Source organism: Ictalurus furcatus, chromosome 22 (genome assembly GCF_023375685.1).
Source record: "Ictalurus furcatus strain D&B chromosome 22, Billie_1.0, whole genome shotgun sequence".
NCBI lineage: Eukaryota > Metazoa > Chordata > Actinopteri > Siluriformes > Ictaluridae > Ictalurus > Ictalurus furcatus.
In genome coordinates, this window is record NC_071276.1 from 3,388,487 (window position 1) to 3,676,844 (window position 288,358).

The 288,358-nt window shown below is 37.9% G+C and overlaps 6 protein-coding genes and 2 long non-coding RNA genes across 13 annotated transcripts; 5 read left to right on the top strand and 3 right to left on the bottom strand.

Moving 5' to 3' along the window:
• Nucleotides 1-75,743: 75,743 nt before the first annotated feature.
• LOC128599018 (deoxynucleoside triphosphate triphosphohydrolase SAMHD1-like) lies at nt 75,744-206,350 on the top strand. The gene is made up of 17 exons (XM_053610337.1): nt 75,744-75,813; nt 118,145-118,216; nt 156,330-156,371; nt 158,281-158,441; nt 160,612-160,946; nt 162,428-162,486; nt 162,632-162,682; nt 198,291-198,458; nt 198,851-198,951; nt 199,077-199,188; nt 199,284-199,375; nt 199,557-199,657; nt 199,764-199,924; nt 202,103-202,153; nt 202,424-202,486; nt 204,053-204,154; nt 204,986-206,350. Exons 3-17 carry the CDS (start codon nt 156,351-156,353, stop codon nt 205,184-205,186), a joined length of 1,779 nt encoding a protein of 592 aa, XP_053466312.1. The 5' UTR covers nt 75,744-75,813; nt 118,145-118,216; nt 156,330-156,350; the 3' UTR covers nt 205,187-206,350.
• Nucleotides 97,943-136,521, top strand: LOC128599017 (deoxynucleoside triphosphate triphosphohydrolase SAMHD1). 2 transcript variants are annotated; one of them, XM_053610335.1, is made up of 14 exons: nt 97,943-98,007; nt 119,500-119,541; nt 121,765-121,925; nt 122,828-122,937; nt 128,706-128,773; nt 128,984-129,175; nt 129,566-129,666; nt 129,815-129,926; nt 130,024-130,115; nt 131,282-131,382; nt 132,146-132,294; nt 134,990-135,070; nt 135,755-135,859; nt 136,062-136,521. In XM_053610335.1, exons 2-14 carry the CDS (start codon nt 119,521-119,523, stop codon nt 136,230-136,232), a joined length of 1,464 nt encoding a protein of 487 aa, XP_053466310.1. In that variant the 5' UTR covers nt 97,943-98,007; nt 119,500-119,520; the 3' UTR covers nt 136,233-136,521. The 2 variants fall into 2 exon arrangements, with proteins under 2 accessions (XP_053466310.1, XP_053466309.1); XM_053610334.1 differs by lacking the exon at nt 97,943-98,007 and adding an exon at nt 118,503-118,562.
• LOC128599019 (uncharacterized) lies at nt 179,625-190,133 on the top strand. The gene is made up of 3 exons (XR_008384346.1): nt 179,625-180,737; nt 187,413-187,591; nt 189,853-190,133. It is a non-coding gene; the product is annotated as an uncharacterized LOC128599019 (long non-coding RNA).
• Nucleotides 206,351-225,822: 19,472 nt separating the features above from the next.
• Nucleotides 225,823-246,501, top strand: LOC128599015 (deoxynucleoside triphosphate triphosphohydrolase SAMHD1-like). Of its 5 annotated transcripts, none has more exons than XM_053610329.1 (18): nt 230,807-230,870; nt 231,047-231,101; nt 232,422-232,493; nt 232,814-232,855; nt 234,520-234,680; nt 237,916-238,025; nt 239,274-239,332; nt 239,463-239,516; nt 239,734-239,901; nt 240,306-240,406; nt 240,534-240,645; nt 240,742-240,833; nt 240,999-241,099; nt 241,206-241,366; nt 242,781-242,831; nt 243,117-243,191; nt 244,756-244,857; nt 245,669-246,501. In XM_053610329.1, exons 1-18 carry the CDS (start codon nt 230,839-230,841, stop codon nt 245,867-245,869), a joined length of 1,749 nt encoding a protein of 582 aa, XP_053466304.1. In that variant the 5' UTR covers nt 230,807-230,838; the 3' UTR covers nt 245,870-246,501. The 5 variants fall into 5 exon arrangements, with proteins under 5 accessions (XP_053466308.1, XP_053466304.1, XP_053466306.1 ...); XM_053610331.1 differs by having other exon boundaries at nt 243,129-243,191; XM_053610330.1 differs by having other exon boundaries at nt 239,466-239,516.
• Nucleotides 246,502-249,906: 3,405 nt separating this feature from the next.
• On the top strand, nt 249,907-263,967 carry htra4 (HtrA serine peptidase 4). The gene is made up of 9 exons (XM_053610359.1): nt 249,907-250,584; nt 253,754-253,853; nt 254,132-254,336; nt 256,761-256,955; nt 257,815-257,847; nt 260,900-261,014; nt 261,395-261,452; nt 262,064-262,159; nt 263,500-263,967. Exons 1-9 carry the CDS (start codon nt 250,164-250,166, stop codon nt 263,663-263,665), a joined length of 1,389 nt encoding a protein of 462 aa, XP_053466334.1. The 5' UTR covers nt 249,907-250,163; the 3' UTR covers nt 263,666-263,967.
• On the bottom strand, nt 258,243-262,153 carry LOC128599029 (uncharacterized). Its single transcript, XR_008384347.1, has 2 exons — nt 262,077-262,153; nt 258,243-260,994 (listed from the first exon to the last, which is right to left on the bottom strand). It is a non-coding gene; the product is annotated as an uncharacterized LOC128599029 (long non-coding RNA).
• An 811-nt stretch (nt 263,968-264,778) lies between the features above and the next one.
• tm2d2 (TM2 domain containing 2) lies at nt 264,779-269,945 on the bottom strand. The gene is made up of 4 exons (XM_053610357.1): nt 269,021-269,945; nt 267,988-268,075; nt 267,342-267,463; nt 264,779-265,668 (listed from the first exon to the last, which is right to left on the bottom strand). The coding sequence occupies exons 1-4, from the start codon at nt 269,374-269,376 to the stop codon at nt 265,455-265,457; spliced, it is 780 nt and encodes a 259-aa protein (XP_053466332.1). The 5' UTR covers nt 269,377-269,945; the 3' UTR covers nt 264,779-265,454.
• A 2,247-nt stretch (nt 269,946-272,192) lies between these two features.
• tbx3b (T-box transcription factor 3b) lies at nt 272,193-280,063 on the bottom strand. Its single transcript, XM_053610715.1, has 7 exons — nt 279,134-280,063; nt 277,283-277,550; nt 275,767-275,913; nt 275,141-275,217; nt 274,875-275,008; nt 273,757-274,199; nt 272,193-272,512 (listed from the first exon to the last, which is right to left on the bottom strand). Exons 1-7 carry the CDS (start codon nt 279,385-279,387, stop codon nt 272,285-272,287), a joined length of 1,551 nt encoding a protein of 516 aa, XP_053466690.1. The 5' UTR covers nt 279,388-280,063; the 3' UTR covers nt 272,193-272,284.
• Nucleotides 280,064-288,358: the final 8,295 nt, after the last annotated feature.

A 288,358-nucleotide genomic window follows, 5' to 3' on the forward strand; every position in this document is an offset into this window, starting at 1 on the left:
CCTTATTCCTTATGTTTGGTGTTGGTTCTGAGTGACAGGGAACCTTGGCGGTTATCCGGAGTTCATAAAACAGGGTTAGATATGTAAGCTAATGTGCTATTTCATCTGTATGACCTATAACTGTAGACCCTAAGACTGACTGGAAGGGTGTTCAGATAAGATCACAGCGCTAGCCTCACTGGGAAGAGTTAATGTTGATCTTATGGAACTTGGAATAATACATGGTGATACCTAGGTAGCAGCAGCACAGACTGACGTGAAAGGTACAAAAAAGTCAACTAACTGATTCACAAAGCTGGTTGGTATGACTCCCACATCACCTGGCTACCAGTGTATCCAAGGTGAACTTGCCAAAGCTTGCCAATCACTTACTCCAGTAAAAACTATACAGAGAACTATATTTCAATTTGACACCCAGCTTGGGCTCATAAGGGAATGTTCTCAGTGATTTTACCACAAGCGTGAGGTCCCAAGCTGGATTCTTGGGCAGACTACAACTCATTTGACAACACGTCTTGCCCCTCTGGGTCCAGCAAGGGTCATGGGAATTTTCAGGTGGCTATTATGCTTCTTATTTTGAACCATTTACTTACTGCCTGTGAGCTGATAGAGGGTAAATCAGATCCGCTCTTTGGCATAGACAACCATGACTACTGTGACTCCGCCAGCAATTCCCTGTCAGACAAAAAGAGCCTTTCAGGCACAGCTCCAGATATAACATTCTCACAGTCTTCAGATGAGAAGCAGGAGCAGAAATTGGCTTCTGGCATTTGTCAGCATGTGGCCTCCACTTCATCACCAGATATCATCTGAGCCATGTCTGACTCTAGGTCATCTATCTGCCTTGGAAGATACTCTGAGCTCTCTTTGTGGCCTTTTACTCTGATCATCAGTGGCTGTTTATGACTAACAGCCTTCCTGGGCTCTGGCGCTTGAATCTAGAGCCACCAAATGAACGTGCCATGTGGCCATCAGCATCAATGTACAATCTGCTCATGAAACAGCTGTTCTAACAACTGCCTCTCTGAGATGATCAAGGGTGAAGCATCAAATACATAACTGATGAGCTGATGAGAAAGGCCAGGCATGCCCACACAAGCAGGAACCCTGCATTTTTTATGCTTTACTTGCCTTTTGTTAACTGAGCCTGTGGATCTTGTCCACTAAGATCGCTATTCTGACTACAGTCCTCCCAGAAAAGCCCAGAAACTTCTTCTGGAAACAGAGGCTGTAATTGAATGAGATGCCAGGCAATTGAATTAAATGATTCACTTAATTCAACAATGATTCACCAGAAGAAAATAAGAAAGATCATGGCTCCAGTTCATTGATAGTGATCATCAGTGCCTTAAGCCATGGCCAGCAACCCGGAAGCTGACAGCCAGTAAGGCGTTTGCTGAGAGAAGCCAAAGATAGCCGTAATCTGCGTTGATGTAGGAAGATGGAAGATATCGGTGTTTTGAACATGGAAATATGAGGGCACCCCGATCCACCACGCTGGTGCTCTTCTCCCAAGCTGTGATGCCGAGATGAGGACTTGCCATGCCCAGGGACACCCAAGAGGTAAGTGCCGAGAGCTATCCACAATCACGATCGATCCGCAATAGCTTGGAGCCGACTGAAATTCTCAAGTTAGTATGAGACTGTCGCCAGTTATGGAGCATCATATGAACATCACATATTTTGGTAAAGGTCTCAACATCTCAACAAAACATCTCAACAAAAGGTCTCTTGTATGTGTAAACGCATACAAGAAGGTATCCATGTCTTGATCCCACCGTACCTGGTGGTTAGGAACTGTGAATTAGGACAGTACTTTCACATATACAAGATTTACGATGTATTAACATGCACACAATGAATAATATCTGTTACTTCTGTGCAAGGGTGTTTGAGATTTAGTCACTGAAAAAAAAAAATGACATTGTTACTCAGGTAAAAAGTAATTCACATTAAAACTGGTCATACATAGTCATTTTCTTTCAAATGAAGCGCTTATAAAGACGTGCTTCTGGTTTTTCAGTATCAAATCCCACCCACTTGCATTCTCAATCCTCACTGTCCAAAAATGCTCTTGGCATCAGCTACTGGTTTTTTTTTTTTCTGAAAAGTTGAATATTTGCAACTTTGGAATCTTTGCTGTGCCAAAAAACCCCCAAAAAACTCTGGCAATAGTTTTGGTGTAAGGTGGGCGGAATCAAAATGCTGCCCATAGGATTACGTGTCAAACGTGTGTTGGTGGTTGAAGGGGGGGGGGAAGCAAACATTTATCCTTGCAGCTTGAATTCCTAAGCATTTTTGAGCTCCTACGCAAAACCAGATTTGACGACTCTCTTAAGACAGTTTAACTTGTAATAGTGTAACAGTCAAAGTTATTGCTGTTCCTTTACGTTTTCCAACTCATGAAAGTCAGGACGGGGGGCTTAGGGGGTTCTCTGTAACATTGTTCTCTGGCCATTGGCTGGTTGGTTACCCAATCTTGCTCAGCTCACATTAGCTGGCTGTCTCCACCATGTTTAACCTCTCATAGCTAGCATTACAATCTTTAACACATTTGAATACACTCAGGAAAACCAAAATGTTCATTAAGGAGGTTAACTAGCATGCCAAAACAAAAATTTTTCACCTGCTAAAATATCCACGTCCACATTAAATATCATACACTATGTTGTAAAACAAACCTTCATTTCATGTTAGGATAAAGTAGCAGGGAAAATAAAATAGAACGTGCAACACCAGTAACATTAGCATCTAGACTTCAGTTCTATTCAGTGTGCCTCATACCGTATACATCGGCGCTCAAACTGATCAGCACGCCTCACAGGCCGTCAGACGTCATTCCTGCAGATTAATAAATATAATTATAGGCTAGCAGTTGACGTTGGAGTTAGTGCACACTATCATTCTTAATATGGAAAAGCAGTAACCCAGCAGGATTTTATTTTTTTTGATAGCAAAAAAAAACCAACCCCGAAACGTGGCCGATAAATAAAACATGCACTGCTCCTTCTTTCTAATTCGAGTGTAAAGAGTGAAACGGAAACATGGGGTGAAATTAAAGAGCGGGTTAGCCGTGGCAGCGAGTTGATTCAGCCAGAGAGTGAGCGGGGCTTTCTTTTTTTTCCTTTTTTATCTCTCTTTCTGTCTGGGCTTTACTGTTCTGCAGAGTATTGATGTTATATATACAGTGCTCTGTATGTGTGTGTATATATATATATATATATATATATATATATATATATATATATATATATATATATACAGAGCACTGGCCTTAATCTCTCTCAGGCCAGAGAGAGATTAAGTCCAGTCCAAGATTAAAAGCAAACTTTGGTGTAGAATCATCGCTGATGTTAGATCGGGTTTCAAGATGAAGCCTGCATTCCAATACTGCTTACACACCCTCACAACTTGGGGAGATTCGGGTTTATCAACAGAAACATATTTGACCTTGGCAGCAAGAACAATGGCAAGAGATTTCTTGGCGATACACACTCCTTCCTCGAAACTTACAGTTACCGTCTAGCAGGATAAATGAGGAAAGTCATATTCATATTTGCATTTTTCTTCTTTTGAAAAGGAATTATTTTCTTTTTGTCCCTTGGGTGTTAGAGTCTAAATAATAATAACTTTTCAAAGCTATCTATTGTCACCACTGATCGTGTCAGCTTATCCGGACCTTCGTAAGCAAGCGATTTTAAGAAATTGAACCATCCTGAATTTTCATTGAATACCCCTTTCCCCATCTGTCTTGTTTTGGTGTAATACTCGCACTAAACCCCACCCAAAAGCAGTATGTAGCACACAGGACGTAAACAACACAAATTTCCAGTATGCCAAAGATAACTTGATGATATATTACTTAGGTTGGTCAAAGCCTTTGTGGTACTGTATCACATAATGCAACATGATGGTCAAAACCAAAATCAGCAATCAAAACAAAAGGAATACGCAAAGGGCTTCAATGGGTAAACAATCCGGAAGTATCAGGAACTAAGAAAATCTAACATGAGACAGCACTAATGAAAACCAGAAGTGACCTGGGTCTAGTGTTCTGGTGATGGGGACCTCTGTTGGTGTGGGGTGGAGCCAGCGTGTGAAACCTTAACATTAACAAATACATTCAATGTTAATTCTTTTTTCCAGAAAAGCCTTGTAATGCTCAGCTGGCTGATGGGCAGGAAAAATGACACTCGTTATATAGACTTGCCGATACTGTACTTTCATTACACGCCTGTTCCCAAATTATAGTTAAAGCTGTACTCGACCCTTCTAAAGACATCGCCGCTGCTGCCTAGTTTCATTATTTTGGGTTGTGTTACTGTAGTAACATCCAGAAATATTCACATCCAGTGAGACCACTCGCTCGTGGTTTTTTTTTTTTCCAGCTTCACTCATGCATGTGGATTTTAGATATTAAACAGCCTTTTTTTTTTTACACCTGCTGCATGCGTTTAACATATGGCACGACTTGAGAAAAACAGATCTGCTTCGAACAAGACAGCCGACATCAATCAGACGAGAGCCTGCAAGGCAGAATTCACGCTAGGCAGAGACCATGTTCTCTCCCTCTCTCCTCATCACAGCGGAAAGAGTGAATGCTGATGGACAGCTCGTCAAAGGCCGATTGCACCGAGGCGTGCTTTTACTCAGGAGAAAACACAGCAGGACACACACACGCACGCACACACACGCATGCATGCACTCCATGCGCTTGATTCGGTTTGCAGGATTATATTTCACACTGATCATCCTAGGTCCATCAAATTTGCCACAGATAATCTTATTGTGTATATATATATAATTGAATTCATGGCAAGTCTCCAGAACCCATATTTTTTTTATGGCAATTAAAAAAATATATTATTCCAGATTGATGAGATCAACTGGTGACAAACCTATTTTCCCACAATGCATCTGTGTTCAGATGCGCCAGAGATAATATAATTTATATATATATATATATATATATATATATATATATATATATATATATATAATTAATATAATAACTTGCTTGCTAGATAGTAGAGTAAAGGATATCATGTGTGTCAGCTGTTGTGATGCAAATGCACTTCAAACTCAAATTAAATGTTATATCCATTAAATTTAAAGTGTCTGTTTTTAAGCACCCCCCCCCCCCCCACACACACACACACACACACTATTTTGAAAAGGAAAGCGTTCAATGTCGTCCGGATGAGTTCTGCCCACGACGCCTACACCCGTGCGTTCAACCTGCGTCTCTACTGATAAAGGGCTTCAAAATGAAAAACATAAATCCAAACAGCACAACTACATCCATTTTCTTGCTCTTCTCTCCCACTTATCTCAGCAAGACAGATAACGCTAATATGTGCAACAGAAGCATTGTTTGTCCGTCTCGGGAGCTCTCAGCGGATGGGTGGGATTACCGAAGCTTCTATTAGCTCTCCAGCTCACCGGACCCCATGGGCCAGGGAGGCTGTAAAGTGTGCGCGCTGTCAAAAAAAACAAAAAAAGAATGTCAATCCCCATTTACCATGCCGTCTTGACGCCATTTTGAATACAAATCCCAGATTCTCGTCCTGCTCAGTGGAGGCATGAGCCGCATCCACTTGTACAGGCCACAAATTGGATAAGAATCAGTAGAAAGGCTTCATTGCTTGTGGCTGCACTTGGAGCCACTTATTTCAGACGAGGAGGCGACATATTGTGACAGGGACAAGGACAGGCTTTCTCCCGCAGTTAGCCGAGTAGGATTTGTTTTGCTTGTTTTGCTAAATTCCATCCATTTTTGCTCTAGACGGTACGAACATGTGCTTCAAGAAGGATTTGGTGTGTTTCGGTATGGATTTATGCACTTGTAAGACCAGCAATACTATGGACCATTTGGTAACAAGATACTTGAACCCCGAACAATGTTATAAAAATATCATTGTAGCTTTCGTACGTTGCTTTAAATCATTGTGAAAGTTTGTTCTCCAGTTTGAATAGTCATTTTAATCTGTTTTCATCTGCTTATCCTTGCATTGTTATCGCTTTTAAATCAATTTTATATTCTAGCAGCTATGCACAGTCCTTCCCTCACCAGCTTGTCTTTTTTTTCTCTCTTTAGATGCCAATAAGAAAAATAAATAAACTGTCCTGAAAACGTACTGACAAAGCGTTAACGCTGGAGACTCCTTCCATGAATGGTAACAACGATTAGATATTTTTCTTTATTCAGCAACTAAAGAATCTAACACAAAGGCCAAAAGAGTTTCTCTTCATAACGTCGTGTCATTGCCATTTGATCAATCAGAAACAAGTATCATTGTGGAGGTGGTATAAAAGATCTTTCGCTCTGGCAGTAGTGATTATGTTTCTATCACCAAACCTGTTATGATGCATATGATTACTAGGGCACACTTTAAAAATGCGCATGTGACACAAAAATGCTTGTGTGACATGGTTATGACAGGTTTATTCTGCACAGTTCAAGGGTAACTGAAACTGTATCATAAACCATAATTTAGTCACATGCCTACTTTCCCAAAAAATCTGACATTCCTGGATGTAAAGAAAAGAAAGCACTTACCCTATAACACTGGAATGAATCCTATATCCATTAAAAAAAAAGAATAAATTTAAATTACCATTCCTATTTTGAAATAAATACTTAGACAAAACCAGGAACTAAGCTATAAATGAGACAATAGTAGCGATTTAGATAAGTTTGGTTCGACACGTTGCCAAGACATAGAGACACAAGAGGGAATATAGTGACAAGGCAGTCAAGAGTAGAATATAAACCCTCTTCGGCTTCATGTATAAAACGTTGCAAACCTTGCGTACACACACTTGCACAGTGTTTCAACATTATAAATCTTTAGAAGTCTTCTTGAAAATGTGTGCAGGTGAATCTCCCTCCTGGTTACCACCCACATACATCCATAAATGGCCAATGCAAATGACCTCATACATATTTAAATGCCTCATTCGTTTTTGAGTGAGGTGGCGTTGAGAATTGTGGAGAGAAAAGCAAAAAAAAGGAGTGCTGGGAATGATAGGGACGGCGAATAGGAAGTTGTGTCGGACATCACGGACACTTGATAAATATACTAAAAGAAATAAAAAGGGATTATGTCTGAAATATCAATGACTTTTTTTTTTAAAAAAAAAAAGCTTGATCTCGGTGCATGATGTCCTCACGCAGTCTCACAGTGTGAACATTACACTCGTCTGATGGGTTGAGATGTGGGATATCCCCGACCCCATCCAGGCGATGTTAAGACCTGTAAGTGGACAGATTGCACGTTGGTTGCTCTAAACCTGGGACTGAACTTAGCACACAGTTCCCAGAGAAAAGCTCTTGGAAATTTAAATCAGCTCATTAGACAGGCAAGGAAATCTAGTGGGGCACACAGTGGCTTAGTGGTTAGCACGTTCGCCTCACACCTCCAGGGTCCGGGGTTTGAGTTCCGCCAGGGCCATGTGTGTGCGGAGTTTGCGTGCTCTCCCCGTACTGCGGGGGTTTCCTCCGGGTACTCCGGTCCAAAGACATGCATGGTAGGCTGATTGGCATGTCTAAAGTGTCCGTAGTGTATGAATGGGTGTGTGAGTGTGTATGTGATTGTGCCCTGCGATGGATTGGCACCCTGTCCAGGGTGTACCCCACCTTGTGCCCAATGCTCCCTGGGATAGGCTCCAGGTTCCCCGTGACCATGAAAAGGAATAAGCGGTAGAAGATGGATGGATGGATGGAAATCTAGTTTATTTATATCGTTCTTTAGTCTATTAAAGGATTAGATATTTAGCCTGTCATTACCAACAACTAATTTCAATACATATTGATTTACTGTAAGATACATATTGATTTACAGTAAGAGCAGTGATTAATAAGACAAAAGCTGTAATTCTCTACATATCCACAGGGTGTCGCTAATTCCCGCTGTTTCTAAAATATTGCAGATTTATGGATTTGTGCACGGCCCAAAGCTTCCGTAAATATACGCTCAATATTTCTTCATAAATCCCAGTTCCTGCATGGGAGGATACGTGTGCACATATGTGAGCACATTCCAGACCTATGTTTGTGCATACGCACTCTTTATAAACGATGCCACAGGAAACACGATTGAAACCCAATTAAGAAATAAATCAATGATGCCACGGTGGGGGGGGGGGGGGGGGGGGGGGGGGGGGGGGGGGTCAGAGACACATCTGAATGTAAACAAACACACAGGGAAAGAGAATAAAAAAATTTGCAAGTGATGGATCGCCATTTTAAAGTGCAACGTTACGTGCATACACATGATCTGCATGGAAGAGTCATCAGTATGCAAGTATGCAAGGCAATATCTAGACAAACGAGTAGTGCTGTGAACTGATGAAGTCAAACTCATCAGCTGCAATCACCGAAGGTTTGTTTGGAGAAAAAAAAAACATCAGATGAAAAGAACACCTTTTCAACTGTTAAGCATGGGGGTGGCTCTGTTATGCTTTGGGGTTGTGTAACAGTCAGTGGCATTGGAAACTTGCATAACTCCACGCCCCCAAGTGTCTTAGCCTCTGTGTAAGTATAAAATTAAGGCCCCAAGCCATTTTTTCAACTGTGAAATTACATTCTTATTTCAAGCTTGTAGTGTGCCCGGGCACATAGGGACTAAAACATAAATATTCATTCCGCGGTGTCATTCCCTTATCATGACACGAAGGTATGTTTTCAGGTGAATACCTACACATATAAAAAGATGAGATTTGAATCCGCAGTCTCACACAAACAACTTGTATCTCCTTTTGTAAATAATCACGCGAATGATGAATGGACACGGCAGCGCTTGTGAAGCACAGATAAGCGACATCTTTCCTGGAAAACCATCTGTGGACTTGAAAGCTTGAAAGGAGAGCAGATGAAAACAGTGGGACATGAGCAAACAGCAATTTAAAATGCCACTGAGATCACTGCATGCTGTTTGCAGCCGAGAGAAAAATATCCCACTACCCACACGTTGTTGGGATAATGGCCAAATGTCGAACGTGATCTACTCGCAACAACTGCAAGTCTAAATGGTGTTGTCAGAAACCGGTAGTGGTTTGCACCACATTAGAGCAAATTGGGCAAATTGACATGTCCTGTATTTCAGCCCCGCTAGTAGTTTAGACTCCTTTTATTACAGTGAAGGTATTCAGTACCGCTGGCTCCATCTTTCACTATAACTACTGCAAGTTTTCACTTGCTTTGTCAAATTGACACATAAGTCACATTTATTTCACACACACACACACACACACACACACACACACACACACACACACACACACACACAGCCTGTTGATCTGTCCTCATTTTCCAAAAATTAACTCATGTAGGACTACGAACAATTTGGAATGAATCGCCATCAACAATGATCAGTATTCATTACTGAGCACTATTTATTTTCTCCAATTGTGCAATTTTTTCTGCCTTAAATAAAAAAGTGCACCCTGAAACACAGTGAATGCATTTATATTGAAATATTTGTGATGTGTACAGTAGCTCTATATTCGTTATGAGAATTTGAAATCACAGGGTGACATTGCTAGTGCAGTTACATTTTGACATTTTGTCCCAACTTCAGATTGTCAGTGGGTGAGAATAGGAATTGCTGTTCTAGTTGTGACCAAGCGCTGCTTTCATGTACCGTGTTTATTTTTTTTGGGTTGATATCACGTGCTTTCCTTTACGTCGACTTCTGTTTCTGTTCTTAGCATCGTTTCTGAGTCTAGCGTTAAATCCAAGCCTTGTTTCCCAGTTTCGTGTTTCCTAGTGTCACTTCCTGGTTTTGACCAGCACTTTCCTGGTTTTCTTTCCATTCACAGATTTCCAATGACCCAAAGCATCATATTAATGAGAATTCCAATGCAGAAGTTGTGGTAACAGCAAATGTTTGACTCCAGAGGTTCCGAAATGCAGTGAAGATATACATCTAGTGGACTGGCTTGCTAGTTAGTGATCTATGACATGACAAGCACTGATTGAGGATGGTGGTGATGTTGTGAAACTTTGGAAGCTGGTAGTACAGATCAGGAAGGGTGAGCTCTCTGTAGGTGGAGATGAAGCGAGGGATAAATACAGTGAGGGAAAAAAGTATTTGATCCCCTGCTGATTTTGTACGTTTGCCCACTGACAAAGAAATGATCAGTCTATAATTTTGGAATCTGGAATCTGATTGATTGATTGCTTCTGTGGACAGGTGTCTTTTATACAGGTAAGAAGCTGAGATTAGGAGCACTCCCTTTAAGAGTGTGCTCCTAATCTCAGCTCGTTACCTGTATAAAAGACACCTGGGAGCCAGAAATCTTTCTGATTGAGAGGGGGTCAAATACTTATTTCACTCATTAAAATGCAAATCAATTTATAACATTTTTGACATGCGTTTTTCTGGATTTTCTTGTTGTTATTCTGTCTCTCACTGTTCAAATAAATCTACCATTAAAATTATAGACTGATCATTTCTTTGTCAGTGGGCAAACGTACAAAATCAGCAGGGGATCAAATACTTTTTTCCCTCACTGTACCAAAATAGACCAACATTTTGATTAAATAAGTTTATAGGACAAAAAAGGCAACTCAGGATACAATACAAAATAATTAAAGGTCATAAATCGACATACTGTATTTATATCCAAGTCATTCAGAGTGTCCTTTAATAATATATAATCCAGCATGGGGGAAAATGGATGTCCAGAATATGCTCTCTCTCTCTCTCTCTCTCTCTCTCTCTCTCTCTCTCTCTCTCTCTTTTATTTATTTTTTTTTATTTTTTAAGAAATGCCTTTGAGTTGCTTCTCACTGGCAGTGACATTTCACAAGCTATCTCCCTCAAAGTCTCGGGATCAGCAATAACATGTTGGCCTTATGAGGAAAGACAATTAGTAGAAAATGTCATACGGCCTTCTGATATGAGGGTACGTTTATCGAAAGATGCTCCACGTTGGGTCAGCTCATTCCCCCTGAGGTTCAGTAAATGCCACAGCACTTCCTGACGCTTCCATCACCAGTTCAAACATGTACATATGGATCTCTGTGCCAAGCGCATCAAATATCCCTTGCTACCAATATCCAGCACTTCTGCCCAAGATTTACTCTGGAGGCTAGGTTCATGAAATATATTGTGATGCTCAGAAAGTGTAATTATGAAAGGGTATTCCCATGTCGAATACTTCACCTCAATATCATATTGAATTAAGGTCAGCTCTTGGAAACAGATCAATTGATTGACTGTACATAAACAGAGGATCAAATTGAAAGGTACAACTAAGGTTCTGTTCTAGGACCCGGAAGGCGATAAGTTTAAATTCTTGCTTCTGATTGGTCAGAAGCTGTTGACCTGTTGATAGAACAATTCCACAGACCTAAACAGACACGAAGCAGTTACTAGCTAGAGTGTAGTCTACATAGTTGCTGTACTAAGCATGAATAATTGTTTGTTTCCTAATTATTAACTTCATGGATGGCCATGTCAGTTTAACAATCACAATTCTCTCTGCTTGTGCTGTTGTGCTTAGTAAAGCTTGAGTGGTATGGCAGGTTGGAGGTCTTGGACAGACGGCTATCAATCAATCAATCAATCAATCAATCAATCTTGTTCATTATAATATAAGACCTTGCCCAGAAGTGCACTTCTTAGATCTTAGATCTAACTGGCAAAATTCAGCTGGTTTGAGCAGTGTTTTATCATGTTTTTAATTGACCCACCATTACACAAAAATCAGGTGAAATTGTGTATGATCATGATCACAGCTTTCAATCTAAAACACACTCCAAAAACCATAAAGGCAGCAGTTACCTTCACCAAAGTTGAGGTCCATCAGCAAGATCCCAGCTATATATCTCTTAAAGATGTGACAAGCTGCTTGGTTTTAGTTCTTATAAAACAGAGTAAAAAAGGAATAAAACAGATATTTTAACATGGTATTGTCTTCTATTAAAAATCCACCATATTTAGTGTAATGAAATTAAACCAAACAATCAAGCGAAGTTCAATTCATCTCACAACAAAATTGGCTGAATTAAAAAGCAATTGGCATCAAATCACAGAAGACCACAGTTTTCCAAATGCAAAACAATTTCAGTTCCACACAGAAACATCAAACACATGGTAAAGGTCAAGAATTTTTTTTAAAAGATTTTTTTTTTTTTTTCAATTGGTATTTTCACTTTATATCCAAATTGAGTTAGTAAAGAGGAGTCAGTCACTTCTTCACAGGGCTCAAAACTCAAAACTCTTTCATCCATGGTGACGGAGCGTCTTCTCAGACCGAATGGAAAAAAAAAGTGATATGTGTGTTTTCATTTCCGTAGCATTTTTGGAAATAATATCACTTTCCAGCAAGGGCACGTGAACTCAATCAGTGAGGAATAACATATCTTACTTTTGCTAATTAATTCATCATTGGTACGCTTGTGAAATTTCAATGCGTTTTTACGCCACAGCATTGTTGATGTCTTTGAATTTGATTTGTGAGGAGGTCTCGATTCGTTTCCCGTTATCACAGGTTTATATCAACGTGCTCATTCCAATACGTCATCGTTTCTATAGTAACAGCTCACTGACAGGGATTTGTATGGTGGACGTGTCACATAATCTAAGGCTAAATAATAAACAATTTAGAAAATGTATATATATATATATATATATATATATATATATATATATTTTTTTTTTTCCCATTCACTATGAATATACATATGTTTGTACCCCATAAAGGTTGTGACCTATTCAAACTGTATTACAGAATAAATAAGTTAATCATTATTGACCAAATTGATTCAAAAAGAAACACACACAGACACAGTACATAATTTAAGGGAATTAGAAATCTTTTATTATTATTAATATTATTATTATAGATTTTGGAGTCTGACTTTTGTGGGGGTGTTTTTCTTCTACTGAATCCATAATTGATGTGTGTGTGTGTGTGTTTGTGTGTGTGTGTGTGTGCGCGTGTGTATGTCACATAGGGCAATATCAATATATTCTAGTTTTATTCCTCTGTTATAGTGAAAAATACATTTAACACTGGCAGCCAGCAGAAGTCTGCATAATGCTTCACAAACACACACACACACACACACACACACGCACACCAACATCTGTGCGTTTGGTCAAATGTGTGTTTAGCATTGCAGTAACCATTCTGTTTTCCTCACAGATTGGATGGCAGGGAATAAAAGCACGTCGGTTTATGACGGAGAATGCACATGTCCCAGCAGCCTTAATGTTTAACCGTTAAAGGCAACCGGCCTGCACGTAAATAAACACACCACATACAAAACGCCGTGTCGCATTCATCTTCGGCCAGCTGCTGTGTGTAAAATGATGTGTAAAGATTTGTGTCCTCACCACCCAGTTTGGTTAGCTGTGTGTGTGTATGGGGGGGGTGTTTGTTTTGTTTTTTGTTTTGTTTGTTTTCACCCATTGTGTTCTTAGAGGTAATTGCTTCGGGGTTTACAACAGATTAAAACAGCAGCCTTTGCTAACTCGCGCATCAGCACCTTCTTTGCTTTGTCGCTTATTCATGAGGAATCGCTTTTGGCTCCTTGTTTCAGCAACTCCTCCCCAGGTAGCTTGATTTGTGTGTATGTGTGTGTAGATCTTATGAAGTGTTCTCCTCCTTCCTCTTATTCAGTCTTAACATCCATCCTCAGTGCTTCAAAAAGAAAAGAAAAGAAAAAAAAAAACAACAACAAAAGAAACCCAACACACATACAATTGTGATGCATGACATAGCATAAAAGCCTCCAGAGTCTCAAAAAATCTTTAAAAAAAATAAAAAGAAGAAGAAATCCTGTCTAAGCTCTACATTTTTTAGCGTGTCAGATATACACTCTACGAGTTTACAGCATAAAGTGATATACCGCCTTAATATCACGAAGGGTTCGTGCCATATGCGGTCATTTTGCGAGCTGTTGCCTGTGATTTGTAAAAGCAAGAAATGAAAAGCGTCGCCGTGAAACGTTGCATCTGCTTGATGGAGCGCGTTTTCACGGTCCCAAATAAGTCGTAAAGCAGATTTGAGATGAAAATCGTCTGACAAATACTGATGGAGCTGTCACTTCGAATTCGGCGTTTATAATTCAGCAAAGTGTCTTCTAACTCGCCCCGTTTAACACTGTCTGGCAGCGAGCTTAACTGATGTCTTCTTCAGAATTTCAATTCGCGCCAGGAGTAAGATGTTTATGAAAGACCGTAAAGGATCTGTGCACGAGCAGTCCTGATGTGAAACGTGAACCGGTGTAGAAGGGGTCAGAACGATTTTCGATAAGAAATTTGATAAGAAACTCGAGTTGTACCGAATTTTTATTATTTTTTTTTAAATCATCAGACACAGTTAGTATTCATGTATATATATATATTTTTTTTTAAATGAACAAAATGCCATGCTGAAGCTACCTATACCAGCACAACCTCTTATAACACAGCTAATTTTTTATCCATTTAAAGTTACATTTATTGTTGTGGAACATTCATGGATAATAATAATAATAATAATAATAATAATAATAATAATAATAATAATAATAATTATTATTATTATTATTATTATTATTATTATTATTGTTATTATTATTATTATTATTATTATTATTATCAATCCACAAACATTCTGTCCCCAAGAGAAGTGTGGTTTGATGCTGGGAGGTGATATGGCGATTATTTTTTAAATAAGGCGTAGAGACAAAAGAATACATTGAGGTCATGTTTTGAAAAGAGCTATTTTCATAATAAGGCTTCAAAATAATTCATTACTAAGAATGATTGTATTTTTAAATGTTTGCGCTAGAGACAACTCAATTTGCGATCATGGAGATGACTGGTTAATATTATACTTATATAAAGACATACCGGAGTCACTGGCATATTGTGACATGGATATAGCATTAAGCTATGGTATACCTGGATGATACATATTACGTGAGACATTCCCACAATGTATCAAGTCATGTGCTCACGTTACACAATTTATGTCCATGTATTTGGTGTCGCTACAATTAAATCAGAACCCCCATGTCACATCAGAGGCACCGTAATACTGAAATATTGTGGTTACAACAAAGAGTTATTCAAGAGTTGTTCATGGTCTGAACTGTGCTTATGTGAGATACGCTTCTTGTTTTGGTTAAACATGTTAAACCTCACATGCACAAATAGCGTGTAACTACTCTGAATAGAGTTACTCTGAATAGCAATAGTCACAATTTCAGTAATATGTGCATTTCACCTAACTCTGAATAGATTTCAGTCTCGCACAGGAGAATATTAAACTTGTTTTAAATAATAGATCAATCCTTCATAACTGATCGAATAAAAACAGTTCTGGTCAGAACATCCTGTTATTGAAATGCAGAAGCACCTCCACTGGGACCCTCTTTCAAGATGATGCAGCTTTTAGTCGACATCTCAGAATGAACTGTTTTCAAAATGTTTTGTTTTGGGGTTTTTTTCCCCCCAGAAACAGAGTTCTTGGAATGGATCTCGTTCTCAAAATATCAAATGATCGCTATCCTCCAGGAGAGACGCTCTATCTTTCTCTTGTGCGTATTTTACTATTTCATCTATCCTAGGCTTTCTGTGCTAATCAAAGGCACAGGTACTATATATGTATATGATTTATAGATTACAGGAAGTCGATTGTGCGTCTGTGTTTCTGCATTTCTCCTTTGAGAGAAACTTGCTGTAACTTTGCAGGAGGATTTTTGCAAGTAACATGTCTTGAGACATTTTAATAGTCGACGAAAGTGATTTGAACTCTGAGCTGTGCAACTTTCAAGACGAGTAGGCAAAAAACAGCACTCGTACTGTGCGCTTATAAACATTGTCTCCATCTCAAATGTTGTAATTCATATCAAGTAAGTTTTCTTAATATAATGGCATACAATGAAGCTAGTATATTCATAAATTTTCGTAGAGATAATTTTACTATCCCTGTGCCTTGTGGTAGGTTTAGATGAGTTTATATTAATTATGCTAAATGCTATATCCTACAGTAATTTCTAATTAGCCAATAACTAGAAGGCTATTGTGAGGTCGGGCCTCCGGACCACGTGCACAAACTACTGCATACTCCTCTAATCACTGCCACCCAGGTGCTGAAAGGACAGCGCCGCTTCAGCACCACTGTTGTAAACCAATGGGGTGGGGCGGAGGAATGGAGCACGATTGGTGGCCGAGAATCACTGTTTCTCCTCAACCTCACAGAGAAGACGGAAGAGGATAAAAGGGTGCTGCAGACTCAGAGGGGTAAGCAGCTTCTGTCTACCAGTCTATGCTGATCCCTACTGTTCTTTGTCTTGCAGATATCAGCAACAGCGATGACAGCAACGCTCTCCCCACTGAGAGCCCTTGCCCCCGCCACTTACGGGAAAGTTTCAGACCTCACGGCATTGCCACACTACACTGCCGACCCGCTTTGCTTAGCCCACGGCCACTACCACGCACCACCCTAGCAGATCCAGCACAGTCAAACACAAGAACATTAGTCAGTTTAGGGGCATCTTGCTGCTCGAGGTTGAAGGGAAGATATTCTACAGCATTGTTGTGAGGCATTTAACCAAAGTCCTTCTGAAGAATTCTTGTAGTGGCACCTCAGTCTATAAATGAAGGATCCCAATGGCACCTGGGTGTCAGAAACATACTAGCATAATCACCCAGATAATCAGGGAAGCCCAAGGGAACGGGGGTGACCTGATTGTGCAGTGTGTAAGAGTCTCTACTGGGTCTAAAACACTGGAGTGGCATAAACTCAAAAAAATGGAGATCGCCACTGGATCTCAGTCTGAGTGACCCTGGAAGCATGTGGATACAGTTTGGGATTTGTAATTTTCCAATCTGGGCCTTCATACATGACTTTTCCATGACATTAACATCTGTCTCAGGGGACAGGTGAATCCTAAAGGGCCTGGAGATGCTGATCACATTGGCCCACATTAGTTTCAAACCTTAAATGTCTAGATCTCTGGTTCTGAGGACAAGAAAAACCACCAACTAATTTCGCTTTAGCTTGAGGGATCCAGCATCTATTTGGCCATGAACTGGAAGTCTGTTTATCTGCAACGGAAAAATCAGGCTTACCGGGTATGTTCAAGACCTGGATTTATCAACAAAGCATAATTCTGCAGATGCTAATATCCCTTCTAGTCTCTATGAAGTACCAATCATGACAGCGAAGGGCTTCTAGAAGAGGGCAAGAAGGTGGAAGACAAAGAAACGACAGAGAATGCTTAGCCTGAAAATGGGACTCTCAAACATATTCTCAGCAAGTGTCTAAAAGTCCTGGGTGAGGGACACTACCACGGGCACTTTCACCAGGTGTTAATTGTTATAGTAGAAAGCATCTGTAGTGAGATCAGCCACTGCAAGTTCCTCAGCCCACTGAAGTTGGTTTTAATCAGGTTTTTATCATTGGGGAGGAACTGACACCAGTGGCCAGGACCACCGTCACAGGACTGGGAGTTGAAAGCTCACAATCTCTAAAGCCAGACATATTGCTGCTATCAAACAATAAGTAAGTCATTTTCTTGGATCTCATGAAAATAAAAGGATCTCCCTGGACACAAGTCAGGGCTTGATCTACCCCAGCTGGGTTGCATAGGCAAGAATGACTAATGTTCAAATAACTCAAACACCTAAGAATCCCAGGTAGCTTCACTGATGTGTCCAGATGCATGGCAAGATGTGTGCTATTCTTCACATAGTTTAAGTTGGACATTTGAATAGCTTTTCTCATTAAAGTCTCTTTCAGTGGCGCATAGCCGTCAACTAAAAATCGTATATGAAACCATATGTCAACTTTTTCTTCAGAAATTGCTTTCAAATAACTATTTCCCACCCATAAACATTTTTAAAGGCTTTATGAAGACAGATTTGTTTGAATACAGGCAATTAACATAAATGAAGTCACACTACAAGAAAGAAGAAATAAACGGTATAGAATTTGTACCAGAATAAAGAAATGTTTTTACAGAGATGCACCACGGCCTTTTTTGTGCAGGTTCTGTCAGATCAGTATTTTCTAAAATCACAGTTTACTGGAAATGGACAGATGACCAGAGGGCACTATTGATCGATCTTCAAAATATGATGTGTTACCCTTAGTGTTGACATGCCAGCTGACAGCCCTTTCAATACTGCAAAGTTTGGCAGCTGTACCAACATGGAGTAAGGTTGAAAAAGGTATGGAAGAATATTGTTTTAAGCGTGTTTACATTTCAGAGTAATGAAGCTGGCAGTAGCACCAAGATGGAAAAAGTGGGACTCATTAAGAGTGTCCATTTCCAGGAAGTTGTGCTGAGGATAAGCTCAATAGTGACCAGATGTTGCACACATCAAAGTGCACACATTCAATGACTGTTACATTTCAGTGATTCGAACTTACTGGTCAAATTGTATGGAAGAATTTACAGACCTGATACAATCTTTACACCATCAATATGATGTGAAGATACTGTGAGATGCTGAATTCTGGACACAGATCGTTAAGAACACTTTCATCAACTCTAATCAGTCTGCATTGATTGGAATGAAAACCTGCAGCCACGTCGGGCATTTGTGGATAAGACACCCGTGGAATACACTATACAGGTCTAGCCATTTTTAAAATGCACTTTATGGACTCTGAAATCTGTACACATTGCGTAAAAAATACTCTAGGCTACTACATACATGCCATATGGTATTGCACACCCATTGAACATTTTTGGCAAGATGTCACTGGTCGATTATGCCTCCTGCTGAAACACCTCATCCCAATATCCCCATCAGTTTGTCTGCTTAGAGACACATCAGAAATTAATATCACACAGATAAGCAGAAAAATACATTTAATTGCATTAAGCATCACCAAGAAAAACTATCCTGAGAAACAGGAAATTAGAGAACACCATCAGTGTCACTCACTAGCGGTTAAGGCTCTAGCTATGATTTCATCCTGCTTCAGTTGCAGATTTAGCCACACAGAGGAGTTCTTAACCCAATTTAGTCCTCAGCAAATTGGCAGGGAGCTGCCTGCATATTCAACAAACAATGCATGCAGACAGTATCACACTCTCTGCTCCAGCACCATCCTGCATGCATGCTGCCAGTGCCTGTAACCGAGGAAGCATAATTGGATTAAAATGTATTGTCTAACTTGGATACCCAGGCTTGGTTGTTGAAGGATTCAGACCTGCAGGCAAAGTGTATTCAAAGTGTTCAGTTTCACCTGAGCCAGTTCAGCGGGTACTCATCTTCATTTTTTTCCAGAAGGTAACTACTTGAATAATGGAACTGCATTTATGTAGATGAAGGTGTAGCGCACACCAAAATTCATGAAGCGTGGATCAGAATTTTTGCTTCTGATCATAATATTCATATTACTTGAACGTACCATTGTACATGACTTTTTTTATATAAATTTTATTTCTATACTCATTTATTATTGCGATTCTTATTAAACTACCTAGGGCGCACGGTGGCTTAGTGGTTAGCATGTTTGCCTCACACTGCCAGGGTTGGGGTTTGATTCCCGTGGCTCTGTGTGTGTGGAGTTTGCATGTTCTCCCCGTGCTGCGGGGGTTTCCTCTGGGTACTCCGGTTTCCTCCCCCAGTCCAAAGACATGCATGGTAGGCTGACTGGCGTGTCTAAAGTGTCCATAGTGTGTGAACGTGTGTGTGATTGTGTGCCCTGCGATAGACTGGCACCCTGTCCAGGGTGTACCCTGCCTTGTGCCCGATGCTCCCTGGGATAGGCTCCAGGTTCCCCCGTGACCCTTAAAAGGAGTAAGCGGTTGAAGATGGATGGATGGATGGATTAAACTACCTGTTTTTACACTACCACTACCTGTTGTTTCTTTTATTTTCTATCTTCTACAATTTAAGACTTATAAATGTAGTGCAAGGTGGGTGGTACGTGTCGAAGTAACATTCACATGGATGCCAGAACCCAAGCCTTCAGCAGAATGTTGCCCAGAGCATCACACTGCCTCCACCAGCTTGCATTCTTCCCATAGTGCATCCTGGTGCCATCTGTTCCATAGGTAAGCAAAGCACATACACCCGGCTGTCCACATGATGTAAAAAAAAAGTTTGATTCATCAGACCAGGCCACCTTCTTCCATTACTCCAAGGTCCAGTTCTGATGTTCACGTAGGTGCTTTCGGTGGTGGACAGGGGGTCGGCATGGGCACTCTGACCAGTCTGCGGCTAAGCAACCCCATGCACAGCAAGCTGTGATGCACTGTGTGTTCTGACACCTTTATATCATAGCCAGCATTTACTTTTCATCAATTTTTGCTACAGTAGTTCTTCTGCGTGATCAGACGGGCTAGCCTTCACTCCCCATGTGCATCAATGAGACTTGGGCGCCCATAACCCTGTTGCCAATTTACTGAGTTGTCCTTCCTTGGACCACTTTTGGTAGGTACTAACCCCTGCATACCGGGAACACCACACAAGACCTGCAGTTTTGGAGATGCTCAGACCCAGTCGTCTAGTCGTCTAGTCGTCTAGTCGTCTAATCATCCATCATAATTTGGCCCTTGTCAGAGTCATACAGCTCCTTACACTTGCCCATTTTTCCTGCTTCCAACACATCAACTTCGAGGACTGTTCACTTGCTACTTAACATATCCCACTCTTTCACAGGTGCCACTGTAATGAGATAATCAATGTTATTCACTTCACTTGCCAGTGGTTTTTATTTTATGACTAATCTGTGTATATATGCCAAAAAATACACTGGATGTTGGGCATTTAACAGATGTGCTGTTAGTAAGACAAAATAACCTCCAAGGTAAAATAAAAAATAAATAGATAGATAGATAGATAGATCATTGCTTTATAAAATATTTATACAGTGCTTACGAATTCTCAAATGTGTGAAAGGTGTCACCTATGTTTCACTGAATGCTTTAGTGAATAATTTACTATATAATATAATAATTATAATATAATAGAATAAAATATTGTATTAAAACATAAATGTTGAATTCTATCTACAAAGAACTCAGTGTTGCAGGTTTGTAATTAGGTGTGGCTCCTAATTGGATGGAACAGACACAGACACATCAGGTCTTTGAGGAAAAGATTGGACATTGCACCGTGGTTCCCATGGTGACAAGCACCATGTGTTTTTGTATTTGTTATACGTGAATGAGATGGCGGTGTATTATGCCCAGAAGCATAACTCAGAATTGAGTATTTTCCCATGCACATGACATTGCTAATTGTTTTATCTTCTTGTACAACAGTAATATGTACAATGTTTTTCATTTTAAATGAATAAATAGCTTTATTCATTAGTATTTTATGCAAGATTAAGGGAAAAGCAATTTAAGTGCTTTTTCTATCCACATAGCACGAAGCAAAACAAATGCTAGCGTACTGTGCCTGACCCCCCCGTCCCCCAAACCGTAAACAGTTGAGGCTGTGAAAGCACTCTGAGAAGGAGAACGTTAAGAGTTAGAAAATTCTGTCTTCTGTTGTCATAAATGCAACATTTGTGCAACCTTTATATCAAACTTTCGTTCTCTTACTTTAATAATACTGGCCATAGTGGGCTTGAAAAGTTCACGCTCACTTTTGGCACTACTGCTTGTTTATTAGTAGGTTCATGTACTGGCATGGAAATGCTTTATGGATGACTGTCTTTCTACAGTGCTTAAAAAAAAAAGGTTTTTGATGTTGCTCTTCAATATTGTAGCTCTGCTTTGGCCTTCACGAACATGAATTCCTGACAGTCTCTTTTTAGTGACTTTTCTTTATGACATTCAGTCAATCCACACTTTCTAATTTTGTTTTAACTTATATATTTTTTCCTATTAATAAATATAAAATTTACCTCACAGCACTTGTAACAGCCTATAAGTTTTCCATGACAGGAACAATGTGCTTTCTTGTTGCTTGGTAACATGACTAGCTGCAGTTTGTTTATAAAGACAGGCTGGAGGGAAAACGGCTGTTTATAGCTACTATTTTGAAAATGTTACCAGGAACTAATTTGTTTTAAACATGTCCAACAACATTAAATGTAACCACGGTATAAATGGATTATTTTAAAACAAATATGATGTCATTCTATGTTTAATAATAATAATAATAATATAAAAAAAAAGGTTGGCAAAACTGTTGGCAGATCGCTGGCTCTGCAAAAATCCTACCAACTCCCATCCCTTACTTTCACCCACATTTCTCATTTCCAAAAGCATCTGCCCGCCGAGCGAGGGAAGATAAATCATCTGTTAGTGGCTCTGTGTTGAGATTCTAACTTTTATGAGCTAACTCTCACTCATTCCACAACACGGATGTTCCACAACATTAAATGTAACTAGAAATGGATAAATACTACAGCATGTCCTTGTTTAATTAATAATAAAAACTACTGTCTGCAAATTGTTGTGGTATAAGAGGACTTCAAGACATGTTGTTACGGGTGAACAATCAACTTCGTGGCGGTTACAGAAACTCTGCTTCACATTGCTGCATCACACCATGCTGTCCTTTTCTAATTTTCCTCGAACAGCATGTCCTGTCATGTTTTTTTTTGCTTACTTATGATGGTGGCACACCCATACACTGCTAGAAAAGTACTTTTCCCTAAGGGCATTTCATAGTCAAGTTAAAGGTTCTACTCGGAACCTTCTTTGAAATGGAAATACTACAGTTTCTACATTTCTTCAAAATAAAAAAAAAATTAAGAAGCCTTAAGGTTTTCAAATGTAATTTTTTTTACATCAAGCGGTTTGGGCTTAGAAAATGTTAGAAATGTTGGGGGGGGGGGGGGGGGGGGTTATATTAAACAAACTACAAGTTACCACTGTACCCATCTTTAGGACAGAACACTGTACACACCAGGCAGCTGATTCAAAGATCAAAGATGGTTTCTCACAGAATCGTACCCTAAGGACATCTGATTAAGAGAGTAAAATGATCTTTCCAGACACAAGCTTTATTGATCTTGAAAATAATTTCAGAACATTCATCTTCATTAAGGGGTCGCCGCTGCCGTTATCATCTCATTGTTTGTGCAGCTGCTGCAAAACGCACCCGAGTAAACACACAGAGCGATGAAAGTGACAAAGTGACGGTTTACGGAGCGTGATTCTCTTCGTTCCCCCCAACCCCCGTCCCAGCCACCTCCCATCCCGCGCTTTCTCCCACATTTCTCATTTCCAAAAGCATCTGCCGGCCGAACGAGGGAAGATAAATCGTCTATCAGAGGCGCTTTGCAGAGGGTCGGCCATTTTTATATATATATATTTATTTATTTATTTATTTATTTTCCATGTTGAAATTCTTCCTCCAGAGCAATTCATCAGAGTTCAGACCTGCTAAAGTAAAATGGAAGTTTGAGTCCATCGGAATCATAAAAAGATGGGTGAAGAAAACAACAACAACAACAACAACAAAAACCGAGCAAGAAGAAGAAAAAGAAAAAGTGACTTTGTCTGACTTAAGGCCAAGAATAAACAAACTCATGTTGGGTACTAAAAAAAAAAGTAAAATAATAATAATCTCAGCGTATTTTTGGCTGACTGTCCCTGAAAAACTCACTAGCGGTGATCAGTCTCAAAGACCTAATTATGTATTTCGGGGAAGTGGGTCATCCGTCACACTATAACACAGAGCCACTCGATCTCTACCGTTCTATTTTTCTAATGCTGTAATTAGTCAGTCTTTCTGAAAATGAGTGTTAAAACCGCAATGATAGCCAGCCAGTATAATGGTTTTATGCAAAAACCATCGTGACGATCTCTGAAATCCTTTCATCATTAAGACATAAATACTATTCGCTTTTAAAAATCAACCACTAGGGCTTGTCCGGATGCATGGAGCTAAAGGTATTGAGTAAATATGATAATAAACCATTACAAATCATGCAAATATTTGATCAATCAGTAAAGTCTAAATCAGTAATGATTTCATATGCACTGTAGAATACACAGTATATATGCCAGTTCACCTCATTATTGCCGGATAGTGGGATTATAAATCATTACAGTGTGCAGGTATAGAAAGGATGTTCAGAATAAGCAGATTGTGAATAAGAGTCGAACAGGACAGTGTTTATGATTACACAAGCAGCTCTAGAGGTGAAAATGCACCCTTAAAGCAAGTATTTTTTTTTTTGGGGGGGGGGGGGGGTACAAAAGGGTGAAACCATTGTCCAACAAAGTATTTCAGATGTAACTGAAAACATACTAGAGCAGAGATGATGAAAAACTGACCATAGTTCAGCAACTCCAGTTGTTTTTATTTGAACATGAAGCAGTTTGTCTCCACTAGAACTGATGCACTGTTTTAGAAGGGAATTTATCATGCCCCCATTGCTACAAACATATTCTCTTATGCAGTTTATCCAGTCACATGCATGCATGTAAATTATTTATTGTACCAGAGATTAGCTACAGGGCTTGAGACATTAGATCAGAAAGGGGAGAGTTTTCATAAAACCTAATATGTTTTTCCTTTGTCTTTATCTTTTAAAAATGCCAGTGCCAGTGAAATACGTCTTTATTATCCCTCCGTTTCAAGTTCAAAACCGAGTCCGTGGCACGAGTCAGAAGTGCGACCTAAAACATAATCATTTCAAATTGTTTTATTTATAGCCGTCATTAATGTTTAAGCACGAACCGTGATCGCCATTCAGCCAGGTTAGTTGCCATTCCCTTTGTAAAGAAGGAATTTTTTTGATGTAACCGAACCTTCACAAATTTGAGCTCTGCTTTAGGTTATCCATGTGGGACCATCCACAGCACATCTACGTCCACAGAATAGGCAAATGTTCAATTCCACTGGCCTTTTTCCAGTTTCAACATCTCAATCAATATGACATGAACATGTGAAACTCCACACAGACAGTAACCCGACCTCAGGATCAAACCGGAGATCCTGGAGCTGTCAGGTTTCAACTCTACCCACTGTACCAACAGAAATATCTTTATTTTAAGAAAAGAAATCATCCCTCAGAGCTACAGACCTGTCATATTTGTATTAAATAATGTATTAAACTATAATCACACAGGTACTGTACAGTAAATATACAAAAAATATATATCAACCAGACAGTTCCACAGCACTACTCCGCGAAATTCTCATATCAACTGTTGGTTGTTTTTTTTTTGTATTTCTGTTCAGTGTGCAGTTCTTTAAATGGCAGGTGATTTTTTTTGCTGTGCAATTTTGCTGTGTTTATTTGTTTCATGTCATTTGCATGATTAATATAATGTGAATAGTAAGATTAGAGGAAATTGCAAACAGAAACCGGGAGACCGGATTTTAGTTTAGAGTTTCATTCAAATCACATAACATGCCTGAGACTATCCTCAGAGGGAAAAACCCTGAAGAACCCTTCACATCCAACTCTATGACAGCAAAGCTGAGAATATGCAACAAGACATACACATGCATAAATAATGGCATCTACACCCACTGCACTATTTTGATTTAAAGCTTTAAAAATCAGAGCACTATATGCAAACACAGGCACAGTGGCCAAGACTAAATAACAGCAGAGCCTGCTAGATACTCACTCATTTAAATGTTTAAATGCACTACAAGACAGAATGTTGTTAGCTGTTAGCTAACTAGTTAGATTAGGTGCAGTGTGTACTAAACCATTAGCCTTTGTTATGGTAGCTAGCTATTTATGGTGGTTTACTACTTACCAGCCAGGGTAATGCTGACACGGGTTCAAGAGACAAAAGTGATGAGGATATTGGGTATAAGTGAGAGCCAGGTTTACTGAACTGAGACACGACCAGCGGCATACTGCAGGTGAGAACAGGAACATCCATGAGTCAAGCATCTACACCAAATTAAACTATATTCAAAACTAGAGACATCCAAAATAGAGGTACAAACTGGGCAAGAGGACCATAAATAGAACAAAAAACCAACATCAGACAATCTACAGGCAAAGACTCGCAAAGGGCTAGGACAGAGAATTGGTATATACACATACAGCTACACAAGGAACACTTGGGACTACTAATGACAAGGTGGAGTAACTTAAGTAACCCACAGGTGACAGGGAGGAGTAATGACCAAACCAGGAAGTGACTAAGATCTAAGTAGATAATGACAAACGTTTTGTATTAACCAAAAGTAACAGTTCCAGAGTTAGGGAAACTATAAGAGCCACTGTTACAGCTGACTGTCAAGGATGGAAACAAGGAACACTCTTTATTAAGCTTTATGTTTACAATTGAAAGACATTCTGATCATTTTGCCCAGTAGGCTTGTGAGCTGCTGCACAGTTCCAGACAATCTGGACTGACAGTTAGTGACTCATAAATTTAAAGAACAGGGATCAAGATCTGGTCTTCACAAGTCATGTTTGTGGTCATGTGTCATGGCATGCACAAAGGACATTTCTGAGGACCTCTGAGGATCTCCAAAGGGTTCAGACTCCACCAATCCACAGTGAGACAGATGTGTGTATGAATGGAGGAAATTAAAGACTATAGTTACCCTCCCCAGGAGTGGCTGACCAACAAAGATAACTCTAAGAGGAAGACATGTAATAGTCTGCAAAGTCACAAAGGAACTCTCACATTGGCTGATGTTAATGTTCATGAGTCCACCATCAGGAGAACACTGAAGAGCAAAGTTGTGTATGACAGGGTTGCAAGGAGTAAGTCACTGCTCTCCAAAAAGAACATTGCTGCCCTTCTGCGGTTTGCGAAAAATCATGTGGCTATCGAACACCAGAAGGCTATTGGAGAAATGTGGATGGATTAACTTTTTGGTTTAAATGTTCAGAGAATGGAAAACACTGCATTCCAGCATAAGAACCTTATCCCATCTGTGAAACATGGTGGTGGTAGTATCATGGTTTGGGCCTGTTTTGCTGCATCTATGCCAGGACAACTTGCCATTATTGATGGAACAATGAATTCTGAAGTATAACAGTGAATTGTAAAGGAAAATGTCAGAATATCTGTTCATGAACAGAATCTCAAGAGAAGTGAGTCATGCAGCAAGACAATGACCCTAAGCACACAAATTGTTCTACCAAAGAATGGTTAAAGAATAAAGTTTATGTTTTGGAATGGCCAAATCAAAGTCCTGACCTTAATTTTTAACATCACTCCTAATAAAAGATTCTGCAGTCATCACTTCAAGTGTGATGATTTGATTGACCCCTCGACTCCCACAGGATGGCTACTACTGAAGAAACAGCCTGTGCCCAATTTGTTCCAGTGGAACAACTATTCCACCTTAGCACCAAGGTGCACTGGGGTATGGCAGAAGAGAGAAGTTTCTCGTCTTTACATAATATATGTTCATTTTATGTAGATCTTTTATTTACATGTCAAACATGTCCCACATCTAATGTAGGTGTGTGATGTGCAACCACTTGATGGCGTTCTGGAGACTCATTGAGCCTGCATCCCACACCATTGTTTGTGTGACCAGAGCAAGGGCAGCATCAACGAGGAGTAAAGTTGGCAATGCATCAGGCAATGCATCTGTAAATAAATTATTATTATTTTTTTTACATTTATCATCCATTTACCCTTTATTACATTATACATTATATACAATATGCATTGTATTATGTGAGGGGGAATAAGGAAGTAAAAAATATACAATTTAATGTTACAAATATTACTTTCTCTATATACACATTATATATAAAATTTTGTTATTTTAACAGGGTCAGTCCCTGCAGCCCATAGATAAGCTTTTTCTCTTAAATGGTCCATCTCTCGGTTGTTCTAACCCAGAGGGATCTGGCACATAGATTCAATATCCATCAGTCCAACTGTGAGTCAAATTATTACAAGCTGGGCCAATTTTCTCTACACCATTCCCGGATCGGTGTGCATCTGGATGTCTGAGGAGGCAGTCAAGGCTCACATGCCAAAGGAGTTGCAGGACTACCCAGACACATAAGTAGTGACTGCACAGAACTGAGTTGCCAAACATCATCCTCTCTCTTGCTTCAAAGTGAAGTGTTCTATTCTTACAAGTCCCATTGCACCTTCAAGGGGTTAATCGGCATGGCACCACATGGTGCAGTCAATTTTGTATGCAGAATCTGTTAGTGACATGGAGATTTTGAAGCAGTCTGGGATTGTGTCTCTGCTGAAACCCGGAATGACCATTATGGTTGACAAAGGTTTTCTTGTGGATGACTGTGTGCCATGCAAATTTTACAGACCTGCTTACCCATCAAAGAGGGAACGGATGTCGTCTGGTAAGGGAGACTCAATCCATTGCTCGGCTGACGGTCCACTGTGAGCGTCTCATCCACAGGGTGAAGCAACACAAGCTGTTTGATACGGTCATTCCTCTCTCCATTACTGGGAGCATCAAGAAACAGTATACTGTTTGCTCACCTCCCTGTGGACTACCAGAATGGTCCCTTGGTAAAAGCATCAATTTTGAATTTATTTGTAAAGGCTGTAATGTAAATATGTAGATAAATATAAACGTAAATATAAACAGCTTTGATAGTGTTTCTGTAAACACATAAATAACTTTATTAAGCATTTTATTAACACCACTGTAATGTAAACATGTACATAAATAACTTCGATACAGTGTTTCGGAAAAAATGTGTAAATAAATAACATTCATACAGTATTTATGTAAATAAATAAATAAATAAATAAATAAATAAATAATAGCTTTGACACAGTGTGTCTGTAAACATGTAAATACATATCTTTGATACAATGTAAAACAACTTCTAATTATTTACATTTATAAGGATTTTGGCAGGTAGGAATAAAAAAAGAAAAATGGTCAGCTCTATCTCAAATGGTTTTAAACATTCTGCTGTCTTTGTCAGTCACATGCTTCAATGTTTTTGATCACTTGAAAAAATGGGAGGGTTCAAATAAAAGGTTCCCTGTTTTAAGTTGTTTAACATCAACGTCTAGATGTAAATATCAGAAAATCCATCGTCTCATATTAATCTTTTGATCTCCAACACAAATATATTCAGTGTATAGCAAAAACAAAAGAATTGGCTTTGACATTCCTATACTTTCGGAGGGGACTGTAAATCTGAAACAAGTCGCTCTCATGTTGATCTCTCCTGTCACATGATCCATATCAGAAACTTAAAAAAATGCACAAAATCTGTCACATTTATAGTCCTAAAGAATTATACATATTGTATTAACATAATAACATTCGAGGAACTATAAAAACAAAATATCCAGGTCAAAATGTAGAAAATTAAACATATATAAAAGTATGGACAGTCACAAATGCCTATCCCCAGGAACCCTGGGTGAGGTGGGAATATGGCACCCACCATGGCTCACATGCTTGCTTTGCTCTCCCGATACCAATGTAATTTTATATGTGTATTAATGTTGTTATATGTCTTAAACACAGTGTATGCATGCAACAGTAAGATACAGTAGGAAAGAACATTTGGATATTGGCAAAGTTCACCACGAACTTAAATATCACGTTAGACTGTGACTTTCTACTACATCTGGACCCAACCAAGACTAGCCGCCAAGACACGGCAGCACCGGCTTCGCGTGAGTGGCGCAACCAATGATCAGTGCATCCGATGTGCAGACGAGGCAGGAGAGGCAGGCTACATGCTAGGCTAAAGGCTAGAGCTACAGTATGCGACCACCACTACCTACCCTGCTGCTAGCTAATATCTGCTCACTCGAAAATAAGATGGATGAGCTGAGAACCAGAATTGCAATTCAGTGTGAGATAAGGGAATGTTGTGCTCTTATTATCACAGAAACCTGGCTCTTGGACAAAGTGCCAGACTCGGCTCTCCTGCTCCTCACACACACACAGTTTACCAAGGAGACCACACATCGGCCTCGGGGAAGACCAGAGGAGGTGGTGTCTGCGTGTATGTTAACAACAGGTGGTGTGTGGATGTGCGGGTTTTTGGAAAGTACTGTTCTGTGGACATTGAATTTTTAATGGTGAAGTGCAGACCCATTTATCTACCAAGGGAGTTCAGCACTGTGTTCCTGCTGGCTGTATTCATTCTGCCAGAGGCCGATCACATGACCACACTGGGGATTTTGCATGGCTTCATCAGCAGGTAGGAGACTGTACATCCATTGTGGCTGCTGATTTTAACCATTGCAACCTCAGGAATGTCCTCTCTATGTACCATAAAAACGTGTGTTTTCTGACAAGGGAGAATAACTCGACCAAGTGTACAGCAAAGTGAAAGATGCCTACAACGCTGTGCCCTGGCCACAATTTGGACAGTCAGATCACACCTCAGTGTTTCCTTATCCAGCCTACAGACAACTCCTTCAGTGAGTCCCTCCAGTAAGTAAAACTGTTAAAGTTTGGAATGAAGAATCAGAGTTAGTGATTCAGGACTGCTTTGAGAGTACAAATTCTGATGTGTTTAAAATTGCTGCTCTAAGAGAGGATTCCACTGTGGACTTGGAGGAGTACGCAGCAGCTGTTACTGGTTATATCAGCACATGCACCGAGAACATCATTCCCACAAAATTCTGTAAGAGCTATACCAATGTTAAACCTTGGATCAGAGCCAGGGAGCCATGATCACCAAGACTACACTCACAGATGAGCTGAATGAGTTCTATGTTTGAGATTTTAGGCCCCAAACATCAGCCAACAGCATAGGATTCTGGACTTAGAGGGCACATTGGACATGCCACTCACCGTGTCATCAGCGGAGGTGCGCATGGCTCTGAAGAGAATAAACCCACGGAAGGCAGCTGGCCCAGATAAAATCCCTGGGTGGGCACTCAGGGTTTGCTAGTTGGAGCTGGCTGATGTGTTCACGGACATCTACAATCTGTCCTTCGCTCAGGCCTCGGCGCCTACATGCTTTAAGTCTACCACAATTGTGCCACTCCCAAAGAAAAACACTGTGACCTGCCTGAATGATCATCGTCCGGTTGCACTTACGCCAACTGTTATGAAGTGTTTTAAAAGGATAGTCATGTCCTAAATAAAAATGACTAACCCAGCCACTTTGTACCCATTTCATTTTATATATCAACAAAAGCGCTGAACTGATGATGCTATTAATGCTGCCATCCACACAGCCCTCACACATTTGGAGGGTAAGGGCACAAATGTGAGAATGCTATTTATTGATTACAGCTCGGCATTCAACACAGTCATACCACAGAGACTATCTGAAAAGCTCCTCACTCTCAGACTGACACCTTCCCTCGTAACTGGATGCTGAACAAACTGTGAGCACAGGGATCCCCCAAGGCTGTGTCTTGAGACCACTGCTGTATACTATCTTCACCTATGACTGTGTGGCCTCTCATAATAATACCAGGATTATAAAGTATGCAGATGACACTACCGTCATCGGACTGATCAATGGTGGAGAGGAAATATCATACAGAAGAGAGGTGATGGCAGGACTGATGGCCTGGTGTCAGGAAAATAATCTCTCCTTAAATATATATAAGACCAAGGAGATGATTATTGATCCTAGGAGGAGGAGGAAGGAGCAGCATACCTCAATTTACATTGGTGAGACAGATGTGGAGAGGGTAAAAAACCTGTAAATTCCACAGAACCTACATCAGAGAAGATCTCACCTGGTCTAACAACACTCAGCAACTCCTGAGGAAATCCCAACAGCGACTGTACTTCTTAAGAAGGCTGGGAAAAGATGGCATGACAATCGGAATCCTCAGAAACTTTTACAGATGTTCAGTTGAAAGTGTGATCACCAGTTCAATCACAGAATTGTATGGAAGCTGCACTGTTCAGGATAGGAAAGCTCTCCAGTGTGTGATAAAAACTGCAAAGTTCATTTATGGGGTAGCCTTCCCATCACTTCAGGATATTTACAGCAGCAGGGTCATCAGTAGGGCCCACAACATCATCAGGGACAATACACATCCACAACACAGCCTCTTCACACTTCTGCCATCTGGGAGATGGTACAAGAGTGTGAAATCAAGGACACAAAGACTCACAAACAGTTTTTTTTTTTTTTATCCACAAGCCATTAGACTCCTGAACAATACAATTCATTAAACACTAACTACCTCTCTCCACATTACCCTCACTGATTGTTACCCTGATTGTTGCACAACATATATTTGTATATTTTGTACATATTTGCAGACTTGCAAAGTAAGGATTTCATTGTGTGGTCTAAACTGTGGTGTTTTTACTGTGCACATGACAATAAATCTCTTGATTCTTCTTCTTGATTCTTGAAATGAAGCTAGCTAGCTTGTTAGCTTGAGAATACTTACCCTCATAATTGTTGATATAACTTGAAATATACAATTTAAAGCCCTTCTCCATCTTACCTGAAGGAGTGACAGATGCCAAACTCACAATGCGATTGACATCATTCACAGTCATCCATGGAAGATCTTGCAAGCATCGAGTAAAAAGCCGTGCTGACAGTGCTGGCTAAAACAGTTGGCAAAAATTCTGGTGCAGCACCAGAAGTTGAAATGGCCACTGAGATTAAATGCAGAAGTGACAGACTCCATTTGCTCCTTTATTTGCTAGACTTTCTTCAATCTTATGGTTATAAAAATGCCACACCACATTTACCACACCACCAGCCCCTCATTTACACTATGAACATGACAGCTGTCACCTTTTTTATGATTCCTCCATAGATCTCAAACACTCAATACCACATAAACATCCTCAAAATAACCACCGGAGTAGCCGATCTGCTCCTGAGCCGCTGTATTGATTTCCGTCTGGGGCGAGCAGGTTAATTAAATGTGAATCTTAATCCTGAAACAAAATATTGAGCATGGTCGATCAGAAACAGAGGAGTCACTCCGTTAGATGTTAAAACAGCAATCGATACGATGTGACTAGGGAATATCTGTCAACACAGAGCAAACAGATAGGATTGAGAGCAATTGGCAAGATTAAAGAGCTGAATTTGAGATTCAGACCCTGCTTTTGAGCATCTGTAATGAGGTTCGGCAGGTTGCAAGTTGTTCCCAGACACAAACATGAAGTTCTCTTGAGGTGCATTTTGCCAAAGGCCATAATACAAGAAGTGGGCACATGCTCAGCGCAGCAATTTTAAATTAGCTACGTATAAACAGGTTGTTTTGAACATGATTGTTGAACGCAACTAACAAGGTTAGGGTTGTGTGGTTAACACAACTTCATTGTTGCATGGAGATCTGGGGGAAAGCGTTTGGACTGAAAAAAAAAGGTGACCAGAAAGTGTCTTAAAATAACATGGGAATCACACTTCTCATCTTCAGAGGAAAAGTCTAAGCTAGGATTCTGGAGAGGAGTCTCTGTCGGATCATTGAATCCAGGATTCAGGAGGAACAATGCGAGTCCCACCTAGGCCAAGGAAAAGAGTTGGTGGTTACTCTCTGAGATATGGTGAGGAGCCTGACAGTCTGGGAGAACCTTGGAGTACAGTCACTAGTTCTCTGAATTGAGAGGAGTCAGATGAGGTAGTTTGGGCACTTTACAAGTACACCTCCTGGTTGGCTCCTGCTATAGTTGTTTAAGGCACATTCCACTGGATGGAGAACCCAGAGCAGATGCAGGACCTGCTGGAGAGATTGTATCCGACAGTTGGCTTTGGAACATCTGGGGATCTGCCAGGAGGAGCTGGAATCTGTGACTGGGGATAGTGAAGTCTGAAATGATTTTGTCAGCTTGTAAGCATTGCAACCCTCAGCAGGAAAAGAAGAAGGAAAATGAATGAAAAAAAATACACAACAAGGTACACTATTATAGAAAATAATCAGCAATTTTTGTGCGCCTGATGCGAAGCAGAGTTACTGTTATCAGCCCAAAGTTTATTATTTTCCTATAAAAGCATATCCTAAAGTATTTTATCCCTTGATCTGCCAACAATTCACATTTCTTACAATATTTATGATGATGATGCATCATATTTTTTTTATCAATTTCTAGTTAGATTTAATGTTGTGGAACGTCTGCAAAACAGGGAGGTTCCATTTATAACAACTATAAACAGCCATTCACTCACCAGCATCTTCTTTCTTTCGCTTACTTATTAACTTAGTTACCACTAGTTAATAAGACCAAGCTTTACTGTATTACCACTGGGCTGATTTTTGATCTAGTTTCAAATGGTCCTTAGGCTGGCATTTTTAGAAAACCTGGCAGCTTTGCTTAACATCATCAAACTGTTTATTTAATGTTACAGCTTCTACTCTTGATGCATAGAAGATTCACACTAAAACAAACACTAAATACATTTAAAATACTTAAGTGACCTGCAACTATTTTATTAAAGAACTGAAAAAAAATTGTGAAGGATGGATATTCAAAACATTTACATTGCTAAGTTGGGAGAAGGACAAAATGAAAAGCTCTCATTACAGGTGCATGAAAGACACCTATACATTTGTTTAAAGGTCTAAAACTATTGGAAATTACACCAAAGGAAGCCAATACAATCAAATTTGAAGGCGTGTACCAGCTGGGACACCTAGAAAGGTCCAAGTCTTCAAGCTTTAAAGATTTGAGTTAAATCAGGTCTGTGAAAAGCTGTGTAAATGTTATGTTAGCAAAAGGACTTTTCCACTCTGTCAAAAATAACTGCAAAATGGGAAAACATTTGATTTAATACAGCAAACTCCATGGTGACATGAACAGACTAAGTTTGTCATAATCATATTAGGTGGGGGGGAACACGACTACTTTGAGTACAGCAATGGAATCCTTTGCTCCATCTGTCACCCATAAAGGATGATCCTCTGGAAAAAAAAAGAAAAAAAAAAAAGCCCACATCCCTAACTCGCACTGCAACCATGTGTCACTTTGAAAGCTGAACACATGTTTACTGAAATTTATAAACCTGGTGCCAGAGTTTATATAATGCTCCTTTGAGGATTAAAAACCAATCGCCTACAGCAAGCTGAAAACTCACCCGCCAATACTGGTGTAATTTGCACCCGAGCTGGCCATGTTTGCTTCAGGCATGTTTATTAAACCTGAATTCTTACTACATTTTAGGATAAAGAATTTGGATCCTTTCTCTTTTGCTTTGCACTTCCTGGTTCACACAATGAAAAAAAAAACAAAAAAAAAAACACTCATTGAATTTACTTAATTCAAATGTGTACATCAGTTCCAAGTGATTGAATTGAGTTACATGAACATAATTGGTTTTTATATATCCAACATGAATTGATCATATACTTTCAATACGCTGAATAAAATCAAACTCTACACTGGCATTTTGCAACAGTCACATTACTGCGGCACTATTCTACTGCACATGTTTTAATCATGTTCGTTTAAATACTATAGTTATAGTACCGGTCAGTGCCAACATTTCCCACAAGATTTCATAATGTAATTGGTTTATGTTAATACTAGGTGAATTGATCACGCTCACTTTACATAATTCAATCTTGTAATTAGAAACTTCTTTAAATTAAGTTTAGCACAAGCAGTGAAACTGTTGAATTCTGATTGGTTGGAAGGTGTTCATTTGCAATCAATTAATGCGCTTGTTTGCCGTTTATCTGTTACATGAGAAGCTGCATTTTTTTTTATTAACTTCAACACAGGAAAAAAAAAGAGAGGCTGGGGAGGAAATTGCTGTTATAACTATAAACGGATTAAACGTACAAAGTGCCATCCATCCATCTTCTATACCGCTTATCCTTCTTCAGGGTCACGGGGGAAACCTGGAGCCTATCCCCAGGAGCATCGGGCACAAGGCGGGGTACACCCTGCACAGGGTGCCAGTCCATCGCAGGGCACACAATCACATACACATTCACACACCCATTCACACACTACGGACATTTTGGACATGCCAATCAGCCTACCATGCATGTCTTTGGACTGGGGGAGGAAACCCCCGCAGCACGGGGAGAACCTGCAAACTCCACACACACAGGGCCACGGTGGAAATCGAACCCCCGACCCTGGAGGTGTGCTAACCACTAAGCCACTGTGTGCCCCACAAAGTGTCATTATTTAGTTATTTTTTAAATAATGTTGGTAAATTGCTGTGGTTTAGAATAAGTGGAAAATAATCACCTTCAGGTTAGTGACATTAAGTCTGCTTTGTGTCAAGTGGCATCACTCCAAACCATCATTATTTATTTACATATAACAGAACATCTCCAAGTGATTTATTGCTCATATAAATAGTAAAACACCGCTTTATATTTGCTGTATACTCTTTAATATGGTAGTATGATGTTTGAGACAAAACCCAAGATTGAGCCAACTGTGAATGTCATGCTGGATCAGTATAAACAAGCCCAGCTAAAGGAGCTGTTGCAAGCTTGTTAGTTCGGGAAGTGTGTTAAGGAGCCTGAGCATCTGTGGAAATGAGTGACATTTTCTTTCATGTAGTATGTCCAATATTCACCAAAAGAAGAGTATAGATGGGGGGCTGGAGTGTGTGCAGACGAATATTATTCCCCCGCACTCTCGACTGGAGCAGATGGACACCACAGATCCAGGATATTTTTTGATTGTAAGAAATGAAAACATCACAATCTGGGATTCCAGTTTGATGGAAAGGCACAGCTGCGCTCACATTTTTAAACCAGGGACAGGTTTCTTGAGTCACAATGCACCACAAAAAAAAAAAAAATAATAATAACAAAGCTGCACGGATTCTTATGAAAGCCGTATTGTAGCAAATATTATACATAAGCGGCCACTTCACGAGACAAAAGGGATGAAACAGTGTTTCGGAGATAAGCGTGAAGGGGATTTTGGAGTATCGCTACAGAGATTTAATGAGAGCAGTCTGGCAGACATAAAGGCATGATTGCACAATAATAAGGCTTGTGAGTTAACATTGGAAGCATTTGTGTCAAAGATAATTGCAGTTAATGACCAGTTACCTAAAATGTTTCATATTTTAAATGAGCAGTTGCAGTGTGAAGTCTACCGCAAATGAATGTTCTTATAGTATTCAGGAAGTACAAGAGTAACTGAACCAATATCTGGAGTGGTATAATTTTACAAACTGTTACAAATATGTATATGTATATAATCCATCCATCCATGAATCCATCTTCTACCGCTTACTCCTTTTTCAGGGTCGCGGGGGAACCTGGAGCCTATCCCAGGGAGCATCGGGCACAAGGCGGGGTACACCCTGGACAGGGTGCCAATCCATCGCAGGGCACAATCACATACACACTCACACACCCATTCATACACCACGGACACTTTAGACACGCCAGTCAGCCTACCATGCATGTCTTTGGACTCGGGGAGGAAACCGGAGTACCCGGAGGAAACCCCCGCAGCACGGGGAGAACATATGTATATAATGTATGTGGCAATTTGAATTCATAAAGTAAAGAACATTTTTTGGAGGATTTCACAAACAGTTCAAAATGGATTTGTCTCAATTTTAATACCTGGGTTTAATAGTGACCTTGCTTTATAAAGCAGACCTTTAGCTTTTTCACTGGACAATCTGGTACTTTCTGGTCACTAAACCTACCAGTAGCAAGGGGCCATTTTGCAACTGAACAATCACAGACCTTTAGCAGAGCCTGTCAGCAGAACTCACAATAGGATCATGTTTGCTCATCAGATGAGATGCTGTGAGCTAGATTAATGACTATCTAGTGACAACACGGTGTCCTGTCAAAAAAGTCTCCATACATAGGGGAAATTAACACTTTTTAGACGCGTAAAGAGAAGGTATGGAGACTTTTGGTAGATCCTGAATATCTAGCTCCAATTACAGTAAAAATGTTTGGCTTAAACTGGTGCACATATTGCACCAGATTGCAGCCTTCAAGATTCTGAAGCATGTGGTCAGAAACGTGTACAAAAGTTATCTGTGGACTGCTAGTGACTCAATAACTTAATATTACTTAACTTAATTCCACATAATCCCTAATTGTTGGGGGAACATTATGTTTCTGCTTGTACTTTCATAGTTTTACACTATTATTGAGGTTTGTAGATTTGTCGTGGTGTTGAATATTTTTTTCCCCCTCTACTTTTATTCTAATGATTAAAGAACACAAGGTCATACTTTTTTTTATCCATTTGTACTTACATTTAATGTTGTGGAATGTCTGAAAACAGGCTATGGCCTTGTTATATTTCTCAAAGTTAATAAGACATCACAAAATTGCAGCTTGTCATGTTACAGAGAGAGTGCAAAGTCCTCTGTCTGAAGATCTATAAGAACATCTTAACCTTCGACTGTTATAAAGCGCTGACACTGGAGACTCCTTCCAAAAATGTTAAATAAACAACAAAAAGCTTCAGTATATCAATGGATGTCCGAGCTGCTGTTATAGAAAATTTAACCAACACCTTCTGACCAATCAGAATTGAGGGTAATAAGCATCCACTGAGTAAAACATCTTTGAGAAGAAAAAAAAAAATAGTGGATTCAGATTTTTGGACCCTACTCTCTGACTAGGTGTGGCTACCATTCAATTCACTCAATTCACACACACGCACACACACACACACACACACACACACTTGTAAAAGTGAACATGCTGAGTTCATGAAGGTCATTGAAAAGTAAAGCGTGTCTGGTGTGTGCTCAGCTGTCTCTGTTGATTGTGCTCATGGGGAGCAGTGAGGAGGATTCTGGGAAACTGCTGTCCACAGCTAGAAGAACCCCTGCTGTGCATCTTCAAAGTGTTTTTCCCCGTACTTTGGTCAAGAAGAATCTCATGAACATAGTCAGCATGAACGTGAAAAAGTAAATACAGAGTTCGGAAATAATTAAGAGTAACGGCCCAAGCTGTGCGTGCGCATAATCGATAACATGACTATTCCATGTATACAACTTATGTACTAAATTACTCCCCCTGTCTCTCATTAATAGTTCTGTCTTCTCCTGCAAGCCTGACATCAGAGACAAAACCCAGTGAAAGAGTAAAAGATGTGCGAATTGATTTCCATCCATTTCTATAAAGAAAATCTCTGTGGGCCAACTTTTCAAAGCAGAATCAAAGTCGAACACCTCACCTTCAGGGTTTTCTCCCTTGCATCTCCCAATCCATCACCTAAGTAAAGATGTCTGGAGCTGCATTTCTGCATCCGCTATTTAAAACTCCATCTCTCACCGTATTCCATATCCGCGTGCAACGCTGTTTGAAAGCCTGGTTAGCAAAGACATCTCGAAGAAACTTAAATACCAAACGGCACCACTTGCAAAAGCAGTTTACAATACATTAACATCAATGAAACGGATTTAATCTCCCAAGGCAAATAAGATAAGACAGAGAAACAAATTCACTGTGACACGCATCGTCATTAAATTCCGATCGGAGAGCAATGACAGGCTTCTGATGCATCGTTATTGCATTTTAATGCCGCTTGAAAGAGCACGTAATGGTTTCACCTCCCTCGAACACTCGTGAAAGTCTGGCCTATATAATGATAAGCAAAGATTTTTATATAGACAACGACAGAGGCAGGTCATAGAACATAATAATGCGAAGACCACATGGAAAATTAGCTATAATTTGAAACTAACTGAATCGCAATTACAAAGGCAGCTAGAATGATGTGTCATATTATTATTATTACCTTGAAGGGCAAATGTGTCCAGTATAAAGGAGGTTGGATTACTCACACGCCAAATCATAAATATCTAAAAGCATAAAACTAGAGCAAAAAATCAACACCCAACCACCCGCAACCTAAAAAAAACCCCTGGAAGCTTAATCATGGAAAAATAAACTAGGTGTTTTAGACGGGTCTAAAAACAATAACAAGGTTCCCCAAAATGGTAATGAAGCTAATCGCCTCAATACTTAGGCCTCAATTATGTCAAACTATATAAATCCTAAACTAAGTAAAAGTTAATATGCTGTATGGTATGTACTCTAGTGAATGGATAGAGTGGTTTATCCATTCATTCAGAGAAATTAACATGCATTAAATGTAAAATTATTATTACTATTATTATTATTAAGTCTGGCTAGTGTCTAAATGTTCTCTTGTTATGTTAAACCATGAGATAACTCCGTGAGGTAACCGTGAGTTACATGACTGATGGCCTCAAACTTGACGAGAACGAGTACACCACCATGAGGCACATTACTTTAAAACATATTTAAAAATTTAACTATTTTTGTACATGTGTCCACTGGGAAATTAGAATGAAATGTACTAGAAATCTATCTGTCCAGGGTATTCATTTTTTAAATGCACTGATTTGTCTTCCCTTAGACCGTATGCACACAATTCTTCGTGTAAATCTTGTGTGCAAACCTTTTTTTCTTTTTCTTTTTCCAAAAGCAGAAGCTGATTCCTGAAACCACTAACCATGAATTATGAATTTAGGTAGTTGTCTTTACAAATTGGTGTGGAAAAGAAAACAACAAAGCAAAAACCAAGTGTAATTAAAATAACATATGATCAAATGAACAACAAACAGACTTCACATTAAATCATAATGAACTTTCCTTTGCTTTTACACTATCCGTTGTTACCTAGATGAGGACGGGTTCCCTTCTGAGTCTGGTTCCTCTCAAGGTTTCTTCCTCATATCATCTCGCTCAATAGGGATAAATTCACACACTTAAAATCTCTATCCTGTGTTTATATGTTTCTGTAAAGCTGCTTTAAGACAATGTCCATTGTAAAAAGTGCTGTACAAATCAAATTAAATTGAGTTGAATCTATAACCTTTCATTTGCTGCATTCAGATCAAGTTTCATTACTCCAAATCCTCAAGTAAGGAAGTATTTTGCGGAGAATTTTCAAAATGTCGCATAAATTGTGACATAATGCAAATGAAAATGCAAATCGTGTATTACCGTTTGTGTTTTCGTGTACACGAACGCACAGTGTCTGCCAAATTTCAAATGGAAGCGCAAAGTCCATTTGAAACTGCATTTCCATACCTTCCGAGTCCCTGTCATATCGAAATAGCAACAGCAATGAACCCGTTTGCTATTCCGCTTCCTTGGCGTCATGTTTGGAGCCTGCCAAAATTCAAACGGAATCGCAAATCCCTTTGCGTTTGTATTTCGGATGCCTTGCACAGAAACCTGCCTTGGTAACATCACTAGTGATGAGCTTGGGAATGAGCAGAGGTTTGAGATGTGTGTATATTTAATTTGAAACAGTGTGATCAGAAGTCTGATGAGTGAGAGTGAGGTAACAGCTCATGTTGTTGAGAATACTTGGGAAATAATTTTTGAGGTGATAAAACGATGGCTGGTATTCAAATTCCTGAAATAAAATGAGTATTTGGTTCTTTTTTCAGTTACATAAATGCGGTTTGTTTATGTAAATATTTGCAGCATCTTTTGATGCCAACAGCATTTAAATAGCTTGTGAAAGGTTTTTTTTTTTTTTTAAATCAGAATTATACTTCACATGCAATCATATACAGTAATTGTCAAGTAGGAAAAATCATTTTATTCTTCCGGGAGTCTTGTTGAGATCTGAAGGACCTCGTCACGGCTATTGAGAACAATTAGCGGCTTCTTCCTACAGCTTTGCGCATGACTTAATTCACACAATTACTTTTTGTAAATCGCTCACAACACACCCATTAACTGCACGCACAATTTATCAGATTGCACATGCAAATTAGCCGCTTTATTTGGATCTTAATAAACCAGAGCCTCGGTGTGAAAATCTGGAAGACAATCTATTTGGTATCATTGTTTTATCAAGTTGATCAATAAACTTTTCTCTTCACAACTCCTAATCTTGAGCTGCAAGTGTTATGCACATTTCTAAGTTGTGAAAGAAAGGTGGTTAGAACTTGTTCTCTTTCATCCCTCAAAGATTTGTTGTCTTTTGTTCTTAACGATTCAAAAGGACACAATCACAGAAGAAATAAAGTTGTCAGAACGGTTGTTCATTGATCTTTTTTTTTTTTTAAATAAAGATCGCACATAGGGAGACGGAGGAGATGAGAGAACATCGACTGCTCTGCCATTGTGAATGTCCATGGACAATGTCATGTCATCCTTCACTGCCATGCTGCCATGTAAAGAATAACACACTTGGGGGCATGCTGTTTTAGGAAAATAATCAATGACGAAAGTGTGGATTAATTTGTACTATAACAACAGCTCTGACAGTACTTCTGGCTGCAACAACACTTCTTGTTTTTCTAGTTATTATTGATTAATGTCGTCTAGTGCATTATGCGTGTTATAGAAGAGCCCTGTTGAATTCCTGATTCTGAACACTCAACCCTCAATGGAGGAAAAACATCATCCTGTGGCAACAGGTTTAAAAGAAAAAAAAAGAAAGAAGGAAAGAATGAAAGCCACAGACCTGGAAACTGCAGTAACTGCCAGTTAATTTCCCCCTCTGGAAGCAGTCATCATGAGTTTCTATATCCATCCATCCACCGTCTATACTGCTTATCCTTCAGGGTCATGGGGAACCTGGAGCCTATCCCAGGGAGCATGGGGCACAAGGCGGGGTACACCCTGGACAGGGTGAAAATCCATCACAGGGTACACTCATACACATTCACCTATTCATGCACTACAGACAATTCTACATTCAGTATTTGGAGTGTGTTTGATGTTCTTTTGTTTTTTAATGGTATATCCAGTACATTCAGGAATTGAAAACTCTAATATATAAATATGTACGTATATATACACACACACACACACACACCGAATGTTGACGCCATCATTAGAAATGAGCCAACTGTGCTCACTGTCTGGTCACGTTCCATTTTGCCTCCTGTAATCAGTCACTCAGTGCTCCTATGCTAAACGCGCTCTAGGCTATAGCATTAAGTATCACACAGCTGCAGTCTGATGCCCTTTCCATGCCCTTTCATGTTGCTAAATAAGCTGTCACCGAGGTTTTTGCTCTGACAAAAATCAACAGCACGTTGCCCGGAATGCTAACAGTACACGTTGTTAGCTTTCATAATGAGAGGAAATCAGCCATTCATCCAGGGGTGGCAGAAGATGTATGATGACAATGCGACAGCAGTGTTAAACTATCGGAGTCGCCGTGCCAGACCCGAACACATTTTTGTTTATTGGTCTAATTAACCTATCTTCTGCAAGGCACTGTCTCTAAATCACCCCCCATCTGTTAGCTCGAGGAAAGTGCCATCTCTGCTCCTCCACCCCCATCTGCAGCGACATGTCAGCCATCACTCTGATTCATGAACATGTCTGTCGCTCCGTCGCCGCCGCTAGCATATTAGCCTCGCTAGTCTCGAACTAAAAATCTCCGCAATATGCTAATTCATTAGTATGACAGCTCGTGCTATTTGTCAGCCCACCCCTCCCTTCCTGACACTTCCTGGTCTGTTGAGTCCATGAAACAAGTATCTGTCACAGTTAACATCCTGTCACCTGGGTCACTGGATTTTAGATTTATTTTGTATTTTAAGTTACATCATGGCTGAAAAAAGACGAGCGGGATTTAAACTCATTATTTTCTCACATGCACTTTATTTAGACTGGGTGGAAAGTTTTTGCCACAGTAATGGGACCACAGTGCATTGTGTGACATCTATAAATGGTGCTTAGCTCCAATCTCGGAGCTCTGCAATGGGCTAGACATTACTGTTTTCCCGGGTATAATGTCCAAATTGTCTAGACTAGGTATTGCAAAGTCATCCTGGAAAGTTACAGCTGGAAATAAATTAGTTTAAATATATATATATATATATATATATATACACACACACTACCAGGCATAAAACAAAATCCACCACAGCATGTTAGCCTTTGTCAGTGGACATCATTCATTCAGTCTTCCTGAGCAGGGTAGCAGTTGATATGAAGCCTATCCAGAGAAAACTGGGCATGAGGCAGGAATAGAACCTTAACGGGAAGCAATTCCACACACATTAACATACTTTTTCACATCTATAGCATAGCCAATCCACCTACAGGCACATTTTGGAAGGTGGGAGAAAACTGGAGAACCTGGAGGAAACCTACACTGACACAGGAAGAACCAATGCTGTGCAACAAGTAACAGTAACAATACAGTAACTTAAAAGTTCAGTGTAGGAGTGTGTGTGAGACAGGTTTTTAAAAAATGTATTTTAAGCCCACTTCCATCTGCTCCTGAAAGAAATTTTGACCCTTTCCCACCCACAGTTGTTCTTGTTTGCACTCATTCTATTTCCTAACATATGAACAAGTCAGTACGCTAAATCACAAAGCAGTTACCGAATATGAATGAATGAGTGAACATTGTACTGTATATGAATCTTTCAGCACTGCACAAGCACCCAATTTACTCCCATGTTAATGACCATGAGCCTTTGTTTGTCAACTGTTTTGCTGGGTCCTACAGTCCCGATGCACATCTCTAGTCCAATATGACTGCTGCATAATAATCCGTGGATCCTCCAGAAAGATTACAGTCCCACTCATTTGTTTTCTACTGGCAGAGACTTGTGAATTCACAGGTCAATAGTTCACCTAGATAAAGTTGGCATGAAGTGAAAATTGTGTCTTTCACGTCCCACATCCTTTCCCCTTCAGTGAATAGGCCTTTCTGCCAGGCAAAGTTAATTGCCATTCGTTCTGAGCGCTGCTTTATCTGAACAAAGCAGAAAAGCGGAGTTTTTGAAACTGTCGGTGTTGACATCACTGTGAACAGTCTTAATATCATGCATATGGATGTGTACAAGGCTTAATGGACATTGTAGAAAAGGTTCCCACTGACTTCATGAGTATCGTATATTTGAGACTTTACACGACTGAATTAGCTAAACATTTGTGCTTAAAGAATGAAAGATTTCAGGATTGTTATGTACATGTCTGAGTATTATGTACTCCAATAGTATTCCGAGATTAGAGATTAATCTCAATATACTGTATATGCAAGAAATAAAACACTTGAACATGTGCTGTTACAGGAAAATAATTCATACCTCTGACTGGTACAATGCACGGACACTGGAGGCTCCTGACAGAATATGTGACCATATCAATGTATTTGTTTACTGTTAAAATTAACATTCCTATATGCCATTATAGTGCTGCAGTTACAGAATTAATACATGCCTTCAGAACACATATAAGGACTTTACAACATATTTGGTGCTTTATGGGGCAAAATATGTGCCAAAGGGTCCTAAAATGCCAAATTAGTGCAACAATTTCTACCAAAGTGACTTACAATTGAGCTGAGCAGTTAAAAGTTAAGGACTTTACTCAAGGGCCCAGCAGAGGAGTTTGGTGGTGGCCTGGAACTGAGCTTTAACCAATGCCCAAACACACTGTATAAATGCACCATATTAGCTCTAGGGCTAACCAAAATGAGAGGCTACCCCTATTTAAATCACACCACTGTGTATCTAATAAGACATGGTCTGAAACAGGATTAGCTGCCATTGGTGTCATCACTATGTGTGTCAAACAGGCCAATTATCCAGGCCAGGCCTCACTGGACACACAAGGACAGCCTCTAATGCATAGTGCATGTCTTAAAGAAGAGTGCCAGGAGAACTTAAATACAGTGTGTGGATATATAACCTATTAAACCTATATTGATCGGATCTTTTAAAAAAGAACATGAATCAAGATATAGATAGCTGGATAGATAGTGTTATTGATCCTGTAAAGGAAATAGCCTTGTTAGAGCAGCCTAAGAGGACAGTGCACAAATGAAGAGCAGCACCTACATTGATAGAAACCAAACAGGAATAAGAAGTATTGCAGATCAAACATCTATCTGCAGATTTGAGGATTTTCAAGCAGGAATTGCATTCAGCAAGAGCAATGTCTTTTATCATTTCCTGTTCCTGACTGATCGGACCATCAACTTACATTGTAGATTTGACAAAAATGATATGTAACTGGTTGGAGACATCTCCATAATGGTCTTTGATTTGAAAACGATTCATCTCTCAGCCAGGAGGTCTTGATTTTACCCAGTGAACAGACTTCCCACACTTACGTCACAATCCTGCTGGATGCTCGATCCTGATTGGTCGGAAGGCGTTGATTACTTTTCTCCAAAGCACAGCTTGGATATTTCCAGCTCATTCTCATTCGATTATGTTTCATTTGTATAGTAAGAACGTACACTGTGACTTAGTAGGTAAATAGATTAAAACACATATGTAAATGTTGATGTTGTGAAGTTTGCCATAAAGAAATGTATATTTATCTTTAATGGAAGGAGTCTCCACTGTCCGAGGTAAAGCTGCACACCCTGAACATACTTGTTTGTCATCTTCAATGTATGAAAATTGTAATCAATGACTGTGGTATAAGCAGAATAAAATGCCCCTGGACATGGTGTTATTGGAAAACACTTAACATCAGGGTGCTAACAGCAATGTTGCTTCAAATCACACCACATCACACCACATTCCATACACAGCCAATCATAAGGCATAACTCAGCACGACTTCTTCTCGAAGTACAAATATGGCAGTGATATTCATTCAGCATGCAGGTGTATGTGTGTATGTGTGTGTGTTGTTGTTTTTTTTTTTTTAATCCTTCACACCTGCTGTGAATCTCAGCAAGAAACTGACACGGAGATTACAAACAAGAGGTTAAATATTCTTATCATGTCTTCATTTCAATCTGGAATTATGGTTTGGAGTACCCTGAGAGTACCCTTTCGCTTGTCTGTTATACAGCCTAATAAACTCCAGAAAGGTTAGAAGCAATTTCTACTGAAAATCTGCTACTGTGTTACCTGCATCCTCCAAATGTAGCTGCCTTACTAGGCAGTTTTGTTTTGTTTTTACCAAAAAGAAACCTAGACAAGCGACGTGTTCGAGACACCCTTAAGTACTAGATTTGTGTATTAAAAACACAACCATGCTACATTTTTTTTCTAAATACTGTAAAAGTTATCTGTCTGACTAAAGTTGAGACACAAGCAAGTTAAATAATTTGAAAGGTCATTATGCTAGCTCAATCATTTTAACCACAGAATGACCTCTGACAGTCTGCAAACAAATGAGAAATGGTAATTAAATGTAATCAAACTACAAAACAAGGGCATACGCGTCCATCAAGAGACAGTTTGGTTCACCATCATTGGTGAAACTTTCATAGATATGCGGTCTATGAACAGAATTATGGGATTGCCTGTGTTGAAAAGGACAAGAAATGCTGCCTTCATATTTGGCCCAAAAAAATAAAAAATTGCCCAGAGTGCAGCTGCTTTTCGATTGGGATAGTCCTTATCTCTAAAAACTTCTTCCTATACAGGAAGTAACCTTCTGGTCTACTGTAGACATACTGAATGTCTGTAGATTTCATGGTCACTATTTGCTGTTTTGAAGCAGGGATTCTCTCAAACCTTTTGTAAATAGAGACCTGTTTTCATGTAATAAATAAATAAATAAATAAATAAATAAATAAATAAATAGCACTGGCCTCATCAGTGCAGATTCATTTTCATGAACATAATAAATGTTTTCAAATATTAGATTCATTAATGAAACATGTACAATGACGTCCTGGCTATTTATTGGAGCCCGAGAGCTTTTTATTCCTGAAATCTCCACCAACAAAACATATTAGGTTCAAGTTGACAATATTTATGAGAAAAAAAAAGAAAATTTTTTCCCCCTTATTGAGTTACTGAGGTTAGCATTAAAACCATTCAATCCAAATGACCAGTCGAACAGTCTAATAAATATAGGAATTCAATCATAAATATAATAATTTGATAACGGTGAGATGTAGACCTCCTGACCATATGATGTACACCACTGTAGCAAAATTATTTTAAAATTCCGGCCCTTCCGGCTATGCTTCACGGACCTCACTTTGAGATTCACTGCTCTAAAGGATGAAAAAACATGCATGGACTGTAAAATTCATTGGGTGCCCAAGGCTCAAACTTTAAAACTAGGACTGCATATTGTATGAACTCTATGAGCTCGTCACGGTACGATAACAAATTCATTATATGATAACAGTACAACCTTACTATTATTGATTTTGGCACATCATGCTGTCTACTATCTGCTATCTGCTACAACTTTAAATAAGCTGACACTAAATGCTATATAACATTGCAGAGGAGCGCTCTTCACCTTACATTATATGTTAGTAAGTTGATATTTTTTCTTGATTTTCACATCAGAGTTTTGACTTTAAACTGGTATAGCATAGCATTAACATTATTGAAGTTTTCTCATCTAGGTATAGTGTCCTATCAGTGCCGGCCAGGACTGGCCATCAGCTGATTTGGTCCAAATGATTTGGTCCGCTGCCCTGCTAGCTTTGTGTTTGTTAAATTAGCTAAACAAGTATTAATCACAGTTTCACTACTAGCAAACGTTAGCACTGCTAATATCGTCACTCAAAATATGCTGAAGGACAGCATTATCTATTGTATATTTATAATACAAAGTAATTTAGCAGGAAAATATCCAAATTTATTATTGTAAATGTTGAAATTACACATACAGCTAGCCCAAGCAACAACAACAACAAACACTTTTCCAAGGTATAAGTTATAAGTATAAAAGGTAATAAGTTGAATATTAGGGTTTTTCTAAATAGATATTGCCATGATGTAGTTAGTATTGTTCTAACTTTAGAAAATGATGTCTTCCCATATGTGAGGTTGTGTGTGGGGGGGGGGACTTTTTTCTCCTAGTTTTCACAACAAGGTGGAGCGAGTCAACCTGGCACTAGCTCTGTGCAGTGGTCACACTTCAGGGTCAACCTGAGATGATAGGTAGAGGTAAATTAAGAGAAATTAAATATGCTTTAATATATCAGTATGGAATAAAGTATGGTTAAATCTCAGGTATTTTAAATATTTTTAAGTCTCAAAAAAACAAACAAACAAAAAAAAACAAACGAAACAACAATATTGCCCTAATGTGATACATGAATTTTAACTGAAAGAAATTTAGATTCTGTCCTCACAAATTACAGTGAGGTTAAAAAGTTTTCATTTTCCAACAACGTGGAGACGGTTCTGTTCATAGCATATGTGAAAAATGAAAAAATAAAAAAAAAGGCTTTTGTTTACATCTCTTCTGCATTTAATGTACTTTTGTGAGTGAAAAGTAGAGATTTACTGGCAGCTTTGCACTTCTGGTGTTTGTTAAATGCTTGACATACCCGTATACACTGATATAAATTGGGACTGCTTCACTACCTCTAGGTTTCTTGTTTATGTTTTTATGGGATGGCCATACTGTGTGCAATAAATTGAATTTAGGAAAGAAAAAATAGGGTTGTCAGTGGTTTCAAAATTTGTTGTGGGTATATGGGGTGGCCTGGATGAGTGTGAGACTCCCGGCCCTTCACGTTCTCACTCATGCACACAAATGCACACACCGGTGTTAAGCAGATGGGTTTGATTTGAGGTCCTTGAGGCCTGTTGATTTTGTGTGGGTGAAAGAAAACACACACACACACACACACGGCAGTAAACATACAATTTTATGAAGGTCAGATATACAGACTGCAGCTCCTAAATCCATTCCACACACACACACAGACACACACACACACACACACACACACAAACACACTTTCTCCGCCTCCTCAATCCAGAAACCGAAATCAACAAACATGCTGCCGTGACAGATTTTCCGTATTCGTCGTGCAGATGTTGCTCGCTCTACACACTTGTAAACTGCTTTAATTTCGTAAATCGTCCTGCTCGCGTCCTCATCCATATTAATCAGGTGCCAGAAGGAATCTACTGCAATTAGACAAAGCTGCCATTCGCACTCTTAGGTAGAAAAGTTGCATTGTAAACAATCACGCCTAGGCCCAGTAATTACCGCCTACCTAAACACTGAGGCCCTTATTTACAAAAATCCAAAATAACGAGCACTAATTTGCGTGTGCAATGGGATAAATTCTAAATAGTGGACGTGTTGTGGGTGATTTATAAAGAATAATTGCTTGAATAATGTCACATGCAAAGTTGGGTTTGAAACAATATGCAAATGGTCTTTTTATGTGTGCTAAATATTATCGCCCTTTAGCCAAAGAGAGTTCAGAAATTCCGGAAAGAGTAAACTAAACTTCAAACTCATGTATAACTTCAATTTAAGGCAGAGAGATGCGAGTGCCAACCCCTGTATTTATGTTTGTTAAGGGAACTTTAGTGTAGACAGACATTTCAGTTTGTGTTTTGGTTTCTAGGTGAGTGTGTGTAAAACCTGAGAATAGCGAAGCCTTTCCTGTAGCACCGCCATAGTCCAGCTCCGTTTTTCTTTTCTTTATAAACAAACTCATTGTAAATATGTTGCAAATAATCGTCTCATGTCTGGAATGTTAATGTTATTGTAGTTAAACGTGTTACACGTGATCATAACAGCACAGGAAACTTTGTATACTGTACTAAAAGGTGGTTGTGGATGTACATTGGTTCCATTGTGGGTATTAAACTGACTAGCTGGCCCGTCCATGTGGTCAAAGTAGTGGTAGGCACATGTTACCGAGTCACACCTGGACTAGTCTTGTGGTTGTAACAATGGGTAAATATGAATATTAATATATGAAAACCTTTTCAAATGTAGTCAGTATTGGATGTGTGAAAATATAATATGAAATAATTACTGCAGTAATAATGCATCATCATTTTGAGAAATTTTCTGGTTATTTTACTAAATCATAATCTATATTAATATTCTAAGATTTTTTTTCCTCAACTGGTGGTAATGGATTTACGCAAATTTAATACATGCCCTCTGGACATATTAATTTGCACATGCAGTTGTTGTTCCCGTAGTTATTTTCAGGCTAATTATGTGCTATTATCAGGATAGTACATGCTATTTTGCTCATTTGAAAGATGCAATCCTGCATAAAACCCTCTTTGTAAATTAAATTACACATTTTTTTGTAGCTGCGATCAAGATGTTTAGTTAACGACTCTGTAATAACATTGTAATAGCTACATTTGAGGTCAAAAGTTTATATACACCTAGAAGAAAGATTGCAGTTTTTCACAACTACACACATTTCATGTAACTGTACATTTCTTTGGGTAAGCCAATTGGGGCATCTACTTTGTTCCCATCAAAGGTAATTTTAAAAGAATGGATTAAAGACAGATTTATTTTAGCTTTAATTCACTATATCATAATTCCAGTAGGTCAAATGTTTAAATACACCAAGTTAACAGTTTTGTTAACCTTTAGAACCAGTGCCTTTTTTGCCCTTGATACTATGGGAAAATCCAAGCACAACCAATTGCGCAGAAAAGAAATTATACCAACAGTTTCCAGTTCCTCCTTAATAGCAATTTTCAAACAACTGAAGGTACCATGAGATTCTGTATAAACAACTGTATGCAAATATAAAAATCTTGGGACCACGTAGACACTGTATAGTTCAGGAAAGAGGGACAAATTAACTCCCAGGGATGAATGAACTTTGATCTGAACATCAAGACAACAACAAAGAATCTGGTGAAGGGGTTGGAGGCATTAGGTACCATAGTGTCATGTATCAAGGAAGGAACTCTGGACTTCATTTCCCAGCAGCCACTGCACTGTACTAAATCAATGTCACATGACCACCTGCACCTGTATCACATTTCTGTTAAACAAGCACTCCTATATATAGCCACTGTTTGCACAGCTTCCTTGTCTTACGTTGTCTTACTTACCTTCGTCACTGCTGCCGTGTTTTTGTCTTTGGTTTGTGTGTAGCCTTTGCCACAGTGTTTTTGCCTTAGTGTTTTAGTGTCTTTGTATTTTGTGTGTTTGTTTATTAAATCTTCAAAATTCTGCAATTGCTTCCACCTCTACTTCGTTTCGTGACACAAAGTATGTACATCCCAATTAACATAATCCTATATCACCATGGCCTGAAAGGCTATCATGCAAGGAAGAAGCACCTACTCCAAGACCAGCATGAAAAACTAAAAGCCAGACAGTTTGCATGTGAATAGCCTTTTGGGGGAGTTTTCTGTGGTCAGATGTTTGGCCATAATGATCAGCGCTATGTAAGGAGAAATAAAAAGGGTGAGGGTTTTTAATCTGAAGAACACCATCCCAACCGTGAAGCATGGGGGAGGCAGCATCTTGTTGTGGAAGGTGTTTTGCTGGAAAATGGACTGGTGCACTTCAGAAACTAGATCATCATGACAAAGGAGGATTATCTAGAAATACTGAAGCAAGATCTCAAGTTAAAATGTTAAAAGTCGGTCACAACTTCAAACCTCTAAAGCTGTAACGAAATGGCTTAAAGACAGCAAAGTGAAAGTATTGGAGTGGCCATCACAAAAACCTGACCTGAATCCCATAGAAAATTGGTGGGCTGAACTGAAAAAGCATGTCTGAGCAAGGAGGACAGTTCCAACAAAGTTAAGTGAGAAGCTTGTGGAAAGCTACCCTAAGTGTTTGAGTCATGTTTAAGCTATTAAAAGGCAATACAACCAAATAACAGCAAAACATGTAAAATTTTAACCAACTGAAAATCCGATTTAGTAAATAAAAACTGAAATAAACCTGTCTCATAGCAATTATTATGAAATTACATATGATAATAGATACCCTAATTGAATAAACTATGGTCTTAACTGTACATGTTAAGTAGCTAATTAAAAAAAAGAGCAGAGTTGACTTACCACCCTATTATCTTGTAGACTTTTTTTTTAACCATTTAAAGAAACTATTAGAAACTATTCGCCAAGCAAAGACCATTTTGCTCGTAATATTTCAGATGATTCACAGTTTTCTTGCTTCCTTTGCCTTCCCGAGTATTTTAGCCTTAAGCTAGATATAGCAGGAGTTAGCCTCCCTGCATCATATTCCTGGTTTTCTTCTTTCTCTGTGTGTCTTCCGTCTCCATCTTCTGTCATATTCAAAATCCATGCTGACCAGGGCAAGTAAAAAAATTGTTTTTAAAAACTCCCAGAAGTTACAGCACCCTGTCAACATAATATAACAGCAATAAAGTGTCAAATTGTTAGTGACCACTAATATATATATTATATATATTTATATATTATAGCAAAATAATACGATAATTAACATATTAAAAACCACCACTACTTCAATGTTCTAATAAAAGCGGACACTTCATGGAGAAATTGCTCTCCATACACAATGAAAAAGTTAGTTATCATTCAATAACTTATTGTTTATTCACAAATAAATGTATTAGTAAATGAAACAGAACTATCCTCTGGTTTACTTTTTATTATTTAGATCTCTATATACATAAGTAATATGTTTTTCCTTACAGAAAAATTTTGACAATTTGACATTTGAATAATCACATGATTATGGTGTGAAATTTGCACGTGTGTTTCAGATGCGTCACATGTTATATTTCACGCATTTTCCCCATGATGCACATCTGCTTTTTGTAATTTCATTTCACATGTTAAATACTCACATCTACTCCATGTGGTTTTATTTTCAATTAGATTTTTTTTCATGATTCATTCATTTCCACATGTTTATTTTTTACATATAGGGCATGTGCTTTTAATTTTCCATATTTAGTGAATTTTTTTTTTTTTTGTCCATGTATTTTTTTTCCACATGCCTTATTTATTATTGTCATTGTTACTTTTGCATTTTTATTTTTTTCGTGGGTGATCACCTATAATTCACATGATATACATTTTCTTGAAATTACACCTGGAATTTCAGCATATACAGTATAACATGGTGAAATGCACCAACACATGTTTCTTCAAATACTAATCGCATGTAGAACAAACATTTACATTTTATGTTTTTTTGTTTGTTTGTTTGTTTTTTTACATATGTGTGGAGTAAAATATGACAAACCTTTAAACAATATCGTATAAATGATATAGACGGACGCCATAAGAAGCATTACATTTGGAAATTTTATCCTCATTAAATTTTAAACTAAAACCATAATTCATAATTAAAATTCAGTGGGTTTTAGGGATACACAAGCATCAGTTGGTCCGCTCACAAACAACCTGATGTTACTGTGTCCTAGAGGGATGATGAAAAGTGTGGAAGACTTGTAAATGTTGTATAGCTCAGTCGGAGGCGGGGAGGGGAGCTGTGTTCCCTTAGTAGTGGCCATCTTTTCCAGACAACAGAATCTGTGGAACACCAGCACCCTCTAGTGTTTCCTACAATTTGCAGATAGAATCACAGAGAGATGTCTGTGATCAGGGGCGTGTCTAGAGCATTTTCAGAGGGTGGCCACTAGTTACAAAAATGAGCATCATAAAAATATAAAAGTAAATTTTAATGGTACACTGATCTAACTCTTAATTTCATTTTGTTTGTGTAAGCTAATGTATTTAGGTTGATTCACGTATGTTTGTTATTTTTGACTTGAATAAATTCTATTAATGTAGATGTTACCACATGAAGCACATTTTAAACTTTGTTTGCTGTACATAAAGTAGTTTTTATGTGAAGCCAGTGTGTATTTCCTCCCTTGGCTTTTCACATAACTAACACTAGTCAGTAATATTCATCATTGATCCTAACGGTCTGGTAAAAGTGGTAAGATAAGACAGTGGCAACCAATTTTCTTTGACACATGTTTTATAGGTGTATAATTGTTATAAAATATAGTTATAATATATAGTTGTAGAATTTGTCAAATTGTTTCCGAAACATTGGAATATACAATAATAATCCATTTCATTTCTCAGTTACTGATGTCTAGTAATAATTGAATTAAATATCTCTATACTGCACAGTTTGTTTCACCCAGTGCATTACACTATTTTGACATAGTAATTATCAGATATTTTTGCACAGATCCTAATTTTCTGACACGTTTTCAGAATATTACATTTTTAAGTAATATTTTTATTTAAAAAAAAAAACTCCCCTTAGTTTTATTGTGTATTTCCTCTAAACTTCTTGAGGCTTGAATAACAAAAAAGAACTATTGTAGAGCAATCAGAGGTAAAGATTCTGTAATTGTAGTTGCATGTATACTGTATGTTTTAAGGTGTGCCACTTTTAACATTGTAATATTTATCAGGAAAGAATCAGCAGGGTTGTGAGGGTTCTGCAGGGTTGGGCAGAAGGGTCCACTGCAACCTGACTGAAATAAAGGAGTTAATAGGGATGAATGAATGAATACTATATGATTAGATAACTTGGAAACAATGATCCAGTAGCAAAGGTCTGCACATTTCAACAGAGCACTAATTTATAGCTCAGTGATTTGACTCTTTCTCTCCTAGTGGAGCACAGGTCACCTAATATAGCTCAGGATTCAGTAAACTTTCCCAACTCAGCTGAGCATGATGATAAACACCAACCCTGGTCCCATATTCCAATGCCTTCAGGAGGCTCAGCTGCCTTGCCCTACCTTTAGGCATGGAGTCCATTGACTTGGGAAGGGGGAGAGGGGGCAGGGAGAGAGCGGGGGCATTTTTGGGTGTGGCTAAAGCTTGTTTAAAAGATCCAAGTTGCTAACACCAGTTGCAGTCTCAGCTTCATGCTACAACTGGTGATGGCACCTTCTGCAAGGTGTTGATTAGGGCCAAATATAATAATGAGACCTCAAATAAATGAACTCTGTTGCCATTCATTCATGTCTGATTGAGGCAGAGACATTCATTCATGTCTCTGCCACCATTTGCATCTGGGTGATAAATGGCATTGCTTAATGTCCCAGCAATGTCTACTGAAACAATCTCATTGTCAGTAGTGATGGCCATAAGCTAAAGAGTGATGCCAAGAGGTCTATCACTACACAGACAGTAAATGACACAGTGGACACTAATTCTGGACATTTTGTGTAGAGATCATAGAGCACTACAAGGAAGCATTGGTGCAAGTATCCAGATGAATTTATGCCCAAGCTCCCACAAGCTCTACATCAGATAGGAGTGACAGTGGAAGGGGTGATCCAGTCTTCCCACTCACCAGAAGGGCTGTGTGTCACAATTTCCCCTCTCCCTAGCACTGGCGCATGCGGTGCACTTCCGGGTGTGTCAGTGACACTTACTTTGTTTACTATTGACTTGTGTGTTTTGTTGTGATTTCTGTCCTGTCTCTGCCTCTGTATTGTCATTGGTTGTTTCCCATATGTATCATTAGTCTCGGCTGTTTTGTGTTTCACCCCGATTATGTTTAGTATTTAAACCTCTCGTGCCTCTTTGTACTTCACAAAGTTTAGCATGAGTTTTCCATGTACTAAGCCTTTGTTCATCGTGTTTTGTGTCATAGCTTTGATCTTGTTCTCGCCCTCATCCTTTGATTCTGTTTTGCCTCGTTTATGCCCGTTAGCCAATCGCCTGCCTTATTGCCTGTTTTTGACCATGCTATTGTCTCACGTTTTGGATATTTCTGCCTGCTTCTCTTTAATAAAGCTCTTATCTGCATTTGCATCTGTCTTAACCTCCATTATGTTCCGTAACATGACAGAATACATTGCCGCACCATGGATGCAGCTGAATTTTTTTAGAGTTCAAGAGGCCCTTCATGAAAAGGAAAAGCTGAGGTGGGAGAAGGAGGGAAAATTCTCCTTCAATAAGAATAATCGTGAATGGTTCGACGTGATGTACTCCGTCACGGGGTATACCAAAGGGGAGCCTTCCAATCAGGCTGGAACCATCTCCCACCCTCCCTCCCCCACTGTGGATCTCGTCCAGCCTGCCATGTCGACAGAGAATGTTATTCAGCCTCCCTGCTCATCTGAGGACACTGCTCCATCTCCCTATTCAACTGTAGACATTGCTCTGCCTCCCGGTGTGGCCAACAGCTCCGCTTTTCTTCCTTGCTCCGCCTTGGGCATCGCTACGCCAGGCTCTGCTTCGGACGTCGCGCCGCCTTCCTGCTCAGCTGAGGACATCGCTCCCCCTTCCTGCTTGGCTGAGGACGTTGCTCTGCCTCCATGCTGCACTGAAGACATCACTCCTTTTCTTTGTTTCACGCTGTATGACGCTCCCCCTTTCTGCTCCACGGAGGACATAGCTTCCCTCTCATGCTTCACGGATAGCATCACTCCTCCTCCTGGCCTTGTGGAGAACCTCACTCTCCCCTCTGGCCTTGCGGAGAACTTTGCTCCCTCCTCTAGCGTCATGGAGAATGTCGCTTCCCCATCAGGCTCCGCCTTGAGCTTCGTTCCTCCTGCTGGCTGTGCAGTAGCCATCAGTTCGCGTTCAAGCCAGGCCAGGGATATCATGTCATCTTTCTGTGGTGGAGAAGAGATCGCTCCACACCTGAGCCTTAGAGAGCCTTAGAGAGCACACCCAGTTCCTGTCTGAGGTCGAAGAGACAGCCTCCCAAGCCATGTTCCTGCTAGAGGTCAGTGAGACGACCTCCCAAGGCATGTTGCTGTCTGAGGGCTTACTGTGTAAATAATTCATAACCTTTATTATGCACAATGCACTAAGGCAATTGTCTTTTTGAAAACTGTGTACATTTTGTGCGAATCATTTTACACCAGACTGCTTTGTGAATGAGCTTATTAGCAGATTCCACGTCTAATGTTGTTGCCATAGTATCTGAAGCATGAGCTGTTCAGCTTCATTCTCTGTTCAGCTTCAGCTTTCAGACAGATTGCCTCACTTTATCTTCAGGCACTCTTTGATATGATGCAGAATTATTGGTTGAATCAATGAATGCAAACTGTCCAGTCCCTGAGGCAGCACAACAACCCCAAACATTTCCACCACTGTGCTTCACAGTTGGTATGAGGTGCTTCTCCTGGAGAGAGGTTTGCGCAAACATGTCTGCTGTTACCGTGGCCACACAACTATATATTTGATTCTTCTGTCCAGAGCGCATTATTCCAAAAGGCCTGGTCTTTGCCTATATGCTCATTGGAAAACTGTAGTCTTACAAAGGCTTTTTCCTGGCATGCCACCCATGCAGGTCAAATTTGTGCAATCTCTTTCTGATTGTAGAAGTATAAACTTTGACACCAACAGTTGCAAGATTTAGTAGCAGATCCTGTGATGAAATTTTGGGGTGATGTGAGAGAGGCCTTTACTTGCATAGAGGCTACCCTGGGTTCCTTTGTGACCTCGTGGACTATTACACACCTTGCTTTTGGAGTGATCTTTGTAGGTCTACCCTCCTAGGGAGGGTAACAATGATCTTGAATTTGCTCAATTTGTACACCGTTTATCGGACTGTGGATTGGTGGACTCCAAACTCTTTAGAGAGGGTTTTGTAAACTTTTCCAGTCTGATGAGCATCAACCACTCTTTTTCTGAGGTAGCCATCAATCTCCTTCTGTTCGTGCCATGATACACTTCCCCTCCAAAAATTTTGTGAAGATCAGACTTTGATAGATTGCTATTATGTAAATAAAACCGGGTGCTCACTCACACCTGATTGTCATCCCACTGATTGAAAACACCTGACTATAATTTCACCTTCAAATTAACTGCTAATCCTAGAGGTTCACATATATTTGCCACTCAGAGATATGAAATATTGGATCATTTTCCTCAATGAATATATAAATAAATAAATAACCAAGTATAATATTTTTGTCTTATTTGGTTAATTGGCATCTCTTTGTCTACTTTTGGACCTGTGTGAAAATCTGATGATGTTTCAGCTCATATTTATGCAGATATATAGAAAATGCTAAAGGGATCACAGCTAGCTAGCTAAATACAATTGGGGGAAGGGGGACATAGTCTTTCTCTGCCCCACATTAACATGTTTTAACACATTAACGCACTAACACACACCACACACGCACACACACACAAACATGGGTGGACTGTACAAATGTTAAATTTGGACTGGAATGTAATTTGATATGTTCCTGCTTTCAACGACTTTCTGAAAAGACAACATACTTCAGACACACCCTGCACTCTTTCTATAAGGCTATAATTATACTAATTATGCTGATGTTTGAATAAACAAAAAGGAACAAGGAGGTGCTTGGTTTAGTGGAGGTATGGAGCTGAGTGAACACCCTGACTAACCAGAGCTGGTTCTAACCGGACATTCTTGATTGGAACAAAGTGGTTTCTCTTGTTATGGTAGGAGGAGAACCAGAGAGCAATGCTGTTAACCCCAGTGTCAGCCAGGTATTCCAATAATAGTGAATGTGAAATGGTATCAAAGGCAGCATTAAGGTCGAGGAGGATGCAGATGGTCAGAAGGCCAGAGTCAGCAGCGCAAAGGAGGTCATTAGTAATTTTCACAAGGGCTGTTTCAGTGCTGTGTTTGTGATGGAAACCAGATTGACAGTATTAAAAGTATCCAGTATAAGGGATAGACTGTCATTATACTGTAGTGATTTACCAGGTCCAAAGTGGAGAAGGCATGGCTAATGGAGTTAACAGAATGACTAATTAATCTATTCGGGTCTCCAGGGTTAACATTTTTAATATTACGGAAAGATATATGGTGATTTAGTTTTGATTTGGATAGGGAAACTATGACATCAAATGAGACAAGCTTGTGATCAGAAATAGGAAATTCAGTGGCACTGAAATGTTAAGACACCAGAACCTAACAAACTGATTAAGGTCAAAACTATCCAAGGTGGAATTAAAATACTTTAGTGAGCTGGTGGGGTTATCAAAATGGATATTAAAATCTCCCATTAAAATAAGGTTGGAGGACATAGCACACAAACTTGTTAAAATAGAAGTGAGATCAGTATGAAATATAGCAGGGGGCTTGGGAGGTTTCTAAATCGCTGCTACAATGTTGGCAGTGGGTCCATTAAGTTGGACGGCTAGAATTTCAAAGGAGGATGGCTCTGTAACTGAGACCGGGGTGATTGTAAGGTTCTCATGATAAATGAGTGAGAGCCTGCCCCCCTTAACAGAAGAGCAGGTTTTACAGTTGTGAACAAACCCTGGTGTTATTTTTTGTGTTAGGTGAAAAAAGTCATTTTGAAAGGTTTTTGCCAAGTCTCAGTAAGACACATAATATAAATTTTTATGTCTGCAGTGAGAGAACAAAAGACTGATTGCTAAGAGACTGGACATTAAAAAGGGAGACATTTTAAAATAAATTTGAGACAGCCAGAAACAGCAGGTGTAGTTGAGCTGGCCGGAGAAACTAGTACACTGCTATCTATGGATCTAAAAAAGTGTACGGATGGAGTTTGTAGTACTGTAGTGAAAGTTCCAACGGGACTTAGAGCTCTGCTGCTGAGTACATCAGTTGCAGAAAGGCGCTGATGGTGGCAAACAGTAGAATAATCCATAATAGCAGCTTGAAGTTTACAGAAAATAGTGTCATATACAAAAAACACTGAGTGAGTGATAGCTCTGTGGGTGGAAACACCTTGTCGATAAGAGAGTCAGAGGAAAATGGCCAGAGTGGTTTGAGCTGCCAGGAAGGAAATAGAAACTCAAATAATCACTCTTTACAACTGTGGTGAGCAGAAAAGCATCTTACCTGGTCTTTTTCCAGTCTTCAACTGTTCAAATGTGGTTTCCCACAATAGCCTCAGATTCTTGTTCTTGACCGACAGGAGTGGAACCTGATGCGGCCTTCTGCATTTGTAGCCCATCCATCTCAACTTTTGCTGTGTTCTGAGATGCTCTTCTGCTAACCACGGTTGTAAAGAGTGATTATTTGAGTTACTATAGACTTCCTGTTAGCTCAGTATCTAAGATGCATTGGCGCAAGAGCCATTATACACTATACATATATATTTTAAAAATCTAGATTTTGTGCCCCCCCCCGCACCCCCACCCCACACACGCTTTTTCCTTATCTCAAGTTTTATTTCACATTGCCTGACTGTCTCCAACAATCTGCAACATTTAGAAACATAATTCAATAAAAAAAAATAATAACTTTTGCTATAATAAGCGAGGTCAGAGTCGAGTAGCTAGGGCTCACTGAACCTGTTTCCTTTTGAGACTGTTTCCAAGCTTGACGAGAGCAAAGAGTCTGTCACTGCAAGGTAACAAGCAAGACCTGCTATGCCATTTCATAAACATGGCTACTGTTACACAGTGAAAGCGGAATGGATTCATTTGGAGATGACTTGAATATTCTGTGACCATCCGTAGAAAAAAAAAAACTTGTGTTCTGAGGTGAGGGCGGTTATGACACAACATTCAGACGCTCTTGAGCACACTAACATATAGATGAAATATTAACCATGTTGTATTTGAGGTAGGATATCATAGCTATTTCAGCCCATGAAATTGCTGATTGTTTGCTGGTTTTGATCAACATTTTTCATCAAAATAATTATTTAGCTGATCAAACTGTCAAATATGCAGAAGTTTGCAAGCTAGCTAGCACACCAAAATTGTGCGTATTTGCCATTGCTACGTGCCCATAAACGATTTAATGGTAACCAGGCAAAATGTTCACACAGATGATGCACGAGCTGTTCTCTTTCGGAAAGGGGGCGGGGAGCAGCAGCTCATTTGCATTTAAAGAAACACACGAAAATAGAGTGTTTGTGCAGCAGGAAGACAGAGTAGACATCACGCTAGGGAAACCAAGCAAACCGTCCCAGCTTTGTGTTCGATCCAGCTTCCCCAGTTTACTGGCATAGATCTCCCAGATCCATATGATGGGTTTTTTTGGCTATCTGGAATATTTTCCTGTTGACTGCCAGTACTATATTGTGAGCCTAGCAGACCCCAAGCCCGATGAGAAGCAATCGATAAGGTTCATGTTGTCCCAGATCTTCAGCCCAGCTCACCAGTAGGAGCAGTTTCTAGTGGCCACAGGATCCAGTGGGCTTGAAAACGTAACTCAGTTTGTGGGACTATTTGTGACAGCGTTCGGGAGTCCAGAATCCAAGGCCAACCTGGATCATATTTCTCGTGGGGTCAGCCTGGCAGATAAACCTGCCCTGCCATTCACCACCATATGCAGGCAAACAGGGTGGCCACCACAGCACAGCTCCTGTCAGAGGCCAACATGGTGACCTCGGCCCCACAGCTCCAAACTGAGACCCACAAGATGGTCTCACCTGCAGAGCTCCAGCCGGAGGTCAACGTGGTGACCTCATCTCCAAAGCTCAAACCTGAGACCCATGAGGTGGTTTTACCTGCTATGCTCCAGTCAGAGGTCAACATGGTGACCTCCTCCTCAGAGTACCAGCACGAGACCCATGAGGTGATCTCGTCTCCTGAGTTCCAACATAAAGACAAGTTCCTACTAGAGGTCAACCAGATGGCCTCCCAAGCCATGCTCCTGTCCGAGGTTGATAACACTGCCTCTCAAGCCATGTTCCTGTCCGAGGTTGATGAGACGGCCTCTCAAGCAAAGTCCCTGTCCGAGGTCAAAGACACTGCCTCCCAAGCCACGTTCCTGTCCAAGGTTGATGAGGTGACCTCCTACACCAAGGTCCAGCTAGAGGTCGACGAGGTGACTTCCCATGCCAAGTTCCAGCTAGAGGTCGACAAGGTGACCTCCCACACCATGTTCCAGCTAGAGGTGGTCAATGTGCTGGCCTCAAAAGCCATGTTCCTGTCTGAGGTCGAAGAAACGGCCACTCAAACCATGTTCCTGTCTACGGTAGCTGACACGTGCAACCAAGTTCTGCTCATGCCCAAGTCTGCTGACATGGCCAACCAAGTTCTCCTCATGCCTGAAGCAGACGTCATAACCAAGCAAGTAATGCTCGTGCTTGAGACTGACAACACAGGCAACCAAGCTCTGTGTACAGTTGAGCCTGGAGACACAGACAACCAAATTCAGCCTGCAGAGTTGATGGAGAATGATGGAGAATCCCTCTCTGCATGACTGAGGACGCCGCTCAGCATCCCTATACAGCTGAGGACACCGCTCAGTATCACTGTTCATCTGAGAACGTTTCTCTGGCTCCTGTTGCAGCCAAAAGCTCCGCTTTGCTTTCCTACTCTGCCTTGGACGTCACTACTCCAGGCTTCTCTGAGGATGTCGCTCTGCCATCCTGCTCCGCTGAGGACATCGCTCTGCGTTACTTCTCAGCTGAGGACGCCGCTCGGTCTCACTGTTCAGTTGAAGACCTGGCTCCACCTGCCCCGGCCTCATGCCTGCCCCTCGGCTCCTTGAGGAGTCTGCTGTCTGTTGGACAATGCCTGCTTCGGGACCTGAGGGGCTGTGAAGACATTTTGCCCAGAGGGCATTTTGCCCAGAGGGCCAGGACCACCAGGGGAGGGGAGTGTTTTCTCTTCTGGGTTTTCAGTAACCTTGAGTTTGTTTATATTTGACATGTGCATCATGATTTCTGTCCTGTCTCTGCCCCTGTAGTTTCATTGGTTGTTTTCCGTATGTATTATCATTTGTCTCAGCTGTTTTATGTTCACCCTTTATTATGTTTGTCATTTAAACCCCTCGTGTCTCTTTGTACTTTGTGAAGTATTATGTAAGTTTCCATATACAAGCGATTTTTTCTCGGTTCATGGGTTATTGTTTTGATCTTGTTCTCACCCTCGTTCTTGATTCCTGTTTTGCCTAGTTTGTGCCTGTTTGCCATTCGCCTGAAGCATTGCCTGTTTTTTGACCACGCTATTGTCTCATGATTTATATTTGTCTGCCTGCCTCTCTTTAATAAAAGCTCTTATCTGTACTTGCATCCGTCCTAACCTCCATTACGTTTAATTACGTGACACTTATATTACATCTTGTAAAAAGGGGCATAAATGTTACTATAAATGGATAAAACATGTGCTTTGACATTCTTAATTTAAAAGAAATTATAATCATTGGCAATTTTTTTGTAGTATAAAAGCAATTAAACATATGCTGTTTCTAGGAAAGTAATAAAGGTGCAACTTCGCTTTATTTGAAGTAACCTCACTTGACTTAGTGTAACAGGTCAGTCCGGCTCAGTAAGTTCCATCAGCGAAATTCAAGTGTTAAAAAATGGGAGCGTTTTCTTTTTTGTTTTATTGATTCAGCTGAACAATAACTTGTAATTAAATTATATAAAAGTATAAAAACATTACTGCAAAGACAAGCAACACTGTGGCAGTTAACAACATATTTAAATAAATGACAGAATAAATATGTAAGGACATGTAATTAAAACAAATGAATACACAACTAATCAAGTAAAATGCCCAAATCATAGACTATGACAATGTTACACTTTTTTTTTAATTGGATTAATTTACCTTCAGATTTTAATTGGTTTACTGTGTTTGCCTTTATTAAACCTTATATACTGTTCAAATTCTGACCCTTTAAAATATGGACTAAGTGCTTTCTCCATCCTGCCTCAAGATTAGTCACTGTGCCAACTTTTGAGTTCCAATTTTCTTCCTACCTAGGAACACCCTTCAAACTCAACAATAAATGGGGGTATAATATTACAATGTTTTTAAAGTTAGTGAAACAACAATCAAGTGAAAAAATAAGTACACCATATGAAAATCTTTTGACATATTTGGAAAAGCAAACATTTGATCCACTTTGAAACAATGCCTAGTAATAAAGTTGATGTACTTGAACGAAACCACAAGTAAAATATCTTTTTTAATCATTTATTCAACATAAATATCAATAGATGTAATATTCTTCTGTGGATAAAGTAAGTACACCCCTAGCCTCAGAAGCTAGTATTGCCCACTTTAGCAGAAATAACTTCTTGTAGGTGTTTTGCATAATTGTCCACCAGGCTTGCTGGAATTTTTGACCACTCTTCCTTGCAATATTCAGTTGCAAGGTGTTTGAGGGTTTTCTTGCAAGTACTGCCTGTTTCAAATCCCCCCACAACATTTCAATGTGATTCAAATCCGGGCTTTGACTAGGCCATTCCATAACCCTCCATTTCCTCTTTTTGGGCCATTCCTTGGTGGATTTGCTCATGTGCTTAGGATTATTATACTGTTGAAAGGTCCACTCTCGGTTCAGCTTCAGCTTTCGGACAGATGGCGTCACATTATCTTCAAGCACTGTTTGATATGATGCAGAACTAATAGTTGAATCAATGAATATGAGCCGTCCAGTCCCTGAGGCAGCGAAGCAACCCCAAACCATATCATTTCCACCACTGTGCTTCACAGTTGGTATGAGGTGCTTCTCCTGAAGAGAGGTCTGTGCCTATCATGTCTGCTGTTACCGTGGCCGAACAACTCTGTATTTGATTTGTCTGTCCAGAGCACGTTATTCCAAGAGGCCTGGTCTTTGCTTACATGCTCATTGGAAAACTGTAGTTTTACAAAGGCTTTTTCCTGGCACACCTCCCATGCAGGTCAAATTTGTGCAATCTCTTTCTGATTGTAGAAGCATGCACTTTGACACCAACAGTTGCAAGATTTAGTAGCAGATCCTGTGATGAAATTTTGGGGTGATGTGTGAGAGGCCCGTACTTACATAGAAGCTACCCTGGATTCCTTTGTGACCTCGTGGACTATTGCACACCTTGCTTTTGAAGTGATCTTTGTTGGTCTACCCTCCTGGGGAGGGTAAGAATGATCTTGAATTTTGCCCCTTTGTACACAATCTAGCTGACTGTGGATTGATGGACTCCAAACTCTTTAGAGAGGGTTTTGTAACCTTTTCCAGTCTGGTGAGCATCAACCACTCTTTTTCTGAGGTAGCCATCAATCTCCTTCTGTTCGTGCCATAATACACAAATTTTGTGAAGATCAGACTTTGATAGATTGCTGTTATGTAAATAAAACCGGGTGCTCACTCACACCTGATCGTCATCCCACTGATTGAAAACACCTGACTATAATTTCACCTTCAAATTAACTGCTAATCCTAGAGGTTCACATATATTTGCCACTCAGAGATATGAAATATTGGATCATTTTCCTCAATAAATAAATAACCAAGTATAATATTTGTGTCTGCTTTGTTTATTTGGCATGTCTTTGTCTACTTTTGGACCTGTGTGAAAATCTGATGATGTTTCAGCTCATATATATGCAGAAATATAGAAAATGCTAAAGGGATCACAGTTAGCTAGCTAAATACAATTGGGGGAAGGGGGACATAGTCTTTCTCTGCCCCACATTAACGCACGTGTTAACACATTAACGCACTCACACACAGCACATACACACACACAAACATGGGTGGACTGTATGAATGCTAAATTTGGACTGGAATATAGTTTGATATGTTCCTGCTTTCAACGACTTTCTGAAAAGACAACATACTTCAGACACACCCTGCACTCTTTCTATAAGCCTAATTATACTAATTATGCTGATGTTTGAATAGACATCAAGGAACGAGGAGGTGTTTGGTTTAGTGGAGATATGGAGCTGAGTGAACACCCTGACTAACCAGAGCTGGTTCTGACCAGACATTCTTGATCGGAACAAACTGGTTTCTCTTGTTATGGTAGGAGGAGAACCAGAGAAGAGCAATGCTGTTAACCCCAGTGTCAGCCAGGTATTCCAATAATAGTGAAAGTGAAATGGTATCAAAGGCAGCACTAAGGTCGAGGAGGATTGGATGGTCAGAAGGCCAGAGTCAGCAGTGCAAAGGATGTCATTAGTAATTTTCACAAGGGTTGTTTCAATGCTCTGTTTGGGATGGAAACCAGACTGAAAGTATTAAAAGTATCCAGTATAAGGGATAGACTGTCATTATACTGTAGTGATTTACCAGGTCCAAAGTGGAGGAGGAGTGGCTAATGGAGTTAAAAGAATGACTAATTAATCTATTCGAGTCTCCAGGGTTAATATTTGTAATATTACAAAAAGATATATGGTGATTTAATTTCGATTTGGATAGGGAAACTATGACATCAAATGAGACAAGCTTGTGATCAGAAATAGGAAATTCAGTGGCAATGAAATGTTAAGACACCAGAACAACAAACTAAATCCAGGATATGACCTTTTCTTGTGTCTAGGGAACCTAACAAACTGATTAAGGTCAAAACTATCCAAGGTGGAATTAAAATACTTTAGTGAGCTGGTGGGGTTTTCAAAATGGATATTAAAATCTCCCATTAAAATAAGGTTGGAGGACATAGCACACAAACTTGTTAAAATAGAAGTGAGATCAGTATGAGATATAGCAGGGGGCTTGGGAGGTTTCTAAATCGCTGCTACAATGTTGGCAGTGGGTCAATTAAGTTGGACGGCCAGAATTTCAAAGGAGGATGGCTCTGTGACTGAGACCGGGGTGATTGTAAGGTTCTCATGATAAATAAGTGAGAGCCTGCCCCCTTTAACAGAAGAACAGGTTTTACAGTTGTAAACAAACCCTGGTGTTATTTTTTGGGTTAGGTGAAAAAAGTCATTTTGAAAGGTTTTTCCAAGTCTCAGTAAGACACATAATATAAATTTTTACGTCTGCAGTGAGAGAACAATAGGAGACTGATTGCTAAGAGACTAGACGTTAAAAAGGGAGACATTTTAAAACAAATTTGAGACAGCCAGAAACAGCAGGTGTAGTTGAGCTGGCCGGAGAAACTAGTACACTGCTATCTATGGATCTAGCTGTATTTTTAGGCATGTGAGGAAAAGTGTACGGATGGAGTTTGTAGTACTGTAATGAAAGTTCCAACGGGACTTAGAGCTCTGCGGCTGAGTACATCAGTTGCGGAAAGGCGCTGATGGTGGCAAACAGTAGAATAATCCATAATAGCAACTTGAAGTTTACAGAAAATGGTGTCATATACAAAAAACACTGAGTGAGTGATAGCTCTGTGGGTGGAAACACCTTGTCGATAAGAGAGTCAGAGGAAAATGGCCAGAGCGGTTCAAGCTACCAGGAAGGAAATAGAAACTCAAATAATCACTCTTTACAATTGTGGTGAGCAGAAAAGCATCTGACCTGGTCTTTTTCCAGTCTTCAACTGTTCAATTTTGGTTTCCCACGATAGCCTCAGATTCTTGTTCTTGACCGACAGGAGTGGAACCTGATGTGGCCTTCTGCGTTTGTAGCCCATCCATCTCAACTTTTGCTGTGTTCTGAGATGCTCTTCTGCTAACCACGGTTGTAAAGAGTGATTATTTGAGTTACTATAGACTTCCTGTTAGCTCAGTATCTAAGATGCATGGGTGCAGGAGCCATTACACATTATACATATATATTTTAAAAATCTAGATTTTGTGCCCCCCACACACACATGCTTTTTCCTTATCTCAAGTTTTATTTTGCATCGCCTGTCTGTCTCCTCTGATCTGCAACATTTAGAAACATAATTCAATAAAAAAAATTAACTTTTGCTATAATAAGCGAGGTCAGACTCGAGTAGCTAGGGCTCACTGAACCTATTTCCTTTTGAGCCTGTTTCCAAGCTTGACGAGAGCAAAGAGTCTGTCACTGCAAGGTAACAAGCAAGACCTGCTATGCCATTTCATAAACATGGCTACTGTTATGCAGTGAAAGCGGAATGGATTCATTTGGAGATGACTTGAATATTCTGTGACCGTCCGTAGAAAAAAAAAAAACTTGTGTTCTGAGGTGAGGGCGGTTATGACACAGCATTCAGACGCTCTTGAGCACACTAACATATAGATGAAATATTAACCATGTTGTATTTGAGGTAGGATATCATAGCTATTTCAGCCTATGAAATTGCTGATTGTTTGCTGGTTTTGATCAACATTTTTCATCAAAATAATTATTTAGCTGATCAAACTGTCAAATATACAGAAGTTTACAAGCTAGCTAGCACACCAAAATTGTACATATGTGCCATTGCTACGTGCCCATAAACGATTTAATGGTAACCAGGCAAAATGTTCACACAGATGATGCACGAGCTGTTCTCTTTCGGAAAGGGGGCGGGGAGCAGCAAGCCCGATGAGAAGCAATCGATAAGGTTCATGTTGTCCCAGATCTTCAGCCCAGCCCACCAGTAGGAGCAGCTTCTAGTGGCCACAGGATCCAGTGGGCTTGAAAACGTAACTCAGTTTGTGGGACTATTTGTGACAGCGTTCGGGAGTCCAGAATCCACGGCCAACCTGGAACATATTTCTCGTGGGGTCAGCCTGGCAGATAAACCTGCCCTGCCGTTCACTACCATATGCAGGCAAACAGTGTGGCCACCACAGCAGAGCTCCTGTCAGAGGCCAACATGGTGACCTCGGCCCCACAGCTCCAAACTGAGACCCACGAGATGGTCTCACCTGCAGAGCTCCAGCCGGAGGTCAACGTGGTGACCTCATCTCGAAAGCTCAAACCCGAGACCCATGAGGTGGTTTTACCTGCTATGCTCCAGTCAGAGGTCAACATGGCGACCTCCTCCTCAGAGTACCAGCACGAGACCCATGAGGTGATCTTGTCTCCTGAGTTCCAGCATAAAGACAAGTTCCTACTAGAGGTCAACAAGATGGCCTCCCAAGCCATGCTCCTGTCCGAGGTTGATAACACTGCCTCTCAAGCCATGTTCCTGTCTGAGGTCAACAAGACAGCCTCTCAAGCCAAGTTCCTGTTCGAGGTCGAAGAGACGGCCTCTCAAGCCAAGTTCCAGCTAGAGGTTGACGAGATGGCCTCTCAAGACAAGTTCCTACTAGAGGTCAACAAGACGGCTTCCCAAGCCATGCTCCTGTCCGAGGTTGATGACACTGCCTCTCAAGCCATGTTCCTGTCCGAGGTTGATGAGACGGCCTCTCAAGCAAAGTCCCTGTCCGAGGTCAAAGACACTGCCTCCCAAGCCACGTTCCTGTCCAAGGTTGATGAGGTGACCTCCTACGCCAAGGTCCAGCTAGAGGTCGACGAGGTGACCTCCCATGCCAAGTTCCAGCTAGAGGTCGACAAGGTGACCTCCCACACCATGTTCCAGCTAGAGGTGGTCAATGTGCTGGCCTCAAAAGCCATGTTCCTGTGTGAGGTCGAAGAAACGGCCACTCAAACCATGTTCCTGTCTACGGTAGCTGACACGTGCAACCAAGTTCTGCTCATGCCCAAGTCTGCTGACATGGCCAACCAAGTTCTCCTCATGCCTGAAGCAGACGTCATAACCAAGCAAGTAATGCTCGTGCTTGAGACTGACAACACAGGCAACCAAGCTCTGTGTACAGTTGAGCCTGGAGACACAGACAACCAAATTCAGCCTGCAGAGTTGATGGAGAATGATGGAGAATCCCTCTCTGCATGACTGAGGACGCCGCTCAGCATCCCTATACAGCTGAGGACACCGCTCAGTATCACTGTTCATCTGAGAACGTTTCTCTGGCTCCTGTTGCAGCCAAAAGCTCTGCTTTGCTTTCCTACTCTGCCTTGGACGTCACTACTCCAGGCTTCTCTGAGGATGTCGCTCTGCCATCCTGCTCCGCTGAGGACATCGCTCTGCGTTACTTCTCGGTCTCACTGTTCAGTTGAAGACCTGGCTCCACCTGCCCCGGCCTCATGCCTGCCCCTCGGCTCCTTGAGGAGTCTGCTGTCTGTTGGACAATGCCTGCTTCGGGACCTGAGGGGCTGTGAAGACATTTTGCCCAGAGGGCATTTTGCCCAGAGGGCCAGGACCACCAGGGGAGGGGAGTGTTTTCTCTTCTGGGTTTTCAGTAACCTTGAGTTTGTTTATATTTGACATGTGCATCATGATTTCTGTCCTGTCTCTGCCCCTGTAGTTTCATTGGTTGTTTTCCGTATGTATTATCATTTGTCTCAGCTGTTTTATGTTCACCCTTTATTATGTTTGTCATTTAAACCCCTCGTGTCTCTTTGTACTTTGTGAAGTATTATGTAAGTTTCCATATACAAGCGATTTTTTCTCGGTTCATGGGTTATTGTTTTGATCTTGTTCTCACCCTCGTTCTTGATTCCTGTTTTGCCTAGTTTGTGCCTGTTTGCCATTCGCCTGAAGCATTGCCTGTTTTTTGACCACGCTATTGTCTCATGATTTATATTTGTCTGCCTGCCTCTCTTTAATAAAAGCTCTTATCTGTACTTGCATCCGTCCTAACCTCCATTACGTTTAATTACGTGACACTTATATTACATCTTGTAAAAAGGGGCATAAATGTTACTATAAATGGATAAAACATGTGCTTTGACATTCTTAATTTAAAAGAAATTATAATCATTGGCAATTTTTTGTAGTATAAAAGCAATTAAACATATGCTGTTTCTAGGAAAGTAATAAAGGTGCAACTTCGCTTTATTTGAAGTAACCTCACTTGACTTAGTGTAACAGGTCAGTCCGGCTCAGTAAGTTCCATCAGCGAAATTCAAGTGTTAAAAAATGGGAGCGTTTTCTTTTTTGTTTTATTGATTCAGCTGAACAATAACTTGTAATTAAATTATATAAAAGTATAAAAACATTACTGCAAAGACAAGCAACACTGTGGCAGTTAACAACATATTTAAATAAATGACAGAATAAATATGTAAGGACATGTAATTAAAACAAATGAATACACAACTAATCAAGTAAAATGCCCAAATCATAGACTATGACAATGTTACACTTTTTTTTTAATTGGATTAATTTACCTTCAGATTTTAATTGGTTTACTGTGTTTGCCTTTATTAAACCTTATATACTGTTCAAATTCTGACCCTTTAAAATATGGACTAAGTGCTTTCTCCATCCTGCCTCAAGATTAGTCACTGTGCCAACTTTTGAGTTCCAATTTTCTTCCTACCTAGGAACACCCTTCAAACTCAACAATAAATGGGGGTATAATATTACAATGTTTTTAAAGTTAGTGAAACAACAATCAAGTGAAAAAATAAGTACACCATATGAAAATCTTTTGACATATTTGGAAAAGCAAACATTTGATCCACTTTGAAACAGTGCCTACTAATAAAGTTGATGTACTTGAACGAAACCACAAGTAAAATATCTTTTTTAATCATTTATTCAACATAAATATCAATAGATGTAATATTCTTCTGTGGATAAAGTAAGTACACCCCTAGCCTCAGAAGCTAGTATTGCCCACTTTAGCAGAAATAACTTCTTGTAGGTGTTTTGCATAAATGTCCACCAGGCTTGCTGGAATTTTTGACCACTCTTCCTTGCAATATTCAGTTGCAAGGTGTTTGAGGGTTTTCTTGCAAGTACTGCCTGTTTCAAATCCCCCCACAACATTTCAATGTGTTTCAAATCCGGGCTTTGACTAGGCCATTCCATAACCCTCCATTTCCTCTTTTTGGGCCATTCCTTGGTGGATTTGCTCATGTGCTTAGGATTATTATCCTGTTGAAAGGTCCACTCTCGGTTCAGCTTCAGCTTTCGGACAGATGGCGTCACATTATCTTCAAGCACTGTTTGTTATGATGCAGAACTAATAGTTGAATCAATGAATATGAGCCGTCCAGTCCCTGAGGCAGCGAAGCAACCCCAAACCATATCATTTCCACCACTGTGCTTCACAGTTGGTATGAGGTGCTTCTCCTGAAGAGAGGTCTGTGCCTATCATGTCTGCTGTTACCGTGGCCGAACAGCTCTGTATTTGATTTGTCTGTCCAGAGCACGTTATTCCAAGAGGCCTGGTCTTTGCTTACATGCTCATTGGAAAACTGTAGTTTTACAAAGGCTTTTTCCTGGCACACCTCCCATGCAGGTCAAATTTGTGCAATCTCTTTCTGATTGTAGAAGCATGCACTTTGACACCAACAGTTGCAAGATTTAGTAGCAGATCCTGTGATGAAATTTTGGGGTGATGTGTGAGAGGCCCTTACTTACATAGAGGCTAACCTGGGTTCCTCTGTGACCTCGTGGACTATTATACACCTTGCTTTTGAAGTGATCTTTGTTGGTCTACCCTCCTGGGGAGGGTAAGAATGATCTTGAATTTTGCCCATATGTACACAATCTATCTGACTGTGGATTGATGGACTCCAAACTCTTTAGAGAGGGTTCTGTAACCTTTTCCGGTCTGGTGAGCATCAACCACTCTTTTTCTGAGGTAGCCATCAATCTCCTTCTGTTCATGCTATAATACACAAATTTTGTGAAGATCAGACTTTGATAGATTGCTATTATGTAAATAAAACCGGGTGCTCACTCACACTTGATTGTCATCCCACTGATTGAAAACACCTGACTATAATTTCACCTTCAAATTAACTGCTAATCCTAGAGGTTCACATATATTTGCCACTCAGAGATATGAAATATTGGATCATTTTCCTCAATGAATATATAAATAAATAAATAACCAAGTATAATATTTTTGTCTTATTTGGTTAATTGGCATCTGTCTACTTTTGGACCTGTGTGAAAATCTGATGATGTTTCAGCTCATATATATGCAGATATATAGAAAATGCTAAAGGGATTTAGCTTGCTAAATGCAATTGGGGGAAGGGGCACATAGTCTTTCTCTGCCCCACATTAACACATTAACGCATGTGTTAACACATTAACGCACTCACACACAGCACATACACTCACACAAACATGTGAGGACTGTACAAATGTTAAATTTGGACTGGAACGTAATTTGATATGTTCCCGCTTTCAACGACTTTCTGTAAAGACAACATATTTCAGAAACACGCTGCATTCTTTCTATAAGCCTGATTATACTAATTATGCTGATTATGTTTAAATAAACAAAAAGGAACAGGGAGGTGTTTGGTTCAGTGGAGATATGGAGCTGAGTGAACACCCTGACTAACTGGACATTCTTGATCGGAACAAACTGGTTTCTCTTGTTATGGTAGGATGAGAACCAGAGAAGAGCAATGCTGTTAACCCCAGTGTCAGCCAGGTATTCCAATAATAGTGAAAGTGAAATGGTATCAAAGGCAGCACTAAGGTCGAGGAGGATTGGATGGTCAGAAGGCCAGAGTCAGCAGTGCAAAGGATTTCATTAGTAATTTTCACAAGGGTTGTTTCAATGCTCTGTTTGGGATGGAAACCAGACTGAAATTATTAAAAGTATCCAGTATAAGGGATAGACTGTCATTATACTGTAGTAATTTACCAGGTCCAAAGTGGAGGAGGAGTGGATAATCGAGTTAAAAGAATGACTAATTAATCTATTCGAGTCTCCAGGGTTAATATATGTAATATTACAAAAAGATATATGGTGATTTAGTGTTGATTTGGATAGGGAAACTATGACATCAAATGAGACAAGCTTGTGATCAGAAATAGGAAATTCAGTGGCACTGAAATGTTAAGACACCAGAACAACAAAGTAAATCCAGGATATGACCTTTTCTTGTGTCTAGGGAACCTAACAAACTGATTAAGGTCAAAACTATCCAAGGGGGAATTAAAATACTTTAGTGAGCTGGTGGGGTTATCAAAATGGATATTAAAATCTCCCATTAAAATAAGGTTGGAGGACATAGCACACAAATTTGTTAAAATAGAAGTGAGATCAGGGCACAAAACTTCAACCGAAGTATATCGGGCCCTTCCGAATTCTGAGGCAAATTAATGAAGTCACGTATCGTCTGGACCTTCCGATACACAGTCGCATCGCCCTGTCTTTCCACGTCTCACTTCTCAAACCTATGATCTCAGGCCCCTTGGCCACAGCGGTGCCGGAGGATTCCCCACCAGAACCATTGGAGATAGAAGGCTGCCCAGCCTACCACGTCCGCGACATTTTAGACTCCAGACGGAGGAGAGGGGGACTTCAGTATCTGGTAGACTGGGAGGGGTATGGACCAGAGGAACAGTGCTGGTTCCCAGCCCGAGACATTCTGGACGCAGGCCTGCGTAAGGACTTCCATGCGGCTCATCCAGACAAACCGGCCCCCTGGAGGGGTGGGGGGCCTCGGGGAACTTCGGCTCCCGGAGTGAGCCCTTTGCGGGGGGCTCTGTTATGACACGGCGAAGTCGGCGCGGCAGCTCACAGAGTGTAGTGACGCTCAGGGATGTGGCGGAGGAGGACTACACTTCCCAGTCATACCCTTGCTCGAGTTCGCCAGAGTTCTAATCACGAACACCTGCAAACACCTGAGGTTATATAAGGGCCTCCCTTCCATTAGCCGCTTGCGAAGTAACCGCTCAGCAGCCTCGTCTCTGTTTGTTTACCAAGCCGATTTCATTATAAGTGTTTTCCCTGGTGCTCGACTTCACGCTAGTCTCTCACTACGCTTTTGCCTATGTCCCTGATACACAGCTTACCTGCTCTGTCCCGATTCGATTCTCGTTTTGTGTTCAGTCACACGCCTTCTCTCCGCTCGCCCGCACTTGTCTCCTTCTACGCTTCGTAACAGACCCTGACACTGCTTACAATGATTAAACTGAATTGACTTCCACCTAGCACAAATTACTCTCAAGTGTTCCTCCAGTTGAATCTGTGTTTGTAACCATTTGTATCTATCATTCTTTCAGTCCAATAATACTATCTATACAGTAACATTTTCATATTAAATATGTTATTGAATATGACTGAGGAAGCAGTGATGTTCTCATAGGAAGTCAACAGGCCTCACCAGGTCAATCGAGTTCTTCCATCTAGGCTAGTTTTGGGAAATATGTATCTTAAAACTAAAGTACATTTATCTTCAAATGAGGATGTAGCTTGAATGTCAAAAATGTCGGTACAAACACATGTATGTGTGTGTGTTGGTTGCTATTTCATTAAACTGCATTAGTCATAATGTTATCTATAGTTTCTGTTCTCTCTCTTCTGTATTTTATAGCACCGGCTAACTACAATTACTGAACTTGTTTGAGGGAAACCATTGTACTCCACTGTCTTCATATGAGGCTCTCTTGAGAGTGTATACACAATAATCCATCTAGGCTAGTTTTTCCTAGTATACTAAATGAAAATTGAAACATATTGTTGCTTTGAATGATCAGCAATATTCATCATTATACCACAAGTCCAGTGAACTTGTCTAACTACTGAAAGACAGTGTTTTCTTATATGTTTCTTTTAGTTTTGCTTCAAAGAAAGAACTGTAATTTGAGTGTACCTCTGCCAGTACAACCACATGTACAGGTGTGTGAGGAATTATCAACATGCCATGTGCCATGCCAAGTTGACATTGGGAACCAATCCAAAATATATATTTCCTCTTTTCTGTGAAGATGTTCAGAAGGCTTAATAGTCCTTAGCTAGTATTTACTTCCGAGCATAACATATTTTAATATAATAATTAGCCTGTCATTTTTCAGATTGTCAGAATTTCAACAATCAAGAAAGTGTCCCGGTGTCCAGATTACGTAATTGTGGTAAGTGAATTTTTCAAAAAGGTGTGTCCAGAGCTTGTTGATTTAGAAATGCATACATTAGGCTATATATACACCTCGATCTACTGTACGAGATTCACAACAACAGGCTGAGAAAGGTAAGCAAATCATTACAGTATTACTTTATTGTATTGTGTTCTTTATGTTTGCTTTTAACATTTCAATGATTAACACTTTTATTGTTTATTATTAACCATCATCAACCATTATTTCAGTAATATATAAAAAATTTAAAAAATAATGAAAAAAATCACATTTGTTTGTGACAAATAAATTAATTTTCCTGCAATCAACACATTTATTTTTTCTAGTGTAGTGTCAAAGTTTTTTGATCCAAAAATGCACTTTTAATAATTTATGTTTTATAGGTTCACTTATTTCAATGAATATATAATAAAAAAGGAATTAACTTTTATTCCTGTACACTGATAAAAATCACTGTGATCATTCAAAATAGATAAAAATATTTTCCCTTTTGTGGAAACCTGTAAATGTTTTCAGCTGTTTTGGTCATTTCAAATATCTAAATCTAATATCTTAATCTAATAACTTAAAGTCAATTAATTTCTATAAGAAAACCAATTTTTTTAATCAGTGGCACTGAAATGCTATGACATGAGCTGATTTTTAAGGTACCATAAAGCATATACATATAGCATATTCTTTGTTGCTGTATTGACAATTTCCCATAATCCCGGTCAGGATAAAAATGGTAAGTGAAGTTACTGGCAATTACTCAAAGGGAAAACCAGTTTCTTTATATTTTCACCACATGTTTTATAGTTTAAACATAGTTATATGTTTAAAAGGTAGCATAAAATAACTTACTGTAGATTGTACAGCAAACAACTATAACCATATTTACTGAACTGTAATGTCATACATTGTATAAAATGAGACATAACCCAGTACATTTGCTCATTTTGTCTGACAATTTTAAAGAAAGCAACTCACAATTGAGGCAGGATGCAACTAACATTTTACTTTGTTTTTTCTAATATTTGTTTTTATACCCATAATGACACCTCTTTTTAAAAAAAAAAAAAAAAAAACTGAGCTCTTCCCCTCATTTTATTGTGTATTTGCTCTTAGACTTGCCATTTCTCTGAAATAAGAAATTTACACTTGAACAAAAAAGGGGAAGAGTTGGCAGAGCAATCAGAGGTAAGGATTTAGTAAATGTGTTGGAATGTATATGTTGTAAGGCATGCCAAAATTTAACAGTATAATATCTATCAAGATAATCTCAGCAAGGTTGTGCAGAAGGATCCAATGCTACCCTGCAGAATAAAGCAATTACTGAGAATATATGAATACATGAATGAATCTAGCTATTTTGATCTTAACATATGGAGATGTTGTATAGTAGTTTAAGATACATATGTGCTGAACTTTGGGCATAGATTTTTGTGAATTATATAACATATTTACCTTAATTTTGTTCCCTTATCTATTCAACTGAAACAAGGCTTCAGGTTCGGGTCAAAATATGTCTGCAGAAAGATACAAGGTGAGAAGTTGTGTAGACATGTATTTTCATTACATTGTGTATTTTTATTGGCAAAGTGATGGTTAAGTGCTTTCTTATGAAGAAATGTAGAGGCTGGGTGACTAGACTTGCATTAAAAAAATAATAATAAAAAATATTCATTGAGATTTGTCAAGGAATGAAAAATTTATCATAACATTACGATCATTATGATGATTATGAACCCAACATAATCTGTTGGGTTTTCTAACTGAGAGAGTCCATTGTTTTGTGCTTCTATTTTTGGGTCATATATGCTGCTTTTGCGTTGAGGTCCTACATTCAAACACAGGTGAAATAAATGTTGTGCCTTAATCATTGAGGATTTTTTTTTTTTTTTTGCCATTCCAACTGTCCCTCTGACCTGCTTCAGACTCCTACAGAACATGGCAGCATTTTTGGTCTGCCACCAAAAAATGTTTGGTGGCAGACCACTCTATTTTTAGGTGTACAAAGGTTATGGAAGTTAGTCTTAAAGTAAAAGGAGTAAAGTAAGACGGGGGATGGGGGGGGTTCTTCCTTCAGTCTCCTCTTCGGTAAGTGAAGTGTTGCTCAATTGGGTTAAGGTCTGGTGATTGACTTGGCCAGTCTAAAACCTTCCACTGTCCAACCCTGATAAAGTCATTTGTTGTGCTGGCAGTGTGTTTTGTGTCATTTGCTGGCTGTATGATGAAGCTCCTCCCGATTATATTGGATGCATTTCTCCGTAAATTGAAAGACAGATTGTTTCTGTAGACCTCTGAATTCCAGCATGTTTCACAGATGAGCTTGTATGTTTTGGCTTTTCCATCACTTTAGTTCAAGTTAATCTTGGTTCCAGAGCTTTTGTGGCTCATCTCTGTATTTCTTTGTAAATTCCACTCTGGCTTTTGATTCTTACTGCTGATGAGTGGTTTGCATCTTGTGGTATGGACTCCATATTTCTGCACATGAAATCATCTTCAAATCGAGGATTGAGATACCTTCACCCATACCCTGTGAAGGTTGTTGATGTTACTAACTTTTCTTTTGATTTTTTCTTCCTGGCTCTCACCAATTTTCTGACATCAACTACTGTTGTTTTCCTTGGCCAACCTGTTCCATGTCTGGTTGTTAGGACTGTACACTATTGGCTTCTTTCTTTTTCAGGACGTTCCAAATTGTTGTATTCGCTATGCCCAATGCCTTTGCAATGGCTCAAATAGATTTTCCCTCTTTTCTCAGCTTCAAAATGGCTTGCTTTTCTTCCATAGACAGCTCTCTGATTTTCAAGTTGGTTTATCCATTTTAACAAGAAATGCGGTCTTCACAGTTGAAACATGGGGCTCAAACCAAGAGTAGACCTTCAGCGCTATTAATTCTTTAATCAATTTAACAAATCACACCTGGGCAGCAAGAAACACCTATCAGTCACATGCTCCAATATTTTTGATCACTTGAATAAAATGGGTGGGTTCAAACAAAAGGTGCCAAGTTGTTTAACAGATCTAAATGTAAATATAAGGAAATTTCAGCTAAAATTTATCTGTTGTCTCACTCACTTTTTGAGCTCAAACCTAAATGTCTTCAATGTATAGTGAAAACAATAGAATTCATCTTGCCATTCCAATATTCTGGAGGGGACGGTAAATGTCAATGTTCCTTGTCATTCGCCAGCTTAGCTAGGAGATTCTAAGGAATGCTGTATGATGGCAGTATTTATGGCAAAATATTCTCATACTGCACTCTATGACCTTGTTGGAAAGACATAAGTGATGGACAAAACAATAATGGCATGTATATTTGCATTGCTAGTTCTTATGAATGAAGTGAGCATTTTTTAAATTGCAGATCTTCAATGACTCTGTCCATGGCCATATAAAGATGCATCCGCTGCTGGTGGACATCATTGACACACCAGAGTTTCAACGCCTGAGGAACATCAAGCAGATGGGAGGAATCTATCATGTCTTTCCAGGAGCTTCTCACAACCGCTTTGAGCACTCCCTCGGGTAAAAATGTCAACACATTCATACGAACAAGAAATTATGTTAGGTGGAGGGCAGTGGCTGCTTGATGGTACTCAGGATAGAACTCACAACCTTCCAAACAGTAGTCCAACATCTTAACAACTGAGCTACCACTTCACTAGATCACAGCCTAGAGATTTAATTTCCAAAAGGCAATACCCAAAAAACCAAAACAGTCTAGGGTCATACACAAAATGCTAAAAATAACTAAATCCAATGGATATGCAGTCAAAAACCAAGCAGAGGTCAAAAGCACAGATAAATCAGAGAACAAATACCAGAGGATATTTTTTTTAAAAAAACAACAAGAAAATCAGAACAGAGAGCAAGGGTCATTTGTAGACAAGCATAGAATGACATAAATGATACAAGAAATCAGCAACGCTTTAAGTCTGGCCTAGTGTCCATTTGCTTTAAACACTTTCATGACAGGACGTGAATGTAACAACTGAGGAAGATTTTTTTAAAACTCAGGAAGGATGCCCTGTGGTGGCATGGTGGTGAAATTACCCCAAAAGACATGACAGAAACAGGATTCACTAATTTCACAGACTTTACATATACAAGATGTTGTTGATCAGTGAGGATGCAGAACCAATGACATCATTCCTCTAGCAGGACTTTTTAGATGAAGGCCCACAGGTTTTCAGGATTTCCATGATGTTGAGACAATACAGCTCCTATGCTATTTTCAGAGGCTTCTATCTGAATCACCAATGGGAGAGAAGGATCAGGATGATGTAGAATGGATGCATTTCTAAATCTTTCTATGAGTGTTTGGAAAGCTTGAGTGGACTCAAGATTTTAATACCTTGAGAAGGGATATCAGTAAATAATCAGCAATGCTTTCCGGTCTAGTGTCCATGTGGATGTCTCTTGAAAAAATAAAGTTTATATTTAAGTTTTATAAATGTCATCAAGTTAGTTACTTCTGATATTCTGCTGGAAACACCCACCAAAATACATAATTATGTAATGTCTTGCTGAAATGATAGTAATGGTAATAATACTACGTCTTGTTTCTTTTAACAGTGTGGGTCATCTGGCAGGGGAACTCGTACGAAGTCTGAAAGCTCAACAACCTCAAGAAATTCAAGAAGCTGAAAAAATAACTAGTATTGACATGTTATGTGTTCAGATTGCAGGATTGTGTCATGACCTGGGTGAGTTATTCATAATGCATTAGACTAACAATCAGATTAACACAAACCAAATTTAAATCCAGATGCAGCCAAAATCTGTGTGACTTACTAATACAAGAAAATAACATATTGTATATAATAATGACATATTTAATGAAACAATCTATTCCACAGCTTAAATAAACTATGTAGTTGGCATGACTTCACAATTATACTGAGGATTTCATCTGTTTATATACTGTATGGTGTAAGCAGGAAGTGTAACTGATACTGATACTTACCTCATTAAATGGTACACTTGTATAGCACTTTTATCCAAAGCGCTTTACACTGTGTCTCATTCACCCATTCACACACCAATGGTAGCAGAGCTGCCTTGCAAGGTGCTAACTTGCCATTGGGAGCAACTTGGGGTTCAGTGTCTTGCCCAAGGACACTTCGGCATATGGAGTCACGCAGGCCGAGAATCGAACCTCCAACCCTATGATTAGTGGGAAAACCCGCTCTACCACGTGAGCCACAGCCGCCCATATATCATTACAATAGTGTCCTTTTCTCAACAGTGCATGCATAGGCCTTTATTTCTGCAAATAAATTTTTCTTTAATAAAAGAAAAACAAATTAGTAGCATTAAGCAAAGGGACTAACACAGAACTAGTGAATGCTATCAGAAAAAAAGCATTAATAGGATGAGGTGGAGACAGGGCTCAAATAGAAACAAGTGTAACTACAATGCATTTGTCACCATGGGAACAACAATGCAATGGTGGAAACTGTAATATAAATATTGTCCATTTGACTGTTTTGTAATATGTATATACCTATATCTGATGTAATTGTGAAAATTAATCTGTAAAGTCTGTTTTTCAAATGAAGGTCATGGCCCGTTCTCACATTTATTTGAAGAAGTCGTGAAGAAGCTAGCAGAGAAAATGGTAACTGAACAATTTGCGTAACTTTAAATTTACCAGCAGGTTAAATTTGATTATTTCATTTAAATAGCTAAGATAAATGCAAACCTTGTTTTTTTATAGAGTTATTCCATAATATGGAAGTATAGTAGTCCAAAATGTCCTCAAGGGAAAATAGCATGTTGAATTATATAAAGTGAATAAAAACATCGCAATGAAAGTACTTGAATTTTTCTGCCCAGCAATTTGACACAAATTGAAGAAAAAGAAAAAAAAAGCACAACAATATCAATGCTTGAATTAGTTTCCTCTGCAATTCATTGGGTTTGTATATTTTGATTGAAAACAAATTTCCAGCATTCAAATTTCAATGTACACATTCACCTTCCTAAAATACAGTTCCAAAATATTCAGATGTTAAAATACCATCTTCATTATTTGTCAGGTAATATTTCAACACATTATTTTTGAACCTCACAAATTCAGGCTGCAAAAATGCAGGTCTAAAAATTCTGGTCTTAAAATTTAAATCTTCACATCCGGGTCTCACAGGAAGAGCAATGGATTGCCGATACTACTGTAACATGTTACTCTGGTCCGCCCCCTAATGGTGGGATTGTGCAGATAAGCCACAGGAGAAGATGAACCTAGCGAACTGGTATAAAGTTGGCTTCACGTTGGACATTCTGTATTCGCAGATATGCGCAAATTAAGGGACCGTCTCTAAAGTTACGTACATTGGTGTACATGTTTCCAAGTTCTATAACATTTGAATGGAATGACTTGATCATAAAAAACAACTGTACAGTGTTCATCTAGGTGTTTTCTTATTATTATTTTGTAATTTATGTAATTCAACATGCCATTTTGCCTTGAGGACATTTGGCACTATTATAGCCTACTTCCATATTATTTCTTTTATTTTGCTGTTTTTCTTCTCTTCCCATCAAGGTTTCAGAATCAGGGAATAGTAGAACTACAAAGGCTTTAGAAAACTGGACGGTGAGGAGTTTGTGCTTGTAATCAAAACAAATATTCTGTTCATTTTCAGTCTGAGAGTTCAGCTTGTTTATTTGAAGAGATCTGATGAAAATGGTACATTATCATTAAACAGTAGTTAAATAATAAATATTGATTGATATATTAATTTATGTTGCTCTTTTAACTTTATTATTTTTATTGTATAGCATGAAGAACAATCAAGGAAAATGTTTGACCTGCTGATGGAAAATGGCATTAAGGAGAAGATGATGAGTGGACATTATAAAGATGAACATGGTGAAGTTTTAAAATTTACAGACAAAGACTTCGAGTTCATCCATGAGCTTATTGAAGGAAAACTACCTCCGCGCACTCCTACTAAAGTAATAACAAAATTACATATATAAAAAAATACATATACTGTGCATACTTGCATAAATGTATACAGACAAGACTTAAAGTAACTAGTAACATGATAAGACTTTGCAGTGAACAATGTCACACAGAGAAAATAAAAGGCAGACTAATCAATGCAAAACATATGAACACAACTGGGGTGAGGAATACTGTGTATGGAAATGGCATCACCAAGGCAGAAACTGTGACAGAAATCCCAACCCCATAACATGTGGCTCCCAAAGGACAATTACAAGAACAGGAAGGGAATCAATAACCCTGCTTTAATTTCTTCAAATAAAAAAAAAAAATAGAAACACATTGATTTAAAAAAAATAATAATAATAAAAATCCACACACACCAAACGAAATCCTTTTTCTCTATTGTTTTGAACTACCAGTGATTCTTACATCAAAAAAGCTGCACATTGTAGGCATTTTTAGGAAAAGTCTACGTGAACAGTTTTAAATTCATTTGTACTCAGTGAAGACAATCTTGAATGTAACCCCTGACATGTTTGACTTGTCTAAGCCCTATCATCTATTTTGATATGACAAAAATACAAATAGTGGCATTTACAAATTTGTTTTGTATTTTAGAAAATTAGAAACCCTTAGCAATTCTTTAGTTGTAACTCTGGGGGAAGGATTGAAGATCTTCAAGTAGAACTATTTTAATGAAGCTAAGAAAAACACCTAGAGAAAAACCCTTTTTCTAGGAGTGTATGTGGGTCAAAAAGGTATAAAGTTCATTATAAGAAAACTCTCACAGTCAATTTCTGTTCATTTGTTTTTTTGTATGTTTGTTTTTGTTTTTTGTCTGTATATGGTTTGTCTAATGCAGTCACTCAACAAAAACAGACATAAGAAAAAGTCCTACTTGTATGAGATTGTGGCCAATAAACGCACAGGTATTGATGTTGACAAAATGGATTATTTCAGTAGGTGAGTTTGGCTTGTGCATTATTTTTGTGTGAAATGCATGTTTGGTTTTAATTAATGAAATTCAATGTTACTTTTTCACAAAAGATGTGATACTGTATATTCTACGCATTTATATTTCCTTTCCCAGAGATTGTCACCATGTGGGGATGAAAAGCAACTTCTCACATGAGCGCTATGTGATGTTCGCGCGAGTTTGCACCAACGAGAAAAATGAAAAGCACATCTGCACAAGAGATAAGGTAAGTGTATAAGTGTAGGAATCTTTTTATACACAAAGACATTTGATAATAAAACATAATTATTTTTTCCTCTTTTCATTCTTTAAGGAAGCGATAAACATGTACGAACTCTTCCATAATCGATACCTGCTTCACTACAACGTCTGCCAGCACAGGGTTAAGGTGGCAATAGAAACAATGTGAGTTAACATGGAAAATAAACTCACATTGACTTTTCATGTGAGATTTAGGCAAATGTCAGTTGTAGTGCTGGTCAAACATAGAATTTTAGAATGTTGCCAGTGATAGCAGTAATTATCATTTTATTTTATCAAGTTACACACACCTGTTTTGATCATGTTTTTCCCCTCATATTTTTAGGATTGTTGATGCACTTTTGGCAGCTGAAGGTCACTTTAAGCTGGGTGGCAAGACAATCTCTAAGGCAGTTATGGACCCTAAAACATACCTGAAACTCACAGGTTTACACTCCATTTCTCTGAAATAATAAATTACCAGTTAGATATTAATATCTTATGTTATATCTACTGGAATTGGTCTTGTATAGTTTTCTCTCTTTTATCAGATGACATTCTTCGGGAAATCATGAGGTCAAAAGACAATGATCTCAAAACAGCAAGGAAAATCATTAGGAGAATTGACAAACGCAAGATTTACAAGTTTGTCGGTGGCAAAATATTCCAGAAAAAGGATGTGAAACATTTGGACAAACCTAAAAAGTGGAAAGTTAGTCACACATTTTTTCCAACATTCATTATTATAGATTCCTCCTTCAACCCCCACATCAGATTCTTTTGAGATGCTACTGTAAGTGATGATTCAGAGATACAGTGGGGGAAATAATTATTGAATGCGTCAACATTTATTTCCAATGAGGTTATTCACGTGAAATTTTTACCAGACTTTGGTATTAACTCAAGAAATCCACACATTAAAGTCCATAAATGAAGTTATGTGTAATAAAGAGGAATGACACGGGAAAATAGTCTTGAACACGCTAGCTGAAATTTATTAAACACTTGGTGGAGAAGCCTTTGTTTGTATTGACAGCTTCAAGACACTTTCTATATGAAGAAATTAATGGGACGCAGTATTCAGGTGTGATTTTGGCCCGTTCTCTTAAAAATATTGTATTTAAATCTTGTTTAATTGGATTCAAGTCAGGCGATTGACTGGGATATTCTAACACTCTAATCTCCCAGTAAAGGGCTCCATTCATCGTTCCTTCAATTATATGAAGTCTACCAGAACCATACGATGAAACACAGCTCCACACCATGATGCTTCACCTCCAAACTTCACTGTTGGTGTAGTGTTTTTAGGGCGATGTGCAGTGCCATTTCTTCTCCAAACATGGTGTGTAGTATGACAGACAAAAAGTTCAGTTTTGCGCTCATCTGAGCAGACTACACTCTCCCAGTATTTCAAAGGCTTGTCCAAATGAGTTGTAGCAAACTTTAAACGACCTTCGACATGCCTTTTCTTTAGTAATGGAGTCTTGCGGGTGAGCGTGAGCAGTGGAGTGCACTGCCTATTGTTTTCTCTGTGACGATGGCACCTGCTGCCTCCAAGTGTTTCTGGAGCTCTTTCCGAGTGGTCCTTGGCTCTTGGGCGACTCTTCTGACTATTCTTCTGACTCCCTGGTCAGAAATCTTGTGAGGAGTTCCTGCGCGTGGTCGGTTGATGATGGAGTGATGTCGCTTCCACTTGTGGATAATGGCCCGAATAGTGCTTACTGGAGGATTCAGATGTTTTGAAATGTCTGTATTTGATTCCATTAATATGTTTCACAACAATAAGATTGTGAAGGTCTTGGGAGAGCTCTTTGCTTTTACCCATCATGAAATGTTTCTTGTCTGACAGCTTGATTACGAAAAGGCTTTTTATAGACCATCAATTTACTAACCCAGCTGATATGAATTTGCACAGGTAGGGGGTATAATTTCAGCTGATTCCTTGCCTTACCTTGCCTTGGAGAATTGCTTTTTCTTAGCGTGTTCAATACTTTTTTCCCGTGTCATTCCCCTTTATTACACATGACCTTATTTATGGACTTTAATGTTGTGAATTCTTTATATTTCCAGATTTCTTGAGTTAATACTGATGTCTGGGGAAAATTTCATGCAAATAACTTTATGGCAAATATATTTATTGAAAAAATGTTGACACGTTCAAAGTTTATTTCCCCCACTGAACTTGCTCATTACTTTAAAATCATACATCAATTTCAGAAACTTTATTATGAGGATTAGATAATTGAGAAGATAAATTGTGTTAAATGGATATCCAGAGATATGAAGGAATTAAAGAAGAAATAGCATGTCACAGCTACTAATGAATTCAGACTTCAGCCTTTTGTAGTATTTGATCTCTTGCAGAATGGTGTGTGTGTGTTTGTGTGTGTCTTACTAGGCAGTGGTAAAGGACTGGCTGGAGGGCATTCAAGAAGGCTCAACAAGACCTGTAAGTGGGATTTTGTGGTTTATATTTGTTTTTGGTCATCAGCTTAAAAATCTAAAGCCATTTTAGTTTCCTAAATATTTGTGTTTTACTGATTTTTATCCAGGAAGAGAGTACATTAGATAGTTAGCCATAGTTGTTAGTTAGTTCGGTTTGTGGTGGGGTGGGTTGGGGGCATGGTTGTTTATTTTTCAGCACAAATGCAAAAGCATTGTGGGGTTCACAGAGGAGCTGAGTTTTCTCACAGAGGAGATATTTAAAAAAATTCATCATAGCTAAGTAACTAATGGAGAATAGGTCTTTTTATGAGGAAAACTACCCAAATTGCATTGAGGATTTAAAGGTCTATATGCTCTATATGCTATCAAAAGACTCCAGCAATCTTGGAAGAGTGGACAGTACTCGGTTATATAGAGAAAATGTCAAGTTAAAGCAAGTCTAAATAATAATAATGTTCCCTGTTTATCCAGTGATGTCTCTTAGAAACTTAGGAAGCTAGCTGAGGTCACCATTTCTGAATACAGCCCATAAATGAGTGAATCAGTCTTTCACAAATAAATGCAGTGCATCATGTGTGTCTGTGTGTGTCTGTGTGTGTCTGTGTGTGTCTGTGTGTGTCTGTGTGTGTCTGTGTGTGTCTGTGTGTGTCTGTGTGTGATTAAGAAATGGCAGCAGTGGATCAGAGAGAAATTTATCGATGAAGACGATTTTATTGTCAAAGTAAGTGACAAAAATAATATAAAACACCTATAATGTACTGCACATCACAGACTGTCATAAAGTTTGAGGGCTTTGCACTGTTCTAAAAATCCTATTTTTAGTCACACATCCCATATTTAAGTTATTTAATCCCAAAGGTTATTTGGAATACAGACTGTCATATTTTCAGGTATAAAGCCACTAAGAGCTTCACAATCCTCTTTTTCCTAATATTTCTATATTAGAGTGCAGTATCTAATTATAACATAAATAAAGTACAATGGAGTCAGAAAGTTACACTGCACAGTTTTGTGTTGTGGATGTGTCATTTTACCCACCTATAATGACAAAATGACAAAATCTCTTATTCACAAAAGTTTTCAGACCCTTTGCTGTGGTCAGATGCATCCTATTTACCATAATAATCCTTCAGATGTGTCTAGAACTCAGTTGGAGTCCACCTGTTGCAATTTTAATTGATTGGACATATTTTGGAAAGGCACACCCTAGGGTATATAAGGGCCCACAATTTACTGCATTGTCAGGAAGCCATGAAGACCAAGGAACTGTCTGTGGAGCTCCATGATCAAATTGTGGCAAGGCCATAAAATGGATATAAAACTATTTCTAACCCTTTGAGTGTCCCCAGGACCACAGTGGCCTCAGTAATTTTGAAATGGAAGAAGCACAACCTTGAACCTTCCTAGAGTTGGCCGTCTTGCCAAATTGGGCACCTAGAAAAGAAGGGCACTCCATAAATCGGGACGTCATGGCAGAGTAGCAAGATGGAAGCCACTGATGAATAAAAGCTATATTACAGCTTAAAGGACTCTGGCAACATGTGGAAAAATTTAAATTGAACCCTTTGGGCAGAACAGCAAACACTATGTCTGGCAAAAAACAGGCACTGCACATCACCTGGCTAATACCAACCCTACGGTGTACCATGGTGGTGGCAGCATCATGCTATGGCAGTGCTTCTCAGCAGCAGGTACAGGGGGACTGATAACAATTGAGGGGTGGATGATTGCAGCCAAATACAGGAACATCCTTTATCAAAACAACCCACAGTAGCTCAGACTGGAGTGACAGTTCACCTTTCAACATGATAATGACCTTAAGCATACAGCCAAAACAACACTGGAGTGGCTTTGGGGCAAGTCTCAGAATGTCTTTACATGGCCCTGCTAAAGCCCAGACTTAAACCCCATCAAACATCTGTGGTGAGACCTGATGATTTTAGTTCACAAATACTCTCCATCCAATCTGACAGAGCTTGAGAGGCTCTGCCATGAAGAATGGGATAAACTGCCCAAATTCAAAGCTTATAGAAACATATACAAGGAGATTTGTAGATGTAATTGCTGCCGAAGGGGCTTCTACAAAGTATTGAATATAGGGTCTGAATACATAGCCAGTGCTAAGGGAAGAATTCATTATTTTTCGAAGAGGTTTGATTGCTTCAGGCAGTATCTGTTTGAGGAAACATGTAGGTAAGGGATCTAGTATAAAAGTTGATGATTTTGATCATTTGATTATCGAAATTAGGAAAATTAGTTTGGTCTCTCGAAGGGGAGTAAAACATTCTAATCGCTGGTCTGATATGGTTATATTGTTATCTACATGGTTAATCAGATTGTCTAGCTTTCTAACTGTCTACCCTAACAATCCTGCCTCAAATCTACTCCAATTATCTATAAAGCCCACGTTGTTTTTGGAGCAGCACCTGGACATCCGGCAACAACCATATCCTGCTGTAAGCTACATCACCATGCCATATTGAGATGGGGCATATTACTGCATCGGACATCGCCTTCGCTAACTTAAGCACCTAGACAATGTTACTCTTAGTAACCGCTGACTGACGAAGGCATACATCATTAACTCCTAAGTGAAAAACTACCTTTGAAAACCTATGCTATGCATAACACTCTAGGATTACCCTGGATCCTGCACATTCTGCACTCAACCCAATGAACAAGCTGAATGTTTGCCATGTTAAATGTTCCTTCGATATTATGAGTGATTACAGGAAGATTGATGGTAGAACTGGTAATTTTATATATATATATATATATATTCAAAATCAAATCCACAACACCATAAAGTGTGCAACAAGTAAAGGGATCTGAATACTTTCTGAATCCACTGTATATGCATGTTACTCTTTCAGAAGACAATTAAGTAATTACGTTTGCACACCAGCTATGCAACAATTGCATGGAAGAAATATGGGCAAAACTAGCTCAAATGCCTTCAATTACTTTAGCCAAATTTTACATTTGTACTGTCACTTAATGCTAAAACATATTTAGTAATTGTTGTTTTCATCCATTACAGCCTGTCAGATTGAACTATGGAAAGGACGACAAAGATCCAATCAAATCTCTCGAATTCTACAGGAAGAACAAGCCACACAAATCAGTGAAACTGACCAGAAATGAGGTAGATCTGTATTATCTTTATTAATCTATCCCTTCTACACATGACTGTAGATTGTTACCTATTTCAAAACTATACACTTGACATGTTCATGCACATAGTGTCTGTGGGTTCTGATATTACGTTATGAATTTATATAATTGAAGGTCTGCAGATGGTGAGGGTGTAATTTAGCACAGGTCAGCATGGTGATGTTGGGGTTTGGGGATGAACCAGATGGGTAATGACTGATTGCGTACACTTGCAACAGTTGAACAAAAGTTTTGTCCAAGTCAGGGTGTAAGGTTGCTCCTAAACCAGATGTTAAGAGGAGGCCAAATGTGAATGGTTTTGTAATTACATCTAGAAGCTCACTGTTCTGATGGGTTCTCATGCAACATTTTATTAACAGTAATAACATTCCTGACATTTTAGTAACAAGCCATAGCAACAAAGGAGAGTGAAGCAGCTACAATCTGCATTTGAATATGTTCAACGACAGAATAAATGATAACATAAATAGTCAAATGTTTTAAATATTTTGTGATGTACCTTACTATGATATTTTTTGAGTTGAATAAAGTTCTCGTTATGTGGTCTGATATAAAAAAAAAAGAAATAAAAAAAAAACATATTTGTAGTTTATACTCTGATCCTCTTTCGCTGGCTCTGGTCAGGCTACGAGAACTGGAGACTGGTAAGAAGTTGGGGCATGTAGCGGCAGCTGCTGGAAGTGCGTTGCGAGCTGATTCAGCACATGCACTGCTAACTGTAGTTGTTCTCCTATTGACTTCTCTGTTGCAGATCCAGTGTCTTAATTATTTTGCTTCTCTGCAGGTTTCATTTATTCTGCCCAAAGTCTTTGCCGAAATCAAGGTCATGCTGTTCTACAAAGGTAATGGAAAGCTTCCAAAAAACCCACCCATCAGAGAATTCTGGGAATTAGTGGAGAGGGATGCTGTAAGGGAAGACTCAAGTGAGGAACTGAGTCGAGATTCGAGTGAGGAATCAAGTGATGAATCGAGTGAAGATTCGAGCGAGGAATCAAGTGAAGATTCAAGTGATGATGAGTAGCAGGAAGAAGTCTACTCTATAATGCTGGTGAAAAAATGTGAGGTGAAAAAAGAGTTTATTTTGACTTGGCTAATATGGAGAAAATAAACTCACTTGTGCATGGTGGTTGCAGGAATATTGATCTAAAATTCATAGTGTGTATTTGTTTTTCTGTACATGTAGGGTAGGTTTGTTTTTGGGATTTTCTGTAACTTTTGATGTAGTTGACATTGTGAATGATTTTGGTACTGCACACATTTTGGTACACGGTTTATCATAAAAGAATGATTAAGAATAACTTAGTAATGATTGTGTTAATACATTAAGAGGGTTACAAGTCAAAGCTTATAAAACTAAGCATGTTTTTTTCTGTTATCTCAACTTTATAGCTATGTTTCAACTTTTATTTCATGTACTTATCTTAGGGGATTGTGGCATCTGAATTACAGATTAGCATAAGTAATATAATCATGTTTCTCTTATAAGTGGTAATAGTCACATACTATGGTTTGATCTGTTTTGTTGTTTTTTTGTTTTTTTTTGGGGGGGGGGGGTATTTTTTATTTTATTGTTTTAGATTTTAGCATATACAAAGTTAAATGAAATATAAAGTTTAAGACACCGGTGATTGGCTGTGTGATGAAAGAATTGTGTGATTAAAAAAATATCCTAATTTCTGTGTCTGTTGTTGTCACTTTGTAAAAACATGCACAACGCCACACTGCTCAGAACCAGAGCACAACCAATAATTATATTAATGGCCACACATTAGCAGAAGCGCTGCTCACATGAATAGATTTTCTTTTCTTTTATTAAGTGTAATCATTGATATGCCGAATCTATCTTTAAGGACTCATTTACATAACATTTATGGAAGGAGTCTCCGCTTCCAGCATCAGTGCTTTATAAAAGTCAGGGGTAAAGTTGTAAATTTCTGTTTTCTGACTTAAAAAGTCTTCAAGACAGAGGACAAGCTGTGCTTTTTCTTCTTTTGTCTTAATTTTGAGAGAGTTGCTTCGTAGACATTCCACATCATTAACTATAAAAGGACAAATGTATGAGCTGATGTATGAGTATGTTTCTTTAATAAATAAAACTATTTGTGGTCTTAGCAAATTACTAACATCCGTTTTATGGGAATACTTTTTATATACTTAGTGATAGCTGTAATGTATTTGAAGACAATTTATACCCATTTTGACTGCAAGAGCTTTTCTATTGGTCTCTACTAAGCTCTGCTACTGAATACTGATCTCTTGTCTGCCTTCCTCATACTGTATGTGTCGTCGTTTTTTTTCTCTGGGGTGCAGAGGGTATCCATCATGCTGTAAATGCATGTACTTAGTAAAAATGTGTTTACTTTAAACCTTAGTTTGGATGGAAGTGTTTTAGAAATGACTGCTGGAAGGCTGGACAGTCATATCTGTAATACTACTAATCAGTCTTGGCACATTTAAGTACACTCAGCACATTTCAGTCAGGCTTTCAGGAGTGGATTTAGTTATTTCGGGGCCCTAAACAAAATATAGGAATGGGGATCTCATTTCAGAGTTTTAAGATTATTTATTTAAATTTTCAGTATATGTTATTTAGAATTAATAGCAATAATCAGGGGTGGCCCTGGACTTTCTGGCCCTGAGCGGACCACCACACCCGGCCCACAACATGCCACATCATAACATACTGGTTCATTGATGACAACTTAGACAACTTTTTAACACCATTTACTAGCATAAAAATATAACACAATACAGAAACATAAATGCTATTTAAGCACATTTATTTGAAGTGGCACTGAACAGATATCAAGTCATATTTGTAAAATAGAAAACAGAAACAGAAGAACAGTGTGACAAAGAATATAAAACAATCAAGACCGCATGTTAGCTAGTCAGGGGGAATCATCTGGGTGCAGTGTAGGAGAGCTTCATCATTCAGCTGTACAACTCCTCAATCAGGACGGGAACTTTTTTAACACTAGCATGAATCCACATCTAATCATTTTACACCCCCAAAAAATAACCACTTCTACTACTACTACTAGCAGTACTAATAATAATATAATATCAAATATTAATATTATGAAATTAATCTTAAGTCTATTAAGTCTATTTCACTATGACGACTAACCATCGATACACTCATAAATTAAGCATTCTGGTGGCATTTTAGCATATGGGTTTTTAGAAAAACATAATTAATTAGCAAAAAGTAAAAACAAAACTTTCTTAGCCATAAGTGTATACAGCGTTTAAGCCCTCAGCAACAACTGAATGTAACAATCAGGTTGTTACTTAATAATGATATTTTAATTTAATTAAAATTTAAGAATTAGTTGAAAATGTTGAATTAATTGAATACATTGAATTAGTTGAATATGTTGTTCATTTTGATAAACTACAAGTAATGTTAACAAAGTAATACTCACATATTAAAACCCTTTACCAGGCAGCTGAACCACAAAATTATACACATTTAGCATTGTAATTAGAAAATATAGTGTACATAAATTAATTTCATTTAATCCCAAGGGAGTGTTTTGACATAATACATCCACAATGGGGTGTATTTAGTTTTGAAATACAGCTTTGAAATTGGCATGAAAACCTGATAATATCAACAGCGCTACTCCTCAATCATCAAGTTACCAAACCAAACTAAAATTAGTGAAAAACACATATCTTCTTTGACTTTCCCCTCTTCATATTATGAAGGTATAATATTACAGTAAATCCACCATATGAGTATGAGCTGTGTTGTGTTAGCACACGATCACTAAGTCGCTAAACTGAAGTGGCTTAGCAATAGTTTACTCCTTCTTGTCAATCAGCTGTGAGCTACATTTATTAGCAATTTCACAAGCTTAACATTTAGATAGCAGAAACTTAAGAAGTGGCCAAGTCAACAGTTTCATACATTCTTAAAAAGATAAATGCAGTGGCAAGCTCAGCAACACCTACTGTAAAGGCGTGAAAGACCACGGATCACTCCTTCTTGATGGTGCTGTACTTGGTCTCCCTCCACCACCCCTCTGTCTGACTCATCAGTCTGCAGAACAAAATGGAGAGAAAAGCTACAGGGATTTTTGGGGTTCGCTGTGAGTCCCGCCTGTCTCAGGACAGCCCTCAGATGTTGCAAATCCTACTGACAATCATTGATATAAATGATTATATTATCAGACATGGGCATTGTGCGGGGGTGGATTCAGTCCAATAGTCGTTGAAATGTCTCCAGGGCTCCAAACAACCCAAACAGAAGGGTGACAAACTGGTGTAAGCCAAACAGAGTGGAAAAGGGCATTTTGCCACAAGATATTGGAGTAAAGGGAATCTGCCAATACCCCTCAATTAAATCCAATGTCAAATAAAAGCTAGCTGCACCTATCTGATCGAGTAGTTCATTAATGTGAGGCATCAGATATGCATCAAATTGAGACTTTTCTAAAGTCTACACAAAAATGGGCCGACTCATTGGCCTTGGGCACCAAAACCACCAGGTTGCTCCAGTCACTGTGGGACTCCTCTGTTACCGTTATGTCATGCATAGCTTTGAATTCATCCCAAACCACATTTTTCTTGTGTTCAGGGAGCCAGTATGGGTGGCTACACACAACCAAAATTGGAGAAGTCTCAATGTGGTGTTCTATGAGGTCCTTGAGATGAGAGGCAAAAACACGTCGGACAATTGCTCCAGCAACCTGAGCTTTCTGGGAGGTAAGAGGTGGTCTCCACAGGTTGAATTGGGCCACACTTTTTAGACTTACCTCCAGTCCCAGCTCCTTGAGGTGGTATATTTGAGATGCACCGCCTCTATCCATTCGCTTGACCTCATAGTTGATTTTACAGACTCGTCATGTGACCTCAAAGGGTCATTGTCACTTCACGAGTAATTTAGAGCTCAAAGTGGGTAGCAAAACAAGCATTTTATCTCCTGGTGCAAATTCCCTTAGCTGAGTATACCTGTTATACAGCCAGAATTGACATTCTTGCACCTGTAGCAAAATTATCCTGTATCAATTGTCCCATTGTGTGGAGTTTCGCTCTCAGGTCAAGAACGTACTAGATTTCATTCTTGATATTAGAAGGTCCCTCCTCCCACTTTACCTAATGACGTCCAAGATGCTGAGAGTCTTGCATCTGTAAAACAACTCAAATGGGGAAAACCCCATGGAGGCTTGCAGGACCTCTTGTACTGAAAATAACATTTTGAGTGTTTGATTAAACTGTTCAACCAGCCCATCCGCCTGTGGATGGTAAACACTGGTGAAAATTGACTTAATCCCCAGCAATTCGTAAAACTCACATAGTGTCTGTGACTATGTTTACATGGACAGCAGTAATCTAATTATTGACCTTACTCTGAGTAAGATAATAATGTGATTAAGGTGTTTACATGAGTCGCTTTTAGAATTCTCCTGTCATGTTCCCATTTTACATGTTTCAGAACATAATTAGATTAACAGCCCCCGTCATTACGTCACTGCGCCACGCCGTCCAACGTCCCTCCAGAATTTCACGTATCAACATACAGTCCGTCTACATTATGGTACCGTATACAGTTTTGAGTGTTTTTATTTATTTTTTTTACGAACGCTTTAAGTGCAGTTAATTATTTGTAATGCTATACGTGCTAATAGACAACTGCTTGAAGCCGTGGGCTGCGTCTCAAACCATGTACTTACCGTCTATAAGTACATATATATTACTATATATAGTAGTCGAGATACATGAATACATGTATTTTTCCCCACTACAGGCCTATAGTAGGCAAGTTTGGGACGCAGCCGTGCTCTCTTGTTCGCGTAAAATGTTGAGAACTGCCGTGTGTGATCGTGACCTGTCGCAAAATGCGGTGAAAACTCTCACACGACGTTCATAATGTGATTAAGGTGTTTACATGTCTGTAATACATGTCCATAATGCAACTAAAACAGCAGTACTCCACCTGTCTTAATTCGATTAGAGCTTAATTCGAGTATGACCTTAATTAGATTAAGTTAAGTAAAAATTGCTGTTTACATGGTAGTTTCTTAATCAAAGTATGGTCTTAATCGGGTTAAGAGTGGATTATTGTTGTCCATGTAAACGCAGCTTGTGACAAACATAGTGCCCTCATCAGTTAGGATCTCTTTCAGGATCCCGACTCGGGAGATAACATGAAAGAGTGCCTCCGCAACATTATGTAATGAGAACTGTTTCTGGCCATCACACTGCATCATCCACCAGAACTAACACAAAGCGATAGCCTCACATGTGCCTTTCCTAATGGTTCAACGGTGTCCATGCCAATTTTTTGGAAGCGGAATTGTTGGATTTCCAAGTATCTCAGGAATCTCAGATTATGCCTGTCAGCTCGTCCGTCATGCCTTCCAGCCTGTTTTACCATTAACTTCTATTAACTTTTAGTTATGTGCTGCTATGAGCTAGAAAGTGTGGTTTACTTCATGCATGCTCACATAGACATCCCACTTTATTCATGCAGAGCAGAAGTATTTATACACATTGCGTGGACGGTTTCTACTGGTCCAGGTGTCAGACAGATTTAAACAAAACACACAGCACATAGTCATAATACAAAATAAGTCCTGTGTCATGTTGACACGGAAATACATAATAATATAATCAAGGATAGCAGTTGATCAACTTATTTAAAGAGGTAATTAAATGAATACATTCATCATAGGTATTTGATATCAGTTCATAATATAAGAGAGTACATGATATAAGAGAATTTCCTTTCAGGACTTAAATTAATGGTAATGGGTGCAATTGCACTTTTGGAGTGGTTGGCAGATTCACCAAGTGACATTCATGACATGCCGCACACCACCTGTGAACATCGCCACAAATGCCCGGCCAATAGAAGCGGGCCATGAGACGGTTCAGTGTTTTATCCTGCCCCAAATGCCTAGGAATCATATTATGGTGAGCCACCTGGAATAACAATTCCCGATGGTACTTTGGGACCAACTATTGGGTAATCTCTTTTGTTTGAGTGTCCTGCATCACTCTGTATACTGTAACCTATACTTAATAATGGCAAAATACAGGTAGGATAGAACAACATTAGGCAGAATTTGCTGACCATCGGTTACTCTCACTTGGTCGAAGGTGTGCTTCAGGGTCTCATCGCATAACTGCTTGTCCCAAGAATTAGTGGATGGGTGAAGCAAGAACTGACCTCTGCTTCCACTTTATGCTTTTGCCCCCAGAATTTTACAATGAATATCCCCATGCACATACCTAATGTTCACCAATTGTGCATTCCCTAATTCCCTGCATTGATGGTGGCCTGGTACTGTACATTCCTGCTCAATTGGGGGATACATCAGGGATCCGGACCAGAATTCTTGCTTCCAGAAAGGAATGCTGATTCTGGAACTGCCTGGCTTTCCCGCTGCACCTGCAGATGCGACCGGGCTTCGTCCCAGTCCTGGTGAGCATGGACGATTCTACCAGTGTAGAGAGAGTGGGAGTTAGATGAGACATCAGAGGTGAAGGAGTGTTATGAGGAGAAAAGTAACACTTACTTTTCCAGACTTTTGTTGCTCCGTCCCAACTTTCTTGAGACGTGTTGCGGCCATTACATTAAATTAAATTAAACCTTATTTGTTTATTAAAATGTTACATTTACTCAGTTTAAACATTTTATGTTTTCTATATTCTATTGTGAATAACATATGGGTTTATGAGATTTGCAAATCATTGCATTCTGTTTTTATTTACATTTTGCACAGCGTCTCAGCTTTTTTGGAATTGGAGTTGTAAATTGTAAAATACAAGTTTAGATCATGCAAAAGGGCGGAGTTAATAATTGTACTGCAGTAAGCCACCAGAGGGCCTCAGACACATTTTGGCTACACTTGGTGACTCCTGTTATGATGTCCCCTCATATACACAGTGTTTGGCACTAATGTTACAACATGAGCTGGCTTTTGAAGGTAGCATAAAGCATACACATACACTATAGCATATTCTCTGTTGCCATATTGTCAACATATCCCAAAATCCCAGTCTGGTAAAAGTGTTAAGGTAAGTCAGTGGCAACCAATTTTCTTTGACACATGTATTATAGTTATGTATAAAAAGAAGCATATAATTAGCCAATTTCTCAAATTGTTTCCAAAATCTTTTCACAGGTGACATATAAAAATCCAGAGAAGTGATTCTTTCATTTCTCAGTTATTGAGGTCTAGTAATAATTGAATTGAATATCTACAGCTATACTAAATAGTATGTTTCACCCAGTGTATTACAGTATTTTGACATAGTAATTAGCAGAATTTTTGCACAGACCCTAATTTTCTGACACATTTTCAGATTATTACATTTTACTTTTGTTTTTTCTAAAATTACTTTTTATGAATTTGATTAATTGTGTGAATTAATACCCAGAATGAGGCACTGTTTTCTTTTTAAACTGAGCTGTTCCCCTTATTTTATTGTATAATTCCTCTTAGACATGCCAGTTCTTGGAAACAAGACTTCAGGCTTGAACAACAAAAAAGACCTATTACAGAGCAATCAGAGGTAGGATTTTGACATTGTAATGGCATGTATATGTCGTGAGGTATGCCAAAGTTTAACAAGGTAAAATTTATCATGAAAGAATCAGCAGGGTTGTGTGGGTTCTGCAGGATTGGGCAGAAGGGTCCATTGCAACCTGACCGAAATAAAGGAGTTATATGAATGAGTTGTACATGAATGAGTGAATGAATGAGTGAGTGAGTGAATATACAGTGGGGGAAATAAGTATTGAATGCATCAACTTTTTTTCAGTAAATATATTTCTAATGAGGTTATTCACATGAGGATTTTTTTTAAGTATGCAGCAGCAAATCCAGCAGAGGGCAAAATATGGAGAGACATTATGGAGGTTAATGTGGTGTCGTCAATCCAGCACAATATAATTGAGATCAAAAGAAAATGGTCTGACACAAAACTGAGTAAAAAAAAGTATTACTGCTAATTTGGGGAGGCCAAACCATGACAAAGCTTTTTAAAATTGTCGAGATGCCAGGGCAAACAGAGCCGATTTATAAGTTAACTTTCATCCTCTGAAAAAAAAAATAAAACAAAACTGTCTATTTAAAGCCGATAATTCAGTGTTTACAATAGTAAACAAATCTTATTTGTTAAAATTTACACACACTCAGGAACAGGAGTAGGGTGTGGAATTTTTCCCCAAAATTTATAGGATTTACATGAATACCAATTTTTACGTGTGTAAACACTCATACAGAAAATCTATGCATATATCCATTCATATCTAGCTAGTTTGGGGCCCAATGCTGGGTGTAACACAGAAATGTAATGTAATTTACTTTTCCTGGTAATACATTAGTTTCTAAAGTGTTACAACTAATGTGTTAATTACTTTAATTCCTGTTATACAGTTGCTGACAGTGGGAATATTGTTACAAACATTTCTTACATGTTTAGAAACTAATAGGCTATTCATTATGAGGAAATCATTTACAATAAAGCTTAATATACCCACTGTTTTTACTGGGTATAGGCTTCAAGGGATTGTAATGCCTTTTTTCTTCTTTAAAAAGTATTAAAGTGAATGAACTTCATCCTCATGTTTTTTATCTGGCACAGACTTTTACAGCTCTTAGAGAGTAACTTAGACGTCAAGTAATGATTAGTGTATTTACTTTCATAATTTCTTACTTTTAAATAAAATTACGGTATAACAATATTAGTGTAGAAGTAATTAGTAATTTGTAATGGATTAGTTTTTCAAATAATGACCCGAACACTGCTTACAATGATTAAACTAAATTGACTTCCACGAAGCAGAAATTACTCTCAAAGGAATTTGATCAAAGTAAAAAACAAACAAAAAATTCTCATTTAAAGTACAGTACAAATACGTGTGTGTGTGTGTGTGTGTGTGTGTGTGTGTGTGTGTGTGTGTGTGTGTGTGTTTGGTTTGGTTTATTGTTGATATACAGCTGAGTTAACACCCTGGTTTCTGTTGTTATGGTAATATGAGAACCAGAGAAGAGCAATGCTGTTAACCCCTGTGTCAGCCAGGCGTTCCAATAATAGTGAATGTGAGATGGTATCAAAGGCAGCACTAAGGTCGAGGAGGATGCAGGTGGTCAGAAGGCCAGAGTCAGCAGTGCAAAGGAGGTCATTAGTAATTTTAACAAGGGCTGATAAAAATGACAATGACATGATGTTTCTAGAAGAAGATAAAAAAGGTGTAACTCCATTTTATTTGAAATAACCTCACTTGACTTAGTGTAACAGGTCAATCAGCTCAGTAAGTTCCATCAGCGAAATTCAAGTGTCAAATATTTCATTACTGCAAACATAAGCAACACTGTGGCAATTAACAACGTATTTAAATATATGACATAATAAATATTTAAGGACATGTAATTAAAACAAATGTATGAATACAGAACTAACCTCAATTAAAATGCCCAAAAAAATATGATGAACAACAGTTGGATACTCCTGAACAAAGGAAGGTTAGACGTGTTCATTTTTACAATTGTTTACCAAATTACCAGTTTTTATTACTGAATACTGAACTTTTAAACACTGTTATTATTTTGCCCGTTTTTAGCATTTGCCATATGCTAGTGACATGCTAATTCATTCTAGTCTATATAGATGATCAGGATCACTTGCAAAATGATAAGGCGTGTGTGTGTGTGCGTGTGTGTGTGTTAATAGAAAATGGTGATGAAATGGCTGGAGGAAACAAAGATGTGAGTGAAATTTTGAGTTTTAAGTTGTTTTTTGAAATCCAGAGAAAACCTAAATCCTGTCACTCAGTCTTTTGTGTTTTACTGATTTTATCCATAGGCCTGTTTCACAAAGCAACACCTTTTTGAGACCGACAAACCAGAGTTAAACTCCAACTTACCTGGGAAGCCACCAAAACCGGCTTCGTGAAGCAGGCCTCAGGAAGACAGGACATTAAATAGTCAGTTAGCTATGTTCCTTATTAGCAATGGATTTTTTTTTTCTTTTTTTGATTATGTTTTTTTTCAGCACTCATGCAAAACTCATACTAATTTCATCATTATTAAATATGTAGCACTTTTCATTCGTGTTAAACACAGGCTACCAAAATAAAAGTGTCAGAGAATAATCGATAACCATAAAGCGGCCAAATGTTCAGGTGTGGTGCAATCAGAGGTAAAATCCAAAGAGCACCAAACAGGTGTGTTATTAGAAATCAGGTAATCAGCTGTTGCTGTCATGGAGGTTGTAGTTTCTTCAGCTGACCTGGTAACTGACCGAGGATTCTGGAAAACATTGTGTGTGTGTGTGTGTGTGTGTGTGTGTGTGTGTGTGTGTGTGTGTGTGTGTGTGTGTGTGTATGTGTCAAACTTCAAATTTTCAGAAATGGCAGAAGTGGATAGAAGAAAACCCTGTCAAAGATAAACTTACTGTCAAGGTAAGTGACAAATAATAATATAGAACTCCTATAATTTTAAGTGCCTTAAGATTTTGGGACTTTGTGCTGTTTTTGTTTTTTTTAACATTCTATTTTTTGTTATTTATTTTTTAATACAGCCTGTCAGATATTCAGGTTTAAGGGTTTTAAAGCCACTATTGGCTACAGAAACCAATAAAGAATCTCAACATCCTTTTTTTTTTTTTTACTTTAGCATGAGACAAAACTCCAATAACAATAATGCTATGTACATACTGTATGTCTGATGTTGCTCTTTTAGAAGATAGTTAAGTTTTTAAACCATTAAGTTTATACACTAGCTACAACAGGTGCGTGGAAAAAATATAAGCAAAAAAAAAAAGTAACTGTCTTAAATTGCTTCATTTACTACAAAATCTGTATTTTACATTGGGACTGTTCCATACTGCTTAAAAAAATATTTGTGACTTTTTGTCTTCATCCATTATAGACTGCCAAATTAAATTATGGAATGGAAGAGGAAAATCCAATCAAACATCTCAGATTCTACAGGAAAAATGACCTTGACTCAGCAGTGGAACTGGAGGAACATGAGGTAGATATGTGCATTATCTTTATGATTTATCTCTTCTACATTGTAGGGTGTATCCAAAACCGTACTTATATAACTTGCATCTGAGAATAGTCAACTTTACATTTTAATGCACAGGTTATCTGTGCGTTCTCTAATTCATGATTGGTCTGAAATGACTTTTAGGAATAAAATGTCTGTTCTGTGAATGGTAATGGCTGATGGTGCTCCTATCCTAAATTTCATGTTGAAATGGAATTAAGGCCAGTTCACACTGGATGCACATTACAACCTCATTCAATTCCATTTTACCAAGTGAGTCAATCCACAGCGCCGGCGTCAAAGTAAAGCATCAACTTCCAGCTCACCGGCCGCACTGCCCTTATATATCTTATATATCGAATTTTCTTCAAGTGAAGCATAAACTTCATAGAAATCCAATTAAAATCACAAAAGCACACTTTCTATACTCTGTGCACTTTATTTAAAAATCATAATCGGCAAAGATTTCATAATGTGCAACCTGTAGCTGCATAGCAAAACAACCACACCAGTTATTACCAGTAGATCCACATATACCAGTTATTCACACTGTCCCACTGTCGGTCTCATGACACGATTTTAGGTGAACAGTTTTGTAATTATGGATCACTACAGACAAAATAGACTCGGTAATGAAGCTTCAAGAGCAAATGACACTTACTTTACTTTTTAATAAAAAATATTTCGCTATGAGTTATAAACTGAGGAACAATTATGCAGGAAACTAATCTACTATCTTTCACAATTTTTTTATTTTTATTTTTCAGATTTCAAGTACAAAATAAAAGTTAGAGTTAGAGAGTTACACAGAATGAAAGTTTTAGGACTATAACAGCTTAACTGGACTCTTTATCATCCAGGGCTGAGCCCAGATTCTTCTCCATCAAATAACATACTTCTAAATAGACTCTTTACATTTATTTTTTGTTATGTTTTGTTTTGTTTTTTGCATGTGAGGGCTAATTGCTTAAAAAAAATAAAATCATAAAACGTGCCTTGGGTGTTATCATGTTTGCAGGACTACCACTAGTTTGGTGTCGCTAGCCAAGGGGAGACACAACTAAGCTATCATTGTATGGGTTTAGCTGCTACAGTACCATGTAAAGTACGTTATCGGTCCTTATGCTCTGCTCATATCATGATCACGTAACTTGAAACTCATATAGGCATTTACACATCTTGTTTTCCTGCTCAGCATGAGAGGATGGTAGTGTTTCAGTTTCAGCTCTTTACTAGTAAAAAATAATAAATAAATAATAAAAAATTGGTGTACATCATTTTTTTCCCACTCACACTGACAGACTGTGTGAGCTAGTGTTTGGCAGAATTGAGAGCCGTCAACCAAGAAGACATGAGTATTTCCACGTGTTTTCCTGTAAACCCTGTCTGATTGGTCTTGCCTCTGTTCACTGAAGATAAAATACAACACTCCGTTCACTGAAGGTACAAAATTACAACATTGTTACGTAGTGACAAAACGTTCCAAGTAGAGAATTATTTACAGCTAAAGAAACAAATCTTCCGAGCTACAGCTTTGAATGTCAAGGCCAAGTTACGCCCCCTAGCTACCTACCTCTACTTTTGTTTTTGCATCTCTCCAAGATTGATAAAACAATTTCACTGTGTAAATATCACTGCCTCTGTCTGTGATGGCACCTAATATATAGTATGTAAAGCATTTTGTAGAAATGTAAACCCTTATAGCCATATTCTGAATTTCTACAGGTGTTCATAGACTTCATCTTGTAGTTGGTTGTTTCTGTAGAAAAAGCAGTTATTGTTGGAGACATAAATGTTCATTTCAATAATCCATAAGACTGAGACAAATTCAAGAACGGAACACCGGCAGAGCAAGAGCACTTGATAGGTGCAATGCTGTGCGGTAAAGGTGAGGATAGTACAGGTACATATACTGTAGTGTTCTTGATGAGCTGGGAAATGAGTCACAGGTGTTAGTATACAGATGAGGCGGGGCTGTCGGTGTGTGTATCTGGGCAAGGTTGAGGCTGAAATCATACAGGGAAATGGCGTTCATTACAATTTGATGTCAAAACTAAATTGCATTTATATTAAAGAAAGATACACCAAGCACACTTTCAAGCTAAATATTTACCCCCCAAATTTTTGGGCCACTGTATATATCCACATATTTCCTGTTACTCTACATTTCCTATGTTTCCAATGTAAGTCAATTAGGTACTTTTTTCCCCATTCGAGGTCATTTCAAAATAAGTTATGAGACTATTTCTGATTTTATTTTATTCTGATAATATTTACTATATCAGATTTTCAATGGGTCAAAAGTTTACATACACTTTGTTAGCATTTGGTGGCATCGCCTTTTAATTCTTTGGGTAAATCTTGTTGTAGCATTTCACAAGCTTCTCACAATACTGTGCTGGAATTTTAGCCCTCCTGACAAAACTAGTGTAACTCAGACAGGTTTGTGGGCCTCCTCGCTTGGACACAATTTTCAGTGTAGTCCACAAATTTTCTATGGGGTTCGGGTCAGGGCTTTGTGACAGCCACTCCAATACGTTCACGTTGTTGGCTTTAAGCCATTGTGTTACATTAGAGTTAATGATACAGGAATGGTTAGGATCATTGTCCTGCTGGAAGAACCAGTTGTAACACAAGTTTTAACTTACTGGCTGATGTCTCAAGAATTTGCTTCAGTATTTCTAACTAATCTTCCTTCCTCATGATGTAATCTATTTTCTGAAGTGCACAAGTTCCTTTTCCAGTAAAACACACCCCACCACATGAGGCTGCCATCCCCATGCTTCGCATTTGGAATGGTCTTCTTTAGATTAAATACCACACACTTTTTCCATCATTATGTCCAAACAGTTCAGTTTTTGTTTAATCTTACCAGAGAACACTCGTCCAAAAGGGTGGAGATCACCTACAAACTCCAGTCTGTTTATTCATGCCAGTTCTTTTCATTTTGTCACTGGTTTGTTCCTGTAGCCAAAGTAAACCTTGTCTTACTGAGCTCCAGAATTAAACCATTTTTCTACCAAATTTCTGTAAATATGAAATAAAATATGCTTTCATTTTTTTTAGCTGCTGCCCCATATAACTTAGAGACCACTTATGACCTCAGTTTGATGCACAGAAGCACTGCGTCCCAGCAGTTACCTTTTTTTTTTTTTTTTTTTTTAAATCTCTTCTCACAATAACTGAAGTAAATATGGTCAAATATTGTTAGATGGCTACTGGTGTCAACTATAAATAAGTTTTTTGATTTTGGAAAGATTGTCTTAAAACATATATGTTTTAAGTCTCTTGAATTACGTTCCATTTATTTTATTTTGTTACTGTATTTACAGCCCAAAATAAATTTCTGTGTGACATACAGTGCTGTGAAAAATTACTTGTTTTATCTTAGATTTTGTTTTAATTTCTGAAACAATTGTTCTGTCTTCTTGGGACCATTATCATTTGCATGGTGTATGTCCCACCCAGCGGTAATGCAGTGAGAGCACCGTCCATTGTATCAGACTGTATCCAAAAGCTGCTGGAGTGCTACTCTGGTGACCCTTTTTTCATTTATGTTTGATTTAATCACTGTAAGACTTTCTTAAGACTCGTTGTATGACTTCAAAGGGTCATAGTCACTTCACAAGTAATTTAGAGCTCAATGTGCTGGTGCAAATTCCCTTAGCTGAATACATCTGTTATATAGCTAGAATTGACATTCTTGCACCAGTAGCAAAATTCTACTGTGTTAATTGTCCCAATGTGTGGAGTTTTGCTCTCAGGTCAAGAACGTACTGGATTTCATTCTTGCTATTAGAAGGTCCCTCCTCCCACTTTACCCTATTGACATCTAAGATTCTGAGAGTCTTGCATCTATAAAACAACTCAAATGGAGAAAACCCCATGCAGGCTTGCAGGACCTCTTGTACTGCAAATAACAGGGGCTCGAGCCACTTATGAATCATATTTTTGAGTGTTTGATTAAACCGTTCAAACAGCCCATGCACCTGTGGATGGTAAACACTGGTGCAAATTGACTTAATCCCCAGCAATTCGTAAAGCTCACATAGTGTCTGTGACAAACATAGTGCCCTGATCAGTCAGGATCTCATTCAGAATCCCGACTCGGGAGATAACATGAAAGAGTGCCTCCGCAACATTATGTAATGAGAACTGTTTCTGGACATCGCATTGAATCATCCACCAGAACTAACACAAAGCGATAGCCTCAGATGCTTCTAATGGTTCAACGATGTCCATGCCAATTTTTTTGAAGGAGACTTAAATTAACGGTAATGGGTGCAGTGGAACTTTTGGGGTGGTTGGAAGATTCACCAGCGGACATTTGTGACAGCCGCACACCACCTGTGAACATCGCCTCAAATGCCCAGCCAATAGAAGCGCGCCATGAAATGGTCCATGAGACGGTCCAGTTTATCCTGCCCCAAATGCCTAGGAATCATATTATGGTGAGCCACCTGGAATAACAATTAACGATGGTTCTTTGGGACCAACAATTGGGTAATTTCTTTTGTTTGAGTGTCCTGTATCACTCTGTATACTGTAACCTATACTTAATGATGGCAAAATACAGGTGGAATAGAACAGCATTAGGTGGCATTTGATGACCATCAGTTACTCTCACTTGTTCGAAGGTGTGCTTCATCACATAAATGCTTGTCCCAAAAATTAGTGGATGGGTGAAGCAAGGACTAACCGCTGCCTCCACTTTATGCTTTTGCCCCCAGAATTTTACAATGACTATCCCCATGCACACACCTAATGTTCACTAATTGTGCATTCCCTAATTCCTTGCATTGATGGTGGCCTGGTACAGTACATTCCTGCTCAATTGGGGGATGCCAGCAGCACATTAGGGATCCGGACCAGCATTCTTGCTACCAGAGGTGAAGGAGTGTTGTGGGGGAGAACAGTAGGGAGGAAATCACATTTGCAGGACCGTTTTTGTAGCCCGTGCACCTCAGTACCAGGGAGCTGGAACCAGGGGTGTAGTAAGAGAGGGAGGGAGGGAGAGAGCAGGAAAAAAGAGAGTGGCCTGGACCAGGAACTGTCACCAAGTGATCTTCCGCCAACTGAATGGCTTCAGCCAGTAGCACAAACTGCTCCAGTACCACCAGCTCGATGATCCATCTGCCTCTTGCTCCTCTGCCATCAACCACAAGACCTTCAGCCGCTGAGCGTAGGTGATCTCGGAGAGCTGCAGCGACCAGAAGCACTAGTGGTGCTTCTCAGGTGTGTGGCCAACATGCCGCAGGACCACCCTCTTGACGCAGGAATACTCCAGCTACGTCCATGGCGGCAGCTGCTGAGCAGCAAGCTTTGTTTCCTCCGATAGCAAGAGGTGGATATGCAGAGCCCATTCCACCTTCGGACATCCTCACACAGCTGCCGCATGCTCGAAGTGCTCCAGGAAAGCCTCCAGATCATCCATGGTGGCCATCTTCATGAGCTTCACATGTGGCATGGGTTGCAGTGGAATCTGAAGCACCCGTTAGCTCTTAGCCTGCTCTTGCGCGAAGGCTTCAAAGTGCAGGCTAAACTCCAGGTTTAGGTGGAGCATTGGGGCACACCAACTGAGAGTTTAGAGTCCATGCTAACATTTTGGCATGTGTGTACAGGTACATGAGTGTGTACATGAGTGTACAGGCTCGATAGGAAATTTCCGTTTAGGACAACATAAAGTTGATCGACCAAGTCTAAATAGGATGAAGTCTAAACCTCTGATTACTGTAATATTCTTCTAGTTAATGTGTAGATAGGAAACTATGGCATGATTATATAAATGTTACGAAGCGTAGATTGAGACAAGCGAGGGCGAGCGGAGAGATGACGTGAGAAAGAATCCAGAACTAGAATCGAATCGGGACAGGACAGGTAAGCTATGTATCAGGGGCGTAGGCTAAAGCGTAGTGAGAGACGAGCATTAAGTCGAGCACCAGGGAAAACATTTCTAAGGAAACAAACAGAGACGAGGCTGCTGAGTGGTTACTTCGCAAGCGGCTAATGCTAGGGAGGCCCTTATATAACCTTAGGTGTTTGCAGGTGTTCGCAATTAGAACTCCGGCGAACTCGAGCGCGGGTATGACTGGGAAGTGCAGTCCTCCTCCGCCATGTCCCTGGGCGGCACTACACTTTGTGAGCTGCCGCGCCGATTTCGCCGTGTCGTAACAATAAAGCTAATTTTACTTAGAAATTATTGGTCTATCTCTGTAGATTTTAGTGGTCATGACCTCTGACTAGAAATAACGTTACTATAACTAAGTGTTACTATCTAAGGGGACTAATAAAGTACTATTTAGGAAAGGGAAAGCATGGGGCGGTCGTCTAAATAGTATTAGTCAATTACCTCTGGCTAATGACCAAGACTGGCGAGTTTGTGACCATGAGATCCGCGTACACGACCGGCGCGAGACTCGACATGGAATCCGAAGGAACGAGCACAATTTAAAGTATAGAATTAACTAGAATTAATCAAATGTAGAAGATCAAAAGTATAAAAATACAAAAAGCTAAGAAATAAATACAACATTGAGGTTTTTACAATTGGAGCAGATGTAATTTAAGAGAGAGTCAAGCAGAATTGGAATGACAAATTTAATAATCAAAATGTATTCACATCACTTCAAAGAGACATAAGCACGCGGTAATCCTTCCACCACGTCATTGGATATCGTCGTTGGACCAATGAGTGGACCCCTACAGCACCAACCGCCACAACTGCCTTTTCTGTGAATGACCCTGTCTGGTTTTGTGATTTCACACCTTTTATTATCCATGTCTCTATATATTCTGTGTACAGATATCTGGCTGCGACCTTGCCCTTGTCTCTCAAGTGCCATGTTAACACTGAGAACCCTTCCAAAATACATATTTATTATTTTCTGTGAAAGTTTTCAGAAGGCTTCGCTAGTATGCACTGCCTAGCATAACATATTTTAACATAAAAATTAGTTTGTCATTTTTGCAGAATTTCAGAACTTCAACAATCAAGAAAGTGTCCAAGTTTTAGTGGAAACACTCAAAATTGCCTATTAATTAGGATATTTCACTCATTTAAAAGACACAATCCTTTGTAGACCCTCTTTGTGAATCAACTGCACATTACCTCAGTGGGTTTTTAAAATAAATTGTAAGTATAAAGTATTATTTGCGTGATTATTTGTTTTCTTTTTTGTTTATTTATAGGTCCAGCAAGCTAGATGTCACTAGCTTCTTTAGTGAAGCTAACTACTTAGCAGCTTATTTTCTTTTCAGTGTTATATGGCATACACTTGTATCATGTTGTGACCATGATTTTGGAAAACTCTTGATAGTCTTGAGGAGAGACTGAGGAATAAACAGAAGGCCAGAGCCAGACCATGTGTTGTGGTCAAAACTTCCAGACTATGCACACAACTGGCATATTTGGTAAAAACTGGACTGTGTACAAATGTACTGTAAAATCTGTTGATGTGTAAAAACCCACTGTAAATTCGTTGATGCTTTGGTGCTATTTTGTGGAGGTTGTAAAAATGAATTCTGTTAAGCACCAGGATACTTCAGCCCCAAACCTAACTGCCTCTGCCAGAAGGTTTAGATTTGTGACAATGCCAGTATAACCATGTGTTTGAATGTGTGTGTCATTTTTATTTATCAAACTGCATTTCAAATAAGTTTACACTGGCAACCATGCCTAAAAACCTATTTTATATATAATAACATTATATATATCCTAATAATATATCCTAATGGTATTTTATTCTAACATTCATAGAAATAATTACAGCAAAATGGCAACTTTTATTGGAGAGATGAATCCAAATAATCTTTGAAAGAAATATTAAACATTATGAAATAGATTTTTTTAAAACCTACAATATTACCATCCACAAATGTAGTGACACACCCACTTTACGTCACTTACTGTAAAAGTCAATAAAACTATTAATTTCACAATTTAATTTACATTTGGCAGCAGCTTTGTGATTTCCATAAAACTGCAGCGCTGCTTGCTGAACCAGCTTTTTAGTCTCAAAGATAGTCATTATAGCCTTCTAAATTTCATTTTAAAAAGATAAATTGCGATTTTAATGATCTTATATCACAGTTTTTTCATATCAGTTAGGCTACAGGACTAAATTGACTATATTAGTTAACAAGGGTCAAGTTGCTATATGTATATTAGTATAACTATAGTCACAATCTTGAAAAGTCATTATTATTCTGTGCTGCGACTCTGCAGCTCCTACTGAATGGAGCAGACGCTTTCAGTTTATAACGTCTGTTGAACATTCTCCAACTGAACTAAATGGTTTTTATTTATATAAAAAAAACAAAACGACATTGGGGCGGTGCTGCAGGAGGCAAGGGTAATCAGAACACCGTGTAACACCGACTATCATATGATGCCTTTTTTTGCAACTATCTGTCTCATATTAGCTCACTTTTTTCACCCATGATAATAAGGAAGCTGTCCCTTTTGCTGCCTCCTTCAGTTTTTCTTTAATTTTCTGCCATCTCTATCTGTTTGGCATTGTGTCTTTACTGACTAAATAACATGCATATACTATAAAAAGGTTACTTGCATGTCTGGATATTTAACGAGCTTGAGTAGCTAGTGCTTACTAACACATTGCCTCTCAATCAATTTGAAAACTACTGGCGATAAGCATATAAAATGCTAATATTTAGGAAAAACTTAGCAGAAGAGCTAGTGGTTTCAGATTAGCTGTCTGTCTGTTGACCCTAGACGCATCATTATTGCGTCATGACAACGAGGCTATCTGACATCAGATTCGAGTCAGAAAAATAAATAGAAAAATTCTCTGACATGCTTGTGATTAATTTGCTACTGTTGTGTGCATGCTCTCGTGTTAATTTGAATTCAAATGCTTTTTACATAATATAATTGTTTACTAATTAATGTTGAGAGGGGCACTTTTAAATAATTTAGAAAAGGGACATGGGCTCGAGCCCCCAGAGCCCCTGCCCCTCCCCCTTCTGCACGGCTCTGGTTTAGCATAATTTATTTTAACATAATAATTACTATAGGAGTGTCAGAATTTCACCAATTAACAATGTGTTCATGTTTTCAGATTATGTCATTGTGGGCAGTCAATTTTTTAACAAAGGTGTGCCCAGATCTTGTTTATTTTGATCTGCATACTTTAGGTTATATGTACACACCAACCTGTTGTGTGAGTTTCACAGCATCAGGGTGAGTAAGGTAAGCAAAACAAGCTGCTACTATATTGCAGTAGTCAATTCTTTACATTTGTTTCTTGATGAACAGTTTCATGGTTTATTATTAACCATTATTATTGATTATCAATCATTATTTTGTACTTCAGTAGTAAATAAAGATTGAATAGTAAAATAGCTTTTTTTTTTTTTACACATCTGTGCTTATGACAAATAAATAGATTTGCCTGCAACCATGTTTATTTATCTAGTTTAACCAAGTCAGTGTTTTGCTCCAAAAAAATTTTTGCAGTGCAGTTTTAATTATTTACAACTTATTTTAGCTTTTGATACATTTTTTTTCAAGTTATTTTAATGAATATACAGTAACAGCAATTTATGTCAGAATTTATAACAGAATAATAATAGAACATTTATTGCTCTACATTAATGATAATCACTGTAATCACTGATGCTATGGGAAATAGAGTTTCTTTTTCATGCAAACTGTCCATGATTTCTTTTACTTTGCTCATTTGAAATGTCTAATAGCAGTAAGATCATTTGTAGCAATTGAAACAATTACTGCATTGACTGCATTCGTGGCTGGAGCTCGCTGTGAAACATTACCTTTAGGTATGCAGTGCAAGCTGGTGCAACACTCTCACAAATGAAAAGTACAGCATTGATTAACATGTAAAATTCTAAATTGTAGTCATATAATTTTCACAAGTATATTGATTTTTAATCTTTTTAAAAATTGATTATTGTCAGGAAAAGGATTTAGAGCTTTGAATCATGACTGACTGGGCTACTATTTGCTAGCTCGCTGACACTGCTCAATCATGTACAAAGTGTATGTACAAAGTATATGTATAAGTAGCAAATGTAACGCACCAACTGAAAATATACTTTTTGTTGCTATTTTTGGATATTTGGAAAATATACGAATATACTGTTGACTCAACATAACCTGCTTGTTTGAGGAAAGGATTGACTAGCTAACCTTACCAAGCAACTTTGAGTGTTTGCTAAGGTCAATACTAAATTGTTGTGAAATTTAGCTAGTGTCAGCTGTCTTGGTTCATGACATCACTTCATTAATTATCATTGGTTTGATAGTTTCTGAATTATAATGTCAGTACAGCAACTTAAAGCAGAATAAGATATGGATACAGACCTGTCAAGAACTTCAGGTGTGTGTTGGAAAGTGTGTGTGCATTCATGAGGCTCGACTGTCATGTCCAAAACTGTCCACTGTCCACCTCCGTACAATAAAACTGTATCATTTCCGTACAATAAACCATGCCATGTTTATTGTACGGAAATATATTTCTGGATATATCAAGGTCAACTGAACTTGTGAAAATGACAGAACATTATTCCTAAAATTAATTTGGGGTGATACAACCCCAATTCCAAAAAAGTTGGGACAATGTATAAAATGTAAATAAAAACAGAATGCAATGATTTACAAATCTCATAAACCCATATGTTATTCACAATAGAACATAGAAAACATATCAAAAGTTCAACATCATGATGTTGTTCTCGCCTATCTAAACTGAGGAAATGTACCATTTTAAGGCAAAAAAAAAGGTCATTTTGATCTTGATGGCCGCAACATGTCTCAAAAAAGTTGGGACGGGGGCAACAAACTGTAATAAAAACTTGTTTGAGGGAAACCATTGTACTTAACTGTCTTCATTTGGCATTCATGCTGTGTGTACAATCTCAAGTGACCTTCATATCAAGACAGTGGAGTACTGTGTGTATTCAGAACATTCTAGCTAGGCTAGTTTTGCATATTATACTAAATGGAATTTTAAAAAAACATATTGCTGCTTTGAATGATCAGTTATATGCATCATTGTACCATAAGTCCAGTGAAATTGTCTTAATACTGAAAGACAATGTTTTCTTATACTTTTCTTTTAGTTTGCTTCAAAGAAAGAACTGTAACTTGAGTGTGCCTCTGCCAGTACAACCACATGTATGGGTGTTGAATTACCAACATGCCAAAGTGCCAAGTTGACATTTGGAACCAATCCAAAATATATATTTACTCTTTTCTGTGAAGATGTTCAGAAAGCTTAATAGTTCTTAGCTAGTATTTACTTCCGAGCAGAACATATTTTAATATAATAATTAGCCAATCAATAATAATTGATTTTTCAGATTTTCACAATCAAGGAAGTGTCCAGGATTGCAGATTATTTAATTGTGTTCAGTGAATTTTTCAAAAAGGTGTGTCCAGAGCTTGTTGATTTAGAAATGCTTACAGTATATTAGTCTATATATACACCTCAATCTACTGTGTGCGATTCACAACAACAGGCTGAGAAAAGTAAGCAAATAATTACAGCATTACTTTACTATATTGTATTCTTTATGTTTGCTTTTAACATTTCAATGATGAACAATTTTATTGTTTATTATTAACCATTATTTCAGTGATAAATAAATATTGATTTATTACATAAGTAATGAAAAATGTCAAATGTTTTTTTCACATTTATGTTTGTGACAAATAAATTACTTTCCCTGCAATCAACACATTTATTTTTTCTAGTGTAGAGTCAAGTTTTTTTTTGTTCCACATGTCTTTTAACATGCACTTTTAATAATTTACTTTATACGGGTTAACTTATTTTAATGACTATACGATAAAAAGGAATGAACTTTTATTCCTGTACACTGATAAAAATCACTGTGATCATTCACACTAGATAAATAGATTTCCCTTTCAAAGGGAACTTCGACGTTGCATTTAGCATAACAGTATGGGAGCGCCTTGCACGCGTGACAGGTATCTGAAGCATGTGTAAAATCATGCCTCTACTTATAGGCGTGCCATGATCAGGTGACGTGGCAATTAAGTGCATCGCATGATATATGTATGGCACCTGTGAACCACGCCACCAGCCTTATTATCTTCAGCGAGACTGCATGTCTGTTGTTTGTGTGACAAAAGAAAAAGAAACGCTTCATTTCTACTCTATATTTCTCAATATCTCTCAACTTTTCTATCCCTTTTTTAGAAAAAGAAAAGAAAAGAGAGTGAAAGAATGAGCGAGAGGGATTTCAGGAAGTGTGTTACGCCTTGCTCCCGGTTCATCACGGGAGGAGACGGACACGCTTTCTGCGTGAAGTGTTTGGGCATAGAGCATGCTACAGCAGCCCTCGAGGGGTCTGACTGTCAGCATTGTGAACATTTCACGATTAGGCAACTACGCTCTCGGCTTGCTCTCTTCTCGTCCGAAGGGGGTTTCAGAGCCTCGCGGTCCTGGGGTTCTTGTATGGATTTGGAAGAGGAGCCAGAGACGAGCGCTGCTCTATCTCTTGCTCTGTCTTCCGGGTCCGGCTCTCGGCCTGACAGAGCTCGCGTCGCGACTCCTCCTTCCCCTATGGAAAGCCGAAACACCCTCGCTGACTCCGAGGAGTCGGTAGAGGGTGCCATTGCACCAAAAACCGACAGCGGCTCTCAAGCATATAAAGAGCTGCTTGAGGTAATCACTAGGTGAGTTCAAAAGTTGAATATAGAATGGCCCGGGGAAGAGAAAGTGGCTCGTAGCAGGCTGGATGAGCGCTTCCTCTCCAGTGAAAATAAATATAAAGCTCCCTCACACCGCAGAAAACTCCCCCTTTTCCCAGAAGTGCATGAAGAGATATCACGCTTCTGGAGAAAACCATTCACTAGCCGTGTTTATAACCCTGCAACGTCTGATTACTCAGCCATCATGGGGAGTGAGCAGCACGGCTATGTAGCGATGCCAAAGGTGGAGGAGGCACTTGCGAGTCACCTCTCTCCATCAACGGCAGGTAATTTAGGGAGGCCAACTTTACCTTCGAAGCCTTCTTTCCACCTCTTTCAGAGGTGTGCTCGCCACAGTTGTCAGCACAGAGCAGAGACCAATGTTAGCGCAGGAAATAAGTTCCCTTTTGGACAAAGGGGCCATAGAACATGTACCCCGTTCCCTAAGGAAGGGAGGTTTTTACAGCCATTATTTCCTGGTCCGCAAAAAAGTTGGGAGTATGCGGCCAATTTTAGATGTGCGTCATCTGAACCGTACTCTTCGGACATACAGGTTCAAGATGCTGACGCTCAAACTTATCGTTTGTGATGATAGATCTGAAAGATGCATATTTCCACATAGGAATATGGCCCAGTCACAGGAAGTTCCTGAGGTTTGCGTTTGGAGAAAACACATACCAATTTCGGGTTCTTCCCTTTGGGCTAGCTTTATCCCCTCGCACCTTCACAAAGTGCATGGATGCTGCTCTGGCTCCCTTACGACTCCGGGGCATCCGTGTACTGAACTACCTGGACGACTGGTTAATTCTAGCACGATCCAGGGAACAGGCAGTTCAACATCAAGATGTTGTTCTCGCCCACATGAGGAGCTTGGGGCTCAGGTTGAACCTCAAGAAAAGTATGCTTTCTCAGTGCAGAGGACAACTTTTCTAGGGGTTATATGGGATTCTACTACGATGAGGGCGTTTCTATCCCCAACACGTGTACAATCGATCCTATCAACTTTGAGCAAGATAAAGCTAGGTCTGGGCATCCCCTCCAGCCTTTACGAGAGGCTGTTGGGCTTTATGGCAGCAGCAGCCAACGTCATACCGTTGGGCCTATTGCACATGAGACCGTTTCAGTGGTGGCTGAAAAGTCGGGGGTTTCATCCAAGGATGAAACCTCTGAGAGTAATCAGTGTCACGCGGCGATGCGTATGTGCTCTGATTATTTGGAGGTACCCGCAGTTTCTAGCCTCAGGTCACACTCTGGGGGCATCCCCTTACCGCAAGACGGTAATGACAGACGCGCCCCTCACGGGCTGGGGTGCAGTCTTAAATGGCTGTCCAGCTCACGGTCTTTGGAGCGGCCCTCATCTGGAGTGGCATATAAATCGCCTAGAGATGCAGGCCGTATTCCTAGCACTGAAGTTCTTTCTTCCTCAGTTGAGATGTCACAATGTGCTAGTTGTGTCAGACAACACAGCTGTGGTCTCATATATCAACCACCAGGGAGGGTTACGTTCACGCCCCCTGTTCAGGCAGGCGCAACTAATCCTTCTCTGAGCAGAGGGAAAGTTCTTGTCAGTGAGTGCAATGTACATTCCAGGCAGCCGGAATGTAGGGGCAGACATCCTGTCGAGGCAGGGGCTGAGGCCCGGGGGTTGGAGGCTCCATCTACAAGTGGTGGAGTCCATATGGCAGAGGTTCGGACAAGCAGAAGTGGATGTGTTCGCCTGCGAGGAGACAACACACTGCCCGCTGTGGTTCACCCTCACTCCTCCTGCACCATTGGGGCTGGACGCCATGGTGCACATGTGGCCGAGGTCACGTCTATATGCCTTCCCCCGATCACTCTGCTCCCACAAGTTCTAGCGAGAGTTCGCCAAGACCGTCTACGTCTGCTGCTAGTAGCACCTTATTGGCCAGCTCGGATATGGTTCTCGGAGATAATGTCCCTGCTCGATGGCACTCCTTGGGAGAGGGTGATTTATCACCCTCGGCCAGAACTATGGAAACTGTCGGTCTGGCCCCTGAGGGGCACCAGCCCATAGATTCTGGTCTCACAACTGAGGTTGTAGAGACCATGTTAAACGCTAGAGCACCATCCACAAGGAAATTGTATGCGCTCAAGTGGCGGCTTTTTGTCTTGTGGTGTGAGGAACGTCAGCTAGACCCAGTGAACTGCGCAATAGCTACAGTCCCGGAGTTCTTACAAGAACGTTTCTCAGCAGGGTTGGCTCCTTCTACAATCAGGGTTTACGTGGCCGCCATTTCGGCCAGCCACACCCCTGTTGATGGAGCCTCTGTGGGGCAACATCCTCTAACCTCAAGGTTCATGCGTGGTGTCAGACGGCTGAGGCCCATCTGCAGGCCGCGAATACCTTCCTGGGAACTTTCTGTGGTCTTGGAAGGTGTGTCAGGGGCCCCATTTGAGCGCTTAGAGTCAGTCTCTGAGAAGCTTCTGACTCTAAAGGTAGCTCTTCTACTGGCCCTGACATCTCTCAAGCGAGTGGGAGATCTACAAGCTCTCTCGGTTGCCCCCTCCTGCCTTGACTTTGCCCCTGGAAAAGCCAAGGCCTTCCTGTACCCTAGGCCGGATTATATTCCTAAAGTGCCTACATCGGCTGCCCACCCTGTGGTGTTGCAGGCCTTCTGCCCTCCTCCGTTCCTCACACCGGAGCAAGAGAAGATGCACCTGCTGTGTTCAGTAAGGGCTCTCTGTACTTACGTCCACCGCTCCGGCCAGTGGCGTAAGTCGGAGCAGCTGCTGGTCTGCTTTGGTGGGGACAGTAAAGGTGATGCTGTGTCAAAGCAGCGCATCTCTAACTGGATAGTGGGAGCAATCTCTATGGCTTACGAGGTGCGTGGTCTCGCCACGCCTCTGGGCATAAGAGCTCATTCCACTAGGGCGGTTGCCTCCTCGAAGGCTTTGTCCAAACGGGTATCCTTGCAGGATGTGTGTGCGGCAGGCAGGGTGGTCTGCGCCACACACATTCATTCGTTATTACAGCCTGGATATTCATTCCACCCTGGGCTCGAGTGTCTTGCAGTGACCCTCGGGCTAGGGTATTTTTGAACAGGCCGTACCCTCGGTATGATGGAGTGGGTATTCCCGTTCCCATACTTTTATGCCAAATGCAACGTCGAAGTTGCCTTTGAAAGGGAACGTCGGGGTTACACATGTAACCCTGTTCCCTGAGAAGGGAACGAGATGTTGCATAGCATTGTCATACCAGGGCAGGCCTGTGAATTGCGTCTTCACTTCAGATAATAGAGGCTGGCGGCGTGGTTCACAGGTGCCATATATATATCATGCGACGCGCTTAATTGTCACGTCACCTGATCATGGCAGGCCTATAAGTAGAGGCATGATTTCACACAATTTTGTGGAAACCTGTAAATGTTTTCAGCTGTTTTGGTCATTTCAAATATCGAAATCTAATACCTTAATCTAATATCTAATATGTTAAAGTCAATTAATTTCTATAAGAAAACCAATCAGAGGCACTAAAATACTATGACACGAGCTGATTTTTAAGGTAGCATTAAGCATATAAATATTGCATATTTTTTTGTTGCTATATTGACAATTTCCCATAATCCCGGTCAGGTTAAAAATGGTAAGTGAAGTTACTGGCAATTACACAAAGCGTAAACCAGTTTCTTTATATTTTCACCACATGTATTATAGTTTAAACATTGTTATATGTTTAAAAGGTAGCATAAAATTGCTGACTGTTGACTGTAAAGCAAACAACTATAAACATATTTATTTCATTTAACATAAATGAGACATAACCCAGTACATTAGCTCATTTCTCTGATGATTTTAAAGAAAGCAAATCAGAATTGAGGCAGGATACAACATTTACATTTTACTTTTGTTTTTCTAATATTTGTTTTTATACCCATAATGACACCTCTTAAAAAAACTGAGCTCTTCCCCTCATTTATTGTGTATTTGCTCTTAGACTTGTCATTTCTCTGAAACAAGATATTTAGGCTTGAACAAAAAAGGGGAAGAGTTGGCAGAGCAATCAGAGGTAAGGATTTAGTAAAAGTGCTGGAATATATATGTTGTAAGGCATGCCAAAATTTAACAGAATAATATGTATCAAGATAAGCTCAGCAGGGTTGTGCAGAAGGATCCAGCGCTGCCCTGAAGAATAAAGCAGTTACTGAGAATATATGAATACATGAATGAATATAGCTATTTTGATCTCAACAGATGGAGATGTTGTATAGTGGTTTAAGATACGTATGTGCTGAACTTTGGGCATAGACTTTTGTGAATTATATAACATATTTACCTTAATTTTGTTCCCTTATCTATTCAACTGAAACATGGCTTCAGGTTCGGGGCAAAATATGGCTACAGAAGGGTACAAGGTGAGAGGTTTTGTAGACATTTTTATTACATTGTGGGGTGTTAGCATTTTATCACCGCACAACACCTTAATAACACTATACCCACAGTGAAGTTTGGAGGTGGAAGCATCATGGTGTGGGTCTGTTTTTCATCACATGGTACTGCCTAACTTCATATAATTGAAGGAACGATGAATGGAGCTCTTTACCAGGAGATTCTTGAGAAGAATCTGCTGCCTTCCACCAGGATGATGAAGATGAGACGTGGGTGGACCTTCCAACAGGACAACGATCCAAAACATACAGCAAAGAAAACTCTCGATTGGTTTCAGAGAAAATAAATCAAGGTGTTAGAATGGCCCAGTCAATCACCTGACATGAATCCAACTGAACAAGATTTAAAGACAATATGTTTAGGAGAACGGGCCAAAATTACACCTGAATACTGCGGCTGATTAATTTCTTCATACAGGAAGCACCTTGAAGCGGTCATTACAAACAAAGGCTTCTCCACAAAGTATTAAATTAATTTCAGTTAGCGTGTTCAATACTTTTTTCCTGTGTCATTCTTCTTTATTACATATTACTTTATTTATGGATTCGGTGTTTGTATTTCTTTTATATATGTGGATTTCTTGAGTTAATACCAAAGTCTGGTGAAAATTAAATTTTCACCAAAAAAACGTTGACGCATTCAATACTTATTTTCCCCACTGTAGCTTTTTTGATCACAAACATATAGAAAAGTTATATAGTAGTTTAATATACATATGTTTACAGTACATATTTATATACACCTAGCTGAACTTGCACAAATTGTGTTAAAGTTTAATAACGTTTAGCTTAATACATAATTAAACTATTTAAATAATTAAACTAATTAAATAAATAAACTTTAGTTTAATAAAGTTTCCTTAATTTTGTTTTTTCTTTCCCTGATCTACTGAATTAAAACAAGACTTCAGGTTCAGGAGAAAATATGGCTACAGACAAGTACAAGGTGAGAAGTTTTATAATTACATAAATTCTATGTTTATTACTAATGTGATGGTTAAGCTCTTTCTGGCTGGCTAGACTTACATTTCAGAAATATATTTGTTGAGGCTTAGCGATGAAAAACTTAAAACACACTGAAACTTAAAACATACTAAAACTTAAAACACACTGAAACTTAAAACACAATGAAAAAAATTGCATATTGACATAAGAACTAGATACATTGTCAAGTTACTTCACTTGCAGCCAAGCAATTTCATATACAAGGCCTAGAATTGCAGAAGTATTTGAATTGCATTCCTTTGTACCTTGGTGAGTGGTCTTTTCTTCTATATTATGTATGAGTGATTCTGCCCTGCATTTAACTAGTTAGTTACTCACTGCTCTCTGCATACAGAATGTCATCTCTACAGTCAGTGGGAAGTTGAACTTTTTTCCCCCCTGCAGTGTCAGTTGCTTCTTTGTACTTTATTTTCAATGTACAGTGAGTGGCACATATAGCTCAGTGATTTCACTTTTGAATATTTCATATTCCCTGCCGAACAACTTTTAAATGAAGCTTAAGCTCACAGCCAGCATGAAAGAGTGGGTATATATATTTTTGCCCTACCAGTTTATGCCAAACAAAAAGTGGGTAGACACTAGAAACCATGCTATAAAATTTGTGCTCATGCAGTCAGTGTCTGAATCTCTTAGAATGTAAAGAGGGGCACCAGCTGGAGTATTTTCTCACTACCAATGTCCTAAACCAGTTCAAGGAAGTTGTGTTTGACTCAGATACTCCCTGTCCTGATTTTTATCCCTATGTCAACACGTTATATGTTCAGCTGGAAAAAATTTTCCTGGCTCAGCGTTTAATCTGACCCAAGCCAGTCTAAACAACTTGGTGATTAGCCACCAAGCACAGTCTGAGTACAAGATGATTAGATAACTTGGCAGTAGATTTGGCTCAACTGGGAGCAATGATCCAGTAGCAAATGTCTGTACATCTCAACATAGCCCTCTTTTGTAGCTCAGTGATTTGACTCTTTCTCTCCTAGTGGAGCACAGGTCACCCAATATAGCTCAGTATTCAGTAAACTTTCCCAACTCAACTGAGCATGATGATAAACACCAACCCTGGTCCCATCTTCCAATGCCTACAGGTGGTCCAGCTGCCTTGACCTACCTTTAGGCATGGGGTCCATTCACATGGGAAAGGGGAGAGGGGGCTGAGAGAGCGTGGGGGGCATTGTTGGCTGTGGTTGAAGCCTAGTTAAAAGATCCAGCACCAGTGGCAGTCTCAGCTTCATGCTACAACTGGTGATGGCACCTTCTGCAAGGCGTAGGTGATTAGGGCCAAAGATAATAGTGAGACCTCAAATAAATGAACTCTGTTGACATTCATTCATGTCTGATTGAGTCTCTCTCTGCCACTGTTTGCATCTGGGTGGTAAAAGGGAGAACTTAATGCCACTTCACTTCAGCAATGTCTACTGAAACAAACTCATTGTCAGTAGTGATGGCCATATGCTAAAGAGTGATGCCAAGAAGTCTATCACTACACAGACAGTAACTGACACAGTGGACACTAATTCTGGAAATTTTGTATAGAAATCATAGAGCACTACAAGGAAGCATTGGTGCAAGTATCCAGATGAATTTGTGACCAAGCCCCACAAGACTCTATATCAGATAAGAGGGACAGTGGAAGGGGTGACCCAGTCTTCCCATTAACCAGAAGGTTGTGCAATACCTGAACAATTGTATCCACAATGTGTTCATTGTATCCACAATGTGTTCATTCTGTTTGTTTGTTTACTTACATCCTTAGTGCTCCTCAACCCATACACAAAATCCTTCATAGCAAAAGTCTTGCGGCATTAACACTGAAATCCCAAATATAAGCGTGTCAATAAATCAGCGCTGTTGTGATCAAGCTTGGATCTGTAGGGTGTTTGACTTTTATCAACAGCTACATGTAGGTACAAAGAAAATCAGTGCTACACAAACATTTGTGAATCAGGAAATAATTATTAGTTTGGTTTTGGCCTATAAAAACATTTACACATAGCTTTACTAAGAAACTATGAGGAGACGAGCTGATTATTTTGTTGAGCACCTTCATAACATTAGAATTAAATATTGCACCTTTCAGGCAGTGAGACATTTCAACAGTACTGGACATAACATTAATGGAATTAATGTTGAAAGTGGTGTAATGAAGTGAGGACACTTTAATTCGCAGATCTTCAATGACTCTGTCCATGGCCATATCACGATGCATCCTCTGCTGGTTCAAATCATTGACACACCAGAATTTCAGCGCCTGAGGAACATCAAGCAGCTGGGAGGAGGGTATTTTGTCTTTCCAGGAGCTTCTCACAACCGATTTGAACACTCCATTGGGTAAAAAATGTCAACATTTTCATACTAATATCAAACTATGTTAGGTGGAAGTACAGTGCTATGAAAAAGTATGTGTGATTTTTTCTGTTTTGTGTATCTCTCATACTAAATTGTTTCAGAAAAACAATCTAAGATAAAGACAAAGGCAATGAACCAATGCATACTGTAGAAGTAAGTCCTAGTCCTAGAAGTAAGTGAAAGCCTGATCTACAGTTATCGGAAGTGTTGGGTTGCTGCTAAAGGTGGCACAACCAGATTTTAAGTTTAAAGGGGCAGTTAGTTTTTCGCACTGGTGATAGGTGTGGGTTTTTTTGTTTGTTTGTTTTTGTTTTGCTTCAATAAAAAATGAATAAATCAAAATTGAATTGAGTGTTTACTCAGGTTGCCTTTGTTTTGTGTTGTATTTCATTTAAAGATCTAACACTATTTAGTATGAGATATACACAAAAAAAATCCAGAAGAAATCAGGATGGGGCAAAAACTTTTTTTCACAGAACTGTACTGGTAGCTGATGTAATAATAATACTTAAAGATATTTTGATGATACATGATCATTCATTTTATCATAATTTCTAGAAAGTTAATGGACCAGGAAATATAAGGATAAAGAAAGAAAGGAAGAAAGAAAGAAAGAAAGAAAGAAAGTGTAATTAATACAGTCAGCTAACAGTTGCTACTCAGGCTTAATTATACAGAGGATAAAGTTAACCTTTCTTTGAATGAAAACTATGATACACTAACAATAAATTTTTTAAAAAATGTAAATAGTTGGTCATTGATCTTGTTACTAATCTAGATTGAATTTCTGCTGATCTACATAATATATCCAGCAAAATCATTATGCAATGTCTTGCAATATTGATACCACACAATAATCAAGTAATAATATTACATATTCACAGCGTGGCTCATCTGGCAGGGAAACTCGTACAAAGTCTCAGAGCTCAAGGAAATGATATAACTGAGAAAGATGAACTCTGTGTTCAGATTGCAGGATTGTGTCATGACCTGGGTGAGTTATTCAAAATTCATTAAACTGTAACAACTGACTTGTGGCACAACACAAACCAAACAAAAGACACACAATTATCATCTGTATATCTGTGTGATTTACAATGCATTGCATAAGTATTTACCCCTTGAACATTTCCACAATTTGTAGTGTTACAAGCTGAAACTGAAATGAATATACAGTATCTCACAAAAGTGAGTACACCCCTCACATTTTTGTAAATATTTGATTATATCGTTTCATGTGACAACACTGAAGAAATGACACTTTGCTACAATGTACAGTAGTGAGTGTACAGCTGGTGTAGCAGTGTAAATTTGCTGTCCCCTCAAAATAACTCAACACACAGACATTAATGTGTAAACCGCTGGCAACAAAAGTGAGTACACCCCTAAGTGAAAATGTCCAAATTGGGCAAAAAGTGTCAATATTTTGTGTGGCCACCATTATTTTCCAGCACTGCCTTAACCCCCTTGGGCATGGAGTTCACCAGAGCTTCACAGGTTGCCACTGGAGTCCTCTTCCACTCCTCCGTGATGACATCACGGAGCTGGTGGATGTTAGAGATCTTGTGCTCCTCCACCTTCCATTTGAGGATGCCCCACAGATGCTCAATAGGGGTTAGGTCTGGAGACATGCTTGGCCAGTCCATCACCTTCACCCTCAGATTCTTTAGCAAGGCAGTGGTCGTCTTGGAGGTTGTGTTTGGGGTCGTTATCATTCTGGAATACTGCCCTGCGGCCCAGTCTCCGAAGGGAGGGGATCATGCTCTGCTTCAGTAAGTCACTGTACATGTTGGCATTCATGGTTCCTTCAATGAACCGTGACTCCCCAGTGCCAGCAGCACTCATGCAGCCCCAGACCATGACACTCCCACCACCATGCTTGACTGTAGGCAAGACACACTTGTCTTTGTACTCCTCACCTGGTTGCCGCCACACATGCTTGACACCATCTGAACCAAATAAGTTTATCTTGGACATGGTTCCAGTAATCCATGTCCTTAGTCTGCTTGTCTTCAGCAAACTGTTTGTGGGCTTTCTTGTGCATCATCTTTAGAAGAGGCTTCCTTCTAGGATGACAGACATGCAGACCAATTTGATGCAGTGTGTGGCGTATGGTCTGAGCACTGACAGGCTGACTCCCCACCCCTTAACCCTCTGCACCAATGTTGGTAGCACTCATACGTCTATTTCCCAAAGACAACCTCTGGATATGACGCTGAGCACGTGCGTTCAACTTCTTTGGTTGACCATGGCGAGGCCTGTTCTGAGTGGAACCTGTCCTGTTAAACCGCTGTATGGTCTTGGCCACCATGCTGCAGCTCAGTGTCAGGGTCTTGGCAATCTTCTTATAGCCTAGGCCATCTTTATGTAGAGCAACAATTCTGTTTTTCAGATCCTCAGAGAGTTCTTTGCCATGAGGTGCCATGTTGAACTTCCAGTGACCAGGATGAGGGAGTGTGAGAGCGATGAAAATGGCTTATTGGGCCCAATTTGGACATTTTCACTTAGGGGTATACTCACTTTTGTTGCCAGAGGTTTAGACATTAATGACTGTGTGTTGAGTTATTTTGAGGGGACAGTAAATTTACACTGTTACACAAGCTGTACACTCACTTTATTTTACATTGGAGCAAAGTGTCATTTCTTCAGTGTTGTCACATGAAAAGCTATTATCAAATATTTACAAAAATGTGATGGGTGTACTCACTTTTGTGAGATACTGTACGTATATGTCGGTATAATGTCTGCTTTTTTGTTAATTAATCTATGTGTAATGAAAATATTTAGCACCTTCAAATATTAGTGTAAGTTAAATCCAGTTCAGATGTAACACTGCAAAAAGTGGGAACATTTCAAGGGAGTGAATATTTATGCAAAGCACTGAACTTTACTTTTCAATGGAAAATGTCAGAATGTAGTGATTCATTTCTGCATCTTAACATGAAATAAATATGGTGAATTAAACATCAAGATGCTTTGCTAAAAGCAGACACTGGTGGGACTATTTAAGGTGTTGTAGAATTCTTCTCCTGGTTTTTTCCTCTGGTGTTCTTTGATTGGCTTTCTGATGGTGTACAGTAGTAACTGAGGGCCTAACCTGTGTGGAGCAGCACACACTAAATAAGCCTTTACCTGCAGAAGGGTTCCAGCTGCATTTATGTTATATATATATATATATATATATATATATATATATATATATATATATATATATGCAGAATTACATGCAAAGCAGGTAAAACTTTAAGACAGAATGAAAATAACATTATGGCATTCAGGTGAAATAGCCAAACAAAATTTATGGAATTTAGGAAAAGAGTTACTAAGATTACTCAAAACCTCAAGTATAACATTAAAGGCAATTAAAGGCAGTGAGAGTAGTTAAAATAAAAATAAAAAACCTACCATAAGACTATAAAACAAGTATGTTTGGATGACCTGCAACTGCAATTTATGAATAAGTCACTGGAAGTCTGAACATGTGTGGAATATTTCATTAGGAATCAGCCTTGACATAACAGTAGTAAGGCATCATTTTGAAAAAGCTTCTTATTGTTTTCAAACTCTAAAGCATAAGACAGATTAGCTTCATCATATTTCAGATCTTGGTAAACTGTATAATTGTACCTTTAACCGATGGAAATGGCTTGGAAATGCAATTCAAAATTAATACCTCAACATTGGTCATACTAATTCGCACACACAATCACTGTTAAAAAAATGATGTTCAGACTTCATAACATCAGCGCAGAATTAATGAATCTGCATTGACATGGACCAGTATTTTGCAGCATTAGAGACACCTCAAGTTAGGACAGTAGTGGCTCAGTGATTAAGACTTTTGATTGGAAGGTTGAGAATTCAAATCCTGGCACCACAAAGCTGCCACTGCTGGACCCTTGAACTGCTCAGTTGTGTAAATGAGGTGATTTATAAGTCACCCTGGATAAGTGCATCTGCCAAATGCCATAAATAAAATGAAGATGCCTATGAATCTCATGGACCCTGTTAGTAAATCAGCTTACTAATTTTTTTTTTGCTAATGTTATTAATTTTGCATGTTTTACACACGAAACGATGACATGCGTGAGTGAAAGGCAAGATGCAAGTGTATAAATCAATGATCGTCATCATAATTCCAGGCATGGTCACAGACAGGTAGCGACACACAGGGATAATCCATAATTGGTAAACAGGAAGGCAAGCACAGATAGAGTAACAAAAAATAATTAGGCAAGACTGGATCAAGGGATCAAAGGCTTAGACTTAGACATATGCTTAACATAACACGATAAGACTGCACACTAAAACTAAGACACACGAGGATATAAATAGGCAAACTGATCAGTAACTGAAATAAAACAGGCGTAAACATTAAGGACACAATAGGGAGATCAATGAATTATAAGACATGAGTGGAGATCACAACAAAATCTACATTACAATGTAGACAAAACATAGAAATAGTGGTACTTGCACTGGGAAGTAGGATATGGCCTGAGAACTGCAGCATGAGAGCGGAAATGTTTTCACACATTTTCCTTTATTATAACAAAGAGCAATTATTTTCAAACGGGTTATGTTAGTAGATACGATTTAGATTTTTTTTTTATTAATCAGTTAAAAAGTTTGTGCCTTCCTTTTGGAAAATTCATTTATTCATTTATTCATTCATACACTCTACACTGAAAGTATTAGAATGGCAAAGACAATTATTTTGTTTTTGCTATACACTGAGGAAATTTGTGTTTAAGATAAAAAAGATAAATATGAGACAACAGATCAGAATTGCAGGCACATTTTTTTTTAACCCACACATTTCTCAAGTGATCAAAAATACTGCAACATGTCACTGACAGTCACATGTTTTATTGTTGCCCAGGTGTGTCATGTTAGATTGATTGTTTAAAGAATTAATAGGTCTGCGTGTCTACTCTTGGTTTGAGACCTGGGTGTCACCTTTGAAGACTGCATTTGTTGTTAAAATGGATAAACCAACATAAAGATCAGAGAGCTATCTATGTAAGAAAAGCAAGCCATTTTGAAGCTGAGAAAAGAAGGAAAATCAATCAGAGCCATTGTACAAGCATTTCGCATAGCCAGTACAACAATTTGGAATGTTCTGAAAAAAAAAAAGAAACCAATGGTGTACTAACAAAGAGAAACAAAAAACAAAACATACAAGCTCATTGGTCAAGCATGGTGGAGGTAGTGTCATGGCTTGGGCTTGCATGGCTGCTTCTGGAATAGGCTCACAAATCTTTAGTAGTGATGTAACTCATGATGAAGCAGAATGAATTCAGACGTCTACAGAAACATTTTGTCTGCTAATTTACAAAGAAATACATACAATCTAATTGGGAGGAATCATGCAGCAAGACAATGATCCAAAGAACACTGGCAACACAACAATGGACTAAATTAGGGGGGAAATTGAAAGGTTTTAGATTGGCCAAATCAATCACCAGACCTTAACCCAATTGAGCAGCACTTCTTGAAGAGGAGACTGAAGGGAGAACCCCCCCCCCCCCCCTAAAAAAATAGAATAAATAAGTAAATAAATAAATAGAATAAAATAAACAACTACTGAAAGAAGTTGCGCTACAAGAGTGAAAAAGCATCAGAAATGAATAATTAAACTGCTTCTTGATGTCAGTGGGTTGCTGTCTTGATGCAGTTAGGAATATTCAACCAAATAAGTGTCATTTACTTCAATTTATTTAAAGACTATGTGCTCCAATACTTTTGCTCACCTAAAAATGTGCCATGTTGTAAATTGTTTAACACATCTTGGCGTAAATATCAGGAAATGAAAGTTCTGATCTATTGTCTCATTCCTCTTTTGATCTCAAGCCCAAATCTCTTTAGTATATAGCAAAAACAAAAGAATTGGCCTTGCCATTCCCATACTTTCAAAGGGGACTGTATTTAGTAAACACTTTATCTTTGTGGCAGTGGATCTGGAGTCTATCCTGGGAAGAGACACTTTTTTGTGAGGCTGGCATATACACAGAAACCAAGTGAAACCCCAAAGCAGATAGTAACCATGGCTCAGGATCCAAGATCTGTGTGGATCATGCACGCACAATGAAACACATCATTATTCCTGACATATAAAGTATGTTATAATCCTGTCAGATACAGGCATATGCAGCCTTCAAATCAGAATCCTCGTTTATCAATGTTGTTTACATAAAAATATGTACAGAAATTGTGTGCAAATTTTTGAAAGCTAATTATTTTTAAAAAATATTTTCGATTGATCATGCATTGGACTGCTGATTAATTTAAAAAGAAATTCATTACTATTTTTTAAAATTAAATGTAATTACTGTTTAAAAAAACATATTTGTGATTACACTCCAATTCCATAAAAGTTAACAGTGTTAACTTGTTAACATCAACGAAAGGTTTCCTACATTTTCTCAGGTTTATAAATAATGTCATTTTCTTTCTTTCTTATACAGGGTGTACAAAAAATCAGGAACCAATGAGAGCAATGATAGTACCAAGAACTACCAAGATTTCAACAATTTCATCCAATGTTCGTGCCAATTTTCAGCAGTAAGGAAAATGGCATTAATAAGTGTCAAAATCACATATATGTAGTTTACCTCCCATTGGTTCCTGACTTGTCTGACACCATGTACATATTGCTTGTTTGACTCTTGTGTAATATCCTGTTATATTCCTTAAACATTATTTCATATTATTAGTAAATCTTGAATAAGGATTTAATTCTTGCCTATTTTTTCAATTAAGGTCACGGCCCTTTTTCTCATCTATTTGAGGTTTTCATGAAGAAGGTAAAACCAGAATTGAAATGGAAGGTAAAAAATCTAATATTTTACATGTAAATCAGTAAAGTCGATAATTACCTTTTGCCTTTAAGAAATATTTCTCATTTTTACAGCATCTCAATACATTTTAAGTGTGAGCAAATCAAAGGTGGCGAATACCATCTAATCCTTGTACAACCATATAAATGTAATACCTTTAATTTTATAACCTATTCCTTTCTTTTTGTTCTCATGGAGTAGCATGAAAAGGAATCCGTCAAAATGTTTGAACAGCTGATCACCAAGAACATCGGAAAGAACAATAAAACAATTAAGAAAATCATGGAAGATGACCATAATTTGGAAAAACATGACATTAAGTTTATCAAAGAGCTCATCTATAGCGGAGAAAGGCTTAATTCAGCTGAAGATACCAAAGAGACTGAAACTGAAGTATGATTATTATGACTGATAATAATAATAATAATAATAATAATAATAATAATAATAATAATAATAATAATAATAAATTACTTTAGTATTTGATGAAAATGATAAAGTTGTCGAAACAAAGATTTAATATACATTAAAAACGATGAATATTAATATTTATAATGAATAATAATAAATAAAGTATTATAACATATTTATTATTATATTAAAATAATGCATTATTTAAATAATATATAAACAATATTAACTAAAATAATCACTAATAAACACTTATTTACAGATATGTACTGAAGACTCAAATATTGGGTTGTGTCTGTATGATAAAAATGAAATTAATATGTTGTTATAGCTATGTTTATTGTATTTTATTTATGGTTTTATTTAATGCAGAAACGAGACAAACAAAGACGCAAGGACAATCCCTACTTATATGAGATTGTGGCCAATGAACGCACAGGTATTGATGTCGACAAAATGGATTATTTCAGCAGGTGAGTTGTGGACTTGTAGACTTGTGCTTGCACTCATTGCTTATGTGTGAAGTGCATGTTTGCCCTTATTTTATTATGTACAAAGTTTATTTTCCAATACATGTAGGGACTGGTATTGTAGATGCTATATTTATATTTCCTCTTCCAGAGATTGCCTCCATCTGGGAATGAAAAGCAACTTCTCCCATGAGCGTTATGTGATGTTTGCACGAGTTTCCACCAACGCTGAAGGTGAAAAGCAGATCTGCATGAGAGATAAGGTAAGTGTAGAATCACTTCTATTATAAAATACATTTATATTTGATAAAACATTCTGATATAAAACCATACTGAATATTTTGTGTGTGTGTCTTTCAGGAAGCACTGAACATGTATGAACTCTTTCATGTCCGCTACCTGCTTCACCACAATGCCTACCAACACAGGGTTACGGTGGCAGTTGAAATGATGTGAGTTCACCTTTACAATCAGGCCATACTACATTATCATATGAGATTTAAGCAAAGATAACTGCATAATGCCAATTTCTTCCCTTTCATTTAATTACAGTTCGGATCATATTTACCTTATGCTTATTATAAGTTTATCTTGCCATCAATTTTCTCTGAATTTCCTGCGCCACTGGCAGGGACAACGTATTTCTCTTTATAGGCCATGTTGACCCTTCGCCATTCATAACATTTATGTTTCTGACCATGAATCTTAATTTTTGACTCATCACTCCAAATTATTTTATTCCAGAATTCTTGAAGTTTCTCTAGATGCTTTTTGCATATTGCATGCGGGACATTTCATGGTGGTGGCATAAAAAAATGGCTTTTTTTCCTGTTAACTTTACCATGTAGCCCATTTTTGTTTAGCATCTCCTTATTGTACAGTCAGAAACAGCCACCCAACTCTGTTTCAGATTAGTCTGTTGCCCTGAGAGTTGCTTGAGGATTTTCCTTTGCATCTCGTATAATTTTCTTTGCAATCATGTCACAAATTTCTACCTGATCTCACCTTGGTATCCACAGAACCACTGGTTTTTACATTTCTTTATGGAAGTTTGAATAATGCTGATTGGCATTTTCAACCCTTTGGATATATTTGTATAACCTTTTCCTAATTTACAATGTTGAATTACTTTTTCTCACAGATCATTTGACAGTCCTTTTACTTTCCCCATATTTTAGTATCCAGCAAATTGAGTACAGGCATAGACTAAATGCACAAGGTTTCCCTAAAAACTTAGAAACACACTGACAGTTCATGCACATGCACTAATTACAATCAAACAAAACACAGGTACAGATCCTTAACCTTCAAATTGACAGGCTCAAAATAAGTGGATGTAAACACTTTTGATGAGGGTCATTTTTGTAATTTCAGTTGTCATTATGATTAATATAATAAATGGAAATGTATGTGATTATAAATAGCTTCATCTAAACACTATTAATAAATAAGAAAAATGTCTATTGTATGATCACTTCTATTATAATATGTTTAAACATTATATTTAAATAATAATATGTAAACATCTTACAAATTCTGCTGTGGGTATATGAGCTCATGAGCAGAACTGTATGCTATAAGAATACATGTTTTCACCATGACTTTTCCTTTTGTTCAGGATTGTTGATGCACTTGCTGAAGCTGAAAAGGACTTTGAGGTTGTTGGCAGGAAAATCTCTGACGACGTAAATACACCTGAAACATACCTGAAACTCACAGGTTCTCTTTTAAAATATTTCTAAAGTTGCCCATTATCATAAATACATGAACAATTGTGATCATGGTCTGAAACAACTTGGCATAAAATCAGACTGAGATTTTTGTGACCTATTTGCATATACACTTACCATCCACTTTATTTGGAACACCTGTACACCTGTACATTCATGCAGTTATTTAATCAGCCAATCATGTGGCAGCAGCACAATGCAAAAATTATGCAGATATAAGTCAAGAGCTTCAGTTAATTTTCACACTGAACATCAGAATGATGAAAAAGTGTGATCTCTGTGACTTTGATTGTGGCATGGATGTTGGTACCAGATGGGCTGGTTTGAGTATTTGAGTATTTCTAGAGTTTACACAGAATGGTGTGGAAAAAACCACTGAGTGATAGTTCTGTGGGTGGAAACATCTTGTCGATAAGAGAGTCAGAGGGAAATGGCCAGATTGATTCAAGCTGCCAGGAAGGTAATAGAAACTCAAATTGTCACTCTTTACAACTGTGCAGTTTTGGTTTCCCATGATAGTCTCAGATCATTGTTCTTGGGTGACAGGAGTGGAACCTGATGTGGTCTTTTGCTAGTGTAGCCCATCCATCTCAAGTTTCGCTGTTTGTGAAAAGCTGAGATGCTTTTCTGCTCACCACGGTTGGAAAGAGTGCTTATTTGAGTTTCTGTAGACTTCCTGTCAGCTCAGAATCTCATATGCCAAAATGTTTATGATTAGAGTCTATTTTAGTTTTTCCTCTTCTGTTTTACAGATAACATTCTTCAGGAAATCAAGGGCTCATCAGAAAACGCAAAGGAGATCATTAATAGAATTGAGAAACGTGATCTTTACAGCTTTGTTGATAGCAGAATCTTCAAGCCCAAAGAGCTGAAAGTTTTGAACGATCCAAAACAGCAAATGGTTAGTTACATTAATATTTACTTGACTGCAATCGTTAATGTAGCATTATAAATTATCTTTAACACCATTGTCACTGGGTTATGTAGGATTTTCCTAACAGAAATGTTAAAAGGCAGTATTGTTACATTCAATGTACTTGCAGTAGAGACATGTCCAGGTATCAGCTAAGCCACAGATAGGCTACTCTTTAGTGGGATAAAGAGGAGACGCCTGTCTGCTTTCCCACCTGAGGGTGACTCGATACAGTGTTCAGCCTGTAGATCTTAAATGAAAATGGGAACATTAATTGTAATTATAAATGGATAAAGCATATGCTTTGACATTCTTAATTCATTAAGAATTCATTCATCGTTTCTAGGAAGATAATAAAAGGTGTAACTCCGTTTTATTTGAAATAACCTCACTTGTCTTAGCGTAGCAGGTCAATCTGTCTCAGTAAGTTCAATCAGAGAAATTCAACCGTCAAATATTTCTGCTAATTCAAGCCGGAATTTGCCGATTAAGTTTCAGTTGCTTGCACATGATATATAATAAGTCCTAGCAGTTGACGCATGAGAACACCTTCCTTTTTTTTTTTTCTTCAATCCACATGAAAAATAACTTATAATTAAATTATATAAAAGTATATATATATAAAAAAATACTGCAAATACAAGCAACACTATGCAATTAACGAAATATTTATATTTGACAGAATAAATCTGTAAGGACATGTAATTAAAACAAATGAATGAATACACAACTAATCTCAAGAAAAATGCCCAAATCATAGACTATGACAATGTCACACATTTTTATTATTATTATTATTATTATTATTATTATTATTATTATTATTATTATTATTAAACTAATTTAAGGTCAGGTTTTAATTAGTTTACTGTGTTTGCATTATATTATGGATTGACCCTGTTAGTTTTGTGTTTACTGTGTTTACCTCTATTAACCCTTATATACTGTTCAAATTCTGACCCTTTAAAATATGGACTAAGTGCTGTCTCCATCCTGCCTCAAGATTAGTTCTGTGCTAACAATAACGGCAATAAACAATACCACTCAACAATAAATGGGGTATAATACGAAGGCATTTTTAAAGTGAGTGAAACTACAGTCATGTGAAAAAAATAAGTAAACCCTATTAAAAAGTGTTGGCTTTCTTGACATACTTGGACAAGCAAACATTTAATCCTCTTTGAAACAGTGCCTGTTAATAATGGTCACATGCTTGAACAAAACCACAAATTAAATTGGAATTTTCAATCATTTATTCAAATGAAATATCAATAGATGTGATATTCTTCTGTGGAAAAAGCTTCAGGAAAAAAAAAAAAAAAAAAAAAAACTACTAGCATTGCCCCCTTTAACAGAAATAACTTGTAGGGGTTTTGCATAATAGTCCAACAGTCTCTGACATCGGCTTGCTCTTCCATGCAATATTCAGTTGCATGATGTTTGATGGTTTTCTTGCATGTACTGCCCATTTGGAATCCCCCAACAAAATTTAATGGGATTTAAGTCAGGGCTTTGACTAGGCCATTCCATAACCCAGAATTTCTTCTTTTTGAGCCATTCCTTGCTGGATTTACTCGTGTGCTTAAGATCATTATACTGTTGAAAGGTTCACTTTCAGTTCAACTTAAACTCTGACACATGGCCTCACATATCTTCAAGCACTCTTAGATATGATGCAGAATTTATTGTTGAATCAATGAATGCAACCTGTCCAGTCCCTGGTGCAGCAGAGCAACCCCAAACCATAACATTTCCACCACCATGCTTCACAGTTGGTATGAGGTGCTTCTCCTGAAAAGCTGTCTTTAGCCAGCGCCAAACATGTCTGCTGTTAATGTGGTCAAACAACTAATTTCAATTCGTCAGAAAACATTATTCCAAAAGGCCTGGTCTTTGCCTATATGCTCACTGGCAAACTGTAGTCTTACAAAGGCTTTTTCCTGGCACGCATCCCATGCGGGTCAAATTTGTACAATTTCTGATTACAGAAACATGCACTTTGACAGTTGGAAGACTTACTGGCAGATCCTGAGATTAAATTTTGGGTTACTTGGAGACTTCTTTTTACATCAGATGATTGCCTCTTGGGCAGTATTTGCTGGGACATCCAGTCCTGAACAAATTAGCACCACTTAAGGATGAATTTCCTTACAGTGGAATGATTTATTTCAAATTTGGAGATATTTTTAAATCCCTTGCCAGACTGGGATTCTGCTTCAGACTTGAAGGCCACACAGAACTCTTTAGATCTTGGCATGATGACACCACACACCTCAATAACAAAAGGGACAGTATACTGTATACTGACTAATATTAATATACATATACACTTGGTTATAAACAAACACTCTGTGGTACACTGTATTTTTCTTTAAGGTGGAAGTTTTTAGTACTATAAACTGCAGGCTCACAGCTGGCAAACATGAAATTAGATTCGTATGGTTTGATAATCAATCTCAACACCAAGCAGTAGTCTGGTCAGCAGCAGTTTTCAGGGCATCACCATGTGGATTGTAAACCATATGCCAGAGTCAAGATTTGGATTTTATTTTATTAACCTTTTTTCACTTGAAACACATGAAAATACAACCCCCACATCTGTTATGAAAACAATACACCATGTGTCTATTTGGAATTTTTATTGAAAGTTTAATGTTCAACATAAATGGACCTGTGTGTTTAGGAAAATGTGAAGGAAAAGGTGGAGAGCTGGCTGAAGTGCATCCAGAAACCAAATCTCTCTGAAACAGACTTCAGAGTCAGAGTGAGTAGAGAGAGAAAAAAATCATATAACTTGTATGAAGTTTTTAATATTTTATTTTAATAATTAGAGATTTCTTGCTAAATGCCTGAAATTGAGAATATCAGGCCCCTCCACCACTTTTCTTGTGGTTTACTGCGAGGTCCCATTAGGTAGCATTTGATCCTAAACACAGACTTTCAGAAAGGTAAGAGATTACATTGAGAGGATATTAAAAAAAAAAAAAAAAAAAAAACACGTGTTCACAGATTTTTTTCCTCACAGAAAATAACCCAAGGCAATGAGTTTCAGGTCAAAAATAAATACATTTATAATAAATAAGAAGAAGAAGAAGAAGAAGAAGGAGAAGAAGAAGAAGAAGAAGAAGCAGAAGAAGAAGAAGAAGAAGAAGAAGTGGGTGAATTTGACCTGATGGCCGCACAAGGGTTAAACTTAATGTATGCAGAAACCATGAAGTGCAAGTAAAGAAACCCATATTTGGGTAAAAAGTAAAAAATAACATGGGAATATGAATATATAATGAATATAATTTAATGAATGTATATGTATTCAGCATCACTTTAAATGAAATCATAAGGTATGCATTAATGGTAATACTGATATTCACAAAGTGTTCATATAACATTTTACATGACAAATTCTTGGACTACTGTATATTTTAACTCTAACCGTTACCATCTATTAAAGCTCATTAAAATTGATTATGGAAAGGAAGGGGAAAATCCCATCGACTCTCTGCGATTCTACAGAAAAGATGAGAAAGACAAAGGAGTAAAACTGCTTGACTATATGGTAGGTTTACCCATTTTCCTATTTGAGTATCAGTGCTCAGTGTTTTATTGCTGTTTAATTTTTCCATTTAACTGGAGAGGTCTTAAAAATGTATACTTAAATTTGCATGCATTTTTATGGGTTGAGTTTATATGCATGGGCTTGTTCATTATAGACAATGGAGTTTTTTTAATTGACGTAATATCGAATTATGTCTCTCCAGGTCTCTTACATTAAGCCAGAAGTCTTTCATGAAATCAAGGTCATGCTGTTTTGCACAAAAAAGCTTGTCCCAGGTCTAAGCATGGATGACATCGAAAAGTTCTGGGGAGAAATGAAGAATACAAATGAGCAACCAGACTCCAAAAAGCCAAAATTGCAAGAAGACAACTGAATGGGAAATTTAAATCCTAAATTTGGTGTGCTTTCAGGTGATCATAGTCTGTGTAGAGCTTCCATTTTCAACCTTGATGTTCCCAACCTTATTCCTTACGTAAACTACATGGGAAGATGGTAACATCTTGTTTAAATACTAAAAACTATTTGGGTTCAGGGAAATGGTTTGTTAGGTTTCAATGTGTAAAAGTAAAATATATATATATCTTTATTGTTGCTGTAACATGGCTTTGAATTAAGGATATGATTGATTTCTGTGTAAGCAAATTGAAATAAAATATACAATGACTGCATTACTGTATTGGATATACCATTGTGTGATTAAAAATATATCTCTGATCACATCTGTGTTAGTGATACAAAAAACAAAGACACTGACAACAAAAACACAACCCATAAACATATGTATTATTTTAACTTTTCAGCTTCATATTGTAGCTTATTTAGAGAATGTGATGAAAGACCAATGAACAGAATTGCCGGTGTGTGTGTGTGTGTGATTAAGAAATGGCAGCAGTGGATCAGAGAGAAATCTATCAATGAAGACAGTTTTATTGTCAAAGTAAGTGACAAAAATAATATAATACACCTATAATGTGCAGTGTCATGAAGTTTGAGGGCTTGGGTTTGTTTTAAAAATCCTATTTTTAGTCACATGTCCCATATTTAAGTTATTTAATCTAAAGAGGTTATTTGGTATACAGTCTGCCATATCTTCAGGTATAAGGGTTCTAAAGCCACTAAGAGTTTTACAAAACAATAAAGAGTCTTAAAATCCCCTTTTCCCTAACATTTATATATTAGAATGCAGTATCTACAGTCCACTAGTCATAACACTAATGACACTGTCACACTAATGACAGTGGATTAAGAAATTTACACTGCACACTTTTGTGTTGTGGATGTGCCATTTTACCCACCTATAAGGACAAAATGACAGTCTCTTATTCACAAAAGTATTCAGACCCTTTGCTGTGGTCAGATGCATCCAATTTACTTTAATACTCCTTTAGATGTGTCTAGAACTCAGTTGGAGTCCACCTGTTGCAATTTGAATTGATTGGACATATTTTGGAAAGGCACACCCTAGGAAAAATCCAAGCCATGAAGTCCAAGGAACTGTCTGTGGAGCTCCATGATCAAATTGTGGGAAGGCCATACAAAAAGATAAAACTATTTCTAACCCTTTGAGTGTTCCCAGGACCACAGTGGCCTCAATAATTTTGAAATGGCCTTCTGGCCAAATTGGGCAACTGGGAAGGAAGGGCTTTGGTCAGGAAGGAGTCACTCTAAAAGAGCTCCAAAGGTCCTATGCAGAGTTAGGAGAATCTGCTGGCAGGACAAGCATTGCTACAGCACTCCATAAATCAGGATGTCATGGCAGAGTGGCAAGATGGAAGGCTACTGTTGAGTAAAAGGCATATTACAGCATAAAGGACTCTGGCAACATGTGGAAAAAGATCCTGGTGAGATGTAAATTGAACCCTTTGGGTAGAACAGCAAACACTGGCGAAAAACAGGCACTGCACATCACCTGGCTAATACCAACCCTACGGTGTACCATGGTGGTGGCAGCATCATGCTATAGCAGTGCTTCTCAGCAGCAGGTACAGGGGGACTGATAACAATTGAGGGGTGGATGATTGCAGCCAAATACAGGAACATCCTTTATGAAAACCTGGAAAACTCCTCAGACTGGAGTGACAGTTCACCTTTCAACATCACAATGACCTTAAAAAAGCCAAAATAACACTGGAGATACAACCATAACATGCTGTAAGCTACATCGCCACGCCGTATTTGGTTGGGGCATATTACTGCATCGGATATTGCCTTCGCTAACTTAAGCACCTAGACAATGTTACTCCTAGTAACCACTGACTGACACAGGCATACATCATTAACTCCTAAGTGAAAAACTACCTTTGAAAACCTAAGCTATGCCTAACACTCTAGGATTACCCTGGATCTTGCACATCCTGCACTCAAGACACTGAATAAGCTGAATGTTTGCTATGTTGAATGTTAAATGTTCCTTCATCATTATGAGTGATTAAGGGTAGATTGATGGTAGAACTGGTAATTATATATATATATATATATATATATATATATATATATATATATATATATATATATATATATATATATATATATATTCAAAATCAAATCCACAACACCATAAAGTGTGCAACAAGTAAAGGGATCTGAATACTTTCTGAATTCACTGTATATGCATGTTACTCTTTCAGCAGACAATTAGGAAATTACGTTTACACACCAGCTATGCAACAATTGCATGGAAGAAATATGGGCAAAAATAGTTCAAATGCCTTCAATTACTTTAGCCAAACTTTACATTTGTATTGTCCCCTAATGCTAAAAACATATTTACTAATTGTTGTTTTCATCCATTACAGCTTGCCAAATCGAATTATGGAAAGGACGAGAAAGATCCAATCAAATCTCTCGGATTCTACAGGAAGAACAAGCCACACAAATCAGTGAAACTGTCTAGAAATGAGGTAGATCTGTATTATCTTTATTAATCTATCCCTTCTACACATGACTGTAGATTGTTACCTATTTCAAAACTATACACTTGACATGTTCATGCACATAGTGTCTGTGGGTTCTGAAATTACTGTATTAATTTATATAATTAAAGGTCTGCAGATGGTGAGGGTGTAATTTAGCACGGGTCAGCATGGTGATGTTGGGGTTTGGGGATGAGCCAGATGGGTAATGACTGATTGCGTACACTTGCAACAGTTAAACAAAAGTTTTGTCTAAGTCAGGGTGTAAAGTTGCTCCTAAACCAGATGTTAAGAGGAGGCCAAATGTGAATGGTCTTGTAATTACATCTGGAAGCTCACTGTTCTGATGGGTTCTCATGCAACATTTTATTAACGTTTAGTACAGTAATAACATTCCTGACATTTTAGTAACAAGTCATAGCAACAAAGGAGAGTGAAGCAGCTATAATCTGCATTTGAATATGTTCAACGACAGAATAAATTATAACAACATAAATAGTAAAATGTTTTAAATATTTTGTGATGTACCTTACTATGACCTTGCCATGATATTTTGCGCTACTTGAGTAAAGTTCTTGTTATGTGATCTGATTAAAAAAAAAAAAATCCTTTTTGTAGTTTATCCTCTGATCCCTTTGTTTGTCCCTTATACTGTATGCAGCATTACAAATAGTGTATTTCAGTGAGGTGGCCATATAAACATAAACCACAACAATAATTCCCACATAAAGAAATTGTTATACTCTTCACAACATAAAAACAAAATGCAATTTTCACAACGTAAAACATTATGCACTGTAAATGATAAACGGTATTAATGGGTAGTTATGCTTACAGCAGATGGTGCACCCATATATAAAAAATAGGTACACACACATTCAGAAGGCATAGATGTCTTTTTTTAACTTTAGTATCTGTGTCTTGTGTGTCACAAGATTTGTGAACATATACATATATATACATATACATATACATGCAGTAGCCCAGGTGAGTGCTTTGCCCATCAATAAATTAATGAACCGAGCCACTTTGTCTCAGAAGTTCGCTCTTGACTTGAGAAAGACAAAGAGCATTCTAGCAGAAAGCCTTTACATGTCGGGGCATGTAGGTTGGGCAGCTGCTAGAAGTGCGTTGCGAGCTGATTCAGCACATGCACTTCTAACTGTAGTTGTTCACCTATTGACTTCTCTGTTACAGATCCAGTGTCTTAATTATTTTGCTTCTCTGCAGGTTTCATTCATTCTGCCCACAATCTTTGCCGAAATCAAGGTCATGCTGTTCTACATAGGTAATGGAAAGCTTCCAAAAAACCCACCCAACAGAGAATTCTGGGAGTTAGTGGAGAAGGATGCTGTACAGGAAGACTCAAGTGATGAATCGTATGAGGATTCGAGCGAGGAATCGAATGAAGATTCAAGTGATGATGAGTAGCAGGAAGAAGTCTACTCTATAATGCTGGTGAAAAAATGTGATTTAAAAAAAAAAGAGTTTATTTTGACTTGGCTAATGTGGAGAAAATAAACTCACTTGTGCATGGTGGTTGCAGGAATATTGATCTAAAATTCATATAGTGTGCATTTGATTTTCTGTACATGTAGAGTAGGTTTCTTTTTGGGATTTTCTGTAACTTTTGATGTAGTTGACATTGTGAATGATTTTGGTACTTCACAGGGTTAGAAGTCAAAGCTTATAAAACTAAGCATGTTTTTTTCTGTTATCTCAATTTGATGGCTATGTTTCAACTTTTATTTCACGTACTTAGTTTAGGGGGTTATGGCATCTGAATTAAGTAATATAATCATGTTTCTCTTATAAATAGTAATAGTCACTGTTGTGGATAAAAATGACATGAAATAAACATGAGGGACACTTAGTATGAGTAATATGTAATTTTATTGATAATTCACAGGACTGGTGGGTGCGTAATCTTGAGGAGAGCGGTAGGGGGAAGAAAATGGGGTGCGTCCTGGGGACATGGGATAGTCAGCAAAGGTGAAGTGAGAGGACCACTGAGAGTGGGGCGGACTGACAGGTGAGAAGAGGGAAGAATGGTCGGGGCCCAGATCAGAGAAGGTGACATCTTCCTCAGACTGAAAGCTGGAGGGGGGTTCTGGCTGTGTAGAGGCGTCAATACGCACGTTCACGGGGTAGATTCTGTATCGGAGGGGGGGGGGGGACCCCGCATTTCCATTTCCAGAGGGGGTGCTGCGAAGAACGTTAAGTAGCACCATGATATCAGCAGTGAGATGCGCAAGCTGATAATGAGTGTCCAGATCCAGATCCAGATCCAGATCCAGTAAAGGGGAGAAGAAGGAATGACGACGGGCACCTAGACACACAGAAGCGGTATTAGGCGGATATTGACAAATTGGATTCACACTTTAAAGATCTGTAAGAGCACTACACTATGGTTTATTAGTCAAAAAGTCAAAAAGAAGCATAAGAGCTGAGGAGTGCTAACACACACACACACGCTCTCATACAGTCAAGGGCGGGCATGTAGACATAACACACACACACACACACACACACACACACACTCTCTGTTTCTCTCTCTCACACATACTATTATAACGTTATAAGAATAATAAAAAGGAATATTAAGATATTATAAGGGTAATATCTTATAATAATAAAATATATACTCTTTATAAAAATAAAGAGTAGTAGGATATGTAGGATAGTAGAAGGGTAATATAATGATATTATGAAGTAGGAAGTACAGTAAACCATTTTGCAAGCAGTATAACTATATATAAAATAGAGATATAGAGCAAATATGAAAATAAATTATAAACTAGAAATACAGAAAAATGTAACTTACTCATAATTTGGACGGTGAAGATTCTTGTCTCGCAAGGAAGGCCTTAATTTTAAGAGAAAACCATGAGGAGCCATTTATAAGGGTAGCTGAGTCAAGCTGCCCCCCCCCGCGAGATAATAGTGAGACCAAGGTCACTCTAAATTGTTTTGTCTCTCAACTATTGAACCTTATGGTAACTTGGAAAGTCCTTTTTCAGAGCCTAATGGTAAATTTGATAAGCCCTTTTCAGAACCTAATGGTAATGTAGATGAGCTCTTTTTTAACCCTATTGGTATTGGTATCATAGTCTTTCTGAAATATATTGGTTATCTACTGTGTAAATACAGTATAAATACTGGAGCTTGAGCTCCGGGTGTCAGATCACTTCTGAGAATTTTCATCGGTGTGGATCTCGTGTGGTGGAACGGAACCAATAAATCTGGACCCTTGCTTCTTCTCACTCACGCCTGGTGTCTTTTTTAGATGTGGTAGATGTGAGTATTTGCCTCTATGTTGAATTTTAAGTGTTTTTGGGTAATAGGCTAAATTTGAGCCAGCATCACATACTATGGTTTGATCTGTTTTGTTGTTGTTGTTGTTTTTTTTTGTTTTGTTTTTTTTTGGGGGGGGGTATTTATTTATTTTTTGTAGATTTTAACATATACAAAGTTAAATGAAATATAAAGTTTAAGACACCAGTGTGATGAAAGAATTGTGTGATTAAAAAAATATCTTAATTTGGGTATCTGTTGTTGTCACTTTGTAAAAACATGCACAACGCCACACTGCTCAGAACCAGAGCACAACCAATAATTATATTAATGGCCACACATTAGCAGAAGCGCTGCTCACATAAACAGATTTTCTTTTCTTTTTTTAAGTGTAATCATTGATATGCCGAATCTATCTTTAAGGACTCATTTACATAACATTTATGGAAGGAGTCTCCGCTTCCAGCATCAGTGCTTTATAAAAGTCAGGGGTAAAGTTGTAAATTTCTGTTTTCTGACTTAAAAAGTCTTCAAGACAGAGGACAAGCTGTGCTTTTTCTTCTTTTGTCTTAATTTTGAGAGAGTTGCTTCGCAGACATTCCACATCATTAACTATAAAAGGAAAAATGTATGAGCTGTGTTTCTTTAATAAATAAAACTATTTGTGGTCTTAGCAAATTACTAACATCCGTTTTATGGGAATACTTTTTATATAATTAGTGATAGCTGTAATGTATTTGAAGACAATTTATACCTATTTTGACTGCAAGAACTTTTCTACTGGTCTCTACTAAGCTCTGCTACTGAATACTAATCTCTTGTCTACCTTCCTCATACTGTATGTGTCGTTGTTTTTTTTTTCTTTTCTCTGGGGTGCAGAGAGTATCCATCATGCTGTAAATGCATGTACTTAGTGAAAATGTGAAAATATGTTTACTTTAAACCTTAGATTGGATGGAAGTGTTTTAGGAGTGAATGCTGGAAGGCTGGACAGTTATATCTGTAATACTGATAATCAGTCTTGGCACATTTAAGTACACTCAGCACATTTCAGTCAGGCTTATTTCGGGGCCCTAAGCAAAATATAGGAATGGGGATCTCATTTCAGAGTTTTAAGATTTTCAGTATATGTTATTTAGAATTAATAGCAATAATCAGGGGTGGCCCTGGACTTTCTGGCCCTGAGCGGACCACCACACCCGGCCCACAACACACCACATCATAACATACTGGTTCATTGATGACAACTTAGACAACTTTTTAACACCATTTACTAGCATAAAAATATAACACAATACAGAAACATAAATGCTATTTAAGCACATTTATTTGAAGTAGCACTGAACAGATATCAAGTCATATTTGTAAAATAGACAAACAGAAACAGAAGAACAGTGTGACAAAGAATATAAAACAATCAAGACCGCATGTTAGCTAGTCAGGGGGAATCATCTGGGTGTAGTGTAGGAGAGATTCATCATTCAGCTGTACAACTCCTCAATCAGGAGGGGAACTTTTTTAACACTAGCATGAATCCACATCTAATCATTTTACACCCCCAAAAAATAACCACTACTACTACTACTACTACTATCACTACTACTAATAATATAATATTAAATATTAATATTATGAAATTAATCTTAAGTCTATTAATGTGCCATAAGTGTATACAGCATTTAAGCCCTCAGCAACAACTGAATGTAACAATCAGGTTGTTACTTAATAAAGATATTTTAATTTATTTAAAATTTAAGAATTAGTTGAAAATGTTGAATTAGTTGAATATGTTGTTCATTTTGATAAACTACAAGTAATGTTAACAAAGTAATACTCACATATTAAAACCCTTTACCAGGCAGCTGAACCACAAAGTTACACACATTTACCATTGTAATTAGAAAATATAGTGTACATAGATTAATTTCATTTTATCCCAAGGGAGTGTTTTGACATAATACATCCACAATGGGGTGTATTTAATTTTGAAATACAGTTGTGAAATTGTCATGAAACCTGATATCAACAGCGCTACTCATCAATCATCAAGTTACCAAACCAAACTAAAGTTAGTGAAAAACACATATCTTCTTTGACTTTCCCCTCTTCATATTATGAAGGTATGATATTACAGTAAATCCACCATATTAATGTATGAGCTGTTTTTTTTTTTCAATTTATAACATTTTTGACATGCGTTTTTTCTGGATTTTCTTGTTGTTATTCTGTCTCTCACTGTTCAAATAAATCTACCATTAAAATTATAGAATGATCATTTCTTTGTCAGTGGGCAAACGTACAAAATCAGCAGGGGATCAAATACTTTTTTCCCTCACTGTAGCTTACAAACTACTTGTGCCCTTAGTTTGATGCACAGAAGCACTGCGTGCCAGCTTCATGATAGATTCTGATAGTGTCATTTGTTGTTGTTTTTTTTTTTTTATCTTTCTTTTCACAATAACTGAAGTAAATATCATAAATATAGTAAAATATTGTTAGATGGCTATTGGTGTCAACCATAAATAAGTTTCTTGATTTTGGAAAGATTGTGTTAAAACATATTTTTTTTTAAAGTTACTGTCTGTTGAATTAGATTCCATTTATTAAATTTTATTACTATATTTAGAGCCCAAAATACATTTCAGTGTGACATACAGTGCTGTGAAAAGTATTTGCCCTGATCCTGATTTCTTCTGTTTTTGTGTATATCTCACACTAATTAATTTTAGATCTTCAAACAAAACAAAGCATATAACAAAGGCAACCTGAGTAAACAAACAAATCAGCTTTTCTTTTTTATTAAAGGAAAAATAAAAAACTTATCCAACACCTATCACATATGTGAAAAACTAATTGCCCCCTTAAACTTAAAATCTGGTTGTGCCACCATTAGTAGCAATAACTGCAACCAAACACTTCCAATAACTGGAGATCAGTCTTTCACTTACTTCTAGGATTAGGACTTACTCCTATGCGTTGGATCATTGCCTTACTGCAGAATCCAGTTGTGCCTGAGTTTCAATGTACAGACTGAAGACCAGATATTCTCCTTTAAATATGGGCCCACATATGTGTGTGATGGTGAGTGTCTACATACTTGTTGCCATTATAGTGTGTTTTAATGTACATTTCAACACTTGTCCATTTTTAAGAACACTGATTTTCATATATAAATCATGCACTACGAGCTCCTTTTGGTTTTGCCTTGTAAAAAAATCAGGAAAATGACTAGGCCACAGGTGAATGTGTTATGTTATGTTAAAACTGGAGAAGTCATAATAAGTTGCATTTTCAGTTGAATTTGGGGAAACCACTTGAAGGATTTATTGTGTTGAACTATTTCAATTGCTTTTTTTTATTTGTACATTGCAAACAGCTGAATGTCTGTAAATTTTGACAATAAACCTGATTTGCAATGGGGGTTGAATAATTTTGATTGCAACTGTGTATGTATACTTACGTTCGAAGGCTCTTCATAGACTTCAGCATTCAATACAATCATTCCTCACCTGAACTTGCTGGGCTTAAACACCTCCCTCTGCCACTGGATTCTGTACTTCCTGACTAGGAGACCTCAATCAGTCTGGATTGGGAACAGCATCTCCAGCACCACCACACTGAGCACGGGGCCCCCCAGGGCTGTCCAGTCCACTGCTGTTCACTCTGCTGACTCACGACTGTGCAGCAATGCACAGCTCGAATCACATCATCAAGTTGGCCAATGACACGACCGTGTGGGTTTCTTCCACAATCTGAAAGTATTTCTTCTGCTGAAATACTAAGTCATAGCATGTTATGTTTACATTCACAGCTTTTTTTAATTATATTGTTACTCTTTTGCACTACCTATTATATAAGACACTTCCAAACTATAACTGTGTACTGCTCAGTGCTACACTGACTCTGACTATGTCTATTGTCCTGTCTTAGTAGTTACTGTACTGTCTTGTGTTGTTTACACACGTTTGCACGTGCACGTGCACATGTAGAAATGTGTAGGTCTTATTTACTTATGTCATCCATGTAGATAGTGTATTGTTTTTTGTAGCACCATGGCCCTGGAGGAACATTGATTCGTTTCACTGTGTACTGTCCCAGCTGTATATGGTTGAACTGACAATAAAGCCACTTGATTTGACCATATTTAACTCTGAGCATGAGGTACTTTTCCATATTGCTACCTCTCTGTGTATGCCAAATCCACCTCTTGTGTTTATTTCCAAAAAGTGTGTTTATTTTGCTTTCATCTGACCCGATCCCATTTGAAGTTCCAGTAGTGTCTGGCAAACTGAAGACGCTCGAGTTTGTTTTTGGATGAGAGTAGAGACTTTTTTTCTTGAAACCCTTCCAAACAATTTGAGGTGATGTAGGTGATTTGTTTTAGAGACTTTCTGACTCCAAGACACAACTAACTTCTGCAGTTCTCCAGCTATGATCCTTGGAGATTTTTTGGCCACTCGAACCGTCCTCTTCACAGTGCGTTGAGACAGTGTATGCACTTGTCCTCTTCCAGGCTGATTCATAACATTTCCAGTTGTTACCCATTGTTATGAACGACCAAGGGAATTTGGCCTATGTGTTACCTCATATTTATACACCTGTATGTCATGGTTGAACAATTTCCTGTTCCTAATCACCCAGGTGTAATAAAAAATATCAAATATCAATGGGAATATACTTAAAATGTATTTTTCTCATATAAATTCATAGTTCATAGTGGTGCCAATAATTACTGCACACCTATATATATCCCTGGGATAGGCTCCAGGTTCCCCATGATCCTGAGAAGGATAAGCGGTATAGAGGATGGATGGATTGATGGATGGATATATATATATATATATATATATATATATATATATATATATATATATATATATATATAAACCTGTGTATTTTTGTGATTTTTTTTAAACAAAAGATCAAAAGGTTAAACAATGCAGATCATTTTTCACAGCCTTCTTTGCTCAAATTTACCAAGGGTGCCAATATAAGTGGAGGGCACTGTATCTATCAGCTAAGCAAACTAGCTTTGGGTCTCAAATCACACACTTGCATTCTATTCTATATCATTATTCAAGAGTACTAGCAATTGCCAGCTTACCTATTAAGGTTAGTGTTTGAATTTTAAAAAAGCTCTCATGTAGACTTCAAATCTACTGAAAGATCTGTTTTGTGTACCAGTTTTCTGCCTTTCTTTCATTAGTAAATACTTTTGAATTTAAGGTCAATTTGTCAATTCATATCAAGAAATGCAAGCTCAATCTTCCCACAAGACTGGTTAGTCAACTCAGAAATTATACCTTTGTGTTTTTTTTAGTCACTTATGTTATTGACATAATAAAATGCTCAAATGTTACAATAGTTCTACATTTTAAATGTGGAAATGAAAAAAAAAAAGTTTTGTTCCTGTGTTTTTGTGTTTATTTTGTTTAAATGTGGTATATGTGGCAACCTTTGCACAAGCAATGTCCTGATTCTCACTGTTTGGGAAAGTCTTAAAATCTCCAAAACAACTCCAGAGGATGAGTAACAACTTTTGCAAACAATGCACAACGAAAAGAACTTTTTGCAGCCCTGGCATTGAACTTTTTTCTCTAAATCTAAGGCTGTTCTGTCTTCTAAGAGAGTTTGGGAACATTATCATTTGCATGGTGTATGTCCAACCCAATGGTAATGCAGTGAGAGCACTATTATATCAGACTGTATCGAAAATCAGCTGGAGTGCTACTCTGGTGAACGTTTTTTCATCTCTCCTTAATTTAATAAGTGTAAACTCAAGACATTCTTAAATGTTTTTTATCAATAAGTGTAAGACACAGTATGGTAAATTTTTAGACAAATGATATGGCAACAACATACATTTACATTTATTCATTTAGCAGATGCTTTTATCCAAAGCAACTTACAAATGAGAAAATACAAGCAAAGCGATATATAAAGCAGAGAACAATACAAGTAGTGCTACCATACAAGATCCATTTATTGAGTTCCAGAAGAACATAAAAGTTTACAGTGCAAAACCCTAACCTCCTCTTAGAAATTCGGACTAAAATGCAGTTCATCTTATAGCAACATACAGGACTGTTCTTAAAAGTAGCAAGCCACTGGTAAAATAGTGACTTTATGGGAAGAATATAGAATAAACACCCTGCAAGTTTTTCTGTGTACAGACTGGGATATTTTTCACAACACAGATTTAAACGCTGCAACAGAGACTAGACAGAGAGATTACACAACTGATTACATCAACTTTTGTGTGGACATGCACACTAAGAAGGACATAACTGTTTATCCTAAGCACAAAACACATGTAAAGTCTGCATGAACAAGAAAGAAGCAGCTTTTAGGAATTGTGACTGGATATAGCTAGAAATAGTTCAAAAGGAAGTTAACCTGTCCAGATGGAATTTCTACTCTACTACTGAAGACTTCTACAGAGTATGTGACCCAAGCTTGGGTCCCTATTTTACAATATTAATTGGACTTGCAATTCTGGAACAATTCCAGAGAAACATTGTTTTTAAAAAAAAGACTATTGGTCTGTAGCTTTATGTCAGATAAGATAGGCAGATACGGGTGCAATTGCAGTACGAGTTTATCATGAAAACACAACCAGACAAATCCAAATTGTAAAGAAAAGTCATAACCAAAACCAGGCAATAATACTAAAAGGAGATGTGAAAACTAGAGAACAAGACCAGAAAATGACATAAACAACACATAATTTAATAAGAAATTCTAAGAACTATGCAAAAACTGCTGGGAGGGTGCAATTCCTGATGTGCAATACTCTGTGTAGCTGTGTAATGCTGGGTCTCTGCAGTAATCCTGGGGATGTGTAATACTGGAACTGTGAAATTCCTGGGATCATGTTTTGAGACTGTGCAATACTGTGATTTCGCCACTATGCTATACTGTATTCTGTGCAATACTGATGGCACTGTGCAATACTGTGAATACTGGGCTATGAAATATTGTTTGGTGGGCAAAACTGTTAGGAATGTATATATGTGAGGTTGGCAGGTAGTGGAACTTGTCGTTGTAAGCCATTAATGCATGCTGAGTCCAAGAAAGCTATTTTCTGAGAGGACAATAAAGTATTTCTTTTCTTTGCTTTGTTTTTTCTTTCTTTTCAGGTTTTTTGAAAAGTATGTTTTGCATATCCTGACTGAATGTACTGTGCAAATGATAAATAAACTTGACGTGATTTGGCCCTCATTCCTCTTATTCTAATACACTGTTTTGACATACAAATAAGTATTTGCCTGTAACCACATTTTCAGCAGTGTGGTATGTGTCCATGTTTTAGGTGTATCACAGGGGAGGGCAGCTAATCCACAAACAAGGGATTGTCCAGATAGTATGTCTGTTAGGCTATATATGCATCACTCTGCTCACCTGTTTCATAGCATCAAGCTGTAAGCCAAAGGTAAGCCAAAGTTTATCATGTTCTACAGTTGCTGTACATTATATGTAGTTTGTTTTTGATGATTTGTACTGTATTAATTGTACTATAGTTAATAATAATATAAATAATAATAAATAGTTAATAATAATATAAATAGTAATAAATACCTTACTTCACTTAAAATAATATTGTCAAAATGGAATAGTAATAGTAGCTTTAACAAATTTATATATCAGAATTCTGTCACTATCTCTTCTGTTGCATTTACAAGCCACAACTCTTGATTTCTGGCAGCAACAGCACATGTGGTAATGCCTTAATATAAGGTTTGATAGTAAACCCTTTAATACATAGTAATATATAGTTTAGTAATTAAAGATTGGATTAGGACTGAGTTTCCCAAAAGCATCGTAAGCAAAATTAAGATCATTTTAATTTTGGAACTGGAAAAGAGAATGTTCAATGTAAGCTTGCTCTACCATTTAACAATGACTTTTATCCTGAAATGCATTTGGTAAAATCAACTCAGATGTATTAGGAGCATTAGGAGTTGGGTGTAATCTAATTACTTCTTCTGATAATACAGTAATGTAACGCATTACATTTTAAATTGATGTAGTTGATTACAGTTACTGATGTCAATAAAATTGTTACTTGCATTACAAATTTATTGTTAAGAAAACAATATTAAGTAAAATGCATTTTTAAAATCAAGTTTTGCCCAGAAGATTTTTTTTCTTTAGCCCCAAATAATTCTCCACTTGGAGCGGTTTGTCACTATGTAACTGAACGTCAGTAAAAGAAGTATGCCTGTAATTTTAGATCTTAAGTAAACAGAGGAGAGACCAGTCAGGCAGGGTTTACAGTGTTCCCCCTTCCACTTGTGCCCATCAAACAACTCAAATGGGGAAAACCCCATGGAGGCTCGTGGGATCACTTGTACTGAAAATAACAGGGGTTTGAACCACTTATCCCAATTCTGCGCATTATTTTGAGTGGACTTACGAATCATATTTTGAGTGTTTGATTAAACAGTTCGACCAGCCCATCCATTTGTGGATGGTAAACATTGGAAACATTACGTGATGATAACTAACATCGTGCTGCATCATCCACCAGGACTAAAACAAAGCGATAGCCTCACATGCACCTTTTCTAATAGCCTGACAAGTCCATGCCAATTCTGTTGAAGGGGACCTCAATGACCGCAATAGCACTTTTGGGGTGGCCAGCAGATTCACCAACTGACATTCGCAACATGCCGCACACCACCTGCGAACACCACCGTGAATGCCAGTGTTTTATCCAGTGTTTGGGTCATTTCTTCTTTAGTTTGAGTGTCCTGCATTACTCGGTATACAGTAAACTATCCTTGATAATGGTGAGCTATGGGTGGGATAGCACAACATTAGGCTGCATCGGTTACTCTCACTTGTTCGAAGGCATGCCTCAGTGTCTTGTCGCATGACTGCTCCAACGGGAATTCCCCGAGGGGAAACCCCATCAGGGGTGGAGCCCTCCCAACCCTCCATGTCCCCCTGACATGAAGCTGATGTTGTTGGCCCCAGTACCGCCTCCCCAGCCAATGCCATGTACATTCCACACCATGCTACTACTGCAGGTCCAACATTTTTCTCACTAATGCCTGTAACCCTTGCCAGTTTGTCCCAAGACTTAGTGGATGGTTGAGACAAGGACTAACTCCACTTTATGCTTTTGCCCCCAGAATTTTATAAAAATCATCCCCCTGCATACAACTCACGTTAATCAATCCTGCTTTCCCTAATTCCCTGCATTGATGGTGGTCTGGTACATTCCTTCACAATCAGGGGAGGCTTGCAGCGCATCAGGGATATGGACCAGCATTCTGGCTTCCAGGAAGGAATGCTGATCCTGGAACTGTCTAATTTCCCTGCTGCACCTGCAGACGTGACTGGGCTTTGCTCCAGTCCTGGTGGGTGTGGATCTGTGTAGAGAGAGAGAGGGAGTTAGATGAGACATCAGAGGTGAAGGTGTGTGTGTGTGGGGGGGGGGGGGGGTTTGGGAGGGCCATGGGGACAAACCACATTTGGGCTGGTTTTGTAGCTCCTGCACCTCAGTACTGGGGATCTGGAACCAGAGGAGTTGTAAGAGAGAGAGACCTTCAGACCTTCAGTTGCTGTGGGTAGGTGATGGGACAACCAACCTGGGAGAGCAGCAGCAACTGGAAGCACCAGCAATGATCTTCACGTGTCCGGCCGACATACTGCAGGACCGCCCACTTGATTCTGGAATACTCCTGCTGTGTCCACAGCAGGAGCACCTGAGCAGCAAGCTTTGTTTCCTGTGATAGCAAGTGTCACATGTCGCATGGGCTGCAGCTGAGTCTGAAGTGCCCCTTAGCACTCGGCCTGCTCTTGTGTGAGGGCTTTGAAGTGCAGCTGCTGCTTGTGGTGCAGATCCAGGAGCACATGATGTTGGGTTTGGTGGAGGGTGGTGAGGGTTTTGACAATTTTGGCTAGAGGGGAGGTTGCCATGGTGGCGTCGGACTCTCCAGTTCACATTTATTCAAGTCACACTTTTCAGCACACGTCATAAAACCCTCACAGCATTCGCTTCACCAGGCTCACGTTCAGCTTCTTACTGTGTGTGTGTGTGTGTGTGTGTGTGTGTGTGTGTTCAACAAATTAGACAAAAATATTATATTAGTCATTTACTTGCTGAGGAAAATTATCCAATATTACATATCTGTGAGTGGCAAAATTATGTGAACCTCTAGAATTAGCAGTTAATTTGAAGGTGAAATTAGAGTCAGGTGTTTTAAATCAATAGGATGACAATCAGGTGTGAGTGAGTGCCATGTTTTATTTAAAGAACAGGGATCTATCACAGTCAGATCTTCACAACACATGTTTGTGAAAGTATATCATGCCACAAACAAAGAAGGACCTCAGAAAAAGAGTTGTTGATGCTCATCATGCTGGAAAAGGTTACAAAACCATCTCTAAAGCATTTGGACTCCGCAGTCAGACAGATTGTGTACAAATGGAGGAAATTTAAGACCAAGGTTACCCTCCCCAAAAGTGGTCAACCAACAAAGATCACTCCAAGAGCAAGATGTGTAATAGACCGCGAGGTCACAAAGGAACCCAGGGTAACTTCTAAGCAACTAAAGGCCTCTCTCACATTGGCTGAAGTTAATGTTCATGAGTCCACCATCAGGAGAACACTGAACAACAATGGTGTGCATGGCAGGGTTGCAAGGAGAAAGCCACTGCTCTCCAAAAAGAACATTGCTGCCCTTCTGCAGTTTGATAAACATCATGTGCACAAGCCAAAAGGCTATTGGAAAAATGTTTTGCATAAAACATAAATAAAAAATAACAATGGAGGCCAGAACAATCAAAACACATATTTACGTATAGCACATATCAGTGATGTAGTCAATGGCTCATTTTGGATGAGACCAAAATAGAATTTTTGTTTATGTGAGAAGGCTTATATTAGGAGAAAGATAAACAATGCATTCCAGCATAAGAACCTTGTCCCATCTGTGAAACATGGTGGTGGTAGTGTCATGGTTTGGGCCTGTTTTGCTCCATCTGGACCAGGATGACTTGCCATCATTGATGGAACAATGAATTCTGAATTATACCAGCAAATTCTAAGGAAAATATCAGGACATCTGTCTGTAAACTGAATCTCAAGAGAAAGTGGGTGATGCAGCAAGACAATGACCCTAAGCACACAAGTCATTCTACTAAAGAATGGTTAAAGAAGAATAAAGGTAATGTTTTGGAATGGCCAAATCAAATTCCTGACCTTAATCCAACAGTAATGTTGTGGAAGAACCTGAAGCAAATAGTTCATTGAGGCAACCCACCAACATCGCAGAGTAGAAACTGTTCTGTACTGAGGAATGGGCTAAAATTCCTCCAAGCCGATATGCAGGACTGATCAACAGTTACTGGAAACGGTTAGTTGCAGTTTTTGCTGCTAAAGGGGCTCACACCAGAAACTGAAAGCAAAGGTTCACATACTTTTGCCACTCGCATATATGTAATATTGGATCATTTTCTTCAGTAAATAAATGACTAGGTCTACATTTAGGACTTGTGTGAAAATCTGATGAAGTTTTAGGTCATATTTATGCAGATATATAGAAAATTCTAAAGGGTTCACAAACTTTCAAGCACCAAAGTAAATACAAATACATTTGCAAGTTTATTTAGATAACTTGTCAGTTATGGTAAAATTATAACTATGGCATGAGAGGGCTATGGGGTGTACCATTTTTTAACATCTATGGCCTCATAAATATATCAAGAAAAAGCTTTTATTTTGCCAGCTATTTGATTTCATTGGCATTTAATTCCTGAATATCACCCCAAAAATATGCACTGTGGAGATCTGCAGGAGATAAAAATAAAATCACTTATTGAAAAGATTATTTGTTTTTAACTCATTCTCATGGGTTAATCATTGATCAATTATCATTGTCTTTCTTATCTGAACTTTTATTTTATAATAGTTAAATATAATTATTTATTTCTTTATTTACTTATTTGTGGGCTAGCTGTTGGGACTAACTGGCTTACTATGAGGCACTCAGACCTAGTTGGCCAAAATGTAGTAGAAATTAGCTTGTTATAGGCGCCTGGTCTGTGTGGGCTATATCAAGTGGTGGAAAGAATAATCTATAAATTAAAGCATATTATGAATTTTAGGCCAGTTTGAACAGAAATATAGTAGAATTGTTTTATTTTGGAGCCAAATAAGGCAGTGTTTAGGTGGGTGTACTAGAGAAAACTACTGATTATAGATGATTTAAAAATACTGTGACTCATTTATATTGTCTTATTGAATGTGGTCTTTGTCCCACAAACTTCCTACTCACGCCCTTCAAGTAAAAAGCTCTTGCTTGTGCAACTTTTACATTGCATCCCGTCTAAGCCCAGGCTCAAGCATACTAGTCTCAAGCAAATACCCTTCTGGCATATTTTCAATATTTCTATGTGTTTGTGTATCTGTTTAAAACACATTGTCTGTTCAATCTGAATAATGTATTCATATTTAGTTTCATCTGTGGAGTATCACATGCAAAGGGAAACAGTCAAAAAAAGAAACAGTCATATGCATCATTATACAAGTACATTAACCTTGTCTGACAACTGAGAAACAACAGTCTATTATATTTTTCTTTGAGTTTTTCTTCAAATGAGAAAGTATAGTTTAAATCTGTCAAACCAGGTATATGGGTTTGGGTTGATTTATCAAAATGCCAAAGCCCCATGTCACATTGCACTGGGAACCATCACCATAAATATAATCACCATTTCTGCTGAACATTTCTGCTGAACATTTCTAATAAACATTTCTGCTGAACATTTCTGCTGAACATTTCTACTGAACATCTCTACTGAACATTTCTGCTGAACATTTCTGCTGAACGTTTCTGCTGAACGTTTCTACTGAGTGTTCCTGCTGAACATTTCTATTGAACATTCCTGCTGAACATATCTTCTGAACATTTCTGCTGAACAATTCTGCTGAAGATTTCTGCTGAAGATTTCTGCTGAAGATTTCTACTGATCATTTCTGCTGAAGATTTCTGTTGAACATTACTACTGAACATTTCTAATGAACAATTCTGCTGAACATTTCTGCAGAACATTTCTAGTGAACATTTCTGCTGAACATTTCTACTGATCATTTCTGCTGAACATGTCTGCTGAACATGTCTGCTGAACATGTCTGCTGAACATTACTTTTTTCTCCCTTCCCTTTCCCAAATATTTCATTGAGAAGAAAAAACAAACCAAGCAACACACAGCAGAAATCGTTCACAGTTTTGTTTTTTTTTTCTTTTTATACTAACAAAGGAAAACGAAATTAAAAGTACAAACACTAAAAACAACCCCCCCCCCCCCCCCCGCCCTCCCGGCTCATCATGGCTACCCAATAACTGTCGCTGGTTATATAGATATTGTAAAACCCAACAACAGGCACAAAAATTTAAGTTTACCCAGAATGACACCTTTAAAAAAAATAAATAAATTATAATAATAAAAATTATATTATGTTGTAAGGCATGCCAAAATTTAACAGTATAATATACATCAAGATAAGCTCAGCAGGGTTGTGCAGAAGGATCCAGTGCTGCTCTGAAGAATAAAGCAGTTGCTGAGAATATATGAATACATCTAGTCACATAGTTATATGCTTAAAAGGTAGCATAAAATTGCTGACTGTAGATTGTACAGCGAACAACTTTAACCATATTTACCGAACTGTAATGTCATACATTGTATAAAATGAGACATAACCCAGTGCATTTGCTCATTTTGTCTGACAATTTTAAAGAAAGCAAGTCAGAATTGAGGCAGGATACAACTAACATTTTACTTTTCTTTTTCTAATATTTGTTTTTATACCCATAATGACACCTCTTAAAAAAACTGAGCTCTTCCCCTCATTTATTGTGTATTTCCTCGTAGACTTGCCATTTCTCTGAAACAAGAAATTTACACTTGAACAAAAAAAGGGGAAGAGTTGGCAGTGGAATCAGAGGTAAGGATTTTGTAAATGTGCTGGAATGTATATGTTGTAAGGCATGCCAAAATTTAACAGTATAATATCTATCAAGATAATCTCAGCAGGTTTGTGCAGAAGGATCCAATGCTGCTCTGAAGAATAAAGCAATTACTGAGAATATATGAATACATGAATGAATCTAGCTATTTTGATCTTAACATATGGAGATGTTGTATAGTAGTTTAAGATACATATGTGCTGAACTTTGGGCATAGATTTGTGTGAATTATATAACATATTTACCTTAATTTTGTTCCCTTATCTATTCAACTGAAGCAAGGCTTCAGGTTCGGGTCAAAATATGGCTACAGAAAGATACAAGGTGAGAAGTTGTGTAGACATGTATTTTTATTACATTGTGTATTTTTATTAGCAAAGTGATGGTTAAGTGTTTTCTTATGAAGAAGTACGATGTAGAGGCTGGGTGGCTAGACTTACATTTTTTTAAAAACAATAATAAATATTCGTCAAGTGTTAATAAAAAATTAATGTTATCATCATAGCATTATGATCATTATGATGATTATGAACCCAACATAATCTGTTGGGTTTTCTAGCTGAGAGGGTCCATTGTTTTGTGCTTCTATTTTTGGGTCATATATGCTGCTTCTGCGTTGAGGTCCTACATTCGTACACAGAGGTGAAATAAATGTTGTGCCTTAATCATTCAGAATATTTTATTTTTTTGCCATTCCAACTGTCCCTCTGACCTGCTACAGACTCCTACAGAACATGGTGCTTTTGGTGGCAGACCACCCAATTTTTAGGTGTGCAAAAATAATGGAACAGATAGTCTTAAAGTGAAAGAATTAAAGTTAGGGGGGGGGGGGGGGTGTCTCCCTTCAGTCTCCTCTTCAGTAAGTGAAATGCTGCTCAATTGGATTAAGGTCTGGTGATTGACTTGGCCAGTCTAAAACCTTCCACTGTCCAAAACTGATAAAGTCCTTTGTTGTGTTGGCAGTGTGTTTTGTGTCATTATCTGTCTGTATGATGAAGTTCCTCCCGATTATATTGGATGCATTTCTCCATAATTTAGAAGACAGATTGTTTCTGTAGACTTCTGAATTCATTGTGCTGCTACCACCATGAGTTACAACATCAATAAGATTAGTGAGGCCATTACAGAAGAAGCAATGCAAGCCCAAGCCATGAAACCACCTCCACCATGTTTCACAGATGAGCTTGTATGTTTTGGCTTTTCCATCACTTTAATTGAACTTAATCTTGGGTCCAGAAATTTTGTGGCTTATCTCTGTATTTCTTTGCAAATTCCACTCTGGCTTTTTGATTCTTACGTCTGATGAGTGGGTTGCATGTTGTGGTATGGACTCCATATTTCTGCACTTGAAATCTTCTTCAAATGGTGGCTTGAGATACCTTCACCCCTACCCTTTGAAGGTTGTTGGTGATGTTACTAACTATAGTTTTGGAGTTTTTCTTCCTAGCTCTCACAATTTTTCTGACATCAACTACTGTTGTTTCCCTTGGCCAACCTGTTCCATAACAGGTTGTTTGTACTGTACACTACTGGTTTCTTTCTTTTTCAGGACATTCCAAATTGTTGTATTGGCTATGCCCAATGCCTTTGCAATGGCGCAAATAGATTCCCTCTTTTCTCAGCTTCAAAATGGCTTTCTTTTCTTCCATAGACAGCTCTCTGATCTTCAAGTTGGTTTATCCATTTTACCAAGAAATGCGGTCTTCACAGGTGAAACATGGGGCTCAAACCAAGAGTAGACCTTCAGAGCTATTAATTCTTTAAATAATCAATTTAACAAATCACACCTGGGCAGCAAGAAACACCTATCAGTCACATGCGCCAATATTTTTGATCACTGGAATAAAATGGGTGGGTTCAAACAAAAGGTGCCAAGTTGTTTAACAGATCTACATGTAAATATAAGGAAATTAAAGCTAAAATTGATCTGTTGTCTCATTCATCTTTTGAGCTCAAACCTAAACGTCTTCAATAGAAAACAATAGAATTTGTCTTGCTATTCCAATATTATATTATAAATGTAACTATAAATGTCAATGTTCCTGGTCATTCGCCAGCTTAGCTAGAACATTCTAAGGAATGCTGTATGATGGCAGTATTTATGGCAAAATATTCTCATACTTCACTATATAACCTTGTTGGAAAGACATAACAGTGATGGACATAACAATAATGGCAGCTATATTTGCATTGCTAGTTCTTATGGATGAAGTGAGAATTTTTTAAATTGCAGATCTTCAATGACTCTGTCCATGGCCATATCAAGATGCATCCGCTGCTGGTGGACATCATTGACACACCAGAGTTTCAACGCCTGAGGAACATCAAGCAGATGGGAGGAATCTATCGTGTCTTTCCAGGAGCTTCTCACAACCGCTTTGAGCACTCCCTCGGGTAAAAATGTCAACACATTCATATGAACAGGAAACTATGTTAGGTGGAGGGCAGTGGCAGCTAATGTGGGGAGCAAATAATACAAATTTTAATGATAATACATTTACAAAGACATTTTGATACAGCATACTAGGAAAATCAGTGACAATAAAGGGACTAGGTTACTTTAAAAATAGAGATGCAGAAGGCAGATTATATTTAGTACAGATTCGCATGACAGTAATGAGTAGTCAGTGTATCTAGATGTTCGGAATTTGTCCAGATCAGAAGATCATAGGTTCACTCGCTGAAGCCAAAAGTTGGATTACGACAGTGAAATAACACAAGCACAGAGATTACTTTAACTGCATATATTAAATGCAATGCACTATAAGAACAAGTGCAATGGCAAAGTAATAAAATGGAAAAGTGGAAAAGTGGGATCCCAAATATACAAAAGAAGAAAAGAATCAAAATAATAAAAGATTAGTACAGTTAGTGCAATCAAATTAGACTAGAACCGGGTCTGTTAAAATAAAAGTTCACAGTCCATCGATTGCACTGATATTGGATTAATGCAAGGTGGGTATCTTCCTCCAGGGAAAGCAAGTGTCAGTGTGCGTACAGTTCTACCTGACCCCTTGGGTCAAGGGGAAATAGTTGAAGGCTCCCTGGCTCAGTGTTTCTAGGTTGCAACCTCATAGCTACAACCAGGCTCTATAACAAGGGGGTTGCCTCGCCATCCAGTACTGGAACAGTTCTCCGAGGATCTCCAGAATCTCCACCACCGGTTCAGACTCCACCAGTAACAGCGATCACTCACCATCTGAATCCAACAATAAAACCTGACCTATATGGAATAGGTCAACATAAAATTACCTCACAGCTAACACTATTGACATTGCTGTCATAGGCTAAGGCTAGTCTCAATAAACACATTCAAAATACACTTAATAGCCCTAGATGCATGAATGAAGTGCATGAAAACCAGCTCTCCATTAGCATTAACCCTAACCATGTAGGACCCTGGTGTATGTGGGATGGGTGTAGGTTCAAGACGGTCTGTTGGTTGCTGTTCAGAGTGCGAGACTGAGCACAGACAGTAAAGGCTTTAACAAACATCTCAACATAAGAAAATATAGATTGTCACAAGAACTTCTCAACTAACATTTTGGTCCAATAAATACCTGAATGACCAGAGCTGAGGGACTTGTGCACCCAGTGGATCACCAACTCATGCACATTTTGTGAGACATCACTTTTCCAGCAAGGAAATGGTTCATCTGGTAGGGATCACTGGATGTCTTCCATGATTTTCAAATTAATGTGTTCTTAAAATGTAACTTGGGGATGATAGTGTGGAAGAGAGTTTTGTTAGGTGTGGCTTCATGTAAAGGTTATCATGCCTTGGTATTCTTTGACCCAGGTCTGTAAGTTATAATGAAATTGAAGCAAGTGAAAAAGAGGGCTGGTCTGGCTTGATCTGGATTCATTCATTTCACAGACTTTACATATACAAGATTTTGTTGATCAGTGTGTATGCAGAAGGGATGTTCAGATCCCTAGAGCCAATGTCATCATTCCTCTAGCAGGACTTTTGAGAAGAATGCACACAGGTGAAGCTTTGCAGAATTACCATGATGTTGAGAGAGTACATCTCCTATGCCATTTACAAATGGGAGAGAAGGATCAGGATGATGTAGAATGGGTGCATTTTTAAATCTTTCTGTGAGTGTTTGGAAAGGTTGAGTGAACTCTCAAGATTTTAATACCTTGAGAAGGGATATCAGTAAATAATCAGCAATGCTTTCCAGTCTAGTGGATGTCTATTGAAAATATAAAGTTCTTAAAACTCAGGGAAGGGTGAAATGTCCTGAAACAACAGGACAGTTGCAAACCATAACTATGCAACTTTAACAAAATATAAGAAGAAAGAAAGAAAGAACTGACAGTCAGCTCACAGTTGCTATGCACTTTTAGACAGGGAATTTTTTAACATAAACTGTTGTTGGGAGCTTTTCTATGAATTAATTCTGTAATGTAAATTCATTTTTTTTTTTTTTTTAATAAAGGTCATCAATCTACAATTACTTTTGATATGCTGCTGAAAACACTCACTAAAATACATAATTATGTAATATCTTGCAATAATGATAACAATGGTCATACTACGTCTTGTTTCTTTTAACAGTGTGTGTCATCTGGCAGGGGAACTTGTACGAAGTCTGAAAGCTCAACAACTTCAAGCTCAAAAAGCTAAAGAAGCTCAAAAAGCTAAAGAAGCTCAAAAAGCTAAAGAAGCTCAAAAAGCTCAAGAAGGTCAAGCAGGTCAAGAAGATCAAGAAGCTCAAGAAGGTCAAGAAGCTCAAGAAGGTCAAGAAGCTCAAGAAGGTGAAGAAGATCAAGAAGGTCAAGAAGATCAAGAAGCTCAAGAAGGTCAAGAAACTCATGAAGTTTCAAAAGATGAAAAAATAACTAGTATTGATATGTTCTGTGTTCAGATTGCAGGATTGTGTCATGACCTGGGTGAGTTATTCATAATGCATTAGACTATAACAATTAGATAGTTGATTAACACAAACCAAATTTAAATCCAGATGCAACCAGAATCTATTTGTGACTTACTAACAGAAGATAATATCATGTATTATAATATAATAGTGACATATTTAATAAAATAATATATTCCACAGCTTAGATAAACTGTGCAGTTGGCATGACTTCACAATTATACTGTTTTATCTGTTTATATACTGTATTGTGTAAGCAGGTGTCATGTAATAAATGTAAAGGACACTAGGATGGACGCAAGTGCAGATAAGAGATTTTACTTAAAGAGAGGCAGGCAGACAAATCCAAAACATCAGACAGAAGCGTGGTCAAAAAACAGGCAATGGGTCAGGCGACTGGCAAACAGGCATAAATGAGGCAAAACCTGAATCAAGAATGAGGTCAAAACAATAACGAGTGAACCAATAACAAACGCTTGGAATATGGAAAACTCACGTAATACTTCGCAGAGTCAGTGTTAGAACCATTGAAATAGAAATACATTGGAATGGCCGTAGGGGTCGCCACGTGGGTTTCCTGGCCACCGTCTTGCTCAGTGCTTCATGGAGACAGCTGTGTACATTGTTTACATATGGAAGAGATACATTTTCGACAGGGTATGCAAGTGGAATAATGCTGCATGTGCCATCAGTCACCATACTTCGAAAGATCACATATGTGGAAAATATAATAAAGAGAATATATTCTCTTTCTTCGTAAGGATTTTGCCAAATTTCACAGACAGTTTGCAATGGCCTTAGGCTTTTGATCTCAAGCTTAGCAGAATAGTGTACCATTCTATAATTTAATAGGTTCATAAAACACCTATAATAATGAAAAATAAATGTCATTTTAATAAAAATAATGAGATGGCCATTAAAATAACAATAAGACATACCCTTAAAAGCTTCCAGTTTTGCTTCCAGATCAGCTGACAGTTGGTTACTCTCTTTAGGACTTTTTTAGGACTTTTTTCCCTTGCTGTTGTGTTTTTCAGGTCTTTTTGGAGGTGATCTATTCACTGCCAGAGGTCTTTTACAATTTTTGCTGCACTGGTTTGCTGTGATATGACAGCAGGAAGTGTAACTGATACTGTGTACCTCATTACCATAGTGTCCTTTTCTCAACAGTGCATGCATAGGCCTTTATTTCTGCAAATTAATTGTTCTTTAGTGAAAGAAAAACAAATTAGTAGAATTAAACAAAGGGGCTAACACAGAACTAGTGAATGCTATCGGAAAAAAAGCATTACTAGGATGAGGTGGAGACAGGGCTAGACTAAAACAGGACTCAAAGAGAAACACAAGTGTAACTACAATGCATTTGTCACCATGGGAACAACAATGCAATGGTGGAAACTAACATAAATATTGTCCATTTGACTGTTTTGTAATATGTATATACCTATAACTGATGTAATTGTGAAACTTAATCTGTAGTCTGTTTTTCAATTGAAGGTCATGGCCCGTTCTCACATTCATTTGAAGAAGTCTTGAAGGAGCTAGCAGAGAAAATGGTAACTGAACAATCTGAATAACTTTAAATTTACCAGTAGGTTAAATTTGATTATTTCATTTAAATAGCTAAGATAAATGCAAGACCTTGGTTTAATATAGAGTTATTTCTTTTATTTTTGCTGTTTTTGTTCTCTTCCCAACAAGGTTTCAGAAACAGGAGAAAGTGAAACTACAGAAGCTTTAAAAAACTGGAAGGTGAGGATTTTGTGATTGTTTATATTTATTTATTTATTCATTTTCATATGATTCATTTACATGTGAGGTCATAAGTAGATGACAGATTAGCAAAGCTATCAAAGACACCATCGGCATACAGATTTCTAACTTGTTTAATGCCCTTGTCATACCACACTTAAAATGTGGAGTCCAAACACGATGGAGGAAATAGATGGTTGTTGTCTAAAGGACCCAAAGAGGATGCACCTACAAACTTAAAGCGCCGTCTAAATTTATACCAAATCTTAAATGTGCTGAGAACAGCTAGATTATCAGTATATAGGGAGATTTTGTAGGTAGAGCGGAATAAAGTAAAGCAGGTAAAGAGGATTCCCTACAAGAAGATAGTTCCAATTTACACCAAGAAGATCCAGGAGATTTAACCCAGTAGCAAAGTTTATGGATGTGCGCAGCCCAGTAATAGAATTGAAAATTGGGTAATGCAAGTCTGCAAATCTCAGGAAGCTCAGCCGAATGCTTTGAATAAATTATATTAAAGAGTGTACAGGTATTGAAAACAATTGTCGTCCCTTTATAAAAACCGTTCTGCTCTTCAGATATAATATAAGGGAGTACATTCTCTAAACGAGATGCCATTACTTTCGCCAACACCTTTACATCTGCATTAAGCAGAGACAGCGGTCTATAAGAACCACATGAGGATGGATCCTTACCCTCCTTAAGAAGGAGAGCTATCGTGGCTTGTGTCAGAGTTGGAGGCAAAGACACACATTCCAAGGATTCGTTGAACATAGCCAAAAGCAATGGAGCTAATTTTACAATAAACGTTTTAAAAAATTCAATTGGAAACCCGCCCGGGCCAGGAGCTTTGTTAGATTGAATTTTAACTGAAATTAAACTGTCTTCAAGAGAGAGTGGGGATTCCAGTTGCATGACAGTATTCGAATCAATAACAGGGTAACAAAGGTTTTGAAGAAATGCATTCACTTTAGTATTGTCTGTAGGAAATTCGGACTTATAAAGAGAAGAGTAAAACGATTTAAAAGTAGCATTAATTTCCATGGGATCTGTAGTGACAATATTATAAGTGTTTTAAATACTAGGTATGAGATGGGAAGTGGCCTGTCGCCGCAGCTGATGTGCCAGTAAACGACTCGGCTTGTCGCCATGTTCATAATATGAACCACGAGTACGTGACAACTAGCGTTCCGCCTCTTTAATCGAAATAAGATTAAATTCTGCCTGCAAGTCAAGATGCTGTTTAAGAAGTTCTGGAGAAGGGTTCAATGCACATCTTTGATTGAGGTTACTGATAGCAGATGTAAGTTCATTAACCCTAGCAGTGTGTTTTTATTACAGAGAGCAGAGTAAGAAATAATCTGCCCTCTGATATAGGATTTAAGAGGTGGAGTCATTCTGATTGAAGAAAAGAAAGTCATCAATAGAAGTAGAAATGAACTCACAGAATTCACTGTCTGCCAAAAGAAGAGAGTTAAATCTCCAAGGCAGTGGGCTACGTTTATAAATAGAAAGATGAATATCTAATTGTAGAGGCGCATGATCAGAAATTACAATACCCAAATAGTCAAAAGAGACTACACAAGGACCAAGAGTGCTGTCTATAAAAAAATAATCAATCCTCGAATAGGAATGATGCACCTGGGAGAAGAAAGAAAACTTTTTAAGAGAGGGGTTACGGGATCTACAGGGATCAACGAGACCATTCTGACACATAAAATCGGAAAATGTTTTAGACATAGCAGGTTGATTCAGAGAACGGGGATTAGACCGATCTAAATTTGGGTCAAAAACACAGTTTAAATCTCCCCCGGAAAATCAACAGGTGAGTATTTAAGAACGGGCGATTGCTCAACAATCTATTAGCAAATTCCATGTCATCAAAGTTTGGAGCGTATACATTTACCAACAACACCCGTCTTTGCATTACAGTACCAGCAATTTTGTGATTGTAAACAAAACAAATATTCTGTTCATTTTCAGTCTGAAAGTTCAGGGTGTTCATTTGATGAGATCTGGTGTAAATGGTACATTGTCATCATAGCTAAATAATACATATTGATTGATTAGTTTATTTATATTGCTCTTTTACATGTTTTTATTTATTTTTATGGTATAGCATGAAGCACAATCAGGCAAAATGTTTGACCTGCTGATACAAAATGGCATTGAGGAGAAGATGACGAGTGGATGTTATCAAGATGAAGACGGTGAAGATTTACATTTTAAACCTGAAGACTTCAAGTTCATCCATGAGCTTATTGAAGGACCACCACCTTCGAGACCTTCTAATAATGTAATAATAATAATAAAAATACATATATAAAAAATACATATATATACACTGTACATACATACATACATACATGCATACAAGGCTCAGTCTTAAAGTAGCTAGTAACATAAGATAAGATAATACTTCACAGTGAACAATGACACACAGAAAATAAAAGGCAGACTAATCAATGCAAAACATATGAACACAGTTGGGCAGAAACCCAGTGAGAGGATGAAAACAAATACTGTATATAGAAATGGCATTCATCACCAAGGCAGAAACTGTGACTGAAACCTCACCCGCTTAACATGTGGCTTCCCGAGCACAATTATGAGAACAGGAAGGGGGTCAATAACCCTGCTTTAATTTCTGCATAAATAAAAAAATAAAATAAATAAACACATTGATTTAAAAAATGAACACACAAAACTGGTTACTTGTTCTCTATTGTTTTAAAGTGCCAGTGATTCGTACATCAAAAAAGCAGCACAATGTAGGCATTTTTAGCAAAAGTCTGTATGGACATTTTTAAATTCAACTGAACTCAGTGGAGACTCCTGCTAAGATGGTGACATCATTGACATGTTTGACTTGTCTAAGCCCTACGATCTTTTTTCATATGACAAAAATACAAATCGTGGCATTTACAAATTTCTTTTGTACCTTAGAATATTAGGAACTCTTAGGGATTCTTTGTTTGTTCGCTGGGGGAAGGATTAAAGGTCTTCAAGTAGAACTATTTTAATGAAGCTGAGAACCGCTAATTATCCAGTGAACACTTAAAGAAGAAACCATTTTCTAGGAGTGTATGTGGGTCAAAATGGCCATAGGTAGACTAAAAGTTCATTATAAGACAACTCTCACAGTCAATTTCTGTTTGTTTGTTTTTTGTTCTTATTATCTGTATATGGTTTGCCTCATGCAGTGGTCCTACGAAGGAAGAGGCAAGGAAAAGTCTTACTTGTATGAAATTGTGGCCAATAAACGCACAGGCATTGATGTTGACAAAATGGATTATATCAGCAGGTGAGTTTGCCTTGTGCACATTTTGTCTGTGAAATGCATGTTTGTTTTTAATTAATGCCATTCAATGTTAACTTTCTATGAAAGGTATAACATGCTATATATTTATATTTCCCTTTTCCAGAGATTCCCAACATCTGGGAATGAAAAACAACTTCTCACACAAGCGCTTTATGATGTTTGCACGCGTTTGCACCAACGAGAAGAAAGAAAAGCAGATTTGCATGAGAGATAAAGTAAGTTTTAATGTGTGGGAAGTTGTTAATGCACCAAGACATGATATTACAACATAATTTTTTTCTATTCTTTTTTTTTTCATCAAGGAAGCGATGAACATGTATGAACTTTTCCATAATCGATACATGCTTCACAACAATGTCTGCAAGCACAAGGTTGTGGTGGCAATAGAAATGATGTGAGTTAACTTGGAAAATCAAACTGCGTTAAATTTCATGTGAGATTTAGGCAAACACCAGTTGTCGTGCTGGTCAAATATAATGTTTATTCCTCTCATATTTACAGGATTGTTGATGCACTTTTGGCAGCTAATTACATTGGCTTGAGTGGCATGATCTCTGATAAAGTTATGGACCCTAAAAGATACCGGCAACTCACAGGTTCACACCTCTGTCTCACCTAGACAATACTTTTTGTCAGATATTTCCATCTTATATGTTTTTATTAAACATAAAATATACTCACACACATCGTTTGGCTGGGCTTTTTCACAAAGCCTGTGATCTACTGTAAATTTTTTAATACAGTTTAATAGAATTTAAATGAATACACTGCAGTATCGGCTACTGGAGTTGGTTCTATATAGTTATCTCCCTCTTTTCAGATGACATTCTTCAGGAAATTATGCGGTCAGATAAGGATGGTCTCGAAAGGTCAAAGGAAATCATTACAAGAATTGAGAAACGTGAGCTTTATAAGTTCATCTGTGCCAAAAAGCTGGATTGTGCTGAACAAGAGTTGAATAATCCTGAAAAAAAGAAGGTTAGACATCTTCATTTTTACAATTGTTTACCAAATTACCAGTTTCTATTACTGAATACTGACCTTTTAAACACTCTTATTAGTATTTTGGCCATTTTTATCATTTGCCATGTGCTAGTGACATGCTAATTCATTCTAGTCTATTTAGCTGATCAGGATCACTTGCAAAATGATAGTGTGTGTGTGTGTGTGTGTGTGTGTGTGTGTTACTAGGAAGTGGTGAAGAAATGGCTGGATGAAACAATGAAAACTGATGTGAGTGAAATTTTGAGTTTTAAGTTGTTTTTTGAAATCCAGAGAAAACCTACAACCTGTCCCTCAGTTTTTTGAGTTTTACTGATTTTATCGAGAGGTCTGTTTCACGAAGCAACACGTTGTTGAGACCGACAAACCAGCGTTTGCTCAAATTAAACTCCAACATACCTGGGAAGACACTAAAACTGGCTTCGTGAAACAGGCTGACAGGTCGGATTTGTTTGGTTTTGTCAACTCAAAACTTACTCTGCAACTCTTCATGAAACAGGCCTCGGGTTATGACGGGCCTCGTCATGACGCTGTTTATCAACTTTTTCAGTCAACCCAGGTTTTAACTCTGAATCAACGTTTACTCAGCTTGCGCATTCACATAAAAGCCAGAGCTGTTTGCGGCAAACAGCCAATAAGCTCTTTTCACTTGATGTAAGGCAACTTCCATTCTGACTCGGAGCGGTGTCGTTTACGTCCGCCAGCATAGTGGAATGCTAGTGCCACCAGCATGGAGTTTACCTAGTCCCTTGTTCATCTGCCACAAATATTGCTACATGATGTACAACGACTTGCAAACAAATTTTCGTTTATGACACGTTCCAAATTTGATAAAGGCTACAAATTCTTCATTGCACAGTACCTGATTAGGAAAGCCAGTACCTGATTATGAAGATACGTGTTTTCGTCTTTTCTAGCCCTTACATTAGTGAAGGTGCTAGTATAATGGTAGTTGATATTATCAATATGTTAGCTTTTTGTTTTGCGAATAGAAAGTCTGTAGACCATATTCTTAATTAGGTTACTGCAGTACAGACCACAAACTCCTGTTGCAACCATGTTTCCATATTACTGCTGTTAGCTACAGATTCTGGATTGTAAGATAAAAGCCAAATTTATTCATGGTTAAAGTTGTACTTTTTATAGTTTCGAATGTAGTTGTCGATGAGGTGACAGTGAGAGGGCAATGTCACAGGTCCATGAGGAACAATGAAGAGGTTTCTCAGATGAATAGTTCTCTAACATTATGATTACAGAGTTTAGTTTTCTTTTTGTTGTGTTTTCCTGCAATGCATTTTTGTTGTGTTTTCCTGCAATGTTCCTGTTGCTAATGTTGCTCCTAGCTATCCTACTTTCCCAACCATGTAAAACAGGTACAGAATAGTAAATTGGAAATGATCAATAAATTTACCAATAGAACCTGATTGTAAATGCGTAAACATTATTAGTCTTAACTTCACTGTTCGTATTTCGAGTTGTTGAGTATGTGAAGGTAAAATGGAAGTACAAATACTCTGCTTTGCGGAAAAGCGGAAGTAAACTGATGTCATTGTGAAAAAGCAGTCGCGCATATTTCCGGTTGAAGAGCAAGAAATTATTATGCAGAAATATGAATAATTTAAAACTACAATAACCACAAATATCTTATCATTGCGGTTACCAAAGCTCGGGAAAACGGCTGATTTTGTAAACGCTTAAGTTTACTTTCATAGGCTCACAATGAAAATAAACAGATTAAAAACGTATAAACCCCAACATATTTCATGTAATTTCATGTTTAAATAAATGTACATTTTTTAATTAAATATGAATAAAATAAATATCAATTTGTGAAAATATATTAGGACAGTAATAATTCCACCCCAAGAAATGTACCACTCGCAAATTGCGGTACAATAAGCATGTGGCTTCAGCATGTCACATTGTTTATGTGCTAAACAATCTGGTGAAAACTGATATCTTTCATATAGATGGTCATGGGGAAAAGCCAACACAAACACTAAAGAATTAACTTTGATACATCAGATTTATATCACTTTGCTCATAGCTGATTGGTCCAAGTTGGGTTTTGAGTTTTCTTACCCAGAATAAAACTGCTCCAGAGCAGATTAGCCATGTAGGGTAAATTGACAACGAAAAACCAGAGTTTCACTGGCTTTGTGAAACAGGCCTCAGGAAGACAGGACATTAGATAGTCAGTTAGCTATATTCCATATTAGCAATGGAATTTTAAAATGTCTTTAATTATGTTATATTTCTTTAATTTTAATTAATTATTTTAAATTCAATTATGTTTTTTTCAGCACTAATGCAAAAATCATTCAAATTTCATTATCATTAAATATGTTGCACTTTTCATTCGTGTTAAACACAGGCTACCAAAATAAAAGTGACAGAAAACAATCGATAACCATAAAGCAGTCAAATGTTGAGGTGTGGTGCAATCAGAGGTAAAATCCAAAGAGCACCAAACAGGTGTGTTATTAGAAATCAGGTAATCGGTTGTTGCTGTCATGGAGGTTGAAGTACATCAGCTGACCTGGTAACTGACCGAGGATTCTGGAAAACATTGTGTGTGTGTGTGTGTGTGTGTGTGTGTGTGTGTGTGTGTCAGTCTAAATTTCAAAGATGGCGGGAGTGGATCACAGAAAAAAATATCACTGAAGACCATTTTGCTGTCAAGGTAAGTGACAAAAAAATAATATAGAACTCCTATAATTTTAAGTGCCTTAAGATTTTGAGACCTTGTGCTGTTTTTGTTTTTTTAACATTCTATTTTTTGTTATTTATTTTTTAATACAGCCTGTCAGATATTCAAGTTTAAGGGTTTTAAAGCCACTATAGGCTACAGAAACCAATAAAGAATCTTAACATACTTTTTTTTTTTAATTTTTTTTTTTTTTTTTTTTACTTTAGCATGAGATAACACTCCAATAACAATAATGCTATGTACATACTGTATGTCTGATGTTGCTCTTTTAGAAGATAGTTCAGTTTTTACACCATTAAGTTTGTACACTAGCTACAACAGATGCATGGAAAAAATATAAGCAAAAACAATGTAACTGTCTTAAATTGCTTCATTTACTACAAAATCTGTATTTTACAAAATATTTGTGACTTTTTGTCTTCATCCATTATAGACTGCCAAATTAAATTATGGAAAGGAAGAGGAAGATCCAATCAAACATCTCAGATTCTACAGGAAAAATGACCTTGACTCAGCAGTGGAACTGGAGGAACATGAGGTAGATATGTGCATTATCTTTATGATTTATCTCTTCTACATTGTAGGGTGTATCCAAAACCGTACTTATATAAATTGCATCTAAAAACAGTCAACTTTACATTTTAATGCACAGGTTGTCTGTGTGTTCTCTAATTCATGATTGGTCTGAAATGACTTTTAGGAATGAAATGTCAGTCATTTTAAAGGGGTAATGACTAATGGTGCTCCTAAATTTCATGTTGAAATGGAATTAAGGCCAGTTCACACTGGACGCACATTACAACCTCATTCAATTCCATTTTAACAAGTGAGTCAATCCACAGCGCCGGCGTCAAAGTAAAGCATCAACTTCCAGCTCACCGGCCGCACTGCCCTTATATATCTTATATATCGAATTTGCTTCAAGTGAAGCATAAACTTCATAGAAATCCAATTAAAATCACAAAAGCACACTTTCTATACTCTGTGCACTTTATTTAAAAATCATATTCGACAAAGATTTCATAATGTGCAACCTGTAGCTGCATAGCAAAACAACCACACCAGTTATTACCAGTAGATCCACATATACCAGTTATTCACACTGTCCCACTGTCGGTCTCATGACACGATTTTAGGTGAACAGTTTTGTAATTATGGATCACTACAGACAAAATAGACTCGGTAATGAAGCTTCAAGAGCAAATGACACTTATTAATGTGTAATTAATTTGACTTTTTATTAAAAAAATATTTTGCTATGAGTTATAAACTGAGGAACAATTATACAGGAAACTAAGGAGTTAATGAGCAACACTGAGTGCAGGGGATTCCGGTATCTCTTGAACTAGGCTTATTCTATTGATTACTGAATATTAAACATATACTATTTCTGTCAAAACAAAACAAAATTGCTGAAAATCTAAATTCACATACTTATAACTGGTAATTGAATGCTGGAGTTGAACAACCAGAATATATTAGAAAACCAAATGGCACTGTTCAATAATATCTGCACTTGCTCTGCTTGAGCTTTTGTGCAACAATGGCATAGCAACGAAAGATCACAGAATGGCTGCAAAGTTACTCTTCATTAATACACTGAACAACAGAATAAAGTACAACATTACATTAACTGTAAAATGTAGTAAAATAATTTACATATTTTGTGATATACTTTGCTGTCACATTGTTGGGGAAATGGGTCTGTTCCTAATCAGGAAGCATTAGAAATGCAAGGTACATACCAGGAATATAGGTGCTTCACTGTAAATTTGATTAATTGGTTTCATAAAGTAATCAGTCTCGTGGTTTGGTTTAGAATTTGAATTAAAATCACAAACTTGTGATTTTAATCAAATATGTAAAAGTTACTAAAACTAACAGTGACTACGTTTACATGGACAGCAGTAATCTAATTATTGACCTTACTCTGAGTAAGATAATAATGTGATTAAGGTGTTTACATGAGTCGCTTTTAGAATTCTCCTGTCATGTTCCCGTTTTACATGTTATGGAACATAATTAGATTAATAGCACACGTCATTACGTCACTGCGCCACGCCGTCCGACGTCCCTCCAGAATTTCACGTATCAACATACAGTTCGTCTTCGTTATGGTTCGTATACAGTTTTGGGTGTTTTTATTAATTTTTTTTTTACAAACGCTTTAAGTGCAGTTTATTTGTCATGCTATACGTGCTAATAGACAACTGCTTGAAGCCGTGGGCTGCATCTCAAATCGTGTACTCACCGTCTATATAGTAGCCGAGATACATGTTATTTTCCCCACTACAGGCCTATAGTTTTCAAGAATGCGGTTTGGGACACAGCCGTACTCTCTTGTTTGCCGTAAAATGTTGAGCACTGCCGTGTGTGATCGTGTCCTGATGCAAAATGCGGTGAAAACTCTCACACGACGTTCATAATATGATTAAGGTGTTTACATGTCTGTAATACACGTCCATAATGCGACTGAAACAGGAATACTCCACCTGTCTTAATTTGATTAGAGCTTAATTCGAGTATGACCTTAATTAGACTAAGGTAATTAAAAATTCCTGTTTACATGGTAGTTTCTTAATCAAAGTATGGTCTTAGTTGGGTTAATAGTTGATTATTGTTGTCCATGTAAACGCAGCTAATGACTTGGTTTCTGAACGCTTAGGTGTGAATAGCTCAGCTTCTTGCAATACCAAAATAATAACCACAACACTGCAATGAAATGTCCGATAAACTGAATTTTTGAAACCCAGTGAAAAAGGAAACATCAAAAAAAGATAAATGGGGACTGATTGTGTGTGTGTGTGTGAGTGTGTGTGTGTGAGAGAGAGAGAGAGAGAGAGAGAGAGAGAGACTGTGACACACCATCATATTCTCTGACACAAGCTGTCACACTCTCACACATACACTGTCATACTCACACATGCACTATAATACTCTCTCTCTCTCTCTCTCTCTCTCTCTCTCACACACACACACACACACACACACACACACACAATCAAACCATTATTAAACCAAGTCCTTTTAGTTGATCACAGACAGAACATGTCTGTCTGTTCTGAAAACTTCAGGCAAAGCAACCTGCAAATCTGCAACTACGGACATGATGACATACAGTATAGTCTCAGTGGTATCAGTAGTTGAAGACAGTGATGTTGACCATTCTTGCCCAGAATCCACAACAGTATTACCAAAAAAAATTATAGCGTCTTCCAATCCCGATCAGTGTCAAAGTATTGATTTTGTATCCAAAGTCAAATCAAAAACACAAAAGCCAGCAGTGTGTGACAATCTGCATACACTCTCCATGCATTACTATTGTGTGGGGCTTGGGAAATATTATGTAACAGTCTCAATATATTAACTCTTTTGCTATTCTGCAGGTTTCATACCTTCTGCCCAACAGCTTTGCTGAAATCAAGGTGATGCTTTTCTACAAAGGTGATGCAAAACTCCCAGAAAACCCACCCATTAAAGGATTCTTGGACTGAAAAACCAAGTGAGGGATCAAGTGAAAAATCAAACTAGGAATCAAGCAGAAGTGAAGAATAGAGTGAAGATTCCAGCAAAGAATCAACTGAAAATCAAAGCTGTAATGCTGTTGAAACAAATCTCAATTATATAAACTGATCATTGGGGGGAAAAGAATCAATTTTCAAATCCCAGATTATTCTATACAATCATATATTCTACTGTACTCTCTCAGGTAGTAGATCAGGCAAAGGACTAGAGATAAATAATCTAGAGAAATTAAACTAATTTGTGCATGGTGAATGCAGGGATATTGATCTAAAATTCATATAGTGTGCATTTGTTTTTCTGTACTTTACATGTAGGGTAGGTTTCTTTTTGGACTTTTCCTTAACTTTTCATGTAGTTGACACTATGAGTGATTGTGATACTTTACACTCTTTAGTACACTGTTCATCATAAAAGAATGATTCCTCAAAATAACTTCATCAAAGTAACTTAATTAACTAACAAGTATCTCGTGTGCTATCATGTTGTTTTTTATTTTTTATTTTGCTTTTCTTTTAACATTTATTTCATGTACTTAGTTTAGGAGGTTACGGAATCTGAATCACATATTAGTACAAGTAATATAATCATGTTTCTCTTATAACTGGTAATACTTACATACTTACATAATATGGTTTGATCTGTGGGTTTATTTGTGGTGGGGGTTTTGATTTCAGCATATACAAAGTTAAATGAAATAAAAAGTTTAAGACATTGGCTATGTGATGATAGAATTGTGTGATTAAAAAAATATCTTAATTTGTGTGTCTGTTGTAGCTCAGTCGGCAGTGGGGGGATGGGGGGGGGGGGGGGGGTTCATGTTCCCTTACTTGTGGTCATCTTTTCCAAACACCTGCACCCTCCACTGTTTCCTACAATTTGCAGATAGAATCACAGAGAGATGTCTGTGATCAGGGGTGATCTAGTGCATTTGACAGAGTGATTCTAGAGCATTTTCAGCGGGTGGCCACTAGTTAAAAAATGAGCATTATAAAAATAAAAAAGGTACATTTTATGGTACACTATTAAAAAGCTGCAAATTTTTACCTGATCTAAGCCTTAAATTTAATTTTGTTTGTGTAAGCTAATGTATTTAGGATGATTCAGTTATGTTTGTTATTTTTGATTTGAATAAATTCTATTCATTTAAATGTTGTTTGATGTACATAAAGTAATATTTCTGTGAAGCCAGTGTTTATTTCTTCCCTTGTATTTTCACATAACTAACACTAGTCAGTAATATTCATCATTGATCCTAACAGCCATTTTCAGGCTTATGCTTTCATTGTTTAGGATCTACATACCACAAAGGCATACTATTATAATACTGACAAACACTGACCGAATACATTCGAACAATTTTAAAAAAACAAAAAGTTAACCATTTTCATGTTTTGGCCATAATCATACAGTATCTTTCACAATTTATTATTTTTTTCAGATTTCAAATACAAAATAAAAGTTGAGAGTTACACATAATGAAAGTTTTAGGACTATAACAGCTTAACTGGACTGTTTATCATCCAGGGCTGAGCCCAGATTCTTCTCCATCAAATAACATACTTCTAAATAGACTCTTTACATTTATTTTTTGTTATGTTTTGTTTTTTACATGTGAGGGCTAATTGCTTAAAAAAATAAAATCATAAAACGTGCCTCGGGTGTTATCATGTTTGCAGGACTACCACTAGTTTGGTGTCGCTAGCCAAGGGGAGACACAACTAAGCTATCATTGTATGGGTTTAGCTGCTACAGTACCATGTAAAGTACGTTATCGGTCCTTATGCTCTGCTCATATCATGGTCACGTAATTTGAAACTCATGTAGGCATTTACACACCTTGTTTTCCTGCTCAGCATGAGAGGATGGTAGTGTTTCAGTTTCAGCTCTTTACTAGTAAAATATAATAAATAAATAATAAAAAATTGGTGTACATCAATTTTTTCCCCCTCACACTGACAGACTGTGTGAGCTAGTGTTTGGCAGAATTGAGAGCCGTCAACCAAGAAGACATGAGTATTTCCACGTGTTTTCCTGTAAACCCTGTCTGATTGGTCTTGCCTCTGTTCACTGAAGATAAAATACAACACTCCGTTCACTGAAGGTACAAAATTACAACATTGTTACGTAGTGACAAAACGTTCCAAGTAGAGAATTATTTAGGGCTAAAGAAAAAATCTTCCGAGCTACAGCTTTGAATGTCAAGGCCAAGTTACGCCCCTAGCTACCTACCTCTACTTTTGTTTTTGCATCTCTCCAAGATTGATAACATCATTTCACTGTGTAAATATCACTTTCTCTGTCTGTGATGGCACCTAATATGTAGTATGTAAAGCATTTTGTAGAAATGTAAACCCTTATAGCCATATTCTGAATTTCTACAGGTGTTCATAGACTTCATCTTGTAGTTGGTTGTTTCTGTAGAAAAAGCAATTATTGTTGGAGACATAAATGTTCATTTCAATAATCCATAAGACTGAGACAAATTCAAGAACGGAACACCGGCAGAGCAAGAGCACTTGATAGGTGCAATGCTGTGCGGTAAAGGTGAGGATAGTACAGGTATATATACTGTAGTGTTCTTGATGAGCTGGGAAATGAATCACAGGTGTTAGTATACAGACGAGGCGGGGCTGTCGGTGTGTGTATCTGGGCAAGGTTGAGGCTGAAATCATACAGGGAAATGGCGTTCATTACAATTTGATGTCAAAACTAAATTGCATTTATATTAAAGAAAGATACACCAAGCACACTTTCAAGCTAAATATTTACCCCCAAAATTTTGGGCAACTGTATATATCCACATATTTCCTGTTACTCTACATTTCCTATGTTTCCAATGTAAGTCAATTAGGTACTTTTTTCCCCATTCGAGGTCATTACAAAATAAGTTATGAGACTATTTCTTATTTTATTTTATTCTGATAATATTTACTATATCAGATTTTCAATGGGTCAAAAGTTTACATACACTTTGTTAGCATTTGGTGGCATTGCCTTTTAATTCTTTGGGTAAATCTTGGGGTAGCGTTTCACAAGCTTCTCACAATACTGTGCTGGAATTTTAGCCCCCCTGACAAAACTAGTGTAACTCAGACAGGTTTGTGGGCCTCCTCGCTTGGACACAATTTTCAGGGTAGTCCACAAATTTTCTATGGGGTACGGGTCAGGGCCTGGTGACAGCCTCTCCAATACTTTCACGTTGTTGTCTTTAAGCCATTGTGTTACATTAGAGGTAATGTTACAGGAATGGTTCCATCACTCTGTCCAAACAGTTAACTTTTTGTTTAATCTTACCAGAGAACACTCGGCCGAAATGGTGGAGATCACCTATAAACTCCAGTCTGTTTATTCATGCCGGTTCTTTTAATTTTGTCACTGGTTTGTTCCAGTAGCCCAATGTAAACCTTGCCTTAGTGAGCTCCAGAATTAAACCATTTTTCTTCCAAATTTCTGTTAATATGAAATTAAATATGCTTACATTTTTTTAGCTGCTGCCCCATATAGCCTACAGACCACTTATGACCTCAGTTTGATGCACAGAAGCACTGCGTCGCAGCTTCATAATACATTCTGATAGTGTATGGATACCTTTTTTATTTTATTTTAAATCTCTCTTTTCACAATAACCGAAGTAAATATAGTCAAATATTATTAGAGGGCTACTGGTGTCATCTATAAATAAGTTTCTTGATTTTGGAAATATTGTCTTAAAACATATATGTTTTAAATCTCTTGAATTACATTCCATTTATTTTATTTTGTTACCTCATTCCTATTCTAATAAACTATTTCGACATGTGTAAACTATTTTGACATGACAAATGTGTATTTGAGCAGTGTAGTATGTGTCCAAGTTTTAGGTGTATCACTGGGGAGGACAGCTAATCCGCAAATAAGAGACTGTCCAGAAACCATAGGTAAGCCAACATTTATCATGTTCTACTCTTGCTGTTATATGTAGTTTGTTTTTTTATTAATTGTACTGTATTGATAAATACCTTACTTACTTACAGAACATAAAAGGCAGACTAATCAATGCAAAACATATGGACAGAAACCAAATGAGAGGATGAAAACAAATACTGTATATGGAAATGGCATTCATCACCAAGGCAGAAACTGTATACTGCATACTATTCTAGATCATTATTCAAGATTACGAACAATTTCCGCCTTACCTATAAAGGTTAGTATTTGAATTTTAATAAAGCTCTCATGTAGTCTTCAAATCTACTGAAAGATCTGTTTTGTGTACCAGTCCTCTGCCTTTCCTTGATTAGATTAGACAGAGAGATCACACAACTGATTACATAAATTTTTGTGTGGACATGCACACTAAGAAGGGCATAACTGTATACTGTATATCCCAAGCACAAAGCACATGTAAAGTCTGCACCGACATGAAAGAAGCAGCTTTTAGGAATTGTAACTGGATCACTGTAACTGGATCACTGCATCACTGAATATCTTCCATGATGTTCAAATTAATGTGTTCTTAAAACATGACTTGTGGAGGATAGTGTGAAAGAGAGTTTTGGTAGGTGTGGCTTCATGTAAATGTTATCATGCCTTGGTATTCTTTGACCCAGGTCTGTAAATTATAATGAAATTAAAGCAGTTGAAAAAAAGTTCTGGTCTGGCTTGATGTGGATTCACTCATTTCACAGACTTTACATATGCAAGATTTTGTTGATCAGTGAGGATGCAGAGCCATGTCATCATTCTTTAGGGCTGCACGATTATTGCCAAAATGATAATGCAGATTATTTTAATCAATATTGAGATCTCGATTATTTATCACAATTATTAATTGATTTTAGTGACAACATATTTTTATTGCACTTTCACATTTATTAAGTTTTCTCATGCCACAATATAACACACAAGTAGGCATGAGAAAACTTGAGCTGGTCAGTTATGATAGAATTTAGGAACATAGTGTGAACCATGACAAATTAATTTACCTTCTGATAAACTAAATGTAATATTTTCAGTTAATTTTACAGACTGTTTGCAAAAAATAACCATTAACCTGTTCTACCTTGTAAACAAATACAATAAACATCAATGTTAATGTTCAGTGTTTGAAGTCTGCTCCTCTTAAATATATTTAAAGCTACACTATTAGACATTTTCCACTGTTATGGTTCTGAGTCAGTTCTCGAACCGCTCTGTGTATATTGTGTATATATCTGAATAATCTCATGTAGGATGTGATTGGATGAGTTCATTTACCCGTCAGATGCAAAGCGCTTTAGGTTAATTGTGTTCATTAGGGATGCACCGATCAGGATTTTTACGACCGAAACCGATACAGATACCAATCTTTTTTTGTTTAAGCTTTAATCAGGAGGTCATAAACAGTTAAATGTAAGCTCTCTGCTCATCGCCACTGTTAATTGATAAATGAACAAGCATAAATATTTATTTTTAAATATCTTAAAAACAATAAAGACTCCTAATTAAGAGTAGACTAACACAAAAATGATCCATGTTAGGAAAAAGGCTAATAGCTTTGTAAGGAAATAGCGAACTAAGCTTAATGTCAAATTGATATTAAATGCAACTCATAGTAATTAAACATTATTTCATTTCTCATTTTATTTATATTTTATGAAGTTATTATATCTTTTTATATTAAATTATTTATTTATAACTAAGAATATTTTCTGTCTTTACATTTTAGTAGTTTTATTTTTGTTTGTTTACCAGTTTTTGATTCGTGCCCCAAGTACAGTGTCCATGTCTGCTGATAATATTGTGCTTGGGGGGATTGAATCAAAACATGGAAACTGGAGTTGTCTTTTCTAGTGATATCTGGCAACCGTGAGTTTAAATGAAGCGAATTAGAGTTAGTGAAGGAGAGCAGCAGTGTACTGTATGTTTACAGACTGAACAGTTGCTACTCTTGATTATGATTGGTGAGGAAATTTTTAATAACGAAGTTAGAATTAAACCCACCTTGTAGCATTAGCATTATTATTAATTTACTGAGAGGATGAAAACAAATACTGTATATGGAAATGGCATTCATCACCAAGGCAGAAACTGTATACTGCATACTATTCTAGATCATTATTCAAGAGTATGAACAATTACTGCCTTACCTATAAAGGTTAATATTTGAATTTTAAAAAAGTTCTCATGTAGTCTTCAAATCTACTGAAAGATCTGTTTTGTGTACCAGTCCTCTTCCTTTCCTTGATTAGATTAGACAGAGAGATTACACAACTGATTACATAAATTTTTGTGTGGACATGCAAACTAAGAAGGGCATAACTGTATACTGTATATCCCAAGTGAAAAGCACATGTAAAGTCTGCACCAACATGAAAGAATCAGATTTTAGGAATTGTAACTGGATGTAGCTGAAAATAGTTCAAAAGTAACTTAACCTGTCCAGATAGAATTTCTACTCTACTGCTGAAGACTTGTACAGAGTATGTGACCCAAGCTTGGGTCCCTATTTTACAATATTAATTGGACTTCTTGAACAATTCCAGAGAAAAGTTGTTTTTAAAAAAAAGACTATTGGCCTGTAGCTTTATGTCAGATAAGGTAGGCGGATACGGGTGCAATTGCAGTACGAGTTTATCATGAAAACACAACCAGACAAATCCAAATCGTAAGACAAAGTCATAACCAAAACCAGGCAATAATACTAAAAGGAGATGTGCAAACTACTCAAAAAGGGAAAAAGCAAAAAAATAAAAACAGGTAGAGAACAAGAACAGAAAGTGAGATAAACAACACATAATTTAATAAGCAAGGTGTAAGAACTGTGCAAAAACTGCTGGAAGGGTGCAATACTTGATGTGCAATACTCCTGGGGATGTGTAATACTGGAACTGTGAAATTCCTGGGATCATGGAACAGTATTGAGACTGTGCAATACTGTGATTTCACCACTATGCTATACTGTGTCCTGTGCAATACTGATGGAACTGTGCAATACTGTGATTTCACCATTATGCTATACTGTATTCTGTGCAATACTGATGGAACTGTGCAATACTGATGGAACTGTGCAATACTGTGAATACTGGGCTATGAAATATTAGGAATGTATATATGTCAGGTTGGCAGGTAGTGGAACTTGTCGTTGTAAGCCATTAATGCATGCTGAGTCCAAGAAAACTATTTTCTGATAGGAAAATAAAGTATTTCTTTTCTTTGCTTTGTTTTTTCTTTCTTTTCAGGTTTTTTGAAAAGTATGTTTTGTATCTCCTGACTGAATGTACTGTGCAAATGATAAATAAACTTGACGTGATTTGGCCCTCATTCCTCTTATTCTAATACACTGTTTTGACATGCAAATAAGTATTTGCCTGTGACCACATTTTCAGCAGTGTAGTATGTGTCCATGTTTTAGGTTTATCACAGGGAAAGGCCACAACCAAATCCACAAACAAGGGATTGTCCAGATAGTATGTCTGTTAGGCTATATATCCGTCACTCTGCTCACCTGTTTCATAGCATCAAGCTGTAAGCCAAAGGTAAGCCAACGTTTATCATGTTCTACTGTTGCTGTACATTATATGTAGTTTGGTTTTGGTGAATTGTACTGTATTAGTGTGGAATAGTAATAGTAGCTTTAACCAATGTGAATAGCAGAATTCTGTCACTATCTCTTCTGTTGCATTTACAAGCCACAACTCTTGATTTCTGCCAGCAACAGCACATGTGGTAACGCCTTAATATAAGGTTTGCTAGTAAACTCTTTAAAACATAGTAAAACATAGTTTAGTAATTAAAGATTGGATTAGGACTGAGTTTCCCAAAAGCATCGTAAGCAAAATTAAGATCATTTTAATTTTGGAACTGGAAAAGAGAGTGCTCAATGTAAACTTGCTCTACCATTTAACAATGACTTTTATCCTGAAATGCATTTGGTAAAATCTCCAGATTTTTAAAAACTCAGATGTATTAGGAGCAGAGTTGGGTGTAATCTAATTACTTCTTCTGTTAATACAGTAATCACTTATTGAATGATTATTTGTTTTTAACTTATTCTCATGGGTTAATCATTGATCGGTTATCATTGTCTTTCTTATCTGAACTTTTATTTTATAATAGTTAAATATAATTATTTATTTCTCTATTTACTTATTTGTGGGCTAGCTGTTGGGACTAACTGGCTTACTATGAGGCACTCAGACCTAGTTGGCCAAAATGTAATAGACATTAGCTTGTTATAGGCGCCTGGTCTGTGTGGGCTATATCAAGTGGTGGAAAGAATAATCTACAAATAAAAACATATTGTGAATTTTAGGCCAGTTTGAACAGAAATATAGTAGAATTGTTTTATTTTGGAGCCAAGTAAGGTAGTGTTTAGGTGGGTGTACTAGAGAAAACTACTGATTATAGATGATTTAAAAATACTGTGACTCATTTATTGTCTTATTGAATGTGGTCTTTGTCCCACAAACTTCCTACTCACGCAAGTAAAAAGCTCTTGCTTGTGCAACTTTTATATTGCATCCCACCTAAACCCAGGCTCAAGCATACTAGTCTCAAGCAAATACCCTTCTGGCATATTTTCAAGAATATTGTGCCTCCTATTTCTATCTGTATGTGTATTTAAATGTCTATTTAAAACACATTATCTGTTCAATCTGAATAATGTATTCATATTCAGTTACTTCTGTAATGTATAACATGAGAGGGGAAACAGTCATATGCATCATTATACAAGTCCATTCACCTTGTCTGACAACTGAGAAACAACAGTCTATTTATATATATATATATATATATATATATATATATATATATATATATATATATATATATATATATATATATTTGAGTTTTTCTTCAAAAGAGAAAGTAAAGTTTAAATCTAAATCTGTCAAACCAGGTATATGGGTTTGGGTTGATTTATCAAAATGCCAAAGCCCCATGTCACATTGCACTGGGAACCATCACCAAAAATATAAATGTATACTTGTTTTATTCTACAGTTTTCAGAAGGCTTAATAGCTAGTCTGCACATGTATTATAGTTATGTATAAAAGGAAGCATATAATTAGCCAATTTCTCAAATTGTTTCCAAAATCTTTTCACAAGTGACACATATAAAAATCAAGAGAAGTGATTATTTCATTTCTCAGTTATTGATGTCTAGTAATAACTGAATTGAATATCTACATCTATACTAAATAGTATGTTTCACCCAGTGTATTACAGTATTTTGACAAAGGAATTGCCAGATGTTTTTGCACAGACCCTAATTTTCTGACACATTTTCAGATTATTACATTTTACTTTTGTTTTTTCTAAAATTACTTTTTGATCTGAACAAACTGGTTTCTGTTGTTATGGTAGGATGAGAACCAGAGAAGAGCAATGCTTTTAACCCCAGTGTCAGCCAGGCGTTCCAATAGTAGTGAATGTGAGATGGCATCCAAGGCAGCACTAAGGTCGAGGAGGATGCAGATGGTCAGAAGGCCAGAGTCAGCAGCGCAAAGGAGGTCATTAGTATTTTTAACAAGGGCTGTTTCAGTGCTGTGTTTGAAACCAGATTGAAAGTATTGAAAGTATCCAGTATAAGGGATAGACTGTCATTATACTGTAATGATTTACCAGGTCCAAAGTGGAGGAGGCGTGGCTAATGGAGACGGCACCCTAAGTGCTGAATTCAATATTTTAAAACAGACACAGACAGTCATCCAGTGCAGCAAATCCAGTGAAATGTTGTAAAAATGGACAAATTTACATACATCGACTGGGGAGTAGCGGAAGCAAAATGTGCCAGTGTTCACCCAATCCAATCCAATAAAATAAAAACATAAAGGTTTTGAGCAATGACACACACTCCTAATATTAATGTCAAATGTTGCTTGCAATGCATTTGATTATTGTATGTTGATGTACTTTTGCTGTATAAAAAGATCATAGCTTGTTTGTTAATGCAGTTTCTTTGTTTTCATGTGTGATCCAGTGGATCTTGGCCCTAAACCTGAAGTTGAAAACAGTACTGATGACTACGAATGTTATACTGTTCACCCACAAACCTTTTATCAAAAGGGTTGATTAAAGGCAGTGCCAAAGACACATAAGGAAGAAACACTTAGCTAAAGAATTTTAAGAATCCCACAAAACTCATAAAAAAAGAACTGATTTGCATTTGGTGAAGCCCACAAAACTCATAAATAAACAAATTCACAGACTGGAAAGTGCAAAATGGCTCCTAAAGTTGAAGTACTTTTGACTCATGTCTATAAGAATTTTTTAAAAATTAAATTAAATTAAATTAAATTTTTTAAAAAAAGGATGTAGCAGCAAATCCAGCAGAGAGCAAAATATGGAGAGACATTATGGAGGTTAATGTGGTGTCATCAAACCAACACAATATAATTGAGATCAAAAGAAAATGGTTTGACACAAAACTGAGTAAAAAAAAGTAATACTGCTAATTTGGGGAGGCCAAACCATGACAAAGCTTTTTAAAATAGATGAGATGCCAGGACAAACAGAGCCAATTTATAAGTTAGGTTTCATCCTCTGAGAATTTTTTTTTAACAAAACTGTCTATTTAAAGCCGATAATTCAGTGTTTACAATAGTTAATCTTATGTGTAAAATTTACACACACTCAGGAACAGGAGTAGGGTGTGGAATTTTTTTCCCCAAAATTTATAGGATTTACATGAATACCAATTTTCATGTGTGTAAACACTCATACAGAAAATCTATGCATATATCCATTCATATCTAGCTAGTTTGGGGCCCAATACTGGGTGTAACACAGAAATGTAATGTAATTTACTTTTCCTGGTAACACATTAGTTTCTAACATGTTAGAACTATTGTGTTAATTACTTTAATTCTTGTTATACAGCTGCTGACAGATATTGTTACAAACATTTCTTACACGTTTAGAAACTAATAGCCTGTTAATTATGTGGAAATCATTTACAACAAAGCTTAATATACCCAGTGTTTTTACTGGATATACGCTTCAAATTACTTTGTTCATTTGTAAGTAGAAGAAACAAGTTTTAAGGGACTGTAATGCCTTTTTTCTTCTTTAAAAAGTATTAAAGTGAATGTATAGCTTGTATAGCTTCTAGAGAGTAACTTAGACTTCAAGTAATAATTAGTGTATTTAACTTAAATATAATTTCTTTGTATTTATATTTTACTTTCATTATTTTTTACTTTTAAATAAAATTACTCTATAATGACCCTGTGTTACGAAACAGAGGGAGAGACAGGAAGTAAGTGCAGGAGCACTGTCTTTATTAATAAATCAATGACACAAACAAACAAACACGGGAACGCGGTCTATCCAGAGTTAACGAGAAAACATGGGACTAGAGTCGAGGCAGACAACAGGACATGAAAACAAAGACTGCTTAGCATGCTAAACATAGATGCTACACCATTCAGACTGATCCTTCTCACACAGGTATTCTAACTACAACTAATATCGTGCAACGTGCACATAGACCAGAGGTGTTTAAATACCCAACATAATTAATTTAAACCAAATACACCTGGGTTAAATCAAGCACAACCTCAAAACAGAAACTAGAACTCAGGCAGAAAGCGAATGAAAACAAAACAGTCATGTGACCAGTCCGGAGCCGTGACACAGTCCCCTCTGCTGGCCGTGGTGTAACAGAACCCCCCTCCAAAGGGTGCTCCGGAGCACCAAGAACCCCTCTCCAACGGGGGTCCCGGGCCCCAGTGCGAGCTGTCTCTTGCTGCCACGGAAAGCGAGGCAGCCTCCGTCGGACAGCAGAGGGGCGGAGCAACACCCCCACCGGGGTTGAAAGTCGACGCGTCACCCCCGGCGTCTCTGGAACACAGGGCGCCGCCCCGGCGGCACTGGAACGCTGGGCGCCGGCTCTGGAATGCAGGGCACCGCCCCCGGCGGCTCTGGAATGCTGGGCGCCGGCTCTGGAATACAAGGCACCGCCCCCGGAGGCCCTGGAAAGCAGGGCGCCGCCCCTGGCGGCTCGGGAATGCAGGGCGCCAGCTCTGGAATGCTGGGCGCCGCCCCCGACGGCACTAGAATACTGGGCACCGCCCCCGGCGGGACTGGAGAGCTGGGCACCGCCCCCGGCAGGACTAGAGGGCTGGGCGCCGCCCCCGGCGGGACTGGAGGGCTGGGCGGCATCCCCGGCGAGACTGGAGGGCTAGGCGGCCTCCTCGGCCGGGCAGGGCAGCGGGACGGCATCCTCCGCGTGCATGAGCTCCACAGTCGAGACCTCCCCGTAGGCCTCAAGCTGTAGCTCTGAGGTCGCCATGTTGACCTTAGGCAGGAGCCCCACAGCTGAGGCCTCCCCGTAGGCCTCACGCTGTCGCTCTGCTGTCACCCTTGCCCCCCCCCAAAAAAAGTTCTGGGCTAGCCTTCCACTCCAGACTAGGCAGTGTGACTGGAGCTCCCTCAGGGCAGCAAGGTGGAGTGTTGTTCCGCTCCACGAGACGGGGGCGAAGCACTTCCTGCACGCCATGGAGCAACCGGTCTACTTCTTCCATCCGCTGCTTGAACCGCAACTCCTCCTGCTGCCTCCATAGCGCAGCTTGGTGTGCCTCCTGCTGCTTGCGCTGCCAGGCGTAGTACTCCTCCCTTGTCGGGAAGTTCCAAAAATGAAGAAATTTTCGGACTCCGGGTTCTCCTGCTACTTCCATTGTGGGCGCGATATTCTGTTACGAAACAGAGGGAGAGACAGGAAGTAAGTGCAGGAGCACTGTCTTTATTAATAAATCAATGACACAAACAAACAAACACGGGAACGCGGTCTATCCAGAGTTAACGAGAAAACATGGGACTAGAGTCAAGGCAGAAAACAGGACATGAAAACAAAGACCGCTTAGCATGCTAAACATAGATGCTACACCGTTCAGACTGATCCTTCTCACACAGGTATTCTAACTACAACTAATATCATGCAACGTGCGCATAGACCCAAGGGGTTTAAATACCATAATTTTAATTAACATAATTAATCTAAACCAAATACACCTGGGTTAAATCAAGCACAACCTCAAAACAGAAACTAGAACTCAGGCAGAAAGCGAATGAAAACAAAACAGTCACGTGACCAGTCTGGAGCCGTGCCCCAGTGCCCTCTGCTGGCCATGGTGTAACACCCTGACACTGCTTACAATGATTAAACTAAATTGACTTCCACCTAGCAAAAATTACTCTCAAGTGTTCCTCCAGTTGAATCTGTATTTGTAACCACCATTTGTATCTATTATTCTTTCAGTCCAATAATACTATCTATACAGTAACATTTTCATATTAAATATGTTATTGAATATGACTGAGGAAGCAGTGATGTTCTCATAGGAAGTCAACAGGCCTCACCAGGTCAATCGAGTTCTTCCATCTAGGCTAGTTTTGGGAAATAGGTAGCTTAAAACTAAAGTACATTTATCTTCAAATGAGGAAGTAGCTTGAATGTCAAAAATGTCGGTACAAACACATGTATGTGTGTGTGTTGGTTGCTATTTCATTAAACTGCATTAGTCATAATGTTGTCTATAGTTTCTGTTCTCTCTCTTCTGTATTTTATAACACCTGGTAACTACAATTACAGAACTTTTTTTAGAGGAAACCTTTGTACTCCACTGTCTTCATTTGTCATTCATGTCATGTATACACTCTCAAGAGACCTTCATATGAAGACAGTGGAGTACAATGGTTTCCCCCAAATAAATTCAGTAATAATGTAACTACAGAAACTATAATTGCTGAACTTGTTTGGGGGAAACCATTGTATTCCCCTGTATTCATATGAAGGTCTCTTGAGAGTGTATACACAATAATCCATCTAGGCTAGTTTTTCCTAGTACACTAAATGAAAATTGAAACATACTGTTGCTTTGAACGATCAACAGTATGTATCATTATACCACCAGTCCAGTGAACTTGTCTAAGTATTGAAAGACAATGTTTTCTTATACATTTCCTTTAGTTTTGCTTCAAAGAAAGAACTGTAACTTGAATGTACCTCTGCCAGTACAACCACATGTACAGGTGTGTGTGGAATTATCAACATGCCATGTGCCATGCCAAGTTGACATTGGGAACCAATCCAAAATATATATTTCCTCTTTTCTGTGAAGATGTTCAGAAGGCTTAATAGTCATTAGCTAGTATTTACTTCCGAGCATAACATATTTTAATATAATAATTAGCCTGTCATTTTTCAGATTGTCAGAAATTCAACAATCAAAAAGTGTCCAGGTGTCCAGATTACGTAGTTGTGGTAAGTGAATTCTTCAAAAAGGTGTGTCCAGAGCTTGTTGATTTAGAAATGCTTACAGTATATTAGGCTATATATATACACCTCAATCTACTGTACGAGATTCACAACATCAAGCTGAGAAAGGTAAGCAAATCATTACAGTATTACTTTACTGTATTGTATTTTTTATGTTTACTTTTAACATTTCAATGATAAACAATTTTATTGTTTGTTATTAACCATTATTTCAGTGATAAATAAATATTGAAAAGTAATGAAAAATTTCACATTTGTTTGTGAGAAATAAATAAATTCCCTGCAATCAACACATTATGAATTCGAATTCGGTGTTCAGTGGAGTAAGATGCGAAGTTGGAGGCTCCTGCTGATTTCGATTAAAATTGTAATTAATTAGCGCTTTTTGGTCATATAATATATTTTGACTTATTCTACTTCGTTTCCTTATTTGCACTTTTAACTTTGTGGCACGTTAAGATGTCTGGAAAGAACATGAATGGTACCCGTGGTAGCATTCAGACACGACTGAGACGTAGTGTGCGCGCCGTGAGCGAGTCCCCTTCTCCCCCTGAATCCGCGTCCCCGAGCAGTGACCCTGACTTCGCCGTACTCAAGCTAGAGTTGCTGGCTTTACTGAGGAAGGACATTGCCGATATTTTTAAAAAGGAGTTTCAGGCGATGTTCAGGGATGCACTGTCTACTATCCAGCTTGACCTGCAGGCCGTGAAAACACAGCAGGCTGGTGATAAAGTTGCTACCGAGGCTACCATATAAACACTGAAAGGTACTGTTGGGGAAATGGGGCACACTCTCTCTGGTTGCACCGATGACATAGTTCATATGAAGACTACTATCGAGTCTCTCACTGCGACCGTGACTCAATTAGAGAATAAATGTGAGGATTTGGAGTCGAGGTCACAGCGCAATAACGTTAGGATAGTCGGAGTTCCAGAGGGCGCTGACACCTGTACAACCGCTGCTGTAGCGGCCTTGTTAAAGGAGGCGTTTGGTCTGGAGAAGGAGCTGGTTCTGGACCGGTCCCACCTGACCCTTCAGCCAAAGCCCAAGCCTGGTGAATGACCACGAGCAATTGTGTGCAGATTCCACTATCACAGTGACTGAGTTGATATTTTACGCCATGCAAGAGAGCTCCAGCGGATTAAAGTGAGGGATTTGACCATCTCCGTTTTCCCTGACTACACAGCCAAGACAGCCCGGGCCCAGGCCGCGTTTAACGAGGTTCGGCGTCAACTTCGTGGTATTTAGGGAGCTCGCTATGGTATACTTCACCCAGCTCGGCTTCTCATTACATATAACGGTGTTCAGAAGGACTTTATTTCAGCGGAGGAAGCAGGAGACTACGTTAAACTCTTGATATCGGGGTGAACGGCAATACCTATATAGTGGAGTTTTTTCCACTTTTATTCTTTTTTTGCACTCGGCCTTCCAGCTCTACAGAATTCGGATTCTTATTGAAGATATTGTCGGTGCATTACTTCGTCTAGATTTTGTGGACTGACTCCTCTTAAATTTACTTCTGTATTAATGTGCTTCTCTGTTTTGATGCTCTGACTGGGTTAGAGTTTATTTCATTTTATTAGTGTTGTTTCCTCATCTTTACGTGCTACACTGTGTTATATTATTTGTTACAAGTCTTTAAAAGGTAAGGACATTATATTTGTTAATGTGCACAGACTATTTATCAGATTTGAAGTCAGTAGGGGACTTTTCTCTTACTGGAATTTTTTTTTGTTTAGGTAATTAAGTTGGTTAGTTCGGCTTACTCTTTGAGTTGTTTTCACATTGTGGACAACTCTTGGTGGGAAACACTGCTGTCTCCCTTTGTTTTATGGAGACTTTGGGTGTGTTGGGGGGAGGGGGGGTCCCACTCCGGCTGGGACAGGCACACCTTTAAGATTTATTTGTTGGAACATCAGAGGTAATCCTGCCAAGAGATCTAAGGTTTTTACATATTTGAAACGTCTTCCACTCGAACTTTAATTTGAAAGTAGGAGGGGTCGCTATTTTAATTGACAAAAGGTTACAGTTTTCGTCCACTAACGTTATCACTGATGTGAACGGTAGATATATTATAGTTGCTGGTACTCTAATGCAAAGACAGGTATTGTATACGCTCCTAACTTAGATGAATTATTTATTTATTTATTTATTTATTTATTTATTTTATAAATGGCATCCCTTTATTGTATACTTTATGGAGTTACAGACACTTCCCACTTAAATTTTTGTGCCTGTTCTTGGGTTTTATAATATTTATATAACCAGCGACAGTTTTTGAGTAGCCATGATGAGCCGGGGGCGTACTTTTAATTTTGTTTTCCTTTTTTTTTTTTTTTTTCTTTTTCTCAATGAAATATTTGGGAAAGGGAAGGGAGGAGAGAAGAGAAAAGGTAAATGAATCACATGAAAATGAATCACATGTAAATGAATCATATGAATATGAATCACATGAACATTAATCACATGAAAATTAATCACATGTAAATGAATCACATGTAAATGAATCATATGAAAATGAATAAATAAATTAAAACACGATAAACAATTTTATTGTTTATTATTAACCATTATCAACCATTATTTCAGTAATATGTAAAATTTAAAAAAATATGAAAAATAAAATGTGTTTTGCCATGCACTTTTACTGATTTACATTATATAGGTTAACTTATTTTAATGAATATACAATAAAAAGGAATGAACTTTTATTCTTGTACACTGATAAAAATCACTGTGATCATTCACACTAGATAAATAGATTTTCTATTTTGTGGAAACATGTAAATGTTTTCAGCTGTTTTGGTCATTTCAAATATCTAAATCTAATATCTTAATCTAATAACTTAAAGTCAATTAATTTCTATAAGAAAACCAATCAGAGGCAGTAAAATGCTATGACATTAGCTGATTTTTAAGGTAGCATATACATATAGCATACTTTTTGTTGCCATATTGACAATTTCCCATAATCCCACACAGGTTAAAAATGGTAAGTGAAGTTACTGCCAATTATTCAAAGGGAAAACCAGTTTCTTTATATTTTCACCACATGTTTTATAGTTTTAACAAGTTATATGTTTAAAAGGTAGCATAAAATTGCTGACTGTTGATTGTAAAGCAAACAACTGTAAAAATATTTATTTCATTTAACATAAATGAGACATAATCCAGTACATTTGCTCATTTCTCTGAGGATTTTAAAGGAAGCAACTCACAACTTAGGCAGGAAACAACATTTACATTTTACTTTTGTTGTTCTCATATTTTTATACTCAGAATGACACCTTTAAAAAAAAAAAAAAAAAAAACTGAGCTCTCATTTTATTCTGAGCTCTCTTCCCCAACATTTTATAGTGTTTCCTCTTAGACTTGCCATTTTTCTGAAACAAGAAATTTAGGCTTGAACAAAAAAGGGGAAGAGTTGGCAGAGCATTCAAAGATAAAGATTTAATAAATTTGCTGGAATATATATGTTGTAAGGCATGCCAAAATTTATCAGTATAACATACATCAAGATAAGCTCAGCAGGTTTGTGCAGAAGGATCCAGTGCTGCTCTGAAGAATAAAGCAGTTACTGAGAATATATGAATACATCTAGTAATATAGTTATATGCTTAAAAGATAGCATAAATTTGCTGACTGTAGATTGTACAGCAAACAACTTTAACCATATTTACTGAACTGTAATGTCATACACTGTATAAAATGAGACATAACCCAGTACATTTGTTCATTTTGTCTGACAATTTTAAAGAAAGCAAGTCAGAATTGAGGCAGGATACAACTAACATTTTACTTTTCTTTTTCTAATAATTGTTTTTATACCCATGATGACACCTCTTTAAAACAAAGAAAAACTGAGCTCTTCCCCTCATTTATTGTGTATTTCCTCTTAGACTTGCCATTTCTCTGAAACAAGAAATTTACACTTGAACAAAAAAGGGGAAGAGTTGGCAGTGGAATCAGAGGTAAGGATTTTGTAAATGTGCTGGAGTGTATATGTTGTAAGGCATGCCAAAATTTAACAGTATAATATCTATCAAGATAATCTCAGCAAGGTTGTACAGAAGGATCCAATGCTGCTCTGAAGAATAAAGCAGTTATTGAGAATATATGAGTACATGAATGAATCTAGCTATTTTGATCTTAACATATGGAGATGTTGTATAGTAGTTTAAGATACATATGTGCTGAACTTTGGGCATAGATTTGTGTGAATTATATAACATATTTACCTTAATTTTTTCCCATATCTATTCAAGTGAAACCAGGCTTCAGGTTCGGGGCAAAAAATGGCTACAGAAAGATACAAGGTGAGAAGTTGTGTAGACATGTATTTTCATTACATTGTGTATTTTTATTAGCAAAGTGATGGTTAAGTGCTTTCTTATGAAGAAGTACGATGTAGAGGCTGGGTGGCTAGACTTACATTTTTTTTAAAAACAATAATAAATATTCGTCGAGAATTGTCAAGGAATGAAAAATTAATGTTATCATCATAACATTATGATCATTATTGTCACAGCTCAGTCAGATCAGAACTCAATTTCCCAAGATGCAACACTCACTTGCATTGGTGATGTTAATAACTATTGTTATGGAGTTTTTCTTCCTAACTCTCACAATTTTACCGACACCAACTATTGTTGTTTTCCTTGGCCAACCTGTTCCATAACAGGTTGTTTGTGCTGTACACTACTGGTTTCTTTCTGTTTCAGGACATTCCAAATTGTTGTATTGGCTATGCCCAATGCCTTTGCAATGGCACAAATAGATTCCCTCTTTTCTCAGCTTCAAAATGGCTTTCTTTTCTTCCATAGACAGCTCTCTGATTTTCAAGTTGGTTTATCCATTTTACAAAGAAATGCGGTCTTCACATGTGAAACATGGGGCTCAAACCAAGAGTAGACATTCATAGCTATTAATTCTTTAAATAATCAATTTAACAAATCACACCTGGGCAGCAAGAAACACCTATCATTCACATGCTCTAGTATTTTTGATCACTGGAATAAAATGGGTGGGTTCAAACAAAAGGTGCCAAGTTGTTTAACAAATCTAAATGTAAATATAAGGAAATTAAAGCTAAAATTGATCTGTTGTCTCCTTCATCTTTTGAGCTCAAACCTCAATATACAATATAATATAACCATATACAATATAATTTGTCTTGCCATTCCTATAGTCTGGAGTAAATGTCAATGTTCCTTGTCATTCGCCAGCTTAGCTAGAACATTCTAAGGAATGCTGTATGATGCCAGTATTTATGGCAAAATATTATCATACTTCACTCTATGACCTTGTTGGAAAAACATAATAGTGATGGACATAATAATAATGGCATCTATATTTGCATTGCTAGTTCTTATGAATTAATTGAGAATTGTTTTAATTGCAGATCTTCAATGACTCTGTCCATGGTGATATAAAGATGCATCCACTGCTGGTGGACATCATTGACACACCAGAGTTTCAACGCCTGAGGAACATCAAGCAGATGGGAGGAATCTATTATGTCTTTCCAGGAGCTTCTCACAACCGCTTTGAGCACTCCCTCGGGTAAAAATGTCAACACATTCATATGAACAGGAAACTATGTTAGGTGTAGGGTAGTGGCAGCTAATGTGGGGAACAAATAATACAAATTTTAATTATAAAATACTTGAAGACATTTTGATACAGTATACAAAAACAGCAAAACAGTGACAATTATGGGACTAGGTTACTGTAACAATAGAGATGCAGAAGGCAGGTTATATTTAGTAGATGCCCTTATCCAGAGCAACTTACAATTATATCATTTATACAACTGAGCAGTTGAGGGCCTTACTCAAGGGCCCAGCAGTGGCTGCTTGGTGGTACTCAGGATAGAACTCACAACCTTCCAAACAGTAGTCCAACATCTTAACAACTGAGCTACCACTTCACTAGATCACTGCCTAGAGAGTTAATTTCCAAAAAGCAATACTCAATAAACCAAAACAGTCTAGGGTCATACACAAAAGGCTAATAATAACCAAGTCCAATGGATATGTAGTCAAAAACCAAGCAGAGGTCAAAAGCACAGATAATTCAGAGAATAATACCAGAGGATAATTTAAAAAAACAAAACAAGAAAATCAGAACAGAGAGCAAGGGTCATTTATTGAAAAGCATAGATTATATAAATGGCTCAGACCTTACATGAATACAAGTAATCAGTAAGGCTTTAAGTCTGGCCTAGTGTCCATTTGTTTTAAATGCTTTCATGACAGGAAGTGAATGTAACAACTGAGGAAGAGTTCTTAAAACTCAGGAAGGGTGCCCTCTGGTGGCATGGTGGTGAAATAACCCAAAAAGACATGACAGAAACACACACACACACAAAAACTGAACCACCATTCAAATGGGTGCCTCCAAGTTCTTGATGGAAATCAGTGATTGAGATCATCAATGCCGTTTGCTGGGATCCAAGATCTTTTTTTTCTGGAACAAATCCCTCCCAGTTCACCAAGTTTATCATGGTGTTGTAAGACTTTTAGAGGAGTGTGTTAAGGAGTTCTAGGAAAATTCTGCCTATTGTAGGTAATGGGTCCATTATTGTTGTCTAAATAGGATCTCAGAAACCTATTGATCTTCTCATTCAAACGCTTCACCTGGCTACTGGATTGTGGGTTGTAACACTGATGTTAAGATGTGAGCAAAAAAAAAAAAAACTGTGGACATGAACTGGAGTCTTGGTTTGAAACAATTTCTACAGGGAGGTTGAATTGCCTGGATAGCCATCATGAATCGTGAACATGATCTTGACTATCGCCATGGTCATGGGAAGTTTGTGGGGTTGTACTAGATGACATGCTTTAGAGAAACAATCGAGAAGGGTTAGAAATGTGGTATTTCATTGTGAGTTGGGGAGGTCATTGATGAACTTATGAACTTCTACATAAGTAGGACCATGGTGTATGTGGGAAGGATTAAGGTTCAAGAAGGTCTGTTGGTAGCTGGTGTGGAGTGCGAGACTGAGCACAGACAGTAAAAGCTTTAACAAACGTCTCAGCATAAGAAAATATAGATTGTCACTTCTCAACTAACATTTTGGTCCAATAAATGCCTGAATGACCAGCGCTGAGGGACATGTGTACCCAGTGGATCACCAACTCATGCATATTCTGTGAAACATCACTTTTCCAGCAGGGCACTTGCAAGGAAATGGATCATGTGGTAGGGATCACTGGATGTCTAGCATGATTTTCAAATTAATGTGTTCTTAAAATAGGACTTGGGGAGGATAGTGTCAAAGAGAGTTTTGGTAGGTGCGGCTTCATGTAACCGTCATCATGCCTTGGTATTCTTTGACCCAGGTCTGTAAGTTCTAATGAAATTAAAGCAATTGAAAAAGAGGGCTGGTCTGGCTTGATGTAGATTCACTCATTTAACAGACATTATATATACAAGATTTTGCTGATCAGTGAGGATGCAGAAGGGATGTTCAGATCCCTAGAGCCAATATCATCATTCCTCTTTTCTCATTCCTCCTGACTTTTTAGAAGAAGGCACACAGGTTTGGAGGATTACCATGATGTAGAGATAGTACAGCTCCTAAGCTATTTTCAGAGGCTTCTATCTCGATCGCCAATGGGAGAGAAGGATCAGGATGATGTAGAATGGATGCATTTGTAAATCTTTCTGTGAGTGTTTGGAAAGCTCGAGTGGACTCTCAAGATTTTAATACCTTGAGAAGAGATTTCAGTAAATAATCAGCAATGCTTTCCAGTGTAGTGTCCATGTGGATGTCTATTGAAAAAATAAAGTTCTTAAAACTCAGGGAAGGGTGCCCTCTGGTGAATTGGCAGTGAAATGTCCTGATATGACCGGATTGTTACAAACCACAACTGTGCAACATAATAGTAACAAAATATAAGAAGAAAGAAAGAAAGAAAAAAAAAAAAAGAAAGAAAGAATTAACAGCTCACAGTTGCTATGCAGTTTTAGACAGTGATTTTTTTTATTTTTATTTTTTTTTTACATTAACTGTTGTTGGGAGCCAACTAATTATTTAACAAACAATTAATTATGAATGAATACTGTAGTGTAAATCTGATTTTTTTATTATTATTATTATTATTTTTAAAAAGGTCATAAATCTACAGTTACTTCCTGTATGCTGCTGGAAACACCCACCAAAATACATAATTATGTAATGTCTTGCAATAATGATACCAAGGGTAATAATACTACATCTTGTTTCTTTTAACAGTGTGGGTCATCTGGCAGGGGAACTCGTACGAAGTCTGAAAGCTCAACAACCAGAAATAACTAGTATTGATATGTTCTGTGTTCAGATTGCAGGGTTGTGTCATGACCTGGGTGAGTTATTCATAATGCGTTAGACTATACCAATTAGATTGACAGAAACCAAATTTAAATCCAGATGCAACCAGAATCTGTTTGTGTGACTTACTAACACAAGATAATAACATATATTATAATATTATCATGACATATTCAATAAAATAAAATATCCCACAGCTTAGATAAACTATGTAGTTGGCATGACTTCACAATTATACTGAGGATTTCATCTGTTTATATACTGTGTCACGTTTCAAGGTAGGGTTCGGAAGCAATCGCAGATATAGAACGTTTTATTGAACAAATAAACAACAAAACAAAGACATTAAGACAATTTGGCAAAATACTGTGGCAAGAAAAAAAACATGGAACACAGTAGTCTAGGACAAACGAAAGACAGAGAAGTGCAAACAGTGACTACGTTTACATGGACAGCAATAATCTAATTATTGACCTTAATCTAAGTAAGGTAATAATGTGATTAAGGTGTTTACATGAGTCGCTTTTAGAATACTCCTGTCATGTACCCGTTTTACATGTTATCGATCATAATTAGATTAACAGCCCGCGTCATTACGTCACCGCGCCACGCCGTCCGACGTCCCTCCAGAATTTCACGTATCAACATACAGTTTGTCTTCGTTATGGTATCGTATACAGTTTTGGGTGTTTTTATTTAAATTTTTTCAGAACGCTTCAAGTGCGGTTAATTATTAGTCATGCTGTATATGTAAATAGACGACTGCTTGAAGCCGTGGGCTGCGTCTCAAATCGCATACTTACCTACTGTATAGTAGCCGAGATGCATGTATTTTCCCCAACTACAGGCCTATAGTAGGCAAGTATGCAGTTTGGGACACAGCCGAACTCTCTTGTTCGCCGTAAAGCATAAAACTGCGGTGTGTGATCGTGTCCTGTCGCAAAATGCGGTGAAAACTCTCACACGACGTTCATAATGTGATTAAGGTGTTTACATGTCTGTAATGCACGTCCATAATACGATTAAAACAGGAGTAATCCACCTGTCTTAATTCGATTAGAGCTTAATTAGATTATGACCATAATTAGATTAAGGTTGCTGTTTACATGGTAGTTTCTTAATCAAATTATGGTCTTAATTAGAATAAGAGTGGATTATTGTTGTCCATGTAAACGCAGTCAGTGACTATATATATGAGTGCTCATTAACAGAAACGTGATTCAGGTGCAGGTGGTCATGTGACATATTGTAGTCCAGTGCAGTGGCTGATGGGAACTGAAGTCCAGAGTTACCTCCTTGATATGTGACACACTGTATGGTGTAAGCAGGAAGTGTAACTGATACTGTTTACCGCATTACAATAGTGTCCTTTTCTCAACAGTGCATGCATAGGCCTTTATTCCTGCAAATTATTTTTTCTGTAGTAAAAGAAAAACATATTAGTAGAATTTGGAGGTTTTTAAAAACAAATACTTGTATGCTCCACCTCCATAACTTTACAACTATTGTCACGTAATGGAGTTGAGGACAGATGCAAATGCAGATAGCTTTATTATGTGAGAGACAGGCAGACAAATCCAAATCGTGAAACATAGACGTGGTCATAAACATATTTGTGGGGGACACTCCATGGCAAACCCATTTGAATTCTTCAAGAGTTATGTTGTAGCTGTTGGACATGAGCTCTGAAACGATGAAATTCGGAATTAGAAACTAGAAGAGTTAAAACCAGGGTGTACAATGTGACACATGAAATAAAGCTTGGACTTAACTAAACAAAGGGACTAACACAGAACTAGTGAATGCTATCAGAAAAAAGCATTAATAGGATGAGGTGGAGACAGGGCTAGACTAAAACAGAACTCAAAGAGAAACACAAGTGTAACTACAATGCATTTGTCACCATGGGAACAACAATGCAATGGTGGAAACTGTAACATAAATATTGTCCATTTCACTGTTTTGTAATAGGCATTATATATAACTGATGTAATTGTGAAAATTAATCTGTAAAGTTTGTTTTTCAAATGAAGGTCATGGCCCGTTCTCACATTTATTTGAAGAATTTGTGAAGGAGCTAGCAGAGAGAATGGTAACTGAACAATTTGTGTAACTTTAAATTTACCACCAGGTTAAATTTGATTATTTCATTTAAATAGCTAAAATAAGGTTTAATATAGAGTTATTTCTTTTATTTTTGCTGTTTTTGTTCTCTTCCCAACAAGGTCTTAGAAACAGGAGAAAGTGAAACTACAGAAGCTTTAAAAAACTGGAAGGTGAGGATTTTGTGCTTGTAATCAAAACAAATATTTTATTTATTTTCAGTCTCGGAGTTCAGCTTGTTCATTTGAAGAGATCTGATGTAAATGGTACATTATCATTAAACAGTAGTTAAATAATACATATTGATTGATATTGCTATATTGATATTGATAGTGATATAGTAATTTATATTGCTCTTTTATTTTTTTTTATATTATTTTTATTGTATAGCATGAAGAACAATCAGGCAAAATGTTTGACCAGCTGATGGAAAATGGCATTAAGGAGAAGATGAAGAATGGACATTATAAAGATGAACATAATGAAGGCTTACAATTTCAAGACAAAGACTTCGAGTTCATCCATGAGCTTATTGAAGGAACACGACCTTCTACTGACGTAATAATAACAAAAAAAACATATATACTGTACATACATGCATACATATATACATACAAGTCTCAGATTTACAGTAACTAGTAACACGATAAGATAATATTTCGCCAGTAAACAATGGCACACAGAGAAAATAAAAGGCAGACTAATCAAGTTCTTTGGTTGTAGCTCTGGGAGAAGGCTTAAAGGTCTTCAAGTAGAACTATTTTAATGAAGCCAAATACCCCTAATTATCTAACGATCACCTAATGAAGAACCATTTTTCTAGGAGTGTATGTGGGTCAAAAAGGCTATAGGTATAAGGTTCATTATAAAGACAACTCTCACAGTCAATTTCTGTTTGTTGTTGTTGTTTTTTTTATTATTATTATCTGTATATGGTTTGCCTCATGCAGTCACTCAACAGAGAAAGATATGAGAGAAAGTCCTACTTGTATGAGATTGTGGCCAATAAAGAGACAGGTATTGATGTTGACAAAATGGATTATTTCAGTAGGTGAGTTTGGCTTGTGCATATTTTTTGTGTGAAATGCATGTTTGGTTTTAATTAATGAAATTCAATGTTACTTTCACAAAAGCTGTGATACTGTATACGCTATGTATCTATATTTCCTTTCCCAGAGACTGTCACCATGTGGGGATGAAAAGCAACTTCTCACATGAGCGCTATGTGATGTTCGCACGAGTTTGCACCAATAAGAAAAATGAAAAGCACATCTGCACAAGAGATAAGGTAAGCTATTTTTGGTACGGCTGTAGGAGTCGTTTTATGCACAAATACATTTGATATTAAAACATCATTAATTTTTCTTCTTTTCATTCTTTAAGGAAGCGATAAACATGTACGAACTCTTCCATAATCGATACCTGCTTCACTACAATGTCTGCCAGCACAGGGTTAAGGTGGCAATAGAAACAATGTGAGTTAACTTGGTAAATAAACTCACATTGACTTTTCATGTGAGATTTAGGCAAATGTCAGTTGTAGTGCTGGTCAAACATAGAATTTTAGACTGTTGCCAGTGATAGCAGTAATTATCATTTTATTTTATCAAGTTACACACACCTGTTTTGATCATGTTTTTCCCCTCATATTTTTAGGATTGTTGATGCGCTTTTGGCAGCTGAAGGTCACTTTAAGCTGGATGGGAAGACAATCTCTGAGGCAGTTATGGACCCTAAAACATACCTGAAACTCACAGGTTTACACTCCATTTCTCTGAAATAATAAATTACCAGTTAGACATTAATATCTTATATCTTATATCTACTGGAATTGGTCTTGTATAGTTTTCTCTCTTTTTTCAGATGACATTCTTCAGGAAATCATGCGGTCAACAGACAACAGCCTCAAAACAGCAAGGAAAATCATTAGGAGAATTGACAAACGCAAGATTTACAAGTTTGTCGGTGGAAAAATATTCCAGAAAAAGGATGTGAAACATTTGGACAGTGCTGAAAAGTGGAAAGTTAGTCACACACATTTTTTCCAACATTCATTATAATAGATTCCTCCTTCAACCCCCACACCAGATTCTTTTGAGATGCTACTGTAAGTAATGATTTAAAGATACAGTGGGGGAAATAATTATTGAAGTTTTTTTTTTTTTCCAGTAAATATATTTCCAATGAGGCTATTCACATGAAATTTTAACCAGACTTTGGTATTAACTCAAGAAATCCACACATTAAGAAATCCAAGCATTAAAGTCCATAAATGAAGGTATGTGTAATAAAGAGGAATGACACAGGAGAAAAGTATTGGACACACTAACTGAAATTTATTAAATACTTAGTGGAGAAGCCTTTGTTTGTAATGACCGCTTCAAGACTTCCTGTATGAAGAAATCAATGGGTCGCAGTATTCAGGTGTGATTTTGGCCCGTTCTTCTAAACATATTGTCTTTAAATCTTGTTCAATTGGATTCAAGTCAGGTGAATGACTGGGATATTCTAACACTCTAATCTCCCGGTAAAGGGCTCCATTCATCATTCCTTCAATTATATGAAGTCTGCCAGTACCATGTGATGAAAAACATCTCCACACCATGATGCTTCACCTCCAAAATTCACTGTTGGTGTAGTGTTTTAAGGGTGATGTGCAGTGCCATTTCTTCTCCAAACATGGTGTGTAGTGTGACAGACAAAAAGTTACATGTTGCTCTCGTCTGGCCAGACTACACTCTCCCAGTATTTCATAGGCTTGTCCAAATGAGTTGTAGCAAACTTTAAACGAGCTTCGACATGTCTTTTCTTTAGTAATGGAGTCTTGCAGGGTGAGCGTGAGCAGTGGAGTGCATTGCCTGTTGTTTTCTCTGTGACGATGGCACCTGCTGCCTCCGAGTGTTTCTGGAGCTCTTTCCGAGTCGTCCTTGGCTCTTGGGCTGCTCTTCTGACTATTCTTCTGACTCCCTGGTCAGAAATCTTGCGAGGAGCTCCTGTGCGTGGACGGTTGATGACAGAGTGATGTCGCTTCCACTTGCGGATAATGACCCTGATGGTGCTTACTGGAGGATTCAGAAGTTTTGAAATACGTCTGTATCCGATTCCATTCGCAACAATAAGGTTGTGAAGGTCTTGGGAGAGCTCTGTGCTTTTACCCATCATGAGATGTTTCTTGCGTGACACCTTGGTAACAAAAAGGCTTTTTATAGACCATCAATTTACTAACCCAGCTGATATTAACTTGCACTGATAGGGGGTATAATTACTTTCTAAGTACTTATTTTCTTAGCATGTTCAACACTTTTTTCCCATGTCATTCCTCTTTATTACACATAACTTTATTTATGGACTTTAATGTTGTGAATTTTTTATATTTCCATATTTCTCGAGTTAATACTGATGTCTGGTGAAAATTTCATATGAATAACCTCATTGGTGTCTTGATCCAGTGCATGATGGAGTTGAGGACGGATGCAAGTGCAGTAAAAGCCGTTTAATAGAGAGAGGCAGACAGACAAATCCAAATCATTAGACAGAAGCGTGGTCAAAACAGGCAATGGGTCAGGCGATCAGCAAACAGGACGAGATAAATAGGGCGAGGCTAGAATTAGAGTCGGGAAATGAGAAATGAGGTCAATGAACATGAAACAAAACGAGACGAGAACAAAGAACAACCGCTTGGTAAAGAGTTAAACTCAATTCTACACAAAGTCATAGTGTTTAAACAGTCTCTAATATACTGTGGTGTGAGTGTGTGGGAGATTGGAAACAGGTGTGTGTGATTAGAATTCCGGAGAAGGTGAACGTGTGTGGGGGAAGTGTAGTCCATGGCAGCCATGTTTGTAGGCCACAGTGCAGGATGGGAAATGTAGTCACTGGTTTGCTGTGACATGACAATTGGAAATATATTTACTGAAAAAAATGTTGACGTGTTCAATACTTACTTCCCCCACTGCACTTGCTTTTTAAAGTACATTACTTTAAAAATACATCAATTTCAGAAACTTTATTATGAGGATTAGATCATTTTGAAGATAAATTGTGTTAAATGGATATCCAGAGATCTGAAGGTATTAAAGAAGAAATAGCATGTCACGACTACTAATGAATTCAGACTTCAGCCTTACCTGGTTTATACTTTATACTGTGTGTGTGTGTGTGTGTGTGTGTGTGTGTGTGTGTGTGTGTGTGTGTGTTACTAGGCAGTGGTAAAGGACTGGCTGGAGGTTATTCAAAAAGGCTCAACAAGACCTGTAAGTGGGATTTTGTGGTTTATGCTGTTTTTGGTTATCAGCTTAAAAATCTAAAGCCATTTTAGATTAACAAATTTTTGTGTTTTACTGATTTTTATCCAGGAAGAGAGTACATTAGACAGTTACTGAGTTAGCCATAGTTGTTAAGTTTTGGGTTTTTTTGTTTTGTGTTGTTTTTTTAATTTTTCAGCACAAATGCAAAAGCATTGTGGGGTCCATAGAGGTGCTGACTTTTCTGTGTGTGTGTGTGTGTGTGTGTGTGTGTGTAAGTGCAAGAAATGGCAGGAGTGGATCGAGAAGAAAAAAATCAGTGAAAGCAAATTTTTTGTCAAAGTAAGTGACAAAAATAATATAACACACCTATAATGTGCAGTGTCTTAAAGTTTGAGGGCTTTGGACTGTTTTAAAAATCCTATTTTAGTCACATGTCCCATATTTATGTTATTTAATCCCAAGAGGTTATTTGGAATACAGCCTGCCATATCTTCAGGTATAAGGGTTCTAAAGCTACTAAGAATTTTACAAAACAATAAAGAGTCTTAAAATCCCATTTTCCCCAACATTTATATATTAGAGTGCAGTATGTACAGTCCACTAATCATAACACTAATAACATACAGTGAAGTCAGAAAGTTACACTGTACACTTTTGTGTTGTGGATGTGCCATTTTACCCACCTAAAGTGACAAAATCTCTTATTCACAAAAGTATTCAGACCCTTTTAAATGTCTTTAAGTGGCCCAGCTAAAGCCCAGACTTAAACCCCATCAAACATCTGTGGTGAGACCTGATGATTTCAGTTCACAAATACTCTCCATCCAATCTGACAGAGCTTGAGAGGCTCTGCCATGAACAATGGGATAAACTGCCCAAATTCAAAGCTTATAGAAACATATACAAGGAGATTTGTAGATGTAATTGCTGCCGAAGGGGCTTCTACAAAGTATTGAATATAGGGTCTGAATACATAGCCAGTGCTAAGGGAAGAATTCATTATTTTTCGAAGAGGTTTGATTGCTTCTGGCAGTATCTGTTTGAGGAAACATGTAGGTAAGGGATCTAGTATAAAAGTTGATGATTTTGATCATTTGATTATTGAAATTAGGAAAATTAGTTTGGTCTCTCAAAGGGGAGTAAAACATTCTAATCGCTGGTCTGATATGGTTATATTGTTATCTACATGGTTAATCAGATTGTCTAGCTTTCTATTTGTCCACCCTAACAATCCTGCCTCAAATCTGCTCCAATTATCTATAAAGCCCACGTTGTTTTTGGAGCAGCACCTGGACATCCAACAGCAACCATATCCTGCTGTAAGCTACACTGCCATGTTGTATCGGGATGGGGCATATTACTGCATCGGACATCGCCTTCGCTAACTTAAGCACCTAGACAATGTTACTCTTAGTAACCGCTGACTGACGAAGGCATACATCATTAACTCCTAAGTGAAAAACTACCTTTGAAAACCTATGCTATGCATAACACTCTAGGATTACCCTGGATCCTGCACATCCTGCACTCAACCCATTGAACAAGCTGAATGTTTGTCATGTGGAATGTTAAATGTTCCTTCGATATTATGAGTGATTACGGGTAGATTGATGGTAGAACTGGTAATTATATATATATATATATTCAAAATCAAATCCACAACACCATAAAGTGTGCAACAAGTAAAGGGATCTGAATACTTTCTGAATCCACTGTATATGCATGTTACTCTTTCAGAAGACAATTAAGTAATTACGTTTGCACACCAGCTATGCAACAATTGCATGGAAGAAATATGGGCAAAAATAGTTCAAATGCCTTCAATTACTTTAGCCAAATCTTACATTTGTACTGTCTCTTAATGTTAAAAACATATTTAGTAATTGTTGTTTTCATCCATTACAGCCTGTCAGATTGAATTATGGAAAGGACGAGAAAGATCCAATCAAATCTCTCGGATTCTACAGGAAGAACAAGCCACGCAAATCAGTGAACCTGACTGATGAGGTAGATCTGTATTATCTTTATTAATCTATCCCTTCTACACATGACTGTAGATTGTTACCTATTTCAAAACTATACACTTGACATGTTCATGCACATAGTGTCTGTGAAATTACTTTATTAATTTATATAATTAAAGGTCTGCAGCTGTTGAGGGTGTAATTTAGCACGGGTCAGCATGGTGATGTTGGGGTTTGGGGATGAGCCAGATGGGTAATGAATGATTGCGTACACTTGCAACAGTTAAACAAAAGTTTTGTCTAAGTCAGGGTGTAAAGTTACTCCTAACCCACATGTTAAGAGGAGGCCAAATGTGAATGGTTTTGTAATTACATCTGGAAGCTCACTGTTCTGATGGGTTCTCATGCAACATTTTATTAACGTTTAGTACAGTAATAACATTCCTGACATTTTAGTAACAAGCCATAGCAACAAAGGAGAGTGAAGCAGCTACAATCTGCATTTGAATATGTTCAACGACAGAATAAATGATAACAACATAAATAGTCAAATGTTTTAAATATTTTGTGATGTACCTTTCTATGACCTTGCCTTGATATTTTCTCGTTATGTGGTCTGATGTAAAAAAAAAAAAAAAAAAAAAAAAAAAAAAAAAAAAAAAAAACATATTTGTAGTTTATCCTCTGATCCTCTTTCATTGGCTTTGGTCAGGCTCCGAGAACTGGAGACTGGTAAGAAGTCGGGGCATGTAGGTTGGGCAGCTGCTGGAAGTGCGTTGCGAGCTGATTCAGCACATGCACTCTAACTGTAGTTGTTCTCCTATTGACTTCTCTGTTGCAGATCCAGTGTCTTAATTATTTTGCATCTCTGCAGGTTTCATTCATTCTGCCCATAGTCTTTGCCGAAATCAAGGTCATGCTGTTCTACAAAGGTAATGGAAAGCTTCCAAAAAACCCACCCATCAGAGAATTCTGGGAATTAGTGGAGAGGGATGCTGTACAGGAAGACTCAAGTGATGAATCGAGTGAAGATTCGAGCGAGGAATCGAGTGAAGATTCAAGTGATGATGAGTAGCAGGAAGAAGTCTACTCTATAATGCTGGTGAAAAAATGTGAATTGAAAAAAAAAGAGTTTATTTTGACTTGGCTAATGTGGAGAAAATAAACTCACTTGTGCATGGTGGTTGCAGGAATATTGATCTAAAATTCATATAGTGTGCATTTGATTTTCTGTACATGTAGGGTAGGTTTCTTTTGGGGATTTTCTGTAACTTTTGATGTAGTTGACATTGTGAATGATTTTGGTACTTCACACATTTTGGTACACTGTTTATCATAAAAGAATGATTAAGAATAACTTAGTAATGATTGTGTTAATACATTAAGAGGGTTACAAGTCAAAGCTATAAAACTAAGCATGTTTTTTTCTGTTATCTCAACTTTATAGCAATGTTTCAACTTTTATTTCATGTACTTATTTTAGGGGATTGTGGCATCTGAATTACAGATTAGCATAAGTAATATAATCATGTTTCTCTTATAAGTCACATACTATGGTTTGATCTGTTTTTTGGTTCTTGTTGTTTTGGGGGGGGGGGGGCATTTTTTGTTTTAGATTTTAGCATATACAAAGTTAAACGAAATAAAAAGTTTAAGACACCGGTGATTGGCTGTGTGATGAAAGAATTGTGTGATTAAAAAATATCTTAATTTGCATGTCTGTTGTTGTCACTTTGTAAAAACATGCACAACGCCACACTGCTCAGAACCAGAGCACAACCAATAATTATATTAATGGCCACACATTAGCAGAAGCGCTGCTCACATAAACAGATTTTTTATTTTATTTTTTTTGTGTGTAATCAGTGATACGCTGAAGGTGTCTTTAAGGAGTCATTTACATAACGTTTATGGAAGGAGTCTCCGTTTCCAGCATCAGTGCTTTATAAAGTTGTAAATTTATGTTTTCTGACTTAAAAAGTCTTCAAGACAGAGGACAAGCTGGGTTTTTTTTCCTCTCTCTTTTATCTTAATTTAGAGAGAGTTGCTTCACAGATATTCCACAGCATTAACTATCCATGGAAAAAAGTATGAGCTGTGTTTCTTTAATAAATAAAACATTTCTTGGTCTTAGCAAAATGCTAACATCCATTTAGTGGCAATACTTTAATATAATTAGGTATATATAAAGTTATATATAAAGGTATGTATATATATATAAGTATATATAATATATAATTATAATGATAACTGTAACATATTTGAAGACAATTATTACCTATTTTGACTGCAGAAACTTTTCTACTGGTCTCTGCTAAGCTCTTCTGCTGAATACTAAGCTCTTGTCTGCCCTCGTCATACTGTACGTGTCTTTGGTTTTTCTCTGGGGTACAGAGAGTATCCATCATGCTGTAAATGCATGTACTTAGTGAAAATGTGTTTACTTTAAACCTTAGTTTGGATGGAAGTGTTTTAGAAGTGAAAGCTGGAAGGCTGGACAGTTCTAGCTGTAATACTGATAATCCGTCTTGGCACATTTAAGTACACTCAACACATTTCAGTCAGTGATTTGGGAGCCCTAGGCAAAATATAGGAATGGGGATCTCTTTTCAGTGTTTTAACATTACAGTATCTCACAAAAGTGAGTACACCCCTCACATTTTTGTAAATATTGATTATATCTTTTCATGTGACAACACTGAAGAAATGACACTTTGCTACAATGTAAAGTAGTGAGTGTACAGCTTGTGTAACAGTGTAAATTTGCTGTCCCCTCAAAATAACTCAACACACAGCCACACAATGTCTAAACCACTGGCAAACAAAGTGAGTACACCCCTAAGTAAAACTGTCCAAATTGGGCCCAAAGTGTCAATATTTTGTGTGGCCACCATTATTTTCCAGCACTGCCTTTACCCTCTGGGGCATGGAGTTCACCAGAGCTTCACAGGTTGCCAATGGAGTCCTCTTCCTCTCCTCCATGACAACATCATGGAGCTGGTGGATGTTAGAGACCTTATGCTCCTCCACCATCCATTTGAGGATGCCCCACAGATGCTCAATAGGGTTTAGGTCTGGAGACATGCTTGGCCAGTCCATCACCTTCACCCTCAGTCTTGGAGGTGTGTTTGGGGTCGTTATCATGCTGGAATACTGCCCTGCGGCCCAGTCTCAGAAGGGAGGGGATCATGCTCATCATGCTCTGCTTTAGTAAGTCACAGTACATGTCGGCATTCGTGGTTCCCTCAATGAACTGTAGCTCCCCAATGTCGGCTGCACTCATGCAGCCCCAGACCATGACACTCCCACCACCATGCTTGACTGTAGACAAGACACACTTGTCTTTGTACTCCTCACCTGGTTGCTGCCACACACGCTTGACACCATCTGAACCAAATAAGTTTATCTTGGTCTCATCAGACCACAGGACATGGTTCTACTAATCCATGTCCTTAGTCTGCTTGTCTTCAGCAAACTGTTTGCGGGCTTTCATGTGCATCATCTTTAGAAGAGGCTTCCTTCTGGGACGACAATCATGCAGACCAATTTGATGCAGTGTGCGGCGTATGGTCTGAGCACTGACAGGCTGATCCCCCACCCTTTCAACCTCTGCAGCAATGCTGGCAGCACTCATACGTCGATTTCCCAAAGACAACCTCTGGATATGACGCTGAGCACGTGCACTCAACTTCTTTGGTGGACCATGGCGAGGCCTGTTCTGAGTGGAACCTGTCCTGTTAAACCGCTGTATGGTCTTGGCCACCATCCTGCAGCTCAGTGTCAGGGTCTTGGCAATCTTCTTATAGCCTAGGCCATCTTTATGTAGAGCAACAATTCTTTTTTTCAGATCCTCAGAGAGTTCTTTGCTATGAGGTGCCATGTTGAACTTCCACTGACCAGTATGAGGGAGTGTGAGAGTGATGACACCAAATTTAACACACCTGCTTGCCATTCACACCTGAGACCTTGTAACATTAACAAGTCACATGACATGAGGGAGGGAAAATGGCTAATTGGGCCCTATTTGGACATTTTCACTTAGGGGTGTACTCACTTTTGTTGCCAGCGGTTTAGACATTAATGGCTGTGTGTTGAGTTATTTTGAGGGGACAGCAAATTTACACTGTTACACAAGCTGTACACTCACTACTTTACATTGTAGCACAGTGTCATTTCTTCAGTGTTGTCACATGAAAAGATAGAATCAAATATTTACAAAAATGTGAGGGGTGTACTCACTTTTGTGAGATACTGTATATATTTAAATTTTCAGTATATGTTATTTAGCATTAATAGTGATAATCAGGGGTGGCCCTGGAGTTTCTGAGTGGACCACCACACTTGGCCCACAACACACCACATCATAACACACTGGCTCATTGATGGTTAGACGACTTTTTAACACCACTTACTAGCATAAAAATCTAACAAAATACAGAAACATTAATGCAATTTAAGCACATTTATTTGAAGTAGCACTGAACAGATATATTTGAAAGTCATATTTGTAAAATAGACAAACAGAAACAGAAGAACAGTGTGACAAAGAATATAAAACAATCAAGAGAGCATGTTAGCTAGTCAGGGGGAATCATCTGGGTGCAGTGTAGGAGAGCTGCACCACTCAGCTGTACAACTCCTCAATCAGGACGGGAACTTTTTAACACCAACATGAACCCACATCTAATCATTTTACACCCCCAAAAAATAGACTACTACTACTACTACTACTACTAGCAGTTCTAATAATAATGTAATATCTAATATAAATAACAGAAGGGTGACAAACTGGTGTAAGCCAAACAGAGTGGAAAGGGGCATTTTTCCCCAAGATATTGGAGTAAAGGGAATCTGCCAATACCCCTCAATTAAATCCAATGTCAAATAAAAGCTAGCTGCACCTATCTGATCGAGTAGTTCATTAATGCGAGGCATCAGATATGCATTAAATTGAGACTTTTCTAAAGTCTACACAAAAATGGACCGACTCATTGGCCTTGGGCACCAAAACCACCAGGTTGCTCCAGTCACTGTGGGACTCCTCTGTTACCGTTATGTCATGCATAGCCTTGAATTCATCCCAAACCACATTTTTCTTGTGTTCAGTGAGCCAGTATGGGTGGCTACACACAACCAAAATTGGAGAAGTGGTGTTCTATGAGGTCCTTGAGATAAGAGGCGAAAACACGTCGAACAATTGCTCCAGCAACCTGAGCTTTCTGGGAGGTAAGAGGTGGTCTTACACAGGGGACTGGGTTGAATTGGGCCACACTTTTTAGACTTACCTCCAGTCCCAGCTCCTCCCTCTCAGGACGATTGAGGTGGTATATTTGAGATGCATTGCCTCTATCCATTCGCTTGACTTCATAGTCGATTTCTCAGACTCGTCGTGTGACCTCAAAGGGTCATTGTCACTTCACGAGTAATTTAGAGCTCAATGTGGGTAGCAAAACAAGCATTTTATCTCCTGGTGCAAATTCCCTTAGCTGAGTACACCTGTTATACAGCCAGACTTGACATTCTTGCACCTGTAGCAAAATTATACTGTATTAATTGTCCCAATGTGTGGAGTTTTGCTCTCAGGTCAAGAATGTACTGGATTTCATTCTTGCTATTAGAAGGTCCCTCCTCCGACTTTACCTAATGACGTCCAAGATGCTGAGAGTCTTGCATCTGTAAAACACTCAAATGGGGAAAACCCCATGGAGGCTTGCAGGACCTCTTGTACTGCAAATAACAGGGGCTCGAGCCACTTATGAATCATATTTTTGAGTGTTTGATTAAACTGTTCAACCAGCCCATCCGCCTGTGGATGGTAAACACTGGTGAAAATCGACTTAATACCCAGCAATTCGTAAAGCTCACATAGTGTCTGTGACAAACATAGTGCCCTCATCAGTCAGGATCTCTTTCAGGATCTGGACTCGGGAGATAACATGAAAGAGTGTCTCCGCAACATTATGTAACGAGAACTGTTTCTGGACATCGCATTGAATCATCCACTAGAACAACCACAAAGCGATAGCCTCACATGCGATAGCCTCACATGAACCTAATGGTTCAACGAAGTCCATGCCGATTTATTTGAAGGGGACTTAAATTAATGGTAATGGGCTCAATGGCACTTTTGGGGTGGTTGGCAGATTCACCAGCGGACATTTGTGACATGCTGCACACCACCTGTGAACATCGCCTCAAATGCCCAGCCAATAGAAGAGAACCATGAGATGGTCCATGAGACGGTATAGTTTATCCTGCCCCAAATGCCTAGGAATCGTATTATGGTGAGCCACATGGAATAACAATTCCCGATGGTTCTTTGGGACCAACACTTGGGTAATTCCTTTTGTTCACTCTGTATACTGTAACCTATACTTAATAATACAAAATACAGGTGTGATAGAACAACATTAGGCGGCATTTGCTGACCATCGGTTACTCTCACTTGTTCGAAGGTGTGCTTCAGGGTCTCATCGCATAACTGCTTTGCCCCAAAATTTTACAATGACTATCCCCATGCACACACCTAATGTTCACCAATTGTGCATTCCCTAATTCCTTGCATAGATGATGGCCTGGTACTGTATATTCCTGCTCAATTGGGGGATGCCAGCAACACATCAGGGATCCGGACCAGCATTCTTGCTTCCAGAAAGGAATGCTGATCCTGGAAATGCCTGGCTTTCCCGCTGCACCTGCAGATGTGACCGGGCTTTAACCCAGTCCTGGTGAGCATGGACGGTTCTACCTGTGTAGAGAGAGAGAGAGGGAGTTAGATGAGACATCCTAGGTGAAGGAGTGTTGGGGGGAGAACAGTAGGGAGGAAACCACATTTGCAGGACCGGTTTTGTAGCCCATGCACCTCAGTACCAGGGAGGTGGAACCAGGGGAGTAGTAAGAGAGGGAGAGAGCAGGAAATAAGAGAGTGGCCTGGACCAGGAACTGTCACAAAGTGAACTTCCACCAACTGAATGGCTTCAGCCAGTAGCACAAACTGCTCCAGTACCACCAGCTCGATGATCCATTCTGCCTCTCGCTCCTCTGCCATCAACTACAAGACCTTCAGCTGTTGAGCGTAGGTGATGGAGCAACCGATCTCGGAGAGCTGCAGCGACCAGAAACACCAGTAGTGCTTCTCAGGTGTCCGGCCAACATGCCGCAGGACCACCCTCTTGACGCAGGAATACTCTAGCTACGTCCATGGCGGCAGCTGCTTTGTTTCCTCCAATAGCAAGAGGTGGATATGCAGAGCCCATTCCACCCATGGACATCCTCACACAGCTGCCGCATGCTCGAAGAGCTCCAGGAAAGCCTCAGGATCATCCATGGTAGCCATCTTCATGAGCTTCACATGTGGCATGGGGTGCGGCAGAATCTGAAGCACCCGTTAGCTCTCAGCCTGCTCTTGCGCGAAGGCTTCAAAGTGCAGGCTAAAATCCAAGTTTAGGTGGAGCATTGGGACACACCAACTGAGAGTTTAGAGTCCATGCTAACATTTTGGCATGTGTGTACAGGTACATGAGTGTGTACATGAGTGTACAGGCTCGATAGAAAATTTCCTTTTAGGACAACATAAAAGTTGATCGACCAAGTCTAAATAGGATGAAGTCTAAACCTCTGATTACTGTAATATTCTTCTAGTTAATGTGTAGATAGGAAACTATGGCATGATTATATAAAGTTAATTTTACTTAGATATTATTGGTCTAACTCTGTAGATTTTAGTGGTCATGACCTCTTACTAGAAATAACGTTACTATAACTAAGTGTTACTATCTAAGGGGACTAATAAAGTACTATTTAGGAAAGGGAAAGCACGGGGCGGTCGTCTAAATAGTATTAGTCAATTACCTCTGGCTAATGACCAAGACTGGCGAGTTTGTGACCATGAGATCCGCGTACACGACCGGCGCGAGACTCGACATGGAATCCGAATGAACAAGCACAAATTAAAGTATAGAATTAACTAGAGTTAATCAAATGTAGAAAATCAAAAGTGTCAAAATACAAAAAGCTGAGAAATAAATACAACATTGAGGTTTTTACAATTGGAGTCAGATGTAATTTAAGAGAGATTCAAGCAGAATTGGAATGACAAATTTAATAATCAAAATGTATTCACATCACTTCAAAAAGACAGAAGCACGCAGTAATCCTTACACCACGTCATTGGATATCATCGTTGGACCAATGAGTGGACCCCTACAGCACCAACCGCCACAACTGCCTTTTCTGTGAATGACCCTGTCTGGTTTTGTGATTTCACACCTTTTATTATCCATGTCTCTATATATTCTGTGTACAGATATCTGGCTGCGACCTTGTGCCATGTTAACACTGAGAACCCTTCCAAAATACATATTTATTATTTTCTGTGATAGTTTTCAGAAGGCTTCGCTATTATGCACTGCCTAGCATAACATATTTTAACATAAAAATTAGTTTGTCATTTTTGCAGAATTTCAGAACTTCACCAATCAAGAAAGTGTCAAAGTTTTGGTGGAAACACTCAAAATTGCCTATTTATTAGGATATTTTACGCATAGACCCTCTTTGTGAATCAACTGCACATTACCTCAGTGGGTTTTTTAAATAAATGGCAAGTATAAAGTATTATTTGTGTGATTATTTGTTTTCTTTTTTGTTTATTTATAGGTCCAGCATGCTAGATGTCACTAACTTGTGTCACAGATCGTGACGTAACGGAGATAAGGCGGGATGCAATCGCAGTATGAACAGTTTATTTAAGAGAGAGACAGGCAGACAAATCCAAAACGTGATCCACAAACGTAATCCAGTAACATGCAAAGTTCAGGCGATCGGCAAACAGGCATAAAGGGGCGAGGCAGGAATCAAGGTCGCGGTCACGGAAATACAGGGTCGAGAAACAAAACAAGAAACATGAACTATAGCGCGGGACTAGTAGCGGAGAAACCAGCGTGAACTAAACTAACTAACCTAAACATGAACCATGAAACATGACATGAACTATGACTAAGACTAAGACTATGAATCGAAACGTGAAACTATGGACTGTGGTTATCTATCGTAAGGACTCTAAACTAATCTAATATCTAACTCATTCAACATTCCGCCTTGTGTGCTGGGAGGCGCGTGGTATTTACGCGGAGATAATCAGCCTCGTAATGGCTGACGGCTGAGGACGATTCAGACACACATGAAACAATAGCCAATGACAGAACGGGAAGGAGACATAACGGAAACATAAACAAATGCACGTGTAGAAATGTCACAATTGTCCACAAGGGAAAAGCAGGTGCTCGCGCACCTGCTCGTGCACGCGCGCTCAAATGCTACGGAACTACAGAAACTGTGGGTCTGGCCCCTGAGGGGCACTGGCTCATAGATTCTGATCTCACAACTGAGATTGCAGAAACCATGTTAAATGCTAGAGCACCATCCACAAGGAAATCGTATGCACTCAAGTGGCAGCTTTTTGTCTTGTGGTGTGAGGAACGTCAGCTAGACCCAGTGAACTGTGCAATAGCTACAGTCCTGGAGTTCTTACAAGAACGTTTCTCAGCGGGCTGGGCTCCTTCTACAATCAGGATTACTTGGCCGCCGTTTCGGCCAGCCACGCCCCTGTTGATGGAGCCTCTGTGGAGCAACATCCTCTAACTTCGAGGTTCATGCATGGTGTCAGACGGCTGAGGCCCATCTGAAGGCCGCGTATACCTTCCTGGGACCTTCTGTGGTCCTGGAAGGTCTGTCGGTGCCCCATTCGAGCCCCTAGAGTGGATCTACTGTCTCAAGCCGGAGGGCTGATTTATCACCCTCGGCCAGAACTATGGAAACGGCTGAGGCCCATCTGCAGGCCATGCATACCTTCCTGGGACCTTGCTGTGGTCTTGGAAGGTCTGTCAGGGGTCCCATTTGAGCCATTAGAATCAGCCTCTGAGAAGCTTCTGACTCTAAAGTTAGCTCTTTTCTGGCCCTGATATCTCTCAAGCGAGTGGGAGGTCTACAAGCTCTCTCTGTTGCCCCTTCCTGCCTTGACTTTACCCCTGGATTAGCCAAGGCCTTCCGGTATCCTAGGCCGGATTATATTCCTAAAGTGCCTACATCGGCTGCCCACCCTGTGGTGTTGCAGGCTTTCTGCCCTCCTCTGTTCCTCACACCGGAACAGAGAGGCTGCACCTGCTGTGTCCAGTAAGGGCTCTCTGTACTTACGTCCACCACTGCAGGGTGGTCTACGCCACACACAGTCATTCGTTATTACAGCCTGGATATTCATTCCACCCCGGGCTCGAGTGTCTTGCAGTGACCTCGGGCTTGGGTATTTTTGAACAGGCCGTACCCTCGGTATGACGGAGTGGGTATTCCCGTTCCCATATTGTTATGCTAAATGCAACGACAAAGTTCCCTTTGAAAAGGAACATCGGGGTTACGCATGTTCCCTGAGAAGGGAACGAGACATTGCATAGCACTGTCATACCAGGGCAGGCCTGTGAATTGCGTCTTCGCTTCAGATAACAGAGGCTGGCAGCATGGTTCACAGGTGCCATATGTATATCATGCGACGCGCTTAATTGCCATGTCACCTAATCATGGCAGTGATCGTAACCCCGACGTTTCTGTTGCTATGGTAGGATGAGAACCAGAGAAGAGCAAATCTGTTAACCCCATTGTCAGCCAGGCGTTCCAATAATAGTGAATGGTAGATGGTATCAAAGGCAGCACTAAGATCGAGGAGGATGCAGAAGATCAGAAGGCCAGAGTCAGCAGTGCAAAGGAGATCATTAGTCATTTTAACAAGGGCTGTTTCAGTGCTGTGTTTGGTATGGAAACCAGATTGAAAGTATTGAAAGTATCCAGTATAAGGGATAGACTGTCACTATACTGTAGTGATTTACCAGGTCAAAGTGGAGGAGGAGTGGCTAATGGAGACAGCACCCTAAGCGCTGAATCCAATATTTTAAAACAGACACAGACATTCATCCAGTGCACCAAATCCAATGAAATGTTGTAAAAATGGGCAAAATTTACATACATCGACAGGGGAGTAGTGGCAGCCAAAGGTACCAGTGTTCATTCAATCCAATCCAAAAAATAAATAAATACATAAAGGTTTTGATCAGTGAAACACACTCCTAATTTTAATGTCAAATGTTGCTTGCAATGCATTTGATTATTGTATGTTGATGTACCTTTGCTGTATAAAAAGATCATAGCTTGTTTGTTAATGCAGTTTCTTTGTTTTCATGTGTGATCCAGTGGGTCTTGGCCCTAAACCTGAAGTTGAAAACAGTACTGATGACTAAGAATGTTATACTGTTCACCCACAGACCTTTTATCAAAAGAGTTGATTAAAGGCAATTCCAAAGACACATCAGAAAGAAACAATTAGCTTAAAAGAATTTTAAGAAGCCCACAAAACTCATAAAAAAAAGAATGTCTATAAGAATTTTACAAAATAAAATAAAATAAAATAAAATAAAAACTATGCAGCAGCAAATCCAGCAGAGGGCAAAATATGGAGACATTATGGAGGTTAATGTGGTGTTGTCAATCCAGCACAATATAATTGAAATCAAAAGAAAATTGTTTGACACAAAACTGAGTAAAAAAAAAGTGTTACTGCTAATTTGGGGAGGCCAAACCATGACAAAGCTTTTTAAAATTGACGAGATGCCATGGCAAGTTATAAGTTTGCTTTCATCCTCTGAAAAAAAATAAAACAAAACTGCTGATTCAAAACCGATAGTTCAGTGTTTACAATAGTTAATCTTATGTGTACAATTTACACACACTCAGGAACAGGAGTAGGGTATGGAATTTTTCCCCCAAATTTACAGGATTTACATGAATACCAATTTTCATGTGTGTAAATGCTCATACAGAAAACCTATGCATATATCCATTCGTATCTAGCTAGTTTGGGGCCCAGTGCTGGGTGTGACACAGAAATGTAATGTAATCTACTTTTCCTGGTAACACATTAGTTTCTAGCATGTTGGAACTAATGTATTAATTAGTTTAATTCCTGTTATACAGCTCCTGACAGTGTGAATATTGTTACATACATTTCTTACATTTTTAGACACTAATAGTATATTCATTATGTGGAAATCATTTACAACAAAGCTTAATATACCCACTGTTTTTACTGGATATACGCTTCAAATTACTTTGTTCATTTGTAAGAAAAAGAAACAAGTTTTAAGGGACTGTAATGCCTTTTTTCTATTAAAGTGAATGAAGTTCATCCTCATGTCTTTTATCTGGCACAGACTTTTACAACTCTTAGAGAGTAACTTAGACATCAAGTAAAGATTAGTGTATTTACTTTCATTATTTCTTACTTTTAAATAAAATTACTGTATAACAATATTAGCGTAGAAGTAATTAGAAATTGATTGATTAGTTTATTTATATTGCTCTTTTAAATTTTTATTTTTATGGTATAGCATGAAGCACAATCAGTCAAAATGTTTCATCTGTTGACACAAAATGGCATTGAGAACAAGATGAACATTAAGTAGAAGATGACGAGTGGATACTATAAAGATGAATATGATGAAGATATTAATTTTGAACCTGAAGACTTCAACTTCATCTGTGAGCTTATTGAAGGGCCTCCACCTTCAAGCCCTTCTAATAATGTAATAATAATAAAAATACATATATACAAAAATACATATATATATATATATATATATATATATATATATATAAATATATATATATATATATATATATATATATATATATATATTAGTACATACTTGCATACAAGGCTCAGACTTAAATTAACTAGTAACATAAGATAATATGTCGCAGTGAACAATCACACACAGAAAATAAAAGGCAGACTAATCAATGCAAAACATATGGGCAGAAACCAAATGAGAGGATGAAAACAAATACTGTATATGGAAATGGCATTCATCACCAAGGCAGAAACTGTATACTGCATACTATTCTAGATCATTATTCAAGATTACGAACAATTTCCGCCTTACCTATAAAGGTTAGTATTTGAATTTTAATAAAGCTCTCATGTAGTCTTCAAATCTACTGAAAGATCTGTTTTGTGTACCAGTCCTCTGCCTTTCCTTGATTAGATTAGACAGAGAGATCACACAACTGATTACATAAATTTTTGTGTGGACATGCACACTAAGAAGGGCATAACTGTATACTGTATATCCCAAGCGCAAATCACATGTAAAGTCTGCACCAACATGAAAGAAGCAGCTTTTAGAAATTGTAACTGGATCACTGTAACTGGATCACTGCATCACTGAATATTTTCCATAATGTTCAAATTAAGGTGTTCTTAAAACATGACTTGTGGAGGATAGTGTGAAAGAGAGTTTTGCTAGGTGTGGCTTCATGTACATGTTATCATGCCTTGGTATTCTTTGACCCAGGTCTGTAAATTATAATGAAATTAAAGCAATTGAAAAAAAGTTATGGTCTGGCTTGATGTGGATTCACTCATTTCACAGACTTTACATATACAAGATTTTGTTGATCAGTGAGAATGCAGAGCCAATGTCATCATTCTTTAGGGCTGCAGGATCATGGCCAAAATGATAATGCCGATTATTTTGATCAATATTGAGATCTTGATTATTTATCACTATTATTAATTGATTTTAGTGACATTGAATTTTTGATTTTATTTTTATTGCACTTTCACATTTATTAAGTTTTCTAATGCCACAATATAACACACAAGTGGGCATGAGAAAACTTGAGTCGGTCAATTATGACAGAATTTAGGAACATAGTGTGAACCATGACAAATTAATTTACCTTCTGAGAAACTAAATGTAATATTTTCAGTTAATTTTACAGACTGTATGCAAAAAATAACTGTTATCCTGTTCCACCTTGTAAACAAATACAATAAACATCAATGTTCAGTGTTTGAAGTCTGCTCCTCTTAAATATATTTAAAGCTACACTATTAGACATTTCCACTGTCATGGTTCTGGGCTGGAGTCAGTTCTCGAACCGCTCTGTGTATATTGTGTATATATCTGAATAATCTCATATAGGATGTGATTGGGTGAGTTCATTTACCCGTCAGATGTAAAGCGCTTTAGTTTAATTGTGTTCATTAGGGATGCACCAATCAGGATTTTTACAACCGAAACTGATCCAGATACCAATCTTTTTTATTTAAGCTTTAATCAGGAAGTCTATCACAAACAGTTAAATGTAAGCTCTCTGCTCATCGCCACTGTTGATTGAATTAAAATAATAGCAATGAGAAATACTGTTGGTTAATTGATAAATAAACAACCATAAAATATTTCTTTTAAATATCTTAAACAATAGAGTCCTTATTAAAAGTAGACTAACACAAAAATTATCCATATTAGGGAAAAGGATAATAGCTTTGTAAGGAAATAGTGAACTAAGCTTAATGTCAAATTGATATTAAATGAAATTCATAGTAATTAAAGATTATTTAATTTCTCATTTTATTTATATTTTATGAAGTCATTATAATAGCTTTTTTTATATTAAATGATTTATTTATAACTAAACACATTTTCTGTCTTTACATTTTAGTAGTTTTATTTTTGTTTGTTTACCAGTTTTAGATTTGTGCCCCCAGTACAGTGTCCATGTCTGCTGATAATATTGTGTTTGGGGGGATTGAATCAAAACATGGAAACTGGAGTTGTCTTTTCTAGTGATATCTGGCAACCGTGAGTTTAAATGAAGCGAATTAGAGTTAGTGAAGGAGAGCAGCAGTGTACAGTATGTTTACAGACTGAACAGCTGCTACTCTTGATTATATGATTATTATTGGTGGGGAAATTTTTAATAAAGAAGTTTGAATTAAACAAAAACAAACAAAATAAAAAAACAAATACTGTATATGGAAATGGCATTCATCACCAAGGCAGAAACAGTATACTGCATACTATTCTAGATCATTATTCAAGATTACGAACAATTTCCGCCTTACCTATAAAGGTTACTATTTGAATTTTAAATAAGCTCTCATGTAGTCTTCAAATCTACTGAAAGATCTGTTTTGTGTACCAGTCCTCTTCCTTTCCTTGATTTGATTAGACAGAGAGATTACACAACTGATTACATAAATTTTTGTGTGGACATGCACACTAAGAAGAGCATATATCCTTTATATCACAAGCACAAAGCACATGTAAAGTCTGCACCAACATGAAAGAAGCAGCTTTTAGGAATGTAACTGGATATAGCTGAAAATAGTTCAAAAGGAACTTAACCTGTCCAGATGGAATTTCTACTCTACTACTGAAGACTTGTACAGAGTATGTGACCCAAGCTTGGGTCTCTATTTTACAATATTAATTGGACTTCTGGAACAATTCCAGAGAAAAGTTGTTTTTTAAAAAAAGACTATTGGCCTGTAGCTTTATGTCATATAAGGTAGGCGGATACGGGTGCAATTGCAGTACGAGTTTAGCATGAAAACACAACCAGACGAATCCAAATCGTAAGACAAAGTCATAACCAAAACCAGGCAATCATACTAAAGGGAAAAAAGCAAAAAAATAAAAACAGGTAGAGAACAAGATCAGAAAATGAGATAAACGACACATAATTTAACAAGCAAGGTGTAAGATCTGTGCAAAAACTGCTGTGAGGGTGCAATAATTGATGTGCAATACTCCTGGGGATGTGTAATACTGGAACTGTGAGATTCCTGGGATTATGTAATAGTATTGAGACTGCAATATTGTGATTTTGCCCCTATGCTATACTGTATTCTGTGCAATACTGACTACGTTTACATGGACAGCAGTAATCTAATTATTAACCTTAATCTGATTAAGATAATAATGTGATTAAGGTGTTTACATGAGTCGCTTTTAGAATACTCCTGTCATGTACCCATTTTACATGTTATAGATCATAATTAGATTAACAGCCCGCGTCATTACGTCACCGCGCCACACGTCCGACGTCCCTCCAGAATTTCACGTATCGACATACATTTCGTCTTCGTTATGGTAACGTATACAGTTTTGGGTGTTTTTATTTCATTTTTTTCCGAACGTTTTAAATGCAGTTAATTATTTGTCATGCTATACGTGCTAATAGACAACTGCTTGAAGCCGTATAGACAACTGCTTGAAGCCGTGGGTGTGTCCCAAATCGCGTAGTTACCGTCTATATAGTAGCCGAGATACATGTATTTTTCCCCCCTACAGGCCTATAGTAGGCAAGTATGCGATTTGGGATGCGGCCGAACTCTCTTATCCGCCATAAAACGTAAAACTACCGTGTGTGATCGTGTCCTGACGCTAAATGCGGTGAAAACGCTCACACGACGTTCATAATGTGATTAAGGTGTTTACATGTCTGTAATACAAGTCCATAATGTGATAAAACAGGAGTACTCCACCTGTCTTAATTAGATTATTGGTTACTTTGATTATGACCTTAATTAGATTAAGGTAAGTAAAAATTGCTGTTTACATGGTAGTTTCTTAATCAAATTATGGTCTTAATTAGATTAAGAGTGGATTATTACTGTTAATTTATTCAATAATCCACTCTTAATCCGATTAAGACCATACTCTAATTAAGAAACTACCATGTAAACAGCAATTTTTACTTACCTTAATCTAATTAAGGTCATAATCGAGTAACCAATAATCTAATTAAGACAGGTGGAGTACTCCTGTTTTAATCACATTATGGACTTGTATTACAGACATGTAAACACCTTAATCACATTATGAACGTCGTGTGAGAGTTTTCACCGCATTTTGCGACAGGACACGATCACACACGGTAGTTTTACGTTTTACGGCAGATAAGAGAGTTCGGCCGCGGCCCAAATCGCACACTTGCCTACTATAGGCCTGTAGGGGGGAAAAATACATGTATCTCGGCTACTATATAGACGGTAACTACGCGATTTGGGACACACCCACGGCTTCAAGCAGTTGTCTATACGGCTTCAAGCAGTTGTCTATTAGCACGTATAGCATGACAAATAATTAACTGCATTTAAAACGTTCGGAAAAAAATGAAATAAAAACACCCAAAACTGTATACGTTACCATAACGAAGACGAAATGTATGTCGATACGTGAAATTCTGGAGGGACGTCGGACGTGTGGCGCGGTGACGTAATGACGCGGGCTGTTAATCTAATTATGATCTATAACATGTAAAATGGGTACATGACAGGAGTATTCTAAAAGCGACTCATGTAAACACCTTAATCACATTATTATCTTAATCAGATTAAGGTTAATAATTAGATTACTGCTGTCCATGTAAACGTAGTCAGTATTGCACAGAATACAGTATAGCATAGGGGCAAAATCACAATATTGCACAGTCTCAATACTATTACATAATCCCAGGAATCTCACAGTTCCAGTATTACACATCCCCAGGAGTATTGCACATCAATTATTGCACCCTCACAGCAGTTTTTGCACAGATCTTACACCTTGCTTGTTAAATTATGTGTCGTTTATCTCATTTTCTGATCTTGTTCTCTACCTGTTTTTATTTTTTTGCTTTTTTCCCTTTAGTATGATTGCCTGGTTTTGGTTATGACTTTGTCTTACGATTTGGATTCGTCTGGTTGTGTTTTCATGCTAAACTCGTACTGCAATGGCACCCGTATCCGCCTACCTTATATGACATAAAGCTACAGGCCAATAGACTTTTTTTAAAAAACAACTTTTCTCTGGAATTGTTCCAGAAGTCCAATTAATATTGTAAAATAGAGACCCAAGCTTGGGTCACATACTCTGTACAAGTCTTCAGTAGTAGAGTAGAAATTCCATCTGGACAGGTTAAGTTCCTTTTGAACTATTTTCAGCTATATCCAGTTACATTCCTAAAAGCTGCTTCTTTCATGTTGGTGCAGACTTTACATGTGCTTTGTGCTTGTGATATAAAGGATATATGCTCTTCTTAGTGTGCATGTCCACACAAAAATTTATGTAATCAGTTGTGTAATCTCTCTGTCTAATCAAATCAAGGAAAGGAAGAGGACTGGTACACAAAACAGATCTTTCAGTAGATTTGAAGACTACATGAGAGCTTATTTAAAATTCAAATAGTAACCTTTATAGGTAAGGCGGAAATTGTTCGTAATCTTGAATAATGATCTAGAATAGTATGCAGTATACTGTTTCTGCCTTGGTGATGAATGCCATTTCCATATACAGTATTTGTTTTTTTATTTTGTTTGTTTTTGTTTAATTCAAACTTCTTTATTAAAAATTTCCCCACCAATAATAATCATATAATCAAGAGTAGCAGCTGTTCAGTCTGTAAACATACTGTACACTGCTGCTCTCCTTCACTAACTCTAATTCGCTTCATTTAAACTCACGGTTGCCAGATATCACTAGAAAAGACAACTCCAGTTTCCATGTTTTGATTCAATCCCCCCAAACACAATATTATCAGCAGACATGGACACTGTACTGGGGGCACAAATCTAAAACTGGTAAACAAACAAAAATAAAACTACTAAAATGTAAAGACAGAAAATGTGTTTAGTTATAAATAAATCATTTAATATAAAAAAAGCTATTATAATGACTTCATAAAATATAAATAAAATGAGAAATTAAATAATCTTTAATTACTATGAATTTCATTTAATATCAATTTGACATTAAGCTTAGTTCACTATTTCCTTACAAAGCTATTATCCTTTTCCCTAATATGGATAATTTTTGTGTTAGTCTACTTTTAATAAGGACTCTATTGTTTAAGATATTTAAAAGAAATATTTTATGGTTGTTTATTTATCAATTAACCAACAGTATTTCTCATTGCTATTATTTTAATTCAATCAACAGTGGCGATGAGCAGAGAGCTTACATTTAACTGTTTGTGATAGACTTCCTGATTAAAGCTTAAATAAAAAAGATTGGTATCTGGATCAGTTTCGGTTGTAAAAATCCTGATTGGTGCATCCCTAATGAACACAATTAAACTAAAGCGCTTTACATCTGACGGGTAAATGAACTCACCCAATCACATCCTATATGAGATTATTCAGATATATACACAATATACACAGAGCGGTTCGAGAACTGACTCCAGCCCAGAACCATGACAGTGGAAATGTCTAATAGTGTAGCTTTAAATATATTTAAGAGGAGCAGACTTCAAACACTGAACATTGATGTTTATTGTATTTGTTTACAAGGTGGAACAGGATAACAGTTATTTTTTGCATACAGTCTGTAAAATTAACTGAAAATATTACATTTAGTTTCTCAGAAGGTAAATTAATTTGTCATGGTTCACACTATGTTCCTAAATTCTGTCATAATTGACCGACTCAAGTTTTCTCATGCCCACTTGTGTGTTATATTGTGGCATTAGAAAACTTAATAAATGTGAAAGTGCAATAAAAATAAAATCAAAAATTCAATGTCACTAAAATCAATTAATAATAGTGATAAATAATCAAGATCTCAATATTGATCAAAATAATCGGCATTATCATTTTGGCCATGATCCTGCAGCCCTAAAGAATGATGACATGGCTCTGCATTCTCACTGATCAACAAAATCTTGTATATGTAAAGTCTGTGAAATGAGTGAATCCACATCAAGCCAGACCATAACTTTTTTTCAATTGCTTTAATTTCATTATAATTTACAGACCTGGGTCAAAGAATACCAAGGCATGATAACATGTACATGAAGCCACACCTAGCAAAACTCTCTTTCACACTATCCTCCACAAGTCATGTTTTAAGAACACCTTAATTTGAACATTATGGAAAATATTCAGTGATGCAGTGATCCAGTTACAGTGATCCAGTTACAATTTCTAAAAGCTGCTTCTTTCATGTTGGTGCAGACTTTACATGTGATTTGCGCTTGGGATATACAGTATACAGTTATGCCCTTCTTAGTGTGCATGTCCACACAAAAATTTATGTAATCAGTTGTGTGATCTCTCTGTCTAATCTAATCAAGGAAAGGCAGAGGACTGGTACACAAAACAGATCTTTCAGTAGATTTGAAGACTACATGAGAGCTTTATTAAAATTCAAATACTAACCTTTATAGGTAAGGCGGAAATTGTTCGTAATCTTGAATAATGATCTAGAATAGTATGCAGTATACAGTTTCTGCCTTGGTGATGAATGCCATTTCCATATACAGTATTTGTTTTTTGTTTTAAAAAAAGTATACATTTATATTTTTGGGATGGTTCCCAGTGCAATGTAACATGGGGCTTTGGCATTTTGATAAATCAACACACACCCATATACCTAGTTTGACAGATTTAAACTATACTTTCTCATTTGAAGAAAAATTCAAAGAAAAATATACATATAATAGACTGTTGTTTCTCAGTTGTCAGACAAGGTCAATGGACTTGTATAATGATGCATATGACTGTTTCCCCTTTCATGTTATACACTACAGATGTAATTAAATATGAATACATTATACAGATTGAACAGATAATGTGTTTTAAATAGACATTTAAATACACATACAGATAGAAATAGGAGGCACAATATTCTTGAAAATATGCCAGAAGGGTATTTGCTTGAGACTAGTATGCTTGAGCCTGTGTTTAGGTGGGATGCAATATAAAAGTTGCACAGGCAAGAGCTTTTTACCTGAAGGGCGTGAGTAGGAAGTTTGTGGGACAAAGACCACATTCAATAAGACAATATAAATGTGTCACAGTATTTTTAAATCATCTATAATCAGTAGTTTTCTCTAGTACACCCACCTAAACACTGCCTTATTTGGCTCCAAAATAAAACAACTCTACTATATTTCTGTTCAAACTGGCCTAAAAGTCATAATATGTTTTTATTTGTAGATTATTCTTTCCACCACTTGATATAGCCCACACAGACCAGGCGCCTATAACAAGCTAATTTCTACTACATTTTGGCCAACTAGGTCTGAGTGCCTCATAGTAAGCCAGTTAGTCCCAACAGCTAGCCCACAAATAAGTAAATAGAGAAATAAATAATTATATTTAACTATTATAAAATAAAAGTTCAGATAAGAAAGACAATGATAACTGATCAATGATTAACCCATGAGAATAAGTTAAAAACAAATAATCATTCAATAAGTGATTACTGTATTATCAGAAGAAGTAATTAGATTACACCTAACTCTGCTCCTAATATATCTGAGTTTTTAAAAATCTGGAGATTTTACCAAATGCATTTCAGGATAAAAGTCATTGTTAAATGGTAGAGCAAGCTTACATTGAACACTCTCTTTTCCAGTTCCAAAATTAAGATGATCTTAATTTTGCTTGTGATGCTTTTGGGAAACTCAGTCCTAATCCAATCTTTAATTACTAAACTATGTTTTACTATGTTTTAAAGAGTTTACTAGCAAACCTTATATTAAGGCATTACCACATGTGCTGTTGCTGGCAGAAATCAAGAGTTGTGGCTTGTAAACGCAACAGAAGAGATAGTGACAGAATTCTGCTATTCAAATTTGTTAAAGCTACTATTACTATTCCACACTAATACAGTACAATTCATCAAAACCAAACTACATATAATGTACAGCAACAGTAGAACATGATAAACGTTGGCTTACCTTTGGCTTACAGCTTGATGCTATGAAACAGGTGAGCAGCATATAGCATGACATATAATTAACTGCATTTAAAGCGTTCGGAAAAAAAATTAATAAAAACACCCAAAACTGTATACGTTACCATAATGAAGACGAACTGTATGTTGATACGTGAAATTCTGGAGGGACGTCAGACGGCGTGGAGTGCTGACGTAATGACGCGGGCTGTTAATCTAATTATGTTCTATAACATGTAAAACGGAAACATGACAGGAGTATTCTAAAAGCGACTCATGTAAACACCTTAATCACATTATTATCTTACTCAGATTAAGGTCAATAATTAGATTACTGCTGTCCAAGTAAACATAGCTACTGATGGAACTGTGCAATAATGTGAATACTGGGCTATGAAATATTGTTTGGTGGGCAACACTTTTATGAATGTGTATATATGTCAGGTTGGCAGGTAGTTTAACTTTTTGTTTTAAGCCATTAATGCTTGCTGAGTCCAAGAAAACTATTTTCTGAAAGGAAAATAAAGTATTTCTTTTCTTTGCTTCGTTTTTTTTTTCTTTTCTTTTCTTTTCAGGTGTTTTGAATAGTCTGTTTTACATGTCCTGACTGAATGTACTGTGCAAATGATAAATAAACTTGACGTGATTTGGCCCTCATTCCTCTTATTCTAATACACTATTTTGACATACAAATAAGTATTTGCCTGTAACCACATTTTCAGCAGTGTGGTATGTGTCCATGTTTTAGGTTTATCACAGGGAAAGGCCACAACCAAATCCACAAACAAGGGATTGTCCAGATAGTATGTCTGTTAGGCTATATATGCATCACTCTGCTCACCTGTTTCATAGCATCAAGCTGTAAGCCAAAGGTAAGCCAACGTTTATCATGTTCTACTGTTGCTGTACATTATATGTAGTTTGGTTTTGATGAATTGTACTGTATTAGTGTGGAATAGTAATAGTAGCTTTAACAAATTTGAATAGCAGAATTCTGTCACTATCTCTTCTGTTGCGTTTACAAGCCACAACTCTTGATTTCTGCCAGCAACAGCACATGTGGTAATGCCTTAATATAAGGTTTGCTAGTAAACTCTTTAAAACATAGTAAAACATAGTTTAGTAATTAAAGATTGGATTAGGACTGAGTTTCCCAAAAGCATCACAAGCAAAATTAAGATCATCTTAATTTTGGAACTGGAAAAGAGAGTGTTCAATGTAAGCTTGCTCTACCATTTAACAATGACTTTTATCCTGAAATGCATTTGGTAAAATCTCCAGATTTTTAAAAACTCAGATATATTAGGAGCAGAGTTGGGTGTAATCTAATTACTTCTTCTGATAATACAGTAATCACTTATTGAATGATTATTTGTTTTTAACTCATTCTCATGGGTTAATCATTGATCAGTTATCATTGTCTTTCTTATCTGAACTTTTATTTTATAATAGTTAAATATAATTATTTATTTCTCTATTTACTTATTTGTGGGCTAGCTGTTGGGACTAACTGGCTTACTATGAGGCACTCAGACCTAGTTGGCCAAAATGTAGTAGAAATTAGCTTGTTATAGGCGCCTGGTCTGTGTGGGCTATATCAAGTGGTGGAAAGAATAATCTACAAATAAAAACATATTATGACTTTTAGGCCAGTTTGAACAGAAATATAGTAGAGTTGTTTTATTTTGGAGCCAAATAAGGCAGTGTTTAGGTGGGTGTACTAGAGAAAACTACTGATTATAGATGATTTAAAAATACTGTGACACATTTATATTGTCTTATTGAATGTGGTCTTTGTCCCACAAACTTCCTACTCACGCCCTTCAGGTAAAAAGCTCTTGCCTGTGCAACTTTTATATTGCATCCCACCTAAACACAGGCTCAAGCATACTAGTCTCAAGCAAATACCCTTCTGGCATATTTTCAAGAATATTGTGCCTCCTATTTCTATCTGTATGTATATTTAAATGTCTATTTAAAACACATTATCTGTTCAATCTGTATAATGTATTCATATTTAATTACATCTGTAGTGTATAACATGAAAGGGGAAACAGTCATATGCATCATTATACAAGTCCATTGACCTTGTCTGACAACTGAGAAACAACAGTCTATTATATGTATATTTTTCTTTGAATTTTTCTTCAAATGAGAAAGTATAGTTTAAATCTGTCAAACTAGGTATATGGGTGTGTGTTGATTTATCAAAATGCCAAAGCCCCATGTTACATTGCACTGGGAACCATCCCAAAAATATAAATGTATACTTTTTTTATTCTACAGTTTTCAGAAGGCTTAATAGCTAGTCTGCACATGTATTATAGTTATGTATAAAGGGAAGCATATAATTAGCCAATTTCTCAAATTGTTTCCAAAATCTTTTCACAGGTGACACATATAAAAATCAAGAGAAGTGATTATTTCATTTCTCAGTTATTGATGTCTAGTAATAACTGAATTGAATATCTACATCTATACTAAATAGTATGTTTCACCCAGTGTATTACAGTATTTTGACATAGTAATTAGCAGATTTTTTGCTCAGACCCTAATTTTCTGACACATTTTCAGATTATTACATTTTACTTTTGTTTTTCTAAAATTACTTTTTGATCTGAACAAACTGGTTTCTGTTTGGTAGGATGAGAACCAGAGAAGAGCAATGCTTTTAACCCCTATGTTAGCCAGGCGTTCCAATAGTAGTGAATGTGAGATTGTATCAAAGGCAGCACTAAGGTCGAGGAGGATGCAGATGGTCAGAAGGCCAGAGTCAGCAGCGCAAAGGAGGTCATTAGTATTTTTAACAAGGGCTGCTTCAGTGCTGTGTTTGAAACCAGATTGAAAGTATTGAAAGTATCCAGTATAAGGGATAGACTGTCATTATACTGTAGTGATTTACCAGGTCCAAAGTGGAGGAGGCGTGGCTAATGGAGACGGCACCCTAAGTGCTGAATTCAATATTTTAAAACAGACACAGACAGTCATCCAGTGCAGCAAATCCAGTGAAATGTTGTAAAAACGGACAAATTTACATACATCGACCGGGGAGTAGCGGCAGCAAAATGTGCCAGTGTTCACCCAATCCAATCCAATAAAATAAAAACATAAAGGTTTTGAGCAATGACACACACTCCTAATATTAATGTCAAATATTGCTTCAGTGCATTTGATTATTGTATGTTGATGTACCTTTGCTGTATAAAAAGATCATAGCTTGTTTGTTAATGCAGTTTCTTTGTTTTCATGTGTGATCCAGTGGATCTTGGCCCTAAACCTGAAGTTGAAAACAGTACTGATGACTAAGAATGTTATACTGTTCACAGACCAGACCTTTTATCAAAAGGGTTGATTAAAGGCAGTGCCAAAGACACATAAGGAAGAAACACTTAGCTAAAGAATTTTAAGAATCCCACAAAACTCATAAAAAAAGAACTGATTTGCATTTGGTGAAGCCCACAAAACTCATAAATAAACAAATTCACAGAGCGGAAAGTGCAAAATGGCTCCTAAAGTTGAAGTACTTTTGACTCATGTCTACAAGAATAAAATAAATAAATAAATAAAAGTATGCAGCAGCAAATCCAGCAGAGGGCAAAATATGGAGAGACATTATGGAGGTTAATGTGGTGTCATCAAACCAACACAATATAATTGAGTTCAAAAGAAAATGGTTTGCGTATGTGTAAAATTTACACACACTCAGGAACAGCAGTAGGGTATGGAATTTTTCCCCAAAATGTACAGGATTTACATGAATACCAATTTTCATGTGTGTAAACGCTCATACAGAAAACCTATGCATATATCCATTCGTATCTAGCTAGTTTTGAGCCCAATACTGGGTGTAACACAGAAATGTAATGTAATTTACTTTTCCTGGTAACACATTAGTTTATAACATGTTAGAACTAATGTGTTAATTACTTTAATTACTGTTATACAGCTGCTGACAATGGGAATATTGTTACAAACATTTCTTACATGTTTCGAAACTAATAGTATATTCATTATGTGGAAATAATTTATAACAAAGCTTAATATACCCACTGTTTTTACTGGATATATTCTTCAAATTACTTTGTTCATTTGTAAGTAAAAGAAACAGGTTTTAAGGGATTGTAATGTCTTTTTTCTTCTTTAAAATGTATTAAAGTGAATGAACTAGTTTTCATCATCATGTTTTTTTTATCTGGCACAGACTTGTATAGCTTCTAGAGAGTAACTTAGATGTCAAGTAATGATTAGTGTATTTACCTTAAATATAATTTCTTTGTATTTATATTTTACTTTCATTATTTTTTACTTTTAAATAAAATTACTCTATAACAATATTAGTGTAGAAGTAATTAGCAATTTGCAATGGACTAGTTTTTCAAATAATGACCCTGACACTGCTTACAATGATTAAACTAAATTGACTTCTACCTAGCAAAAATTACTCTCAAGTGTTCCTCCAGTTGAATCTGTATTTGTAACCACCATTTGTATCTGTCCAATAATACTATCTATACAGTAACATTTTCATATTAAATATGTTATTGAATCAGGTCAATCGAGTTCTTCCATCTAGGCTAGTTTTGGGAAATAGGTAGCTTAAAAGGAAGCACATTTATCTTCAAATGAGGAAGTAGCTTGAATGTCAAAAATGTTGGTAAAAACACATGTATGTGTGTGTGTTGGTTGATATTTCATTAAACTGCATTAGTCATAATGTTGTCTATAGTTTCTGTTCTCTCTCTTCTGTATTTTGTAACTACAATTACTGAACTTTTTTTAGGGGAAACCTTTGTACTCCACTGTCTTCATTTGTCATTCATGTCATGTATACACTCTCAAGAGACCTTCATATGAAGACAGTGGAGTACAATGGTTTCCCCCAAATAAATTCAGTAATAATGTAACTACAGAAACTATAATTGCTGAACTTGTTTGGGGGAAACCATTGTATTCCCCTGTATTCATATGAAGGTCTCTTGAGAGTGTATACACAATAATCCATCTAGGCTAGTTTTTCCTAGTACACTAAATGAAAATTGAAACATATTGTTGCTTTGAATTATCAATAGTATGTATCATTATACCACAAGTCCAGTGAACGTGTTTAACTACTGAAAGACAATGTTTTCTTATACGTTTCTTTTAGTTTTGCTTCAAAGAAAGAACTGTAACTTGAATGTACTTCTGCCAGTACAACCACATGTACAGGTGTGTGAGGAATTATCAACATGCCATGTGCCATGCCAAGTTGACATTGGGAACCAATCCAAAATATATATTTACTCTTTTCAGTGAAGATGTTCAGAAGGCTTAATAGTCATTAGCTAGTATTTACTTCCGAGCATAACATATTTTAATATAATAATTAGCCTGTGATTTTTCAGATTGTCAGAATTTCAACAATCAAGAGTGTCCAGGTGTCCAGATTACGTAATTGTGGTAAGTGAATTTTTCAAAAAGGTGTGTCCAGAGCTTGTTGATTTAGAAATGCATACATTAGGCTATTTATACACCTCGATTTACTGTACGAGATTCACAACATCAGGCTGAGAAAGGTAAGCAGATCATTACAGTATTACTTTATTGTACTGTGTTCTTTATGTTTGCTTTTAACATTTCAATGATAAACAATTTTATTGTTTATTATTAACCATTATCAACCATTATTTCAGTAATATATAAAAATTTTAACAAATAATGAAAAAAAAAATCACATTTGTTTGTGTCAAATAAATGAATTTCCTTGCAATCAACACATTTATTTTTTTTTTTAGTGTAGTGTCAAAGTTTTTTTTGTTCCAAAGATGTTTTAAAATGCACTTTTAATAATTTATGTTATATAGGTTAACTTATTTCAATGAATTTACAATAAAAAGGAATTAACTTTTATTCCTGTACACTGATAAAAATCACTAGATAAATTCACACTAGATAAATAGATTTTCCCTTTTGTGGAAACCTGTAAATGTTTTCAGCTGTTTTGGTCATTTAAAATATCTTAATCTAATAACTTAAAGTCAGTTAATTTCTATAAGAAAACCAGTCAGAGGCAGTAAAATGCTATGACACGAGCTGATTTTTAAGGTACCGTAAAGCATATACATATAGCATAGTTTGTTTTTTTTTGCTATATTGACAATTTCCCATAATCCCGGTCAGGTTAAAAATGGTAAGTGGCGCACGGTGGCTTAGTGGTTAGCATTTTTGCCTCACACCGCTCGGGTCCGGGGTTCAGTTCCTGCCGGGCTGTGTGTGCGGAGTTTGCATGTTCTCCCTGTGCTGTAGGGGTTTCCTCCGGGTACTCCGGTTTCCTCCCCCAGTCCAAAGACATGCATGGTAGGCTGATTGGTGTGTCTAAATTGTCCATAAAAAAAGAAAAATGGTAAGTGAAGTTACTGGCAATTACTCAAAGGGAAAACCAGTTTCTTTATCGTTTCACCACATGTTTTATAGTTTAAACATAGTTATATGCTTAAAAGCTAGCATAAAATTGCTGACTGTAGATTGTACAGCAAACAACTATAACCATATTTACTGAACTGTAATGTCATACATTGTATAAAATGAGACATAATCCAGTATATTTGCTCATTTTGTCTGACAATTTTAAAGAAAGCAACTCACAATTGAGGCAGGATACAACTAACATTTTACTTTTCTTTTTATAATATTTGTTTTTATACCCATAATGACACCTCTTTAAAAAAAAAAAAAAAAAATCTGCACTCTTCCCCTCATTTATTGTGTATTTGCTCTTAGACTTGGCATTTCTCTGAAATAAGAAATTTAGGCTTGAACAAAAAAGGGGAAGAGTTGGCAGAAGAATCAGAGGTAAGGATTTTGTAAATGTGCTGGAGTGTATATGTTGTAAGGCATGCCAAAATTTAACAGTATAATATCTATCAAGATAATCTCAGCAAGGTTGTGCAGAAGGATCCAATGCTGCTCTGAAGAATAAAGCAGTTACTGAGAATATATGAATACATGAATGAATCTAGCTATTTTGATCTTATCATATGGAGATGTTGTATAGTAGATTAAGATACATATGTGCTGAAATTTGGGCATAGATTTTTGTGAATTATATAACATATTTACCTATTTACCTAACATATTTAATTTTGTTCCCTTATCTGTTCAAATGAAACAAGGCTTCAGGTTCGGGTCAAAATATGGCTACAGAAGGGTACAAGGTGAGAAGATTTGTAGACATGTATTTTTATTACATTCTGTATTATTAGCAATGTGATGGTTAAGTGATTTCTTATGAAGAAGTAGGATGTAGAGGCTGGGTGGCTAGACTAGAAAATAATAATAATAAATATTCATTGAGATTTTTCAAGGAATGAAAAATGTATGTTATCATCACAACATTATGATCATTATGAACCCAACATAATCTGTTGGGTTTTCTAACTGAGAGGGTCCATTGTTTTGTGGTTCTATTTTGTGGGTCATATATGCTGCTTTTGCATTGAGGTTCTACATTCATACACAGAGGTGAAATAAATGTCTTAATCATTCAGGATATATTTTTTTTTTTTGGCATTCCAACTCCCTTCAGTCTCCTCTTCAGTAAGTGAAATGCTGATCAATTGGATTAAGGTCTGGTGATTGACTTGGCCAGTCTAAAACCTTCCACTCTCCAACCCTGATAAAGTCCTTTGTTGTGTTGACAGTGTGTTTTCTGTCATTTGCTGGCTGTATGATGAATCTCCTCCCGATTATACTGGGTGCATTTCTCCGTTAATTGAAAGACAGATTGTTTCTGTAGACTTCTGAATTCCACCATGTTTCAGATGAGCTTGTAAGTTTGGGCTTTTCCATCACTTTAGTTGAAATTAATCTTGGTTCCAGAACTTTTGTGGCTCATCTCTGTATTTCTTTGTAAATTCCAATCTGGCTTTTTGATTCTTACTGTTGATGAGTGGGTTGCATCTTGTGGTATGGACTCCATATTTCTGCACATGAAATCTTCTTCAAATTGTGGATTGAGATACCTTCACCCCTGGGCTGTGAAGGTTGTTGGTGATGTTACTAGTAACTATTGTTTTGAATTTTTCCTCCTAGCTCTCACCATTTTTCTGAAATCAACTACTGTTGTTTTCCTTGGCCAACCTGTTCAATGTCTGGTTGTTATTACTGAACACTACTGGTTTCTTTCTTTTTCAGGACATTCCAAATTGTTGTATTGGCTATGCCCAATGCCTTTGCAATGGCTCGAATAGATTCCCTCTTTTCTCAGCTTCAAAATGGCTTTCTTTTCTTCCATAGACAGCTCTCTGATCTTCAAGTTGGTTTATCCATTTTACCAAGAAATGCAGTCTTCACCGGTGAAACATGGGGCTCAAACCAAGAGTAGACCTTCAGAGCTATTAATTCTTTAAATAATCAATTTAACAAATCACACCTGGGCAGCAAGAAACACCTATCAGTCACATGCTCCAATATTTTTGATCACTGGAATAAAATGGGTGGGTTCAAACAAAAGGTGCCAAGTTGTTTAACAAATCTAAATGTAAATATAAGGAAATTAAAGTAAAAATTGATCTGTTGTCTCCTTCATCTTTTGAGCTCAAACCTAAATGTCTCCAATGTATAGTGAAAACAATAGAATTTGTCTTGCCATTCCTATAGTCTGGAGGGGAATGTAAATGTCAATGTTCCTTGTCATTCACCAGTTTAGCTAGAAGATTCTAAGGAATGCTATATGATGGCAGTATTTATGGCAAAATATTATCATACTTCACTCTATGACCTTGTTGGAAAGACATAACAGTGACGGACATAACAATAACGGCATCTATATTTGCATTGCTAGTTCTTATGAATTAATTGAGAATTGTTTTAATTGCAGATCTTCAATGACTCTGTTCATGGCCATATAAAGATGCATCCGCTGCTGGTGGACATCATTGACACACCAGAGTTTCAACGCCTGAGGAACATCAAGCAGATGGGAGGAATCTATCGTGTCTTTCCAGGAGCTTCTCACAACCGCTTTGAGCACTCCCTCGGGTAAAAATGTCAACACATTCATGTGAACAACAAACTATGTTAGGTGGAGGTTAGTGGCAGCTAATGTGGGGAACAAATAATACAAATTTTAATGATAAAATACTTGAAGACATTTTGATACAGTATACAAAAACAGCAAAACAGTGACAATTATGGGACTAGGTTACTGTAACAATAGAGATGCAGATGGCAGGTTATATTTAGTAGATGCCCTTATCCAGAGCAACTTACAATTATATCATTTATACAACTGAGCAGTTGAGGGTCTTAATCAAGGGCCCAGCAGTGGCAGCTTGGTGGTACTCAGGATAGAACTCACAACCTTCCAAACAGTAGTCCAACATCTTAACAACTGAGCTACATCTATGCCAAATTCCCGTAAAGCCGATATAGCGGCTTTACAGTGTAAATGTTATCCCCGTAAGGCTGGTATACCGGCACTACTCTGCTATGATTCCTTACTTATTTAATTATTATTTTTTGACCCGGAAGGTTGATGACGTCATGACATCATGACGTCACGACATGATTACGACATTACGCTGTCATTACAGCGAAGATGATCCAAGCGTGAATGTTGGTGTAATAGTAGAAGTGAAATAAAAATGCCAAAGCGAAAAGCTAATCGTGTTCCAGCTAAAGTTACACATACAGTGAACACAGGTACATCTAAAACAGTGGGAAAAAAAGAAAACATACACAGTTATACAGGCGAGAGCGAGGATTCTAGATAGTGACAGCAGTGAAAGTTCAGGCGATGTTGAAACCAAAACCGAAACTGATAGTGACGCAAACTCATGATTCAGACCCTGATCTTTCTTCATCTTCAGCATCAACCAGTGCGACTGACACTGCAGAGGTCTGGAATCATAACGTGACAATCTCTGTGCATTCGTGAAAACACTACCTGCTGGTCTGATTATCACCAGAAAGTTGACTTTTGGCGCTAAAATGCATTTATTCAAAGGCATTGACCACGCTGATGCTCGTATGGTACTTCTAAATGAGTATAAGGATTTTAGCGAGCATTTTTTATCATTTCTCTACTTAAGAATTGTGCTCTAAGTGGAGTAAAAACACTGAACTGCTTCATTTTCAAAGTAATATTACACAAATACATTATTATAAGTTGTTTCAAGGCCTAAAAATGTTAAAATTAAAATCTTGATTTTGGGGCCAATTTTTTTCCTGGGAACTCGGGGTTGGCGTGCTGTTTCCATGGGGAATATAGGGTTGTGGGACATAATACTGTGGGAACTAAGGTGTAAGAGGGTTATGTCTGGCCTAGTGTTCATGTGTTTTAAATGCTTTCATGACAGGAAGTAAATATAACAACTGAAGAAGAGTTCTTAAAACTCAGGAAGGATACCCTCTGGTGGCATGGTGGTGAAATTACCCAAAAAGACATGACAGAAACACACACACACCCACAAAAACTGAACCACCATTCAAATGGGTGCCTCCAAGTTCTTGGTGGAAATCAGTGACTGAGATCATCAATGCCGTTTGCTGGGATCCAAGATCTTTTTTTTTCTGGAACAAATCCCTCCCAGTTCACCAAGTTTAACATGATGTTGTAAGACTTTTAGAGGAGTGTGTTAAGGAGTTCTAGGAAAATTCTGCCTATGGTAGGTAATGGGTCCATTATTGTTGTCTAAATAGGATCTCAGAAACCTACGGATCTCCTCATTCAATCGCTTCACCAGGCCACTGGATTGTGGGTCGTAACACTGATGTTAAGATGTGAGCAAAAAGTTTGCCAAACTGTGGACATGAACTGGAGTCTTGGTTTGAAACAATTTCTACAGGGAGGTTGAATTGCCTGAATAGCCATCATGAATCGTGAACATGATCTTGACTATCGCCATGTTCATGGGAAGTTTGTGGGGTTGTACTAGATGACATGCTTTAGAGAAACAATCGAGAAGGGTTAGAAATTTGGTATTTCATTGTGATTCGGGGAGGTCAGTGATGAACTTATGAACTCCTACATAAGTAGGACCATGGTGTATGTGGGAAGGATTAAGGTTCAAGAAGGTCTGTTGGTAGCTGATGTGGAGTGCGAGACTGAGCACAGACAGTAAAGGCTTTAACAAATGTCTCAACATAAGAAAATATAGATTGTCACTTCTCAACTAACATTTGGGCCAATAAATGCCTGAATGACCAGTGCTGAGGGACGTGTGCACCCAATGGATCACCAACTCATGCATATTCTGTGAGACATCACTTTTTCCAGCAGGGCACTTGCAAGGAAATGGATCATGTGGTAGGGATCACTGGATGTCTTCCATGATGTTCAAATTAATGTGTTCTTAAAACAGGACTTGGGGAGGATAGTGTCAAAGAGAGTTTCGGTAGGTGTGGCTTCATGTAACCGTCATCATGCCTTGGTATTCTTTGACACAGGTCTGTAAGTTATAATGAAATTAAAGCAATTGAAAAAGAGGGCTGGTCTGGCTTGATGTAGATTCACTCATTTAACAGACATTACATATACAAGATTTTGCTGATCAGTGAGGATGCAGAAGGGATGTTCAGATCCCTAGAGCCAATATCATCATTCCTCTTTCCTCATTCCTCCTGACTTTTTAGAAGAAGGCACACAGGTTTGGAGGATTACCATGATGTAGAGATAGTACAGCTCCTAAGCTATTTTCAGAGGCTTCTATCTCGATCGCCAATGGGAGAGAAGGATCAGGATGATGTAGAATGGATGCATTTGTAAATCTTTCTGTGAGTGTTTGGAAAGCTTGAGTGGACTCTCAAGATTTTAATACCTTGAGAAGAGATTTCAGTAAATAATCAGCAATGCTTTCCAGTGTAGCGTCCATGTGGATATCTATTGAAAAAAAAAGTTCTTAAAAACTCAGGGAAGGGTGCCCTCTGGTGTCATGGCAGTGAAATGTCCTGATATGACAGGATTGTTACAAACCATAACTATGCAACATTATAGTAACAAAATATAAGTAGAAAGAAAGAAAGATAAAAAAGAAAGACAGAATTAACAGTCAGTTCACAGTTGCTATGCAGTTTTAGACGGTGTTTATTTATTTATTTATTTATTTATTTATTTATTTATTTATTTTACATTAACTGTTGTTGGGAGCCAACAACTAATTATTTAACTAACAATTAATTATGAATGAATATTGTAGTGTAAATACATAATTATGTAATGTCTTGCAATAATGATACCAAGGGTAATAATACTACGTCTTGTTTCTTTTAACAGTGTGGGTCATCTGGCAGGGGAACTCGTACGAAGTCTGAAAGCTCAACAACCAGAAATAACTAGTATTGATATGTTCTGTGTTCAGATTGCAGGGTTGTGTCATGACCTGGGTGAGTTATTCATAATGCGTTAGACTATAACAATTAGATTAACAGAAACCAAATTTAAATCCAGATGCAACCAGAATCTGTTTGTGTGACTTACTAACACAAGATATTAACATATATTATAATATTATCATGACATATTTAATAAAATAAAATATCCCACAGCTTAGATAAACGATGTAGTGGCATGACTTCACAATTATACTGAGGATTTCATCTGTTTATATACTGTGTCACGTTTCAAGGTAGGGTTCGGAAGCAATCGCAGATATAGAACGTTTTATTAAACAAATAAACAACAAAACAAAGACACTAAGACAACTTGGCAAAATACTGTGGCAAGAAAAAAAACATGGAACACAGTAGTCTAGGACAAACGAAAGACAGAGAAGCAGTGCAAACAGTGACTATATATATATGAGTGATTATAACGTGATTCAGGTGCAGGTGGTCATGTGACATATTGTAGTCCAGTGCAGTGGCTGATGGGAACTGAAGTCCAGAGTTACCTCCTTGATATATGACACACTGTATGGTGTAAGCAGGAAGTGTAACTGATACTGTTTACCGCATTACAATAGTGTCCTTTTCTCAACAGTGCATGCATAGGCCTTGATTTTTGCAAATTAATTTTTCTTTAGTAAAAGAAAAACATATTAGTAGAATTTGGAGGCTTTTAAAAACAAATACCTGCATGCTCCACCTCCATAACTTTACAACTATTGTCACGTAATGGAGTTGAGAACGGATGCAAATGCAGATAGCTTTATTATGGGAGAGACAGGAAGACAAATCCAAATCGTGAAACATAGACGTGGTCATAAACATATTTGTGGGGGACACTCCATGGCAAACCCATTTGAATTCTTCAAGAGTTATGTTGTAGCTGTTGGACATGAGCTCTGAAACGATGAAATTGGGAATTAGAAACTAGAAGAGTTAAAACCAGGGTGTACAATGTGACACATGAAATAAAGCTTGGACTTAACTAAACAAAGGGACTAACACAGAACTAGTGAATGCTATCAGAAAAAAAGCATTAATAGGATGAGGTGGAGACAGGGCTAGACTAAAACAGAACTCAAAGAGAAACACAAGTGTAACTACAATGCATTTGTCACCATGGGAACAACAATGCGATGGTGGAAACTGTAACATAAATATTGTCCATTTCACTGTTTTGTAATAGGCATTATATATAACTGATGTAATTGTGAAAATTAATCTGTAAAGTTTGTTTTTCAAATGAAGGTCATGGCCCGTTCTCACATTTATTTGAAGAATTTGTGAAGGAGCTAGCAGAGAGAATGGTAACTGAACAATTTGTGTAACTTTAAATTTACCACCAGGTTAAATTTGATTATTTCATTTAAATAGCTAAAATAAGGTTTAATATAGAGTTATTTCTTTTATTTTTGCTGTTTTTGTTCTCTTCCCAAGAAGGTTTCAGAAACAAGAGAAAGAGAAACTAAAAAAGCTTTAAAAAACTGGAAGGTGAGGATTTTGTGCTTGTAATCAAAACAAATATTTTATTTATTTTCAGTCTCGGAGTTCAGCTTGTTCATTTGAAGAGATCTGATGTAAATGGTACATTATCATTAAACAGTAGTTAAATAATACATATTGATTGATATTGCTATATTGATATTGATAGTGATATAGTAATTTATATTGCTCTTTTAATTTTTTTAATATTATTTTTATTGTATAGCATGAAGAACAATCAGGCAAAATGTTTGACCAGCTGATGGAAAATGGCATTAAGGAGAAGATGAAGAATGGACATTATAAAGATGAACATAATGAAGGCTTAGAATTTCAAGACAAAGACTTCGAGTTCATCCATGAGCTTATTGAAGGAACACGACCTTCTACTGACGTAATAATAACAAAAATACATATATAAAAAATACATATATACTGTACATACATGCATACATATATACATACAAGGCTCAGACTTAAAGTAACTAGTAACACGATAAGATAATATTTCGCCAGTAAACAATGGCACACAGAGAAAATAAAAGGCAGACTAATCAAGTTCTTTGGTTGTAGCTCTGGGAGAAGGCTTAAAGGTCTTCAAGTAGAACTATGTTAATGAAGCTAAATACCCCTAATTATCTAACGATCACCTAATGAAGAACCATTTTTCTAGGAGTGTATGTGGGTCAAAAAGGCTATAGGTATAAGGTTCAAATAAGACACTCTCACAGTCAATTTCTGTTTGTTGTTGATGTTGTTTTTTATTATTATTATCTGTGTATGGTTTGCCTCATGCAGTCACTCAACAGAGAAAGATATGAGAGAAAGTCCTACTTGTATGAGATTGTGGCCAATAAAGAGACAGGTATTGATGTTGACAAAATGGATTATTTCAGTAGGTGAGTTTGGCTTGTGCATATTTTTTGTGTGAAATGCATGTTTGGTTTTAATTAATGAAATTCAATGTTACTTTTTCACAAAAGATGTGATACTGTATACGCTATGTATCTATATTTCCTTTCAAAGAGATTGTCACCATGTGGGGATGAAAAGCAACTTCTCACATGAGCGCTATGTGATGTTCGCACGAGTTTGCACCAATAAGAAAAATGAAAAGCACATCTGCACAAGAGATAAGGTAAGCTATTTTTGGTACGGCTGTAGGAGTCGTTTTATGCACAAATACATTTGATATTAAAACATAATTAATTTTTTCCTCTTTTCATTCTTTAAGGAAGCGATAAACATGTACGAACTCTTCCATAATCGATACCTGCTTCACTACAACGTCTGCCAGCACAGGGTTAAGGTGGCAATAGAAACAATGTGAGTTAACTTGGAAAATAAACTCACATTGACTTTTCATGTGAGATTTAGGCAAATGTCAGTTATAGAATTTTAGATTGTTGCCAGTGATAGCAGTAATTATCATTTTATTTTATCAAGTTACACACACCTGTTTTGATCATGTTTTTCCCCTCATATTTTTAGGATTGTTGATGCGCTTTTGGAAGCTGAAGGTCACTTTAAGCTGGGTGACAAGACAATCTCTGAGGCAGTTATGGACCCTAAAACATACCTGAAACTCACAGGTTTACACTCCATTTCTCTGAAATAATAAATTACCAGTTAGATATTAATATCTTATATCTTATATCTACTGGAATTCGTCTTGTATAGTTTTCTCTCTTTTTTCAGATGACATTCTTCAGGAAATCATGCGGTCAACAGACAACAGTCTCAAAACAGCAAGGAAAATCATTAGGAGAATTGACAAACGCAAGATTTACAAGTTTGTCGGTGGCAAAATATTCCAGAAAAAGGATGTGGAACATTTGGACAGTGCTGAAAAGTGGAAAGTTAGTCACACACATTTTTTCCAACATTCATTATAATAGATTCCTCCTTCAACCCCCACACCAGATTCTTTTGAGATGCTACTGTAAGTAATGATTTAAAGATACAGTGGGGGAAAGAACACGTGAACATTTTTTTTTTCAGTAAATATATTTCCAATGAGGCTATTCACATGAAATTTTAACCAGACTTTGGTATTAACTCAAGAAATCCACACATATAAAGAAATAAAAATATTAAAGTCCATAAATGAAGGTATGTGTAATAAAGAGGAATGACACAGGAGAAAAGTATTGGACACACTAACTGAAATTTATTAAATACTTAGTGGAGAAGCCTTTGTTTGTAACGACAGCTTCAAGACTCTTCCTGTATGAAGAAATCAATGGGTCGCAGTATTCAGGTGTGATTTTGGCCTGTTCTTCTAAACATATTGTCTTTAAATCTTGTTCATTTGGATTCGAGTCAGGTGATTGACTGGGATATTCTAACACTCTAATCTCCCGGTAAAAGGCTCCATTTATCATTCCTTCAATTATATGAAGTCTGCCATAACCATACGATGAAAAACAGCTTCACACCATGATGCTTCCACCTCCAAACTTCACTGTTGGTGTAGTGTTTTTAGAGTGATGTGCAGTGCCATTTCTTCTCCAAACATGGTGTGTAGTATGACAGCCAAAAAGTTTCTCGTCTGACCAGACTGCACTGCATTGCCTATTGTTTTCTCTGTGACGATGGCACCTGCTGCCTCCAAGTGTTTCTGGAGCTCTTTCCGAGTGGTCCTTGGCTCTTGGGCGACTCTTCTGACTATTTTTCTGACTCCCTGGTTAGAAATCTTGCGAGGAGCTCCTGTGTGTGGCCAGTTGATGACGGAGTGATGTTGCTTCCACTTGTGGATAATGACCCCGATGGTGCTTACTGGAGGATTCAGAAGTTTTGAAATACATCTGTATCCGATTCCATTCGCAACAATACGGTTGTGAAGGTCTTGGGAGAGCAAAAAAAAAAGTTCTTAAAAACTCAGGGAAGGGTGGCCTCTGGTGGCATGGAAGTGAAATGTCCTGATATGACAGGATTGTTACAGGTTTGCTGTGACATAACAATTGGAAACAAAAAAATGTTGACGTGTTCAATACTTATTTGCCCCACTGTACTTGCTCATTACTTTAAAAATACATCAATTTCAGAAACTTTATTATGAGGATTAGATAATTTTGAAGATAAATTGTGTTAAATGGATATCCAGAGATATGAAGGTATTAAAGAAGAAATAGCATGTCGCGGCTACTTGTGAATTCAGACATCAGCCTTATCTGGTCTTATACTCAGATTTTGTAGTATTTGCAGAATGGTGTGTGTGTGTGTGCGTGTGTGTGTGTGTGTGTGTGTGTGTGTGTGTGTGTGTGTTACTAGGCAGTGGTAAAGAAGTGGCTGGAGCTTATTCAAAAAGGCTCAACAAGACCTGTAAGTGGGATTTTGTGTTTTATGTTGTTGTTGGTCATCAGCTTAAAAATCTAGAGCCATTTTAGATTCCCAAATTTTTGTGTATTACTGATTTTTATCCAGGAAGAGAGTACATTAGACAGTTACTGAGTTAGCCATAGTTGTTAGGTTTTGAGTTTTTTTGTTTTGTTTTGTTTTGTTTAATTTTTCAGCACAAATGCAAAAACATTGTGGGGTCCATAGAGGTGCTGAGTTTTCTCACTGTGTGTGTGTGTGTGTGTGTGTGTGTGTGTGTGTGTGTGTAAGTGTAAGTGCAAGTGCAAGAAATGGCAGGAGTGGATCGAGAAGAAAAAAATCAGTGAAACCAAATTTTTTGTCAAAGTAAGTGACAAAAATAATATAACACACCTATAATGTGCAGTGTCTTAAAGTTTGAGGGCTTTGGACTGTTTTAAAAATCCTATTTTAGTCACATGTCCCTTATTTAAGTTATTTAATCCCAAGAGGTTATTTGGAATACAGCCTGCCATATCTTCAGGTATAAGGGTTCTAAAGCCACTAAGAGTTTTACAAAACAATAAAGAGTCTTAAAATCCCCTTTTTCCTAACATTTATATATTAGGGTGCAGTATGTACAGTCCACTAATCATAACACTAATAACATACAGTGGAGTCAGAAAGTTACACTGCACACTTTTGTGTTGTGGATGTGCCATTTTACCCACCTAAAGTGACAAAATCTCTTATTCACAAAAGTATTCAGACCCTTTTAAATGTCTTTAAGTGGCCCAGCTAAAGCCCAGACTTAAACCCCATCAAACATCTGTGGTGAGACCTGATGATTTCAGTTCACAAATACTCTCTATCCAATCTGACAGAGCTTGAGAGGCTCTGCCATGAAGAATGGGATAAACTGCCCAAATTCAAAGCTTATAGAAACATATACAAGGAGATTTGTAGATGTAATTGCTGTCAAAGGGGCTTCTACAAAGTATTGAATATAGGGTCTGAATACATAGCCAGTGCTAAGGGAAGAATTCATTATTTTTCGAAGAGGTTTGATTGCTTCTGGCAGTATCTGTTTGAGGAAACGTGTAGGTAAGGGATCTAGTATAAAAGTTGATGATTTTGATCATTTGATTATCGAAATTAGTCAAATTAGTTTGGTCTCTCAAAGGGGAGTAAAACATTCTAATCGCTGGTCTGATATGGTTATATTGTTATCTACATGGTTAATCAGATTGTCTAGCTTCCTAACTGTCTACCCTAACAATCCTGCCTCAAATCTACTCCAATTATCTATAAAGCCCACGTTGTTTTTGGAGCAGCACCTGGACATCCAACAGCAACCATATCCTGCTGTAAGCTACACTGCCATGTTGTATCGGGATGGGGCATATTACTGCATCGGACATCGCCTTCGCTAACCTAAACACCTAGACAATGTTACTCTTAGTAACCGCTGACTGACGAAGGTGTACATCATTAACTCCTAAGTGAAAAACTACCTTTGAAAACCTATGCTATGCATAACACTCTAGGATTACCCTGGATCCTGCACATTCTGCACTCAACCCATTGAATAAGCTGAATGTTTGCCATGTTGAATGTTAAATGTTCCTTCGATATTATGAGTGATTACGGGTAGATTGATGGTAGAACTGGTAATTATATATATATATATATATTCAAAATCAAATCCACAGCACCATAAAGTGTGCAAGTAAAGGGATCTGAATACTTTCTGAATCCACTGTATATGCATGTTACTCTTTCAGAAGACAATTAAGTAATTACGTTTGCACACCAGCTATGCAACAACTGCATGGAAGAAATATGGGCAAAACTAGCTCAAATGCCTTCAATTACTTTAGCCAAATCTTACATTTGTACTGTCGCTTAATGCTAAAACATATTTAGTAATTGTTGTTTTCATCCATTACAGCCTGTCAGATTGAATTATGGAAAGGACGACAAAGATCCAATCAAATCTCTCGAATTCTACAGGAAGAACAAGCCACACAAATCAGTGAAACTGACTGATGAGGTAGATCTGTATTATCTTTATTAATCTATCCCTTCTACACATGACTGTAGATTGTTACCTATTTCAAAACTATACACGTGACATGTTCATGCACATAGCGTCTGTGGGTTCTGATATTACGTTATGAATTTATATAATTAAAGGTCTGCAGATGGTGAGGGTGTAATTTAGCACGGGTCAGCATGGTGAGGTTGGGGTTTGGGGATGAGCCAGATGGGTAATGACTGATTGCGTACACTTGCAACAGTTGAACAAAAGTTTTGTCCAAGTCAGGGTGTAAAGTTGCTCCTAAACCAGATGTTAAGAGGAGACCAAATGTGAATGGTTTTGTAATTACATCTGGAAGCTCACTGTTCTGATGGGTTCTCATGCAACATTTTATTAACGTTTAGTACAGTAATAACATTCCTGACATTTTAGTAACAAGCCATAGCAACAAAGGAGAGTGAAGCAGCTACAATCTGCATTTGAATATGTTCAACGACAGAATAAATGATAACATAAATAGTAAAATGTGTTAAATATTTTGTGATGTACCTTTCTATGACCTTGCCTTGATATTTTCTCGTTATGTGGTCTGAAAAAAAAAAAAAAAAAAAAAACATATTTGTAGTTTATCCTCTGATCCTCTTTCATTGGCTCTGGTCAGGCTCCGAGAACTGGAGACTGGTAAGAAGTCGGGGCATGTAGGTTGGGCAGCTGCTGGAAGTGCGTTGAGAGCTGATTCAGCACATGCACTCTAACTGTAGTTGTTCTCCTATTGACTTCTCTGTTACAGATCCAGTGTCTTAATTATTTTGCATCTCTGCAGGTTTCATTCATTCTGCCCATAGTCTTTACCGAAATCAAGGTCATGCTATTCTACAACGGTAATGGAAAGCTTCCAAAAAACCCACCCATCAGAGAATTCTGGGAGTTAGTGGAGAGGGATGCTGTACAGGAAGACTCAAGTGATGAATCATGTGAGGATTCCAGTGAGGAATCGAGTGAAGATTCAAGTGATGATGAGTAGCAGGAAGAAGTCTACTCTATAATGCTGGTGAAAAAATGTGAGGTGAAAAAAGAGTTTATTTTGACTTGGCTAATGTGGAGAAAATAAACTCACTTGTGCATGGTGGTTGCAGGAATATTGATCTAAAATTCATATAGTGTGTATTTGATTTTCTGTACATGTAGGGTAGGTTTCTTTTGGGGATTTTCTGTAACTTTTGATGTAGTTGACATTGTGAATGATTTTGGTACTTCACACATTTTGGTACATGGTTTATCATAAAAGAATGATTAAGAATAACTTAGTAATGATTGTGTTAGTACATTAAGAGGGTTACAAGTCAAAGCTATAAAACTAAGCATGTTTTATTCTGTTATCTCAATTTTATAGCTATGTTTCAACTTTTATTTCATGTACTTATTTTAGGGGATTGTGGCATCTGAATTACATATTAGCATAAGTAATATAATCATGTTTCGCTTATAAGTCACATGCTATGGTTTGATCTGTTTTTTGGTTGTTGTTTTTTTTTGGGGGTGGGGCATTTTTTGTTTTAGATTTTAGCATATACAAAGTTAAACGAAATATAAAGTTTAAGACACCGGTGATTGGCTGTGTGATGAAAGAATTGTGTGATTAAAAAAATATCTTAATTTGCGTGTCTGTTGTTGTCACTTTGTAAGAAACATGCACAACGCCACACTGCTCAGAACCAGAGCACAACCAATAATTATATTAATGGCCACACATTATCAGAAGCGCTGCTCACATAAACAGATGTTTTATTTTATTTTTTTGTGTGTAATCATTGATATGCTGAAGCTGTCTTTAAGGAGTCATTTACATAACATTTATGGAAGGAGTCTCCGTTTCCAGCATCAGTGCTTTATAAAGTTGTAAATTTATGTTTTCTGACTTAAAAAGTCTTCAAGACAGAGGACAAGCTGTGGGGTTTTTTTTCTCTTTTATATTAATTTAGAGAGAGTTGCTTCACAGACATTCCACAACATTAACTATCCATGGAAAAAAAAGTATGAGCTGTGTTTCTTTAATAAATAAAACAATTCTTGGTCTTAGCAAAATGCTAACATCCATTTAGTGGCAATACTTTAATATAATTAGGTATATATATAAAGTTATATATAAAGGTATATATATAAGTGTATATAATATATAATTATAATGATAGCTGTAACATTTTTGAAGACAATTATTACCTATTTTGACTGCAGAAACTTTTCTACTGGTCTCTGCTAAGCTCTTCTACTGAATACTAAGCTCTTGTCTGCCCTCGTCATACTGTACGTGTCTTTGGTTTTTCTCTGGGGTACAGAGAGTATCCATCATGCTGTAAATGCATGTACTTAGTGAAAATGTGTTTACTTTAAACCTTAGTTTGGATGGAAGTGTTTTAGAAGTGAAAGCTGGAAGGCTGGACAGTTCTAGCTGTAATACTGATAATCCGTCTTGGCACATTTAAGTACACTCAACACATTTCAGTCAGTGATTTGGGAGCCCTAGGCAAAATATAGGAATGGGGATCTCTTTTCAGTGTTTTAACATTACAGTATCTCACAAAAGTGAGTACACCCCTCACATTTTTGTAAATATTTGATTATATCTTTTCATGTGACAACACTGAAGAAATGACACTTTGCTACAATGTAAAGTAGTGAGTGTACAGCTTGTGTAACAGTGTAAATTTGCTGTCCCCTCAAAATAACTCAACACACAGACATTAATGTCTAAACCACTGGCAACAAAAGTGAGTACACCCCTAAGTGAAAATGTCCAAATTGGGCCAAAGTGTCAATATTTTGTGTGGCCACCATTATTTTCCAGCACTGCCTTAACCCTCTTGGGCATGGAGTTCACCAGAGCTCCACAGGTTGCCACTGGAGTCCTCTTCTACTCCTCCATGACGACATCACGGAGCTGGTGGATGTTAGAGACCTTGTACTAGTCCACCTTCCGTTTGAGGATGCCCCACAGATGCTCAATAGGGTTTAGTCCATCACCTTCACCCTCAGCTTCTATAGCAAGGCAGTGGTCGTCTTGGAAGTGTGTTTGGGGTCGTTATCATGCTGGAATACATGCTGGGATCATGCTGTGCTTCAATATGTCACAGTACATGTTGGCATTCATGGTTCCCTCAATGAACTGTAGCTCCCCAGTCCTGGCAGCACTCATGCAGACCCAGACCATGACACTCCCACGACCATGCTTGACTGTAGGCAAGACACACTTGTCTTTGTACTGCTCACCTGGTTGCCACCACACACCCTTGACAACATCTGAACCAAATAAGGTCTCATCAGACCACAGGTCCACAGGTCTTGGTCCCATCAGACCACAGGACATGGTTCCAGTAATCCATGTCCTTAGTCTGCTTGTCTTCAGTAAACTGTTTGTGGGCTTTCTTGTGCATCATCTATAGAAGAGGCTTCCTTCTGGGACGACAGCCATGCAGACCAATTTGATGCAGTGTGCAGCGTATGGTCTGAGCACTGACAGGCTGACCCCCCCACCCCTTCAACCTCTGCAGCAAAGCTGGCAGCACTGATACGTCTATTTCCCAAAGACAGCCTCTGGATATGACGCTGAGCACGTGCGTTCAACTTCTTTGGTCGACCATGGCGAGGCATGTTCTGAGTGGAACCTGTCCTGTTAAACCGCTGTATGGTCTTGGCCACCATGCTGCAGCTCAGTGTCAGGGTCTTGGCAATCTTCTTATAGCCTAGGCCATCTTTATGTAGAGCAACAATTCTTTTTTTCAGATCCTCAGAGAGTTCTTTGCTATGAGGTGCCATGTTGAACTTCCAGTGACCAGTATGAGGGAGTGTGAGAGCGATGACACCAAATTTAACACACCTGCACCCCATTCACGCCTGAGACCTTGTAACACTAACAAGTCACATGACATCGGGGAGGGAAAATGGCTAATTGGGCCCAATTTGGACATTTTCACTTAGGGGTGTACTCACTTTTGTTGCCAGCGGTTTAGACATTGATGGCTGTGTGTTGAGTTATTTTGAGGGGACATCAAATTTACACTGTTACACAAGCTGTACACTCACTACTTTACATTGTAGCACAGTGTCATTTCTTCAGTGTTGTCACATGAAAAGATAGAATCAAATATTTACAAAAATGTGAGGGGTGTACTCACTTTTGTAAGATACTGTATATATTTAAATTTTCAGTATATGTTATTTAGCATTAATAGTGATAATCCGGGGTGGCCCTGGACTTTCTGGCCCTGAGTGGACCAACACACTTGGCCCACAACAAACCACATCATAACACACCGGCTCATTGATGGTTAGACAACTTTTTAACACCACTTACTAGCATAAAAATGTAACACAATACAGAAACGTAAATGCTGTTTAAGCACATTTATTTGAAGTAGCACTGAACAGATATCAAGTCATATTTGTAAAATAGACAAACAGAAACAGAAGAACAGTGTGACAAAGAATATAAAACAATCAAGACCGCATGTTAGCTAGTCAGGGGGAATCATCTGGGTGCAGTGTAGTAGAGCTTCATCACTCAGCTGTACAACTCCTCAATCAGGACGGGAAATTTTTAACACCAACATGAACCCACATCTAATCATTTTACCCCCAAAAAATAGACCACTACTACTACTACTACTACTACTATAATAATAATATAATATCTAATATAAATATTATGAAATTAATCTTAAGTCTATTAAGTCTATTTTACTATGACCACTAACCACTGATACACTCATAAATTAAGCATTCTGGTGGCATTTTAGCATGTGGGTTTTAAGAAAAACATAATTAATTAGAGAAAAGTAAAAACAAAACTTTCTTAACCATAAGTGTGTGCGGCGTTTTGGGGGCCCTTGGTAGCTCGGGGCCCAAGGCAATTGCCGACCTTTGCCTAATGTTAAGTGTGCCCCTGAAAATGTTATAGTATTTTGTACAATATGTAATTACAAATACAGTTCCCCAGACTTTGTGTGTTAGTCAGTGTGGCTGCAAGTACAGTACAGTATAACGTGTGCTGTATATTATGTTTATTGAAGTTTTTTCTCTTCACTAGGGTGGGATTTGAAGCGTCTTCTTTGAGGGCTCCTCCTCTTAAACCTCAGGCCATATAGTGCACATGGTGCAGATTTAATAGATCTGCACTTGAGGAGCTGCTGAGAGTAAAATCACAATCAGGAGCTACGATGCTGAGTCCTGGGAGCTGGTGTTGTGGCTTTGTAGCAGTTTGGGGAGGCAGGCGATGAGCACCAGGCAAATCTCTGTCTCGTGTACCTGCAGCACAAACTCTCATGATCATGTGGGAAGTAAAAGTGGTGGTGTGTCTGCTCGCGGCCTCGCTCATTCGCGCGCGGCTCGTCACGCACAGACCGGAGAGAGGATGCCCGGATGCGTGTGATCCATCCCGCTGCCCGTTCGCCCCGGACTCCTGCTTCTTCGGCGTGGTGAGGGACGCGTGCCACTGCTGTGCGGTGTGCGCCTCCGGGGAGGGTGACCCGTGCGGTGAGCGGGGCCGCGCGCGCTGCGGCGACGGCCTCCGCTGCGATCGCGCGGCGGGGGCTCGCACGTGCGCGTGCGTCACCTCTGGACCCGTCTGCGGAAGCGACGGTCGCACATACCCGAGTGAGTGCCGCCTCAGAGCCGAGAACCGGAAGGCCGAGCGGAGCCGCGCGCCCGCTGTCATTCCTCTCCAAAAAGGCGCGTGCGAGTCCGGTGAGTAAACGAAGCGCGCGATCCTGTCCCACACCATTTTGGAACACCCCCGCATTGCACCCCCGGTTGAACTTATTCAGCATTCGACATTCATGGTTATGTTCAAGGGTAAAATTTTAATAAATATATGATTCCTAATTTATATAACATATTTAATATGTTATATAATATAATATTATATATATATATATATATATATATATATATATATATATATATATATATATATATATATATATATATAAAGTAAGCAAGGAGGTAAATAATTAAGTTAATTCTTTTTAATGTTGTTGAAGTTTACTTTTAAGAATGAAAAAAATACAATTTCAGTGAAACAACTCAGCATGAGACAGATACGGTCCTGTTCAAAATAAAAAATAATCTACTGTTAAAAGCAAATTAATAATCTGTGCAATTAATAGTGCATGGCAGAAACAATAAAGCAAGCAAGTAGCCTGTGTAAGTAAATAAATAAATAAATAAATAAATAAAGGTTAATGAGTAGTTTACATGACGTATTACTCTTTAAAAACAAGAAATGGAAGGTTAACATAAATATTTAGCCTCAGGATAAAGTGGAACCAGACGCCAAACCCAAATTCAATTTCTTCCACATAAGCAAAAAAAAAAAGTTTTGCATTATTATTCATTATTAGAAATCCAGTCGTTTCAAGTCAAGTTTTATTTCTGCACCACACATACGGTAGGCTACTGTAGATGATCAAAATCCAGTTACAGGACACACACAGCAAGAAACTTCCTGTCCTCCTGGAGGTTACTCACATCTAGAAAAGGTCAAATGTCAAAAAGGAAAGATGTGAAGACGAGAGGAAGTAAAAAGTTCAATAACGTTCATGAAACTTGACTTTGCTAATGCTAACGTTAAGTACGCCTAGAGGGTGTCAGAATATGTCATTATTTGATTTAATCACGCAGAAATAGTATTAAAGAAGAACTATGTGTTAAATGTTCCTGACTGCACTAAGATAAAACTGCTTCAGTTATACTTATGTAAGCTGTAAATACACTTTTGTACGCTGCATATCTACTTACAGCAAAATTAAAATATGTTTCATAAGTAAAAAGATTGAATCACTGCTGCATTTTCAAGAGTATACCGTATATACCAGTTTTTCTATTTCTATTCTAAGTTAAGGCACACCATAAGGTATTACCGTAACTTTATTGACACTTACAGACCTAACTGCCCAGTATTGTTCCTTGTGTCCTGAACAAAATACACTTTAAAACGGAATTCACTCTTATATGAGCATTTTACTGGGTTTTGCGTGTACACTGCAGTGAGAAAGGTGAAGCCGGCGATGAGGACGTCATTCACGGGTTCACGTGTCAGTGAGGCAGGAGTCAAACTTTACAACTTCATGCAAAGTTAAAACAAGACCCCTCATGAAAACGTAACAGGAGGTGCTTATGTAATAATGGATTTATTGCCATTCCTATAAAACTCGGAATATGATTTAAAAAATAATGGAACCGCATTACAGAGCTCTTTTGATGTCAGGAGAAGTTTAATAGCTCGCAGTCCATTGAACAATGCTGACCATACATGTTTCATTCTTGCTGTAACTTAAACTATGGACTTAATAGATCTATCAGCCTTTATACTGTAGTCTTACGATATTGTTCTATTGTGAGACTGACTATGATTTTAACATCAACTGTACAAGAAATGTATGTGTGTGCGTCATTGTTTAAACCTGTATGGTGCTGGGAACCTATTTAAATGGTAAATGGTGCACTTATATAGCGCTTTTATCCAAAGCGCTTTACACTGTGTCTCATTCACCCATTCACACACACACTCACACACCAATGGTAGCAGAGCTGCCATGCAAGGCGCTAACTTGCCATCGGGAGCAACTTGGAGTTCAGTGTCTTGCCCAAGGACACTTCGGCATGTGGAGTCATCCGGGCCGGGAATCGAACCGCCAACCCTACGATTAGTGGACAACCCGCTCGACCACCTGCATTAAGGTAAAAGTTTGATCGTGATATGACTTCAGCAATGAGATACAATCAAGAAGATGTCAAGAAAATCCTACAGAAACAGCAGATATTCTTCTCTTTTTTTGGTTAATCAGAATCACTTCACTGATGACAGGTTTACAATTTCTTACGAATTTCTTTCAAACATGAGTTCTGTCAACAATGATGTGTTGAAAACAGTTCCTAGTAACAGGTCCAGATGTTGCTCAATGTTTGCTCAGAGTATTCAGTGATTAATGTGTTCTGCCATGTTACATTACACAAAGGTATAAAAATAGATATAAAAACTGTAGCAGCAGAACCATTGGCATGCAACTGTACTATGCCATTGACTACTCGAACCTTCCAAAAACAGAAACACAGCCCGTGCTCCGAATTTCTCATCTACACTACAGGGATCCATCAGACATATTTGCACACTGTTTACATCCCGCGGCTTACCCAGGAGAGAGCACAAATAAGCATCCCACATCAATTTAAGGCGGTGAAAACACCTCTGGCAGGCTATCTTGAGTGCAGCAGGCACCCACAGGCCAGCTTTAACGCTCTGACATGTGGCTTGTTTGCACATGTTACTCATTTGCCCCTGAACAATATGAATTTTTTTTTGCCTGACTGCATATGGGCTGGTGGGCGTACAGAACCTGTACAGAGCAGATGATGAATTGGAACCAAATGTGCGATTGTTAATTTTTTTCCCCCCAATATTGTTTTTTATTCTGGGTGTGTTTAAGGGGGAAAAAGCCAGATTAAAAAAAAATAAATAAAATTAATAGGGTTGCTGACACAGTAACAAAAGGGATGTGTGGAATTAAGAAAGAAGACTACTAAGCAAGGTCATTTGACGAAGGCAAAGCAGTAGATTGTTGTCTTTGTGTGTTTGGCATTATAATATAAGCTAATTTTGTAAGGAGATGCTTGGGAATGGGGTGACCCTGGAAAAACATGTGATTTCCAGGCATCCAAACAACATACATTATGCTCTCTATTAATAAACTCAGAGCTAATCCAGTGTACATCATCTATAGTGTAATCCTGTATGCAAACACTTATGGCAGTTTACTTTCTCTAGAGTAAACATTCCAGGCTCGGTCTCTGTTCGTTTAAGATTCACAATAAAGTCATTATTTGAAAGTTAATTCAAGTGGTTTTACGTCAACAGGTTCTCAGAACCCCAGCAGCATGCGCTACAAATTCAACTTCATAGCAGACGTAGTGGACAAGATCGCTCCTGCAGTCGTTCATCTGGAGCTGTTCAGAAGGTTAGGAGAATTCACTGGTCAGTCAGACCCAGACTTACAACACAATGAAGGGTAACAGCTGAAGTCTGACAGAGCGTCTTATCAAGATCAAGGGGTCAGTTAGCGAGCTCTCACTAGACTAACAGACTTGAATCAAGTCCTATAATACTATCCAGCTATAATACTTTCACAAAAGTGTACTAGAGAGTGACATTTTTAAGATCTCAGTTTCAGTACCTGCATTTCTGAGATATAAAGGAAGCATCTCAGTCAAGTACTCGTTTTTCTTGTTTCCTCAGACTACCATATACAAACCAGGAAATGCCAGTGTCCACTGGCTCAGGGTTTATTGTGTCAGAAGATGGCTGGATAGTCACTAACGCCCATGTACTATCCAACAAACAGCGAATTAAAGTGGAGCTGAACAACGGTGTCCATTATGATGCTATGATCAAAGACATGGACCAGAAATTAGACATCGCTCTAATTAAGATTGACTCAGAGGTAGGTTGGCGTATATCACTTTGTTTGTAAAGGTGAGCGTTAGCATGTGATTGGTTGTTGGGAACAATGATGATCAGTGATTGGTCATTGGGTACAGTGGTGATCGATAATTGGTCATTGGGAACATTAAATGGTAAATGGTCTGCACTTATATAGTGCTTTTATCCAAAGCGCTTTAGACTGTGTCTCATTTACCCATTCACACACACTCACACACCAATGGTAGCAGAGCTGCCATGCAAGGCACTAACTTGCCATTGAGAGCAACTTGGGGTTCAGTGTCTTGCCCAATGACACTTCGGCATATGGAGTCATGTGGGCCAGGAATCGAATCACCAACCCTACGATTAGTGGACAACCCGCTCAAACACCTGAACCACAGCCGCCCCACATTAGTGATCAGTGATTGGTTGTTGGGAACAGTGGTGATCAGTGATTGGTCATTGCGTTTCAGTGGTGTCAGTGACTGGTCATTGGGAACAATGGTGATCCGTGATTGGTCCTGCTGATGGATGTCACTTGTTTTTTTGTTTTTTTTTTAATAAAGGTCACTAAAGATCACTAAAGGTCAGAAAAAAAATTCTAATTAATTTCATTTAAAAATGAAAAATTATAAGACCATATAAAGAATAACATGCACACTTGTGGGTTATGACCCAAAAATGTAGATAAACTGAATAAAATAAACAAAAAACAAACTGCAGGTTGAAGATGCAAGATGAAATCCAAGCCCAGTAATTGGGGATGTTTGTTTCAATGTGTTGACTTTGCCTCAGGGAAAGCCAAGAGGTGAAAATAAAAATTTTACCTAATAGGCTTGGGCCACCACTGGTCACAGCAGTGTGAATCGTTACCTAGCCATGGTTAGCCATCACCGAGTCTCAGCAAGATTCAGCTCCAGGCCTTGACATGATCAATATTTTGCCTGTATTTCTAAGTTGTTCTTCTATAAATGTAAAATTGTGCCTCATGCCACTATGGTGGGTAAGGCATCTGTATCAAGAAACATTAATTGCATGGAGCTCTCTTGGATTTTACCAAAACAGAGTAGCATGTTACAGTAACATTGCCTTTAAACTATAACGGCCACAGCTTCTGATCAAATCCCGTCCTCTCATATTGAAGGCCACTATAACCTTGTGCAGGACATCAGCATATGACTCACCAGTAATCAGTCACAAGCAGTGTACAGACATCAAGAGATGGACTAAAACATTTTCGGCAGATGGAAGTAGATCCATTGCCGCAGGCATCCTGGAGAGGGATGGAACAAGGCGTTCTGCCTGAGGAGAGCAGGTAATAAAGTGAGAGTGTCACTCTCTCTACTATAAAAAACACTCCCCACTACTCACAGACAAGGGAAGACAGGTAAAAACATGTTTCCGTGCAGCCTTTTACTTTTTACTTCTCTGCAAAAAGCTTTCAGGCGACGCTGCAGGAGTGCAGATGGGTGGTGTTTTTTTGGGAGGTTTTTTCAGTAGGCGCCTGAATTTTTGCCAGGACATTAATAACTACCACACACACACACATATCAAACTCCTTTGAAGTCTTGCTTAAGGTAATTTTGTAGTATGCCCACGGTAATATGACTGTGGACTAAGTCCGACTTTCCAGAATTGAAAAAAAGGGTTTTAATCAATGACTTATGCTTTCTGTTCAGAAAAGCAGATAGAAACCCTGATTCGCTGAGAGCTCCAATAAATTGGATACATTAATGTTTGCAGTGATTTAGGGGAAGAAATTGTGCAAATGATGGAACTTGAAAAGCCAGGGAATGAAACAATATTTAATATTTAATATTCCTTACTTCTGGAAGAGTAAAACAAGTATAGCTAATTACACACCATGTATAACACAAATGACCCTAAAGGCAATGAGATGCATGAGAACATTACAACATGTGTACAGAATAAAAAGAGATCTTGATAACAGCATAGTTTCGAGACACTTGAGATGCTGACGCAACTTTCATTTAAAATGCTTTTGGCTTTAAGTGGCAGAAACAGGTTTGTGCCAGTTTAATACTCGCCTTTCGGTTGTATTCATTTACACATGCGGTTGCTTTTTATCAAAGTAGCTTTCAGGATAAAAGCATTAATTTAATCTTTTGGCATATACCCTGCCCTGTATTAGGTAGAAGCAAAATAGACGAGAGGTGCTATTTTTACTCTTTTCAAATGCAAAATATTCCATAGATCCTGTTAGTAAATCAGACTAACAGACATTTAATGAGATTTTTGTTTTTATTATCAATTGCTACATACACAAACCTTTATTTTTTTTTAAAAAAAGTCAGTCCAGATTGTTTGGAGTGTGATGGTGGGTATTAGACGTCAAAATGAGAACACTGGACTCAGGTATGCGGGTAGATTGGTATCTGTAGCCATACTGACGGCACCTTAACTTCCCTTTGTGTCCGTGTAGGGGGCTTTGCCTGTCCTGTCTCTGGGCCGCTCCTCTGACCTGCGGCCGGGCGAGTTCGTGGTGGCCGTCGGCAGCCCGTTCTCTCTGCAGAACACCGTCACAACAGGGATCATCAGCACCACGCAGCGCGGTGGCCACGAGCTCGGCCTCCACAACTCCGACATGGAGTACATCCAGACCGACGCCATCATTAATGTAGGTGCAAGGAAGGATAAAACCAAGGGTTTGGCTGAGAGAATAAATCCAGTGACAGGACACATTATTTAAACTAGACACATAGTCGACTACTATGTGAGTGTGACTGAGTGATGTGTGATTGGCTTTCAAAAGGACACGATATACTAACAGTGTTTGAGTAATGGACTCAGACTTACTAGTAGGCACAGTATAATTCAGGGTAAAAGTTTGCATCCCCTATAGATTGAAATGCGTTTTTTTTGCCAATAGAACTGCCAATAGTTCTGCCAATAGAACAAGACTATTTAAAGTTAAAATTCTTAGAAATAGGTTTAATAATTTGTCGTCTTATAATAGAAAATACTAGATACATTTGACTATATTCAAGACATTCCTACTTGCTCAAATGTCACGTAAATTGCAACGTATAAATTACTTCGTTATTTTGTCCGAAGGATGACGTTTGCACTCGATTTTATTCCAGTATCTGTTTTCTAAATTTTAAGCCAATTTCCAAAACAGTTCCAAAACAAAAGTACATTTCTGTGAAATTGAATTTTACTGTTAAATTAAAAGAGCTCGTATTAAACATACACTATCATTATCATTTCTTTTCTGTGTGAAAATATATATATTTTTAAAAATCGTATTCGAAAATCTAGGACCAGGACTGAGCTTATGAAATATGAAATATGAGTATGAAATATGGAGTTGGGAGAAGCATAACCTCACTCAGCTTTCTTGAACAGAAGCACTTATGAAGCCTCATGTACGGTGTCTCAAGTGGTTGTGTCCTTGCTTGTGAATGCACTTTTATATTGCCATCTTGTGTGGCGTGAAAGGAAAATGAAATCATATTAAATGTGTTTTTTTGCAGTACGGCAACTCCAGAGGGCCCCTTGTTAATTTGGTACGTGTGTCCTCGGTCTTAATTCTCGCTTATTCATGTTTCATGTTCTGGGTGTCTCAGGTGGCTTTAGTTAACATGTATCCTAGGTCACATCTCTGGTTTTTACTCACTCACGCTGGGTTTCAAACCTCTTCTTTGCTCTCCATCTCTTTTTTTTTCCTCTGTCTAACCGCTGATGTTTTGCTTTCATCTGGATAAATCATCTGCAGTGGTTTATATTCTCCTATTGATCCCGAGAGGGTGAGAACACCACGTACTCCCAGCCGTGCCCCAGGGCAATGTTTCGATCCAGCTTTCCCCAGCAATCGGCAATAAAACAGCACTCTCATTTAATGACCAGAAATTGAGAGATGGTAAAATCACCAATGTAGCCTTTTTTTTAAATTATTTAAAAAAAAAAATTTAACATATCCCAATTTTGAAGGATGTTGAGTACACTGAGAGTACTGTATTTTTAAGCAGTTGGATGATAAACACATACATTTTTAACCAAAGATCACCAACATATCTGCATATCAGTTGTAGCTACTTTTCTGAAGAATGAAACAGCAGTACAGTACTGTCAAACACCCCAATGCATTACAAAATCTACTAGGGTTGCCAGATTGTGTTAGAAGGAAATTTATTGGTAACACTTTACATTAGGGTTGCCTTACCTGACATTATTTAATATGCTTAAAATAAACAAACCATGAACTTCAGTGATAGTAACCATCACTAAAATTAATCCAGGTACCCCCTTAAAAAAATAAGACTGAGACTCGAACCCATCCCATTATGAACTGACCATAAAATTGGAACTGTGAGTAATCTTGAGCATTACATTAGAACTTAAGTTGTATTGTTCTAAGGAACAATAATGTGCAAAATGTTTATATATGTACATGTACCTTATAATGTGCTCTAGAGTTCAGTTTTGTTCCAAGGAGCTAGGACCATCCTGAGCCAAGATATTGAGGTTTCTGTAAACAGCTGTATAACCAAAATTTGTTGTGTGCCATGACAAAAAGATACAGTAGCTGTCAAAAAAAGGTTTTGCAATGCCAATACATCAATAAAAAAAAGAAACATTTAAAAAAAAAAAAAAAAAAGTAAAGCCACCTGCATTGGACCACTTGAGATGGAATGACCCCTTGGTGATTGTATGAACATTGGTTAATTTACTATAAAAAAAAATAATAATAATAATAAAAAAGAATACAGTGCAAAATACTTTGTAAGTATACTGTGCATGGAGAACATTTCAGGTTTAAGACTTTCTCTTTTTTATTTTTTATGGGAGCAAGAAAGTGCAATTAAAAATAAATAAATAAAACACCTTATCTTGGGTTGAATATCTCTGGTAAGGAACAAGATACAAACCTGAAATTTTCACAGAAATAGGTCCTCTATAGTAGCATTCTTCTGTAAAAAATTTTGTGTACATAGAGGTAATCACTGAAAATAAATTAGAAAAATTAAAAAACGGTAAAAGCAACTAACTTTACAATTATTGGACCGATTGAGATGGACTGATCGTAAGTAAAATCAAAGCTATGATGACCAACATGAACAACACATTAGTGAACATGTTTTTGGTTGTTGTCTGAGGTTGAAACTTTTCATTTTGAAACCTAGAGACCAGAGTTCAGTAAGTTATCACCTTTTTATCATCAACAGTGTTCCTTTTTGCTCATTTATGAGGATATTTTTAGTCTTGGATTGATCATGGAGTCAATGATGGTGTATTACATTAACTCTTAACTAAACACCAATTAACTTACTGTATTACTTTTGATAATATTACTTATGATGTGTTTATTCTGATGTTCATGGTTCGGTTTGTCTTTTGGTCTGGAAACAAATAACCTAGAGCAGAGTTCAGATTTAATTTGGCCACATGGTCTGTACTGAGTAAATAATCAATGTAGCAATGCAACCCAAACAATAACAGCACATTACAAAGGGGTTTATTCCAAAGCAATTTACCAGATATTTGGGGTTTTTTTTATTTTGTATTAATGACATATTGTACTTTTTATCCATTTATAGTTACATTTGAAGTAAACGCGTTAGTTAACAGATATTAACACTTATGTTATAGCAGCCATAAACAGACGTTTCTTCACCAGCCTCTCTTTTTTTCTCTTGAAGTTAATACAACAACAACAACAACAACAACAACAAAAATGCAGCTTGTCATGTTACCGAAAACCGACTGTTACAAAGCGGTGACACTGGAGACTCCTTCCATAAATCTTCACAATTTCCTTCAACAATTTTCCTTCAAAGTTTTTGTGTGTGTGTGTGTTTGTGAAATAACATGATTTTTTTAATCCAATTATGTGGAGCGTCCACCTTACAAGTGCCTGCTTGTTAGCTGTTACTATAGAAATGATAACATTTTATGAACGAGTGCATTCATATGAAACTGCACTACTATCATGGCTGCTATTAAGGACAATTAATCAATACCTTCTGACCAATTACATTCAAGAATTCAACTGTGCTGTGGTATGAAATATATACAGTGATATCACATAACACTGTTAATGCTGAATGTCAAACAGGATGCGCAAGAGGGATTCATTTTGTTTTTGTGAGGTGGATGGTGTACTTGAATGTGATAGCCATATATGTTTCTCACATCTCGAACCACATTTGAAAGAATTAACACACCTAACGCCACTAATAAGGGCTTTAAAATGTCCTCACACACGGAGTCATTTATTAGAATAAAGCAGCAGGGGTACATAAGTCCAAATGACACGGCTGTCTGAAAAACCAGGCTAAGGCCAGAACGACACTATCATTATGCGCCCTTAATGAATCACATTTTTCATACTGCTGCATTTCGTTGATGCATCCATCAGTTTAAAATGCTCAAGCCCAAGGTAACAGGTTGTTCTATTTCTGTTTTCTGATTAAAATGGAAAGAACTTTCCGTAGCGGTGTAATTTGGGATCGCACGTCTCAAACAAGTGGTCCGGGGTGGCCTTTATGTTTCCCAAGGCCATACCGTTCATTCATCTGATGCTATTTGGCTATTATGCTGTCCGTTTTGTGTTTCAAGGATGGAGACGTCATCGGCATAAACACGCTGAAGGTCACGGCAGGAATATCATTTGCAATTCCCTCGGACCGGATACGGCAGTTCCTCGCAGACTCCTACAAGAGACAAAGGAAAGGTTTGTTCAACCTTTTTTTCTTGCATAATTCAAAAGGGTTATATTGTTCCTCTGTCAAATTGTGCTTCGTTTTGGGGGTTTTTTTGTGGTCAGTTGACGTGCACATCCACATGCGCGTGATATTTTCTTCTCTCATCTTTCTTGTAGTTAATTTATTTATTCTTTTCAATGTTCTTTTCCTTTTTAACCTTGTTTTTTACTCTCCTTCTCTTAAGTGTAGCTTTAATAATAAATAGAAATGTAACTTTATATATAGTGCTTATATAATCATTACTGGCGTCTGAACAGAGGGATAATGATTTTAAATAAATTGAACATAGGCTGCATTGTTTCATCATGAAAGACGTAATGAACATATGAGTCTTGTCATTTGATTGCAGGGAACACGCAGCCCAAAAAACGATATATGGGGCTGAGAATGTTTCAGCTGACGCCATCGTAAGTTCTGCTTGCATCAAGATATTTCAACAGCCAGTTGCTGCTTATATACTGTTAGCCACCAAGTTTGCGAAACCTAGCCAAAATGAACAGTCCTGCCTCGTTCTTTTATCTTTATCTTCTATTAAAAATACGATACAGAAAATATCTTTTAAAAAAAAACATACTGTGTAATAACTCACAAACTAGAACTGCTCATGGAAGAGTCTAAGGTTTTAGCCACGTTAGCCTGTAACACTCGCTGAACTACTTTCAGACAACATGCCAAGACATTAAAAAGAAGATATACCAAACGGGTATGGAGTTTGATTGAAATATTTCAAAAATAAACACTGAAAAATAAGCCATTATGCTCGTAGGCTATGGGGCTAGCATAGTTTCATTACTACAGTAGCTTCCAGAAAATTCTGCTCAGTATTCACCTTCCACAAATACGTACATCAAATTAAAAAAAATCTTTCTGACTGTCCAATGAAAATAAACAGGGAATAAAAGTGGCTGCTTCCAGCAATTCAAAAAAGCTAGCATGCACATGTTAGCACTGAAGTGTGCACATACATAACCTATACATTTTCTTTATGTTGTTGTTGTTTTTTTTTCTTTGATTGCAGTTTAATCAGGAACCTGAAAGAGAGGGAGACCGATTTCCCAGATGTCAGTTCAGGAGTGTACGTCTACGAGGTGATCCCTGGAACGGCTGCCTCCAGGTAAGTAAAACAGGCCCAGGCCTTCCCAACTCCTCTCTCGTTCCTTTCCACTTCACAGCAGCCCGATGCCGCGCGCACTCCCACTATCACACCCGGATTCGTTATGCGATTAATGTCCCTCTGTGCGCCACGGGGCTTTTCTACTGTGCGTTTCTCAGCTTGAAAACATTCCACCTCTGCGCACTGTAACGATGCGCCGTGCACCGCAAGGCATGTTGGCAGCGTGACAAAAAAGGCAGGAAGCGGAGGGTGCGGGTGCTTTATGGAACCACGAAACCTTTCAAATGTGAGCAAAAACTGGTGCAATTCATTTCGATCTCATTGCCTGTCAGGAGAGATGCTGAGTAATGGGATTTGTGGGGCTTAGGAACAAAAGAAGGTGGTTGTTAAAGTGAGGTAAAGATAGCTTCCGGGGCTCTGAATGATCACCCTTTGATCCTGAAGAACGATCTACGCCATCCTATTCAGGTGGAAAAGTATCTCTCATAAAGCCAGGATTAGACTGTGTGACTTCACTGTTTGCCTCGCACCTCCGAGTTTGATGGTTCAAATCCCGCCACCACCTTGTGTGCATAGAGTTTTCACGTTCTCCCAATGCTTCAGGGGTTTCCTCCAGGTACTCCAGTGTCATATACTCCAATCCAAAGACATGTGCTGTAGGCTGATGGCATTTCCAGATTGTGTGTGTGAGATTGTGCCCTGCGATGGGTTGGCATCCCATCCTCATGTCCCGAGACCCCTGGGACAGGCTTCAGGCTCCCCGCAACCCTGTGTAGGATAAAGCGGTACGGAAAATGGGTGGATGGATGAATTTTGTCCGTGACAGCTAAATCTTGGTAAAAAATCGCACAGTGTAAACCCAGCTTAAGCGCTTGTTCTTCCAGATCACAAGGTCAGTGAGTCCTCAGTGAATTTCCTGCAGAATTGAACTCTATGGTTATTTGGACAAGTGATATTTTATGCTTAAGCATACGCATAGGGATGCCGTTTTAACCCTGCAAACACTAGTTTTCTAAATTACCGACACCTCCGCTATCGCCTGAAGAGAATACCAGCACTCTTCCTGTAAAATATATATATATATTCAAGGTTTTTCTACATGTTGCCACCTTCTGCATTGATTTGGACATACTGTATGTTAAAAACTCCATCTATGCACGTCGTAACCTCCTGGCAGAAGCAACCAACTTTTTAAGCAAAAATATTCTCTACACTTAACCAGAATCTCTGGTTCTTTGCTTCCTTCACTCTACAATCTTCTCAAGTTAGGGCTCTAACATCACACATCTGACTGTCTCCAGATAAAAAAAGTGTTACTTTTCTTTTTTTTTTCCCCATAGCGCTGGCCTGAAGAACCACGATGTGATCATCAGCATTAACGGCAAACCGGTTCAGAGCACGGACGACGTGAGTCATGCGGTGCAATCAGCCGAAACGCTCTTGGTGACGGTGCGGCGCGTCCACGAAACCGTCGCGCTAACAGTTGTTCCCGGAGAACTGGAGTGACAGCTCTGGCCGGCTGCGTCCCGGACACCATTGGTGTCGGCCACAATCTAAGACTTCCTATTAGTCAGTATTTTCGCTATTCTTGGTGGTGACAGGACTATACGTATTACCCATGATGCACTGTGAACAAACGGTCAGTTTTAATACAAAGAAATAGCTGCTAGCAGCGAGTAGGTTTACATATCTAAAAACTTCATCGTTAAGCACTAATTAGTTGATTAGCTATCAGTGATTCGTTTCCGAGTAGGCTACGGAAGTACGTTATTTTTTACACAAACACAATACAACACAATACGCTCCTCGTGCGTTATCCGAATATTAGGGCATTGTTTACGTTTTTTTCTTCTTATTTTTAGCATGTCCTCGTGCAAAAGTACTATCAAATATGTAAATAATATAGAAATAGTATGACGTTACAAGCAGGTTTGATCCTTATTGTGTACATGGTGAAATGTATCTCTCAATAACAGAAGGGAATGTTTCTGTGGTGTTTTTTTAAAGATAGAGTATTTTCGAAGTCAAAGTCTGCAGGCGGTTATTAAGGAACTGTTTAAACCAACAGCACTTACGTTATGTTTATTATAAACAAATACATCAAGGGGCATTTAAACGTGAATCTGTTAAGAGTGTGTTTTTTTTTTTTAATGTTCCCGAGTGCCGTGCTCATGTTCCATGGGCCTGTTTTTTTGATCTGCTGTAACAAATGAGATTCTCTACGTGGAACTAAACTGTTTTTCAGACTGAGAAAAACACGAGGCACCGAAGTGGAGCGACCTCACAGCACACGAATTAAACAAAAGGGTCATAATTTATTGAATCACTGGGCTCCTGACATGGTAGAAAGCAAGGACGTGTAGTGTCAAGCTTTTACAACAACAACAAAAAATCCCCATTAAAAGAACATTATATTTTTTATTAAAGTTAAATAAAACGTTTTTTTTTTCTTGGTCAAAAAGGAAATGAATTTTTTTTAATTGCACGTTTTGAATATTTTCTCAGAAAGGACGCGTGAACGGTTTTCGCGTGCCGCGCCGCCGCCGCTTTGTTGCTACGTGATCTGCAATACGATAAAAGCGCATTTGACTGACATTTTCATCGGCGTACGCTCTACTATGCAAATCTTGGCATTTTATCGGACAAATCACACGAAGTGCGACAGCGCCAGATTGTACGCGGAAGGGAAATAAAGAGAGCTAGAAATGACTTCGTTGCAAAAGGCCAAGCACCGAAACGAACCAGACAGTTTGCGCTGTCTTGATTGAACATGCATGAATTTGTTCTAAATGTCAAAATGCAAAGCAGAACGCTTCATTTTTTTCCCCCCCTGCGCCTCGCGTAAGTATTCACCCCCCTTTCGATTCATTACATACAATCCCATTTATTTCGGTCAGGTCATAACGCTACAAAACATAGGGAAGTTCAAGGGGGTGAATATGTACGCAATGTACTACGTATTAGTTGCGTGTGTCTGTGCCTTTATTCAAACATGTTTACAGTGAACGACATTTTATTTACAACAACAACAACAAAAAATCTTTACACTGTACAAAACAAAGCAGGATCTCATTCAACACATTTAATTCGTATTTGAAAAGTATCTTTCATATTCCTCTAGAACTGAAGTCAACCCATTTGGCTTGTCAGTAGGTGTGTGCCAATAAATCCAATATATAGCAATATCGCCACAAACTAGGCTGCATTTTACGAAACGTGCCTATATGTCATTGTTAATACAGTACCACGATAAAACAATCAGCACATGCGCACTTGCGGGTGGAAACGTCTGCGGTCAGTAGAACGTGCACCAGTTGCTGCCGTCGCTCGGCGTCAGTCCTCCGGTTATGAGGAGGATGAGATCCACGAACCACCAGATTCCCAGGCCTCCGAGAGTGAGGAGCTTCCCGACGGCGGTGCCCGTGTGGCCCAGACAGAAGCGGTCCACGCCGAAGCAGCCCAGGAAGAACGAGTACAGGAGCGTGGTGATGAAGTAGTGGCCCGTGTATCTGTGGACACATCGTGAATTATATATACATAGTACACAATATACCTCGCACTGATCCAGGATCTTGCTTCTCTTCTTGTAACTGTTATTATTATTATTATTATTATTATAAACATTAATAGCCTAGAATCAGCACTAGGAGAAGGTTTGCACTTGTGCTGTTGAGCACGATGATGGTCCCACTGGATGTCCCCATGACAGCCAAAAATCATACTCGACAGCTCAAAGACACACTTTGGCAGCTCTGCTTTGAGAACATGTAAATATATGCGAGCAGTTTCTTTACGCTTGCTTTGCCCAGCCGCTTACAGTTGAGATGCATGGCGGAGAGAAACCTAAATGGAAATGAATATATAGCAGGAAACGAAGGTGGCGGTCGAAGTTTTTAAAAGCTAGCGATCCACGTTCGAATGGGATTGGGTTGCCTGGCGAACGAAACACCGTTACGTAATCCTGAACAGGTTTGTTGATGTGGTGTCGATGCTTTACGACGCACTGTCGGACAAAAACGACGTCGATCTTGAAGCCAGAAACACTTCCTCGACTGCTTATGTACAAACGTAGAACTAAAGACGGTTGCAGGAGAAGGCGGCGCTGTTTTACATTTCAGAAATTGTGACGGTCACGTGACCTCCCGCCAACATCGACATCGTTCCTGCGCCCTTCAGCGCGAATCTGGCATTTCATTAAGCAGTCTACATGGAGCGTAAGTAAGGACATGGAAGGAAAAAAAGGGAAGTGGATTGCATAATTAAGCCCCTAGGACATGAAATATGCAGCTCTTACCTTTAACGCCGTAATCGAGTTTCAAAAACGCCTCTCACGACGCTGGGTTCAATCTTAATACTAGACTTCCCTCTGGTGGCATGCGGCGCACATGGTCGCGGAGCCAAACCGTGGTTTTGCACTGCGTTCTCCATTAAACGGTGCAAAACGTCACTCAGAGCAACACTGATTCATTTCGACAGTGACGCAGCACCAAATCACGGGTTTATATTATAACACGCTCGGTCTAATACGTTAGTGTTTCAAGAGCAACCACTAAGGATATCTAGAGATACTTCTACAGCACATGTTGAACATGCATCACAAAAACTAAGTTTAATAATAATAATAATAATAATAATAAAAATTTGAAGCCATTTTTAAGATTGGATGCTGATCAAAATTTTATATCAAGTCAAATTTGAAAAAATAGCACGATAGCAATGACATCTCAGGACATCAGGTGTATTGTGCCAGGAATTGATCACGATATTGATATTATATTGTTATATTGCCCAGACATAGCGACACCACATTCACAGGAACTTGTAAGGCGGGTGATCTACATAATCTACGCCTAATAATAAACCGATATTTAGAAGAAAAAAAAAAACGTGCTGTTATTTAACAATGAAAAGTCGTCCGCATTGGACGGTTATTTATTTATCAGTGGAAGGAGTCTCCAGTGTCAGTGCTTTCTAACTGTGAGTCAGTGAGTGAGTGAGTGAGTGAGTGAGCTCTGGTTTCACGACAAGCTGCATTTTTTTTGACTCATTAGCAAAAAGACAGAGAAAAGTGATACGTAAAAAGTACGACGTGTCGTTAATTGATCTGAGAAACTGCTCTGGTGTAAGAGGAATAAAACACTCTTTGAGACTGCAGGAAAACTGTCTGAAGCTGTTCTCGTACTTGATGCACGGCTCGTTCCCCCGCAGGAATTCCCGAGACCCGGCACACTCGATGCCGTCCAGCGCTGTGCACAGCACCTGAGTGTGATTCACATCTTTGTACACCTGGCCTTGATTTCCAATCTGTAAAATGTAAATAAATAAATAAACAAACAAATAAATAATGAAGAAATAAATACACTTGTGGTGAAATTATTCATCTTTACCAAGCAAAAAAAAGTACATTTTTAATTGCATAAACGAACAAGGAGTAAATCAATCAGAACTTTTACTTTTACTCTTGGAAGGTCACGTCCCGGATCTCCTCGTCGTAAAAGTGGTTATATTACTGTATGAGCTTAAGCGAAGTTCGTTAGATGATCGCTTGTACGGCCGTGGGATCGTCAACAAGTCTGTTTTAAAATCCGAAACGTGGCCTTGCTCTTTTTCCTACTGTGTCAAGCTGTTAATAAACACCATTATGTCCCACTTAACAAATCGAATCTTCCGAACAAATCCATCCAAGTGCGCTGGACCATGCAAGAATCGATTTTGTCTGAGTCACTACTCGGGGCAGGAACATATTGTGGAAGAGTGGAAACGATTCGAACGTCCGAACCGATTTTATAGAAGGTAAACCTCTGCCGATCAGCTCTTTGGGTACTTGCCTTCACACAGCCGTGTCCCAGCTCCTGGAAGGCCGTGATGTTTCCATCGTGATCAACAGGATCTCTGCAGTGTATAAACTCCTCGGGACTGAATGGGGGGGATAAAAGATCAGATAATGACACAGCACATAAATTTAACGATGTAATCAACGATGCAATGGCCCTTGTTTTGTAAAACTGTTCGCAGCTCCGAATGGGTAAGCCTCTGAGAGTCTGAGACTAAATAAATAACAGAGATTCATCCTATGTTCATACTAGAACGTCACAGACAGCCTTTCGTAATCAGGTAAGACACGCTGGAAATCAGGTGAGACACGGTAAATCCACAAATCCAAGCGACCAGCTCAATTGATTCCTCGGACGTTTCTTCAGTTCCCCGCTCCCAACTTTACTTTCTATCCACAGTTCCTATTTACTCTTTGACGTTCATCTCATCCGGTCATATACGACCTCTCGTTCAACACAGCGCATAGAACCATTCTGGAGAAAACTAAAGCTTGGAAGGAAGCAGTTTCATCATAGTAAGTTAATCATCATCACAGTTGGTTGATTAGTGGCACGACAGCCAGTACAGTTCGAGACACGCCACACCCCCACCAAAATCTAAATACATGTGACAGTCAGCCCGTACAGGATTTCCAAAATTTGTAATGCAACTTGCGGAGGGTTTTTTTTTATCGTGTTTTTTTGAATTGGAGTAATAGTTTTGCGCAATTCCATTTCTGACATTCCTCCAATAAAATTGCATAAACGTGGATAGGGGGCGGGAAGACGCTCAGTCGAAAACACACACCGATGGACCATGTTTTCGTGGAGCGAGACACGCCCTGGGGCGGTGCATATCCTTCTATAAAGCGTTTAATTGGACGACAAGAAGACTAGTACAGGATGAGTCATCATGGAATGATGACTAACTATAAAATTAACATGAGAACATGTCCAAAGCTATTCTTCGTATTTTTGCCTAGACATACTGTAGTATTAGTATCCAGGATATTAAGGAACAGGCACAAACAGCTCGTTAATCACTTACAGGTACCGACAGAGGACCACCGGTGATGGAGGGCTGTATTCATACTGCTCCGTGTGATTAGACGGCTCTGTTGTTGGGATGTTATTATATGTGGCATTTTCTTCAGGTTCCTGTCTGAACAGAGAAGTGACTGTAGCAGATGTAGCTGCTGCTGCTGTAGTTGTAGTTGTTGTAGTAGTAGTAGTTGTTGTTGTTGTTATTGTGCTGGTGGTTGTAATGGCTGATGTCGTCTCTCTGCTTCCGGGTGTAGTGGAGTTTTCAGAGAGAATCCCTTCCAGGCACTGCAAAAGCAGCACCGAGGCGAGCAAGAAAAACTGTCCGCCTAACAACACATAATTCACAGAAATGTGCGACATGGCGAGGTCTCCTGTCTACGAAACACTCATTACAGCGAGCTAGCTCACTCGCTAACTACACAAGCCTCCTCAGCGCTACCCGTATTTAGGAAAGTCCCGCCTCCTGATTGTGGATTGGCTCGGAGTTCGTACCGATAGCGAAATCGTCCAATCAGCGAGCTCCTCGTGATGACGCATGGACAACCGTTAAAAAAAACCCGTAAAATATTCTCTAGATCAAATCGTAAATAGACTAGGTTGAAAAGTGTTATTTATTTATTTATTTATTTATTCATTCATTCATTTTTAATTAAGTTAGAGATTTCCTGTTATAATCATGTGGTATTGTTAATATTGCACATAAAACTTAATGAAGCGCCGTCGCAGAAATCTAGCCATTCACAAAAAAGGAGACGGAATATGGGTGGGGGAGAACAAATATAACGCTATACACTGTTACAATATTCCTAACGTTTAATTTACTTGTCATAATAGTGTCGAATATCTTTCATATTTGTATACAATTTTTACAAATGTAGAATTTTACGTCTATACTGAATTACTAAAATAAACTGGGCGACTAAAATAGCATGTTCATTCGTTTCAAGTCATCATTTCATGCGTTTGTTCAGTGCGTCGCACACTGATGACGTTCAAAAAGGGAGTCTTTCATTTATTTTACCAGCTAGTAAAAAAAAAAAAGTCTAGAGAGTCTATGTAGGTTAGGGTTATGGTGAGGTTATGGTGAGTTTATTTTTACGCTTGCTCTCATTTTAACGCCACGAAGGCCTCGGTAGTGCTCTGATTAGCTGAATAAGACGTGTTCGATTAGAGAAAATACCAGAGCAGGGTTAGTACTGGATTACATCAGAGATCTATAGATCCCCAGTCCTGAACTGTCACTGCCCTGTACACTGAACAGTTCCCATCACCTGTTCCAAAGCACTAAATTATAAACAAGGCTCAATCACATTATAAAAAAGACCCAAATCTAGGAATAATAATAATAATAATAATAATAACTTTATATTAAATAAAGGATTTAATCAATTAATGGCATTTAAGTCAGATCTAAAAACAATCTAGAAACCCAAGTATTAAAAAAGAGAGAGAAAGAGCTTTTAAATGATCTTTTTTTGCTTTTAATTTATTTACTCATTTTCATATGATTCATTTACATGTGATTCATTTGGATGTGATTCATTTTCATGCGATTCATATTCATGTGATTCATTTACATGTGATTCATATTCATGTGATTCATTTACATGTGATTCATTTTCATGTGATTCATTTACCTTTTCTCTTCTCTCCTCCCTTCCCTTTCCCAAATATTTCATTGAGAAGAAAAAAAAACAAAGGAAAACAAAATTAAAAGTACTTAAATGATCTTTAAATTAATTAACAGTATTAATTAAATGCTGACCTTTAGGTGATGTAATTACTGGTAAAGGGTAAACAGAATTCGTAATCATTCTTACTGTGAGATGTATAATAATAGTAGGAAGAAGAATGTGATATTAATCTGCTCTTCCACAATAACCTCTTTGAAATAAATTTTGAACAAGAATGTAGCTTCGTTTTTAAAAAAAATAAATAAATAATAATAATAATAATAATAATAATAATAATAATAAGCGATAAAGATAATTAAAATGATTTTTTAAAAGAATTATATATATATAAATGACTGCAGCATGACACTACTGGGCCAAACATTACCCAAATTACACAACACAATATTATGGCAATTAAGAAAATATGTATATATATATATATATATATATATATATATATATATATATATATATATATATATATATATATATATGTATATATATATATATAATATCAAGACATGTAGCAAAACTTGGTGCTAAAGTATAGTCAATAACTTCCAGCAGCGCTGTTGCAATGTGACAGTAACAGAATCACACACACACAGAGTCCTATATACAAAGCCATACGCTTTATTTGGCAACAAATCCACTTCCATATCTCATGCACACACATCTGCCAAATGGTAAATAATAAATAGCCTAATCTTCATAATTTACATTGACATTTATTCAGTTTGAATTTATTACAGATTAGTCACAGTCAGAGTGTGGAGGAGAACAGGGGAAGGCAAGCCGCTCCAAATAAAATTCTTTATTATTTTAGTCATTTGGGCTCATTTGAAGATTTTATGATGAAAAAGAACACAACTTATAAACTTCTCTATATATATAAATAATATATCCCCATAACGTACTTTAAAATAAGTACACAGTGCACAAAACTGCCCACGGAATATTTTCTATTAGACAGAGTTTAGAATTTCAGACAGCTTTGTGCTGCTGTCTATCAAACATAGATATATAATATTTTTCTTAAACTTTATAGTATGTAATACCACTAATAAGTCAGGACAATCAAAACACACTTGTGAAGATCATTTCCACAAAAGCTGAAACATCTTCACACTTTACCAACATAATACTGTTTTTTTTAATACTATGATATACAAAACTGAATTTTTGAATCTGACTCCGAATCAACTCTGAATCAAGTTCCATTTCAACCAGTTGTGTCTGTGTCATGTGACGTTTATGTCCTCACAGCGTTTTTTTTTTTTTCGGTTTTGGTCCAGAATGATTCTGTAAAGTGCAAAAAAGCAAAACGGCGCTGTAGCTAAATCCTTTTATTTCAAACAGCTCAGACTGTACTGTCCTGTGCATTTAAAGTTTAATAAATATTCAGTTAACAAGATGTGGCTTGTCTTACCCTGTTACACCACCCCCCCCCTCTCCCCCCACCCCCCCACCAACCTTTACAGGTGAGTGATTTAGGATCAAGAGCGTTTCCCCAGGGATTCGAGTTCCACACTTCAGTCACAGGTATGATATTTTATTGCTGTTCAGTTCACTTTAAATCAGCGTAACGTCGTTTAGCTGGAAGGTGGCGTCGGTGACCTCTGACCCCTGCTGACTTTGCTCTCGGGCTCGAGTCGGGCGGTAGCGTGGCGTTTGGGCTGCAGCGGGTGTGTGTGTGAGGCGTGTGGGAGCGGGTACGGTGTACAGCGAGGCCGGTGGCTCACAGCAGGAGCGGGCACTCGCTGAGTCCACGGAGCCGCCAGCATACAGTTATACGGGTAACAGTGAGAGATGATCAGAGCCTGAATATTTAAAAAATAATAATAATTCAATTCAGTACAAAATGAATGTTTAATACTTATGAAAATTATTTCACAAATCATAATCCCGAAGCGTTCAGGTAAAATTTACAATGTGTACGATGCCAATACAGCATCAATATTTATATACATATAAATCATGTTTATTTGGCTATAATTACATATTTGCTATTGGTTTTTTTGTCAAATTTTATAAGTATATTATTATTTATAGATGTGAATATTTGGCTTGGCTCAAAATACATAACTTAAGTTTGTTTGCTTGCTTGTTTAGTCATTTATTTATGTTATTTTTTTCAGTTCTTTGCAGACAACACACAAATCTTTTTGTATTTTTTTTTTTAAAAACCCAACACTTTATCATTTAAAAATTTGTCTATTTCAGCATCATTTTGAAATATCGATACACACAATGAACTGCACGCTGCCTTAAAACACCCGCGTCTTACAATTTAATGTCGATATTTCATCATGTTTTTCAGCACACGGATATCATTTTAAATATAAACGATTGTAAATGAAATACAGATCCGCGCCGTGACGTCACAGTGTTGCCGAGTGATGCGGAGGTATTGTTATGGCTTATTCGTGAGCGTATAAAAAGTCTTAGACTGATATTTGATTTTATGTATGGAATGCCTTAAGAGTCATTACGGCTTTGTCATGATGGTAATTTAATATTAGTTACTGAAGCATCACACTTTAGTCAACATAGCAGTACATAACTACTTAAGCAGTAAATAAGGAACCGTATTGTAAAATGTTACCACTTTCTTTTATTATTTTTTTGGATATTCTCCTCCTTTAGACTGCACCAGAAATACCTTACACGGTCAGCTTAAGTGTTTTTATATTTGGCATATCATCACTATAAATGAGGTCTTTAAAAAGTATTAGAAATTGTTTTTTTAAAGTATCTGTAATATACAATATATCAATATTTGACCTTGTGTGTATTGTGTATTAGACCACAAAAAGTATTTATTATTATTATTATTATTATTATTATTATTATGTGTTTTATTTATTTATTTTTGTCAATTTTATTTTTTATGCATAATGATACCTGATGCATGGTGATATTTGATCACAGTATTAATATGTGGATTGTCATGGACGCACTGAGATACTGATACAGTTGTTTCAGCAATTAACTTAGGAATGCAATTTATTTCCACAAATCAAAATTCTTATTAGAATCCAGGAACGTGCCAATGAAATCGTACCTGCGAGGTGGTTTCAGGTTGCTGAAGGCCCAGTGGGAAATTTCCCAGAATGCCCCGGTGTGAAGTCTCCGTGGCGCCGTAGCTGCAGCCCCTGATGCTTTCTCCAGCAGCTGGTGCGCCAGCCGTCCAGAAGTTCACACAGTTCTGGTTTGGCAGAAAGCGAGACGTTCTTCTCGCGCCGGCGAGGAGCTGGTGTCCTGCAAAGCAGCAGCGATGAAGGAAACACTCGCCCAGAGTCCGTGTGAGGTGTTCAGCATGCAGAGGGACGGCGTTCAGGTCTAACACGTGCTTCTCAATGCTACGTTTATCTGTCGTGCTGCCTCTGATTGGCCGAATGTCTTTCAGCTGGTGGCTGGTGGTGGAGGTTTCTCTGGAGTCCAGTTTGGACGGATGGTTCGAGCTCTCCAATTCTGCGTCACTCTCACTGTCACTCTCGCAGAGATCTGCACCAGAAATCACACACGCATGTCAGTGGCATATTGTTTATTTATTTGCTTGTTTGAATGTTTATTCATTTATTATTGTATATTTAGGTATTTTTATCTATCTATCTATCTATCTATCTATCTGTCTAACTATCTATCTATCTGTCTGTCTATCTATCTATCTATCTATCTATCTATCTATCTACGTAGTTACTTATCCATTGTCTCTCTATTTAACCATTGTAATCACTTGTTATTTATTTATTTTTTGTATGTACATTTATATTTATTTTTTATTTATTTATATCTATGTATTTGTCTATCTATTGTCTAACTATCCATTTATCAATCCATTTATTTGTTTGTTTGTTTGTTTGTTTACATATTTCATTATTTATGATTTTATTTTTGCACTTCTTACCGCTAAACTTATTTCTTTATCTTATCTCTTTTCTACTATCTGTTCATTCATTCATGCATTTCATTCCTTATTCCTTTATTTTACAGACGTATTTATTTATTTGTTTACCTTACATACATTATTCATTTCTAGCATTTCGTTTATTGTCATTATGGGGTGTATTACCTCATAATCGTTCAGAATAATTAACAGACAAACCATGTGATGATTCAATAATTTAATCAGAACAACAACAACAACAGTATGAAGGAGAAGAAGAAGAAATTTGTAACCTTTCAATGTGGACGTTGCGATAGTTGGAACTTGGAGGAAATGGCCGGGACGATCGGAGGACAAATTATCTGAGGATCCGCCGTCTTTATTCTGCTCCACATCTCTGGCCTTGAACTGCAGCATTACAGGTTTTCTAATGGAACATTTTTTTTTTTTATCAATTCATTAATTTTTTAAATTTAATTTATTTATTCATTCATTTAACCACAATTATTTTTTTTGTTTGTTTGGACCTGAGCTACATTAATTCATGCCAAATTCTGACCTTTTCTCCCTCCTCCCGTTTCCCGTGTCCCGGAATCCCTTCGCGAACGGATTATTATCGATTTTCAGCTGCGTTATCTGTTCAACATAAAACATAAGACACGTTGTAAAATATCGGTTCAGTGCCTCTCTTTGTTATAATCGGTGTGCTGAATTTTATCACTTGAAATAATAAATATGTAATTACATAATAACTATATAAATATGCTACATAAGTAATTGACCTACTATATGATCATGTGTCCATGATCACGTTAATGACGTACAGTAAAAAGTACCAAAAGACAATGTTACACCTCATGACTATATATATATATATATGTGTGTGTGTGTGTGTGTGTGTACAGATTTAAACATTGTTAATTTCCAAAGTAAATGAATTTATTTCCAAAACTAAATTAAATTACATTAGAACAAATATGTATGACCCATTATATATAATAATGTACTATAATATAATAATTATAAGTTATAATATAACCATAGCACACTTCACTATTGTTACTACATAATAATAAAAAGAAGAAGAAGAATTTATATGATTGTTATTATTATTATTATTATTATTATTATTATTATTATTATTATTATTATGAATGAAGCTGGTGAAGCTGGTAAGAGAGAAACCTTGTCGTTCTGGTAAGCAGTGACGGCGATGAACTCGGTCTCAGGAAACAGGAAGGTCCTAAACGCACTGTAGGGAAGTTTGAGGAGATCATCAGCTCTCGCCACGTGCAGCCGCGGCTGGTATTTATGCATGGAGTTCAAAATGGTCTGGAACAAGTATATAAATACAAAAAAAAAGTCATGGTTTTCTTTTTTCCCACAGTATCCGCTTACAGATGCACATTTTTTTTTTTACACTTGTTAAAAGGATCGCTCTTACTCTTACTGATTTCAGCCATTCATCATGTAGAAACCCTGCTTTCAATGATTCATTCTCCTCTTTAAAAAATTCTACTGTGCTGATTATTTAACAAACCTATTGGCCATGGAAATAACATTTTTTGTGTGATTTTATCGTATATAAATATTTCTTCATTCTCATTTCTTCATCATACTGATGCACTTGTTACACTAACATTACTCTGAACAAAAGGGAACGAACTTACAGGATTATGAATACGAAAGCAACATGTTTACATGTTTACAACAAACACTGCAACTACTACACTGCTATAATATTCATTTCCTCCGAAACCAAACACAAATAACTACACAGATTTCACGCAAGTATCCAAATTATTACTCAGCAAATTGTTGGGTTTCCACACAAAGTGCATTCAGATGTTCAGCTCACGAAAGTAATAAATAAACATGGGATAAATGTGTAGTATAACATGAGACAGTATAACATTTTTTATATAAATTACGCATTGTGTATTAAATTGTATATTGTTAAGATGCATTGCCTTTTAAACTAGTTTTAATATTAATAAAGGCTTGTATTACTTAATTTATTACCACAAAGGTTTGCGTCCTTTGATCCTGGATGGAAAAAAGGAATTGCTGACAGAATTTACGAGTTTGAAGGCAGAAATAAAGTCAAACAGTGGGGCAAAGAAGTTCTTAAAGAATATTTATATAAGATTCAGAAAGGAAGATATCAACTGTGAAGTGATGTATAGATTGTTGTTGCTGCTGTTGTTGTTGTTGTTGTTGTTGTTGCTGTTATTGTTGTTGTAAACCCTAATAATGATTTTGTCCTAAGGGTGTGCAAACTATTGCGCTCATCGCATCTGCTGCATTGTACATTATGCTTTTTACGGGATACCAGCCTGTGACAAACAGGATAACAGTCTAATGTGATTATAGCGCACTTGTGTTTGAAATTTACCCAAATTAAATATATATATATATATATATATATATATATATATATATATATATATATATATATATAATCTTTATAAAATCTAAACCATTTTAATTTTCATTGTATTTGCATTAAATTTAATTTAGCTGGCTTAACTGGCAACATTTGAAAATCGTAGCTGTCATTTACTGACTATAAAAAGTCTAATTAATCTTGTACTTGAGTAATGTAGAGATCGGAGGAAACTGGAGAGCGCAGAGTAAACCCAGAGTAACTCGACACAGACAGAAACCCGAGCTCATACTATTTGGCGTTGTTGTTACTCACAAATCCGTGTTTATCCGAGATGTTGTTGGTCAGTTTCAGCTTGTGAAACGTCACCACTCGGGACATCCAGTGCTCTCCGGAGGCCGGGCTCTCCGGGTGAACGTACATGCGCTTGGGCAGCTCCGGGTCGGCTTTTCCCGCCACCGTCCAGCGCGAGTGATGAAACTTGTACCTGCAGCCGTCCGACGACACGATGTCCATCAGCAGCACATAGCTCGCTCTCCGGTCCAAACCGCTGCAGCGCACACGCAACGGAGGAAACATCCGCCTCGTAGACGCCGAGCACAGAACAAGAAAACACGGCTGTGTTAGTCTGAGAGAGGACCAACTCTCTGGACATTTTGATTAACGCATTGTGTTCTTCGGTATTTATTAGAGATGCAGTATGAAACCTATAGCTTGTGTACGAATGTAATTTGTACAGTTGCTAATTATCCTTTATCGTCTCCTGAGATGATTATCAGCAGTGTTACTTAGAGAGACACGTTTATAAGCGGTGAGTTATAGGTACCATATCGCATCTTTAATATTTATGAACAATATTTAATTCAATTCAATTCAATTCAATTTTATTTGTATAGCGCTTTTTACAATAGACATTGTCTCAAAGCAGCTTTACAGAAATATCAACATGGTATACAGATATTAAAGGTGCGAATTTATCCCAACTGAGCAAGCCACTGAGTGGCGACGGTGGCAAGGAAAAACTCCCTAAGATGTTTTAAGGGGAAGAAACCTTGAGAGGAACCCGACTCAGAAGGGAACCCATCCTCATCTGGGTAACAACAGATAGTGTGAAAAAGTTCATTATAGATTTATATGAAGTCTGTATGGCTGTATGGTTCATTTAACAATGAACTGCAAGTCATATGAGAAAACTGTGGGAATTTAACTTACAACATGGGAAACATGGGAACTTTTGCTTACATTAAAAAAAAAAAAAAAAAAAAACTAGACATGTTTATAAATTACTTGTGTCATGTTGCTTTTTTAAAATATTTTTTAACAGTGTATTTGAATTATTTGAATTAAAGAATGTGCGTGTAAATTTCACTTACACGTTCAGTAATTATCAAAGATGAAACATAACATAATAAATTTAATATAATTTTTGATATATTGTTATTTAGGTTTGAGTTACTCTGAGGGTTGTGTTTATTATGTACAGGTGCCATACTGCATCTTTAATAGTTACGGAAAACGTTGAACAAAAGTCATAGGGGTGAACTGAACAACGTAAAAGGCGTCAAATTTGACTTAAATTCGTAATAATTATCAACAATGTACGACGGGAACTTTAGCTTAAATTTATATAAGATTGAGTTATAGGTATTCAGAGATGTTCTTCTGAGAGATGTGTTTATACTGTATGTGCAAAATTCCACATTGCATCTTCAATCATTAAAAAAAAAAAAAACTTAGACAACAGTCAACGGAACAACCTGAACAACTTTTTTTTTTTTTTTAATTAGACTTAATTAGACTATCTGGGTGAACTATTATACTGACAGATACATTTATAACTCATATGTCGTATATTGCATATATAAATCTGACTCTCACACAGGACTTTTCAGTACTTCTTAAAGTTAGAACATGAAACTTGTATGTATTTTCTCATTTCTCCATGGTGAAGTTACGGTTGAATTACTATCTCTAAGCTCATAAGTTAGAGTTGTAAGTGTTAAACGTTTGGGGAAACACACACATGAGCATTATGTTACTGCAAATCCCACACCGCTTCTTTAATAATTCTAAAAATTACGCACACTGACGCAGGTACTGGTTTTCATGCATATTTAACAGAAGTGCGTCCGTCATGTTTGTTTATTGGTTTGTTTGCTTGTTTACCTCCCTGACTTTGTGATGACCATCTCAGTGCCGATCCGGTGGAACTGCCTCCACAGCTCCAGGCCCTCCAGGCGCACCACCGGCTCTTCCTCCTCCTCCTCCTCCTCTTCCTCTTTCTCCAAATGCTGGAGGTGATGATGAATAGATGATGATGAAGATGAAGGGCTGGAGATGATGATGCTGCTCCCAGTGATCTGCTCCATCAGAGGCCTCCCACACCCCAGCAGAGGAAAAAACGGTGCATGGTACGCCATGTTCACCTGGATGATCCAAAGAACCAAAATAAAATCACTTTAAAAAAAAAAAAAAATCTTTTGTAGTGTCAGTTCTGCAAACAAGCAAAAAAAATATATGAGTCTCTGTGCACATGGAGTTGTTTCTTCAAGATGTGTCCTAAATCCCCTAAGTCTTTTTAAAAAAAAAAAAAAAAACCTCTTAAACCCTCTTTAGCATGATTTATTCCTGAAGAAAAATGAGGAGACCAAGAAAAAGAGTTAGTGCTGGGAAAGGAGAAGGGTCACCTCTTCTCCTCATCACAGTCCAGCTGGAGTTTAAACTGGACTAAAGACGGCACTTTCTGATTGGCTCCCTGGGGGGGGGACGCGCACGAACCAATCGCGTTCGAGCAGGGCGTGGCTAGTCAACATCACACAGGCGCTGTATAAACCGACACTTATGGCAAAACTGTATGGCAAAATGGAACACTACGTCACTACGTCATCAGTGGCGCGCTCGCTAGTCGCCATGACTACAGGACACTTCCGTACTACTTACAAGAGACTGAATTAATAGACTGAAACACGTTACGGCGTGACTTTTAAATACAAAAATAAAACTCACACTTACGTACTTAATAGGATATAGTTTTAAAACGAGCCCTATGAACTTTTGCAGTACTGTAACTGAGTATGGTTACAGACTACTTCCGCACTAACGAAATAGTCCAAAATAGTACGCATGATATTTAGTAAGGATCCCGGCTGGGAGAGAATCACGTGGTTTCAGGATTTCAACATGTGTTATGTATGATTGTATACATACTACTGCTAATTACTACTACTACTACTACTAATAATAATAATAATAATAATAATAATAATAATAGTTATGATAATTGTAATAATATTAAATGTTATTATCATTATGTTATATTGTATTTTACATGTTATATTATCATTATAAATGTTATATGTGATCATGCATGGGGAAAAGGATTAGTATTTAGGATTTAGCATTGCAGCTCTCCCTCTCTCTCTCTCTCCAAATATTCCCCAAATACAGTATGTACACAGTATGCTTGTTTGTTTGTTTGTTTGTTTGTTTTGATATCACCGTGTAATATATCTGATTATACATAAATAGTAAAAATTAATAATAGTAAAAAAAAATGCTAAAAAAGCAAATAAATAACATGAAATGTGTGAACTTTTTTTTAAAAAATCAAGGAAGTAGTACATATCCCCCTTTAAAGAGAGTAGTAATCTTCTTCTTCTTCTTTTTTAAATGAAAAATAAACTTTAACCATTTCTGACACAATTGAATCTTTATGATTCAGTTAAATATTCTTGCATTTTCTGCATTTTTACGTCCACACATTTAAAAGTTAATGTACAGTGCCCTCCAAAACAATTGGAACGGCAAGGCCAATTCATTTGTTTTTGCTGTTGACTGAAGACATTTGGGTTTGAGATCAGAAGGTGAATATGATATGAGAGTTTAGCATTTCAGCTTGTATTTCCTGGTATTTAGATATATAGATGTGTTCAACGATATAGAACACAGCACGTTTTGTATCAGACGACCTGATTTGTAGGCGAGCAAAAATATTGGAACACGTTGGATCAATATTTGGAACAAATATTGGAACATTGGTCCTGTTAGATCGATCGTTTATACAGTAAATAGCTCTGAACATCTCCTCTTGGTTTTAGCCTTCAGTTTCACCTGAAAAGAGTGTAAATCAGTCAGAGGCATTGCACAAACATTGGGAATAGCCGATACAACAATTTGGAGTGTTCTGGAAAAGAAAGAAACCACTGGTGTACTGAGCAGCAGACAGCGAATGGGTCGGCCGAGGAAAAAAACAACAGCTGATGACAGAAACATTGTGAGAGCTGAGAAGTAAAAAAACAAAAATTACAATCATTGGTTGGTCTGATACAAAAGGTTCTATGTTTTGTGTTGTTTAACACGTCTAGATGTAAATACCAGGTAATAAAAGCTGAAATCCTAAACTCTTATCTCACATCCATCTTTTTATCCTTTTAATCTTTGCGCAACTTTCAATCCGTGATTCATGCTCTTGTAACATCTAGTTTAGATTATTGCAATTCGCTTTTACTACAGTGTCTCTCAGTCTTCCCTCTCCTGTTTACAGCTGGTGCAATAAGCAGCTGCCAGACTTCTCATGGGGACTCGTAAATACAAGCCCGTTACACCTATCTTAATCAATCTACACTGGCTTCCTGTTACGTGTAGAATTGATTTTAAAATTTTATTGTTTGTTTACAAAGCCCTCAATAACTTGGCCCGTCAGTATCTGACTGATTTGCTCCACCCGTACACTCCCTCTAGAACGCTGCCATCTTGTGACCTTGGTTTACTCACTGTACCCAGATCTAGACTCCAAAAACGAGGCGAGCGCTCCGTCGTGATTGCCGGTCCAAAACTTTGGAAAAGTCTACCCTATCATATCAGACTTGCCCCTTCTATCTCATCTTTTAAATCTGCCCTAAAGACATACTCATTTCCCCTGGCTTTCACTATTCCGTGATCATTGTGATTTATTTTCTTTTTACTATAGTACTTATCATTTACTCTGCTGTTTGTTTATGTAATTATTGTTATATTGTACAGCACTTTAAATGTGCTCTGTAAATAAATATGATTGATTGACTGATTGATTGATTTTTATCTCAAACCCAAATATCTTGGTGTATAGGGCCAACAAATGAATTGGCCATGCCATTCCAATCGTTTTGGATGGGAGTGTTTATCCCAATAAGCCCAATGAGGTACAACATGAAGCGTGAGACTGATATATGTCCAGTACATAAACTCACACTGCTCCCACTTATTGGCTATTTAGGGAAATAAACCTGAGTTTCTCCTCCTCCTGACGTCCCCCAGGTCTAATCAATCTCCATTCCTTTAACTACAAGACAAAACCAACCGTCATGCCGTAAAACACCTGCCAGAGAGCACTGAGTCATACTCATCCTGAACTACTTCCCAAAAATGAAGGATGGTATTTAATACCAGCAGGTCTGTATATTTCCGCGACCCTGAAGAAGGAGTAAGCGGTAGAAGATGGATGGATGGACGGAGGTCTGTATATTTCAGATGAGGTACTGTTAAAAGAGTGTAAGTATAGTATATACAAAGTCATTATATGTGTCATCACAAAATATATAAATGATAATTAACTTTATAAACTTTATTATCCTATAAACTAGCTAGAGTGGAAACACATTCATCCACATTGTATTTTGAAACCAATATTGTTTAGACTGCAGACTGAAATAAATATATTTATATAAATATAACAAATGAATGCATAATTAATTAGACAAAACCTAATTTGCATAAAGAAATGTACATTGCTGGAAAAAGTTCCAGCACATAAAGTACTTGTAAGAATATCAGCAATCAACTGGTAAAGACTGACTGGGATATCCATCCATCCATCCATCCATCCATCCATTTTCTGTACCGTGTATCCTTACTGGGTTGCGGCAAATCTGGAGCCTATCGCAGGGAGCATCGGGCACAAGGCGAGGTACACCCTGGACGGGGTGCCAGTCCATCACAGGGCACAATCACATACACACTCACACACCCATCCATACACTTTGGACATGCCAATCAACCTACAGCGCATGTCTTTGGACTGGGGGAGGAAACCGGAGTACCCGGAGGAAACCCCTGAAGCACAGGGAGAACATGCAAACTCCGCACACACAGGGCCACAGCGGGAATCGAACCCCCGACACTGAAGGTGTTTACAGTTTACATAAAATGCACACAAAGTTTGCTTGAGAATCGTCTACATACTTGTGCACTGCAACGTTTTGAAAACGGACATACGCTCATAAGTAAAGAATGTAATGTATTAGTCTGTAAGAGAATGGTTTAGAAATAGAACAGCTTTCCATATCGAGGTCAAAGCCGTGGCATTTTATTTTTAGCAGTTTTTCAGGGCTGTACTCTCAGAACCTCGTTTTTAAAAAAGCTTCCTGTTTACTTACTGCTTTCTGATCCAGCTCCACCACATCCATGGCCACGTTCACACCCACAGTCACTGTTCTAATTTAACATGTCTCCTTGCATCTTCTTAGCTTCTTTGTTTTTTTCTGTGGTTTGCCATTACAGCATTTCGAAGACTCCAACTTCTGAGTCTGCTTCTAGACGTTTTCTGGTTTTGCTGATTGATTTTTTTTTTCTCTCTATAAACCTGAATAAAAAAGACTTTTTTAGCTACCTCCACTCACTGACTCTGATCTGCAACCGGCACTGAGAAACTGTTGGAATTAAATTCTCTTACATTTAATAAAGCAGGTCTGAGATCAGCTGGCGTGAGTGGCAGATTGACTGTGCCAAGAACTGTTTTAATTTCACGAGGGCAGGAGTCGTACCGTTCTATGCCGTTAATTGGGATTAGGTGATATATTGAGTTACAGCTTTTTATTACAGTGGAGTTTGCCTTTGGGTTTAGAGTGCAAAGTCTCCCAGCTCATTGTATTTCCTCATCTGTGACGTTTTCCTCACATATCCACACATATTACTGATCATCACTGGCAGATCTCATATATCTATCCGGCTCTCACCAACGGAAAGCTTTTATATTGTCCATTTTGACTATGTTAACATTTAATCTTTCAAGGATTTATTATGATAAGACAAAGCCAAAAACTGTGTAGATTTTGTATGTATTTTAGGAATCCAACACATCTCTCCATTCCCTTTGTTTATCTCGCTTCCTTCCCGATCACCAGCACAAAACCTATTCCACGAAACTGGAGAGGAGGGTGTTATATTTTTTTTCTCTATTGTATGAAATGTGAAATGTCTGGCTCAATATGCCAGTCAGACCACGCATGGGGCCTTGAATTCAAGGCCACCTCTGTTGTCAAAAATAAGAAAGAGGCGGGGGATTGGAACAGTGCCGGAATCTGGATTATCCCGGATTTCCCTTAGGGAGCTATGCTTAACTTTTCTTTTTTTTTTTTCTTTTTTTTATTCCAGCCATGCTGTTAAATGGGCCCTTGGGTGCAATAATTTTTATTCCATCAAAAAGTAATACCATTTTATATTTCAACTTATATTTCATGAACAAGATTCTGTCCGTTTTTCTTACTAACACCTGTCCAAACCATGTGTTCTGGTTACATTCTCTATTCAGAACGTTCTTGTGATAAAAACACAGTAGAGTTTGGTTACAAAGCTGCAGAAATAATGCCTTCCGATGTAAAAGTTTTGTTTGCTCCCACATGCCCAAGCAACTCTGTGTCCATAAGCGTTACCTACGTCAAAAAAAAAACATCTCAGCCATTTCACACCCAGCCTTTCATAACAACTTTATATCACTCAGCAGCTCCCTGGAGTACCACCGGCATTGAGAGAAATACACACATACACACTCACACTCACACACATACACACACGGGCTTATAGGGCAGCTGTGCCAATCCCCAGCAGTCCACTAATAACAAGCCAGTCTTTTCCTGGCATGTGGGTGAGGGAAAACCCAGAGTGCTTTTTGTGTCACTTCAAAAGGAACGGAATGAAATTGGACCCAGCCAAGGGGGTGGGGACTGGGATGCTGGATTGTCCATCTGATATCTGTGACATCATCACCTGGTGGCAAGTGCCCTCCTGTTAACTGAAATGTATTGAGAGCTGTGAGTAGTATTTTCTAGATTAGACTGTGATGAGGCTACACCATTAGAGATAAAAAAAAAAAGAAGAAGAAGTTAGTCTTTAGATTAGACAGTATTGAGAGTCTGACTTTCACTTTCAGTCAGAGATTTATCCAGGTCAGGTTTGGATCCGCTGGCTCCAGAGCCTATCCCAATAACAATTGGCGATTGAGATTGCATCACTGAAAATAAGACATTAGTCATTACATTAGACAGTGCTTAGATTCCTCGAGAGATTATACTTAAACGTTTGAAATAAGACATTATTCCCCAGATTAGATTGTGTTTAGATTACATTTTGTAGATTAGATTGTGCTGAGAAGTATTAGACTGTCCTGATATTGCATAATTGAAAATCAGATGATAGTCAGCAGATTAGACTGTGCTGAGGTTGTAAAGACATTACTGAGATTACAGTTTTGAAAATAAGACTTTAGTCTCTAAATTAGACTGTGGGAAGATTACACATGAAATGTAGACACAATATTAAACATAATATTACTATTGAGAATATGATTTTATTCTCTAGATTAGACTGTGTTGGGATTGCTGCATTGCAAAGAAGATATTAATCATTAGATTAGACTGTGCTAAAACCATAGGTAATCTCAGCAATTAAAGTAATTACTAACAAGTTGAGTCAATAGAAGAACATGCGGTTGTCAGTGCAATGCAAGAATTTCAGAAGTAAATTACAATATAAAAAAATCTCCCTAGATTACACTGAGCTGAGATCTCACTCTAGACTAGTCTCTTGAATGTTTTTAGAATGTGCTGAAAGTACACAAATAATATTTTAGTCTCTAGATTAGACTGTACTGAGATTACAGAATTGGAAATATGTCGGTACTCTCTAGATTGGTCTCCAGAGTGTGCTGACATAAAACTGTGAAATAAATTATGTGACATCAAATTTCATCCCCTCAATTAGATCCTGAAATTACACTGTTGAAAATAATGTAATATCTCTAGATTAGACTGATTTTTGCTGATATTACAATATTTGACAAAAGCAAATAGTGACTAGTTTAGACCATGGTGAAACTACAGCCTGAGAAACAATACTTTCGTGTGTAGATTAGACTGTGCTGAGATTAAAATATCGTAAAAAGCAATTAGTGTCTAGATTAGACTATGATATAAATATAAAATGAGAACCACTACTTTAGTGTCTAGAATAGACTGTGCTGAGATTACAATATTGACAAAAGCTATTAGTGTCTAGATTAGACTGTATGATCCTACAGAATGAGAAACACTACTTTAGTATCTAGATTAGATAGTGCTGGGATTACAATATTGAAACAAAAAACAATCAGTGTCTAGATTAAAAGTGTTGATAGTACAGAATGAGAAATAATGCTTTAGTCTAGTTTAGACTGTGCTAAAATTACACTACTGGACATAAAACATTAGACCCTATCTTAGACTGTGCTGAGATTAAAATATATAAAAAAAAAAAAAGAAGAAGAAGAATAAGAAGAAAAGCTATTACTATCTAGATTATACAGTGCTGAAAGGACAGAATGAGAAATAATACTTTAGTCTCTAGATTAGACTGTGCTAATATTACAGTATGATTGGAAATGACTTTCGGTTTTACAGATTACAGGGTTTTTTGTTTGTTTGTTTTTTGTTAATTTTCTGAGATATCAGATTGTTGTTGGTTTTTTTTTATTATAAACACATAAATATATAACCAAGAGAATACAGTATTTAAAAAAAAGACATCAGTCTCTATATTAGACTGTGCTGAAAGTACAGAATTAGAAATAATCCTTAAAATTCTGCATTAGATTGTGCTTGGTTTACAATATTTGGGGGTGGGGGGGAGGGGGGCATTGCATTGCACATGGTGCTGTGAGAGTATAATATTGGAAATAAAATCGTGGTGTCTAGATTAGACTGTGTCGCGATTCTGATATTGGGAACATGATGTTATTCTCTAAACAACACCGTTTAGATTGCAAATTGGAAATAAATAATCATCACGAGTCACTAGAAGGCCGTGCTGAGATTGGAAGCAATTTAATCGTTAGATTAGACTGTGCTACAACTACGGTATTGTAAACAAGAGTGCCACTAGATCAGACTCTTCTGAGATTATCATTGCATACCAAAATGCAATGTTAGTATATGTGTAATGTGAGTAGTAGGTGTCTGTAGTTTACTTGATCAGAAATTAGATCAGACTTCACTGAGATTATAGCAACGGGGACGAGATTTGAATGCTTAGGTCTGTCTCCGTGGTGAATAAAGCTGAAGACGGTGAGAATCCAGCAGGAGAAGAGACACAGTGGAATGAGTCTTTAGTCCTGCGCTCTCTCAGACACCTCAGTGTGTACTTAGAGGGAGTGTGATAAAAAGTCTTCCACTAGCAGGCCTGTGCGACCCGTCGTGTTTGGACTGAGGAGGTGAGAAGAATGCAGTTAAACAGAGAAGGCGCAAGAGAGAGGGAGGTCAAATGGTGCTTATTTCGGACAATCTTCTACCTTGACAGCTCTTACGCAGTTTTTTTCCCCCCGTCCATTCACTTCAATTGAATTCGTGTCACTGTATAAAATTATTCAATTTTTTTTTGTCCTTCCTAACACTCTCAAACTAAACTGTACCATTCCCTCGAAAAGGAAATGGTGGTTTATATACCTTTCCTTTTAAAGGAACATTACATCCAGGTGAATCTTGATATAATTCGAAGTTAAGCACTCTATACATGTGCAGCATTTACTAAACTACTACTGGTCGAAATAAGAATAAGGGCTTTGTCATGCTCTGAAAGTGTTGTTCATAATTGTAAGCATTTGCAACTTGAATACACTATTTTTAGTCAGACCGAGGAACAAAACAGCATCCGCTATGACATCCCCATTCACCAAGTGGAAACTGCGAACAGAGTTCTCTGGATTAATCCGAGACTCAATCACGCTGAGTTATTCAGTTTGGATAATGCCGTGTCCTTCCTGATGTTGCTTTTGTGTGTTTGTGTTTCCCGGAAAAAAGAAACGGATATTGTTATTGGTGTGTTAACGTGTGGTGAGCTGAAATGTTTCAGAAGCATGAATTGGTTCACAGATAATGATACCTCTCATCACAGAAGGATAGCTTAGCAAAAATGACCTTCAGAGTAGAGCAAACCGCAAAAGTGGACACTACGTGAATGAATTGTGCCGCGCGTTGAATGGAAATTAAATTGAGTCTTTTAAAAAAAAAAAAAAAAAAGAATTTATTATGCTATCCTTTCCAGCAGGGCTTGAATTTTAAAGTACAGTCACAAAGTAGTAATCAATAGTGTTTCAACAGAGATTCA

Bases quoted from the DNA above. Each gene is read 5' to 3' on its own strand.
- LOC128599017 (XM_053610334.1), top strand. From the start codon at position 118,518: ATGGCTTCAGGTTCGGGGCAAAATATGGCTACAGAAGGGTACAAG. The intron at 119,542-121,764 runs GTGAGAAGTTTT...TTTAATTCGCAG, and splicing joins TGGCTACAGACAAGTACAAG to ATCTTCAATGACTCTGTCCA. The intron at 121,926-122,827 runs GTAAAAAATGTC...ACATATTCACAG, and splicing joins CGATTTGAACACTCCATTGG to CGTGGCTCATCTGGCAGGGA.
- LOC128599018 (XM_053610337.1), top strand. From the start codon at position 156,351: ATGGCTACAGAAAGATACAAG. The intron at 158,442-160,611 runs GTAAAAATGTCA...TTCTTTTAACAG, and splicing joins CGCTTTGAGCACTCCCTCGG to TGTGTGTCATCTGGCAGGGG. The intron at 162,487-162,631 runs GTAACTGAACAA...CTTCCCAACAAG, and splicing joins AGGAGCTAGCAGAGAAAATG to GTTTCAGAAACAGGAGAAAG.
- LOC128599015 (XM_053610329.1), top strand. From the start codon at position 230,839: ATGTACTTCTGCCAGTACAACCACATGTACAG. The intron at 231,102-232,421 runs GTAAGTGAATTT...ATTTGCTCTTAG, and splicing joins GTCCAGATTACGTAATTGTG to ACTTGGCATTTCTCTGAAAT. The intron at 232,856-234,519 runs GTGAGAAGATTT...TTTTAATTGCAG, and splicing joins TGGCTACAGAAGGGTACAAG to ATCTTCAATGACTCTGTTCA.
- htra4 (XM_053610359.1), top strand. From the start codon at position 250,164: ATGATCATGTGGGAAGTAAAAGTGGTGGTGTGTCTGCTCGCGGCCTCG. The intron at 253,854-254,131 runs GTTAGGAGAATT...TTGTTTCCTCAG, and splicing joins CATCTGGAGCTGTTCAGAAG to ACTACCATATACAAACCAGG. The intron at 261,015-261,394 runs GTTTGTTCAACC...ATTTGATTGCAG, and splicing joins CTACAAGAGACAAAGGAAAG to GGAACACGCAGCCCAAAAAA.
- tm2d2 (XM_053610357.1), bottom strand. From the start codon at position 269,376: ATGTCGCACATTTCTGTGAATTATGTGTTGTTAGGCGGACAGTTTTTC. The intron at 267,464-267,987 runs GCAAGTACCCAA...TACATTTTACAG, and splicing joins TGGGACACGGCTGTGTGAAG to ATTGGAAATCAAGGCCAGGT. The intron at 265,669-267,341 runs GTACGAGAACAG...ATGTGTCCACAG, and splicing joins GGGAACGAGCCGTGCATCAA to ATACACGGGCCACTACTTCA.
- tbx3b (XM_053610715.1), bottom strand. From the start codon at position 279,387: ATGGCGTACCATGCACCGTTTTTTCCTCTGCTGGGGTGTGGGAGGCCT. The intron at 277,551-279,133 runs GTAAACAAGCAA...GGCGTCTACGAG, and splicing joins GTCATCACAAAGTCAGGGAG to GCGGATGTTTCCTCCGTTGC. The intron at 275,218-275,766 runs GTTTCTCTCTTA...TATGTTGAACAG, and splicing joins CTGCTTACCAGAACGACAAG to ATAACGCAGCTGAAAATCGA.